Here is a 288,358-nt window from a genome sequence, read left to right on the forward strand (position 1 = left end):
GGACACCCTGTCAGCTCAGTAATGATGTCACTCCTGAGGTTCACACTTCAGCCAAAGATTAGACAGGCCTATAAAACAAGACTTAAGGGTCACAACAGCCCTGGGGCAAGGACTAGAAGGCAGGAGGTGACAGGAAAGCTGGCAATAGGGAAAACAAGGTTGAGAAAGAATTATGTTAACAAGTCATGGGGTTGTTAACCAATGTCATAAAGCAATATGTGTACTAACTTTTTAATGAGAAATTAGTTTGTTCTGTAAACCTTCATTTAAAGTACAATAAAAAAAAGGATAAAACAAACAAAAAGAAGTAATAACAATAAGGCTGGGCAAATATTTCTTAAATTTTATTCTTATTTGAGTTTGCAATAATTCAAAGATGGCAAAAGCCCATTATAAATGGGTATATGATACCACAGATACATTATAAGGCAAGGAAGTCCAATTATTGAAAGACTTAAAAAATGTACTTCATTTGGCATTCACTGATCGTCTAGGATGTGGAATTTTTGATATGTCTCAGAAGATATATTACCTAAGTTTATATTATTTGGGTTCTAAGAAACTTTATATCTCAAAGAAAAAGACAATTGGTGGGCAAGAACAAAAAACATATTTTTTTAAAAAGATTACCTATGTACAAATAAAGTATCTGATAAATCAGTAAAATAAAGAAGTTTGGAAAGCTGGAGTTTTTATGTTGTATAAAAATAAATACAGTGAATTTACATTATATCCAAAACCCAGTACCATCGAGTTGATTCAGACTCATAGAACGGAGTAGAACTGCCATATAGGGTTTCTGAGGAGTGGTTGGTGGATTCGAACTGGCAGCCTTTTGATTAGCAGCCTAATGCCTAACCACTGCTCCGTCAGGGCTCCTGTCTTATACTATAGAAGACTGTTAATAGATGATTTTTATCGGTAAATAAGTCATCTTAATTGCTGTCTACTTATATGAAGGTTTTCAAAAGAACAGTCGTCATTTTTTAAAGAAATCTACATCCCTTTCGTAATTAATTCAGCTAATTTGTGGCTGATTTTTTCCATGTCTTTTGCCCCCGTATTACATGCCTTTTAGATATTTTGTTGCGTAATCAAGATATGGCAGCAAAACAGAAAGGAGACAGAATTCAAATCAGTCATCCTAGTTATTTAACTAGCATCTATGGCAAATAGCTAGATCTGGGAAGACTGGTGGCAATGCAATGTTCTATGAAACAAGGCATTGTTCTTTATTCTAAAATTCTCATTTATCTATTTTCCGTGGTCTTATGAACATAGTTTAGAGTTGGCTGCACTCACTCCCCACCACTCTCCATATAGCAAATGGAGGCTTCCCTGTCTGAAAATCTAAAAGATGAGGCAATACTCTATTCTACTTTAGAAAATCCTGTTTCTCCAGTTGGCATCCTCTCAGGTACTCTTGGTACTCTAGGAGGGGCACTGATGTGTCAGAGAAAGAATACTGACTTTGGAGACAGTAGTCATGGACTTTAGGTACTTTAGTCATAATCTGGCCAGTTTGTAGCTGTGCAACCTTAAAAATTTAACCTGAGCTTCAGTTTCTTCTTTGTAAAGAGAAATAACAATATCTGTTGTTGTATGCCGAGTTGATTCCAATTCCTAGTGATCCTATAGGACAGAGAAGAACTGCCCCATAGGGTTTCCTAGGCTATAAATCTTTACAGGAGCAGATTGCCAGGTCTTTTTTCCAGAGAGGAAACCCCGGTGGCATAATGGTTAAGAGCTATGGCTGCTAACCAAAAGGTTGGCAGTTCAGGTCCACTAGATGCTCCTTGGTAACTCTATGGGGCAGTTCTACTCTGTCTTATAGGGTCGCTATGAGTCAGAAGCGACTCAGTGGCAATGGGTTTTTTCTCCAGAGGAGAAGCTGGTGGGTTCGAACTGCTGACTACTTCTTCAGTTAGCAGCCCAGCACTTAACCATCACGTCACCAGGGCTGCTTAACAATATCTATTTGACCTACTTCACAGGTACTGTTGTAATGGAGCCCTGGTGGCACAGTGGTTAAGAGCTCGGCTGCTAACCAAACGGTTAGTAGTTCAAATCCACCAGCTGCTCCTTGGAAACTCTATGGGGCAGTTCTATTCTGTTCTATAGGATTGTTTTGAGTTGGAGTCGACTCTAAGGTTTTTTTTTCTGGTTTTGAGTAATAGGAGCCCTGGTGGTGCAGTGGTTAAACGTTTGCTACCAAAACATCGACAGCTCAAATTCACCAGCTGCTCCTTGGAAACCCTATGCAGCAATTCTAGTATGTTCTGTAGGGTCCCTATGAGTTGGAATTGACTTCACGGCAATGGGTTATGGGTTCTGAGTACTAAATAATATGGTATTTGAAAGTGTTTTGGAATATATAACACGCTAGACTTAAAAATGCTTAAAAATGTGGCTTGCTGTGCTTGCATTTTCTGTGCGTTAAAAAAAAATCAAAGTAGAAATCACTGGGAAATTCAAGTGCTCGTGAGTCACACAGCACAAATGTAAGTAATTAATTTACAAATGCTTTACAATAAAATCAAAGAACCTATTAGTGGATTTTTTTAAAATAAAAAACTTGGCATTTAAATATTCATCAACTTAATCATTCTTTCTTTTATAAGAATGTTCACTATGTGACACTATAACTCTCCAAAGGAGAAATTCTATAATTAGTTCTGTTTTCTGCCTTAGAAGCTTCATCAAGAGGCAGAAGAATGGAATAATTCAAGTTTTAAAAAAGCAAAAATACAAAACTCTAAACCACTGTCCCCTTATTTTAAACAGCTAGATAGGACTATTTCCCCCCATGTATTTACAGACAACCTACTATTTATATAATGCTAACACGAATCACGACTTAAACAATAATGATCAAAAGGAATGTGAATTACTTTTCTTTCCTTATCAGTTACATTACTAAATATGAAAGCCTGGGAGCAACTGCACTACATTTTTTTTTTTTTTAACGAACTAGATGTCATATAAAAATGTCTATGTACTAAACAATTAAGGTGTTGATCAAGAGTTCACAGTTTTAGAAAAAATATTTGTGAAACATAGCAGTGTATATAACAGGGTCCCATGTACAAACAAGCCTGTGGAAAAAGATGACTAGTCTTGGCCTGAAAAATAATTGCAGTAACCCGCCAACTTCTCTTTTAAAAGGGAAAGCCTAAGCCTTCTTTAAAATAGCAAATGAATCGCCTGCTCATTCTAAATCTTGTTTATATCTTGGTATATTAAACGGCACAGTTTTTTTCCCCCCCAATAAGAAGAAACTATTAATTATAATGTGGGTAACAAATGCCAGATTCTGGCTAGCAGCAAAAGTTTTGGACAAAATGGCAAAAGCATATCAAGAATAACTTTATAATGCTGATATCCTAATAGCAGTATGATCTTTGCGATAAACCATCCAAGATTTAGTTCTCCATCAAAAGCTTTTCCCTTCTCTCTCTTTTACACATATACACACATGATTTCTTACACCATCTTGTCCCTAAAAATTCAGTTTGAGGTTATCTTCTTTGTTTGACTATTAATAAGTTTTTCTGAAAAAAAGCAACAATATTTCAACAAACCAATGATCAAAAATGGCCCAATGCTTTGATTAAAGATCTCTCAAGGCCATTCTGTTTGTAGGGTAGCCTGCCAAGAATTTGTAGAGTTAAAATTAAATTAGCATTGGTGTAAGGTAATAAATTGATGCAGGTAAAAGTGAGTTTATCTCATGCTCACCAGAACACAATTAAGGAACAAATAATTGTAAGCTCATCCTCCCTCAGCACAGAGGTAGACGTAGCTAAAACTATTACGAGCTTAGTTGGGCCTCTTTCATTTTACAGTCTGCAGTGCAGTACAACACAGCTGTGAGACAAGGAAGGCTAAACTAGAGCTCTGTATCCTACGACTTGCATTACAAGTTAAACAATAATAAAGGATATTTTTGCTGTGTATGTGGTTTCAAAATTATTCCCTGTAAACATTCTATATTCTTTCCTATTTAATTTCAGAGCTTAAGCTTGTATCTATATCAATGTCAAATTATCATTTATTCTTTGAAAAGCAGCACAAATACTCTTCCATCTGGTCTCAACACAAATTCCTTTTTAAAAAAAGTTAAGGCCATTTAATTCCATCAGGGCCAAGTGAAAATTACCCTGATTTAAGATCTTTGAAAAACAACTATTAAGTGGTTATGTTTTCCTCCTTGGTAATTTGAGGGCAGTTTGTAGGATTTATTAGTCTCCAACATCTCCATCTCGATCTCCAATAAGCCAAAGAAAATGAAAACTCAAGGCTAATAATGCTGTCCCGAGCAAATCACCCAATGCTGTTAGATAGGGGATGGAGAAGCTATCTGGGTCCTTTCCTTTCCTCCAGAAGTGATGGACCATCCAGTCAGCAATCCACAGCAAGGTAAATACCTAGAAGAGAACACCAGAGGTTACTCCTGTTGCCTACACAGTCCTAGCTCATTAAATGTGGCCATAGGCCTAAGCCGTGGACTCCTGAGAGGAACAGCATGTGTCTAGGTCAAGAACCATGCTTGGAATCAACAAATATTTAGCTGATGGGAATATTTCCTTTTCACACACACACACAAAAAAGCATTTGCAATTCTTAAACATTTTTTTCAACTTCTCACATATATGTTCTCATTTTTACCTAGCCCCCCAATAATCACAAAACCCTTATATTTTAAAAGCATTGTACAGTTTTCAAACCACTTCATGTTTTAAAGAAGGCAGCAGACATACTACATGAAGAAGAGAAAAACAACTTAAATAAGGAATTATTTAACAGTCTCCTATTACGAGCGTATCAAATGAAATAAAGGTGAAAAACTGACCATCCATTGACTAATTCTGAAACCACTGGTGGCTTGTCAAGGAAAATTTCAGTGCAGTGGGAAGGACAATAACCAGAAGTGAGGAGTGAACTGTGTATCTAGACATAGATGGATAGATAGATGGATGGATGGGTGGATGGTCCGATGAATAGACAGGACATATTTAAAGAGGCATCTTTGCCTCACACCTATAAGTAAATTCCAGGTAAAGACCCAAGTATAAAAAGTAATATTTGAAAACTTTTAAAATAGAATATCTGATGACCTTGATGTAGGGAATGATTTCATAAATGAGATGCAAAATACATATTAAAAGAATGGTTTGATAAACTACATTAACTTAAGGATTTCTGTGGTTCAACAGATATCATTAAGTTAAAAGTCATGCTCCCGTCTTGGAAAAGATCTCTGCACTGCATATAACTGACAAAGAATCAGTATTCACAATACATAGAGAAAACAGAATTCCCACAGGTCATAAGAAAATAAAACAGTCCAATAGACTAGAGATGGAATCCTGAATGGCCAATCAAAGTTGCCAACCTCACTAATAATAAGGAAATACAAATTGAAACAATGTTAAATTCCATTTCATACCCATCAGACCAGCAAAAAATCAAAGCTTAAACAATATAATAGTGAACTTTAAAAAAATAAAAAGGCATACTAGGGGGCCATGCAGTGTTCAAAGAGCTTCAAATTTATGATTTAATTTTCAGAAACATCTTTGTAATATGTTGTAGAGTATTATTGTTCTTATTTGACATATGTAGAAATTATACGAGTGTAAAAAACCTGCCCACCGTCACACAGCTGGGAGGTAGAAGAGTTAGGCTCAAATTCATATAATTTTAACACAGAAGTTCAAATTCTTAACCATCAGTACAGAACATTGTTTTGGTGAAATGGGAACTCTCTACATTGGTGATAGAAGTGTAAACTGGCACAACTACTTTGGAGAGAAATTTGGCATTATCTAATAAATTTGAAGATATACATCTTCTTAATTTAGCAATTCCACATAGAAACAATGTTTTGTTTTGCAACACTAGGATAAAACTGCTCATGGCTAAAGAAGGCTGGGTTAGGTGCTCTACTGACCCCAGGTCTACCACGGCTACCTCAAAGGCTGAGAGGACCCATATCTTGGTGTACTTGTGGAGACTCTGCAGAGAAACTCTCATATGTGTATACCAAGAGACATGTGCAAGAATATTCACTGCACCACTGTAGTAAAAACAAAAAATGGAGATAACCTAAAATATCTATTGACAGGGCAATGGCTAAATAAACTCTTTTATATACATCTGTTAAAAAAGAAAAAAAAAAGAACAAATCGTTGCCATCAAGCCGATTCCGGCTCATAGTGATCCTACAGGACAGAGTAAAACTGCGCCACAGTGTTTTCAAGGAGCAGCTGGTAGATTTGAACTGCCAACCTTTTTTGGTTAGCAGCCAAGTTCTTAACCACAGCACCACCAGGGCTCCATACATCTGTAACAGTAGTATAAAAACTGGCATGGCAATGATACATGCTAATTTAAAATGGTGATGACCACTAGTGAGGGAATGAAATGAGACCAGGGAGGGATACACACAAGGCACCAACCAAATCTAAGATGTCTTTTTATTTATCATTTTGAAATACTTGCTTCAGACAATTTGCTAAGGCTTAAGTTGGGCGGTATAAATACATAGTTATATTACTTCCCATAACTTCCTCTACGTTTCCATTTTTTAACTTAAAATTGGTGAGTAGTTGAAACAGTGGAAGCTCACTGACCAGAGCTGAAGAAGCTATAACTTAGAATACTTACTGAGAGAGATACCTGGGACAGGAAGCCAGTTTACTCTGCTGAATACATGAAGGGACTGGATGTTAAACACTAGGAGCTGCTGAAGCTGGAGGTGAGCCTGACACTAAGGGATTATTTCAATGTCTGTGTATGGACTCAGCCAATGTCCGCGTGCTCTCATTAGTCCACAACTGTCCTTTCCAGGTAGGAAAATAAAAGGATATTTTCTAGAGAGACTGAACGGGAGAGACTCAGGCCTCAAGGACACCAGGAACTATGAGGTATTGGTGAAGAATGAGGATTAATTGGAAATCTGCATGAACTCCCTTCAGGCCCCTACTACATTCAGAGTGGCAGACACTAATATGCCTGTCCAGCAGGACATTAGAGGTTCACGTTTGGAGGGCCCCTAATTAACTGGCCGACTCTCCCCCATCCTCTAATAGTAAAGCCCCCAAGCCCCTGTCAATAGGCCTCACTCCCACTTCCAAGTTACTTCTCCATGCCTCAGTCTCCCCTCTGCAAAGTAAGAGAAAATAATCCTTTTCCCATAGAGAGGATGTCAGGGTTAAATAGCAGAACATTTAAAACAGGACTTGGTACACAGAAAGACCTTGATAAATACTTTCTATGATTAAAAACAAAATTAACAGGTCATATATGAAGAAACAAGAATCTGACTTTTTCAACAGCAACACTGGGAAACAAGGGAATAATACCTTCACAATCTTGAGAGAAAAGTATTTCCAGTCTATAACTTCATGCCTAGTGAAGAACAGCGTGAACCAAGAAAGAAAAAGAAATGGGACCCAGGAAACAGCAGAGCTAACACAGGAGAGCAGGGAGGGAAGGTTCCAGGATGAGGGCTGGGCTGCAGGCTGGGAGCCGTAGTCCAGAAGGAGCAGGGGGATCAGATGCTCTAGAAATGAGGTCTCCAGGATAATCAGATTATTTGATTATTAACAGTGGGTTTGGGGGCAAAAAATAATTATAGGTATGTGGTAGCTCAGATGGAACACTTAGAAAAAAATGAAGGATGTTGCTGTGTGCTGCTGACTTGATTCTAACTCACAGAGGCCCTACAGGACAGAGTAGCACTGCCTCATAGGGTTTCCAAGGCTGTAATCTTTACGGAAGGAGGCTGCTACATCTTTCTCCTGCAGAGCAGCTGGTGGGTTTGAACTGCTGACTTTCGGTTCACAGCAGAGTACTTAACCATTGTGCCACCAGGGCTCCTTGAAAATATGGAGACAAAAAATGGAAAAAAGCTAAAAGAGATCTAAAGTACTATCAATATTTGGTGATTTAACTATATGTATATCTAGATGTCCAGATAAAAAATGTCCAGATATAGATACATAAATACATATACAGGAGCCTGGGTGGCTCAAGCGGTTTGCAGTTGGCTGCTAACCTAAAGGTTGGTGGTTAGAACCCACCCAGCGGTACTGTGGAGGAAAAGGCCTGGCAATCTGCTTCCATAAAGATTAAAAACCCAGAAAGATTACAGCCATGAAAATGCTATGCAGCAGTCCTACTCTGTCACATGTGGGGTCGCTGTAAGTCAGGGGCCAACTCAAAGGCAGCTTGCAACATCAATACATACATAAAAAAAAAAAAAAATACATAAAGACATATAATACATACATACATATATACACTTTCTCTTCACTTATTATCTTGTTATCTGACATTTCACATTTAGGACGACAGTAAAAAATCTACTACTGGACTACTTTGTGCATTAATGACCTACATCTGGCAGTAATGAATGCTGAGGTGTGACGCGAGAGTGACACTGTCTATGATGGTTAAGTTATGTGTTAGCTTAGCTGGGCCATGATTCTTAGTGGTTTGGGCAGTTATGTAATGATGTGATCTGGCAGTTATGTAATGATGTAGTCATCCTCCATTTTGTGATCTGATGTGGTCATCTTCCATTTTGGCATAACACTAATTTTGTATAACAACTTGGTGTTTAGAAACTGATCATGTCAATAAGTGAGGAGGTTGTACACACATATAGACATGTGTATATATGTGTGTGTGTGTGTATGTGACCTATGAATAGGCCATGAAACCCGTTTAATATAACCAGTCTTTAAAAAATTGATACAGAATACAGCATAGGCTAGAATATATCAACATGCACATAGTAAGGATATTTCATAAAACTTTTCAGTTTGAACTTACACATATTTACATATACATATCTACATAAGTACATTTCTTATGGTTGTGATAAAAAACTGCATGAAAGACACTGATCTAACATGTACGTAAATCTCTAGAAGGGGAAAACCATGCATTCCTCCTCTGTGATCCCTTAGTTTCTAGCAAAATACTTACACTTGGTACCTAGTGGTACTCAATAAATATTAGTGTCATCACAACTATTCTACGTTCAGCAATTATTACACTGTCTCATAATTTATAAGATCTTTATTTAAAAAGTTATCTGAACAGAAGCAGTATGAACATTTGTCTCTAATGCTAACCAGCTATGACTTTCACCTCTGAACCTTCGTTTGAGTCTGTTTAAAATGAATGAATACATGTCTTCCCAGTCTCTCCCAGCTCTTAAGTACAGAGGTAAGAAACTGGTTGTCATAAACTACTCAAGAGATGGCAGTGATTGATCTACTCATCTCTGCGTTTCTTCATGCCTGCTCCAACTCACATTCTTATTCCATTTACTCAACTTCTTTAAATAAAATGCCATAGAACCAAGTTCCTTTCCACAGAATTTCTTTTATCAGAGCATTGTGATGACTTAGAAGTTCAAGCAGAATTTTTTTCTTTTTTTTTTGCAAATTACCAAAGAATATCAGTGTTTCCCTGGAACACTGTGTCTAATGAATTATTAGAGCCACAATAAGGAACAGAGACTTCTTAAAGCAACAAGTTTTGTTTTAAAACAAAATGATTATTTAAGGAATGCATGATTTTCACTGAGCAAACACATCTAAAATCAAACCAAGGCTAAGCTGTGTTTTTACACAGTTTGTTTGTTCTCTATGAAATATGCATCATTTCTTTAGGTAAATATACCTTCTGAAAAGGCAACTTTGTAGCCCCAGCTAATTAGGCATGCTCTAGATATATTGCTTGAAATTTAAATAAATACAAACTGTACAAGAATATGTATTTGCTTTGGATGATATTGATTCTTTCGGTTAGCTCCTTCTTTGAACTAGAATCAATATTTCCAGGCATTAGAAACTCCTTAATGCCTCAACTGCCAATAACAACCTTGTATATTATGTGAAGAAAGATATTTCTTTGGGAGAGAAATGCTTAGAAATATGATGCAAATAAACCTGAGTACCAAATTAGCACAGTTCTTCCTAACCCCTACTTTTACAAAGGCTGAATTCACTTCCCCTACAAAAATATGCTTCCCTCATCCAGTTTCTCGGCTGAAAACCCTACTCATTAAAATCTAAGAGAATTAGAGCTAAGAAGAATTTAGGCTCAACAGTCAACAGGAATTCAGTTTATTCCTGATACTCAAATCAAAACATCTTTTCTTTGATTTAAACTTTTTGTGAGGTAGCAGATGGGGTAAGGTGTGAAATGAATGATGCTGCTAAAAAGAGAACTGAAGTTTTTCTTCCTGGGTACTATGGTGGGTATGATTATCCCTATTTTCAGAAGAAGAAATTTAGATATAGAACGGTTAAGTGACCTTACCCAGTTAAACACAACTAGTAAGTGGTGGAGACTGGAGTAAAAACAATGTCTTTTAACACCAAAGCCTGTGCTGTTTCCCCTTTATCGCAATACCCCCCAGAAAAGGAGAAAAAAAGATGCAAAAAACACTTGGGACTTTCGATTTTAGTGGCACTGTAAACAAAATATCCAGAACAACCCTCCTTTAAAAACAAAACAAAAAACTTCAAATGCTAAATACATACGTGTATATATATATATATATAAACTATCTTTTTTAAATGCATCATTGAACTGGCATGGAAGTAAAGAATCCTCAGTAAAGAAAGCAGGAATCCAGAGAGGTAAGCAGAACAATAAGCCTTGCTTTGGCCCTGAGGGCATCAATGAAACTGAAGATCATGAGCCAGGCTGCTTCACTGGGCACAAACTATACTACAAGTGTACTCTACCACTCCGGGGGCACCAAGGCACCCTCTGCAGCGCCGACTGCCTAACACATTCAAGCTCTGAGTTTTTTTAATTTGACCCTGCTTTAGGTGAATGTTTATACTGCAAATTAGTTTCTCATTCAAAAATTTATACACAAACTGTTTTGTGACATTGGTTGCAATCCCCACAATGTGTCCGCACTCTCCCCATTTCCACCTCGGGTTCCCTGTGTCCATTCATCCAGTTTTCCTGTCCCTTCCTGCCTTCTCGGCTTTGGTTTTAGGCAGGTGTTGCCCGTTTGGTCTCCTATACTTGATTGAACTAAGAAGCACGTTCCTCACGCGTGTTATTGCTTGTTTTATAGGCCTGTCTAATCTTTGGCTGAAAGGTGGACTTCGGGAGTGCCTTCAGTTCTGGTTAGCAGGGTGTCAAGCTCTGGTTTCAACCACAGTACTGGGCATGGTAGAAAGGAGACAAAGACAAGGCGTGCCCAGGTAGGAAGTCTAACAGGAGACTTTCACATAAACTAGGACTCGAACTACACTTATCTGAATAAGAAATAAAATAAGAATAAACCTTCTTCCCAGAAGGGGCAGAAGGGAAACTTGTCTGACTGTGGTACTAGGTGGCAGGAGAAAAATCTCCCCTAAGGATTTGTAACTACAAGGTGATCCTTACATGGATTTTAGGCCAATATCAAACTACCTATGTGGACTGAAAAACCTGAAATTGGGAATTTATTTTAAACCGTTCCTAGTTTAGAAGGGTCCCCAAGGCCCTTGGAAAGAGCAATGCACCTTTAACCTAGGCCTCAAAGAATTTCCATATTAAAAGTATAAAAGACTATGAGCTCAGTACCAATGGTCACAATACCTGAACTGAAACAAGGCACTATGAACAAAAATAACAGACAGCAGAATCAGAAACACAAAGATTTCAGATGTTAGAAAAATCAGGTACAGAATATAAAATAAATCTCTATCATATTCTTTTAAAAATAAAAAAGGGATTGTAAATATTAGAATGGAGTAAGGGAATACAAAGAACTGAACAAATAAGTTAGAAGGAGAACCAACTAGAACTTCTAGAAATAAAAGCTGTAAACACTGAAATTAATTCAATAGATGGATGACATTAACAGCAGATTAGATAGAATTAATGAACTAGAAGATGAATCTAAACAAATTAATAAAAAGCACAGAGATATAAGGAGTTGGGGAATATGAAAAAGATGCTAGAAACATGGAGGACAGCATAAGAAATTCTCAAATACATGTATATGGAGATTCAAAGGGAAGAAAAGAAAACAGGAGATGAAATATTTAAAGAGAAATTGACTATCTCAGTGAGTCGGAGATGCTAAAATCGTTCTCTGAGGAATTAATAGATAGCTGAAAATACACAGATGATTGAAACACATAATTAACAAACTTGATCTAATGGACATATATATACATATATTCATTTTATATACACACACGCACATACATACATACAGGAGCCGTGGTGGCGTAGTGGTTAAAGTGATCAACTGGTAACTGAAAGGTCGGTGGTTCAAAACAGCAGCTCCACAGGAGAAAGATGTGGCAGTCTGCTTTCACAGAGATTTACAGCCTTGGAGACCCTATGGGGTCACTATGAGTTGGAACTGACTCGATGGCAGTGGGTAGGTTTTATATATATAAAAATAGAGTCGGAATCGACTCGACGGCACTGGGTTTTATATATATATATATATATGTATCTCCATTTGGAGCCTTGGTGGCACAGTGGTTAAAGTGCTTGACTGCTAACCAAAAGGTTGGCAGTTCTAACCCACCAGCCGCTCCACAGGAGAAAGATGTAGCAATCCGCTTCCGTAGATTTACAGCCTTGGAAACTCTATGGGACAGTTCCACTTTGTCCTACAGGGTTGTTCTGAGTCAGAACTGACTTGATGGCAATGGGTTTGTTATATACATTTTATATATATATATTTTTTATTTTATTATATATTATCATATAATTAATAATACATATTATTATTATATAGATATATATAAAGCAAACACTATAGCCAACACTTGTATAAAAACAGTGTAGGGACGGGGCTGTCTGACACCCTCTAACTTCAGGAGGGGGAGAGAATCAGTGTCAGCGTCAACAGCCCAAGGCTGATTTCCTGAGGCAGAGGTCGGACACACCTCCTCAATCGAACCTTTTTTGCAATTCTGACACCAGCCATCCCTGCCACATCACTCTCTACTGCTCTGCTGGATTCATTTAATTCATTGCAATGGCCACGCAGAATTCACAGACAATACTCATGATTATGGGGTTTATTAGGGAAGTAGCAGGTTACAATTCAGGATCAGAAATGACTCAGGATGCAGTTCTTTGATCAGGACAGCCACTTTTCAGCTGTGCCCGCAGGCAGCCCCTCTCTCTCTGGCCCTCAGCCCCTCGGCCCAGCCTCTGCCTTGCTTGGGCAAGTGTTACAAATATCTTTAGCTCCACTAATAAGTGCCCAGGGGTGCCTCATTTTGCCAGTAAGCCTCGGCCCGAAAGCCCTCGAAGCCTCGACCCGAAAGCAGTCAGCTCTCTCGCTCCATGGGTCAGCAAGCCTAGCTCTGCCGACAAGTACCCCAAGGCACCCCACTCCACCAGGAAGCCTCCTGCCCGAAGGCACTCAGCTTCTTACTCTGTGGGTGGGCACACACACTATAGTCGCCTCACTCTGCGGGGTGGAAGCCACTGCACTGTCTCTTGCCAGTCTCCTAGTTCTGTTGCTGCCGATTCTCTGCCATCGCTTCTCACCTTCTTGCACTATCTCCGGTGTTATAGCTCTCTGTCTCCTGGGTCTAGGAAGTTCTCAGCGCAGGAACCCTGGGTCCAAAGGATGCACTCTACTCCTAGCTCTTCTTCTTGGTGGTAGTAGGTCCCCCCTCTCTGCTCACTTCTCCTTCTATCTCTTGAAGATAAAGGGTGTGACTCAAGTAAGGTCGTGACTTGAATAAGGACGGTAAGGGTGGTGACTGGGGTAGGGTTGGCTGCTTGAATCACACCCTCTAGTAAGCTGGTGACTCAAAATACATCCCACCCTAATCTTGCCTCATTAACATAAGAGACAACTCACTCCCAAAGGGACCATAACCACAAGCATAGAGGCTAGGATTTACAACACATCACAAAATGGAGGAGAATTACATCAATCACAAACAGGATGACCATACCATTACATAACTACCAAACCACTAAAAATCATGGCCCAGCCAAGCTGACACATAACCTTAATCATCACAGGTTCCATACACCTTATTTGCACAGTCCCATCCAATCACTGTGTGGGAGTCACAAAGACTATGGCTAGAAGGGCCATATTAAGTAATTTGCTGCACCACAATTGGGAAAAGATATTTTTTTCAAACACATATAGAATATTTATAAAAAATGATCACATACTAGGCCATAAAGAAATTCTCAATAAATCTCAAAGGGTTAATATCATAAAACCACATTCTCTAATTGTAGTACAGATAGAAATCAATAACTGATGGAAAAAAATCACATATTTGGAAATTTAAAAGGGCACTTCTAAATAAATTATGGGTCTAAGAGAAATCATAATGAAAACCATAAAATATTTAGAACTGATGAATATTAAATCATATGAATCTTATGGAATGCTGGCAATGTAGTATTTAAATGCTTATATTGGAAAACAAGGAAGACTGAAAATAAATGAGCTAAGCATCCATCTTTAAAAGTCAGAAAAAAGAACAATTACAAATTCAAGAAAAGTAGAATGAAAAACTAATACAGGTAAGTGCAGAAACAAATAAAATAGAAAACAAAAATACATGACAGAGAAGATAAAGTCAAAGTTGGTCCTCTAGAAAGGTAAATAAGACAATAAATATCAGGCAAACTTAATTAAGATTAAAAAAGAAGGTACAAATAAACTATGTCAGGAATGAAAAAGAAGACCGTGCTAGATATCGACTGATGGCACTCAGCACCCATTCCCACCCCTTTCTATGGTCTTTTCTATCTTGCAAGGGAAGAATAGCCTAAGAATTACGTTTCTCATGCAAGATTTTGGAGGTGTCTCAGTGGCTAACCAAAAGGACAGCAGTCTGAATCCACCAGCTGCTTCTTGGAAACATGGGCCAGTTCTATTCTGTCCTATAGGGATGCTATGAGTTGGAACTGACTCTATGGCAATGAGTTTGGTATTTTGGTTTAAAGGAGGTTGAAGCCTTTCCTTCTCTCATAAGAGTAATAGTGGAGTGGGGTCTTTGGTAGGCATAAGTTTTTGAAAGAGCTGGCCAGATTCCTCAAGGATTGGGAACAGCTGTGATGCTGGCAGTAGTTTTGTTTACTTTGTTTACTTCGGGGTAACAGCAAGCAGCCTGACTTTTTGGACCACATCTGCAGTAGTAAACCTGAGTGCCAGTGGCAGCTCCCTTCCCTCCACGCTGCTTTCACTTTTTTCCCAAGGTTGATAATGCTTAGTAAACACCTAATACCATGCACCGAATTGATTTCTGCTTGAAATATCCTTTTTCTACACTGTACCCTAACACAGTAATTAGAGATCTTGTAGAAAGAGCCTGGTTGGCACAAGTAGTTTACAATTGGCTGCTAACCTAAAGTTAGCAATTCAAACCCACCCAGTAGCTCTGCGGAAGAAAGGCCCAGTGAACTGTTTCCATAAAGATTACAGCCAAGAAAACCCCATGGAGCAGTTCTACCCTGTAACACACGGGGTTCCAAAGAGTTAGGGGCCAACTCGACAGGAGCTAACAACAGCAACAACAACAGAGATGCAAAAAGATAGCAAGAAGAATTTGAATAACATTATATTAATACACCTGGGAATTTAGATGAACTTATTTCTAGGAAAATATTTAATAAAACAGAACTCAAGAAAAAACAGAAAAATGGACAAAAGGTAGGACAACAGTTATTTTCAGACATTAAACAACAGGCAGCACAGGACTGTGATCCCTGAGAGAACAAAAGAGATGAGGTCACCTTACATTTTATTATATGACAGAATCTTCTAAATTTTATTTTACATCAAAAGAAGATCAACACTCAGGAAATTCATGGCTTCAGAATCTATTTCTCTCATCAAATCTAATTTAACTACAACTTGCAAGGCATATGTTTGGAACTAGCACTAATAAATGGTTGGAGATGAATTTTGAAAACACACTTCAGTTTTTATAGCAGTTGAAAATGATTATCTTCAGTCTGTTGAAATGCTTTCAAGTATCTTCCTCCACTCCCATCAACATGCCTCTGTGAGACTGATTTCTCTACCATACAAAAAAAAGCAAAAAACAAAAAATAAAAACCAAACCCGTTACCATCAAGTGAATTCTGACTCATACCGACCCTAGACCGTACGAGTCATTAAAACAAAACATGGAAACAGTTTACATATACATTATCCCTGTAAAGTGTTGTAGTAGATTAGATAAATTAAGAAGTCAGGTCACATGTCATGTTTAACGCTTAAAAAATATTTATATAGTTGGCATTTGCTCAAAGTCTGCACATTGCCATTTATGTGGAGAACTGCTGATTCATTCATGATTTTTTTAGTTCCGATGTGGAAATGCAAAAAGGCATGAGTGTGACAGTGATTCTCTAGGTTAATTATCTATAAAAGAACTTTCAGTAAGCAATGTGTGCAGTGTTTGTAATTCTCTTCCCCTATGTTACATTTGTTCTAATTATGTTTTCTTAAATGTGGATTTTATTTCTGTTGAATCTAATAATAAAAACATCAAGGCTTCAAGTTTTACTTAGGCAAAATTTTAAAATGAAACTCTTAAAGAGTTTCATTTTATATATGTTTTAAAAGCCCATTAAGAGAAGACTCGCTGAATAAATCATGAAGTATTCACAGCCGCCCCTTGAAACCCTACGGGGCAGCTCTAGTCTGCCCTATAGGGTCTCTATGAGTCGGAATCAACTTGACAGCAATGGGTTTGTTTTTTGTTTATTCATACAATGGAATACTATACAGTAGTCAAATAAATGAACAGTTACACACACAAATAAACCTCAAACCCAAGGCTGAGCAAAATAAGAAAGTCATATAAGCGTATATTCAGTATGATGCCATTTTTATAAGTTTCAAAAACACATAAAACTAAAAAGTATATTATTTAGGGATCCAAATATATACAGTAAAACCATAAGGAAAAGCAAATAATCGTAAGCCATACAGTTCAGGATCAGTAGTTTTCTCTGGAAAAGAGGAAGGGGCACATACCCACCCCTGTTGCCGTCAAGTTGATTCCAACTCATAGTGACCCAACAGGTGGCTTCCAAAGGTAAAGATATTAGAGTACTGGTAATGTTAATATTTTCTGAGCTGACTGGTAAGTGTACTGGTGTTCACTGTATTCCTTTTCTTTATACTTTATACATGTCATTGTTTATCCAGTCAAAATTTCACATACAATTAAACACTTTTAAAATATATAATTCTTGGCTGGAGGTTCATTAATCCTTGCCCAGTTAAGCCTGTCACTGACCACTCCCTCATTTGATCATGTCATTACGTTCTAATAATGCAAAGAATCAGTGATGGAATATCCCTTTACATTAGAAAATAACAATCCAAAAGTCAAAGAAAAATCCAAACTAAGATTTTAGTTTTAGGCAATTTCAACTCATAGTGTCCCCATGTGACAGAGTACAAATGCCCCAAAGGGTCTTCTAGCCTGTAATCTTTATAGGAGCAGATCGCCAGGTCTTTCTCCCGCAGAGCTGCTGTGTACACTCAAATGGCCAGTCTTTCAGTTAGCAGCTGGGTGCTTAACCATTGTGTCAGAGGGCTACTGATTTCCTACTAAAACCAAAACCAAAAACATTGCTGATGAGTCAATTCCAAATTACTTCAATATTCACAGGATATCAGAGAAAAATGCTATCAGTAGAGGCCTGGCCCTGAGTGACTTAGATAATCGTCTGCCTTCTTCCTAAAGGCCAAAGATGGCCCTGTTTCTAATACCATCCCCCTTTCAAGTAGGAGGCCTTTCTGCAGGTTGCCCAGAAAAACACTTTACTGGGAAAAAAGAATATTCATTCATTTTAAACTACTGAGTGCCTTTCTTCATTTCAATGTATTGCACAAATGTGAGAAATAATCTTATTTTTAATAATATTATTTTTAATAGCATACCAAATTATGTGTGGTGGTGGTCTTTGGTGCAGGCATTCTTGGCAAATTTAACATTGCTTTATGTTAAGAAATGAAACTGAATAAAAACTCCATGAAAAAATGACCAAAAATCCCTTCCTTGCTTAAGCTCAGCATAGAGGCTTCTTTCTTCATTTGACTAGTTGACATATGGTCTCATAAAACAGATTTTTAAAAAGTAATTTATTTTTTGAAAGGTCAGCAGTTCGAAACCACCAGCAGCTCCGTGGAAGAAAGATGTAGAAGTCTGCTTCTGTAGAGATTTACAGGCTTGGAAACCCTATGGGGAGCTATGAGTTGGAATCGACTCAATGGCAGTGGGTTTTGTTTGGGTTTGGTTGTTGTTGTTGAGAATACACCAACTCAACAATTTGTACACGTACAATTCAGTGACACTGATTACATTCTTTGAGCTGTGCAACTATTCTCACCCTCCTTTTCCAAACTGTCCTTCCCCCGTTAACATAAACTTGCTGCCCCTTCAGTTTTCTATTCTCTTAGTTTAGGTATCTAGTGCTGCTCCAACTGTAATACCACAAGTAGATGGCTTTAACAAACAGATATTTATTTTCTCACAGTTTAGGAGGCTACAAGTCCGAATTCAGGGTGCCAGCTCAAGGGGAAGACTCTTTCTCTGTCAGTTTTGGAGGAAGGTCCTTGTTCCTTGGTACTTCAGTGATCTTCATGTGGTGTGACATCTATGTTCCCCCATCTCTGCTTGCTTGCTTGCTTTTTTAATCTCTTCTGTATCTCAAAAGAAACTGACTTAAGACACACCCCAAGCTAATACTACCTCATTAATATAACAAAGAAAACCAACTCCCAAGTGGGATTATAACCACAGGTATAGGGGTTAGGATCTACAACACACTGGGGACACAATTCAATCAAGTTGCTGCTGTCAATTTGATCTCATATAGGTAGTTCTTTAAAGAGCACAATGCTTAAGGCAGACATTCTTTACTAAAAAAAAAAAAAAACTCACTGCTGTCGAGTCAATTCTGACTCATAGCGACGCTATACTAGTTAAGCTAAACTATTGTTTGGATTTAGGAAGACTTCAGGGGATATTTGTGGTTTAAGGCTTAAGGTTTAAAGGCTATCTCAGGATAATAGTTTTGGGGGTTCATCTAGCCTCCATGAATCCAGAACATCTGGATTCCATGAGAATTTGAAATTCTGTTCTGCATTTTCCCCCTTTTGGTCAGGATTCCGCTTTAGAACCTTTGATCAAAACATTCAGTAATAGTAGCTGGGCATATCCAGTTCTTCTAATCTCATGGCAAAGGGGCAGTTGTTCATGGGGGCAATCAGTCACACATTTCATTTCCTCCTCCTATTCCTCACTCTCCCTTCTCCTCTGTTGCTTCAGGCAAATGAAGAATAAAACAGATCTTAAAAGGTACTTTTGAAATCTATAGGAATTGACTAATGAATACCACTAGAAAATGGAATTACCTGAAAAAAAAAATTGCAGGTAAAATGAAAAGAGCTGGAAATACAACTCGAACTACCTTTAGGGGAAAAGAGATAAACCCTGAAAAGAAGACAATCAAATCATCTTAGTGGGAGGGGGTGGAAAGAAATAACTGAGAAATTCAAAATCTAGAAAACGGATCTTTTGTTGATATGGAAGGGTCTAAAGTCATTGGTTAGAGACTGAATACGGTGAAAAGCAGAGAAGAGAGCTGGATGCACAAAAGGAGGAAGCATGTTTACTTAACCTAATTAACATCTTGGAGAAAGCAGCTGTTAGAAATGACAAGTGTGAAAGGCCAGACATAATCAACTTGGACTTCTTGAAGATCTGAGATACAATATCACAAAAGGACTCACAGATACAGTTACCACTGCTGTTGAAATGTCAACACACTAAGAACTCTGTATTGAGAGTAGACAATAAAAGGAGTTGATCTGACAGGAAATTACAGTGGGGAAAACATTTACGTTAGGTTTGGTTATTCAACATAACTGTATCTATAAAAATATTCATATAAGTGAACCAAGATCTACATAAGAAGAGAGCTCACAATAAAAAAGTTGTAGAATGATTTTTTTTTTAGCCTATAATCAAGAAGAACCAGTTAAGGCTCAAAAGAAAAAAGTAGTGGCATAAGAATAGACATGTAAATCAATGGAATGGAATGGAATGGAGTCTAGAAATAGACTCACACATATATAGTAAATTGATTTTTGACAAAGATATCAAGATAATTCAAAGGGAAAGACAGTCTTTCCAATAAACAGTGTAGGAACATCTGGTTATCCATATGGAAAAAAATGAACCTTAATCCTTATCTCATGCCATACACAAAAATTAACTCAAAATAAGAGACCTAAATAAAAACTAAGACTAGGAAATTTCTAAAAGAAAATATAGGAGAAAAATCTTACATTCTTGGAATATGTAAAGATTTCTTAAGGCACAAAAGCACTAACCCTAAGAGAGAAAGTTGATAAACTGAACTTCATTAAATTAAAATTGCTCTTCAAAATACACGGTTACAATGGTAACTTTGGTGAAGGGTAAGACAGTACACAATACTGGGGAAGTCAGCACAACTTGACCAAGGCAAGGTCATGGAAGCTTCACAGACACATCCAAACTCCCTGAAAAAAAACAAAAAACATTGCTATTGAGTTGATTCCAACTCCTAGCGACCCTATAGGACAGCGTAGAACTACCCCACAGGGTTTCCAAAGAGCAGCTGGTGGACTTGAACTGCAGACCTTTTGGTGAGCTCAAATTACTGGGCTGAGGGCTGGGGACTATGGTCTCAAGGGACATCTAACTCAACCGGCATTATATAGTTTATAAAGAAAATGTTCTGCATCCTACTTTGGTGAGTAGCATCTGGGATCTTAAAAGCTTATGAACGGCCATCTATGATATTCCACTGGTCCCACCCTGTCTGGACCAAGGGAGAATGAAGAAAACGAAAGACACAAGGGAAAGGTTAGTCCAAAGGACTAATGGGCCACAACTATCATAGCCTCCACCAGACTGAGTCCCGCACAACTAAATGGTGCCCAGCTACCACCACCAAGTGCTCTGACAGGGATCACAACAGAGGGTCCCAGACAGAGCTGGAGAAAAATGCAGAACAAAATTCTAACTCACAAAAAAAGACCAGACTTACCAGTTTGATGGAGACTGGAGAAATCTCAAGAGTATGGCCCCCAGACACCCTTTTAACTCAGTACTGAAATCACTCCTGAGGTTCACCCTTCAGCCAAAGATTAAAAACCCACCCAGTGCCGTCAGATTAGACAGGCCCATAAAACAAAATGAGACTAAATGGGCACACCAGCCCAGGGGCAAGGACAAGAAGGCAGGAGGGGATAGAAAAGCTGGTAACAGTGAACCCAAGGTTGAGAAGGGGAGAGTGTTGTTGACATGCCGTGGGGTTGACAACTAATGTCACAAAGCAAAATGTGTATTAATTGTTTAATGGGAAACTAATTTGCTGTAAACCTTCATCTAAAGTACAATCCACAGATGAAGAAAATATTTTCAATACATATATTTGACAAGGAACTTGAATCCAGTATAAAGAACTCTTAAAACTCAGTAATAACCACCCCCTCAAATGGGCATAATATTTGAACTTCACAAAAGAAAACATACGAATGGCCAATAAACCCATGAAAAGATGCTTAATACCATTAGTCATCAGGTAAATGTAAATTATGATCACAAGGAAATATTACCTTTATGCCCATTTACATAGCTAAACGTAAAAAAGACTGACAATGCTAACTGATGGTAAGAATGTGGAGCAACTGGAACTCTCACACATTGCTAGTGGAAATGAAAAATGGTACAATCACTTTGGAAAACAGCTTAGAAGTTTCTTATGAAGTTAAACACATGCTTCTTTCCATAAGACCCAACAATTTTACTCCTGGTTATTCATCTAAGGGAAATAAAAACATATGTCTACATAAAAGCCTGTGTATATGAATGTTCATAGCAGCTTCATTCATAATCATCCCAAACTAGAAATAAACCAACATTCATCAGCAGATCAACTGTGGTACATTCATACAATGAAATACTACTCAGCTATAAAGGAACAAACTACTAACACATGCAACCCAACCCAATGCCGTCGAGTCAATTCTGACTCATAGCGACCCTATAGGCCAGAGTAGAACTGCCCCATAGAGTTTCCAAGGAGCACCTGGCAGATTCGAACTGCCAACCCTTTGGTTAGCAGCTGTAGCACTTAACCACTACGCCACCAGGGTTTCCATGCAACAATATGGGTAAATTTCAAAAACATTCATCTATTTTTAGATAAGAAACCTTATCAAGTATTTGCCCTGTTACCCATATAAAGCACATTCTTGAATTCAATTTAAGGAATTTACTTATATTTAACAGAGAAAACACCGTGATAGGATTTCTGGAGCATTCAAAGAAGAATAAGACATAGTTATGGTTTTCAATGAGGTCAGAATCTAAATGAAGAAACACAACTGAAATGCCTACTGTAATCCAAGACTAATATAAAAACATTATTGTACCAGGCCGGGGGCTGGGTACTGAGGTTACAATGATGAGTAAAACATAAACCCTGGATGTAATCTCTAAAGACATAATCCCTGGATGAGTATGAACTAGCCATATCCTCTGCTATAATCTGGATAAATGGAACAAGACTTAGTAGAGTTGAAAAGTAACACCCATTACAGATTCTAAACTAAGTACTTCCAGAAGCTGAAGGCCCATGGAAGTTAACTATTAACGCAAGATTCTCAGAACAAACAGTACCATACAAAGTAGACAGCTTCTGTCCGAGATCATCTAAACAAAATTCTCATATAAAGCACACTCTTCTTTGCATTCCTTTCCTTATTGAGTACATCTCTTGCGTAACTCCTGGTTCTTTCTCCCTCTGCAGACATCAGGTTCTTCAATACCAATCCAGGAAATGAGGATAATTGATTGTTCTGTGGAGCTATTAAGTCAATGCAATAATATGATTCCCCAACACCCCTGATGGACCATGTCACCTTACAGAGTTCTTTCTGGAATAATAATAGTAACTGGTGGAATAGATCCCTAAAAATATGCAGCCTAAAAATTAATAGGAACTGGATAATTTGTGATTATCAACAAAAATTTATTCCTCACTTTGGTTAACATAGTAAATAACAGTCTAAGCCTTGGGGTGACAACCCGGTTTTCCTTAACCCAAACAGGTACAGTTAAGAGATAACAGTTATGGGTAACAGAATAGCTTTGGATTTTCTTTTGGCCACCCAGGCGGGGAGTCCATGCTATTGCTAACACTTGATGTTATACCTGAATTAACATTACAGGTAAAATAAAACAATCCATATCTAAGCTAAAAGAAAAGGGAGCCTGGTTACCTAGGAAATCACTGGGACTTGTTTTATTGGTCAGGCCTGAAAAATCTTGAGTCACATTGTAAGGTATCTTTTGGTCCCTTTTTATAAGACTTCTAATTATTCTTGCTTGTCTCATAGTCATTTAATGCTTATTGCTCAGAGTCTCAAATGCTTCTGCACAGCTCTTGTCCCAGCAGATGATGCAACAAATGATTCAAAGATGACAAAAGAAAAAGATTCAAAGACAACAACAAATGTATATACATATATATGTATGCAAATTGACACTTACATGGAAAATTACATCTCCACAAATGAAAACTCATCTTCAAGAAGACTTGACACATGCCCCAACATGGATAAACCTTAAAAGTATTATGCTGAGTGAAATGATTCAGTCACAAACGGACAAATGCTGTATGACCTCCTTTATGTGAAGTAAGCAACTATACAGAAACCAAATTTTATCAGTGGTCACAGGGATGGGACGGAGGGGGCAAGGGAGAGTTTCTGTTAACGGTGGTGGAATGATTCGGAAAAGGATAGCGATAATGGTTGCACAACATGAAGAATGTAATCAGTGTCACTGAATCATACATGTAGAAATTGTTGAAATTTGGTTAAAAAAAAAAAGAATCAACAAGAGTGATGAAGGTCTGGACCTTTTATGTAAAAATCTTTAGGAACTTTTTGCTTTAATGCATTTCCCCAGATGGTACAACAATAACAATTTAGATTAGCTTTGTTATGCTGAACATGGGCATTTAGTAAAAGAATACTCAACGAATACTTACTTAAAGAAAACAACTAAAAAAATTTAAATTATAGAATCATTCAGGTCAGTATTTTGGGGGCGAATATTCTGGGGTCACAATCAAGATTTTATTCTGGCAAATTTCCTGAGCAATGATTTTTATGCTTTTCAATTAAGTGCTTTCACACAGCGTAAGATTTTTTGTAGATGGTGTGAAAATTCCTCTAAGTCATGTCTGTAATTTCAGCAGGATTCAGAGTTCAGGCAGTTATGTCCTCAGCAGAACACTTGAGAAAAGATGGCTCAGCTTCTCTGGTCCGAACTTCATCTTCATCAGGCTTGACAAGACTGAAAAGAACTGCCTTTCTCAATGCCTTGATATACAGGGTTCCAGCATGCTGTGTCTACAATAAGGTAGACAGCCATTTCATCTTTTGTGCGTTACTGGCCTGGTGCCCAAGCATACCCATCCAAAGAATTCATCATAAATATGGATTTAGGAAAGTGTCTTAATTTGAAGACCTTTATAACCTAGGAGTCCTGGTGGTGCACTGGTTAAAGCCCTTGGCTGCTAACCAAAGGCTCGGCAGTTTGAGCCTACCAGCCGCTCCATGGGAGGAGATGTGGCAGTCTGCTTCCATAAAGATTTACAGTCTTGGAAACCTGTGAGGCAGTTCTACTCTTGATGCTATGTGTCGCAATAGAGTTGACAGCAGTGGGTTTGGTTTTGGTTTATAACCTAAGCTATAATAGCATAATCACACTATTGTATCATAAAAACACAATTACAAGGCTAAAAAGCAATCTCAAAAATTCACCTGCTTCAACTTCCTACCTTAAGGTAACCATATAAATCCCTCCCAAAGTTAAAGTAGATATTTTTACGACTAAAAAAAACAAACTAGGAACTGCATGTCCTCCCCTAACACTCCCTTTACCGTTCTTTTTACACTTCACCCTCAACCCAAGGCAACAGAAACCAGCTAAGAGGCATAACAGTTGCTTAGAAGGAATAAAGCAATCCTTACTTTCCAGTTGGGATCTGGTGGATTTGAATCCTGGGGAGGAAGAAGAGAATGTGAGATCAGGCAACCTATTAAAACTGCCTGGTTGCTTAGCTCTCTCCTTTGAGATATCAGCTGGGACTAGGATTTGAATTAGCATGGGAATAAAAAGACATAATCACGCCATTTAATAAAGGCCTACTTGTTACTGTCAGGTGTTGTCGAGTCGGTTCTGACTCATAGTGACTGACCCCATGTACACCAGAACAAAACCCTGACCAGTCCTGAGCCATCCTCACAATCCTTGTTATGTTTGAACCCACTGTTGCAGCCACTGTGTCAATTCATCTCATTGAGGGAATTCCTCTTTTTCACTGACCCTCTACTTTACCAAGTATGATATCCTTATCCAAGGACTGGTTCCTCCCGATAATATGTCCAAAGTATGTGAGACAAAGTCTTGTGCCATTCTTGCTTCTAAGGAGCGTTCTGGATGTACTTCTTCCAAGATAGGTTTGTTCATTCTTTTGGCAGTCCATGGTACATTCAATATCCTTCACCAACATCATAATTCAAATCCATCAATTCTTCTTTGGTCTTCCTTATTCATTGTCCATCTTTCACATGCATAGGTAACTGAAAATATCATGGCCTGGGTCAGGCGCACCTTAGTCCTCAAAGTGACATCTTTGCTGTTTAACACTTTAAAGCAGTCTCTTGGAATAGATTTGCCCAATGTAAATTTCTTGACTACTGTTTCCATGGGCGCTGATTGTGGATCTAGGTAAAATGAAATCTTTGACAACTTCAATATTTTCTCCATTTATTATGATGTTGCTTATTGGTCCAGTTGCGAGGATTTTTATTTTCTTTATGTTGAGGTGTAATCCACGCTGAAGACTAGTCTTTGATCTTCATCAGTAAATGCTTCAAGTCCTCTTCACTTTCAGCAAGCAAGATTGTGTCATCTGCATATCACAGATTGTTAACGAGTCTTCCTCCAATCCTGGTGCCACGTTCTTCATACAGTCCAGCTTCTCAGATATTTGTTCTGCATACAGATTGAATAAACATGGTGAAAGGATACAACCCTGACTCACACCTTTCCTGACTTTAAACCAATAAGTATCCCCTTGTTCTGTCTGAACAACTGCTTCTTGATCTATGTACACGTTCCTCATGAGCCCAATTAATTGTTCTGGAATTCCCATTCTTTGCAATGGTATCCACAATTTGTTATCATCCACACAGTCAAACGCCTTTGCATAGTCAATAAAACACAGGTAAACATCTTTCTGGTATTCTCTTCTTTAGCCAGGAGTCATCTGACATCAGCAATGATATCCCTTATTCCTGACCCTCTTCTGAATCCAGTTAGAATTTCTGGCAGTTCCCTGTTGATGTACTGCTGCAACTGCTTATGAATCATGTTCAGCAAAATTTTACCTGTGTGTGATATTAATAATACTGTTCGATAATTTCTGCATTCTGTTGGCTCACCTTTCTTTGGAACCCACACGAATATGAATCACTTCCAGTCAGATGGCCAAGTACCCGTCTTTCAAATTTCTTGGCATAGACAAGTGGGCACCTCCAGCGCTGCATCAGTTTGTTGAAACTGTTCAATTGATATTCTGTCAATTCCTGGAGCCTTGAATTTCGCCAATGCCTTCAGTGTAGCTTGATCATCTTCCTTCAGTACCATTGTTTCTTGATCATCTGCTACCTCCCGAAATGTTGGAACACCGATCAGTTCTTTTTGGTACAGTGACTGTGTATTCCTTCCGTCTTCCTTTCATGCCTCCTGTGTCATTCAATATTTTCCCTATAGAATCTTTCAGTATTGCAACTCGAGGCTTGAATTTTTTCTTCAGTTCTTTCAAACCTGAGAAATGCCAAGCATGTTACCCCTTTTTGGTTTTCTAACTCCAGGTGTTTGCACATTTCTTTATATTTTACTTTGTCTTCTCAAGCCACCCTTTGAAATGTTCTGTTCAGTTCTACTTTATCATTTCTTCTGTTCTCTTTAGCTACTGTACATTTAAGAGCAAGTTTGAGGGTCTCTGTTGACATCCATTTTGGCCTTTTCTTTCTTTACTGTCTTTGTAATGACCTCTTGCTTTCTTCATGTATGATGTCCTTGCACAACTCATCTGGTCTTTGGTCATAAGCATTCAATGCATCAAATCTATTCTTGAGATTGTATCTAAATTCAGGTGGGATATACTCAAGGTCGTATTTCGGCTCTTGTGAACTTGCTCTAATTTTCTATAGTTTTGCGTATGAGCAATTGATGATCTGTTTCACAGCTGGCTCCTGGCCTTGTTCTGATTGATATTGATGTGTTTTAATTTTCTTTGATTCTAAGAATTTTTTTTATTCCATTTTTAATTTCTTCTATTACCCAGTGGTTTTTAAGCAGGGTGGTATTCCGTTTCAACGTATTTGATTTTTTTTTTCCTTGCTCTTTCTGTTCATTTCTGCTTTGATGGTGTTGTGGTCAAAGAAGATACTTTGTATCATCTCAGTGTTTTGGATTTTGTTGAGGGTTGCTTTGTGGCCAAAGATGTGATCTATTCTGGAGGATGCTCCATGTGCTTTGGAAAATAATGTGTACTTTGCAGTTGTTGGGTGGAGTGTTCTATATATGTCTACGAGGTCAAGGTTGTTGATTGTGCCCTTTAGCTCTTCTGTATCTTTGTTGAGTTTCTTTCTAGGTGCCCTGCCCTCTACCGAGACTGGTGTGTTGAAGTCTCCTACTATTATTGTGGAACTGTCAATTTCTCTTTTCAGCGCTGTTGTTGTTAGGTGCCGTCGAGTCAGTTCCGACTCATAGCGACCCTATGGAAAACAGAACAAAACACTGTCCGGTCCTGAGCCATCCTTACAATGGTTGTTATGCTTGAGCTCATTGTTGCAGCTACTGTGTGAATCCACCTCGTTGAGGGTCTTCCTCATTTCCACTGACCCTGTACTCTGCCAAGCATGATGTCCTTCTCCAGGGACTCATCCCTCCTGACAACATGTCCAAAGTATGTAAGACGCAGTCTCACCATCCATGCTTCTAAGGAACATTCTGGTCGTACTTCTTCCAAGACAGATTTGTTCGTTCTTTTCGCAGTCCATGGTATATGCAATATTCTTCACCAACACCACAATTCAAAGGCGTCAACTCTTCTGTCTTCCTTATTCATTGTCCAGCTTTCACATGCATATGATGCAATTGAAAAATACCATGGCTTGGGTCAGGCGCACCTTAGTCTTCAGGGTGACATCTTTGCGTTTTTTGATTTCTTGACTGCTGCTTCCATGGCTGTTGATTGTGGATCCGAGTAAAATGAAATCCTTGACAACTTCAATCTTTTCTCCATTTATCACGATGTTGCTCACTGGTCCAGTTGTGAGGATTTTTGTTTTCTTTATGTTGAGGTGTAATCCATACTGAAGGTTGTGGTCTTTGATCTTCATTACTAAGTGCTTCAAGTCCTCTTCACTTTCAGCAAGCAAGGTTGTGTCATCTGCACAACGCAGGTTGTTAATGAGTCTTCCACCAATCCTGATGCCCCGTTCTTCTTCATGTACTCCAGCTTCTTGGATTATTTGTTCAGCATACAGATTAAATAGGTATGGTGAAAGAATACAACCCTGATGCACACCTTTCTGGACTTTAAACCAATCAGTATCTCCTTGTTCTGTCCGAACAACTGACTCTTGATCTATGTAAAGGTTCCTCATGAGCACAATTAAGTGTAAGTGTTCTGGCATTCCCATTCTTCGCAGTGTTATCCATAGTTTGTTATGATCCACACAGTCAAATGCCTTTGAATAATCAATAAAACACAGGTAAACATCCGTCTGGTAGTCCCTGCTTTCAGCCAGGATCCATCTGACATCAGCAATGATATCCCTGGTTCGACGTCCTCTTCCAAAACCGGCCTGAATTTCTGGCAGTTCCCTGTCGATATACTGCTGCAGCCATTTTTGAATGATCTTCAGCAGAATTTTGCTTGCGTGTGATATTAATGATATTGTTCTATAATTTCCACATTCAGTTGGATCACCTTTCTTGGGAATAGGCATAAATATGGATCTCCTCCAATCAGTCAGCCAGGAAGCTGTCTTCCATATTTCTCGGCATAGACAAGTGAGCACCTCCAGCGCTGCATCTGTTCATTGAAACATCTCAACTGATATTCCATCAATTCCTGGAGCCTTGTTTTTCACCAATGCCTTCAGAGCAGCTTGGACTTCTTCCATCAGTACCATCAGTTCCTGATCATATGCCACCTCTTGAAATGGTTGAATATCAACTAATGCTTTTTGGTATAATGGCTCTGTGTATTCCTTCCATCTTCTCTTGATGCTTCCTGCATCATTTAATATTTTCCCCCATGGAATCCTTCACGATTGCAACTCAAGGCTTGAATTTTTTCTTTAGTTCTTTCAGCTTGAGAAACGCTGAGCATGTTCTTCCCTTTTGGTTTTCCATCTCCAGCTCTTTGCACATGTCATTATAATACTTTATTCTGTCTTCTCGAGAGGCCCTTTGAGATCTTCTGTTCAGTTCTTTTACTTCATCAATTCTTCCTTTTGCTTTAGCTGCTCGATGCACAAGAGCAAGTTTCAGAGCCTCCTCTGACACCCACATTGGTCTTTTCTTTCTTTCCTGTCTTTTCAGTGACCTCTTGCTTTCTTCATGGATGATGTCCTTGATGTCATTCCACAACTCGTACGGTCTTCGGTCACTAGTGCTCAATGCATCAAATCTATTCTTGAGATGGTCTCTAAATTCAGGTGGGATAGACTCAAGGTCATATTTTGGCTCTCATGGACTTGCTCTGATTTTCTTCAGTTTCAGCTTGAACTTGCATATGAGCAATTGATGGTCTGTTCCACAGTTGGCCCCAGCCTTGTTCTGACTGATGATATTGAGCTTTTCCATCGTCTCTTTCCACAGATGTAGTCAGTTTGATTTCTGTGTGTTCCATCTGGCGAGGTCCACGTGTATAGTCACCGTTTATGTTGGTGAAAGAAGGTATTTGCAATGAAGAAGTCGTTGGTCTTACAAAATTCTATCATTCGATCTCCGGCATTGTTTCTATCACCAAGGACATATTTTCCAACTACTGATCCTTCTTCTTTGTTTCCAACTTTCGCATTCCAATAGCCAGTAATTATCAATGCATCTTGATTGCATGTTCGATCAATTTCAGACTGCAACAGCTGATAAAAATCTTCTAATTCTTCATCTTTGGCCCTAGTGGTTGGTGTGTAAATTTGAATAATAGTCATATTAACTGTTCTTCCTTGTAGGCGTATGGATATTATCTTATCACTGACAGTTTTGTACTTCAGGATAGATCTTGAAATGTTCTTTTTGACGATGAATGCAACACCATTCCTCTTCGAGCTGTCATTCCCAGCATAGTAGACTATATGATTGTCTGATTCAAAATGGCCAATACCAGTCCATTTCAGCTCACTAATGCCTGGGATATCGATGTTTATGCATTCCATTTCATTTTTGACGTTTTCCAATTTTCCTAGATTCATACTTTGTACATTCCAGGTTCCAATTATTAATGGATGTTTGCAGCTGTTTCTTCTCATTTTGAGTCATGCCACATCAGCAAATGAAGGTCCCAAAAGCTTTACTCCATCCACGTCATTAAGGTCTACTCTACTTTGAGGAGGCAGCTCTTCCCCAGTCATCTTTTGAGTGCCTTCCATCCTGGGGGGCTCATCTTCCAGCACTATATCAGAGAATGTTCCACTGCTATTCATAAGGTTTTCACTGGCTAATGCTTTTCAGAAGTAGACTGCCAGGTCCTTCTTCCTAGTCTGTCTTAGTCTGGAAGCTCAGCTGAAACCTGTCCTGCATGGGTGACCCTGCTGGTATCTGAATACCGGTGGCATAGCTTCCAGCATCACAGTAACACACAAGCCCCCACAGTGCGACAAACTGACAGACACATGGGGGTCAGTGCTGTTAGTTTATGTATTTTGAAGCCCTGTCATTACAGTTATGTCTTCATGATGGATTTGTCCCTTTAATCTTCTTTGTCTTTTATGGTGGATTTTGTTTTAAAGACTATTTTCTCTGAGATTAGAATTGCCACTCCTGCTCTTTTTTGGTAGCTGTCTGATATTTTTTTTCATCCTTTGATTTTTAGTAAGTTTATGTCTTTGTTTCTAAGGTGTGTCTCTTGTAGGTAGCATATTGGTAGGTCTCGTTTTTTCATCCATTCTGTCACTCTCTGACTCTTTATGGATGCACTAAGGCCATTTATGTTCAGTGTAATTATTGATAGGTACGAGTTTATTGCTGTCATTTTGTAGTGCCTTTTTTTTGGTGGTGCCAACATTTTCTTTGTTCCTCTTACCCTTCTGTGCTGAATTCCTTTTGTTTGTGGATTTTTTTTCATTTATTTTTGTAGATTTTGTGTTTAGTGAGACTTTATGTTTTTCTTCTTTACTTTGATGAGTAGGTTTGTTAACTTTATTTGTGCTTATGTTGAAGTTTATCCTTATCTCCCTAAGCTTAAACCAGTCTTTTATTAGTTGGTATCGCCTTGACTTCCTCTCCATTTGAAAATTTTATACCTACATTGTTAATTCCCTCTCATTGTTCTGATGTTGCTGTCACTTACAGATTAACCTCTTTGGTTTCCTGCTGTAAATATTTTAGTTTTGTTTTATCCTGGAGAGTTCATTACCCAGGCTGGTATCTGGCTGATGTGGTCTTACGTCCTAGATTCAGGCTGTCGTCTAGACATTGTTTGTTCTCTAACAGAAGGACTCCCTTTAATAATTCTTGTAAGTTTGGTTTGGCTTTTACATATTCCTTTAATTTCTGTTTATCTAGAAATGCGCTAATTTCACCACCATATGTGAGCAAGAGTTTTGCAGAATATATTATTCTTGGTTAGTAATATTTTTTTTTCAAGGTTTTATATATGTCATTCCATTACCTTCTTGCCTGCATGGCTTCTGCCGAGTAATCAGAGCTTACTCTTACTGTTTCCTCTCTGTATGTGACTTTTTGTTTTTCTTGAGCTGCTCTCAGGACTCTTTCTTTCTCTTTGGTTTTAGTGAGTGTGATTATAATATGCCTTGGTGATTTTCTTTTGGGGGTCTACCCTATACAGGGTTTGTTGAGCTTCTTGGATGGTCAGCTTTTCATCTTTCATGATATTAGGGAAGTTTTCTGTCAGCGATTCTTCAATGATCCTCTTTGTGTTTTCTGTTTTCTCCCCCTGTTCTGGAACTCCGATCACTCACAATTTTTTCCTTTTGATTGTATCCCACATTGTTCTCAGGGTTTCATTTTTCTTCATTCTTTTCTCTGATTTTTCCTTTAAAAAAATGTCATCTGAGGATTTGTCTTCAATTTCACTAATCCTGTCTTCCATTGTTTCAAACCTGCTCCTCAAGCCTTTTATGACACCACCCACTTCTGAAATCTTGTTGTTTATTTTTTGGATTCCTAATTGCTGTTTCTGTATGATAAAATATGGAACACTTCACAAATTTGCATGTCATCTTTGCACAGAGGCCATGCTAATTTTCTGTATCATTCCCGTTTTAGTATATGTACGCCAAAGTGAGCACTGATTGGTGATATTGAGTTTATCCATTCTTTCCACAGATACAGTCGATATGACTTCTGTGTATTCCACGTGGTGAGGTCCATACGTATAGTCACTGTTTATGTTGCTGAAAAAAATGTATTTGCAATGAAGAAGTCGTTGGTCTGCCAAAATTCTATCATGTGATCTCCGGCATCATTTCTATCACCAAGAGCATATTTTCCAACTGCTGATCTTTTTTTTTTTCTTTACAACTTTTGCATTCCAATCACTAGTATTTATCAATGCATTTTTGCTGCATGTTTGATCAATTTCAGACTGCAGAAGTTGGTAAAAATCTTCAATTTCTTCATCTTTGGCCTTAGTAGTTGGTGTGTAAATTTGAATAATAGTCGTATTAGCCAGTCTTCCTTGTAGACGTATGGATATTATCCTACCACTGACAGCACTGCACTTCAGGATACACTCTGAAATGTTCTTTTTGATGATGAATGCAATGCCATTCCTCTTCAATTTGACATTCCTGGCATAGTAGACCATGTGATTTTCTGATTCAAAATGGCCAAAACTAGTCCATCTCAACTGGTTAATTTCTGAGACATTGATCTTTATATGTTCCATTTCATTTTTGATGGCTTCCAATTTTCCTCGATTCACACTTTGTACATTTCACATTCCAATTTTTAATGGATGTTTGCAGCTGTCTTCTCATTTTGAGTTGTGCCACATCAGCAAATGAAGGTCCTGGAAGCTTGACTCCAGCCATGTCATTAAAGTCAACTCTACTTTGAGGAGGCAGCTCTTTCCCAGTCATATTTTGAGTGCCTTCCAACCTGAGGGGCTCATCTTCTGGCACTATATCAGACAAGTGCTGCTGCTATTCATAAGGTGTTCACTGGCTAATTTTTTCAGAAGTAGACTGTCAAGTCCCTCTTCCTAGTCTGTCTTAGTCTGGAAGTTCAGCTGAAACCTGTCTACTATGGGTGACTCTGCTGGCATTTGAAATACTAGTGGCATAGTTTCTGGCATCACAGCAACATGCAAGCCACCACAGTTCAACAAACTGACAGATGAGTGGTGGAAAGGCTTACTATGTGTCGTGTACTTAACACACACTATAACTACTGTGCAAGGAGTCATTATCCGCATTTTACATACAAGGACAATGAGACCCCAAGGAATTAAGTAACTTGCTTAAGCCTAAACTAATTAACTAGTTCAGCTACTGGATGGTTATCCTCGGATTCCAATTACATCCATGTTGCCACCAGATGGCTACATTCTTTCCTATTTAGAAGAGTGGCTCTAAGGAATAGGGTGGGGTATCAGAATCATGGTAGGGACTCTTAATACTAGATTTTCTGGGTTCTAGAGTCTAAGAGACTTATTGACCCAGTAATCCAGAGACGATGATGATATTAAAATAATAAAACAATAACAATAATAGCACTTTACATGCATTATCTCATTTAATCCTTGTAACAACCTCTGCAGTAGGTACTTTTCTTAGCCTCTTTTTACAGATGAGAAAACAGTCACGGACAGGTTACCTTGCCTAAGCTGACCCAAGTCCTCACACATACTGCATCAGAGGAATCTATCAGATCTCTCAAGTTTGGGGAGCAGGAAAAAGTTGAAAATCACCATTCTGTGGAATAAACTGTGTACTCCGGTTTTGAAGATTCTTCACGATCTTGCCACACCTGTTATTTTCAAACCTTATTTTCCATCATCCCTTTAATAAGCTCTATGTTCCTTTTTTTTTTTTATGTTCCAGCCCTATGCTCTCATTTACCTCATATTATTCCCTTGGACTGAAATGGTATATTCTATAAATTCCACAAAGCAAAATTGGAGCCAGTGTAAAACTTCCATCCCCATGTAGAAAAATTCCTTCCTACTACTGAGCCTCCATAGAACTTTCTCCTGTTCTCAGAATAATTCTCAGCATTTTTATGTCCTTGCCTTGACTTCATGTAAATATGTTTATGACTTCAGTAGGCATAGATTCTGTGTAAATTGGGTGGAATGAATGCCCTTCTGAGATAACATACCTGGCAGTATAATATGTGAAGAACTAACAAAATCAGAGTGAAGAGGCAGCTTATGCCTTTAGAAACTGCCATACTAAAACCATAATCCTCACTAAAAGCGAAAGAAAGTGTAAAACTTATTCTTGTAAGACACGGTGGTTGGGAATATAGACTTTTGAGTCAGATCCTATCTTGCTGTCACTTCTATGACAAATGCCTCATCTGTAAACAAGAAATAATAATAGAACTTACCTTACTGGGTTGTTGTGAGGATGAAACGAGCTAATATATATAAAGCACCTGGAACAGTGCATGGCTCATAATAAATGCCATATATATGTGTGTGTGTGTGTATATATATAATCTATACATACACACACACTCGTGTGTGTGTGTGTATCCACCACTCATCTGTCAGTTTGTCATACTGTGGTAGCTTGTGTGTTGCTATGATGCTGGAAGCTATGTCACTGGTATTTCAAATACCAACAGGGTCCCCCATGGTGGAGAGGTTTCAACAAAGCTTCCAGACCCAGAAAGACTAGGAAGAAAAGCTTGGTGGTCTGCTTCTGAAAATTTGCCAATGAAAACCTATGGATAGCAATAGGGTAGTAATTATAAATTATTTTAATATGAATAGTCTTTCAACTACCAGATTATTTTAGTATTAAATACACATTACTAATTATGTGCAAGAGTACTTTTGTAGAAATCTAAAAAGCATCCTAGTTTGGACTAGAATTATATGGTTACCTTAGAGATAGTATCTTCATCCTTATTTCACAGATGAGGAAAGTAAGGCACAGACCAGTGTAGATACTTACCCAAAGTCAAAGAGTTAGTAAGGGACCTCATTATTGGAACTCAGAAATTCGTATTCCTAATTCAGGAGTCTTTCTACTACACTGCATGGACTCATCAGTAGCAAGACAGTGGTGGTGGCCACCATGCCCAGGATTTGGGGCATCAGCAGTAAGGAATACACACGATATACAAAGTTCATCGGAGTAAGGCTCTTCTCATTACAAAAGGACTTTATGGAGTCAGTAGCAGAGGGCTGAGAGGTTTAGAGACTCTTTGCATGTGTATCCTAAGCCTGGCCTACTCCCCTTTTCATTGTACTTACTGTGGCTTCACATCCACTACCCCCCGACAAGGAAAGATTATGGGGAAAATAAAGAATGTAGTTTTGGACAAGTTTGAGATGTTTTTTCAACATCTAGCTAGAGATACAGGAGTCCAGACTGGAGATATCAACTTGGGAGTAAAGAGTGAAAAGATGGTATTTGAAGATTAGGGTACTCAACCAAAGAGCAAGAAAAGATTTCTGTGGTAAAGAACAGTAGCTGAGGAGAAGCTGAGTGGTGAGGAGATGAGACCTCAGGACACTGAATAACCAGCTCTAATAATGGGGGGGGGGGGGGGCGGTGGAGGGGTGGGAATGATGCTGTCTTAGTCATCTACTGCTGCTATAACAGAAATACCATGAGTGGATGGCTTTAACAAAGAGAAATTTATTCTCTCACAGTCTGGTAGGTTAGAAGTCTGAATTCAGGGCATCAGCTCCAGGAGAAGGCTTTCTCTCTGTTGGCTCTGGAGGAACGTCCTTGTCATCAATCTTCCCCCGATTGAAGAGCTTCTCAGGCACAGGGACTCCGGGTCCAAAGGACGTGCTCTGCTCCTGGTGCCGCTTTCTTGATGGTATGAGGTCCCCCTGTCTCTCTGCTCACTTCTCTCTTTTATATCTCAAAAGAGATTGGCTTAAGGCACAATCTAATCTTGTAGATCTCATCAACATAACTGCTGCTAATCGACCTCATTATGTCATAGTGATAGGATTTACAACACATGGGAAAATCACATCAGATGACAAAATGGTGGCAATCACACAATACTGAGAATCGTGGCCAAGCCAAATTGATACACCTATTTTTGAGGGGCACAATTCAATCCATGACAGATGTCAATGACAATGACAATAACAATAATAAACTGCAGGTACTGCTACTATTGGAAACTTAAAACCATATATATATATATATAAACACACACACGCATACATGCATATACATACACACATATATACATACATATATATGTGTATATATACGTGCGTGTGTGTATGTATATATATATATATATATATATATATATATGAGTAAAATACTAGTCCTCATTACTATCTTCTGAGGTAGGGAAAAAATAAGACCCAAAGAGGTTAAGAAACTTGACTAACATCATGAAATAGCAGCATAGCAGAGATTTAAACCCAGGTCTGACTTCAAAAAGCCTTGCGATCTTTCTATAATGTTCTGCTTATAGAGGGTTATCATTCCTCTTCTTTCCTTTGTCCTTTGTCTATGCCATGCTTTTTACTGGTAATCCCACCTTGTACCATCGCTGGATGGGAGGGACAGTTTCTGAAGCTCAACACCACTGAGCTGAGGTAGATTTTCTCACGTGTCAACTGATATAAAATTCAGTGCTATACTACTACTTGTCTTGGGCTGAGTTTTCTAGAGAAGCAAAACCAGTAAGTGTATATATAGAGAGAGAGAGGGAGAAAAAGAGAGATTTATCAAGGAAATGGCTCATGCGATTGTAGACCCTGGAACGTTCCAAGTCTATGGATCAGGATAGAGGCTTCTCCTGATTCACAGAGACTTGGGGGCTGGCGAACCCAAGATCAGGAGGTTGGAGAGCAGGGCTCTTGCTCACAGGCTGTGAAGATCGACAAATCCCAAGATTGGTAGGCAAGACCTCAAGGCTTCTCCTAATTCACGTAGCTACAGGGGCTGGTGAACCCAAGAAGGGCAGGTCGAAGAACAGGGCTCCTGCTCATGGGCTGTGAAGACTGACTTATCTCAAGATCGGCAGATAAGCTGATAGCTCAAGTCCCAAGAACCGGAGGTCAGGCTAACAGGAGGCAGCTGCAGGATCCAGAGTGAGCAAAAAGCCAGAAAGTCTACTCATATTCAGATGCAGGCCACATGCCCAAGGAGTGATCACATATAAACACTGAGAATCATGGCCCAGCCAAACTGACACACAATCTTAACCACCACACTACTTGCCAAATTTCACTTCATTTTATACTAGGTTAAACATTTTACTATTATAATTAAGAAGTTCTTTCTAGAAGCTACTCTAAATTTCTTCTGAAGTGATGATAGTCTGTTTTATATTTTCTTCTGTGGAAAACATTTAGTGTTATGTCTTCATACTCAGAATAATGACATGAAATCACATCAATGTGACAGCAGAACTAAGATAGTATCAATGCTTCTTTTAGTAAGTTTGTAGAAGTCACTGATCATATTTCTGCCCCAAGCATGTTCTACTTAATAAGAAATAAAAGATGTTTGCTCTTAATTTGCACTATCTGTGTTTTGGGCACGATCATATTATAAACATATGTTTCAAAAATGATCACAAACTATTTAGAGAATAGAAATGCTTATTAGAAAAGTCATTAGTTTATATTCCGATTATAATTTTATTATGAGGGGCATTCATTTACTCATTTAAATTGGCCTTGGGCTTTGCTGAGAACAATTTTTTTTCTCATAATGCTACCCTGTTGGGGAATATGAGATGGTGTAATTTACATTTAAGTATAAAATTCAAATACAAGTATTACCTAACAAAAGATAGTAGTAACAACAAAAACTAAGGAGACTTCTGTTTTTAAAATTATATTAATAAGATGTGTATTACACTAATTACTTTGCTAAGAACAGTTTCATATTTATTGATATTAATTCAAGTTGCTCATCACCTATAACATATACTCTGATTGCCCCCCTCCCATCCTGCCAAAACATAGTAAAGCACTTTTAAATTATGAAAAACTGGCATTTAACTGATTCTGGAGTTATAGAGGAAGAAGACTATATTATTGTAAGAAGTAAGTCTTTGGCTGTTCCCCAGTTGTTTAATGCATTTAATTCTAATCCTCCCAAGTTAAGGATGGGGACAACATCTTCTATTTCTTTTGTTCAGTGACTAGCACAGTACTTGGCACACTGTACGTACTTGACAAAATCCTGATGTTTATAATTCTCAACTTATTGAGAGTTTGTTGTCATTCTACCATGTAAAGGAAACACTTTGTCCCTCTCACATGAAAACACAGATAATAGCCAGGGGCAAGGTGTTCTATAACCAAACTTTCACAAATGGATTTCTCATGGAATTTGGTGCTGCTAGAATTTTAGAAGAGTTCTTAATAATCTAATTTTATATATGAAACAATCAGTGTCTACAATAGGGAATTAAAATTTTCACTTAGAAATGGTTTTAATTCACTGTTTATTAATTATATTAACAAATGCACTGTTGAAATTCAATAGACATTTAGGGCTAGAAAAGCCTCATTTTTCTTTTCCCATTGAGATATCTTATGGTGGAAAAAATATTAATATACTCCAGATGTTATCTATAATCATCGTAATAAAACAGAAAATGGTAATAGTAAATTTTTTAATCAAATGAGTAAAATAGATTATAAAAATAATGAGACTTGAATAGTACTAGACTTATTCAGGTTTGAGATCAACCATGACTAAGTACAGGCCTTTCTCCCCCCTCTTTCAGTTTGTCTAGGGGCATCTTTTTGCCTCTTACAGAATAAGATCAACCAAATTTTATGCTTTTGCCTTTTCACAAACAAAGAAAGCATATTTAGGATTTCTAACGCGACAGGGGACTAGCAGAGGCTTTAAATTAAATGGGGAACTGAACCAAGATGTACTGCTGTTTCTTCTTTGCTCAGCCTGCTTATTTGACTGATAATTATCTTTGTACCTTCTGAGGTTTACTATGCTATAAGGTACTCCATCCTTGAAAAAGACTGTAGGGAGGAAGGCAAACAAATGAATAAGGAATAGCAAGCCCCCAAGAAGATATTAACATTCTCTTCCATACATCTTAGAAGAAAGGCCAACAAGGTCCATCACAGCTTAGAATTCTACACTATGCTTTTGATTGCATAAATTAACAGGCTTTGCACAGTCAACAGAGCATCTGAATAAGTAAGATGTGAAGACAGGAGAAATGACTGCTCAGAGAGAAAGACCCCAATTGTCCCTAACACTCTGGTTCGAGAGGTCAAAGTTGTGGGTTCGATGGGGTAACGTGACATAGAAGAAAAATTCTGTTCCAAAGCCAACAATTGTGCCCTTAATCACAGCTAACCATCTCATAAATGCTGACTGATGGCAGAAGGGTAACACAGGATGGTTTAGCTTGGTGCCAACTCATTTTTACTGATTAAAAAACTCAAAATGCAGTGTGACTGGTGGTGCACCAAATAGGAATGCCTTTCAGCACACTGCTCTGGCCCTAATATGTCCCAACCACTGTGACTGCTTTTGGGTGCTGGTAAGGGCGTAAGAGTACAATCCATCACATCTGCTGACTGTGGTTCACTGGCCTTAACTTCACTTAATACAACCATATTTGTTAGGTCCCTTCTAATTGCAAGACACACAATAAGTACCTCCAACAACATAATTTGTTACATATAAGTTAATTTTTTAATTAAAAAAAATTATTTTTAATGGAGTCAGTGTGTGCCCAGGGCAAAATAAGAAACAACTCAAGTGCTCTAAGTCGCAAACAGAATTTCAAACTCAACTTGACTTTGCACTTTTTGCTTGAAGTAAGAAACAGTCAGTCAGCTATGGGACCAAAAATAGAGAACTGATATGCGCTGAAAAAACTCCCATGTAAACATCTGAAATAAAACCTTAATTTTTTAAACTTCTTGTTATGTAGAAATTCAAACATACACAAAATTGAAGAGAAAAATATAAATTAACCCCACCTCACTCTCATGTACCATCACTTAGGTTCATCAATTAACAACACCTGACCAATCTTGTTTTTACTGTGCCCCTACCCTTTCCCTAGATACCACATGTCATCTCATCTCTAACATTCAGTAAAACCTTACAATTCTGATTAAATGTCATTAGAACTTGTTTGGTTTGTGTTTTATTTTTCATTGTCTTCTATTGTGAATATCTGTGTCAGTGAAAGAGGAAACTGGTGTTTACTGAGAGCAAGAAGAAGAAATTTTAGATTTTTTAGTTCTTCTAGAATTTCTGGATTACCTAAATATAGTTGCAAACTTTCTCCTCCTTCTACCAAGGGAGGAGACGAAGCTGGTAAGATATAACCATGCAGTTTAACAAATATTAATTGAGCACGAGAAATACAGGGTCACTATGAGTTGGCACTGACTCCGCAGCAACTAACAACATAAAAACAGAATGGAGGCTAGGTATTGGAGAAACGAAAATGAGGAAAACAAAGACCCTGTCTCCAGAATGACTGGGAAAGGCATATAAACAGACAATGTTAATATAATACGGGACAGGCTAGGATAATGGTATTCACAGAGTACTATGGGACAGAGAATAACAGCATGTAAACTAAATTAGGTATTTAAGAGAGTCTTCCAGGGAGAGATGACATATGAATAAATGCTAAAATACTGACAAACGATTATTACTAAGTCATTATAATAAGCTCAATGTCAAGTTTCCTTCAAACAGGTTTCCTTCATTTAGCTAGTTGGGGAATTAGGTGAGGAAGGCTCTTCAAAGAATATTAGTCTGGGAAGAGAGTGTAACCTCAGGCATTAATGTCAAATCAATCCAAGAGGTTAAGAGGTACAGTTGCAAATAAGAACATGCTTTAGACATACCATGGTTATCAACAGACCAAAGAATAGTCTCTGAGTATTTGCCGCGGTTGCTGAAAGTGAAGAGGATTTGAAGCACCTACTGATGAAGATCAAAGACCACAGCCTTCAGTATGGATTACACCTCAACATAAAGAAAACAAAAATCCTCACAACTGGACCAATGAGCAACATCATGATAAACGGAGAAAAGATCGAAGTTGTCAAGGATTTCATTTTACTTGGATCCACAATCAACAGCCATGGAAGCAGCAGTCAAGAAATCAAAAGACGCACTGCATTGGGCAAATCTGCTGCAAATGACCTCTTCAAAGTGTTGAAGAGCAAAGATGTCACCCTGAAGACTCAGGTGCGCCTACCCAAGCCATGGTATTTTCAATCACATCATATGCATGTGAAAGCTGGACAATGAATAAGGAAGACCGAAGAAGAGTTGTGGTGTTGGCGAAGAATACTGAACATACCATGCTCTGCCAAAAGAACAAATCTGTCCTGGAAGAAGTGTGGCCAGAATGTTCCTTAGAGGCTAGGATGGCGAAACTGCGTCTTACATACTTTGGACATGTTGTCAGGAGGGATCAGTCCCTGGAGAAGGACATCATGCTTGGTAGAGTACAGGGTCAGCGGAAAAGAGGAAGACCCTCAATGAGGTGGATTAACACAGTGGCTGCAACAATGAGCTCAAGCATAACAACGATTTTAAGGATGGCACAGGACCAGGCAGTGTTTTGTTCTGTTGTACGTAGGGTCGCTATGAGTCGGAACTGATTCGACGGCACCTAACAACAATTTGCCATGAACTGAGGGATGCATGTTTTTCATAATATTTACACACATTGAGAACAGCATCAAACATGAATTATAAGAAATGACCATATCATATACAGCAATAAAAAAGTAGCCAGTAATAAAAATATTTGAAATAACTTGTGTTCCTATTGAACAGTAGAGAAATAGTATAACTCAGGTAATACTATTTACTAGAGAAATAGTTAACTCAGGTAGAGTTAACTGCTTTCTCTCTCAAGATCTGAAAGCAATTTATACAGTGTTATACCCAGCATCTATATTATATTACATTATAATTATTTGATCATGTAGTTGTCTTTCCTTTAGATCTTTAGTCCTTGAGAATAAGGTCTGAATTTATTCATCCTGGGACTTAAACTCCATCCTCGCATCTAGTAGAATGGTTTACTGAATCAATAAATGAATGACCGATTTGATGGGTGACTTTTAATAAAGTCTAAGATACCATAAAGCATTATAGTAAAGTTAAAATTTTCAATTAAATTGTAAGAGTTTTTATTGTTTTAAGAATAGATTCTAATCCCTCTTGTTTGGTATTTTAGGCCTTTCTAAAGTGCCCTAATCTACCCTTTCAGCCTTACCTCCTCTACTCTGTCCTCTCAGTTAGATCCTGTATGTGAATCATTAATTCTTTCTGGCATGAGCTCTGTGCTTTCTCATCTCAATGCTTTAACTCAGTAATCTTTAAAAGTTTTAGATTATGCAGCCTTGTCAGTATAAAATATTTAAGCATACTTTAACACTGTACTAATGTATTATGTTTATTACTAACTAATCATAAAATTAGAAGAAAATAGACATTTTAAACAAATGAGGTAAAAATATTTAAATAGAAGTTTTAATTTTTCTTCCTATACACAATGCATTGTTTTGTAAGCACTCCACTTTGAAAGATACTGATTTACATCAAAAGAACAAACTTTATAGGGTTTTTGTGAGAATTAACTGAATTAATACATGTAAAGCTCTTAGAACAGTGCCAGGCATAGAGGAAACACTATATGAATGCCAGCTAATTTCACTGCCATCATTATCAGTTCCTTTTAACTGGAATAATGTTCCCATACCTACCCCATCCCTGTTCCTATATGTTAATTCTTTAAAAAAACTAAAAACCAAACCCATTGCCATCGAGTCAATTCTGACTCATAGCAACCCTATTGGACAAAGTAGAACTGTCCCACACGATTTCTAAGGAGCGCCTGGTGGATCTGAACTGCCACCAACCTTTTGGTTAGCAGCCATAGCTCTTAACTACTACTCCACCAGGGTTTCCAAAGCCAGGTTCAAATGCCATCTCTTCAAAGATTTATTGGAATCCATCTCTTTTCTTAAGTGGTTAGGGTTTCTCACTGCTGGAGGTACCAAATCAAGGCTATCAGAGATTAGCAAGAAGTCATGCCCAGAAGTCAAAATAAAGCTGGAACAGTTGTAAAAAATTAATGATGGGGTTATGGAAAATGATGCAAATGAAAAAAGACACAATTATTAAGTCCAAGAAAAATAAAATATACAAGAAAGGAAATATAATCATAGTACATTATCTGGCTGTATAGTAAACAATGTTTATATAGGCATAATAATACAAACAGTGACTACTACCTTAACAAATAATTGTGATATAACCATACAGAAAAGATGAAGAGTTATATAACAGCACAAAGATTCTCAGCTTTTATTAGCAGAAGTCTGAAGGACATTAATCATAAATTAGAAGTTTAGATATGTTATTTTAAGACTTACAGACAAATACAAGAAGAAACAGCTAAAATATTTCAGTGTGACTCTGAGACTGGGAAGGTAGAAACTTTTAGTACTATATAACATTTAAATTTTGTATATGTATGTATCAATCACACATTTGAAAGTAAAGGCAATTTTCTTAAGTTTTAAAATTAAAAGTCTCTCACAAGAAGGCAAATTAAGCACCTTATTTTTAGGAAAATAACATACCTTATCTGTTTGTCAATCACACCCTCTCCCCATGAGGTATTTTTGTAAACAATTTACTACTAATTTTTTTTACATGTTGCTGTAAAAAAAAAAAATAGCATAGTGTGCTTACAAAAATATGTCACGAAGGAGGAGGGCACGGTTGGCAAACAAATCTAGAAGGTATGCCTTATTTGTGTAAGAATACAGTATGTGTCCTTCAACTCTACTCTCTCCTGAAACGCCACTAAAATAACAGAGAAAAGATTTAAAAAGGCACGGAAATCTCCCAGAAGAAGAGGGGAAAAAGGCAAAGAAACAGAGACTAAGAAAGAAAAGATAAGAAATTTAACCTAAGAATTCCAGAAACCAAACAACATGATTCTAGAACGATGAGAGGAAACAGAAAGAAAAATCATCTAAGAAATTTTCCTCAAACTAAGAATCTGAGTTTTTAGATTGAAAGGGTTAATGTTCAGCAAAACAAGACAAATTATACCCAAACCAGGGCACATGAACATGAAATTTCAGAACAATAGGGACAAAGAGAAGATCCTGCAAGCTTCTGGGAAGATAAAAGAAGTTATGTACAACGGAATCTGGAGTCAAAATGGCGCCTAATTATTCTCCTCAATGGTAACATAGGAAGCTAAATGCAATGAAGCAATGCCTTCAAATTTCTAAAGAAAACTGAATACTGTCAATTATTAACTGAGAGGGCAGCATAAAGCATTTTATAACCTGCAAAAGATCAGAAAATTTACCTCCCCCACCCTCTTTCTTAGGAATCTATTGGAAGATATATTCAAAACATGAGAACCAAAAAATAGAAGACATGTAAGCCAGGAAAGAGGAAATCCAACCCCCCCCGCCCCCCCCCCACACAGAATGAGACAAAAGGACTCCTCAGGATTGTGATGACAAGAAATCCCAATACAATAATTGTGCAGAAGGCCTAGTGGGCAACCACTCCAAAATGGATCCTATTAAAAGGCTCTGGAGGGGAGGGCTGGTATGAATCCACATATTGAGAGGAGATCTGGACAAACAGAGGAGAGTTTGGGGATGAGGTAGTGATAAACAGATAGAAAACTAAGCAAAGAATGAAACAAGACAACTATAAATGCCGAGAAAAACAAAACTAGAGAGCAAAGGGAGTCACTGAATATTTCATGGCTCAACTTTGAACAGCAATCTTACTGTAAACAGAATATTAAGGTAGCCAAAACTGAGACACGGTTATACTGGTAGAACGAGAAGTTAGGGGTTGAGTGGTGGTATTGGGGCATCGGGTACTGAGACATGTCATTTACTTTGTGGCATGACTCGAAATGAGAAGAAACAACTGCAAACATCCATTAATAATCAGAACGTGGAATGTACCAAGTACGAACCTAGGAAAACTGAGTGGTCAAAAATGAAATGGAACACATAAACATCAATATTCTAGACATTAGTGAGCTGGAATGGACTGGTATTGGCCATTTTGCATCAGATAATCATATAGTCTATTATGCCAGGAACGACAAACTGAAGAGGAATGGTGTCATTTTCATCATCAAAAAGAACATTTCAAGATGTATCCTGAAGTACAACACTGTGAGTAATAGTTTCAGCTCAGTAAGTTAGGAAAGGATCTAATAGTTTATTTGGTTGGGATGCTGAAGCATGGATTACAAGGTGGCCTGCACTAAATCAAGTTGAAGTACCAGAGCTGCTTTGGTATATTGTAGAAGAAGGTAAGACTTAGGGAAATTGGCATGCTAGAGTGGATTTATCAGGATAAACCCAAAGACCCACACATGGAATGCCCAGAGGACACATATTTTACCACAGCAGTGAGGATCAAATTTGAGAAGGGAGCTCCAGCATCCCTGAAGACTGCTGTGATTGCTATTTTATGTAAGTAAGATTTGACAGGGGGAACTGCCCTAAATGAATTTAAGACACCTAACTACAATGGGGCTGATTAGAGGCCAAGGTGGTAGGGGCCAAGTGGTAGTACTCAATCGACAAAGACAAGGTGGGTGTGGTTACTGTAATGGACATCAGAGTCAAAGCAGAAATCAGAATAGTCTGACTTGTTTGGACTTACGGCATTGGCTACTTAGTCATGGTGTCCCTAGGAGTGATACAGATAGGAAATCTAATAAATATTTACTTGATCCGTACAAGTGGATAACTTCTAGGTCAAGTGAACAGCAGTCTAACTCAAATCACCAGAATAGAGTCATGGCCCCTCAATCAATTTCCAGACTGGAGTGAGTTTACAGACCTGCAACCCCTTGACTGAAGGGAAGGCTGGGTCCCCTTGAGGAAGGACTCCAATAAACTGCCAAAAACTTACACTGTTAATCTTTCTTTCAGCTTTCCCAAAGGGATCTATGGCCCTTTACGAGAGTGACTGCTGTAGAAAAGGAAATAATCAGACTTTTCGGAGATGACTGGATACTGGCTCTGAAATGACACTAGTTCCAGGAGACCCAAAACGTCACTGTGGCCCACCAGTCAGAGTGGGGGCATATGGAGGTTAGGTTATTAAAGGAGTCTCGGCTCATATCTATCTCACAGTAGGTCCAGTGGGTCCCCGAACCCATCCTGTAGTGATTTTCCCAGTTCCAGAATACATATAACACATTGAGCACTAATGACCAAAGACCAGATGAGTTATGGAATGGCATCAAGTACAGCATACATAAAAAAAGAAAGCGGTCATTAAAAAGACAGGAAAGGAAGAAAAGACCAAAATGGTTGTCAGAAGAGACTCTGAAACTTGCTCTTCTATGCAGAACAGCTAAACCAAAAGGAAGAAATGATGAAGTAAAAGAGATGAACGGACGATTTCAAAGGGTGGCTCGAGAAGACAAAGTATTGTAAGAAAATGTGCAAGGACCTGGAAACAAAATACCAAAAGGGAATAATGCGCTCAGCATTCTCAAGCTTGAAAGAACTGAAGAAAAAATTCAAGCCTCGAGCTGCAATATTGAAGGATTCTACCAGGAAAATATTAAACAACCCAGGAAGCATCAAAAGAAGAGGGAAGGAATACAGAGTCACTGTACCAAAAAGAATTGGTAACGTTCAACCATTTCAGGAGGCAGCACAAATCAAGAACCCATGGTATTGAAGGAAGAGGTCCAAGATGCACTGAAGGCATCGGCAAACACCAAGAAAGACTCCAGGAATTGACAGAATAACAACTGAAATATTTCAACAAACAGATGCAGTGCTGGAAGTGCTCACTCATCTGTGCCAAGAAATTTGGAAGACCTGGCCAACCGACTGGGAGAGATCCACATCTGTACTCATTCCAAAGAAAGGTGATCCAACAGAACGCAGAAATTATCAAACAATATCATTAATATCACGCGTGAGTAAAATTTTGCTGAAGATAATTCAAAAGCGGTTGCAGCAGTACGGAGACAGGGAACTGCCAGAAATTCAAGCCAGGTTCGGAAGAGGACGTGGACGAAGGGATATCACTGCTGACGCCAGGTGGGTCCTGGCCAAATGCAGAGAACACCAGAAAGATGTTTACTTGTGCTTTATTGGCTACACAGAGGCCTTCAAATACGTGGATCATAACCAATTACGGATACCACTGCGAAGAACTGGAATTCCAGGACACTTAATTGTGCTCATGAGGAAGCTGTACATAGACCAAGCAGCAGTCATTTGATCAGAAAAAGGGAATAGGGCTTGGGTTAAAGTCAAGAAAGGTGTGGGTCAGAGTCGTTTCCTTTTACCATACTTATTCAATCTGTATGCTGAGCAAACAACCCGAGAAACTGGACTATATGAAGAACGGGCATCAGGACTGGAAGAAGACTCGTTAACAATCTGTGACATGCAGATGACACAACCCTGCTTGCTGAAAGCGAAGAGGACTTGAAGTACTTACTGATGAAGATCAAAGACTACTGCCTTCAGTATGGATTGCTGTTAGGTGCCATCGACTTGATTCCAACTCATAGTGACCCCGTGTACAACAGAATGAAACACTGCTTGGTCCTGTGCTATGCTCACAATTGTTGTTATGCATGAGCCCATTATTGTAGCCACTGTGTCAATCCATCCTCTTTTCCACTGACACACTTTACCAAGCATGATTTCCTTCTCCAGGGACTGATCTCTCCTGACAACATGTCCAAAGTATGTAAGACACAGTCTCACCGTCTTTGCTTCTAAGGAGCATTCTGGTCGTACTTCTTCCAAGACAGATTTGTTAATTCTTTTGCCAATTCACGGTATATTCAATATTCCTCACCAATACCACAATTCAAAGGCCAGAAGATAAGCCCCCCAGGCTGGAAGTTGCAATATTGAAGGATTCTACGTGGAAAATATTAAACGACCCGGGAAGCATCAAAGGAAGATGCAAGGAATACCCATAGTCATAATGCCAAAAAGAATTGGTTGATGTTCAACCATTTCAAGAGGCAGCATGTGATCAGAAATGGATGGTACTGAAGGAAGAAGTCCAAGCTGCACTGCAGGCAGTATGGATCACATACACCTCAACATAAAGAAAACAAAAATCCTCACAACTGGACCCAAAGCAACATCAGGATATACAGAGAAAATACTGAAATTGTCAAGGATTTCCTTTTACTTGGATCTACAAGCAACGCCCATTGAAGCAGCAGTCAAGAAATCAAGTGATACATTGCATTGGGCAAATCTGCTTCAAAAGATCTCTTTAAAGTGTTAAGAAACAAAGGACTAAGGTGCGCCTGACCCAAGCCAAGGTGTTTTCAATCATATATGCATGTGAAAGTGGGACAACGAATAAGGAAGACCAAAGAAGAATTGATGCTTTTGAATTATGTTGTTGGCAAAGAATGGTGAACATATCATGGACTGCCAGAACAACAAACAAATCTGTCTTGGAAGAAGTACAGCCAGAACGCTCCTTAGAAGCAAGGATGGTGAGACTTCATCTCACATACTTTGCACATGTTATCAGGAAGGACCAGTCCCTGGAGAAAGACACTACACTTGGTAAAGTAGAGGGTCAGCCAAAAAGAGGAAGACCCTCAATGAGATGGGCTGACACAGTGGCTGCAACAATGGACTCAAGTGTGGCAAGGATTGTGAGGATGGCACAGGACCAGGCAATGTTTCATTCTGTTGTACATACAGTCACTATGAATCAGAACGGACTCGATGACACCTAACAGAAACAACATTGGAGTATGTGAAAGAAAGCTAAATACTTATATTTCATTAGTAATAGATAATTAGAAATTTTTATGAAGTCCAATTATATTATTTAGATACACAGAACTAAATGCTAAAAGAAATAGTTAAAAAAAAAAAACTGCTTATAGGGAGTAAAAAAAAAAAACTTTGGAAATGGGAAATGGTAGCTGAGAAGGACTGCTTCTCTTAACAAGCCTTGTAAAACTACTGACTCTTCGACTGTGAACATGAATAACTTTGGAAAAAAGAGAAAAATATTGAGAGTGAAAGGGAACTGGATCTAAGAAAAAAATGTATGACCTATTCCCACCGATTTCTATATGAGGGCTGTGGTATGACAAATAACTGGGTGAGCTGAGTTTAGGAGTCAGTTTGTAAAATACGACCATTTCCCCGGATTCCTCCAGGTGGAAGAAATTTCTTTCTGTGAACTTGTTTATCTGTCCACACAGGTTTTATATAGCACTTGCTACTTTTTGTCTTCTAAACATTCTTTTTAAATTTCTTGCTCTGAAATTGGGAGGTGTATGTATTAATATCTCTCACGTGGTTACTAAAAGAATTAAGTTCAACAACGTATGTGAAAGTGCCCTGTGAAGTCTAACGTATTACGGAATTGACAATTATGAGGTCTTAAAAACATTGCTGTAGCGTCGACTCCAACTCTTAGCGACCCTACAGAAAAGGGTGGAATTGCACATAGGGTTTCCAAGGCTGTGAACCTTTATGGAAGCGGATCGCCACATCTCTCTCCCCAGAGCGGCTAGTGGGTTCAAACTGCCAACCTTTCCTTTCGTTTAGCAGCTGAGTGCTTAACCACTTATTGCCCCTGTTAGACCAAAACTCCATGAAGGCAGAATCTATATTTGAATCAGTTCTTAATTTCTACAAAATTGGACTGTACATTATACAAATAAGTAATGAGATAAAAATTTGAGGATTGAATTCATGTAAATATTATTAGTTAATAACATTAATTACCTTCTATAATGATTACCATGAATACTCGTTTTGAAGTTCAATTAAAACCAGACTTTCTCTGAATTGCTAACTACAATTCGAAGTAAGGTAATTCAAAGGTTACATCTACCAGATCATATTAAAAGTTATTCTGAGCTTATTCATTTTATAAAACCAATCAATATAAAGGCATTCAGTTGATTTTTGGAATATTAAAATATATCACGTGCCCTTAGATTTACACAGTTATACCCTTCTATCAGCTGAACATAAAAGATGTTTCAAAAGGTTTTTACTCTTACCTGTAACACAGCAGCAAATAAGAATACTACTATGAAGATTACAGTTAAAGAAGTATGACCACTTTTCATCAGATGAATAGTGTAGAGGAAAATCAAGTGTCCAGGAATCACTAAAAGCAGCAGAACTTGGGCAGACTTATTATTTACTCCTGTAATATAAAATGTGAAAGTCATTAAAACAAAATCACATTTTGGTTAATAAGTCACAGTTAGTAAAATTTGAAGATTGCATTCTAATTACTATGCTGCATAGCATTACATAAAATTCAATTACTAGAAATACTTTTTGGCTATGTACAATTCACTTAATTCTATGAAATTTCCAACATATGTTATATAATTAAATGAAAGGTGGTTGCTAGAAATTTGCTATGAAGAACATCGGCCAGGCTTTAATATCCAACTTAAAAACAGAAGGAACAGAAAACATAAAGTTCTTAAAGTATTAGAATGTTTTAATTGTTATTTACTCCTTTAGAGTTCTATCAGTGATACAATAAGGCTGGGGGATCTTCATTCAAAAATCAATAATCACATTTATTTTCATCAAGAAATTTTGAGCTTTAGAAATTGTGGTCTTAGTTTTTGGAAATCACATGCCTGGATGATATAAACAATGCAGTGTTCCTTATAACTAAGGTTATCTTCTCTCATTCTGTTTGTTTGGGATTGAACGCCAAGGCCTGCAAGATTAATATATGAAAGGCAATACATGTATCTCCCTAAATTACCTAGCAATGCTTTCTTATGTGCATAAGGTTCCTCTCTGCTGATTCATAAACAAGGTATCTCAGAGAGAGGGATAAAAGTGAAACATTATAAAATTTTCTTAGCAACTGCAGAATTAATACAAATGATTTTTGTGTTCACTGAAATTAGCCGTAGACACATCCAAACACCTTGAGGGACCGCGTAACTGGGACAGAGGGCTGGGGACCACAGTTTTGAAGGACATCTACGTCAACTGGCATAACATAGTTCATAAAGAAAATGTTCTACATCCTACTTCAGTGAGTAATGTCTGGGGTCTTAAAGGCCTGTGAGCAGCCATTTAAGATATATCTATTGGTCCCAAACCTACCCAGGGCAAAGGAAAATGAAGAAAACCAAAGACACAAGGAAAATATTAGTCCAAAGGACACAGGGACAACATGAACCAAGCCTCCACCAGCCTGAGCCCATAAGAACCAGATGGTTCCCGACTACCACCATTGACCGCTCTGACAGGGATCACAATAGAGGGTCCCGGGCAGAACAAGAGAAAAATGTAGAACAAAATTCAAATTTACAAAAAAAGACCAGACCTACTGGTCTGACAGAGACTGGAGGAATCCCCGAGACTATGGCCCCTGAACACCCTGCTAGCTCAGAAATGAAGCACTCCTGAAGTCCACCTTTCAGTCAAAGATTGGACAGGCCTATAAAACAAACAATAATACACATTGGGAACATATTTCTTAGTTTAGTCAAGTATATGAGACCAAATGGGCAATACCTGCCCAAAAGCAAGGGAGAGAAGGCAGGAAGGGACAAGAAAACTGGACAAATGAACACAGAGAACCCAAGGTGGAATGGGAAAGAGGGAGAGTGCTGACACACTGCAGGGATTGCAATCAAAGTCACAAAGAAATCTTCATATACATTTTTGAATTAAAAAAAAAAGAAATAGAAAAACTGTACAATATACACCTCCCCTCAAAAACAGCTATTCAACAAATGCTGTCTACCTCAGATGGTAATAGTTTCTGATATAAAATATGCAAAAATTAAAAATATATATAAAAATATGTAATGGTAATCTCAGATAGCAATAGTTTCTGATATAAAATATGCAAAAATTTACGAGAACATACCTGGACCAAAAAAAGTTCTAAATGGGTAATAACAACCTTTGGGTTCATCAGGCAATTCTCCCGGAATGCTATGTAAATGGAGGTAGGTAGAAATCCTGCTAGCCTGAATGGCCACCAAATTACCACCAATACCTGAAACATAAGGAAAGACAAAGTAGTTACTCTCATATTTTAAACAACTTGCAGACATTCAACTAAAAGCAACTCCTTTTATGGCACATCCTGGGTCAATAAAACAAAATAAAGAGTTTCTTCCAAAATGTTGATTTATTTAATGTTGAAGTAGATATTCTAAAGATATAAAATCATTGTTCTGAAAGATTCAATAATTATTTTTTCCAACCTGATTCACTGTCTGGTCTAGAAATACATCAAAGCAAGAAATTTTTAAAAATTACTATCAAAACCAAGATACAGAACTATGTAATAAGATGTTTCATCTTTCTCACCTTAATAAGAGGGAAAATAAGGTGGATTTATTCAAATAGACAGGCTTGATCATTTCCTTCTCAGATACTAAAGAATTTTGTATAAGGCACTGGAGGAAAAAAACAAAAAGCAACTCCAGGAAATCATCTTTCAACCTATCTTATCCTCTGATATACTCTGAGGAAGAGGAATTGATGCCAGGGGGTAAAATAAATTCTAAACAGATACCCAAACTTTTACCTTTGGCAAAGTATGAGAGGAAAAGACACTTGTCATTAAAGTAAGTAGGGAGAAAGGAACTGAAAATTTCAAATTCTTACAATGTTGAGTGTTGGCTAGCTAATACTAACGTCAGTAGTCTACCAAGGGAGGAAGAACAAGAGCACAGCAGTTAATCCTCCCGTCCTACTGGCACACAGCACTACAGGCTTCACACTAAGCAGATGGTAGCAGAAAAAAAAAAAAGCCCACTGATAAATCTTAAGCTAGGGGTACACTGAAGGAGCCCTGGTGACACAGTAGTTAAGTGCCAGCTGCTAACTGAAAGATTGGTGGTTAAAACCCACCAGCTGCTCTGCAGAAGAAAGATGTGGCAATCTGCTTCCATAAAGATTAGAGCCTTGAAAACCTGATGGGAACAGTTCTACCCTGTCTTACAGAGTCACCATAAGTCAGAATCGACCCAATGGCAATGGGTTTGATTTTGGTTTGGGTACAGTGAACGGAACTTTAACAGCTGTAACAGCCAAATTGAGCTCAACTACTAATAAAATTAACTCAATTCTCTATAGTAATGACCTAACAAAAGAAAACAGTTTCATATTTCTAGGCATCAATAATATTCATCTCAATCTCTAATGTTCTTTTATATACAATGTCCACCATTCAATAAAAAATAACAAACACAGTAGAAAGCAATAAAGAAAGCAGACCAAGATGTTGTCTGTGGATTTTTGGTAAATGCCCTTTATCATGTTAAGGAGGTTCTGAGTGTTTTTGTTACGAAAGGGTATTGAGTTTCGCCAAAAGATTTTGATGTATCTATTGAGGGCATTTATGAAAATCCCACAGCTAACATCACATTCAGTGGTGAAAGACTGAAAGCTTTCTCCCTAAGATCAGGAACAAGACAAGGATGTCTGCTTTTACCATTGCTATTAAACACTGCATTGAGACTCTTAGCCAGAGCAATTAGGCATATAAAAAAATAAATACATAAAAGGCTTCCAAATTGGAAAGAAATAAAACTATCTCTATTTGAATCATATGACATGATTCTATGTATAGAAAATCCTGAAGAATTAAAAACAAAACAAACAAAGAAAAAAACCTAGCACTAGAGCTAATAAATGAATTCAGCAAGTTGCATGCTACAAGATCAATGTACAAAAACTGGTTGTGTTTCTATTAACCAGCAATGAACAATCCAAAAGGAAATTAAGAACACAATTCCATTTATAATAGCATCCACTATTTATGGATCAGTTTATCAGAACTTATACTAATAAAAAAAAAATAGACAAGAATAATTTTCAACGCATTATAAGTCCCTCCACGTCCATAAGGAGCCCTGATAGCACAGTGCTTAAGCACTTGGCTGCTAACAGGTTGGCGGTTCGACCCAGTAGCTGTTTCATGGGAGAAAGATGTGGCAGTCTGGTCCCATAAAGATTATAGCCTTGTAAACCCTAGGAAGGATTCTACTCTGTCCTACAGGTTGCTACGAATCAGAATTAACTTGAGGCAGTGGGTATATAATGGGTATACATACCCACACATAGAAAAACATTTTAAATACTTTTTTATTTCTTCTAACATCAATAGTAACAACAATAAACACATAAACAACAGCAACAAAAAGGCTATTGTAAAAATAAACAGCAAGGAACTGCATCTAAAGACAATCTCTAAAAATCAAACTACACAGCTAAAAGTCAAATTCAAGCTGCAAGGCACTTAAAATCCCTAATAATGATACAAATTATGCTTCAAGACGAGTCAGTGCATTCTACTCACTTATGAGGTAGTTGCTGTTGTTCGGTGCTGTGGAGTCGGTTCCAACTCATAGCGACCCTATGTACAACAAAGGAAACACTGCCCAGTCCTGCGCCATCCTTACAACCCATTGTTGCAGCCACTGTGTCGATCCATCTCGTTGAGGGTATTCCTTTTTTTTTTGCTGATCCTCTGATTTACCAAGCATGATGTCCTTCTCCAGGGACTGGTCCCCCCTGATAACATGTCCAAAGTATGTGAGATGAAGTCTCGTAACCTTGCTTCTAATAAGCACTCTGTACTTCTTCCAAGACAGATCTGTTCATTCTTCTGGCAGTCCATGGTATAATTCAATATTCTTCGCCTACATCACAATTCAAATGTGTCAATTCTCCTTCAACCTTTCGTTTGCATTGTCCAGCTTTCACATGCATATGAGGTGATTGAAAAGATCATGGCTTGGGTCAGGTGCACCCGAGCCCCTTGTGTTTCTTCTAAGACTGATTCGTTCATTATTTTGGAAGTCCACGGTATATTTAATATTCTTTGCCAACACCACAGTTTGAATGCATTGATTTTTCTTTTGTCTTCCTTTTTCATTGTCCAGCTTTTGCATGCATATGAAGCCATTAAAAAGCCCATAGTTTGGGTCAGACACACCTTAGTTATGAAAGTGACATCTTTGCTTTCAGAAACTTTAAAGAGGTATTTTGCAGCAGATTTGCCCAATGTAATACATTGTTTGATTTCTTGGCTGCTAATTCCATGAGCATTGATTACTGATCCAAGTAGAATGAAATCCTTGACAACTTCAGTTTCTTCAGCAATGAAATTAAGAACCCGAAATCCTAAAATAAACTCATGCAGGACTTCATTCAAATCACCCCGAATATACTGGAGAAGGAGATTTTTGAGCAAGAAGGGTTACAGAACAATTCTAACAGTATGTCTAGACCGGGGGCTAAGAGTCAAAAGCTCTGGTGACATCAGAGAAAATCAGAAGGCAGCAATCCTCTGGCCAGGACTATCAACCATTGTTGGTCCAAGGTGCCAGAAGCAAGATAGGTTTTCTCCCCAAACAAATGAGGTGAGACTCTCATGGTTTTTTTTTTTTCAAATAATAGGATTATCTGGTTGTTGTTAGATGATGAGTTCCTAGCTTGATGATTCAGGATCCAGTAATAGGTGGCATAATATAGAAATCCAGTTCTAGCAGCATTCAAATCTGAGCAGTTTATCTGGAGTATACATCAGTATTAGACTCAGAAATCTAGCTTGTGGTTTTGTTAACAGTTTGTCTATATTACCTATATATTTCCTAGTACCTAGAAAAGTTTTAGCATTTATTGCTTTCTAATGATACAAATTTGTTGTGATGGAAATAAGAATATTTTTCTAAACACAGAAAAAAAATTAAGTAGAGAAATAGGAAAACTATGAACCTCCTCCTTTTTCACTTAAGCGAGAGACTGATTTCTTTTTGTGTCAATGCCCCAAATATAAAACAATTTAAAGACTCTTTTCAAAACTGAAATGTAGCTTCATAATTTCCTCATCACATCTCATTTAATAAATTAAAAAAATTTAAAATGCAGTTCATGGTAAATATGTTTAAAAAATACATCCCAGGGAGTTCTGAAAAACTTTCTAAGGGAAAATAAATTTCTTTAAAAATGTGTTTAAAGGGGAAACAAGGCCAAATTAACTAGGTGCAATAATTAAGGCATACAATGCAGAGCTTTATTCTCTGCAGAATTCAGGCTCTGGCTCAAACCCCATGGGCTTGAATACTGCATAGGCCAAGTACTAGCTGTGACTTTAGTGATATTTAACCTCTTGGATCATCAGTTTTCTTACCTGAAAAATTAGGTTAAGTTAATATCTACATCATAAAGATGTTGTGTGAATAACAAAATTAAATGAAAGTTTAAACATAATTAAAAATAAATAAAATAATGCATACATGAAAGATGCTTATCACAGTTTCTGGACATGGTAAAAGTTCAACAAAAGTTACATAGTATTATTATTAATAAACAATTTATACAAATAATATGATTCTAACTTGGTATTTTAATTATAGGTCTTGACAAGTTGCTGGAGAATTTATTGGTCAGAAGATGGCTAGAAAACGTGTTGTTTTTCAATTCAAAAATTATTTTGATTAAAAAGAAAAAAAATCACTTGGTGTCCATATCTTAAATAATCCTTTAAACTGCCTTCTGTTTACTCAATGAATTTTCCACTAGAAGCTAGTGATGACTACAAAACATCTGGATTTTCTAAATCTAAGCTCGTTTTCTAAAGTAAACAACTAGACTAGAACATTCAATAATCGGCATGCACTGGTACTCATTTGATAATAACACATAAGACCAGAAATTTACACCTCTAACTGGAAGCAAATTAATATATCCTAGAAGAGAAACAGGTAAAAAATTATTTATCTATACAACACAAGCACTTTTACAAAGACTTACTGGGCACCTAGGGGTAAACAAATAAGAAACTGCCTTGTAATCTTCCACGGATTTCTCTTCATAGCCTCCAAAAGGGAGAAGAATCTAATATTAAGAATTATACTTAATGCAAAGCAAACAATCGCCTTTAGAAACAGTCTTATTTCTTTTAATCTTATCATGCTTTGTGTGAAAGCTTCAGCTTAAGTTAGTTTCTCATTCAAAAATTTATACACATATTGTTTTGCGACATCAGTTGAAATCCCCACAATGACAGCGCTCTCCTCCTTTCCACCCCAGGTTCCCTGTGTCCATTTGTTCAGTTCCTGTCCCTTCCTGCCTTCTCGTTTTGCATTTGGGCAGGAGTTGCCCATTTAGTCTGGTGTATTTGATTGAACTAAGAAGCATATTCCTCACATGAGTTACTGTTTATTTTACAGGCCTGTCTAAGCTTTGTTTGAATAGTAGGCTTCAGGAGTGGTTTCATTTCTGAGTTATCGGAGGTAATCTCGGAGGTTCCCCAGTCTCTGTCAGATCAGTAAATTTGGTCTTTATTCATGAAATGAATTTTGTTCTACAGTTTTCTCCTGCTCTGTCCAAGATTCTCTGTTGTGATCCTTGTCAGAGGAGTCAGTGGTAGTAGCCGGGCACCACCTGGCTTTTCTGGGTTCTGGCTTGTGGAGGCTCTGGTTCATGCGGTCCTTTTGTCCTTGGGCTAATATTTTCCTTTTGTCTTTGGTTTTCTTCATTCTCCTGTGCTCCGGATGGGATAGGACCAACAGACGTTCAGATACATATTGAAATGGCAGAAATGTGACACAGGAAGGCATGGATGGCAGTCTTCTCATCTTCCTCTACTCTGGGGATTCTACTGAAGGAATGTTCTAGTGGGTATTTTCTTAGCTATGGAACGCTTCAGTGCAAATGCAGGAAAACATAAGCTACTCAGTCTCAGAAGATCTATTCTATCTGCAACTTCCCTTGGATTGAGTTTGAAACAAAAGGCTACTAAGTAGTTGTAGAGTCTTCTAAAAACCACAGATTTGTTGGTAGAACTTTACAGAACTGTTTATCGCTTCTTTGTAACCACTGACAGTTATCATATCTGATAATAAATATAAATAAACCCTTAGGATCAACTTATCACTTTCCTCTTCCCTGTATTCCTTGACCTGTCTCACTCTGTAGTCCAGGAAACACAGACGTAACTGGGGTTATAATTACACCAAACTAAAAATAATACGAACTGAGAATTTATAAAGAGGCTCCTATAATTTTTCCAGATAAGGTAAATAAAATTTTACAGTAAACAACATAATTAGTGAAGGAACTGATCACAGTTTTAAGCTCCCATGGTCTTATCACAACAACTGGTAATATATTTAAACTATAGCTGAATTACTATCTTGGAATAGCTTTCACTAATGTAAAAAATGTTTTCTTCCTATTATGACATATATTATGTTTCCACTAAGAGCTAGTCTATAAACATTCCTTTTAAGTTACTTAAATGCTTCAGAGACTAATTGCATTACTAAAGCTAGTGGAGACCATCTAAAAAGTCTCACATAAATTAGTAACATTTGTAAAAACAGCTTGTCAATATACTAAATAATTAGTGAGAGTCCACAGTATCCCCAAGACCTAATTTTAGGTGTCTTTTTTTTTTATTATACTAGAATAATGGAAAACCTGGTGGCGTAGTGGTTAAGGGCTACGGCTGCTAACCAAAGGGTTGGCAGTTCAAATCCGACAGGCACCTTGGAAACTCTATGGGGCAGTTCTACTCTGTCCTATACGGTCACTATAAGTCGGAATCGACTCAACGGCACTGGGATACTAGAATAAGCTAATTGGGTAATATAACATTTGATAACATGAAAAAATTATCAGTGGTTCATCTTTGTTATTGCTGTTCTTAGGTGCTGTCTGATTGGTTCCAGCTCGCAGAGATCCTGTGTACAACATTCCATGGTCTTGCACCATCCTCACAATCACTGCTATGTTTGAGCCCATTGTTGCAGCCACTTTATCAACCCATCTCGTTGAGGGTCTTCCTCTTTTCCGCTTACCCTCTACCTTCTCCAGGGACTGGTCCCTCCTGATAACTTACCCAAAGTTATGTGAGATGAAGTCTCACCGTCCTTGCTTCTAAGGAGCATTCTGGCTGTACTTATTCCAAGACAGATTTGTTCGTTCTTCTGGAAGTCCACGGTATATTCAATATTCTTTGCCAACACCACACTTCAAGTGCACCAATTCTCTTCAGTCTTCATTATTCATTGTCCAGTTTTAACATGCATATGAGGTGACTGAAAATAGCATGGCTTGGGTCAGGTGCACCTGAGTTCTTAAAGTGACATCTTTGCGTTTTCAATACTTTAAAGAGCACATTGAGCCGCTATGAGTTGGAACCAACTTGAGGGCACCTAACAATAACAACAAAAACAAAGGGGTTTATGCAGCAGATCTGCCCAATGCAATATGTCATTTGATTTCCTGACTACTACTTCCATGGGTGTTGACTGTGGATCCAAGTAAAATTAAACTCTTGACAACTTCAATCTATTCCCCATTTATCATGACATTGTTTATTGGTCCAATTGTGAGGATTTTTGTTTTCTTTATGCTGAGGTGGAATCCATACAGAGGCTGTGGTCTTTGATCTTCATTAGCAAGTTCTTCAAGTCCTCGTTGCTTTCAGCAAAGAAGGTTGTGTCATCTGCATATCACAGGTTGTTAATGAGTCTTCCTCCAATCCCGATGCCCCACTCTTCTTCATATAGTCCAGTTTCTCAGATTATCTACATAGCATACAGATTTAATAAGTATGGTGAAAGGATACAATCCTGACAAACACCTTTCCTGACTTTAAACCATGCAGTCCTCTTGTTCTGTTCAAACAACTGCCTCTTAGTCTATCCACTGGTTCACCATGAACACAATTAAAGGTCCTGTAATTCCTATTCTTTACAACATTATCCATAATTTGTTATGATCCACACAGTCGAATGTCTTTGCATAGTCAATAAAATACAGACAAACATCTTTCTGGTATTCTATGCTTTCAGCTAACATCCATCTGACATCGGCAATGATGTTCCCTGTTTCAAGTCCTCTTATGAATCCAGCTTGAATTTCTGGTGAGATTCCTGTCGATGTATTGCTGCAACTGTTTTTGAATTATCTTCAGCATAAGTTTACTTGCATGTGATATTAATGATACTGTTCGATAATTTTCACGTTCTGTTGGATCACCCTTCTCTTCCAGTCAGTTGGCCAGGTAGCTGTCTTCCAAATTTCTTGGCATAGACAAGTGAGCATTTCCAGCACTGCATCCGTTTGCTGAAACATCTCAATTGGTATACTGTCAGTACCTGGAGCTTTATTTTTTGCCAATGCCTTTAGTGCTGCTTGGAATTTTTCCTTCAGTACCATAGGTTCTTGATTATATGCTATCTCCTGAAATGGCTGAATGTTGAAAAATTCTTTTTGGTACAGTGACTCTGTGTATTCCTTCCATCTTCTTTTGGTGCTTCCCATGTTGTTCAGTTTTTTTTGTCCGTAGAATCCTTCAATATTGCAATTCAAGGCTTGAATTTTTTCCTTCAGTTCTTTCAGCTTGAGAATGCTGAGTGTGTTTTTCCCTTTGGTTTTCTAACTCAAGGTCTTTGAACACTTCATTATAATACTTTACTCCGTCTTCTAGAGCTGCCCTTTGAAATCTTCCACTCAGCTCTTTTACTTCATCATTTCTCCCTTTTGCTTTATCTACTTTACATTCAAGAGCAACTTTCGGAGTCTCTTCTGACACTTTGGTCTTTCCTGTCTTTTTAACGATGTTTTGTTTTCTTCATGTATGATGTCCTTGATGTCATCCCACAACTTCTCTGGTCTTTGGTCATTAGTGTTCACTACATCAAATCTATTCTTGAGATGGTCTCGAAATTCAGGTGGGATATATTCAAGGTTGTATTTTGGTTCTCACAGACTTAATTTTCTGCAGCTTCAACTTGAACTTGTATATGAGCAAATGATGGTCTGTTTCCCTGTCAGACTCTGGCCTTGTCCTGACTGATGATACTGAGCTTCTTCATTGTCTCTTTCCACAGCTGTAATTGATTTGATTTCTCTGCATTTTATCTGTGGAGGTCCATGTGTATAGCCACTGTTTACGTTGTTGAAAAAAAGGTATTTCTGATGAATAAGTCGTTGGTCTTGCATAATTCTATCATGCAATCACCAGCACTGTTTCTATCACCACGGCCATATTTTTCAACTACTGATCCTTCTTCATTTCTAACTTTCAAATTCCAATCACTAGTAACTATCAATGCTTCTTGATTACATATCTGATCAATTTCAGACTGCAGAAGTTGGTAAAAATCTTCAATTTCTTCATCTTTGGCATTAGTGGTTGGTGGGTAAATGAATAAAAGTCATATTAACTGGTCTTCCTGTAGGCATATGGATATCATCCTATCACTGACAACACTGTACTTCAGGATTCATCTTGAAATACTCTTTTTGACATGTCAGTTTGTTCCTTTTCAATTTGTCATCCCCAGCATGGTAGACCATATGATTGCCCGATTCAAAATGGTCAATACCAGTTCATTTCAGCTCACTACTGCCTAGCATATCAATCTTCAAGGGACCAATTTAATTTCTGATGGCTGCCAATTTTGATTCATACTTCATACATTCCACGTTCTGATTACTAATGGATGTTTGCAGCTGTTTCTTCTCATTTTAGGTCATGCCCCATCAGCAAATCATGGGTCTTAAAAGCTTTACTCCATTCACATCATTAAGGTCAACTCTACTTTGAGGAGGCAGCTCTTCCCCAGTCATATTTTGAGTGGCTTCCAGCACTATATCAGACAATGTTCCACTGCTATCTATAGTTTTCACTAGCTATTTTTTTTTTTCAGATGTATATCAGCAGGTCACTCTTCTTAGTCTATCTTAGTCTGTAAGCTCCGCTGAAACCTATCCACCATAGGTGACAGGTTTTTGAAATACCTGTGGCATACCTTCCAGCATCATAGCAATATGCAAGCTACCACAGTACGACAAACTGACACCTCAGGACAGTTTAAAAATTCAAGTACATGTTTCTAGTAAATATTTAGCACTCACATTACAGAATACATCTCAAATTCTGTCAGGAATTCTTTTGCTATTCACAAAAGAACCTAAAGTGAAAGTTCATTTTCTTAAAAAGTAATTCCTTATATATACAGTAAGGAGCCCTGGAGGTGCAATGCAATTGACAGCACAAAAGATCTAGCACCTTCTGTATATAGTCACATATTTGAGCTACCTCCATATACCTCTGCATCTTTACCTATCCTCCTTCATGACTTCTATCAGAGCTCATATGCAAGATTTACTCTTTTAGTCTCAAGAAATACAATGGGATGGGGGGAAATGTAGGTCCCATCTTTATATTTTTTTCAGAAGAAATGCATGCAACACCTTCATAGGGAAGCCCTCTCATCTGAAGAACAGGTACGTTCCCCTCCAAGTCCTAATTCATCACCCTTTACTGCTTCCTTCCCAAATGTACTTGTTGACAACCTGATGAATGGCTAACAAAGCCTCCAAATTTTCTACTTCCCTCACCCTAGATCATATATTCTTAGAAAAATAAAAATACTCCTTGCTGTCGAGTTGATTCTGACTCATAGCAACCCTACAGGACAGAGTAGAACTGCCCCATAGGGTTTCCAAGGAACGGCTGGTAGATTCAAATTGCTGACCTTTCGGTTAGCAGCCGAATACTTAACCACTGCACCACTACGGCTCCAGGGTGGTACCAGCCTAGAGGGGGCAAAAAGCAGTCCTTTGGGGGAAGAAAAAATCTTACTCATTTTATGAACAAAGCACAGCTATACATATAGTAGGAAACCCTGGTGGCGTAGCGGTTAAGAGCTATGGCTGTTAACCAAAAGGCTGGCAGTTCGAATCCACCAGGTGCTCCCTGGAAACCCTATGGGGCAGTTCTACTCTGTCCTATACGGTTGCTATGAGTGGGAATCGACTTGACAGCAACAGGTTTGGTTTTTTTTTTTTTTTTTTTTTTGGTTTATGCATACAGTAAGGAGAACTGGAGGTACAATGGTAAAGCGTCTGGCTGTTAACTGAAAGGCTGGCAGTTCAATCACACCTAATGGCTCTGCGGGAGAGAGACCTGGCGATCTGCTTCCATGAAGATTATAGCAAGAAAACCCTATGGGGCAGTTTTACCCTGATGCACAGGGCCGCTGAATCAAAATCGACTTGATGGTACCCAACAACAACATAAAGTGCAGAAACAGATAAAAAGTATTTCTGTGATATTAAAATTCCATGGGGGGTGGACATATTTATAAAAGAAAAAAAAAATGTTGAAAAAGACTCCTTCAGTGAGCGATAATCAAAACAAGGCTGAGAAACAGTGGTCTATGTCAGAATTCCTAGCCAGTGTATGGAGATACTGATCTTCTTGGCTACTGGCCTGGGTAGGCAGGTCCTGAGGTGGCTGCAGCCCCCAGGCTGCTGGTCTCTTGTTACAAGTGGCCTTCTTCACCAGAGTGTGTCATCCAGTATTACAACTGAACTGCCCTAAATGAATCTTTCATATTGGTGGTTTAGTGGTAGAATTCTTACCTTCCATGGAGGAGACCCGGATTTGATTCCCAGCCAATGCATGTCACGTGCAGGCATGACCCATCTGTTAGTGGGGGCTTGCATGCTGTTATGATGCTAAATAGGTTTCATACTAAGACGGACTAGGACGAAAGGCTTGGCAATTGTCATGTATTGAACTGTGTCCCCCAGAAATATGTGTCAACTTGCTTAGGCCATATATTATGTGGTTGTCCTCCATTTTGTGATCTTCCTAAGTGTTATAAATCATAATCTCTGCCTGTGGTTAAAGAGGATCAGGGCGGAATGCAACACCACTGCTCAGGTCACATCCCTGATCCAATATAAAGGGATTTTCCCCCAGGTGTGGCCTGCATCACCTTTTATCTTACAAGAGATAAAAGGAAAGGGAGACAAGCAGAGAGTCAGGAACCTCATACCACCAAGAAAGCAGCGCCAGGAGCAGGGCATGTCCTTTGGACCTGAGGTTCCTGCTCGGAGTAGCTCCTAGTCCAGAGGAAGATTGACGACAAGGACCTTCCTCCAGAGCTGACGGAGAAAGCCTTCCCCTGGAGTTGTTGCCCTAAATTTGGACTTACAGCCTACTAGACTCTGAGAAAATAAATTTCTCTTTGTTAAAGCCACCTACTTGTGGTATTTCTATTATAGCAGCGCTAGATGACTAAGACAGCGATCTAGTTCTAAAAATTAACCAGCGGAAAGCCTATGGATCACAACAGTCAGATCTGTAACTAATCAAGGAGATGGTGCAGGACTGTGAAGCTTTTTATTCCATTGCGCATGGGGTCACCATAAGTCATGCACCTAATAACAACAACAAACAAATCTCTCTACTTTCTTGGGATAACTGAGTTCTTGTTTTTATTACTTATTTAAAATATGTAATATTTAAAAAATACATTTTATATATAAATCTTATGATTTAGAATCATACTACAAAAACCATGTACCATCCAGCTTAAGAAAAGGGATATAGTATTACCTTTATATTTGAGGAGTCCCGTGTCTTTCTCCCCATCCCATACTCTTCTTTCCCAATAAGAGTAACTATCCTTGTTTTTCATTCTCTTGCTTTTCTCTATATTATTACTACATATATGTATATTCCTAAATAATGTATTATTAAGTTTTACATGTTTTTAAACTTTATAAAAGGACTAATTTACTTGATTCCAACTCATGGTGACCTTATAGGACAGAGTAGAATTGCCTCATAGGGTTTTCAAGGAGCAGCTGGTGGACTGGAACTGCCGACCTTTTAATTAGCAGCCGATCTCTTAACCAATGCACCACCAAGGCTCTGATTTTACCATACATCCATGCTGTTATGTAAGATGTAAATTAATTCCTCTTTACTGTTATATAATATTTCATTATGAAAAACTATACCTGCATTTATTTAGTCATTGCTTCCACTCTTTCAATCCCTTGCAATTTATCTTCAAAACACATTAAAAAAAAATCACTTCGTAATCGCTGAATAAACGATCCCTTTTTTTTAAATCATCCTCCTTGGCAACACTAACATAGCTCTCATCTCTCTTCTAACCAATCGATCTCTAGCTTAATTCATTCTTCTTCTGCCCACAAAATACTCACTGCTTGAATTGCTAACCTTCCCTTTTAATATCTAAAAAAATCTAAAGAGCTCATAAATTGACTTCCCGAATCTGTCCCTCTATTCCTAACTATTCTCTAACTAGATAATTCCAAAAGCTCTGTCTCTACCCTGACCTCCCTACCCAGCTTTTGTCCACATTTCGAACTGCCTGGTTTTTTTCTCAAGGAAGCTTAATATTATACCTAGATAAAATGTATATAAATATTACCCACTATTAATACCATTCAAGAAAATTCCCAAGCTAAAAATCAAGGCAATAAGACATGTTTCCAGGTGCCATCAAGTCAGTTGACTCACAGCGACCCTATGTACAGCAGAACATACACCATCCTTACAATCATTGCTATGTTTCAGACCACTGTTGCAGCCACTATGTTGATTCATATCACTGAGGGTCCTCCTCTTTTTCACTGACCCTCTACTTTACCAAGCATGATGTCCTTCTCCAGGGACTGGGCCCTCCTGATAACATGTTGAAAGTACATGAGACAAAGTCTCGCCATCCTTGCTTCTAAGGAGCACTCTGGCTGTACTTCTTCCAAGACAGACTTGTTCACTCTTAACGGTAGTCCATGGTATAGTCAAAATTCTTCAACAACACCATAATTCAAAGACATCAATTCTCTTCGGTCTTCCTTATTCATTGTTTAGCTTTTGCACGCATATGAGACAATTGAAAATATCACGGCTTGGGTCAGGCACACCTTAGTCCTCAAAGTGACATCTTTGCTTTTTGACACTTTAAAGAGGTATTTTGCAACGGATTTGCCCAATGCAATACGTTGATTTCCTGACTCCTGCTTCCATGGGTGTTGATTGAATCCAAATGAAATGAAATCCTTGACAACTTCAATGATAAGACATAGTATAAAATTTATTAAGAATAATAAGGTATTTTGAATTATAGAAACTAATAGTAAACTAGATTTCCAACCCAAAAATAATAAAGAATATCACAAATGACTTTGAAAAGACCAGGGGCAAAAACTTACCAATGATTCTGTATATATTTTATTAAAACAAAATGCTTAAATTTACGGCCTCTAAAATAACTAATCCAGGAAAAGAAAACATCACAAAATTTACCAAGCAATATGTATTTTTTGTGTGGGTCTGAGTATTCAGAATAGTTTAACTTAAAATCGAAAAGCGCTAGAGACTGCTTTAATTTTAAAAACATGTTAATCATGCTGATGTGTACGAGAGTGCATCAAAGAGGAGGAAATACTGAGGAACCAATTTTAAACTCAGGAGATAATATTAAGGAAAGTAATAAATGCTAGCACCACTGCTAATGTTTTAGATAAACAGGAGGGAGCACTTTCCTATTTTCTGCCTTTTCTTACTGTACCTCACCAGTTCCCACTTACGAGTATGAAATGTTTTGGTTATGACATAAGTTGTGTTATTTAACAAGACAATTTCCTCAATTTCAGTGACATATAATTTGTAGCAAAACTAAGTCTATGCTTTATCTCATGCATTTATTCATCCAACAATTATCAAATCCTAATGTGTTCAGCACTATTCAGAGTCATACAAAAAGGAAATTATCATATAGCATAAATATGTACCACAATAAATAAATTTGCTTTGAAAAATATAATTGTTACACAGAAATCTATTTATATAATATCAAGGGGTTTGTTGTGATTTTAAAATGAATAAATAAATGTTTTAAATTTTAAAGTTTTAATATCTAATATGGCAAATAAGAAGCCTTGGGGCACAGTGGTTAAGAGTTTGGCTACTAATCAAAATGCTGGCAGTTCGAATCCACCAGCCACTCCTTGGAAACCCTATGGGGTAGTTCTACTCTGTCCTATAGGATCGCTATGAGTCGGAATCAACTCAAAGACAATGGGTGTCTTAGTCATCTGGTGCTGCTATAACAGAAATACCACAAGTGGATGGCTTTAACAAAGAGAAATTTATTTTCTCAGGGTAAAGTAGGCTAAAAGTCCAAATTCAAAGCATCAGCTCCCGGGGAAGGCTTTCTCTCTCTGTCAGCTTTGGAGGAAGGTCCTTGTCCTCAATCTTCCCCTTGTTGAGGAGCTTCTCAGGCACAGGGACCCCAGGCCCAAAGGAGGCGCTCTGCTCCTGGTGCTGTTTCTTCATGGTATGAGGTCTCCAACTCTCCGGTTTGCTTCCTTTTCCTTTTATGTCGAGAGATAACAGGTGGTGCAGGCCACACCCAGGGAAACTCCCTTTACACTGAATCAGGGAGGTGACCTGAGTAAGGGTGGTGTTACAGTCCCACCCTAATCCTCTCAACATAAAATTACAATCACAAAATGGAGGACAACCACACAATACTGGGAATGCATGGCCCAGCTCAAATGATACGCACATTTTTGAGGGACATGATTCAATCCATGACAGGTGGTCTATGGAAAATATTAATTGGTACAACCCACATAAACAAAAACTCTTTGAGATACTCAAAAATTTTTAGGAGTGTTTTAAATGGGTCCTGAAAGCAAAAAATTTGAAAAAAGATGTTTTAAGTAAACCAATGTGTTAAGTATTTTTTTTTATGAGAACCATTTCCCAAAATGTGTTCCCTGATGCAGAAATGATCCCTGAAACAGTGATTACTTGGTTAAAAACATTTTGAAAATGCAGATTCTATATCCATACCCTTGAGTTTACCATAAATTTTGAGGGATTTTTGAAAAGCAGAATGCAAACAGGATATCAAATTGATAAGAACAGCTAGGAAAGGTAAAGTAGATTCCAGGTTAGTGCAGAGGCAAGGAATACAAGGATATGAAATTAGATTTTGGTGAACACAGTACCTTTGTATAACATATTTGCCTATACATAAATACACAGGAGTGATTATTAAACATGCAGTGTATCTCATGACATGTTTTTTCCCTAGGTAGAATTATTTTTTAAATTATATTGGCCTTTTAGGCTATACCAAAATCCAATTTCCTTTCCCTGAGTACAAATTAACAACTAATGACAGCCAGCCCCAAAGCCAGCATAATAACAAGATTATTTCATTAAACATAATTCCTTCAAAAACCGCTATCAGCTTATGTGTTATAATTCCCATTTTATAGATAAGAAAAAATATAAGGCAGGTTTTAAAAGGATCAGTAAAGGGGTGATAGATTTTAATGGGCTGATTTGATTCAAGCAACGCCTATACCTGGCAAACTCTAATTTATCCATGAAAATCGACAGAAGCCGCAACAATAAAACACAAAACAGCAGATAAACCCAAAGTAAATAATAATCCAGAACTAAAATATCACATTTTGTAACACTACTAGAAATCATGTTTCTATGTCATCAGGAGGGACCAGTCTCTGGAGAAGGACATAATGCTTGGTAAAGTGGCAGGTCAGTGAAAAGGGGGAGACCCTCAACAAGATGGACTAACAGTGGCTGCAACAATGGGCTCGAGATAGCAACAATTGTAAGAATGGCACAGAACTGGGCAGTGTTTCCTTTTATTGTTCACAGGGTCGCTATGAGTAGGAACTGACTTGACAGCACCTAACAACAACAGCAGAAATCAGTGATGCCTGATTCTCAAGCAAATACCTGGTGATAAAATAAAAAAATGTTTTTCTAAAATGTGGTCTGCATACTGACAGCCAGGAATGTAACTTCCACTGTGAGCAACAACCCAGGGTTAGGGAAAGAATGGATGGGATGGGGAGACAGACCTCTTAAAATGTGAACTCTAAGATTCCGACTGGTACCTAAGCAAATACAAAGATTTGATATGATCTTAAAACAGTATGTCTAATTCTTACCATTAATAACTGGTGTGTAAACAACAATCCCAACCAAGTTTGGGTCAGATACAGTTGTGTCCAGAATAAGGCCACCAATGCTGAAAGATATAAAATCATACAATTTAGAGAAGAAATGTACTAATTTGAAGCTATTCTTTACATGTAGACACCCCTACTTTTTAAAACAGAATATTTAGGTATTTCAAAACCAGAGTAAAAAGAAAAAAACAAAGTAAAAATCAATGTCTTGACAATAAAACATGGCATAAGCTGTAACCTCACATTTAAGGGCTTCCTTTGCCATCTCCAAAATATGTTACTTGTAAAAAGACAAAGCATATGCTTTAAATGTGTTAAAACGTCTGGAAGGGCACCTAAGAAACTAACAATGGCCAACAATTAAAAATGGAAATTAACAATGGTTATCAGTAGGAGGTGAGACTGAAGGGACTGACAGTCATTTTATATGCCTCTGCACTTAATTTTTTTTTAAGTATGTACACCCATTGCTCTTACAATTAAAAAAGATTTCAAGAGAGTATCTTTTCATATTAGAAATAAACAAGGTCTAAAAACAGTAAGTATCTTTATAGTTTTAACACAATAAAAATTGTCCCTTTTAAAAAAAAAGGGACAATTTTTATTGTGTTAAAACTATAAAGATACTTACTGCTGGTAAATCAAAACAATGACTTGTGGTCATGGAAAGAGCTGATCTTGAGACTAGAGGTCTGGAAAAACACAGCTTTACCAGTGGCGAGCCACACACTCTCAATGGAACTTGGAGATTTTTTTAAGCTCCAAGATCATTATCAATTGGTTACCTTCAGTGTCTTGGTCTATGTATTATAAAACATTGCCTGTCCCAATATTCCATGGGATTCTGTTGCCTAATCTTCTGGGAAAATGCAGTTTTCTTCCCTAAAGATTTACAGCCTTGGAAACGTTATGGTAGCAGTTCTATTCTGTCCTATAGGGTCGCTATGAGTTGCAATCAACTCAATGGCAATGAGTTTTTTTCAGGGCTTCGAACCACTTCATTCTGGTTCAAACCCCTGCTGAGAATTTGCATTTCCACCCCAGATAGACTCTGTCAGAATCTACATGTTAAAAAATCTCCAGGTGATTCTTATGTATAACAAATTTTGAGACCTACTGCTCTACTAGTGGTTCTCAGAATTGGTCCCTAACCAGCAGCATTAAAAAAAAAAAAAAAAAATATTAGCTTGTTAGATTTGCAAATTTTCAGCAGGGGCTCAAACTCTGATACCGGGGCCAATCTAGTTGTAGGCCTCACTGAAGAGTGATCAGGTGGGCATGTAGCTCTTGTACTAAAGGACCCACAGGGTCAGTATCAACAGGTCATTTCTTTTGTGCTTGTTAGTTTCCCCCAGGGCTCTGAACCGGTCCATTTGAATTTGAACCCCTGCTGAGAATTTACAATGCCACCCTAGATGTACTGAATTAGAATCTATAGTTTAACAAGATTCCCAGGTGAATCTTATGTAGAGCTTATTAGAAATGCAAATTTTCAGCAGGGAATTTGTTAGAAATGCAAATTCTCAGCAGGGTTTTGAACTGAAATGAACTGGTTTTAAAACCCTGGTTTCCCTGGAAAGGAATCCTCTACTCTTCTGCAAAGACCCTGATAGAGTCAGCAATTTGCTATCAGTTGCTGACTCCAAGGTTGGCAGTTTGAACCCAGCGGCTACACAGACAAAAGGTCTGGTATTCTGCTTCCATAAAGATTAAAGCCAAAAAAAAAAAAAGAGGGAAAAACACTAACTAGAAAACAGGTAAGTGGTAACTTTGGTGAAGGGTAGGACAGTACACAATACTGGAGAAGTCAGCAAAACTTGACCAAGGCAAAGTCATAGAAGCTTCATAGACACATTCAGGCTCCCTGAGGGACCAAGTTACCAGGCTGAGAACTGGTGACCATGGTCTCGGGGGACATCTAGCTCAACCGGCATTATATAGTTTATAAAGAAAATGTTCCACATCCTACTTTGGTGAGTAGCATCTGGGGTCTTAAAAGCTTGTGAGTGGCCATCTAAGATACTCCACTGGTCCCACCCCGTCTGGAACAAGGGAGAATGAAGAAAACCAAACGCACAAGGGAAAGATTAGTCCAAAGGACTAATGGACCACCATTACTGTAGCCTCTACCAGACTGAGCCCAGCACAACTAGATGGTGCCTGGCTACCACCACTGACTGCTCCAACAGGGATCACAATACAGGGTCCCAGACAGAGCTGGAGAAAAATGCAGAACAAAATTCTAACTCACAAAAAAAGAACAGACTTACTGATCTGACAGACTGGAGAAACCATAAGGGTATGGCCCCTAGACACCCTTGTAGCTCAGTACTGAAGTCACTCCTGAGGTTTACCCTTCAGCTAAAGATTAGACAGGCCCATAAAACAAAACGAGGCTAATGGGCACACCAGCCCAGGGGCAAGGATGAGAAGGCAGGAGGGAGCAAGAAAGCTGGTAATGTGGAACCCAAGGTTGAGAAGGAGAGAGTGTTGACATGTTATGGGGTTGGCAACCAATGTCACAAAACAAAATGTGTACTAATCATTAATTTGCTCTATAAACCTTCAACTAAGGTACAATAAAAAAAATTTTTTTTTTAAAGATTAAAGCCAAGAAATCCCTACGGAGTGGTTCTACTCTGTAACACCTGAGGTCGCCATGAGTCGGGGGTCAACTCCAAGGCAGCTAACAACAATCTTCTGCCTGGGGACATAAGCCTGTTGGCCAGCATTCTAGGAACATAAAAAAGGAAGTGGGGTAGGGTTCTCTGTTCAGTATGCAGGCTTTCACTTAATCCTCCCATTTTCCATACACTGCTTAATCTATAGCTTCCGCTGTGCAGGTGTTTCTGAATCTAGAACCTCTCTGATTTAGCGGTTAATGTCTTCTGCTAGGGTGGGAGGGGGCAATCACCTGGGTGCTCAGGCTAGAGAAGGGCTTTTGGGGTCTAACTGCTCTTTATATAAACTTTGAACTAATCTTCGTTTCAACCTTTAGAAGTACTTAATGCCTCTGCTTCCTCCACCTTTTTAGGGTTCTGAGGCTGAGATCAGCTTGCCTCTTAGGGGTGTCTCCTCGTCCTGCAGGCAGTAAGGTTTCAGCTTTTTCCACTCTGCTGGGTCAGTTAGTAATCATCCACCTGATTCCTATCTTCCTAATTTTGCTGACACCTCTCACCTGCTGTCCTCTCTGCTCTACCCACCCCCCCCCCCCCGCCATTCTGTCTTTGTGGTTTCATATCTTTTTAATTCACTTACTGTCATTTCAGTAGTTTCAGGAAGAAACAATAAACATGTGTCAACCACAGGAAATTCATACTCTTTCCTAGCTTGCCTTTTAATCAAACGTATAACAAACACCTTTCCATATCAATTGAAAAGGTACAATGTTGTTTTTAACGGCTGGCTAATATGCCATTTTGCGAGTACACCATAATCCCAATTCATCAATACCTGATGGTTAGACCTTTAAGTTGTTTCTCTCTTTTTATTTTTGGTGACTGAAACCCCCACTGTGATGAGGATCCTTGCAATTAAATCTTTTACATACAGCCTTAGTTATATATTTAAGTCCAGTTAGAGTCCTAGAGAAGTAGTAAAATATTATATATATTTCTAAGGCGTCTGATACTTATCTGAGCAACTTACTAGGCAAAATAAGTAACGTCTTGTCAGGTTAAAACACACACACACACAAAGACAAATGCCACTGAAGTTTCTCATCAATCTGGTTGGAGAGAAGATTGAAACTGGACGCCAAATGAGTTCTACATCTACTGATTTCAATAAATCTGTCACTTATTTTCTTATTACTTGAGATAATAAAGAATTGGTTATACATAATGACCCAAAAAATAAAAACAAGCAATTAATTGGCTTTACTATACACATACACACATGCATCCAGAATACACAGACACATTTTAATACTAACCTACTTATGACCATAGCTGTTATGACAGGCTCCCAGCCTGAGTAGAGAACTGTCCTTGTGGCTGGATGTTTGGCAGCTATTATAATCCAGATAGGAGTTAGAGCCAAGAAAAAGACACCAACTAATGGAGAAATGTAGTAATAGGTCTCTAAAATAAAAAAAAAAAAAGAGACAACATTTCAGCCTCTTCTTTCTATAAGCAAATCGAAATTATTATAAGTAAAAGCTTATGCTAGGATATGATGTTATCAAATTCATTAGCATATGTATTCTCTATCAATTTCAAGCAAATTTAAAACTGTAGAGAAGGTAAAAAAATTAAATAATGTATCTGAAAACTAATACATTAATTCAACAAACATTGAAACAACTATATGACCTACATGGGAATAAAAATAATAAGAACAACAACAGTAAAAACTAACATTTATTCAGCTTCTACTATTCACATTCATCATCTCATTTACTGTCATTATTTCTATTTTATGAAAAAACTGAGGCTTAGAGAGCTTAAGAACACAGCTAAGAAGTAGCAGAGTTGGGGGAGGGGGGAATCTGTCTAGACAAAGTTAGTACTCTTACTCTAAACTATGAAGTCAAACAGAATTTTTTTTTTTTGCGCATATGGATCTTGTAGTACAGTCATTCCATAGAATAATGGCCCCTGAATTGATAACTGATATCCCCTTCCAACCCCTGCATATAGTGCTCCAAGTTCCAAAATAAAATTGAAAATCTAAGTTTAATTAAGTTAAATAGATTTCTTCACTGCAGGTCTATTCAGAACTTTTAATATCCTAAGATAGAATATAGTACACTGAATTAACCCACAGTTTGGCCAAGAAACTGAGTTCGACTACATAGGTTGACATTTGGGTGTTTAAACTTATGTTGGACAAGCAATTTAACTTCTTTAAGCTTCCATTTCCTTGTCTTTAAATTGGTAATAATAATAATAGTACCTGTCTCATGGGGATGTTAGATGTCTTTTATTGAGCACTTACTATCATTAACATCATCCCCGTTATTATAAACATCTCCCTACTCGGGAAACAATGAGTTAACTGATTGCCATGTACCTCTTTGTGGTACATGGTCTTACTTCATCACAAATATTTATTCCCTCCTCACTCTTGAAATGTTTTCCTATGGAGAAAATATTTCTCCGCCTCACTGACTTTGGTTTGGATATTTGTTTTGCTTTGGACAATGGAATATAAATAGACATGATTGCTGTACGATCCTGGCTGAAAGCAGAGAATACCAGAAGGATGTTTACCCGTGTTTTATTGACTATGCAAAGGCATTTGGCTGTGTGGGTCATAACAAATAATGGATAACATTGTGAAGAATGTGAATTCCAGAACACTTAATTGTGCTCATGAGGAACCTTTACATAGATTAAGAGGCAGCTATTCGGGCAGAACAAGGGAATGCTGAGTGGTTTAAAGTCAGGAAAGGTGTGCGCAAGGGTTGTATTCTTTCACCATACCTATTCAATCTGTATGCTGAACAAATAATACGAGAAGCTGGACTATATGAAGAACGGGGCATCAGGACTGGAGGAAGACTCATTAACAACCTGCGTTATGAAGATGACACAACCTTGCTTGCTGAAAGTGAAAAGGACTTGAAGCACTTACTAATGAAGATCAAAGACCACAGCCTTCAGTATGGGTTGCACCTTAACATAAAGAAAACAAAAATCCTCACAACTGGAGCAATGAGCAACATCATGATAAACGGAGAAAAGACTGAGGTTGTCAAAGATTTCATTTTACTTGGATCCACAATCAACAGCCATGGAAACAGCAGTCAAGAAATCAAAAGACACATTGCATGGGGTAAATCTGCTGCAAAGGACTTCTTTAAAGTGTTAAAGAGCAAAGATGTCACCCTGAAGACTAAGGTGCACCTGACCCAAGCCATGGTATTTTCAATCACATCATATGCATGGGAAAGCTGGACAATGAATACGGAAGACCAAAGAAGAACTGACGCCTTTAAATTGTGGTGTTGGCGAAGAATACAGAATACACCATGGACTGCCAGAAGAACGAGCAAATCTGTCTTGGAAGAAGTATGACCAGAAAGTTCCTTAGAAGCAAGGATGGCAAGACTGCGTCTTACATACTTCAGACATGTTGTCAGGAGGGATCAGTCCCTGGAAAAGGACATCATGCTTGGCAAAGTACCGGGTCAGCGGAAAAGAGGAAGACGCTCAACGAGGTGGATTGACACAGTGGCTGCAACAACGGGCTCAAGCATAACTACGATTGTGAGGATGGTGCAGGACCGGGCAGTGTTTTGTTCTGTCGTGCATAGGGTCACTATGAGTCAGAACCGACTTGATGGCACCTAACAACAACTTCTAAAGAAAATTTTATATGTGCTTTTAGAAATAACTAGAAAATTAAGTGTATATATATATATAAACAGTTTTTTTCAGACACTAGACAATGGACATTGCCAAGACCCATGAGAGAAGGGAAAGAAATGAGATAAGCCCTACAACAGCCCCAGCTTTCTGCCTAAAGGCACATTCCAGACCACAGCTCAGGAAGGGAGAATTCCAGCAGAGCACTGCAGCCTTGCCAAGTTGAGAAGACAAAAGACTGGAGTTTGGCGAGGCTAAGGCAGCAGCAATTTTCAGGGCAGAATACTGGAGAAGAGGAAGCTATCAGAGAACGAACTTGAGAACTGAACACTAAGTCATGCATGTTGTTATTGGGCGCTGTCAAGTCCGTAGCTGACTCATAGTGACCCCACGGAACAGAGTAGAACTGCTCCATAGGGTTTTCTTGGTTGTAATCTTTATAGAAGCAGATCACCAGGTCTTTCCCCGGTGGATCTGTTGGATGGGGTAAAACTTCACAAGGACAGGCCGAGAATGACCAGGGAGCTGTAAACTGAAAAATAGCCAGTTTACACAAGGCTGGGGGTCATTCAAAATCAAACAGAGAGGAGAGGCCTCTTTGAATACCCATAGCATTCAGTAGAAACCCCAGAAGGGTTACACCTTAGTAGTAGAGCTTAAAAAACAGCAAACAACACTTGCTGTTGAAGCATTTCTGACTCATGGTGACCCCATGTGTCTCAGCGTAGAACTGTGCTCCACAGGGTCTCCAATGGCTGATTTTTCAAAAGTAGATCATGAGGCCTTTCTTCTGAGGTGCCTCTGGGTGAAGCCAACCCACCGATATTTCAGTTGGCAGCCAAGCATGTTAGCCTTTTGCACCACCCAGTGAGTATATAAAATAACAAATATGTACTGCCTCTTTAGCATAACACTATTAATGCCGTGAGTTTGATTTTCACATATTTTTATACTTAATTCTAAATCTCCCTTGGGTTAAAATTTGCCTACCTATTACTAAAACAGTTATGTCATTCCAAACTATTTTTGGTGACATTACTTTAGCTGATCAAAGATTTATCATTATCCTAGACTTCAGCCAGAACATTTCTAGATTCTTCTAAGTGACTCTAGTTTGACTGTACAGAGACTTCATAACTCAGACACAGAGCCGATCTCACAGTTCTTGTAGCCTGTGGCCTTAGATTTAAGTTAAATGTTACTAAATTATTCTGACGCCTCAGAGAATTCTGCAACCCCTATCCAGACTTTTATCTTTGATTGAATTTTGTATTTCTTTACTTCTTAAGATATTTAAGATCTTCTCACCTATGACTAAAGATGCTTGAACAAGATGAATCTTTTTTTTTTTTTTCATTTTCTCCTATCAGGTAGGATGAAACAATTATTATAAATAGTAAAATAGCATTCCAACAAATTTTGTTCCCATGGATTTATCTGGATTTGCCATCATATCTTTAAAATAATGTTACTAACAAAAGTCATTTTAATATTTTCTTCTATTAAAAGGAATATGACTGCGGTGTGACTGATTACACTTGTTTGGCCTTTCTAGTCATCATCCTGTAACTCCTTCCCAGGTGATTGTGTGATAGGGTAATTGTGGCCTACTATGGGGATTGGTCTGTTTTGCCTTAAAAGAGAGCCAATTCCAGAGCAGAGTAGAAGAGCCCACCACCACCAAGGAAGGAGAGACCCAACAGCAGAGACCCGGCAGCGATGGGCTTCCTGGCCCATGGACACAGAAAGCTGAGTGCCTTTGGGCAGAGACTGAGGGCCAGGGAGAGGCACGCGTGCGAGCACCGCTGGGGAGACGCTACCCTGATGGATGATTATATCCTGAGTGTTCTTGAATTGTAACTGTTACTTCCTAATAAATCTCACAATTGTGAGCATGGCCTGTGAGTTCTGTGTAGCCCCAAACCCAGTAGAGAGTACTGTGGGAGGGATGACTGATGTCAGAGTTGGTAAAGATGGCGGAGAAAGAAGGCATATCTGACCCCTGCCTCACAGGAATCAGCCTTGGGCTGTTGATCTTGGCTCTTTCCCCCTCATGGGGTTGGAGGAGGTCAGACACCTCAGCGAAGCCATTTTTACAAGGATACATTTAATGTCATTTTCTCCATGATACTTTATTAAGAAAAATGTTTACTTCTTAAAACAACTAAATATCCAGCAATCTTCTTATAGGATCAAATAGAAAACTAAAAGCATTAAAATCCAACTAAACAAAAATGAAAACTACTCTGCTAGGGCAGACTATCTTAGTATTTCATTCTCAGATCACGGGAGGAGCACCATTCCAGGCTTTACGTTAATTATGGTCAACGCTAAAATCTCGAAGGACATCTGAAGTTGAAAAAAGTGCCTATCACCTCAACCCTAGAATCACTGCCCTGAATTTTCTAAGGGGGGAACATTTTCTGAGGAAAGAAACTAAAAATAATGAGTGGGCAATTTCTCAAAAACTTAAACATAGAGTGAACATATAACCCAGCAACTCCAATCCTAGGTATATACTCAAGAGAATTACCACATACGTTCATGGAAAAACCTGTACACAAATGTTCGTAATAGCATTATTCATAATAGCCAAATAGTAGAAGCAACCCAAATATCCATCAATCAATGAAAGGATAAACAAAATGTGGTGTATCCATACAATGGAATATTTGCCCATAAAAAGGAATGAGGTACTAATTCATGCTACAACATGGATGAACCTTGGAAACGTTACACTAAGTGAAAGAAGCCAGACAAAAAAGGCCACATATTGTATGACTGCACGTATGTGAAATGTCCAGAATAGGCAAATCCATAGAGACAAAGTAGATCAGTGGTGATAGCTACACAGCCTTGTGAATACACTACATACCACCACTGGATTTCACAGGGTGAGTTGTATGGTATGTGAATTATATTCCATTAGAAAGGGATTCCAGCAATAAAAAAAAAAAAAGAGGGGGAAATGTATACTTAAAAAACATCAATGTCATAAAAGACAAAGAATATACATAGATACATAGAAAGAGAGAACAAAAGATAAAGCAAATGGGGTGAAATGTGAACATTAGTGAAATCTGACCAAGGGGTATACAGGTGTTCTTTGTACTATTTTTATTTTTGCAACTATTCTTTAAGTTTGAAATTGTCTCCAAATTAAAAGTTTTTTTTTTAATTAATACTTTTAAGTAAATACATACTTTTAATCAAAACCCAAACCCATTGCCGTCAAGCCGATTCTGACTCATAGCGACCTTATGGGACAGAGTAGAACTGCCCCATAGAGTTTCCAAGGAGCGCCTGGCGGATTTGAACTGTCGACCCTTTGGTTAGCAGCCATAGCACTTAACCACTACACCACCAGGGTTTCCATAAATACTTTTAGAGGACCACTAAATGGCTAATTTAAAGCCACTGATGAAGTTCTGCATTAATAACAAAATCAAAAATAGCCTCTTCCTTCTGAACGAAGCACACTTAAAAGATCCTGGTAGAAATAATATTCAGTACTAATTCCTGGCTATACAGTGATAGGTAATGTAGTAAGTTGGATAATGGTTCCCAAAGATATCCGCATCCCAATTTCTGGCCCCTATGACTGTTAACTTTATATGGCAAAAGAGACTTTATATATGTGATTAAATTAACAGTCTTGAGATGGATTTTTTGGATGGGCCCTAAATGTAATCATAAGTGTCCTTATAAGTGGGGGCAGAGGCAGAATTGACTATAAAAAGGAGACGGCAATGAGACCATGTAAGCAGAGACTGGAGTGATATGGTCACAAGCCAAGGAATGTCAGCAGCCACAAAAACGCTGGAAAAATTCTGCCCAGAAACAGATTTTCCCCTGGAATCTCCAGAGGAACCAGCCATGCCAACATCTTGATTTTAGTAAGACTCATCAGGGAACTCTGGTGGCATAGTGGTTCAGAGCTATGACTGCTAACCAAAAGGTTAGCAGTTCGAATCCTCCAGACGCTCCTTGGAAACCCTATGGGGCAGTTCTACCCTGTCCTACAGGATCGCTATGAGTCAGAATCAACTCGATGGCAATGGGTTTAAGACTCATTACGGACTTCTGATATCCAGAACTATAAGAGAATAAATTTCTGTTGTTTAAAGCCGCTATGCTTGCAGCAATTTTTTACAGCAGCAATATGAAACTAATACAAGTATGCATGAAACTTTGTGGAATTTTTTAATTTTAATATTTTCTTTAACCCAATATATCCAAAATATTATCATTTCAACATGTAACCGTTATAATTTTTTTTTTACTGTACTTTAGATGAAGGTTTACAGAACTAGCTTCTCATTAAACAGTATATATATTGTTTTCTGACATTGGGTACCAACTCCACAACATGTCAACACTCTCTCTTTTCAACCTTGGGCTGGTTCCCTATTACCAGCTTTCTTGTCCCCTCCTACCTTCTAGTCCTTGCCCCTGGGCTACTGTGCCCATTTAGTCTCATTTCGTCTTATGGGCCCATCTAATCTTTGGCTAAAAGGTGAACCTCCAGAGTGACTTCATTACTGAGCTAAAAGGGTGTCCGGGGGCCATTCTCTCGGGGTTTCTCCAGTCTCTGTCAGGCGAGTAAGGCTTTGTCTTTTTTTGTGAGTTAGGATTTTGTTCTACATTTTTCTCCAGCTCTGTCCAGGACCCTCTTTGTGATCCTTGTCAGAGCAGTCAGTGGTGGTACCCAGGCACCACCTCGTTGTACTGTACTCAGACTGGTAGAGGCTGTGGTAGCTGTAGTCTATTAGTCCTTTGGACTAATCTTTCCCTCATGTCTTTAGTTTTCTTCATTTTCCCTTGCTCCTGAAGAGTGAAACCAGTGGAGTATCTTAGATGGCCACTCACAGGCTTTTAAGACCCCAGACACTACTCGACTTCGTGGAATTTCAAGCCTAATAAATATCCATGTACATTAGTCCTGATGCCATGAGGCCTGGCAATCTACTTCCAAAAGGAAAACTACTGGAAAGGGAGCCCTGGTGGCACAAATGGTTAAGAACTCAGCTGTTAACCAAAAGGTTGGCTGTTCACGCCCACTCAGTGGGCCCGCAGGAGAAAGACCTGGTGATCTGCTTCCATAAGACTGCAGCCGAGAAAACCCTATGGAGCAGTTCTACTCTGTCACATGGGCCGCTATGAGTCAAAATTGACTCGACAGCACCTAACAACAACAACGGGCAAGTAAGGATTAACACAGTCAAGTGGTTTAACTTGCTATGATTTCACTTAACTGCCAAACGTAACTGTGATTCACAGCTCTTTTACCTTTTTCTAGACTGTTGGTGGCATGTTCTAGCTACTGTTACATAATTTTGTTAATAGTATTCATTATTCTCACCCCAAGCTCTTCCTAAATATGTAGCTGCTATGGGTGATAATTTTTATATGTTCGCTGTTTCCATGTGAACGACAAAGCAATGGGCACTGTAAGTTATATGCAATTTCCTAAATGCTTTCATAATGCCTTCATCAGAAATGTCAGGGATCACTGTAAACTAAGATGCTACAGTACTAAAAAATCTCTGAAGCAGAGTGACATGCAAGACAAACTTAGATTCTACCCACATCACCACATCAAGACAATGATATTCTAGAATGCCCTGTAAATAACCAGGTGGCATCCCTGTTAGTCTCCAGAGGACTACAGCAACCTGAGGCTGATTGCTATTCCTCCTACAGTTTTAACTAAGACATCATTTTATAGTTAACTTTGAAGAATGAGAAATCAATCAACATTTTGCTTCTCAGATCTTGCCTAAGATGAGAAAAGTTGATTTTTTTCAAATCATTAAACACTACGTGTATACAAGAATTAGGGGCCCTGGTGACACAGTGGTTAAGTGCTCAGCTGCTAACCAAAAGGCTGGAGGTTCGAACTCACCAGCTGCTCGTCAGGAGTAAGATGTGGCAGTCTGCTTCCTTAAAGATTTATAGCCTTGCAAACCATACTGGACAGTTCTACTCTGTCGTTTTATAAAGTTGCTATGAGTTCGAATCAACTTGATGGCAATGGGTTTTTGTTTTTGTTTCTCTCTTGGTATACAAGAATTGAAGCCCTGGTGGAGCAGTGGTTAAGAGCTTCACTGCTAACCAAAAGGTCAGCAGTTCAAATCCACCGGCCACTCCTTGGAAAACCTATGGGGCAGTTCTACTCTGTCCTATAGGGTCGCTATGGATTGGAATCAACTTGACGGCAATGGGTTTGGAATGGGTTTATAGAGAATTATAAACACTGAAAAGAATTTTTTTTAATCCTTCTACAACCATGGAAGAAGAAAGAAAGGGAAACAACCATTGTGTTTATATTTGAGTTGCTGCCCAACTTTAGATCCTTTTAATAGCTTTTAAAGATTACTACATGTTTTCTCAGCATGTATGAATAATACCTTTTTCTATTCCCGTTTGAAATATATCTTTTCTAGCTATAAAAAGTATTGTTTTTCTATAGAGGAGCCCTAGTGGTGCAGTGGTTAAGAAATCAGCTGCTAACCAAAAGGCAGACAGTTTGAATCCACCAGCTGCTCCTTGAAAACCCTATGGAGCAGTTCTACTCTGTCCTATAGGGTCTCTATGAGTCAGAATCAACTTGATGGCAATGGGTTTGTTTTTTTGGTTTATAGGGATACTAATCTCTAAAGATTAGTGATCTCTGATTAGTATCTAGACATTTTTGCTGAAGCAAGATATTTCTCTAATACTATGTCCTCACTGAAAGGATCATTTTTTTGTTATCATCTACCATGTTGCACAATTACTGTGTCAAAATAATTCAGAGAGAAATGTATCTTCTATCTTCCATGCATATACCACTTCCTGAATAACTTCTACTCATATTAATTGGATAGTTTTCAAAAGGAATAAAGTGTTTGGTAAAGTGCTATTTATTAAACATCTACTAGGTATATGGAAGGAGCCCTGGTGGTGTAGTGGTTAAAGCACTCATCAAAAGACTGATGGTTCAAATCCACCAGTGGCTCCATGGGACAAAGTTGTGGCAGTCTCCTTCTGTAAAGTCTTACAGCCTTGGAAACCTATGTGCCACAGTTTTACCCTGTACTATATGGTCGCCATGTGTCACAATTGACTTGATGGCAATGGGTAATAGGAGGCATATGGCACTACAGGGCATTACGATAAATACTAAACTACAGGGCATTACCATAAATACTAAATAAATAAAATAAAGACACAATTTTAACCTCAAGAAGCTAATACCCTCATAACAGAAGGTACTACATTTACACAGAAAGGTATAAATAACTGGCCAGCTATAAAGAATATTATGAGAAGTACCAGTAAAGTACTTTAAAAATTCAATGCAGAAAAAGGTCACTGTCTTAGTTATCTAGTGCTGCCATAACAGAAATACCGTAAGTGGATGGCTTCAACAAACAGAAGTTTATTCCCTCACAGTCTAACCAAAAACCAAACCCTGTGCCGTCAAGTCGATTCCGACACATAGCGACCCTATAGGACACAGCAGAACTGTCCCACAGAGTTTCCAAGGAGTGGCTGGTGAATTTGAACTGCTGAACCTTTGGTTAGCAGCCATAGCACTCAACCATTATGCCACCAGGGTTTCCCTTCACAGTCTAGCAGGCCAGAAGTCCAAATTCCAGGCATCAGCTCCAGGAGAAGGCTTTCTCTCTCTGTTGGCTCTGGAGGAATGTCCAGTGTTACTTTCTTGGTGGTATGAGGTCCCCGTATCTCTCTGCTTGCTTCTTTTATATCTCAAAAGAGACTGGTTTAAGACACAATCTAATCTTGTAGATTAAGTCTCATCAACATCACTGCCACTAATCCCATCTCATTAACATCATAAAGATAGGATTTACAACACATACACAGATGACAAAATGGTGAACAATCACACAATACTGGGAATCATGGCCTAGCCAAGTTGACAGATATTTTGGGGGGACATAATTCAATCCATATTGGTCACCTAAGATTAGGAAAAAGACATAAGAAAGGCAAAGAAAACCACAGACAATACATGAGAATCATAAATAGCTGAATTTGGCTGGAGTAAAGGGTACAAGAAAGGGAAGAACGGGGAATCTGGAGAAGTTAAAAGTTTCTGCCAACTCTAGGAGGCACTAAGTGCCGGGTTAAAACTTTTAATTCTGCTCACTAAGCAATAGAGGGGACTAAGGGTAACTACACGATTAATGCACTCAACTGCTAAGCAAAAGGTTGGAGGTTGAATCTACCCAGAGGCACCTCAAAAGAAAGGCCTAGCAATCTACTTCCAAAAAATCAGCCATCAAAAAACCCACGGAGCAGTTCTACTCTGATACATGTGGTGTTGTTGAGCATCAGAATCTACCTGACAGCAACTGATTAAGGGGTGACTTAAACATTTTTTTTTTTTTTTAAGTCAGTAGAAACAAGCTCTGGGCTTGTTTGTTTTGTTCTGTTTGGTTCTAGAAGTGGAAAAGCAAAGGGAAAAAAATCCCATATTTACTTCAGATCCCAAATTGGAGTTACCTTCATTCCAGGACCCTCCAGAAATCAAATGTCTCTGTTAAAATCCATGTATGGCAAGAGACAAACGAAACTGTAATTGAAAAGATTTTTTGAACCGTAACATCAGATGAACCAGCAAACTTTATCAGGACCAAAAGAAAGGCAGCACAGTGAATGACTGCAGAGTGGGTCTGTCTTAGTGCCCGAATCAAAGCTAGCAGGACATGACAGGCTGCTCAACGTCAATTCAGAATACCAACAATTCTAAGTGAGGAGTCAAGTGGGACTTTTCTCAGTGCACAGTTCTTTGAAGGCCATGTAACAGATGGCCTCTATTTACAGCCAAAGCCTGTAACTGTCATGAAATCCTCTTTTTATTTCTAAAGACTGCTAAGTGTTTCTAAGATAGTTCAGGGATAAAAACTTTGTTTCCAAAAGCTGGGCTTCTCAGCATGATGAATGGGGTTTTGTGCCTGTCGCTCGTCTTTGTTTTCAGAATACCAATTTTACCACTCTTGTAACTACTTATCTTATGAGGCCCCCTAGTGCTCATAACACACACACTTTACTAAGAGTCTATAAATACGAATACCACCAAGTGTTATACTAATTACCACATCAATCGGTAACCCCTTTAAAAGTATCCCTTTAGGGGAATAAATGATACAGACAAAATGCAAAAGATTGTATTTTAATTAGTTCATCTGAATTATTTGAGCCAACTTTAAGAAGACAAAGGCCTAGAAGAGACTAAGCAATACTTAATAATAAATTTAATTTCAAAATTATGGTCTGTGATGGTATTACTCCATGTCTCTTTTTTATTTCTTGATCCAGATAACATACTAACGAACCATAATATAAGTCTCAAAAAAGTTTCAGATGGTAATATACTGATTAAGTCTTTTATAAGGAGAATTCATCTATCATTTTGTATAATTGCAAAACAACTTACAAAGTCAACACACAGTATTTTCCTGAACAGTTGATTCATCTTCTGTTGAGGAAAAGCTGATATTTTTTCAAATCAATAAGCATTATGTGTATATGAGAATTAAAAATCTCAACAAATAGGAGTCTATATCATTTTAACAACTGTCATATTTATTATAACATAACTTTCTTCAGTGGTAGTCTCTTTTTACTACCGTGGCTTCAACTGACAAGACACCTGGTATTTAGCATGCAACTGTGAAATGTGTTACAAATGACTTAATGATAATTTAAGTACCCAAGTCTGCAAATTATATACCTATCTTTTTTTTATGTATGTAGGGGATTCCATTCCAGAACCACTAACACACCTCCATCCATCCATACCTCCCAACCCCGGTGTTCCTGGCCAAACTCACAGAATTTGTCGTTTTAATAACAGTAACAATAAGGCTCGGAAAAAACTCTTCCTCTTTTTCTCACCCTGGAAAGACTTATCTAATTGGTAAAATTGTGGAAAGGGGCACTAAGCATACCTAATTCATGCCTTCACTGGCTGTGGGATCCAGTCTATTGATAACATTCTCCTTTCTCCAGTCCAGTTAGTAGCCTGTTCCCGGGGGGAAGAGAGGGTTACAGGTATCCAGCTATTGCCTAGGGGTGGGTAGGTGAGTTTAACAGATTTGTGGTTGCTGGTAGGTGCCTTCGAGTTGGTTCCAACTCATAGTGACCTGAAGTATAAGAGGAACACTGCCTGGTCCTGTGCCATTCTCACAATCCTTGCTATGTTTATACCCATTGTTGTAGCCACTATGTCAATCTATCTCATTGAGGGTCTTCCTCTTTTCCTCTACTTTACCAAGCATGATGTCCTTCTCCAGGGACTGGTTCCTCCTGATAACATGTCCAAAGTACCTGAGATGAAGTCTCCCCATCCTTGCTTGTAAGGGGCATTCTGGCTGTTCTTCTTGCAAGATAGATTTGTTTGTTCTTTTGACAATTCGTGATATCTTCAATATTCTTTGCCAAGAGTATAATTTGAATGCATCAATTCTTCTTTGGTCTTCCTTATTCATTGTCCAGCTTTTACATGCACATGAAGCATATGAAAATATCACAGCTTGGGTCAGGTGCACCTTAATCCTCAAGGTGACATCTTTGCTTTTTAACACTTTAAAGAGGTCTTTTACAGCAGATTTCCCTAATGAAATATGTTGTTTCATTTCTTGACTGCTATTTCCATGGGCAGTAATTGTGGATCTAAGTAAAATGAAATCACTGACAACTTCAATATTTCCTCCACGTAGCATGATGATGCTTATCGGTCCAGTTATGAAGATTTTTGTCTTCTTTATGTTGACGTGTACTCCATACTGAAGGCTCTAGTCTTTGTTCTTCATATAGTTCAGCTTCTTTAATTATTTGCTCAGCATACAGATTGAATAAGCATGGTCAAAGGATACAGCCCTAACACACGTATTTCCTGGTTTTAAACCCTGCAGTATCCCATGTTCTATTCAAATCATTGCCTCTTGGTCTGTGTACAGGTTCTACGTGAGCACAATTAAGTGTTCTGGAATTCCCTTTCTTGGCAATATTATCCATAATTTGTTATGGTCCACACAACTGAATGCTTTTGCATAGTCAATAACACAGGTAAACATCTTTCTGGTATTCTCTGCTTTCAGCTAAAATCCACCTGACATCAGCAATGACATCCCTTGTTATCCTAATCTGCACTGGGCTTGAATTTCTGGCAGTTCCGTGTCCATGTCCTGCTGCAACCTTTTCTGAATTATCTTCAACAAAATTTTACTTGCTTGTGATACTAACGATATTGTTTGATAATTTCCGCATTCTCTTGGATCGCCTTTCTTTGGAATGGGCATGAATATGGTTCTCTTCCATTTGGTTAGCCACGTAGCTGTCTTCTGAATTTCCTGGCAGAGAAAAATAAGCACTTCCAACATTGCAACCATTTGTTGAAACACCTCAATTGGCATTCCATCAATCCTGGAGCCTTGTTTTTTGCCAACGCCTTCAGAGTGCAGCTTGGACTTCTTCCTTCAGTACCATCAGTTCTTGATCATATGCTACCTCTTCAAATGGTTGAACATCTACCATTTCTTTGTGGTACCATGACTGTGTATTTCTTCCATCTTCTTTTGATGCTTCCTGATTCTTCCACTCAAGTACTATGACCTTGTGTTCCATGAAAGCAGTAAACCAGATATATCAGAAGATTATAGGTTGGACACCTACTTGTTTTGACTCTTAGCTGGCTGCACATTTTGAGAAGAGGGTAGAGATCATTAAGTATGACAGATATGGTTCAACCTTATTACCGGTAGCTCTACAAACCTGGGTAACATACCTAACCTTTATAATCCTCAGTTTTCTCACCTGAAATTAGACATGATAATCCTTATCTTATACAGCTATTGTCAACATTAGAAAAAATATGTGTGAACCACAACACATAGTCAGTGTACAAGAAATAGCATCGGTAAATTATGATCATCAGCCTCAACAACGGTATGCATATGGGTGAAGGCCACCACAGATTCATGGGATTGCTGAATAACACTAATTTAAGGAGGCTGGAGAAGAAAGGCCTGGTGATCTACTCCCCAAAATCACAACAGTCTGATCCAAAGGTGATCCTGGGGACGGCCCAGGGCCTGGCAGCTTTTCATTCCGCTGTGAACGGAACTGCCGTGGGTTAGGGCCCACTCAAAGGCAGCTAACGACAACAAGGCCCCTGTCGACTTCCTGTGGGCCCAGATTCCAGCCCAACAGGCGACTTCTGAGTGTGGATGGGCATATGCACTCCAAGGAAAGATCTATCTCTACGAAGAAAAGTATGTTAACAGCCTTCCAGAAATGAAGCATCAGTAAAATTATATCTTCTTCTTTCCAGCTGGTCTTTGTACACATATGTATTAAAAAAAAAAAAAAAACTTTTTTTTTTTTTTTTGGTCTAATCTACAACTATGGTCTCTTCTCATCTGGAACAAAAGGGAAAGAAGGAAACTAAAGTCTCAGAGAAGGAAGTAGTCTACGGGAACCACGGCCTCATCTATCCAGAGGCCAGCAGAACGAGATGGTGCCTGGCTGCCGCTACCGACCATTCGGATCAGGGCCACAACAAATGGGTCCTGATGCAACAGAAGAAACGTGTGGAACAGAACTCAAGTTCTTAAACAGTCCAGACTTACTGGACTGGTTAAGACTACAGGCTCCCTGAAACTATCACCCTAAAATACTTGGTAAACCTTAAACCAAAATCCCTTGAGGTTACCTTTAAGTTAAGTAACAGACTGCTTGTAAAATAAAGAATATCACTTGTGAGTAATAATCCTTTAAAATCATCTATATGAGATTAAAGGGTCAAAAATTACTCTAAAGCAAAGATGAAAAGGTAAGGGACCAGGGAAACTAGAGTACAACCAGAATAGAATGAATGAGAATGATGACACATTGTGAAAAATGTAACCCATGTCACTGAATAATTTGAGTAGAAATTGTTAAATAGGAACTAATTTGCTATGTAAACATTCACCTTACACACAATAAAACATTAAAAAAAAAAAGAGAGAGAGACTCTGAATAACACACTATATTTTCAATCAACTTACCAAGACAGGAGTACAAACCCTGGCTTATCCAAGCTAATATGGCAAGAGTTATAAGGTCGCCAAAACTAGCAGCAATGGGTGTTGCAACATTATCAGGATTTATGCCAGTCTTCTTTGAACCAACAATAACCCCAACCATTATTATTCCTAGAAAAAAGAATATTCATCACTTTTTATGCTGTGATTTAAAGAAAATCAATCCCCCAACCACTTAAATATACAGGATAAACAAATGGTATATCATTTTCAGTTAGATTACTGCTTAGATAAGCTGGCTAAAGCAACAAAATACTTTATGCTAATGCTTTGGCAAAACGCTTTTCAAGAAACTCCAAGTGAAGGTCACAGAAGATTTGAGAAGTTCAACACTGCATTTAGAAATGTGAAAACTATTGTAAAATGACATGAAAGCTAAAAAAATTCCAAATTCTGTAATATGTATGTGTTAGATTTAATACACTTGTGTGTATCAAACCCATAGATTTTAATTTTAATTCTCAAATAAAGTATGGAAACAGGAAAGAAAGGTGTGTACGGAACCCTGGTGGTGTAGTGGCTAAGAGCACAGCTGCTAACCAAAAGGTTGGCAGTTCAAATCCACCAGTCCCTCCACCAGCTACTCCTTGGAAACCTTATGGGGCAGTTCTACTCTGTCCTAGAGTCGCTATGAGTCAGAATTGACCTGACTGTAATACGGTTGGGTGTGTGTGTGTGTGTGCGTGCGTGCGTGCGTGTGTGTGTAGCAACTCGGAAGAAGACCAACAAAAACAGATGTGTTTACATACTCGTAGTCAGAAGTGCTTGCTTCTTTAATTTAAAAGTGCTTAAGCATTAAGAGAAGGTAAGTAATTAAATCTGGAACACTGGAGGCCAGAACACAAGAAACGATCTTTGTAAAAGATAGTATTTAAACCCAAAGCTTCTGTCTACGAACTGACAGCTAGAGAACAGATGAAAAGTGACTATGTACTTGTATTTTTAAATTCTTATTTTCTTGAATCATACAAATGGGAGGAAAATGATAGCACTGATAGCCATACCCTATTGTACAGGTTTTCTTGTGCCAACTGGTATAGATTTTCTTGTGGCAGCATATCATTAAGAGGACGCAGTGCAAAGAAAGCTTAAAATGTGCCAACCATAAATCAATATGGAAGCCTAAATATGGCTATTGAAAAAAATGAGCAGAAGCTCACCACATTTTTAGACAGAAAATGACTAATTTTTATTTTATTCCAACATACTCATTTCATAGATAATAAATCTGAGGTGCTGGGAAGTACAGTTTAATTACTTGCTACGGTCACGTTTTTTTCCGCTATCTTGTGTTTTTACTACCCTGTAAAGTCAAAAAGGAGCCCTGATAGCACAGTGGTTAAAGCACTCGGCTGCTGACCAAAAGGTCAGCAGTTCAAATCCACCAGGCACTCCATGGGAGAAAGATGTGGCAGTCTGCTTTCATAAAGATTACAGCCTTAGAAACCCTATGGGACAGTCTACTCTGTCTGTCAGGGTCACTATGAGTTGGAATTGACTTGACAGCAATGGGTTTATAAGGCCAAATTTAAACAAGCAGGATCTTTTGTCTTGCTTCAAACAGTGCCACACATCTTGCATTCTGGAGGCTTTATAAATTACTGGATTTATCTTTCCCATAATATGATTTGAAAATAATATGAAATTTTCCATATGAAAGAAAAAAAAGCAAGTGCAGAAAAGTTCTAAAGATTTATTATGCAGTAATAATCAAGATATGATCATACAGAATTATATTTTTTAAAATCAGCACATTTAAAGATCTACATGAAAAGTTCTCCTATGACAGAATGTCCTCTATTGTCTTTTCGGCTGAAAACAAATATTTTGCATGCATCATCGTCTAGCAGAAAGAACTGGGAGTAAGAAACTTAGGTTTTAACTCTGACTCTGCTACTACCAAGCTGATGACACTGAACAAGTCACTTTACCTGTCTAAGTCACAGTTTTCTCACCTACAAAATGTAGATAATAGTATCTGCTTTACATATACCAAGGTGGCTATGAGGGTCAAGTTATCATAAAATTAGAAAATACATTATTCAAAGTTACAAGCTTTAGACAAATGTATTTTAAAATCTAAATTTTAAATCCTAGGCATTACAAATATTTGTTAGACTGAATTTTTAAACAACTCTTTGTAAACGAAACAAAATCAGAAAAAGAAAAAAAAAAGAAGCAAATGAGCCTGAAGAAATGGAGTGCTTTAACATTTTTTTAACCAGAAATTTAGCTTTCCAATAGCTTAACTTCACTCTGCTTTGAGCATTCAATGGTCAGATTAACTCCATTCAATACTAGTACGTCTATATAAGGACAAGAAACTACTCTGAAACAATTTAAGTACTAAAGCAAAATGCTTGCAAATATCTTGCAAATCAAGTCTTAATAAGATTTTCTACCTTCCCAGAACCTAGCTTTGTTATATAATCACCTGTCGTGAGAATCTTCCATTTTTAACTCTGCTAGTGATACGAGGATGGGGAGATGGCAATTATAAAATAAAAAGAATCATGTCTTTATGATTGCTTTTCCATAATAAGTTACTCCTCTAATGGAAAATTCACACTGACAGGTAAATACTGAGAAAGAAAACCCTACTGAAAAATTCTGTCGTAGTTAATTTTTAACTGGCTCTTTAAAATTTTATAGCCAACGATACGCTGTGTTAAGGATAAGGCTGTATTTGTATTGCCACAGAAACCGTGAAGAATTGTTTTTCTGAAATCTGAAACTTTAAAAATTTTTAACAGAAGGACTGCTTTTGAAACTCAGAATTCCTGGAATACTAGTTATTGCTCAAATGATCAAGCTAGTACATACCCTGCATGATTTCCAGAAAGGAATTTCTCAATTAATGTAACTTAGAGGAATAAATACCCAGGCTATTTTCCTGATCTTGTTTGGGGGTTACACCATGGTACCTAAAGCTATGAGACAATCTCAAAAGGCCTGTTCTACACAAAAATTTACAAGTAATGAAATATAAATATAACTGAAATAATTAAGGTATTTTCAAGTTTGTAGGTAACTTTTCTCTGTTGTAGTTAGACGAGGACAGCGAAACCTCTGAGAGCCAGAACTTGAGGGGACTGCCTTGTTTTTCTGAGTCCTGCAAGTTTTCCGCCTTTGACAGGATGCAGTCATCACTTTTCCACTGCTTGTTTTAGTGAGAAATATTTGATTGTTCCTTCTTTGATAGGTTTCCACCTTACACAGGTTCCGGCTTTCGCAGGCTTTACTGTATCATTTAAATAGAAATAGCCATCATGTTGAAAAAAACATAATTTAAAAGGAAAAGAGAATCATGTTGAAAAAAACATAATTTAAAAGGAAAAGAGAATACAGTACACATTAGTGAATTCACTTACCCTGCAGAAGAGATGCAATGAAGGCAGTCGCTACACTGCTAGAGCACAGAAGTATGGAATGATCAAGGTAGTATTTCCCCTCTGGAATCCAGCCCAATATAATGGCTGCCACAGCTGCCAGAAAACCAACTACTGTTGCCTGAACCTAAAACGGATGTTTTTAAAATCCATCTGAATGATTCATTCTTAAAACACATTAAACATTTTATTTAATTATGTAAATATCACATATAAGAAGTCGGAAGAAAGTACTGCATATGACAATTGAGCTATAAAAAATTAAGCTATAAAAAAAAACTGAGCTATAAAAAGAGCTATAGCACCTTTTAAAGATGCTACTGTATTTTAGTTTTAATATTCTCAAGCTGTCCTGATCTGTGGGCAATAGGTATGGAATGGGGTTCAATAATGGGAAATTTTAACAGGCACCCCAAGTTATTTGATGTTGTCATTCACAGACATCTAATATTATACTATCTTAAGACTGAAAAGTAAATCTGACTCTATAGGTAGTATTGGCAAGAGATCAGACTTTATCATAAAATGATATGAGTCCTGACTCATATCCTACCTATGACTCCTGGCATTGCCACTTATCCTTATGACAAGTTATTTAAATTTATTCATTCAACACTTATTCATTTAGAATCTTCCATGTACACATGGGGTTCCCATGAGTTGGAATTGCAACCTTTTTTTTATGTACAAGTGCTATGCTTGGTGTTGGGCTACATGGTGGTCAAAATGGACTTATTCTCTGCTCTCAAAGAGCTCTTGGTCAGTGGGAGAAATTTTAAAAAATGATCTCACCAATAATCACCAACGTGATAAATGCTATAAAAACTTCAGTTTCTCATCTGTAAGGGTGACAATAACAATATCAAGCTTGAAAGGGTCATTTTGAGATGTCAAAGAATTAGACAGTATAAAAGGGCTTCCCACAGTGCTACCACAAATAAACACTCAAAAAACATTTAACTAAAAAACAGTAACACTGACAGTGAACTCTTTGAACCAGATTAGTAGAATGTTCGAAGTAAAACAAACTCTAAGGGACAGTTCTAAACTGTGTTTGTATCATGGACCTCTTTGAGAATCTGGTGAGAACTTTATAGAATATAGATCCTTTTCTCAAGGAAAACACACCCAAACCCATTGCCATCGAGTAGATTCTGATTCATAGTGACCCCATAAGACAGAGTAGAATTGCCCCATAGAGTTTCCAAGGAGCACCTGGTAGATCTGAATTCCGAACCTTTTGGTTAGCAGCCATAGCACTTAACCATTACGTCACCAGGGTTTCCAGGAAAACACAGAGGTGCTCAATATTTTGAGTCAAATTTCTGGGTGCTCACAGACTCTCTGGAGCCAATTCATGTACTGGAATGCAAGACTCTTGGTAAAGAACCCCTGAAGTAGTCTGATCCTGTCATACCGTCCAGGTATCCTGGATTCCCGCCCCTCGCCTTTCACTACAGTTCCTGTTGATGATATCCATAGTTTCAGAGCTGAGATTCAAGCCGTAAGCACCATTAGAAGAGATCTGTATGAGGGAATCTGTCTGGGACCATTTAATAGCCAAAGGAACACATCCCAGCAAAGACAAGACTGAGCCCCCTCTGTCCTTTCCATCTTTTCCCACCTCTACCTTCCATAGCCAGTCTCCAGGCAGAAGAGCCTTAGGCCAGCCCATCTCATTCCTCCTCCCCATGCTCATCTACTCCTTCACGAGCTTTAGTAGATGAAGCCTGAACGAGAACACCCCCTCATACACACACACACACACACACACACACACACACACACACACCCCTCCTTTTCTCTTCCCTTCTGCCTTTGTTCATTGGTAATTTGCCTCCAACCACTTGCTACCTCACTGGCTGGCACCAATTGTTTCCTGATTGGCCTGTGTGGGATTCCCTGTTTCTCATACATCCTTGGTAGAGTGAGGCAGACAAAGGTACGGTTTCTGGCTAAGGTAACTAGGATCAGCAAATCGCCAGCCATCTCACTCTGGCTCCCAACCTGACCAACAGTTGCAGGAAGAGAGGATAAGCAGGGAAGAGTAGAGACTAAGAGTAAAAGCTGAGGTAGAAATTAGTAGAATGACTTGATGAATAATTTGCACTACAATTCATATTACTTGGTAAGAGTGTAGGGTATTTAAAGAATAAAATGAAATACACTGTCAAAGTTTTATTTATTTATTTATTTATAGTACCTTAAAAAACCAAATCAAACTTGTTGACGTTGGATTGATTCCAACTCATAGAGACTGACCGGTTGTTAAATATTTTGAGTATTACCCCTGCATATACTCCTGCGATTTCAAGTTGAACAGGACCATAGACATCTCTACTGTAATGCTGTCATTTAAAAGAAGAAAGTGAAGCCCAGAAAGGTTAAGAAAATTAACAAAGGTTATACAGCACATTAATGTTAGATTGGAAACCCTGGTGGCGCAGTGGTTAAGTGCTATGGCTGCTAACCAAAGGGTCAGTCTTGGAAAGTCTATAGGGTAGTTCTACTCTGTCCTATAGGGTCGCTATGAGTCGGAATCAACTCTACGGCACTGGGTTTGGTTTTTTTTTTGGTTTAATGTTAGATCTGTGGGTAGATCTATGCAGTTTTCTTATTTCCAACCCTGAGATCTTAGAAGCAGTGCACAAATATTTAAAAACAGCCCATATTTCAAAAATTCCCTTGTTTCTTTGTCTTTGAAATATATTACATAAAGTTGTCTTTCCTGCAACCATATTCTCAACATTATGTCATCAATGAGCTAACATTAAAATTAATGTGCATCTCCAAAAAAAAAAAAAGACCAGACTTACTGGTCTGATAGAGACTGGAGAAACCCCAAGAGTATGGCCCCCGGACACCCTTTTAGCTCAGTAATGAAGTCATTCATGAGGTTCACACTTCAGCCAAAGATTAGACAGGCCCATAAAACAAAACAAGACTAAATGGGCACACCAGCCCAGGGGCAAGGATGAGAAGGCAGGAGGGGACAGTAAAGCTGGTTATAGGGAACCCAAGGTCGGGAAGGGGAGAGTGTTGACATGTCGTGGGGTTGGCAACCAATGTCACAAAACAATATGCATACTGTTTAATGAGAAGCTAGTTTGTTCTATAAACGTTCATCTAAAGTACACACTAGCTAAAGAGTTACGAGGGGTACCTGCAGTCTTGTGTTTTGGGGTGTGGAAAAGGATCTGGGAAGAAGAGGAAGAGATATTCACAGGAGATCAGAAAGAGGTCTAGATAGTCTACAATCCAGAGCTAGTGCATATATAATTGACAATTTAATGTGTTCACTTATATTAATGCTAATGACATGAACAAATTAAGAAATACTTAGCTTAAACAAACATCTGACCATAATATATTTAAAATAGCTCAGTTTAAATAAACAGATGGTTTCCCTTAAAAAAACTGAATTAGAAAAATAGCACCTAAGCAATGAAGTGCTAAATATTTATTTGTATGCAAATTCTAGCTCTCTTATACATTTATGATAGAAAATGCTTTATCTATTTTTCTATGTCTTGCATATTATATCTTTTTCAAATTAGGAAGAACCTGATCAGTGCCTAGAGAATAAGTAACTTGGCCAGGTCATGGGTGTCTGTTTATTCCATCGCTTTTTCAAGGTCCTAAATTATTTTTTTGGTGTCCTTAAAATAAATGGTAGGCTTAAGAGTAATAAAAGTTACTGCATTCTTATGGGTAACAAAAAATATGTAAACACAAGATCTGTAAACAACACGTATATCACTTACCTGCTTTAAGGCCAAGTTGCCAATTATTAGGTTCCACTTTTCAATGGGTGAATCCATCTTCCCAACATTTACCTGTTAATGAGCATATTTTCATATATCACTGTGTAATCTATATGTTGTCTGCTCTGTTTAAACACCACATGAAGTCTTAAAGTCAAAGATAATTCTTTAGTAAATCCAATAAGCTCACACTGTACTTTTAAAAACATCCACGGTCACGCAGCTAACATTCAGTTTCTCTGAGATGTTTAGGAAAAAAGCTGTTTTTTGTTTGTTTTTTACTTAATTAAGTAGCTCACAAGAGCTAATGGACCAGCTGGTGCTCTTCACCTGCCCACTGGTGTTATTTTACAACTATCAATACCAGATGTCATTCTCATATGCCAAGTTTTATGTTCTGAGGATCAATATAAATAATCACATAATATTAAGCTGCTAGCATTTAATTCTACATCATGAAACTAATGTAATCTGATGAATTACTGACAAATAAAACCAGATCTAAACAAATAATTCACATGTACATAATTTATATTTGAGTCAGGATTAAAACTGATTACACAGAGCCTAGATAATCTCAATGCACGCTCGTTAGCAATAAAAAAATTCATTCAGTTCGCATATGAATTTTGTTCTACCTCACTATTAAAATTTATACACCCTTCTGCAAAGTGGAAGAACGCTCTCCAACTGCTCTGTAAGCTCAATCGTACTTCTCAATCACTTAGGATTCAAAAAATGTATGTCAAAATCTGGCAAGTTTTTCTAATGCAGTCATTTTGGAAAGCAATGAACAAATCATTATTAAAAAATACTATACTGAACTGGGTTTTAATTATTCATGGTATGCTTGGTCATGAAGATTTTCAAATGTAAAATATATATATATATAGGTGAATGAATAGAGTTTGAAAAATGTAAGGATTGGCTCAATGGTTAAGTACTCGGCTGCTAGCCAAAAAGTCAGTGGTTTGAACCCACCAGCCACTCTGAAGGGGAAAGACTTGGTGATCCACTCCGTAAAGATTACAGTCTAGGAAACCCTGTGGGGCAGTTCTACTCTGTCACATGGGGTCGCTATGAGTCAGAATTGACTTGATGGTATACAACACCGCAACAATGACATGTATGGGTAGTTTCACCTACGGCTTCAGACTGGCAGGCTAAGTACTAACAGCAACATTTCTTCTATCAGTCAATTTGGAAAACACTCTATTCTGTAATCTCGCTCTGGACTTTAGTCTCAAATATCCGGCAAATGCAAATACTGGGATTTCTCAGCGTTTCAGAATTATTATTCACGCTGTCTTTATTTGTATATTTCTTTTCTAAGTCTGGGAATCTAAATTACTGAGGAAATTCAATGTGTTGCCCTAGTAACCTGGGTCATTCCTCAAGTGAACAGCAAGGTTCAAGCAACGTTTAAATAGTGAATGTAACTCCGGCTTAGAGTTCAAGAAATAGGTATGAGAGAAATTAGTGTTATTTTTCAATAACTTTAAGAAAAATGTCTATAGCTATGGGAAGCAATCTAAAATGATTTCAGGAAAAAAGGAGAAGATGCCGAGGCTCCAGGATTTCTTAGTGATCAATGGAGACATACATACATTTTGTAGTTCTCTACTGTCAAGTTGACTTTCGACTCATACAGACCCCATGTGACAGGGTCAAACTGCGCCCACTGGATTTCCTAGGCTGTAATCTTTTTTTTTTTTTTTAATCTTTATGGGAGCAGATCGCCAGGTTTTTCTCCCGTGAAACAGCTGGGCAGGTTTGAACCACCAACCTTTTGGTTAGTAGCCGAGAGCTTAACTGTTGTGCCACCAGGGCTCCTTATATATACATTTAGGGTCTAGGAAAAGATCAAGAGAGGTGGGAGTGGCAGCATCAATGAGCGCTACACATCTGGTATGCAATTATGCTAGATCATTAACTTGGCATCACTACCATTTCCTTCTAGGGCCTAGAGTTAATATGCTTCAAAATTTCCTTCCCTAGATAATTTCGGGTTACAGTTTGCTAGTGAGAAGAACCTGGGCAATATCTGAACAGCAGAAGTGAGGCAGAGGTCAATATCTTTGGAAGGTCTGGGTGGACAGACACAGGGTCCGGATCTCTGTACTGCAATGCGTGGCTTTCTTCCCCTGCTCCAGCGCTGCAGGCTGTCTCTGATCTTCCCACCACTGATCTTTGCTTCCCCGACTTCTCCCACATTTGTGTAAGCTCAGATTCCTCTATTATTCTTTAATTACTTATTGCTACACTACGTACAAAAAAAACTCGTTGCCACTGAGTCACTTCCAACTCATAGCGACTCTGTAGCACAGAGTAGACCTGCCCCATAGACTTTCCAAGGAACACCTGGTAGATTCGAACCGCCGACCTTTTGGTTAGCAGCTGTAGCACTTAACCACTACACCACCAGGGTTCCCACACTACATATAGTGGCTCTGTTTTCCTGATAAACTAACGCAGACTGACAGAGCAACCTTAGACTAATCATTTAATTCAACTAATTCAATTAATTTGTTTTATGAACGATGAAGATCTAGAAGTGTCTGAATCTGTATACCTTTTAGTAGAAGATAAATAAGAGCAAATTAAAACAATGTTTGATGTAAAGTAAATAAAAAATAAACTCACATATAATAACTTTTTACGAAGACTTTTAGAAATAAGAATAAAAAAATTTTAAGAAAAATGTTGACCAGTGTTTACCTAGTTAGAAAAAATACATATGATATGAGCATGCATAGGGGTGAGCGGGAGAAACAGAAAAAATGACCTTTCTTGCCTCCTTCTTATAAAACTGCACCAGTAGGGCGGCTGACCCACCCTACTGTCCAATGGCCTAGGATTTTTTCAGAAATAGAGGGAAAAGCTAGAGTGTCCTGTCTAAAGGCCTCTGCTAATCCAAAACAAACCAAACTCGTTGCCGTCGAGTAGATTCCGACTCATAGCAACCCTGTAGGACAGAGTACAACAGCCCCATAGGGTTTCCAGGGAGCAGCTGGTAGATTCAAACTGCCGACCTTTTGGTCAACAGCCGAGCTCTTAACCAATGCACTACGAAGGCCTTTGCTAGGCCTACTTTACTAGAGTAGTTGATTTGATGGTGCTCAGCTAGAGAAAACCAAGAGCTTGGAAGGTAACAAAGTATAACAGGGCATGATCTGATGAAGACTTGCTATATTATGTAAATGCTGCATATTTTAAAGTATTAGAAAAAAAGACCAACATTTTTGCAAGGCACTAGATAGTTTTCGGGCAAGAGTAGAGCTCAGGTGGCCAGAGATTGAAGGTGTGTTATGTTTGGCCACGTGGTGGTTTTAAAATGTTTTAATCTGAATGCCTTTAGGTGGAGTCCTGGGTCTCCTGCTTTTATAATTCTCACTTCCTTCCTCTTCACAAATGTATGCTACTTATATGGACCCTGAAGCATTTGAGGTAGGATTTAAGATTTATTGGGGCTAAAGGTAGTAAGTGGGTTTGGATGAGCTTAAAATTATAGATTTATAAATATAACTACTATACTTGATATTAGGAAAAACAAACGTAAGTTTAGTATGTAAATAAATACTTGGAATAAGGGTGGTGAAAAGCTCCATTAAAGTGTCAGTCATCAAAAAAATTAAGTATTAAATACATACATCAAAAAATGAGTATATAAAAATAAACCATACACCAATGTTCACTGTAGCACTACTCACAAGAGCCAAAAGATAAAAACTATCTCAATGCCCATCAACAGATAAATGGACAAACAAAATGTGATACACACACTGGAAGGGAAAGAGGCCCTGAATAAGTAAAGCATTACTGAAAAAGAAGAACAAAGTGGGAGGCCTTACTCTACCTGATTTTAGAACCTATTATACCGCCACAATAGTCAAAAAAGCCTAGTACTGATACAACAACACATACATAGACTAATGGAACAGAATTGAGAATCTAGACATAAATCCATCCACATATGAGCAGCTGATATTCGACAAAGGCCCCAAGGCAGTTAAATGGGGAAAAGACAGTCTTTTTAACAAATGTTGCTGGCATAACTGGATATCCATCTGCAAAAAAATGAAACAAGACCCGTACCTCACACCATGCACAAAAATGAACTCAAAATGGATCAAAGACCTAAATATAAAATCTAAAACGATAAAGACCATGGAAGAAAAAATAGGGACAACATCAGGAACCCTAATACATGGCATAAACAGTATATAAAACATTACTAACAACGCACAAGAAAAACTGATAACTGGGAGCTCCTAAAAATCAAACACCTATGCTCATCCAAAGACTTCACCAAAAGAGTAAAAAGATTACCTACAGACTGGGAAAAAGTTTCTAGCTATAACATTTCTGACCACCACCTGATCTCTAAAATCTACATGATACTGCAAAAACTCAACTGTAAAAAGACAAATAACTCAATTAAAAAATGGGCAAAAGATATGAACAGACAATTCACTAAAGAAGACATTCAGGTAGCTAACAGATACATGAGGAAATGCTCACAATCATTAGCCATTAGAGAAATACAAATCAAAATTACAATGAGATTCCATCTCACTCCAATAAGGCTGGCATTAATCAAAAAAACACAAAATAATAAATGTTGAAGAGGCTGTCGAGACATTGCAACACTTATAAACTGCTGGTGGGAATGTAAAATGGTACAACCACTTTGGAGATCGATTTGGTGCTTCCTTAAAAAGCTAGAAATAGAACTACCACACAATCCAGCAATCCCACTCCTTGGAATATATTCTAGAGAAATAAGAGCCTTTACACGTACAGATACACGCACACCCATGTTCACTGCAGCACTGTTTACAATAGCAAAAAGATGGAAGCAACCAAGGTGCCCATCAATGGATAAATGGATGAATAAATTATGGTATATTCACACAATGGAATACTATGCATTGATAAAGAACAGTGAGGAATCTGTGAAACATTTCATAACATGGAGGAATCTGGAAGGCATTATGCTGAGTGAAATCAGTCAGTTCCAAAAGGACAAATTGTATAAGACCATTATTATAAGAACTCGAGAAATAGTTTAAAAGGAGAAGAAAATATTCTTTGACGGATACAAGAAGTGGGGGGAGGGTGGGTGGGAGAGGGGTATTCACTAATTAGATAGTAGTCAATACTTTAGGTGATGGGAAACACAACACGCAATACAGGCGAGGTCGGCACAACTGGACTAAACCAAAAGCAAAGAAGTTTCCTGAATAAACTGAATGCTTCAAAGGCCAGTGTAGCAGGGGGCGGGGGTTTGGGGACCATGTTTCAGGGGACATCTAAGTCAATTGGCATAATAAAATCTATTAGAAAACATTCTGCATCCCACTTTGGAGAAGGGCATGTAGGGTCTTAAACGCTAGCAAGCGGCCATCTAAGATGCATCAATTGGTCTCAACACACCTGGACCAAAGAAGAATGAAGAACACCAAGGACACAAGGTAACTATGAGCCCAAGAGACAGAAAGGACCACATAAACCAGAGACTACATCAGCCTGAGACCAGAAGAACTAGATGGTGCCCAGCTACAACTGATGACTGCCCTGACAGGGAACACAACAGAGAACCCCTGAGGGAGCAGGACAGCAGTGGGATGCAGACCCCAAATTCTCATAAAAAGACCAGACTTAATGGTCTGACTGAGATTAGAAGGACCCCGGTGGTCATGGCCCCTCAGACCTTCTGTTGGCCCAGGACAGGAATCATTCCCGAAGCCAACTCTTCAGACAGGGATTGGACTGGACAATGGGATGCAGAGGGACGCTGGTGAGGGGTGAGCTTCTTGGATCAGGTGGACGCTTGAGACTATGTTGGCATCTCCTGCCTGGAGGGGAGATGAGAGGGTAGAGGGGGTTAGAAGCTGGCAAAACGGACACGAAAAGAGAGGGTGGAGGGAGGGAGTGGGCTGTCTCATTGGGGGAGAGCAACTGGGAGCATGTAGCAAGGTGTATGTAAGTTTTTGTGTGAGAGATTGACTTGATTTGTAAACTTTCACTTAAAGCACAATAAAAAATTTTTAAAAAATGTGATACATACATACAACGGAATATTACGCTGCCATAAAGAGAAATGAAGTCCTGATACATGCAACAACATGGACAGTCCTTGAAAATATTATGATGGGCGAAATCAGTCAGTCACAAAAGGACAAATATTGTATGATCCCGTTTATGTGAAATAGGCAAATGTATAGAGATCATAGTTTATTAGTGGCCATCAGGGATTGGAGGGTGGGGGAAAAGGGGAGTCTTGGCTTAGGGGATACTGAATTTCCGTTAATGGTGTGGTGAAACGATTTGGAAACAAACAGCGGTGGTGATTGCACAACATGGTGAATATAACCAGTGTAAGTGAATTGCACATGTAAAAAATATTGAACTGGCAAATGTTTTGTTATAAATATTTTTACCATGATAAAACAATTAAGTCAATTAATCAACCAATCAGAAAGTTAACCATTATGTGACTGGTTTATGGATGGTTTTCATTTTCTTCTTTGTTCTTTAGTAGTACTGGTATTATTAGAAATTTTATTTAATCAGTGAATTCTTAAAATTGGCAATTAGAAAAAGAAATAATCTCAGCTTTTGCCTAAATGTGGATTCTACAACGTAAATGACTTTAAAATTCAGATAACATTAAGATGAAAGCCATAATATAAACTAAGAACACCTTAAAACTGTGAGGAACAGGAAGCCATCTAAAGACTGCCTTGTACATAAGCCAAAAACCAAACCCATTGCCATCGAGCCGATTCCGACTCACAGCGACCCTACAGAGCAGAGTAGAACTGCCCTTAGAGTTTCCAAGGAGCACTTGGTGGATTCAAACTGCCAACCTTTTGGTTAGCAGCCATAGCTCTTAACCACTACGCCACCCCAGTCTCCGCCTTGTAAATAGTGAGGTACTAAACATTTGAGAGACAATAAGAGGAAGAATGAAAAAGTGGAAAGGGGGACAGGAAAATCTTAATCCCTCACAGGTTCAGAGAGATTTGCGTGACTACTCCTAGTCATTAATTTCATCTAATCCACGAGCCAATTCTGTCTGCTCTATCTTAAAACTAGTTCCAGAACACAACTACCTCTTACTACATCAATGGCTACCTCCCTGAGCCAAGCCAGCATCATCTCTAGGCTGTACTATTACAATAGACTTTCAACTGGGCTCCTTGCTTCCAGTCCTTGGCCCCCTCTAGCCCTGACTCAGTAAAACAGTCAAAATAATCAGTTAAAAATATCCATCAGATCATATCACCCCTCTGTTCGCAGCCTTCCCATGGCTTCCCCTCTCACAACAGCCAAAATCATGTGATTTCCACCCCCCTACCCCGTCCCAGTCCTGTTGATCTCCATAACATTCATCTAACACAGTGACTGTCAAACTTAATGTATGTTAGAATCATCTGGAAAGTCTGTTATAATACAGATTGCTGAGCCATACCCTCAGTTTCTGATTCAGTAGCTCTGAAGTGGGGCCTGAGAATTTGCATCCTAAGTTCCCAGGTGATGGGGATGCTGCTAGTCAGGAGACCACACTCTGAGAACCACTAAGCTAACACATCAAGCAGAGTCCTGCCTCTGGGCCTTTGCATTGCTTGGGACACTCTCAGATCGCTCAGAACTGCTAATCAACTTTGTTGTTCACACATTTAAATATGAACAGACAACTAAATACAAACAGACATTTGAGGAAAATATCTAATACAAAACACAATGTCACAAAAAAGATTAAGATTAAATTCACCTTTATTCAGTTTTGGAAACCCTGGTGGCGTAGTGGTTAAGTGCTACAGCTGCTAACCAAGAGGCTGGCAGTTCAAATCTGCCAGGTGCTCCTTGGAAACTATGGGGCAGCTCTACTCTGTCCTATAGGGTCACTATGAGTAGGAATTGACTCGACGGCAGTGGATTTTTTTAGTGGGTTTATTCAATTTTAATACTGAAACATCTGGTCAAATTAAACAAAGAATTTCATTTACAGCATATTCCTTTTAACCAGAATGCCTTCATTATGGCCTATTTCAAAATGGATAACCTAAAACCAAACCTACTGCCATCGAGTCAATTCCAACTCACAACAACCCTATAGGACAGAGTAGAGCTACCCCACAGTCTCCAAGGCCATAATCTTTACGGAAGCTGACTGCCATATTTTTCTCTCGTGGAGCCGTTGGTAGGTTCGAACTGCTGAGCTTTCAGTTAGCACCCACGCACTTAACCACTGTGCCACCAGGGCTTCTTCTCAAAATGGATGGGCACATTTAATCTATTATTTGGGTCTAAACAAATGCCAGATAATGCTCAAGAATGTTGCTATTAAAAATATTCTGAGGTTGGGCTAGCCAAAATTTTAGTTTTCCTGGCAAAGCTATCAAGCTGCTTAAATGTTTGTATGCTTAACTCTATTTATAAGAATAAAGTTCATTTTCCAACAAAATGAAATGAAAACCACATTTTAACTTCCATTCTAATAATCTTCTTTTCCCTCAAATGTTGCTGCTTTTGTTTTTCAAGACCTCTTTTTTATTCTCCTCTTCTGCCAAAAAGCCTTTCCAATTGCATTCTAGCTAGGTAATCTATCAGTTCTTATAACATAATGCAAGTGCAGACCATTGGGAAAAGATGGCACCTGGAAAAAAAATCAGTAAAACATACATTATACCACCACCTGTCTACACTCTGGTGGTTTGCATGTTGCTATGGTACTGGATGCTGTACTGCTAGTGTTTCAAATATCAACACGGTCCTCCAAGGTGGGCAAGCTTCAGTGAAGCTTCCAGTCTAACACAGACTAGGAAGAAAGGCCTGGTGATCTACTTGTGACAATTAGTCAATGAAAGCCTTACGGATTAAAACAGAACATTGTCTGATTCAATTGCCTCAGACATGTCATCAGAAGGGATCAGTCAATAGCAAGAGGAGGACGTCATGTTTGGTGAAGCAAAGGGCCAGTGCAGGTGTGGGAGACCTTCGGTGAGATGGACCGACACAACAGCCAGAACAATGGACTCCAACACAGTGGTGACTGTGAGGACAGTGTAAGGACCAGGCAATGTTTCGCTCTGTTGTACACAAAGTCTTCATGAGTCAGAGTCAGCAGCAGCTAACAACAACAACAATATACGTTATGATATACCTAACTATATATAAGTATAGATTCCAGGTATAGAAGGATCTACACCAAAATGTTAATAGTGGTTATCTCTAGGTGGAGAATTGGAGGAAGTTTATAATTTTTTTCTATATATGTATTTAACCCATTTTTAGGTTTTATTATAAGCAGATGTTATTTTACATCACAAAAAGCTTAAACACCGATCAACCAACCATCCAACCATGAAAAATCTCAATACCTGACTTACCCCATGTCTTAAACACTGACGGTCATTGCCAGAATATTCTGACATAAAAGGAGGCAAAGTATACTACTACTTCTCAGGATAAAGGAGAACATATACTTCTCAGATTAGAAACTCTAATCTGATTATCAGGTTATATCAGACATAACTACCTAGCACAGCCCCGAGTGATCCAGAAACTTAGCAATAACTGGGAAAAAACTTTTTCCTGGTACAAGCTCTCCTTAGTAGACAGAAACAGCGTAAGTAATATACATACTTCCAGGGGGTAAAAAACTTACTGCAGTGGACAATCTGGAGGCCAAAGTCATTTCTAAATTCCCTTTGAGACCAAGAAGTGCAGGAACGAGAATAAAGACTTCCGTTACTTTTTTGAATACCTCCCAGTGCTGTAAGAAAAAAAGTAAAATTTTCTGACAGTTAAAAACACTTTAGGACAAAGATGTTTTTAAACTTCCCAGCATTTTGCTAACTTTGCATCTACATCTTGAATGACTACAGGTCACTTAATCAGTAAACATTCAGCATAACACCATTCTCCTGGGCTTTGAAGCCTTGAGTTACTTCAGAAGCTTCAGCTAGCATTGGAGTGACAGCTAACATGGTCATTACATCCCATTCTACATCTAGTTTCCTATACAATCCTGAGTTTCTTAGATTTTGCTTTACCCCTTTATGATGGAAAGAGGCAGTATGGCTGGTGGTTAAAGAGCATAGAGCCTGGAACCAGATAACCTGGATTTGAATCCTGGTTCTAACATTTACTATATAACCCCACAGAAAATTACAGTAGTGTTATTATCTAATTTAATAAATGAGGAAATGAAGAACGAGAAATTCAATCATTTTCCCAAAGGTCAAAAGATGGGACCTAGAGTTGATCTCAGGAGTTCTGAGCAGTCCCATGTTCTGGTCCCCATTCTAGGCTGTGAGGCAAGAGGTTCCAGAGCACAGAATCATAAACAGAGCAGTAAACTGGAAAGTAAAAGATTTGGGATTCTAGGCATGGATCTGTCAACCTGGCTGTGTGGTCTCAGACGAGTCGCGTACGTACCTTTCTGATCTCAATTTCTTCTGCCATGAAAATAGGATAGCATCTGCCCTGTCAAGCCCTCAGAGAATACCATGATAATGAAAATGGCAGATAGTAAAGCATTTTCTACACTGACAAGACCATATAGATGTAAAGTGCTATTTTACAAATGTTATTTAGAAGTGATTTTCCCATTAAAAGACTTGATGGACTAAGTATAATAACTTTATGTCAAAAAGGATAGAGAACACACAAGCATAACCTAAATCCATCAGATAAATGAAAGGAAAATTCAATTTGCCCCCCAAGTTTTCCTAGTGGCTGTTTCAAATAAATATAACTAGGGCCTAAACAGAGTTTTTTTGTAAAGAGAGTTTAGGAAATGATCAGTCTTGGGTAAAATCCTGGTTCCAAGAATTCCCAAGTGAATCCCTCCAGGGTTCAAGACAGTTCAGTATGGACCTGAAAAGGTACTATGCATCCAGAACCAGCTCACTCCAGAATGCCAGATCCTTTAGCCTGTCAAAAACCTAAAACAATTTTATCTATGTTTTATGATGGGTTAAGAACTCTAGTGTGCTAGCAGCATATTCGCCCTTCAGAGATGATGGTGATGATGGTGGTGATGACTATGATAACAACAGACAATAATCATTATTATGGAGTACTGAGTTTCGGGTTTACGGTGATGGAGAAATTGCCCTGATGAAGGGTAGGGTTGCACATCCCAATTAATTGGCCTAATAACATGTTTCATGCTTCTGTTCTACCTCCTAGCTCACTGCATAGTGCTTGGGGTCTTAAAAGCTTGCAAGTGGGCGTCTGAGGCACAGTTTGTCTCTATTCACCTGGAGCAACAGAGGAAAAAGTGGAGTCAGGAGTAGGAGGAGGAAATGAAATGTGTGGCTAATTGCCTCCATGAACAACTACCTCCTTTGCCATCAGACCAGAAGAACTGGATGGTGCCAGCTACCATTACTGAACATTTTGATCAAAGATTCTACAGAAAAATTCTGATCAAAACAGTGAAAATGCAGAACAGAATTTCAAATTCTCATGGAATCCATGAGAGCCATGGAGGCTGGATGAACCCCCAGGACTATTGCCCTGAGATAATCTTTAAACCTTAAACCAAAAATACCCCCTGAAATCTTCTTAAAACCAGCCAATAGTTTAGATTAACTAGTAAAGAATGTCTGCCTTGAGCATTATGCTTTCTAAGATCTATCTATATGGGCTCAAAAGGAGACCTGGGGGCTCAGTAGTTAAAGCCATCATAGGTTCAAAACCACGAGCGGCTCCTTGGGAGAAAGATGTGGCAGTAAGCTTCTGTAGAGATTTACAGCCTTGAAAACCCAACGGGGTCTCAATGAATCGGAACTGACTCGACAGCAGTGGGTTTTTTTGGTTTATATGGGATCAAACTGACAACAGCAATTCAAAAGATTACACAGAAAACTTAAGACGGCAGTGAGTTTATGTTATTGGGGAAGGAACAACTCAGAAAAGGAGGGTGAGAATGGTTGTGCAACTCGAAGAATGTAACCAATGTCACTGAAATGTGCATGTTGAAACTTGAATCGGTATATGTTTTTGCTGTGCATATTCTCAACAAAAAATAAATTATTTAAAATATGATAATAAATACTGACAATATCTAACATTTACTGAATGATTGCTACGTGTTAGCCACTATCCTTTAGGTTTACTCATCTAATTTTCACAGTAAACCTGTAAGTATTATTTTTATCAGACCAGAGATAATTCAGGAATACATCTTATCCAAGTTATCATTTTAAGACTCCTACCTATATGATATTATTTTAGAAACACCAGAATAATATCTAAATATCTCTATTGGTCACATGCTATCATATTTACATCTGTTGGGAAGCATTCCTTGGGTTGTTATAACTCTTTCCAAGACCAATTCAAATCGAATACTCCTGTGAGAACTATGAAATCCCTAACACCTTAGCATCGATATGGTAACAATAACAGGTATTAATTACATCAGCCTTCCTCATGCGAAAGTCTACATTCTTTTCTCTACACCTGCAGAAGTGTACTTGCAAAGGTTCCCAAACATAAACATCTACATTCTAAGAACAGCCATCTGAAGAAGTACAAATAAATTGAAAAAAATTTTTTTGTCATTCTTATATAACCACTATTATTTACTAATGGGATGTGCGCACCTGTTGAGCACTGCACAATCTCTCAAACCTCGAAATTACCTTCGTTTCCTGTTCCACATCGGTACTTACGTGCTTTTCATCACAGCAGCCGCTTAAAACCAAGCTTTGCAAAGATATGTCATCGAAAAGAATGGAGTATAATTTAATGTTGAAATGTTGAACCACCCTGACCTAATAGTCTGTGCAGTGTTCAAGAGATGTCGCTGTGTTTCCCTCCAAAATCAAAAACATCCTGCGGCACACAGAGTTCACTGTGGCACCCTGGGATGTCTTAACACAGATTTTGGGAACTACAGGAACAGTGAGAAACAGTATAGCACGGTAGTCATGAGGAAAGGCTCCACACTTAGATAGAAAAAACAGTTGCCACGAAGTCAGTTCTGACTCATGGCAACCTCATCTGTGTCAGAGTAGATCTGTGCTCCGTAGGGTTTTCAGTGTCTGATTTTTCTGCAGTAGAGCACCAGGCCTTTCTTCTGAGGTACCTCTGGGTACAGCTAACCGCCAACTTTTCAGTTAGCAGTGAGCACGTTACTGTTTGCACCACCCAGGGAATCCTAGGATGAAATCCTGCCTCTACATCTTACCGTGTGTGACTTGGTCAAACTATGCTTTACCTCTTTATCTAAAATCGGGAGATGAATGTACCTGATCCATAAGGTTGTGCTCAGGACTGTGCCGCACATTGTAATAAATAACAATGATGGAGCGCTTATTAGCTATAACATCAAGATATATTATCAGTTAATTTTCTTGCCAAGAAGAGGTAATGCAGAAGAGTTCAGAGGGGGAATGCCGAGGTGGCTAATGCCAAAAATAAATTTCACCTATTTACAAATTTGAACTTGATACAGACATGGCATCTCAAGGATGGAGGTTTAAGCACCCCACGGGCCTTTGCAGGTATGCGTGTGGCCACAGCTTTTTTGTAGTGTTTGGCTGGCATAGACCAGTTATTATCCAAAAGTTTTCGGTCTTGCTAGGCTGCCCCTTTCCTGGTCCTCCAGTCAGAGAAAGCAGGCTTTTTTGGGAGCTTTTTGTGTTTGTATTCATTGGTATTTCCGGGTTGCTAGCTTCTTCAGCTCCAAGTCTGGGATAAATGAAGAAAAAAGAAAACCCAGAAAAACCACTGTGGGTTGTTCCTCTAGTTCCAAGGTCTCTAGCCAGTCTGCTTCCTCCTCTCTACCGTTCAGAGTTTTCTTATGTTTATTTCATACAAAACTTCCAGAGCTTTTAGTTTTACTTAACAGGAGGAACATGTAAAAGAATGTCTACTCTATCTTACCAAAAATGGAAGTCCATGTGTTGCCTTTTCAGTAAAAAAAACAGGAAGTGTTGTTACCTAATAGCTGGGGTCACAGAAGCGTTCAGAGGTATTTTTTCTTCAATACAAACTCTAAAACTATAGCTGTATTCTATAAAGGGGACAAACATGGTGATGTCATTCTAGTTTTGTTAATTGAGACACTGGTGACAAAAATTACTTTAACACTGCTATCACCCTCTTACCTTTCCTTTGCACTTTCAAAACCCTGGCATTTTATCCACAAAACTTCAAAGCATCCTTTTCCTCTCTGATCTACTTTCCACATCCGAAGAGTAACCCGAAAAAACCAAACCCATTGCTGTTGAGTCAATCCTGAACTGCCCCATAGGGTTTCCAAGGCTGTAATCTTTATGGAAGCAGACTGCCACATTTTTCTACTCCTTTTGGTTAGCGGCAGAGTGCTTAATCACGGCAGCACCCTCTCAAAATTCCAGGATTAGAAATATAACTCAGGAATATTGCATCATTCAATCTGAATTCTGAAACACACACATGCTGCAGCAGCAGTAGAGTAATAAAACAAGGAAAATGTGAGAGCTAGAATATGGTTTATTTCAAAGCATTACTTTTCAGCATTACAACAAGACTCTTCACAGAATACAACAGAATCTCAAGGCTCTGTAGACACTGACTTTTAAAAGTACCCTAATGATTCGCATAAATTTCCCAAGGAATTATTGGATGTTCCGAAGGTATTAATTCAGCTAATCTACTATTTACTTGAGGTTGATGGGGGGCTACCACGGGCCTTATTTTATAGAATCCCAGCGTTAAGTCTATGGACAACCCAAGACACGCATACGGCATGTTATACAAAAGACAGGATCTATTCACAAGAGAGGGCTCTCGGCACTTACCGGGTGTATATTCTTGGGCAAATCATTTAAAAATCTATTTTCAGTTAGGGAAGAAAAGACAAAGGGCTCGGACTAGGTGATTTCTAAGGATCTTTCCAATTCTGACATTTTATGATCTAAAACTGAAAATTTGGTTTATCAAAATTCAGGAATCCTTTTAACAGAGACGTATTTGATTTATTCATTCAACAAAAAGTTATTAAATGTCTGCCCTGTGTAAGACATTAGGCAGAGTGCTAAAGGGCTTTAAAAAAAAAAAGATCAGTGGTTCCCAAACTTTAGCCTGCATCAGAATCACCTGGAAGGCTGGTAAAAACAGATTAATGGGCCCCAGTCCTACCTCAGGGTTTCTAATTCAGTAGGTCTAGAATGGGGCCTGAAAATTTGTGTTTTTATCTAACAAATTACCAAATGATGCTCACGCTGCTGGTCCAGGGAGCACACATTGAGAAGCACTGGTTTAGATAACCCGTAAGACCACAGAAGGGCCATGTCCTAGGCTGGAGGAATAAAGGCTCTAGAGATGTTGTTCTTGTCTCTCGTGCACACTTTCCATTTCCTTTCCTTTAACGATACCCACCCCACTCCTCTGAAAAGAAGTTCAACTCCCATTCTATGAGGTTTTGGTAAGACTATCAATCTTAGTGTCCACCAGCCCCCAGAGGTACAAACATAACCCAAACTGAGTTAATCACAGGACCATATACCCATAGTCACACCAACTGGTCCATGTGATCAAAAAACTAGCCAACTAAAGAGTTCTTCCCTAGAATCTTTCGAATTGAAGGCAGCTTGTAAAACAAGCTAAAAGGATATGACCCCACAGCTGTCAGCAGCTATAAGCAGTAGGAAAGAATGAGACCAAGAGACAAAATTGAAGTTGAAATGAAAGAAAATGAGAGAAGGTAAGGATAAAATTAAGTTTCTGATCTAGTCGCATCTAAGATAGGCTGTACCACTGTTCTTTCCAGTTACATGAAACAATGCATTTTCTTTTGTTGCTTGAACTAACTGGAATTAGGTTTCAATTTCTTACAACAAAAGAGTTTTGACTGGGTTTAATTCAGCCACTTACCAGCTGTGCAACCTTAGGCAAATCATTTAATCTTTAAACTTCATGTGTAAAATGAAAATAGAATCACTGTTATGGGTTGAACTGTGTCCTCCAAAAAGATAGGTTTCAGACCTAACCTGTGAAGGTGATCTTATTTGAACATAGGGTCTTTTCAGATATAATCAAGTAACAGGAGGTGTCTTGGTCATCTAGTGCTGCTATAACAGAAATACCAAAAGTGGATGGTTTTAATAAAGAGAAGTTTATTCCTCACAGTAAAGTAGGCTAAAAGTCCAAATTCAGGGCGTCAGCTCCAGGGGAAGGCTTGCTCTGTGTCGGCCTCCTCATCGCTCTTCCCCTGGACTAGGAGCTTCTCTGCACAGGAACCCTGGGTCCAAAGGACATGCTCTGCTCCCAGTGCATCTTTCTTGGTGGTATGAGGTCCCCAACTCTCTGCTTGATTCCCTTGCTTTTTATGTCTTGTAAGATGAAAAGTGGTGTAGGCCATACCCTAGGGAAACTCCCTTTACGCTGCATGAGGGCTGTGACCTTAGTAAGGGTGTTACAATCCCACCCAAATCCTTTTTAACGACAGAGATTATGACTTATACCACACAGGAAAATCACAAAATGGAGGACAACCACACATGGCCTAACCAAGCTGACAAATATTTTGGGGGGACACAGTGCAATCCATTACAGGAGGTTATTAGGATGGACCCTAATATGACTGGTATCCTTCTGAAAAGAGATACAGACACACAGGGAGAAAGGCAGGTGAAGATGGGGGCAGAGACTAAACTAATTCATCTACAAGCCAAGGAATGCCAAGAATTGCTGGCCCTCACTGAAAAGCTGGAGAAAGGCATGGGACAGATTCACCCTCAGAAGGAATCAACACTTCTGACACCCTGATTTCAGACTTCTTGCCTCCAGAATGGTGAGGGAATACATTTTACTTTTAGCCACTCAATTTGTGGTACTTTTTACAGCAGCCCTAGGAAACTAATAAAATCACCTAACTCAGAAGTTCATCGTAAGTATCAAATAATTTATGTAATGCCTTGACACAGAACATTCAATGAATGACACTTGTTAACATTTAATGAACATTTCTCTCCCAGATTCTGTAACAGTTGCTTTACACGCTCTTTTACAAACTTCTTTAACCTGGGGTGCAAAAATGAATAAAGGGGTATTGTAAGGCACAAGGACACGAAAGCAGGTGTATGAGTCAGGATCAACCACAGAACAGAACCAATAGGAGATATATGGATACAGACATAGGCACAGACACAGAGATTGATTTAGACTGAGATTGATTTTAAGGAATTGACTCAGAGGATTTTGAGGGGTGTCAAGTCTGAAATCTGTAGGGCAGGCCAGGCGGCATGAAATCAGGCAGCATTCTGTGTTAGAGTCTTGAGAATTTCTTCTTCTTTGGGAAACCTAAGTTTTATCTCAAATTGCTCCTTTCATTGATTAGATGAGGTCCACCCGCTTTACTGAGATGATACAATCAGTGTCCTTAAAGTCGGCTGACTTTAGATGTTAACCACATCTATAAAATATCTTCACAGCTACATCTGGATTAGTGCTTGATTAAGTAACTGGGGACCTATGTGCCTAACCAAGTTGACGAGACTGTATCAAGATACGTTAGATTGGGACAAGAGCTCGCTCCTTTGGAATAAGCTCAAATATGTAAAAGCAGTCATTCTATATCCTCATAGGTCTTTTTGGTACCTCTGTAGAATTCCTACAGCACTTGCTTTTTACCTCTTAAGGTACTTCAAGTATGCAGTCATACACTATAGTTATAATCCATACATTTGTATTTCCTACTACTAAAGAATTTCTTTATATTGAGGTGTAATCCATACTGAACGATGTAGTCTTTGATCTTCATCAGTAAGTGCTTTAAGTCCTCTCGCTTTCAGCAAGAAAGGTTGTATCATCTGCATGTCCCAGTATGTTAATGAGTCTCCTTCCAATCCTGATGTCTCATTCTTCTTCATATAGTCCAACTTCTCTGATTATTTGCAGCTTCTCAGATTATTGCTCAGCACACAGACTGAATAGGTATGGTCAAAGGATACAACCCTGATGCACATCTTCCTGAGTTTAAACCACACAGTATCCCCTTGTTCTGTTCAAACCACTGACTCTTAAATCTATGTACAGGTCCTCGTGAGCACAATTAAGTAAGTGTTCTGGAATTTCCATCTTCACATGAGGATGGCACAGGACCGGGCAGTGTTTTGTTCTGTTGTACGTAGGGTCGTTATGAGTTGGAATCGATTTGATGGCACCTAATAACAACAATAACTACTACTGAAAAGGCACAGATATTGGGTTAGAATTTTTGGCTTTGAATCCTCAAGCTGCATTTACTAGCTGAATGTACTCCCTGACGCTCAATTTTCTCATTTGTAAGGTAAAGGTAATATCTATAAAACTTGGTCTTTGAATTATACCTCCAACTCAAAACAAGTGATCTTGGCAATTTTTCACAGTAAACATTAATTGATGATGCAAGCTGACTGATAATTCAAAAAGAAAAATAGAAAACAGGGAGGACTACAGATCTTACACACAACAGGAACGAGATGGAGTATTAAACAGAAGGGAGATAGTGGCCAAGTAGTCTGCCTTAATCTGCCATCTGTCAAAATATTAGAATATTACTTTAAGACAGTAACGGCCATTTAACTGTGAGAAAATAAATTTCTCTGTTAAAGTCATCCACTTGTGGTATTTCTGTTATAGCAGCAATAGATAGCTAAGACAGAAGAAATATACAGTCACTGCACCACAAAGAACTGGTTGACATTCATCCATTTCAGGAGGTAGCATATGATCAAGAACCAATGATAATGAAGGAAGAAGTACAAGCTGTAAAAAGGCACTGGTGAAAAACAAGGCTCTAGGAATTGATGGAATACCAACTGAGATGTTTCCACAAACGGATGCAACACTGGAAGCGCTCACTCATCTATGCCAAGAAATTTGGAAGACAGCTAACTGACAGGAAAAGATCCATATCTGTGCCCATTTCAAAGAAAGGTAATTTAACAGAATGCAGAAATTATCGAACAATACCATTAATATCACACACAAGTAAAATTTTGCTAAAGATCATTTGAAAACAGTTGCAGCAGTACATGGACAGGGAACTGCCAGAAATTGAAGCTGGATTCAGAAGGGGATGGGGAACGAGGGATATCACTGCCAATGTCAGATGGATCTTGGCTGAAAGCAGAGAATGTTTACCCGTATTGTATTGACTATGCAAAGGCATTCAACTGTGTGGATCATAACAAAATATGGATAACACTGAAAATAACAGGAATTCCAGGACACTTAATCATGCTCATGCAGAACCTGTATACAGGTCAAGAGACAGTAATTTGAACAGAACAAGGGGATAGCGTGTAGTTTAAAATCAGGAAATTTTCTATGTGTCAGGGTTGTATCCTTTCACCATACTTATTCAGCCTGTATGCTGAGCAAATAATTTGAGAAGCTGGACTATAGGAAGAAGGACATGGCATCAGAGTTGGTGGAAAAATCACTAATAACCTGCAATATGCAGGTGACACAATGTTGCTTGCTGAAAGTGAAGAAGACTTGAACCACTGATGAAGATCAAAGACTACACCCTTCAGTGTAGATTACACCTCAACATAAAGAAAACAAAAATCCTCACAAGTGGACCAATAGGCAACGCCATGATAAACAGAGAAAAGACTGATGTTGTCAAGGATTTCCCTTTTCTTAGAACCATAATCAATACCCCTGGAAGCAGCAGTCAAGAAATGCAATGATGCACTGCATTGGTCAAATCTGCTATAAAGGACCCCAAAAGTGCTCCTTGGATGCAAGGATGGTGAGACTTTGTCTCATGTACCTTGGGCATATTATCAGGAAGGACCAGCCCCTGGAGAACAACATGCTTGGTAAGGTAGAGGGTCGGCAAAAAAAAAAGGAAGATGCTGGACAAGACGGGTTGACACAGTGGTTGCAACAATGGCCTCACACAGCAATGACTGTGAGGATGGCCAGGACAGTGCTTCGTTCTGCTGTTCATAGGGTCGCTATGAGTGGAAACTGACTCAGCGACACCTAACAACAACAACAACAAAGTATAAGAAGCAGAGATGTCACTTTGAGGACTAAGGTGCACCTGACTCTAGCCATGATATTTTCAATCACCTCATATGCATGCAAAAGGTGGACAATGAATAGGGAAGACCAAAGAATTACGGTGCTGACAAAGAATACTGAATACACCACCGGCTGCCAGAATCACAAACAAATCCGTCTTGGAAGAAGTACAGCCAGAATGCTCCTTAGAAGCGAGAACGGTGAGACTTTGTCTCACACACTTTGGACATGTTATCAGGTAGGACTGGCCCCTGGAGAAGGACATCATGCTTGGTAGAGGGTCAGCAAAAAAGAAGAAGACCCTCAACGAGATGGACTGACACAGTAGCTGCACAATGGGCTGGATGTTGCAGGACAAGGCAGTGTTTCATTCTGTTGTGCATGGGATCACTCTAAGTCAAAATCAACTCAACAGCACCTAACAGCAATAACAACAATCCTGAATTTGATGATCTAGCTGAGGTGGCACATGCAGAGACAAACTTAAAATTTTTTAATTGTTGGAGGCAGAGCCAAGATGGCAGAATAGACAGATGCTTCTGGTGAGCCCTCTTTACAACAAAGACCTGAAAAACAAGTGAAACGAGTATATTTGTGACAAACTAGGAGCCCTGAGCATCAAATGCAAGCTTAGAAAACAAACAGAGGGGCAGGGGGAGGAAGAGACGGTTCAGAAGCAGAGAGGAGTTACTGGACCTGAATCGCAGGGAGCTCTCAGCACCACTCCCAGAGCCGCGGAGGTGGCAGGCTGGTACTAGTGTTCGACCGCAGTTTCCTTAGGGAGAAGCAGCCAGCCACACAGCCTACTCACACCTCCGGAACCCAAGAAGAATGGCACTCTCAGTGAAAGCTAAGTACTTCGTATATTTTACCGTGCATCCCCCACCCCGAAACCGGCTTCAGCAGATGAATTCCCTGGGCCTGAGACACGCCCTGTTGAGCACCTAGAGCCATCCTCCCAGCCTTGGCGAAGGAAAAAATTTGCATTTGGGGGAAAAGATAATTTGCCATATCCACTAACCGGGGAGCTCAGGACAGAAGTGGCTCCTGTCCAGGCATTAACAGTCTGTGGACTTTGAGCAACTGTCCCCTCTGCATGTACCTGTGTGGGCCTATTTCAGGAGAATAGGCCCTTGTTGGCAGACTGCAACCATTTCAGTTGTGTGGTAGAGAGGTGAGTGTTTGATATTTGACATTGCTTTGCCTATTAAACAGGGTCCTCACCTACCCACATCAGGGGCCTAAGGACTGGTAACTCTACTCAGGTCTCCCAGCCACCCGCGACAGGGGTCCAAGGATAACTGGACCTCCCAGTCCTTACAACCAAAAACACTGGGTGCCCACAGTCCATCTGCAGAACCCACCCACCTGCACACTCTAGGGAACAGGGACACACTACCCTCACAGACCCTTGGGGGTCAGTTCTCAACCCCCTGCCTTGTTCAGAGAGTGACCCCCTGCTGCAACCAGATACCGGTACCTACACCAATCAACCCTGCCCCTCTAAGACTGTAGGACAGAGCATGTAACACACACTTGATGATCAGCTACTTGGACACCTGAGCTGAATTCATACAAGAAAAGTGAATAGACTCCTAGACTAATATACCTGATAACGGCTCTGGGGACAGGACATCAGAGCTCCAAAGGTGAAAATAATCAAGATAGCTCACTCAAGCAACCCATTTGGGCATATCTAAACAAAACAAAGCAAGAAGCTATGACACAATAAGCAAACATAAACTGATACAATAACTTATAGATGGCTCGGAGGCAACAGTCAATACCAAGTCACATAAAGAACCAGACCATGATCACCACAACAAGCTCTCAAAACAAAGAATCCAGGGATCTTCTAGATGAAACTGCATTCCTGGAATTACCAGAGGCAGAATACAAAATTTTAATATACAGAACCCTCCAAGACATCCGGAAAGAAATAAGGCAATATGTGGAGCAAGTCAAGGAACACACAGATAAAGCAACTGAAGAAATTAGAAAGATTATTCAGGAACATAATGAAAAATTTAATAAGCTGGAAAAATCCACAGGCAGACAGCAATCAGAAATTCAGAAGATTAACAATAAAATTACAGAAATAGTCAACTCAACAGAAAGTCAGAAAACAGAATGGCGCAAACAGAAGCCAGAATTTCTGAACTTGAAGATAAATCACTTGGCACTAATATATTTGAAGAGAAATCAGATAAAAGAATTTAAAAAATGAAGAAACTTTAAGAATCATGTGGGACTCTATCAAGAGAAATAACCTATGAGTAATTGGAGTACCAGAACAGGGAGGGATAACAGAAAATACACAGAGAATTGTTGAAGATCTATTGGCAGAAAACTTCCCTGATATCGTGAAAGATGAGAAGATATCTATCCAAGACGCTCATCGAACTCCACATAAAGTAAATGTTAAAAGAAAGTCACCAAGACATATTATAATCAAACTTGCCAAAACCAAAGATAAAGACAGAATTTTAAGAGCAGCTAGGGATAAACAAAAAGCCACCTACAAAAGGGAGCCAGTAAGAATAAGCTTGGACTACTCGGCAGAAACCACGCAGGTGAGAAGATAATGGGATGACTTATTTAAAAAATTGAAGGAAAAAAATTGCCAACCAAGAATCATATATCCATCAAAACTGTCTCTTAAATATGAAGGTGAAAATAGGACATTTCCAGGTAAACAGAAGTTTAGGGAATTCGTAAAAACCAAACCAAAACTACAAGAAATACTAAAGGGAGTTCTCTGGTTAGAAAATAAAAAATATTAGGTATCAACCCAAGACTAGAACACTGGGCAGAGCAATCAGAAGTCAACGCAGACAGGGAAAAAAAAAAAAAGTAAAAACAGGGTAACAGCAATGTTATTATACAAAAGAAGACAACATTAAAACAATAAAGAGGGACTAAGAAATGTAATCATAGATCTTCCATATGCAGAGGAAGATACGGCAATACAAAGAAATAAAAGTTAGGTTTAAATTTAGAAAAATACGAGTAAACTACAAGGTAACCACAAAGGAGACAAACTATCCTACTCATCAAAATAATATACAAGAAAAAAATAGTGACTCAGCAGAAACAAAATCAACAACAATGAATACGAGGAAAGCACAATATATAAAGATAACCTACTCAGCACATAAAATTAAGTCGGAAAAAGAACCTGTCGACAATGCAAAAAAAGACATCAAAATGATAGCACTAAATTCATATCTATCCATAAATTACACTGAATGTAAATGAACTAAATGCACCAATAAAGAGAGTGTGGAAGAATGGATTAAAAAACACAATCCGTCTATATGCTGCCTACAGGAGACACACCTTAGACTTAGAGACACAAACAAACTAAAGCTTAAAGGATAGAAAAAAACGTTATCAAGCAAAAAACAGTCAAAAAGAGCAGGAGTGGCAATATTAATTTCTGACAAAATAGACTTTAAAGTTAAATCCATCAGAAAGGATAAGGAAAGACACTATACAATGACGAAAGGGACAATATACCAAGAAGATATAACCATATTAAATATTTATGCACCCAATGACAAGGCTGCAAGATACATAAAATAAATTCTATCAGCTTTGAAAAGCGAGACAGACAGCTCCACAATTATAGTAGGAGACTTCAACAAACCACTTTTGGTGAAGGACAGGACATCCAGAAAGGAGCTCAACAAAGACATGGAAGATCTAAATGCCACAATCAATCAACGTGACCTACAGACATATACAGAACACTCCACTCAACACCAACCAAGTATACTTTCTTTTCTAGTACACATGGAACATTCTCTAGAATAGACCACATTTTGGGTCATAAAGCAAGCCTTAGCAGAATCTGAAACATTCCAATATTACAAAGCATCTTTTCTGACCATGAGCCCATAAAAGTGGAAAACAGTAACAGAAAAAGCAGGTAAAGAAATCAAACACCTGGAAACTGAACAATACCGTGCTCAAAAAGATTGGATTATAGAAGACATTAAGGATGGAATAAAGAAATTCAGAGAATCCAATGAGAATGAAAACACTTCCTATCAGAACCTTTGGGACATAGCAAAAGCAGTGCTCAGAGGCCAATTTGTATCAATAAACGCACACATCCAAAAAGAAGGGCCAAAATCAAAGAATTATTCTTACAACTTGAACAAATAGAAAGAGAGCAACAAAATAAACCCTCAGGCACCAGAAGAAAACAAATAATAAAAATTAGAGCAGAACTAAAGGAAATAGAAAACAGAAAAACAAATGAAAGAATAGACAAGACCAAAAGCTGGGTGTTTGAAAAAAATCAACAAAATTGATACACCATTGGCCTAACTGACAAAGAAAAACAGGAGAGGAAGCAAATAACCTGAATAAGAAATGAGATGGGTGATATTACAACAGACTCAACTGAAAAGAATCATATCCAATTACTATGAAAAACTGTACTCTAACAAATTTGAAAACCTAGAAGAAATGGATGATTTCCTAGAAACTCACTACCTACCTAAACTAACACAAACAGAGGTAGAACAACTAAATAGATCCATAACAAAATAGACTGAAAAGGTAATCAAAAAACTCCCAACAAGAAAAAGCCCTGGCCCAGACTGCTTCACTGCAGAGTTCTACCAAACTTTCAGAGAAGAGTTAACACCACTGCTACTAAAGGTATTTCAGAGCATAGAAAAGGACGGAATACTCCCAAATTCATTCTATGAAGCCAGCATATCACTGATACCAAACCCAGGTAAAGACACCACTAAAAAAGAAAATTACAGACGTATATCCCTCATGAACTTAGATGCAACAATCCTCAATAAAATTCTACCCAATAGAATTCAACAACATGTCAAAAAAATAATTCACCATGACCAAGTGGGATTCATACCAGGTATGCAGGGATGTTTCAAATTTAGAAAAACAATTAATATAAAACATCACCTAAACAAAAGACAAGAACCACATGATTTTATCAACTGATGCAGAAAAGGCATTTGACAAAGTTCAACACCCATTCATGATAAAAACTCTCAGCGAAGTAAGAATAGAAGGAAAATTCCTCAACATAATAAAGGGCATTTATACAAAGCCAACAGCCAACATCACCCTAAATGGAGAGAGCCTGAAGGCATTCCCACTGAGATCGGGAACAAGACAAGGATGCCCTTTATGATCACTCTTATTCAACATTGTGCTGGAGGTCTTAGCCAGAGCAATTAGGCTAGATAAAGAAATAAAGGGCATCCAGATTGACAAGGAAGAAGTAAAAGTATCTCTATTTGCAGATGACATGATCTTATACACAGAAAACCCTAAGGAATCCTCAAAAAAACTACTGAAACTAATAGTTTAGCACAGTATCAGGATATAAGTATACAAAAATCAGTTGGATTCCTGTATACCAAGAAAAAGAAGATCGAGGAGGAAATCACCGAATCAATGCCATTTACAGTAGCCCCCAAGAAGATAAAATACTTAAGAATAAATCTCACCAGAGATGTAAAAGACTTATACAAAGAAAACTACAATACACTTCTGCAAGGAACCAAAAGAAACTTACATAAGTGGAAGAACATACCTTGCTCATGGATGGGAAGGCTTAACACTATAAAAATGTCTCTTCTACCAAAAGCGATCTATACATTTAAAGCAATTCCGATCCAAATCCCAATGACATTCTTTAATGAGACAGAGAAACAAATCACCAACTTCACATGGAAAGGAAAGAGGCCCCGGATAAATAAGGCATTACCAAAAAAAGAAGAACAAAGTGGGAGGCCTTACTTTACCTGATTTTAGAACCTATTATACCGCCACAGTAGTCAAAACAGCCTGGTGCTGGTACAACAACAGATACATAGACCAATGGAACAGAATTGAGAATCCAGACATAAACCCATCCACATATGAACAGTTAATATTTGACAAAGGCCCCAAAACAGTTAAATGGGGAAAAGACAGTCTTTTTAACAAATGCTGCTGGCATAACTGGATATCCATTTGCAAAACAATGAAACAAGACCCATATCTCACTCCATGCACAAAAACGAGCTCAAAATGGATCAAAGACCTAAATATAAAATCTAAAACGATAAAGATCGTGGAAGAAAAAATAGGGACAACGTTAGGAGCCCTAATACATGGCATAAACAGTATACAAAACATTATTAAGAAATGCAGAAGAAAAACTAGATAACTGGGAGCTCCTAAAAATCAAACATCTGACCTCATCCAAAGACTTCACCGAAGGAATAAAAAGACTACCTACAGGCTGAGAAAAAGTTTTTAGCTATGACATTTCCAATCAGCGCCTGATCTCTAAAATCTACATGATACTCCAAAAACTCAACTACAAAAAGACAAATAACTCAATTAAAAAAATGGGCAAAAGATATGAACAGACACTTCACTAAAGAAGACATTCAGGTAGCTAACGGATATATGCGGAAATGCTCACGATCATTAGCCATTACAGAAATGCAGATCAAAACTACAATGAGATTTTATCTCACTCCAAGAAGGCTGGCATTAATCAAAAAAACAAAATAATAAATGTTGGAGAGGCTGTGCAGAGACTGGAACATTCATACACTGCTGGTGGGAATGTCAAATGGTACAACCACTTTGGAAATCAATTTGGCGCTTCCTTAAAAAGCTAGAGATAGAACTACCATATGATCCAGCAATCCCACTCCTTGGAATATATCCTACAGAAATAAAAGCCTTTACAAGAACAGATATATGCACACCCATGTTCATTGCAGCACTCTTTACAATAGCAAAAAGATGGAAGCAACCAAGGTGCCCATCAAGGGATGAATGGATAAATAAATTATGGTATATTCACACAGTGGAATACTACGCATCGATAAAGAACAGTGAGGAATCTGTGAAACATTTCATAACATGGAGGAACCTGGAAGGCATTATGCTGAGTGAAATTAGTCAGTTGCAAAAGGACAAATATTGTATAAGGCCACTATTTTAAGAACTTGAGAAATAGTTTAAACTGAGAAGAAAATATTCTTTTGTGGTTATGAGGGGTAGGGAGGGAAGATGGGAGAGGGGTATTCACTAATTAGATAGTAGATAAGAACTACTTTAGGTGATGGGAAAGGCAACACACAATACAGGGGAGGGCAGCACAACTGGACTAAACCAAAAGCAAAGAAGTTTCCTGAATAAACTGAATGCTTCGAAGGCCAGTGTAGCAGGGACAGGGGTTTGGGGACCATGGTTTCGGGGGATATCTAAGTCAAATGGCATAATAAAATCTATTAGAAAGCATTCTGCACCCCACTTTGGAAAGCAGCGTTTGCGGTCTTAAGCACTGGCAAGTGGTCATCTGAGATGCATCAATTGTTCTCAACCCACCTGGATCAAAGGAGAATGAGGAACACCAAGGACACAAGGTAATTACAAGCCCAAGAGACAGAAAGGGACACATGAACCAGAGACTACATCAGCCTGAGGCCAGGAGAACTAGTTGGTGCCCGGCTACAGCCGATGACTGCCCTGAAGGGGAGCACAACAGAGAACCCCTGAGGGAGCAGGAGAGCCGTGGGATGCAGACTCCAAATTCTCATAAAAAGACCAGACTTAATGGTCTGACTGAGATTAGACGGACCCCAGTGGTCATGGCCCCCAGACCTTCTGTTGCCCCAGCACAGGAACCATGCCCGAAGCCAACTCTTCAGCCAGGGACTGGACTGGACAATGGGATGGAGAGGGATGCTGGTGAGGAGTGAGCTTCTTGGGTCAGGTGGACACTTGAGACTATGTTGGCATCTCCTGCCTGGAGGGGAGATGAGAGGGTAGAGGGCGTTAGAAGCTGGCAAAATGGACATGAAAAGAGAGACTGGAGGGAGACAGCAGGCTGTCTCATTTGGGGGAGAGGAATTGGGAGTATGTAGCAAGGCGTATATAAGTTTTTGTGTGAGAGACTGACTTGATTTGTAAACTTTCACTTAAAGCACAACAAAAATTATTAAAAAACAGCCTGGTACTGATATATAATAGGCACAAAGACCACTGGAACACAATTGAGAGTCAAGAAATATACCCATACATCTATGGTCAACTGATTTTTGACAAGGCTGATAATTCCATTAGATGAAGAAATAAGAGTCTCTTCAATAAATGGTGCTGGGAAAAGTGGATTTCCACATGCAGAAAAATGAAACAGGGTTCATGCCTCACACCATACACAGAAACAAATTTAAAATGGATGAAGGACCTAGCAATGCAAATGAAAACCATAAAGTTCTTAGAAGAAAAATCAGGAGCAATCCTGTCAGGTGTAGCTTTTAACAATGATATTATCTAATACACTAAAAAACTAAAAAAACTAGCAAAAGCAAAAACAGCAAAAGACAAAATAAATAAATGGGACCTCATAAAAGTTAAAAAAACTTTTGTTCATCAAAAGACTTCACCAAAAGTGAAAAGACAAGCTACTGACTGGGAGGATATCTTCAGAGACCATATATCTGACAAGAATGTAATAACCAAAATATATAAGCAACATCGACAGCTTAACAACAAAAAGACAAATGACTCAATCATAAAATGGGCAAAGGACTTAACAGGCATTTCACCAAAGAGAACATTCAAATGGCCACCAAACATAGGAAAAGGTACTCAGTGTCATTAACCATCAGAGATGCAAATCAAAACCACAATGGTTACCAGGAGCAGGGGAGAGGGGTGAAATGGGGGTTAACAGTGATGGAAATACAGCATTGATTAAGGGTAGGGTTACATACCTGATTATTGTAATTGCTGTCAATAAATCGTACACCTGTAAAAAGCTGATGTGGCAAAAGTTGTATGATAGATATAACAACAACAAAAAAAAGAGTAGTTGCTCAGGCTGCTTATGTACAACCAAGAACCGTATGGATTTGGTTCCTTGGTTTGGAGGCTTAGGGCCATTGATTCATGGTACATCCCAGTTAACTGGCCTAATAACAGGTTTAGTGCTTCTGTTCTACCTCCTAGTTCCTTGTGTAATGCCTGGGATCTTAAAAGCCTACAAGCAGCCAATCCAAGGCAGGACAATTGGTCTCTATTTGCCTGCAGCAACAGAGGAAGGGGAGTAAGGAATGGGAGGAGGATATGAAATGTACGACTAAATTGCCTCCATGAACAACTGCCTCCTTTGCCATGAGACCAGGAAGAACTGGATGGCACATGACTACCATTACTGAACATTTTGATCAAAGATTCTATAGAATGGGCCCCGGACACCCTACTAACTCAGAAATGAGGCTACTCCCGAAGTCCACCTTTTAGCCAAACATTAGACAGGACTATAAAGCACACAACAACACAGGTGAGGAACGTTCTTCTTAGTTTAGTCAAGTATACGAGACCAAATGGGCATCATCTGCCCAAAAGCAAAGAAGGTAGGAAGAGACAGAAAACTAGACTAATGGATACAGGGAACCCAAGGTGACACGGGAAAGAGGGGCAGTGCTGACACACTGCAGGGATTGCAACCAAAGTCACAAAACAATTTGTGTATAAATGTTTGAATGAGAAACTAATTTGTGCATATACTTTCACTTGAAGCACAATAAAATTTTTTTTTAATTTCATGAACAACCAGTTCTCCCCAAACTGTGATTTTTAAGCAAGCAAAAATGTTAAAATATATAAAAGCTACTTAAAATTTCAGTATCTATAAAAACTGGACTTAATTCTCTGAAGCTTTGTAATAATCAGTGCCACAAGTAACAAATTCTCTATTTTTGTAATAAGTTAGCAAATATTTCTCTACTCTTCTAAATCTTATAATTGTTACAAACTATTAGCCTTATTTGAAAAAAAAAAAAAAAAAAAACCTGTTGTCATCAACTTGATTCCAACTCATATCGACCCTATAGGACAGAGAAGAACTGCCTGGTAGGGTTTCCAAGGAGCACCTGGTGGATTCAAAATGCCGACCTTTTGGTTAGCAGTCGAACTCTTAACCACTACGCCACATGTTATTCAGTCAGTCTCTAAAGGAGCTACGAATTAGGATAAAACAACTTTAGACAATCATCACATATACACAAAAGCCAGCTTAATGCTGCTTTCCTTAGGGTAGCCACTTCAGATACGGCAGGTGTGCACAGCACACAGTTCACCTCCTGAACCTAGCTAATGATGAAAAATGAGATGCCCCAGGGTCACCTTTTCTCTGTCCAGCCATTTCTCCAACGAGCTCTAATTCCTTTTAGTGGGGAACGCTAGGTGTGCTTCTTGCTACTATAGTATCATTGCTTCTAGGCCCTTTCAGTGGGCAGAGCTAGGAATTTCTTTTTTTTTAAGTATGGATTCATATTAATAGCTCCAATATAACAATTGAGGATTTTTCTGTATTTTTAAATTTGTATTTGTCTTCTCTCTTACACTGAACATTTTAGTTGCTATTATTTTATATTTATTTGTGTTATACTACAATAAATACAAAATAATTTCAAAATTAAAAAAAAAATAAAAGATTCTACAGAAAAACCCTGATCAAAAGGGCTGCAAAACAGAATTTGAAATTCTCATGGACTCCAGACTTCCTGGGGCTATGAAGATTGGATGAACCCCTGAAACCACTGCCCTGAGATAATGTTTAAGCTTTAAACCAAAAATATTCCTTGAAGTCTTCTTCGAATTAAACAGTGGTTTCGCTTAATGAGTAAAACACATCTGTCTTCAGCATTACACTCTTTTAAGAACTAAGTATATGGAATCAAATTGATAACAGCAACAGGAAAGGTTAGATAGGAACCTTAGGGGCAGTGAATTTATGTAAATGGGGAGGATCAACTCAGAAAAAGAGGGTGAGAATGGTTGCACAACTCGAAGAATGTAATCAATGTCGCTAAACAGTACCTGTATAAACTGTTGAACTGGTTTTTGTTTTTCTGTGTATATTCTAAACAACAACAAATTAATAAAATTTTTTAAGCCCAGAAAGAAAACAATAAACTCTTGAAAAGTAAAATTCAAAATACCCTATGAGCAATTCTACTCTGCACATGAGATCACCATGAATTGGAATCAACTTGATAGCAACTAACAACAGTGCAATTCCACAGCCCACACTCTTGGTCACTGAAATGTACTGTCTTCCTGACTCCCCAAATTCCACTGAAAGGGCACCGAAATTTCTGACTCTAATAATGATTTAAAACTCCAGGCTTCAGTCCTCAGAGTCTTTTCTCTTCTCCTCCTACACTCACTCCCAGGGTGACTCCATCCAGTCACACTGGCTTTACAAGCCATCTATCTACTAAGGATTCTCAAAAATGTACCCACAACTCCTGTAACTCCAGACTCAAACAGCCAGCTTAGTCACTTCTTCTTTTGTCTAATAGGAATTTCAAACTTTCAAAACCAGATTCCTGATGTCCTCTTGACACTCCCCATCTCAGTTAATTGCCTCTTCAATCTTCCAGTTGCTCAGGACAGAACCTTTGAAGTCCTTTTTTTTTTCCCTCGTACTTTAGATGAAAGTTTACAGAGCAAACTAGCTTCTCATTAAATAATTAATACACATGTTGTTTTGTGACAACTGGTTGCCAAACCCATGACAGGTCAACACTCTCCCCTTGATGACTTTGGGTTCCCCGTTACCAGCTTTCCTGTCCCCTCCTGCCTTCTCATCCTTGCCCCTGGGATGGAGTAACCATTTAGTCTTGTTTTGTTTTATGGGCCTAATCTTTAGCTGAAGGGGTGAACCTCAGGAGTGACTTCAATACTGAGCTAAAAAGGTGTCTGGGGGCCATACCCTCAGGGTTTTTCCGGCCTCTGTCAGACCAGTAAGTCTGGTCATTTTTTGTGTGTGTGAGTTAGAATTTTGTTCTACATTTTCCTCCAGCTCTGTCTGGGATCCTCTATTACGATCTCAGTCAGAGCAGTCAGTGGTGGTAGCCAGGCACCATCTGGTTGTGATGAACTCTCTTGTGGAGGCTGTGGTAGTTGTGGTCCATTAGTCCTTTGGACTAACCTTTCCCTTGTGTCTGGTTTTCTTCGTTCTCTCTTGTTCCCGATAGGGTGAGACCAGTGGAGTATCTTAATCTTAGATGGCTACTCACAAGTTTTTAAGACCCAGACGCTACTAACCAAAGTAGAGTGTAGAACCCTTTCTTTATAAACTATGTTATGCCAATTGAGCTAGACGTTCCCCAAGACCATGGTCCGCACAGCCCTCAGTCCAGTAATTTGATCCCCCAGGGATTTTGGATGTGTCTTCGTAGCTTCCATGACCTTGCCTTGTACAAGTTGCGCTGGCTTCCCCAGTATTGTGTACAGTCTTAACCTTCACCAAAGTTACCACATATCTATTGTCTATTTAGTGTTTTTGTCTCCCTACCACTCCCCTCCCTCATAACCATCAAAGATTGTTACTTTTTGTGTATAAATCTTTTCATGAGTTTTTATAGCAGTGGTCTTATACAGTATTTCTCCTTTTGTGACTGATTTATTTCACACAGTACAATGCCTTCCAGGCTCATCCTTGTCGTGAGATGTTTCATGGATACATCATTGTTGCGTAGTATTCCATTGTGCGTACGTACCATAGTTTGTTTATCCATTCACCTGGGGATGGGCACCTAGATTGTTTCCATCTTTCAGCTATCGTGAACAATGCTGACATGAACATGGGTGTGAATACGTCTATCCGTGTGACAGCTCTTATTTTTCTAGGATATATCACCAGGAATGAGATTGCTGGATCATATGGTATATATATTTCTAGCTTTTTAAGGAAGCGCCATATCATTTTCCAAAATGGTTGTACCATTTTGCATTCCCACGAGCAGTGCATAACAGTTCCAATCTCCCGCAGCCTCTTCAACATTTGTTATTTTCTGTTTTTTTTATTTGTGCCAGTAATGTCGGGGTGAGATAGTGGCTTTGAATTGCATCTTTAATGCCTAATGATTGCGACCATTTCCTCATGTGTCTGTTAGCCACTTGAATGTCTTCTTTGGTGAAGTATCTTTTCATATTCTTTGCCCATTTTTTAATTGGATTATTTGTCTTTTTGTCATAGAGGTGTTGGATTTTCCTGTATATTTAGAGATTAGACCTTTGTGAGGCTCATAATAACCAAAAAATTTTCCCAGTCTGTAGGTTCTCTTTTTACTTTTTTGGTGAAGTCTTTTGATGAGCGTAAGTGTTTAATTTTTAGAAGATCCCAGTTATCTAGCTTATGTTCTGGTGTTTGTGTATTGTTGGTTATGGTTTGTATTCTGTTAATGCCATGTATTAGGGCCTCTAGTGTTGACCCTAATTTTTCCATGATCTTTACAGTTTTTTGGTTTTATATTCAGGTCTATGATCCATTTTGACTTAGTTTTTGTGTATGGTATGAGGTATGGGTACTGTTTCATTTTTTTGCAGATGGACATTCAGTTCTGCCAGCACCATTTGTTCAAAAGACTGTTTTTTCCCACTTGATGGACTTTGGGCCCTTGTCAAAGATCCAGTGACCACAGATGGATGGATTTACATCTGGATTCTCAATTCTGTTCCACTGGTCAACGTACCTGTCATTGTACCACTACCAGGCTGTTTTGACTACCATAGCTGTATAGTAGAGGAGGGGACCTCATACCACCAGGAAAGCAGTGCTGGGATCAGAATACGTCCTTTGAACCTGAGGTTCCTGTGCTGAGATACTCCCAGACTAAGGGAAGTCTGCTGATGAGGACCTACCTCCAGAGCCAAGAGAGAGAGAAAGCCTTCCCCTGAAGCTGAGGCCCTGAATTTGGACTTGTAGCCTACTAGGCTGTGAGAGAATAAATTTCTCTTTGTTAAAGCCATCCACTTGCGATATTTCTGTTATAGCAGCACTAGATGACTAAGACAGTAGTTTCTGAGGTCCGGTAGTGTGAGTCTTCCTACTTCATTCTTCTTGTTCAATAGTGCTTTACTTACCCAGGGCCTCCTGCCTTTCCATTTAAAGTTAATGATTAGTTTTTCCATCTCTTTAAAGAATGCTGTTGGTATTTGGATCGGGATTGCATTGTATCTGTAGATTGCTTTGGGTACAACTAACATTTTCACAATGTTAAGTCTATCTATCCATGAACATGGTATGTTTTTCTACTTATGTAGGTCATTTTTGGTTTCTTGCAGTAGTGTTTTGTAGTTTTCTTTGTATAGGTCTTTTACATCCTTTGTTAGATTTATTCCTAAGTATTCTACGTTTTTAGGGGCTATTATAAATGGTATTGTTTTCCTGATTTCCTTTTTGTCATTCTCTTTATTGATGTATAAGAATCCAAATGATTTTTTATGTTTACCTTGTATTCTGCAACTCTGCTGAATCCATTAGTTCCAGCAGTTTTCTTGTGGAGTCCTGTGGGTTTTTTATGTAGGGTATCATATTATCCATGAATAGAAACAGTTTTACTTCTTCCTTTCCAATTCAGATAACCTTTTTTCTTTTTCTTGCCTTATTGCTCTAGCTAGGACTTCCAGCACACCGTTGAATAGCAGTGGTGATAAAGGGCATCCTTGTCTTATTCCTGTTCTCAAGGGGAATGTTTTCAGCCTCTCTCCATTAAGAATGATGTTTGCTGTTCGTTTTGTGTATGCTGAGGAATTTTCCTTCTATATCTATTTTATTGAGAGTGTTTATCAGGAATGGGTGTTAGACTTTGTTGAATGCCTTTTCTGCATCGAGATGATTTATTTATGTGGTGGATTATGCTGATTATTTTCTAATGTTGAACCATCCTTGCATATCTGGTATGAATCCCACTTGGTTGTGGTGTATTATTTTATTGATACGATGCTGATTCTATTGGCTAGAATTTTGTTGAAAATATTTGCAATTATATTCATGAGAGATATTGATCTGTAATTTTCTTTTTCTGTGGTGTCTTTGCCTGGTTTTGGTATCAGTGTTACGCTGGCTTCTTAGAATGAATTCAGAAGTATCCCTTCAATTTCTCTGTTCTGAAATAGTTTGAGTAATACCGGTGTAAGCTCCCCTCGCAATGTTTGGTAGAATTCTCCTGTGAAACCATCTGGGCCAGGGTTTTTGAATTGTTTTGTTTTGTTTTTTAATTACTTTTTCAATCTCTTCTCTTGTTATGGGTCTGTTCAGGTTTTTAACTTCAGTTTGTGTTAGATTGGGTAGGTAGTGTGTTTCTAGAAATTTGTCCATTTCTTCTAGGTTTTCAAATTTGTTGGAGTATAGTTTTTCATAGTACTCTGTTATGATTCTTTTTATTTCATTTAGGTCTGGTGTAATGTTCCCCATTTCATTTCTTTATTTGGGTTGTTTGTGTCCTCTGCTGTTTTTCTTTTGTCAATTTGCCCAATGGCTGGTCAGTTTTTTTGACCCTTTCGAGGAACCCACTTTTGGTTTTATTTATCCTTTCCATTGTTTTCTACTATTCCATTTATTTCTGCTCTGATTTTTATTATTTCCTTTCTTCTGGTGGCTGAGGGCTTCTTTTGCTGTTCTCTTTCTATTTGTTCAAGTTGTGTAGCTAATGTTTTGATTGTCCTTTTGCTCTCTTTTGATGTGTGCATCTATTGCTATAGATTGACCTCTGAGCATTGCCTTTGCTGTGTTCCAAAGGTTTTTGTATAATGTGTTTTCATTCTCATTTGACTCTAGGGATGTTTTTATTCCATCTCTGATTTCTTCTATTACCCAGTGGTTTTTAAGCAGGGTATTATGCAGTTTCTGTGTATTTTTTTTTTTTTTCCTTGCTCTTCCTGTTATTAATTTCTATTTTGATGGCACTGTGATCAGAGAAGATACTTTGTATTATCTCAGTATTTTGGATTTTGTTGAGGACTGCTTTGTGGCCTAAGATGTGGTCTATTCTGGAGAAGGTTCCATGTGTACTTTGCAGCTTTTGGGTGGAGTGTTCTATATATGTCTATCAGGTCAAGTTGGTTGATTGTGTCCTTTAGCTCTTCTGTATCATTGTTGAGTTTCTTTCTAGATGTTCGGCCCTTTACCAAGAGTGTGTGTTAAAGTCTCCTACTGTTATTGTGGAACTGTCAATTTCTCTTTTCAGTGCTGTTAGAGTTTGTTTTATGCATCTTGGAGTCCTGTCAATGGGTGCATACATGTTTATTATGGTTAGGTCGTCATGACAGATTGTCCCTTTAATCATTAGATAATGCCTTTGTCTTTTATGGTAGATTTTGTTTTACAGTCTATTTTATCTGAGATTAGTACTGCCACTTCTGCTCTTTTTTGGTAGCCATTTGCTTGATATATATTTTTTCCATCCTTTGATTTTTAATAAGTTTATGTCTTTGTTGCTAAGGTGTGTCTTTTGTAAACAGTATATTTACGGGTCTTGTTTTTTCATCCATTCTGTCACTCCCTGTCTCTTCATGGGTGCATTTAAACCACTTATGTTCAGTGCGATTACCTATAGGCATGAGTTTACTGCTGTTATTTTTTAGTGTTTTTTTGTGGTACCAATGTTTTCTTTGTTCCTCTTACTCTTCTGTGCTGAATTCCTTTTATTTGTGGATTTTTTTCCCATTTTTGTAGATACTGTGTTTACTGAGACTTTATGTTTTTCTTCTTTATTTCAATGAGTAGGTTTGTTAACTTTCTTTGTGGTTATCTTGAAATTTAACCCTATCTTCCTGAGTTTGAGCCACTCTTTTATTACTTGATATTGTCTTGGCTTCCTCTCCATTTGAAAGTTTTATACCTACACCATTTATTCCCTGTTTCGTTGTTCTGACGTTGTTGTCATTTACAGATTAACCTCCCTGGTTCCCTGTTTAAATCTTTTAGTTTTGTTTTATCTTTGAGAATTCATTACCTAGGTTGGTATCTAGCTGATGCAGTCTTGCATCCTAGATTGAGGCTGTTGTCTGATGTTGGTTCTCTAACAGAAGACCTCCCTTTAATAATTCTTGTAAGTTTCATTTGGTTTTTACATATTCACTTAATTTCTGTTTATCTGGAAATGTCCTAATTTTGCCATCATATTTGAGCTAGAGTTTTCCAGAATATATTACTCTTGGTTGGCAATTTTTTTCAAGGTTTTATATATGTCATCCCACTGCCTTCTTGCCTGCATGGTTTCTGTTAAGTAATGAGAGCTTAGTCTTATTGTTGCCCCCCCGTATGTGACTTTTCGTTTTTCTCACACTGCTCTCAGGATTATTTCCTAGTCTTTGGTTTTAGCAAGTGTGATTATGATATGTATTGGTGATTTTATTTTGGGGTCTATCCTATTTGGGGTTCATTGAGCTTGGATGGTCAGTTTTTCATCTTTCATGATATTTGGGGACTTTTTTGTCAGCAATTCTTCAATGATTCTCTCTGTGTTTTCCGTTTTCTCCCCTTGTTCTGGAACTCCAATCACTCCCAAATTTTTGCTTTTTATTGTATTCCACATTGTTCTCAGAGTTTCTTCATTTTTCTTCATTCTCTTCTCTTTTTCCTCAAAAAAAGTACCTGAGGATTTGTCTTCACTTTTACTGATCCTGTCTTCCATTGTTTTAAACTTGCTCCTCGAACCTTTTATGATACTGTCCATTTCTGAAATCTTGCTGTTTATCTTTTGGGTTTCTAATTGCTATGTTTGTATGATTTCTAGTTGTGTGTTTGACATTTTGTTCCTGTGTCATTTTCCTGAATTCTTGCATTGTTTTGTCTGTCTTTTACATGATTTTGTCTATTTTTTCCTTATTTTTGTCTGCTTTTTCCTTCATCTCTTAGATATTCCTGAGTTTTGAATTCCCAATCAGGTGGTTCCAGTGACTTTTCTTCTAATGGAAGGTCATCTGGTGTTTATTTTGACACCTACCGGAAGCATCCTGTCCTTTTTTTTTTCTTTCAATTTTTTGATATTTTTTGCTGTCTTCAAGACATTCAGTAATAATCTTCTTCACTTGCTGACTGCAAGTTTGTTGTTTCGTCCTGCTTTTTTGTTTTATTTGGTTATATCTGGGTAGGCCAGCTGGGCATTCTTTGTTGTTTATTGGTCTTTGGATACAATACTTCTGACCACCTTGTCAGATGGGGCCGGGACGCCGTGCAGGGCTGGGTCCGGTTGTCCTCACCTGTGCCACTCAGGGTGCGGTGCTCAACAAACAGTGCAGATAAGCAGGAGGGAAGAAGGAGGATGCGATGTGTGAAGCTAAGTGGGTGTGGGAAAGAACAGAAAGAAGAGACGCAGAGGCAAAAAAAAAAAAAAAAAAAAAGGTGCTGAGGGAGCCTGCCATTGGAGTGGTGCAGACCTGGGGAAGCCATGTGCTGCTAGCTTTCTAGCCTGGTGGTATCGCACAGCCCATCAGAAAGGGGCAGAGTTGGCATACACAGCTAGATGGGCAGGAGAAAGGAAAGGAAGGGATGAAGAGAGATAAGAAACGAGGAAAAAAAAAAAGAGGAAAGAAAAGCACACCTAGCCAGGTGGTCAGGAGAAAACAAAGGTAGAGACAAGAAGCCAAGGAAAAAAAAATTTCCCCAAGGGAGCCCAATGACGTGGTGGCATGGACCAGGGAAGTGTCTCCCCAGCCAGGTGGCACTGCACAGCCCATCTAGAAGGAGCGGAAATGGCACACAGTGCCAAGTATTCAGTAGAAAGGAAATGAAGGAAGGTAGTGTGAAACAAGAAACCGAGAAACAAAAAAGAAATGCCCCCAGGGAGCCCACCAGTGTGGCAGTGCGGACTGGGGAAGGGGCTCCCCAGTCTAGCGGCACTGCACAGCCCTTCAAGAAGGTGCAGAGATGGCACATGGCACCAGGTGTCTGGAAGAAAGGAAAGAAAGGCAGGTAGAGAGAGATAAGAAACCAAGAAAAGATGGAACAAAAAAGCCCCAAGAGAGCCCACCGACTTGGCAGCATGGACCGGGAAAGGGGCTCCCCAGCCAGGCAGCACGGCTCAGCCCATCAAGAAGCAGTGGAGATGGCACATGCTGTCAGGTGTTTGGGAGAAAGGAAAGACATGAGAGAGAGAAGAAACCAAAAGAAGCCAAAAAGCAGCAAAGGCAACAAAAAAAGTAGCACTGAAGGAGCCGGCCAGTGGGGATGGGGTGAATCCAAGCACCAAGGAACTGGCGTTTCCCCAGCCGAGGGACTGCAGCTCATCAGAAAGTGCCAGAAGCCGAGTAGGGGGAAGAAGAGTGGAGGCTGGGAAAGCATGTATCCACGGTTATCAGGTGCTCTGTCTCCTGCTCGGAGCTCCATGAAGCTGCCTTTCTGTACTCACTGTCCACCATGAGTGGCGACTGAGGGGTCCACGATGGTAAACCCATGCTGCGTTAGCTGATAGGGGACCTCTGCTTCGTAGCTCTCCTCCTCTTTTCTCTGTCAGTTTCTTATTCCACTTGGTGCTTGATTGAGTTTTTTATCCCTTCCTTTGACGTTCAGGGTTCCAGGACTGATATTTGTATCTGTCTTACTTAGTTTTTCAGGTCTTTGCTGTGCAGGTACAACTTGGTGCTTCTGTCCATAGTGCCACGTTGGCTTCATCTCCTGAAGTCATCTTTTACTTTCCTCTTTCTCTCACATACCCATATCAAAATCCTCAACAAATTCTCCTGGCTCTGCTTTCAAAGTGCATCCAGAATCTGACCACTTCTACCATCTCCACTGCTACCATCCCACTGGATTCCTGCAATGACCTTCTAATTGGTCTCTCTTCTCTCTCCATTACTAATTAATACCCTAAACAGCAATAAGAATAGTACTTTTATAAAAAAAAAAAAAAAAAATCAAACCATGCTCCTTTTCTGCCTAAAACCCACCAATGGCCTCCTATCTCAAACTAAATGCTTAAGTTCTTACAATGGCTTATAAAATTTCCACGTGTTTTATCTCTCCATCTCCATGCCCTGGGCCTTATCTCCCACCACTGTGCCCCTTGTTCAATCTGCTCCAGAAACAAATATCTTTTTGTTCCAGAAACAAATATGTTTGTAATTTGCCACCTATTTGCTACACGTGTCCTCAGATTCCTTATCAGAGGGGCTTTTCCTGATTACCCTATGCAAAAAAGCATCCATCTGCCTGTCACTGGCCATTCCTCTTGCCCTGATACATTTTTTTCTCTATAGCACTCATTTCCACCTGGCATACTATCATTAATATAAAATATTAAATTTGATTTTGAGATGAAAACTATGAATTAACAACCACAACTAATACTCCACATGATTTCAGCATTGTTCTGAAACATGGGTTTGACCTCAGAAGACAAAAAAATATGCAATGATAATATTATACTTAACTTTTAAAAAAATTTAAAGATAAAAATGTACCTAGATCCTCAGATAAATCTCAATGATAGCCAATTTACAAATATGTAAATAGGAGCAGCAGCAGCTAGGATATATTGAGCTTACCAATGACGACTTTACTGATAAAGAAAACAAAACTTGGAGATATTAAGTGAGCTGCCCAATAGTAAATAGCAAAGCAAGATTTATACCCAATCCTTCACTCTAAATCAGAAATTCTCAGTATTTAGGGTTTCATGGACAAAAGTTCAAAATAGTTTTGATGGTTCTTGATAGGAATGCTAGCTTTTGTTTTGCCAAATGACATTTTAAAAATCTACCATCTACTATCAGAGATAATGACTTCTATAAAATGAATTCAGAAATAGCTAAGTGAAATACTCTTCTCTGAATACACACATGCCCTGCTTGTAATATAACTGCTCAATAAATGTTCCTGGTTGATTAATAACAGACCGGCAAATTCTGGCTAAGAACAACTAGAATAGCTAGGCTAGATATAAACAGTATCTGCTTCACGATCTTGGACAGCTAACAGAAGTATGACAAATCACCAGACCAAGATCTGAGACAATTCAGAAAATTAGAAGGTGAGCCTGTGATTTGGGGCTGTTTTTCCCAAGAAGGTATCTGCTGGTTCCAGAAGAGGTGGCTAAGAGGTTGAAAGGCCAAACAGTACTTATCACACGTGTAGAATGAGGGGATCAGAGTATGAGTCCAGGGCCTACGAAGGGGAGTCAGCTGGGGTGCTGGGAAGACCCTATGTTTTGGGTTGGGAATCCCAAAAGATCTCTACCTTAGCACTAAGAGTGAAATGGAAGTAGACTAGCTTTCAAAGGAATGCAACCCAGATTCAAATGTTCACAATCTCTGAAAGCGAATTAAGTTGCCCCAGACTTCTAGCTCTGCGAGGTGCCTACCAAAAGCAAACAAAAATCTTCTGTGGAAAAGATAATATCATCATAAGCTTAAAATTATTTTTACACAGTCAACTTTTCAAATACAGTGTCCAGCACACAATAAAAAATTAAACAGGCATTAGGAGACAAAACAACATAAATGAGAAACAACAGAAAACAAAACAGCAGCATCTCATGTTGGAGTCATCAGATACAAGTATTACAATAACTCTAATTTCTACGGTGAAGGAGATAAAAGGTTGAAAATTTCAGCTTGCTCAAAACGAGAAACTTGAAGAAGTATAAGAGCATATTTGAAAAAAGTGCCAAAAAGAAAATCTAGAACTGAAAAGTACAATAACTAAAATATAGACAAAAGGTACAAATTTGTATGAAAACATAATTTATCAAACTGACACTAGAAAAAATAAAAAAATACGATTAGCTCTGTGACTTTTAAAGAAACTCAATCTATAAATGCTTTCCCACAAATGGGGAATTATTGTTAAGAAAGAGGTACTGACTTTCTGTTAAGGGTGATGAAAAAAATTGGAAATGGAAAGTGATAAGGATTGGTTGTACACATATAAATGGTTCAAACAGCAAATGTTTTGGTATATGTACTTTACCACAATTAAAAAAAAATTCCCAGGAAGAAAATGCCAGGCCTAGATAGCTTCATCCGGGAATTATACCAAACATTTAAGGAATAAATAATGTCAAAGTTACATAAATGCTTATAGAGAATGGGAAAAAGGGGGCATTTTTCAAACTCATTTTATGAGATTAGCATTACCTTGATATGAAAACTTGCCAACAATATTATGAGGACAATTACAGACTAATCTTACTCATGAACATAAATACAAAAATCCTAAACAAAATATTAACAAACTTAATCCAGCATTATATATAAAATAATACTTCATGACATTATATTTATTCTAGAAACGTAAGATTGGTTTAATTTTTAAAAATCAGACAATATAATTCAACACAGCAACAGAATAAAGGAGAAAAAAATCACAGTTTTATCAGTAAACACAGAAAAACCATTTGATAAACGTCAACAACCATTCATGATTTTTAGGGGAAAAAAAACCCTTAACAAACTAAAAAAACTTCCTCAATATTACAAAAAACAACAACCTCATGATTAATAATGAAATGCTGAAAGATTTTCCCTATTCTAGCTTCTATTTTACAGCGCACTAGAGGTCATAGCCAGAGCCCTGGTGGTGCAGTGGTTAAGAGCCTGGCTGCTAATCAAAATGTTGGCAGTCTGAATCCATCAGTCGCTCCTTGGGAACTCTATGGGGCAGTTCTACTCTGTCCTACAGGGTCACTATGAGTTGAAATTGACTCGACAGCAACGGGTTTGGGTTTGGGTTTGGGTCAGAGGTCCTAGCTAGTTCAGAATGGCAGAAAAAAATAATTTAAATGTATAAGGTTGGAAAAGAAATAAAACTGTCCTTATTCACAGATGACATGGTTGATGAAAGAATTTTTTTTTAATTCTTGTATAACTTAAGAAACAAGAAACTCCTAGAAATAGCAGAGTCTCTACTAGCGTCACCATTCATTTTACTAAAGAATAAATGAAATCTAAAGTAAATGTTTGAGATAAGTTACTTACATAGTGCATTTTAAACAGAAATAGAATATCAAAAAGACAGTAAGGTTAAATAAAGATGAAAACATACCTGCACAATATCCAAAACCATGCCAGCTGAAACTGTTCCAAAGCCAGCTAGCAAAAACGGCACAAGTATTTGCAAGGCCATTGCTCCACTGGATTCCTTTGGTAATTTTTGGTTTGTTTCCACAATGGCATCTTCATCACCATCACTAGAAATATCTTCATTTTGTAACATGGCCGTGGTTTCTGAAGCTTCCCTTTCATCACAATAATTATAGTTGGCATAGTCATCATACTTTTGATTGCAGCTTGATGGTGCGTGCCCATTATTGCCATGGAAAGACTGTTCCGGGAAACTGTGATACTCCATGTGTTGCTCCGATCTATTACTATAAGTCTGTGCTGCAGTTGATAACCCATCTTGCCAAATGCCGTTTGTTTTTTTGTGTCTGTCTTCCTGATTTTTCTGGTAAATGACTGGAACCATACTCAACAGTAAGTTTAAAAACTTATCAGACTGAATCGTATTTAAATTTAAAGTCCAGTCTACAAAACCTCCCCCACTACTTGGCCCACCACTTGTTTTACTGGTAGTAAATCTTCCTTTACTATTAGTCATATTGTCATGGCAAAAGACCCTGTACTCCTTAGATTCAAGCTTCATGAATGACCGCAGATGAATCAGAACCACACACACACTGGTTTCAAATTAAGATGCTGGCTCCATTGTGAGGAAGAAAAACATAAATGTTTCCCCTAATAAAAGATATTCAGTAGTTCCACAGCAGGGGTTGGATCTGAAAAGATAAAAATAAAATAATTTTTCAAAATCAGATTAACTGTCTTGATATTTAGTTTTTATAGTTAAAGGTATAAAACGTACATGTTCTTAAATCAACCCTAAGGTACTGACATTTTGCTTTGTAAAACTAAAACGTAAATGCCTTGTGCCATGCAGTAACTATGCACAGAATATAGCCCAGAACTTTTCTGTGTGTGTGTGTGTGATCAATTTAGTTAGAAATCTCAAAATTTGTTGATCAGATGGGTATTTTACATATTTTAAAGTTTGGAAAAGCAAAGATGTCACTTTGATGACTAAGGCACACCTGACCCAAGCCACAGTCTTTTCAATCTCCTTGTATGCATGTGAAAGCTGGAAAATGAAAAAAGACAGAAAAAGTGATGCATTTGAATTGTGGTGTTGGTAAAGAATATTGACGATACCACGGGCTGCCAGAAGAAGGAACAAATCAGTCTTAGAAGAAATACAACTTCTTTAGAAGCAAAGAGTGAGACTTTGTCTTGCTTGCTCTTGGAAACATCATCAGGAAAAACCAGTCGCTAGAAAAGTATATCATGGTTGGGAAAGCAGAGGATCAGAAAAAACGAGGAACACCTCCATGAGATGGATTGACACCACAGCCTCAACAAATAGGCTCAAACATATCAAAGATCATGGAAAGGGTATAGTACCAGGAAACATTTCGTTGTTTTACACAATGGCAATTAACAATAACAATTAATAGACTAAAACCCGCAGAACTCTCTCACAAAAAAAAAAAAAAATAGAAATCAAGTCATATTATGGTTATTATGTATTTCTACTTCTGCTACTCTCCAAGTGTACATTCTGCTCCTTTCATTTTCTATTTATTTCTTTTATGTTTCTGTTTGCTATTAAAACATACATAGATACAACAAGATACATTATGTGGTTAGTTAATTAGCTTTCAGAGAGGTCATACCAAACAAAACTAGAGCTTAGCAATTACACAAATTATTTCCTTGTTTTATAAAAAATATTGGTACATACCTTAGAATAACACCCAATAAGTACTTTATTTTGTAACTGTAAAATAGATTCACAAAGATTGTGTCTATTTATTTTGCTTTTTGGCAGCACCCAAACAGCAGGTTGACTTTATGATTGCTCAATTTTTGTCAACTACTTTCACTTAAAGATTCAAAGCTCTGTGTAAACTTAAACCCTCACCAATTTACCTCAATGAATAACTCCTCCCATTCTAAGCAAAACCAATTTTTTAAAGGCCTTTCAGATATCAGTTTCATCATCTGAACTCTTCAGCATCTCGATTTCTTGTTGAAAATTCTTTTACTTAAGAATTTACTGTCAGATCACTTCTCTTGGCACTTATCCCAAGCAGCTCTTCAATAACTGTCCCTTGTATTTTCCCGTTCACTGTAACAAGACTTTCTGCTGTCCTGTCATCACCTTGTTCCCAAAATAAACCTGTAACCTATGAGGATGCACCAGAACCTATGAGGACATCTTGGTCCCATTTTTGCGGACTGCTGATCTTGACAATTGAATCATACTGAATAACTCTGTTCTCCATTTGAGCTAGCCCTACAGCTATTACTAAAATTATTTCTCATTTTTAGCTTTTTGATTTCATTATTCTCATCCACTGGGCTCTCTGCATTGCTAATTTTTGGTTTCTAATTGTTTCGCACTGGTTCAACACCTTCCACTAGGTTACTCAGACCAGCTAAATTATCTCCTATTCTGTTCTGAGCTTCCTTTACTCCAAGCAAACTTCCTTTATTCAGTTTTCCCACTTCTGCACTTTCTACCATACCATTCATACCACCTAGTAACTTTCACCTCATTCAAAGGATCACAATAAAAGTAAACCACTTCAAAGAATTCTATCTAAATTAATGTAATCATATATACAAAGAAGAAATAGCCGGCAAAATCAGGTGCCCACGACACAATTTACCCTCACTTTGAAACGACTGAACCACCCCCACTGGCAACAAATTCTTTATCAAAATCACCTTCACCTGCTGTACCTGCAGCTTTTAAATCATTGAAAAGGCTTCCAACCTTTTCTTGCACTGACCCCCCCAAACCAAACCCACAGCCACCGAGTCAACTTCAACTCATAGTGACTGTACAGGACACAGAAGAACTGCCCCATAGGGTTTCTAGGACTGCAAATCTTTACAGAAGCAAACTGCCATATCTTTCTCCCACAGAGCGGCTGGTGGGTTTGAACCGTCGACCTTTTGGTTGGCAGCTGAGCGCTTTCACCACTGTACCACCAGGGCTCCTCTCGCACTAAAAAAAAAAAAGTAAGGCTAAATAGGAACTGTAAGCACCTCTTCTGACTTACCTACAAATTGCTAAAGATACCCTCAGGAACAGATCTTGTTCATAACCCAGGGACTGCCTGTAAAACTAGAAAAAAAAAATTTAAATACATTGATCTTTTCAGCTCATTTCCTTTAGTTCACCACGGAAAAGGAACATACCCCATGGCAACACTTTTGAAGAATAAAGGTGAGCCCAGTCAGTAACTATCTCATGAACTTTATGAGGCGTAAGTCTCAAACTGATCCAAACGACAGTTGAATTTTAGTAACTGACATACTTTATCTTGTAGTTTTATTATCATTGTTCAGCTTATTTAAAAGTACTTGAAAAGTGAAATATAAGAAATGCTACCACACAAATACTGTCCTCCCTAATTTAAAGGCTCATCTCGAAAGCAGGAAATATCTCCTTTTTTGACTGAAATATACAGCGTTAGCCCCTAAAAAAAATCTGAACTTCTTTGGCTTAAACTACAAATGTTCTAAGTAGAATTCAAAACCTCACATAGGTTTCATTTAGGTAATAGGTAGTGATGCCAAACTTCCTTAAGTTGGGAAAAATGGGTGAAAAGCAAAAGGGCAAGTAACTGCCATCTCAATAACAATGGATTGCTGTAAAACTGCTGAACCTGAAATTCTCCGAACAAACACAAAAGCTCGGGACAAGTCATGGACACGATTCAGATTCTGACATCCAAAAGCTAGCTGATTCCATAAAACAATCACTAGTTTCTAAGACTGCCCCTACAGAAATGACTAATGTCATACAATTTATCAATCCCAAAGTTTCTGTATGCTTAAAAGACAGCCAAACATTTGTAAAGAATTTGTTTAAGCCCAGCAGAATAATCGGTGCTATAATAAACCCTCAGTACAATAAATTCTCAACACATCTCAAATGATTTTTCAAATGAAATCATACCAATACAACTGATTTTGCTCTCAGAATCACAGCCCTCAAGCCCTCCCACCCCCCATAAAAATAGAGAATTTTTTAAAGAATACTTTCAGTTTGGAAGAAGAACACATGAAAACCAAGTCAATTAATCAACTAAAACACGATTCATAGTTAAACCGTCTCCACTAACTGAGAAAACGTTGACAGGATAAATACGGTGCGTGTCCGAAGAACTAAGTGAATTGCATAAACAGAATATATTTTATTCTACCAACACCATCAGTTAGATTATATCTAGCCCCTATCAAACCAACCAACTGAAAAGTGAAAAATAAAAAAATCTAACCACTTAAATAGAACTTTTGATTGAATCGATAGCAATACATAGAAAGTTTTAAAATACAGAAAGCAAACAATAACCAGATACGTCAGTAAGGGCTGCTATTTGAAACACATCAACGGATAGCTGGATAGGTAGCAAGCAAATCAGCTGAATCAGAGAACTTTGCTTTGGAGTGAGAAACTGCTGTTAAACAACCACCAAAAAAGTATATTTTCCCTATCCTATAATCTATGTTAAACATTCCTTACATCTTATCCAAGTACTTAATGACTGGCATGTAAAATTCATTAATTTCCTGAAAACTATTGCAGAGATGGCAAAGAGCAAAAAAAGAGAAAACAACAAATGCTGGCGAGGTTGTGGGGGGACTGGAACTCTTAAACATTGCTGGTGGGATTGTAAAATGGTACACCCACTATGGAAAACAGTATGGCACTTCCTCAAAAAACTAGAAATAGAAATTACTTTATGATCCAGCAATCCCACTCCTAGGTGCACATCCCAGAGTTAGAAGAGCAGTGACATGAATAGACATATGCACACCTATGTTCACTGCAGTATTATTCACAATAGCAAAATGATGGAAGCAGCCTAAGTGCCCATCAACAGATGAATCGATAAACAAATTGTGGTACATACATACAATGAAACCCTACACAACCATAAAGAGTAATGAAAAGTCCATGAAACATCTTACAACACAGACAAATCTGGAGGACATTATGCTGAGTGAAATAAGACAATTACAAAAAGACAAGTATTGTATGGTCCCGCTATTATAAAAAGTCAAGAATAGAAACACACACAGAAAGCAAAGCTCTATAATGGTTACCAGGGATGGGAGGGAGAAGAAGGGAGGGGTCACTTTCTAGATGGTGGATACTTGTTACTACTGGTGATGGGAAAGGCAATTCTAAACATGGATGAAGTCAGCACAACTTGACCAAGGTAAATAAAGATACGAGAAAGTACATGAGAAAATGGGACAATTCCAGTAAATGCTGTAACATAGACAATTTTGCAACACAGTAAAAACAAAGAAAAAAAAAAACCTGTTGCCATTAAGCCAATTCCGACTCATAGCGACCCTATAATGATGACACAGTAAAAGCAACCAAAAAAATATGTGCGGTTACGTAGGTAGATATGGACGCATATGTGTGTACAGGTATGTGTCATTTAACATCCGTTCAGGCAATGTCCGCTCAGGCAATATCGCATATATGTCCACGGGCCAGGACACCCAGGTGTCTGAGCGCCAGGATGGAAGACTTTCATCTTGAGGTCAGACACCCAATTCTGCCCAGCTACCACATGTGATCCAGAAGCCACCTAGTCTGCGGCAATGGAGGTCCAGGCACAAACTCCCAATCTTGGTCCCCCTTGGCTCCCATGACTCTGTGGGTCTAGTCCCCACGTTTTGCCTAGTGTGGTCCTATAGGGCGCCAATGGAAAGGTATGGTGCCCTGGGCACCCGAGCCCTGGCTCTGGGGCCATCTGCCACCTTGGCCCACATTGTCCCCTCCCTGTGCAGGTTCTCACAGACAAGCAGGCTTTCCCTGCAGCTGGCTTTGCAGAGAAGGCTGTGACAGCCGAGAGGGACCTGGCAGCACTCGCCTGAGGCATCCACAGTGGGAGCTGCCTGGACCACTCCACACAGCAGCCTCTGGGCCAGTGTACCCGGTAGCCCTGCACCCTGAGAACACAGGTGTTTATGCAACGATCAAATCACATAACATCCTATTTCACAGAACATACTGTGGGCATTAAGCAACACATACCTGTATAGGGAGGCATATGCGAGTAAACGCACGTGCATGTACCGGTGTATCTGCAGGCATATGTACATACATATTTAGGTATGCTGCATATAGATCTACCATAACAAACCACCTAGGAGGCACAGCTACAGAGGCTTCCTAGACATATCCAAACAACTTGAAGAACTGGTTTACTGGGTTAAAAGGCTTGGGTCCATTGTCTTGGGGAACAACTTAGTCAACTGGCATAACATGGTTCACAAATAGTCTACATCCTAGTTTGGTGAGCAGGGTCTGAGATCTTAAGAGCTTGCAAGCAGCCATCTAAGATACAACTATTGGTCTCTACTCATATGGAACAAAAGAGAATGAAGGAAACCAAAGACTCAAGGAAGAAACTAGTCCATAGGACTAAGAGCCCACATGAACCACGGCTTCTTCTAGCCTGAGAACAGAAGAGCTAGATGGTACCCAGCTACTACTGACCATTCTGACCAGGGACATAATAGAAGGTCCCAGATAGAATGGGACAAAAATGTAGAATATAACTGAAATTCCAAAAAAAGGCCAGACTTACTGGACCAATAGAGACTAGAGGAAGCCCTGAGACTACTGCCCTAAGTTAACCTTTGAACTTGGAATTGAAGCCATTTCCGCAGGTCACCTTTCAGCCAAATAATAGATTGGCTTATAAAATAAACCGTATCACCCATGAGTAATGAGCTTCCCTAAACAATTAACTATACGAGACCAAAAGGTCGACATTTACCCAAAAGCGAAGATGAAAAGGTAAAGAGGGGAAAGAAGCTAAATCAATGGAAACAGAACAGAAATAATGAGAATGCCAATACACTATAAAAATTGTAACCAATGGCACAGAACAATCTGCATAAAAAAATTGTTGAAAGAGAACCTAATTTGCTGTTTAAACTTTCACCTGAAACACAATAAAATATTATTAAAAAATAAAATTAAATCTTAAAAAGATTTACTGAGATACCCAATCACAGAATTTTTCTTGCTTCCTAACAGTGGCCCGTCTAGAGAAAACCCCACTTCCTTAGACCCTCCCCAAAGTCACTCAAGTAAAGCCCAAATCCTATAATAAATCTTTCTAACACCATCATACTAAGGCGCCCCGTGGTTCCCTATGGTGCACGCTCTCCCTCACGGAAACATGTAATAAACACAACTTGTTCTTGGTGGTCAATGGCAGAAGGGCATTGGCTGTCAAACTGTTTTATGTGTCCCTGAGTTTCATTATGGGGATGTATTTGTATATTTGTGAGTTCGTGATTCTTCTTTATGATTTTTCAACTTTTTGTTAGGTTTAGAAAATTCTTCTTCACTCCAGAATTGCAAATATTTCACTTATATTTTCAACTAGGTAGAGACAATGAAGAGAGAACGTACTGAGAGTAAAAGGAAAGAGAGAGAATGTTTGAATTTGGGAAAAATAGGGAAAGCAATATAGAATTCTAAGGTAATGGGGGGGGAACTATTGCAGAGAACATCACGCACCTCATCACTCAGTCTCCCTTCCCCTATATAAAGTCACATAAAAACCAAAACCAAACCCATTGCTGTCGAGCTGATTCTGACTCATAGTGACCCTATAGGACAGGACAGAACTGCCCCATAGGGTTTCCAAGGCTATAAATCTTTACAGAAGCAAATTGCCACATCTTTCTCCAGCAGAGAGGCTGGTGGGTTAGAACCATCAACCTTTGGGTTAGCAATCGAGCACTTAAGCACTTTGCACTATGGAAACTTATGAAGTCACATGAGAAACATTATTTAGAAATTATAGCTACAGAAAGTCTTGCTACTGAAAACTGGCATTCTTACTTTTATTTAATAAAGATTGAGCTCCTTTTTTATTTCAGCAGCAAGGAAACTTAGCATTACATCTGAAACTTAAATCTCACCATCATTTTGTTGATCTTAAACGTTACATTCCTAGTTTATTTTCTCTGGTACTGATCTTGTACTTGTATTTCTTAAATCGATATTTCTTGTAGGGGATGTTTTTATCAGCTGATTCAACACATTTGTGTAACAGGATAGTATACATAAAAATAAAATATAAATAATACATTTCCTTAACTGTTTTCTCTGGCACGTATATATGCGAAATACCTAAATTTAGAAACTAGATAACTGGAGTTCATCACCATTTCAAATGCGTCGAAATTAATATTCAGAACTCATACAAAAATATATTTTCCTACTTTTACTCTTAACACATGCTTATACTCTTAGAGTTCAATTTTTAAAACGCAAACCCTCTTCTGAGACCAACTTGACTCTTTGTATAATTAAGCTAAAAATTAAAAATAACAGCTTCCAGAATTTTAAGGTACAGAAAGCCAGTGTGTCAAAGTTTAAAAGAAAAACAAAATATTTTTAAGAGAAGGGAAAAATTATTTGCCACATGTTAGGTTATCATTTTATTCTATTTCTAAGGCCAAGAACATCCGATAATTTTTATGGGACACATTTAAAATATTTACTCAGAGTACTGGTGCTATTCATCCACAGGTCCTTCTCTTTCCTCTCTTCCAGAGTTGAAGCAGCACCCTCATGTGCAAACAGGCCACAAGAGTGACATTACCTTCCCTTGGTGATGAAACAGGTAGTGCAGGACAGCTCCTGTAAGAGCCGAGGTCTTCCTCATGTAGTGGCTTACTACCACCTTCCCTTTCTGGGCTTCCTTCACAATGGCACCACCCAGGGGAATGGAGCCAGATCGTCTACCTCCCCAAGCTATACTTTCCTTCAAAAGTGCTCCCTGGCACACTGTACTATGGAGTCAGTTTAAGTCCACTCACTCACTAGAAAAGGCTATATGCAGATTAGGTAAATTACAGGTACACGGTGTTATGTTACTCAATCATCTTGGCATCAAACTGAAATGATGACCTAACTCTTTCAGTATCTTTATTTCCTGCAATCAAGTCTCTCCTCTACCCTTTGGTCAAGGCTGAGCACTTTTTTATTCAAATGCCCAGTTAAAAAAAATTAAATTTGAAAAAGGGGGGGGGCTTTTCTAGAGGGCTCTGAGCCCAATTCTTCCTGTTCAAGTTAAAACTAGCCTCAAAGCTATCCAAACACCAATTTCATTGTCATATAGTGCTCTTTGCCCAGAAAAAAGTCTCGACTTTCTTTCTTTCCCAGCTCATCTGAAACTGTACTTCTAATATTCACTGGGACGTTGTTGCTGTTAGGTGGCATCGAGTCCATTCCGACTCATAGCAACCCTATGAACAGAACAAAACACAGCTCAGTCCTGTGCCATCCTCACAACTGTCGCTATGCTTAAGGCCCTTGTTGCAGCCACTGTGTCAATCCATCCACACTGAGGGTCATCCACTGGGATAGAGTTTTTTATTCTGTCTCTATTTTAAACAGAAGCAGCATGTATACAATGCAAAAATCAAAGCAAACAAAAAAAAAACAAAAGTAAAACAAAAACTGTTTTACCTGCAATTTCATCATCCAGAGATAATCACTGAAGATATATTGGTATATATGCTGAGTTAACACGGGCTGCCAGAAGAACAAACAAATCTGTCTTGGAAAAAGTACAGCGAGAATGCTCATTAGAAACAAGCATGGCAAGACTTCGTCTCACATACTGTGGACTTGTTATCAGGAGGGACCAGTCCCTGGAGGAAGACATGCTTGGTAAAGCGTTGGTGAAAAAGAGGAAGACCCTCAACGAGAGGGACTGACACAGTGGCTCCAACAATGGGCTCTGACATAAGAACAATTTTGAGGATGGCAGAGAACCAGGCAGTGTTTCATTCTGTTGTACACGGGGTCGCTATGAGTCGGAACTGACTCCACGGCATCTAACAACAACAACACGATGACTTTATTATCTTGTCTCTATACACATTTTTAAAAACAAAAAAGCCTCATATTGGTTTGCAACCTACTGTCTTCATTTTATAAAACAGCAATAAAATTTTCCTACCCAATATTATTCTACAAAGTTATTTTTAATAACTACATACTGTCTCCTCTATTTCTAAACCTCCCAAGAGCTCTAAAATTTTTTCTATTTTCTTTCCTATCACTCCCTCTCCACGCATTACCCAGGAAGCACAGCACAACTAAAAGGCAATAGCCTTCATTCAAATAATACATCTTAACCACTTTCAGACAACTTGCATTCTGCTGTCACCTGTATTTCATAGCCATTATTTCACTTATATTTGTTAAATGATTGGGGAAAAAATAACTACATCAGCCCTTCTCCCACCAAGCTCCAAGGCAGGACCAGATTACTACAAAGACCACGATAGGTCTCCCCGCCATCATACCGAAAAAACAACACCCGTTGCCATCAAGTTGATTCCGACCCATAGCAACAAAACTGCCCCACAGGGTCTCCAAGGAGCGGCCAGTGGAACAGAACTGCCAGCCTTTTGGTAAGCTGCCATACCTCTTAACTACTCTGCCACCAGGACTCTATCACATATAATTTGAAATGAAAATAACACCAAACAATAACTGTAAGAGTCACAAAAAGGTCTGATTTCCCCCAAAATGCCTATTTCAGTGCTTTTTATTGTAAAATATAAAATTCTTTAGAAATTTTTCTCATCTTTTGGTGCTCCCTTGCTAATCCTCTAATATGCTCAGACTGCCTGTTAAGCACTGCCCTCAGGAATTGAGAAAGGAGCAGGTTTTTGTTTCACAGAATAAGAGTTTAAACTCAGGTTATGAAATCTATGCATTACCAAAATCCCACACCTGAGTTTCAGATTTCTGTCAGGTACACTTTTAAAAGAAGGATATCAACTACCTATTCAAAGTTGTATTATTCATGTGGAATCACTGGCAAAAGATTAGTGAGATATTTACTAAGCTTTCATTAGGTGAATAACTCAATAACATAATTCAAATTGAGTGATTTTATAGGGGAATTTCAAGTGACTTATTCGGCAAATCTTCACATTTCACTTAAGAGAGACAATTTGCTTCCTAAAAATTAAATGTCAAGAAGAGTCAACACACTAACATTGATAGTTGTTAAGAACTTGGGCTCAGAGTCAAATTGCTTTGGCTTAAAACCTGAAATTCCAGCTTTCATTAGCTGTAGGCCATATGCCTCTACATTCCAGTTTACTCCTAAAAAAGTACTTCCTTTACAATGGTATGATGAGGATTAAATAATACACGTAAAATTCTCAGAACAGTACACTGAGTTGTCAATAAATGGCAGCTAATACTGTCATCAGGAGCCCTGGTGGTACAGTTGCTAAGTGCCTAGCTGCTAATGAAAAGCTTGGCGGTTGGAACCCACCAGCCACTCCACAGGGGGAAGATGTGGCAGTCTGCTTCTGTAACATTTACAGCTTTGGAAACCTTATGTGGCAGTTCTACTCTGTCCTATAGGGCCACTCTAAGTCGGAATCAACTTGATAGCAATGGGAATATCATCATCATCATTAAATGTTTTTATAAAAGATACACAACCTCACTCCAACAAGGCTGGCATTGATCCAAAAAACACAAAATAATAAATGTTGGAGAGGCTATGCAGAGACTGGAACACTCATACACTGCTGATGGGAATGTCAAATGGTACAACCACTTTGGAAATCGATTCGGTGCTTCCTTAAAAAGCTAGAAATAGAACTACCATATGATCCAGCAATCCCACTCCTTGGAATATATCCTAGAGAAATAAGAGCCTTTACACGAACAGATAGATGCACACCCATGTTTACTGCAGCACTCTTTACAATAGCAAAAACATGGAAGCAACCAAGGTGCCCATCAACGGATGAATGGAGAAACAAATTATGGTATACTCACACAATGGAATACTAGGCATCGATAGAGAACAGTGAGGAATCTGTGAAACATTTCATAACATGGAGGAACCTGGAAGGCATTATGCTGAGTGACATTAGTCAGTTGCAAAAGGACAAACTTTATATTAGGCCACTATTATAAGAACTTGAGAAATAGTTTAAACTGAGAAGAAAACATTCTTTTGTGGTTACGAGATGGGGGAGGGAGGGAGGGTGGATGAGGGGCATTTACTAATTAGATGGTAGATAAGAACTACTTTAGGTGAAGGGAAAGACAGCACACAATACAGGGTAGGTCAGCACAATTGGACTAAACCAAAAGCAAAGAAGTTTCCTGAATAAACTGAATGCTTCGAAAGCCAGCATAGCAGGGGCAGGGATTTGGGGGCCATGGTTTCAGGGGACATCTAAGTCAACTGGCATAATAAAATCTATTAAGAAAACATTCTGCATCCCACTTTGAAGAGTGGCATCTGGGGTCTTAAACGCTAGCAAGCAGCCATCTAAGATGCATCAATTGGTCTCAACCCACCTGGATCAAAGGAGAATGAAGAACGCCAAGGACACAAGGTAATTATGAGCCCAAGAGACAGAAAGGGCCACACAAATCAGAGACTACATCATCCTGAGACCAGAAGAACTAGATGGTGCCCAGCTACAACCGATGACAGCCCTGACAGGGAACACAACAGAGAACCCCTGAGGGAGCAGGAGAGCAGTGGGATGCAGACCCTAAATTCTCATAAGACCAGACTTAATGGTCTGACTGAGACTAGAAGGACCCTGGTGGTCATGGCCCCCAGACCTTCTGTTGCCCCAGGACAGGAACCATGCCCGAAGCCAACTCTTCAGACATGGCTTGGACTGGACAACGCGTTGGAGAGGGGTGCTGGTGAGGAGTGAGCTTCTTGGATCGGGTGGACACTTGAGACTATTTTGGCATCTCCTGCCTGGAGGGGAGATGAGAGGGTAGAGGGGGTTAGAAGCTGGCAAAATGGACACAAAAAGAGAGAGTAGGGGGACAGAGTGGGCTGTCTCATTAGGGGGAGAGTAATCGGGAGTGTGTAGCAAGGTGTATATGGGTTTTTGTGTGAGAGACTGACTTGATTTGTAAACTTTCACTTAAAGCACAATAAAAATTATTAAAAAAAAAAAAAAAAAGATTGACTACCTAACTTCCTACCTCTTTATCCTCTGAGTGGGCATAAACTATGCCACACCATCACAAGAACATTATTGCTGGCTCATAATTTTCAGATCAACTGTTTATTAAACTAGAGTTTAATATTCACATTTTGTACAACTCAACCCATCATACTTTTCATTCAATTAAATTGTCAGTATGCTATCAACTACTGTATATATATATGAACCAAAAAAAACCCAAACTTATTGCTGTTGAGTTGACTCCAACTCATAGCGACCCTATAGGAGAGAGGAGAACTGCTCCATAGAGTTTCCAAGGAGCGTCTGGTGGATTCAAACTGCCAACCTCTTGGTTGGCAGCTGTAGCTCTTAACCACTACACCGTTTATACATACATACTGTACATACATATGATACTTGATAGCATGCAGACAATTAAATTAAAAAATATATATACATACATATACTGACCAGTATATATAAACAAACACTAAACAGTACATATTTATCCTGAACAACATGGGTCTTCAGGAAACCACAATGTTTTAAAAGGAAGAGAGGAAGTGAACGCTGGAATGGAACTAGTTCTAATATTGTTGTTAAATTGAAGTATCTATTTTTTATTTTTAAAAACAGACATCTGAATAACATTTCCACAATTTATAAATAAAACAATCATAAACCATACTATAGGGTTTACTCTAGACTAGAGAAGTAAGTCTACTCAATCAGAACATGAAGCATAGAAAGACAGAATTCTACATGATTCTGCCTCAGGTCATTTTTAAACCCTTATCTAGAAATGCTAGAGTACAGAGTTTTCTGACAGGTTTTCAAAAGAAGGAGAATATTACTATAAAATTCCTTATTAATTGTTTAGCATCTAAAAGATGTAGGAAAGTGGCAGATATAATAAAGAAAATAGCAGGGCAGGTTTTGGACTCTGGAGATTGATATTAGTTTTGTTTTCTTGATCATAGATATAACAGCCTGCTTTCATTAAGTTCCAGTAGGATAAATTGGATAATGATGAAAAAACATTTCCTTTCCCATTAAATGTTTCTTTGGCCCTATTAGTCTCATACAGTTTATACTTACCTTTCCAGAAATATGAATTACTTCCTAAAAAGCCACTCTCCAACTAAAACAAGCAAACAAAAACTTTTCTCCAAAGAGCTCAACCCTGACCAGTAAGTCCTCAAAATTATTTAAAAACTTAAAACCAAAGGAAAGGAGAATAACCACCCATTCTATATACCATCGATACCACTTAAAGCAGAAAGGCTAGCCTTCACTTATAGGTAATCTAATCTCTCCTAATTTTTTAAAAACTTAGGAGATAGGCATGTTCATACTTTACACTTGAGGAAACTGTGGCTCTGAAAGGTTAAGTCACATGCCCAAAGTTATGAAGTTAGTAAGATAAAGACATAAGACTTGAATTCATGACTTTCTGACTAGCCCACTAGTGGTAAGAAAGCCACTGAAGGCATTCTCCGTCTTATGATCCTTCTACAGCACAGTAAGTTTATGAAGACGATAAGACTGGGGTTCCTGTGCTTCCTCCCCATGGAACCTAGTAAACTGGATTCAAATTATTTTTCAACATAGTTAATTGCTCAAGAATGAAAATAGCTCCTTCCTAGGCCTCAACCCTGATTTACAAGTGAACTCTACATCTCTGCTGTATCTTCTATTACTCAAATAATAAATGAGTAACTATGCTAAAGACCCAAAAACACAATCATGTCTTTTTTATAAATGTCAAAGGAAAAGACAAAGAAATCACTTATAATTTTATACCTTTCCCCTGTAATACGCTTACTTTATAATACATTATTGGAGGTCACCCTTTATGAGACTACAAGTTAGCTGATACAAATTTAAACATCTTATTCACGTTGTGGAGTCCCTGTGTGGTGCAAATGTTTAAGCACTCAATTACTAACCAAAAGATTGGTGGTTTGAACCTACCCAGAGGCTCTTCGGAAGAAAGCCTGGCAATCTCCTTTCAAAAGGTCACAGCCTTGAAAGCTCTATAGAGTAGTTCTACTTTGCACACATGGGGTCTTCATGGGTCAGAATCGACTCGGTAACTATGAGTTTGGTTTTGATATTCACTTTTAATTCCCCAATAACTATCAAAATGTAGGTGTCTAACAAATGCATGTTAAAAGAAGGGATGAATGGATGGATGATGAGGTGAGCCTTAAAGATCTGGTAAGATTTAGGAAAATGGAAAAAAGAGAAGTCCACTCCAAAAAGGTGAACAGTAACCAGGCAGAGAACTGACGGGAAAATGTATAGTCTAACTATAAGGTCAAATGGCTAATGAGCAAGATGGTAAACTGGGAAGACCTGAAATTCCGGCAAGGGGTCTTAAGATTTCATTTCCTAAATTAGACTAGTTGTTTTTAAACATATATGTTTAATATAGAGGCACTCTACATTAAATTAAACCTGATGTGAAATCCCAATATATTAAACAGATAAAAGCAAAGCAGTCCCAGTTGAAGCACCCTGGTTCGCATTCACTCAGGCCCCACCTTACCCAACTTGAGAAGATGGTGAAACCCCTCCTTGGAATACAGCTTGAAAACAAACAAACAAAAACCCATTTCTGAGAACAGGGTAGAACTGTCTCATAGGGTTTTCAAGGAGCAGCTGGTGGATTCAAACTGCCAACCTTTTGGTCAGCAGCTGAATACTTACCCACTGTGCCATGAGGGCGCCATTTGAAAACCAGTAGGTTAGAAAAAAGTCTGGAAGGACAGACTCCAAAGTGCTCACAGCATTTACCTCTGGAGAACAGGGTGGCTCAGGGCAGAGAGTGGGATAAGATCTGAAATACAATTTTACTTTTTTTAGTCCTATATTTTTTATATTGTTTGAGCTTTTGTTTACATTGAGTACTTTTTAATTAAAAAATTAATAAGAAGAAACCATTGCTCTAAAAGAAGACTGTTAACGGTAACCTCTCTTTAAGTGGAGTGCCACATTTTAATGAATCCTTCCCCTATAGCTGGGCATTTTCTTCACTAAATTACATCGCAATGAAAATGAACATCTTTGTGCGTAATGCCTTCCCACATTTGGAATCACTTCCTTAAGATAAACTTATAAAGGTTAATAGTTTCATTTCAAGTTCCACAATGTACTGCTTAAAATAGGACCCCATAGAAGATTAAAATATAAAACTCAGTAACTATTGTTTAAAAGCCATCCTATATTAGCAAAATTTGATTCTAGCATTCTAGTTTAAGGCATATAAAAACCTAATTTATGAAACTAATTGGCAAAGTGTCCGCATGTCTTACAAATGTATTAAAGAGAAAGTTGAATCAGAACTGCAAATCCATCTGCCTCTCATGAATTTTTCACAACCTTCCTTGCCACTTATCAGAACCATCCACTGAAAGAATTTTTCCTTCACGGTTGTGTTTCACAATTCAAGTCTGTGAAGTCATAGTTTCTGTGACAGTATAATCATTCTCTGACAACAAACTGACATCATTAAGTTCTTATTTGTAAGTTTTTGGGGGTATATGGATGCCTTATTTTTACTTCTTCTAAGACCAAAGTCTATTTTCTGGTGACTGTCCATTAAGCTCACATGATTGATATTTTAATCTAATTTATTCTCTTTGTCCCCAGCCATCTTTCTAAGACTACCTTTTGGTGAGTGCTCAGAGAATGCCTGTAGTTCACACACACTATAAATGATTGCTGAATTGCCTGCTCCTGTGAGCAGTCTGTGTCACTATGCTGTAATCCTTGGGAAGAGAAATACCCAAATCACCAACTGTTGTTCTTTTTCTTTAGCTGGAGGAAATCACGCCATTGTTTTAATAAAACATAACAGACTCTTTTTTTAAAAAAAAAAAAGAGCTTTTAAAAAAATTACCTTTTAAATAATTGAATGTGGTTGTATCACTAACATGATACCAACTGAGAAAAAGAATTTCTAATAAAAACTTATTCCTTTTCCAAAAGCAAATGTTACTAGAAATGTCAATCATATTCCACTTCTGTGTAACAGTTCTACAAAGTACCAACTAATATTAAGGGTATTTAGAGTCTATTAACCAAGATTTGCTTAGTCGCTCCTGTGTACCAGGAACTATGCCAGATGCCAGAGATTCTACGTAGACAAGAAAGAAGCAAGATCTGCTGTCATGCAGCTTTCAGTCTTGGTGCAAAGGCACTTAGGCAATCAAGAATGGTTCCAATAACAAAAATAGTGGAAAAATTCTTTTGAAGCAATAGACTAGAACCAGATTTTGGAATACCTGTAACACTGGACTAAGGAACTGAAGTTTATATTTGAATTAAGAGAAAGACTTGGCACCCAAAGGGATCTTTAGAAAATAGGAATCTGATCAGTCCCTGTTTAAAACTTTTCGAAGGCTTCTCATTTCCCCTAAGAGAAATCCAAAATTTTTAAGAAGTTTAGCTTGTTGTTAGTTGTCAAACTGGCCCGACTTCTGCTGACCCCATGCACAACAGGATCCTCCACTGTGATTCATACGGTTTGCAATGGCTGATTTTTTGAAAGTAGATTGCCAGGCCTTTCTTCCTAGTCTTTCTAAGTCTGGAAGCTCCACTGAAACCTGTTTGGCATCAAAACAATATGTAAGCTTCCACTGACAGACAGGTGGTGGCTGCATTTGAAGTGCGCTGACTGGCAATCTTTCATAATCACAGCCTCACCTACAGAAGGCTCCTGGCTCTGTCCATACTGGACTTTTTCTCTGTCCCTCTATTGAAAAGATTTTCAAACTTTGTAAATCTCAATCTAGTAAACAAATATATATGTGTGACCCACTCTTATATTTTATTTCTTTTTTAAAATACTCTGGTCACATGGTTTAAAGAGACTTCTAAGTCAATTGGCAAAATAATTCTATTATGAAAACATTCTGCATCCCACTTTGAAATGTGGCGTCTGGGGTCTTAAATGCTAACAAGCGGCCATCTAAGATGCATCAATTGGTCTCAACCCACCTGGAGCAAAGGAGAATGAAGAACACCAAGGTCACATGACAACTAAGAGAAACGGCCACATGAACCAGAGACCTACATCATCCTGAGACCAGAAGAACTAGTTGGTGCCTGGCCACAATTGACAACTGCCCTGACAGGGAGAGCAACAGAGAACCCCTGAGGGAGGAGGAGATCAGTGGGATGCAGACCCCAAATTCGTATAAAAAGACCATACTTAATGGTCTGAGTGGGACTAGAGGAATCCCGGCGGTCATGGTCCCCAAACCTTCTGTTGGCACAGGACAGGAACCATCCCCGAAGACAACTCATCAGACATGAAAGGGACTGGACAGTGGGTAGGTGAGAGATGCTGATGAAGAGTGAGCTAATTATATCAAGTGGTCACTTGAGACTGTGTTGGCATCTCCTGTCTGGAGGGGGGATGGGAGGATAGAGAGAGTTGGAAGCTGGCAAAATTGTCACGAAAGGAGAGACTAGAAGGGCTGACCCATTGGGGGAGAGCAAGTGGGAGTACGGAGTAAGGTGTATATAAACTTAAATGCGACAGTCTAACTTGATATCTAAATGTTCACTTGAAGCTCAATAAAAGTTAATAATAACAAAAAAATACTCTGGTCACGATCCACTAGTAGGTGCCCATAGTTTGAAAAGTAATGTACCACATCCTCTCCCAATTCTTGGCTGTTCCAGATTTTCTTTTGGTATGGAACTCACTTGCACATCCTTACCCTCCCCTTTTGCCTGACTGCTCCCTCTTCTACTTGACGATCTCAGCTTACCACTTCCCTGGCCTCTTAGATTACTTCCTCCTCTGTGGTCTCAGAGCACCCTAGACTTTCTAACACTTCTCATGCTCTACTAAAACTATACTTATACTAATTGTCTTTCTAGCAGGGTTTCCAACTGGTTCATTCCAGTTCAAACCCCTGCTAAGATGTCCATAAAACCCATTGCCATCAAGTCAATTTCGACTCATAGCGATTCTACAGGACAGAATAGAAGCGCCCCATAGAGCTTGCAAGAAGCGCCTGGTGGATTCGAACTGCCAGCCTTTTGGTTGGCAGCTGTAGCTCTTAACCACTATGCCACCAGGGTTTCCTGCTAAGATGTGGAAATGGAAATTCTCAGTAGGGATTCGATCTGAAATGAACCAGTTCAAAGCCCTGCTTTCTAGGCTATAAACTTCATGAGAGCAAGGACCAATTCATCACTGAATCCTTGGTGCGTGATACATATTCATTACCAGTTGCTTTCAAGTCGACTTTGACTCATGGCGACTCCATGTGTGTCAGAGTAGAACTGTGCTCCATAGGGTTTTCAGTGGTTGATTTTTCAGAAGTAGATCACCAGGCCTTTCTTCCAAGGTGCCTTTGGGTGGGCTCAAACCTCCAACCTTTTGGTTAGCACTTAAGCACATTAACTGTACCAATATTTGTTGAGTAAAAAAGGTATGGAAATGTTGAGGTTTAGTATTTCTAAGAACTACATTCTCAGTTCCAATTTTATAAACAGTGTTTAAGTTCTAGGTGAGCCGACAAAACCCTATTACCCACAACAGACTTGACACGGAGAACAGCTGCTTATTTTCCTCTCCACAATGCCAATGGAACTTTCACTCTTCTAAGTAGGAGAAAACAGGATTAAAGGGCTGCTTTCTCTCCACTCCAATCACAAGTTCCTCCTACAGGAAAGTGACTTATCTAATTGCTAAGATAGGGATAAAGGTCAATGTTCCCAACAGGCCCCACCCCTAGGCTCTGACTGGCTCTTGGACTTGCACGCCCTCAAGAAAGGAAGTTTTCCTTTCCATTCCAACTTCTATGAGAAAAGCTTCCTGGCACAGGACTTTCTCTCCCTTGCAGAGGAAACCTGCCTTTTTTCAGGTGCTACAGTTCTATCTGTCCCTGACTGGCCCTAGTGCTGCAGCGATTAATCATCTGGCTACCAACCAAAAGGCTGGCAGTTCAAAATCCACCAGCTTACTCCTTAGAAATCCTATGGGGCAGTTCTACTCCGTCCTATAGGGTTACTATGAGTGAGAACTGACTTGACAGCAATGGGTTTTCTGAGTAATGCCAGTGGTTAACATACTTGGCTGCTAACCAAAAGAGGTGTCTTGGAAGAAAGGCTTAGCCATCTACTTCTGAAAAATACCAGCCATGTGCCCTATGAAGTACAGATCTACTCTGACACACATGGGGCCACCATTAGTCAGTGTTAACTCGATGACAACTGGTTTTGTTCTGTTTTCAATGATTTCATCTAGATAGGTTAATTAAGAAGGAACAGATTAAGTATTGATCTAAGCTGAGTTCTCCAATTCAGCTTTACCAGAAATGAAAACTGAACTATTATTTTAATAGTTTTTTTTAAAGAGCATTTTAATCCTCATCTGGCTTCTTGAATGTGATCTCAATTTAATTAGAATCTGGAGAGAGAAAGGGTATAATTAAATTAGCACACTGAAAAGCTTCATTCAGCATCAGCAGTAGTAATCAGTCTGATCTCTGCGCTCCAGGAGAAAAGGCAGCGTGAAGGAGCAAGGAGAGGCAAAGGGAAGAGGGACAGAATGACGGAGGGTTCCTCCACGTTTCTTATTTAGACACTTTCCTTAGTCAAAATGTCTAAATAAGTTCTGCCTTCATATTCTACAACTTCCCTTCCAAATAGTTTCTCATTCTTGCTTTCCTTTTCCCATTTTCCAGACCCCTCATACTGTCTAAAGATCTCCATTTCAACACACACACTTTCAAAAATAGGGCAAGTTTTACTCAAACCTCCAAAATGTTTCATGATCCCATACTATTTACCTCTCCTATCATTTTTTATCCGACCACCAGTCAAAACTCCTATTTCCTCAGTGCAGCTTATCAGGGGGAAAGATTAAATCCATTCACATTAAAATAGGATAACTAACAGTCCTAGCCCTTGAGCCCTAATGGAGATACACTGAAACCTGTGACAGCCAAAACTTTGACAGGGCTGCCTTGTTTCTCCAGGTCTCACAAGTTTTCCACCTTCAACAGGGTGCAGTCTTAAGGCTCTTCTATCCCTCTCTATTAGTGGAAAATACTATTTTCCTTCTCTGACAGGTTCACGTTACACAGGTTCCAGCTTTCACAAGTTTTACCATAATTCCATATATGTTTATGAGTTATTTCTATATATTTTCAAGTTAAGTAAATTTAACTACAGTAACTTCAGAGAGATGATGAAGGGTGCCTACAACTCCTCTATAACAGAGGCAGGTCAACTATGACCCGCATTTCCAAACAATCATCTCTTCAGAGTTGCCCCCACTTTTCACTGCCCCCTACTTACAGTCCTTCTGAATAAATGGTACTAAGAACTCCAGGGCCAGAGAAGGTCAACTCAGGAAAAGCTATAATCTTTACAGAAGTAGACTGCCACATCTTCCTCCTGTGGAGCTCCTGGTGGGTGCGAATCACCTAGCAGCCTAGAGTTTAACCACTGTGCAACCAGGGCTCCTTATATTTTCATTATGCTTGATAGTCATTTCATTAGCTAAAACAAAACAAAAGCACACTTAGGTTATATAATGAAATAGCCTCATTCTACAACTGATGGCAGCAAGGCATAAAAGTGGTGAATAATATTTCCATCACTTTATAATTTATTAGTTGAAGAACAGAATTAGACTCTTCACACACTTTTAATCAGTTGCTTATCCATCATTTCCATTTCGAAATCTTTAATTTTATTTTCTAGTATGTTTCTGATATTTGGCAGTATGTTTTTAAACAGTCAGATTAGACTGATGCAAAAATTATCTTGAACTCCTGGGAAGCAAGTGTGTTAAATCACAGACTCTGGAGTCAGGTTATAAAATTTTTAAAAAGATCTTATTTCAAAGTACCAAACTGCTGCAGCAAAGAAGTCTGGCACTCAAGAGGAGATACCAAAGACTTCAATTTGAGAAAGACAGCAATGTCCTTTTATAAGAAGCTTTGAGCAAGTTAGCTGGAGTAAAAAAGAGCCCTGGTGGCACAACGGTTAACCACTTGCCTGCTAACCAAAAGCCTGACAGAACCCACCCAGCAGCTCTGAGGGGGAAAGACTTGGTGATCTGCCCCTGTAAAGATTGTTGTTAGGTGCCATCAAGTTGATTCCGACTCATAGTGACCCTATATACAACAGAACGTAACACTGCCCAGTCCCCTGTAAAAACTACAGTCTAGGAAACCCTATGGGGCAGTTCTACTACCCTGTCACATGGAGTCAATATGAGTTGGAAATGGACTTAACAGCACCAAACAACAACAGTTGGGGGCGGGGGGGGGGTGGGGGAAAAGACTGGGTTTTGGAAAGTTTTCATTTAAGCAAGGCAGATTCTTTTGAGGGAGGGAGTGGAGATAGTAAATGGGCCACAAGTTCCTTCTTTCCTTTGTAATAGATGCGAGGGTTCTTAGCTTTACAATGATGAAATCTCAAGAGAATGTGGGTTTGGAAAATACCAGTTAAGTAAGGTTTTTAAGTAGAAGCACCTGGGGCTGGTCTAAACTGGTTATGGCCTCTTCTGGTTGATAGATATCATGTCTTTTTCTGTGGCTTCTGCTACTTAAGTCCTGAAGCCTAATGCTGAGTAGCTGTACCATCAGAAATTTAAAAATAATAATTGTTGTCAAGTTGATTCCAACTCATAGTGGCCCCATAGGTGCAGAGTCGAGAACTGCTCCATAGGGTTTTCATGGCTGTGACCTTTCAGAAGCAGACTGCCAGGCCTTTGTTCTAAGGTGCCTCTGGGTGGGTTTGAACCTCCAAACTTTTGATTAGTAGCCAAGTGCTTAACCATGTGCACCACTCAGGGACTCCCACTCAGAAACTAACCAATGAAATAAGCGTAACAACATTCGTTCAGCTGTCAGTGGGTTTTAATCTCAATGCCATCAAATATATTCATTCACCACCCACATATGACCGTAATTGTGATAGACTACACAAACTTGGGAAAATAAGATCCTCCACTGTGCTTGAGCACATAAAATTTTTAATGATTTCTGCTTGCCATTTTTTTTGATAGTTTGTTTAGCTGGCCATTAATACAAATTATTTTTAATTAAAGTATAACAGGGACTTCACAATCTAAACATGGCATATATAAAAATGCCACCTGTGTGTAGTCTCCCTTGATTCTGATTTGGAACTCATCTTTGCTGCTTTTCGCAAAACACCAGAAAAGGGAAAGGGGCACAAAGATGCCTAAGAATTAACACATAGAGTATTCTGAAACATTTATACAACACTTATTCAGCCTCTACCCAAGTATAAGCAATTACATTGTTTTGGTATCAGGTTGGTTGGCTTTTTTAGTCAGTGCCATCCCCAAAACCTAAAATTTCTTTCTATAAATTAAAATACAACTCAACAACAAAAAAACAAATAACCCAATTAAAATATGGCTAAAGGATGTGAACAATGTTTCTCCAAAGAAGATATACAAATGGTCAGCAAATGAAAAGATGCTTAACATCATTAGTCATTAAGGAAATGCAAATCAAACCACAATGAGATGCCACTTCATACCCAGTATGATGCCTATAATAAAAAATAGCTGACAATAGTAAAAAACAAAATAAAAAAAATAGCCAATAGACAATAAGTGTTGACAAGGATGTGGAGAAACCGGAACTCTCATACATATATTGCTGGTGGTAATGTAAAATGGAGCAGCCACCTGGGAAATGGTTTGGCAGTTACTCAAAAAGTTAAACATAGAGCAATTCCACTCTTAGATATATATACCCAAAAGAACTGAAAACATGTCCACCCAAAGACTTGTTCCTCAGTGTTCACAGTAGCATTATTCATAATAGCCAAAAAATGGAAATAACTCAAATGCCCATCAACTGATGAATGGATAAACAAAGCGATACTGTGGTATACTCATACAATGGAGTCCTTGGACGGCACAAATGGTTAAGTGCTTGACTACTAGCCGAAAGGTTGGAGATTCAAACCTACCCAGGGTCACTTCAGAAGACAGGTCTAGCGATGTGCTTACAAAAGGTCACAGCCTTGGAAACCCTATGGAGCAGTTCTACTCTGCACACATGGTCATGAGTTGGAATCAACAGCAACTAACAACAACATACAATGGAATATTTAGCCACAAGAAATAATTCAGTACCGATGTAAGTACAACATGGATGACCTGAAAACATGCTATGTGAAAGAAGTCAGACACAAAAAGCCACATACTGTATGATTCTATTTACATGAAATATCAAGAACAGGCAGATCCATAGAGACAGGCAATGCACTGTAGTAGCCAGGGGTTAGCCTAAGGGGAGAATGGGGAGAGACTGCTAATGGGTACAGGGATTCTTTGGGGGTAATGAAAATGTTCTGGAATTAAACAGTGGTGATGGTTGCAAAACTGTGAATTCACTAAAAACCACTGGATTGTACACTTTCATAAATTTTATGGTATGTGAAATATAACTCAATTTGAAAAACTGATGATTTACAGAAAGCTTGCGTATACATATATATACACACATATATATAAATGTATTTATGTAGTACATACATACACGTGTGGAAAGCCTGGTGGCGTAGTGGTTAAGTGCTACAGCTGCTAATCAAAAGGCTGGCAGTTCGAATCCACCAGGCACTCCTTGGAAACCACATAGGGCAGTTCGACTCTGGTCTATAGGGTCGCTATGAGTCGGAATTGACTCCACGGGGATGGGCTTTTTTTTTTTAATACATGTAAGTACTCTCCATTCACCAACAATTTGGGTTTTTTATTGCGATGTACCTCACATATATAAAGAAAAGAAAGAGCACGGCGACGGGCAAGTGCCGAGCCCGGGAGCAGTGATGTGGGTGTGCCCAGCCTGCCTCGCAGCATCTCCGCTCCCGCTCACCTTCCACCCATCACTCCGCCGCCGCCCACTGTCTGACCTAGTCTCCGGGGCCGGGACCAACCGACCCGCAGCTGCCCGGCTTCGCCGCGGCCGCCCTGGGCCAGCCTCCCCCTGCGCCCGCGGTGGGGCAGGCGCCGCGGGCCGGGCTCTGGCGCTGCCCGGCGGGGGCCCCGCGGCGGCCTCGGCGCGCCCTCAGCGGCTCCGGCGGGCGCGGCGCGCGAGGGGCCACGCCGCACGGACGCCCCCGCTAGGCCCGCCGCTCCGGCCCCGTCCGCGCTCTCGCCGCAGGGTCCGGAGCCGGAGATTCCGGCCGCGCCTCCCTCCATGACCTGGGATGCGCCCGACCCCGGCGCCGCGGCCAGTGCCGAGGCTTCCCCTCCATTATCACCTGTCGCGAAGAGCGGCAGCAGCGGCAGGTGTGAGGAGAGGAGACCCTATCTCCTCAGACAGGCCGAGGCACCCGGGGCGGAGAGTGGAAGGGGCATTCACCTAGTCCCCAGGCGCCGGCGGCGGCGGCAGGCGGCAGCTCCGGTCCGCGACTCCCTCCAGCTCGCGCCACTCCTCACACCCGCGCGGCCCCGCGCTGACAGCCCGAGAGCCGGCGCCTGCGGCCGCCTGGCTCCCCGCCGCCCCGCCCCCGCGTGGCAGCTCCGCGCAGGCGCAGCCGCGCTGCGGCCCGAGGGGGAAGCGGGAGCTTGGTGATGTGGCCGCAGGGGCGGCGACCTGGAGCGCGAGCGCCGCCCCTCCCGGACTCTCGGGGCGCGCTGATAGACGCCCGGGCCGGGCGCGCGCGAGAGGAGGAACGGGGTTATTTTCAGGGGAGCCGCCGCAGGAGAGAAGGGCTGCGGTTTTTAAGCAGTCCTCCTCATCCTGGTAGGCAGCATACTCCACCCTGCGCCCACGCACAGCCACGCTTCCCGCTTCGCATGAGTCCGAGCCCCCAAATCTGTGACTCACGATTTCTGTTCTCAGACCAAGGACCTCCTTTTGGCTAGGCTTGTGTTTTCTTCTCTCAGACTGAAATTAAAACCGAGGCACAGACTGTGGGCGTGCACCGACCGAGGTCTGAGGGACGGGCTGGACCACTACGTCCAGGAGATCTGGGACAGCTGGTTGCACCTTCCCCGTGGGAAGAGCGGTTTACGTGCGCTGTGCAGGTGGCTGGAGTGTCGGGCTTTTCAAGTTTTTCCACAGTTGCTCTTAACTTTAGGTAAAAGTAAGCCATATTTGCAATGTGAAGCCTAGACATCATTTATTTAATATTTATTGAGCATCTATTTACAGTAGCCCTGGTGGTGCAGTGGTTAAAGCAATCAACTGCTAACGGAAAGGTCAGTGGTTTGAAACCACCAGCGCCTCCGCGGGAGAAAGATGTGGCAGTCTGCTTCGGTACAGATTTGCAGCCTTGGAAACTCTGTGGGGTCACTGTAAGTCAGAATCTACCCCCGGCAGTGAGTTTTTTGGGTTTATTGTATATAGTTTGGGTAATGAACAATACCGAGGGATCCACTAGTGATGAAAAGAGGAGTGTCAGTCCTCAGACAACTTATTCTATGCAGGAGACGTCTAATTACACTCTTTGCTCAGGTCAAAGCTTCCACCAATATCTAAGTCACACCAGTGACTTAGCCGCAGTTTTCAGGTGCTGGAGCCCTGGTGGCACAGTGGTTAAAGCACTCGTCTGCTAACCAAAAGGTCAGCCTTCAAACCCACCAGCCGCTCAGCAAGATAAAAATGTGGCAGCCTGCTTCTGTAAATATTTACAGCCTTGGAAATCCTATGGGGTGCCCTGTAGGGTCCCTATGAGTCAGAATTGCCGGGAAGGCAGTTGGTTTGTTTGGTTTTTTTTTTTTTTTTTTAGGTGCTAAAGGACACCAAACCAAAACCAGTGCCATCGAGTCGATTCCAATTCATAGCGACCCTATAGGACAGAGTAGAACTGCCCCCATAGAGTTTCCAAGGAGCGCCTGGCAGATTCGAACTGCCAAACTTTTTGTTAGCAGTTGTAGCACTTAACCACTATGCTACCAGGGTTTCCTAAAGGACACCAGCATACTTTTGTCTACAGTGTCCCCCCCCCCATTTGCCTCACAATCAAACTTTGAGTTTTAAACTTCATCTTCAGGGTGAAGGGTGCTTCTGTATCACTTTTGGCCGTCGGCAGTAACATTTTTTTATAGTAGCCCATGCTGGTGTTCTTCACAGCCTTATCACGTTTAAAAATGAAAGTACAATATTAAAAAAAAATGTGTTCTGACTACATTTGCAGCTGCTTTTTGTTCTTGTTTTGAATTACATGATAACTAAGGAGCCCTGGTGCACTGGGTTTTTTTTTTTTTTAAGGAGCCCTCGTGGCACAATGGTTAAGCACTGGGCTGCTAACCAAAAGGTTGGCAGTTCCAATACACCCAGCCACTCTGTGAGAGACTTCGCTAACTGCTCCCCTAAAGATCACAGCCTAGAAAACCCTATGGGGCAGTTGTACTATGTCACATGGGTCACAGTCGAGTCCATGGCACCTAACAACAACAGAAGGTAATTAGCTACTCTTGAAAATTTGCCAGAAGTTCCAACTGATAGGTGTTCCTCACCTGGCTCAGACAGTCTTTCAAGAATTCTAAGCAGAGAATGTGTAGGAGAGGCCAGCCACTCCAGGTTTTGAAAATTCTACCAGTTTTTTTCACTTGAGAGGCCTGATGGTTTCAACAGCCTTTGATTTCATTAGTTGGCACATGGCTGTGGAAGGCGACTTTCACACGGTGGTTTTTACTCTATGGCACAATGCATGTATATTTTTGAGGCGTTTTAAGATTCAAGTTGGATCTTAATTAAGTCCCAACCCTGAAAATAACTAACTCTAAGTGGAATTGGATGAAGAGATAAAACCAAAACCTACTGCCGTCAAGTTGATTCCAACTTATGGTAACCCCATGTGTTACAGTGTACCATTGCTCCCTGAGTATCTAGCTTGAGTTTGTGCCATTCCATGAGGTAAGGAACCTGAAGGAGGAGACCTGAAGGGGACAATTTAAAGTTGTCTTGATATGTGCAACTGGATGCCCCTATGAGACATCCAGGTGAAGATGTAGAGTATATGTGTGGAATTTAAATCTGCAGCTCGAAGTAGAGATCTGGCCTGAAGATGAAATCAAACCTAAATTTTAAGACAATGAGTAATGTGACTTGTTCATAAGAATTAACCTCTAAACTTTAGAGAAAACTCGAGCAGAAGCAAAGGGAGCCTAATTTTTGCTATGTGTGAGACGCTTCACAGAGATTATTTAATCCTTACACCCTGTATCAATCAGGATTCTCCACTGAAACAGAACAAATAAATATATATTTTGGACATGTTATCAGGAAGGACCAGCCCCTGGAGAAAGACGTTATGGTTTGGTAAAGTAGAGGGTCAGCAAAAAAGAGAAAGATCCTCAATGAGATGGATTGACACAGTGGCTACAACAACGGGCTCAAACATAGTAACTATGGTGACAACGGCGCAGAACCAGGCAGTGTTTCATTCTGTTGTACATAGGATCTATGAGTCAGAATCGACTTGGTGGCACACAACAACATAATTATATATCTTTTTTTTTTTTCCTTTTTAACCAGTTATAGTCAAGATGATTCAGACTCATGGCAACCCCATGTGTGTAAGAGTACAACTATGTTTCATAGAGTTTTCAGAAGTAGAGTGCCAATCCTTTCATCCCAGATGACTCTGGTGGACTTGAGCCTCCAAATATTCACTTAGCAGCCAAGCACTTAACTGTCATATAAAGGTACACACACATGTACATGGAGATGTAGAGAGATAGTGATATATAAAGAGATTAACTCATGTGTTTATGAGGGCTGGCAAGTCTGAAATTGGTAGAGCAGTCTGGCAGGATGGAAACTCAGGCAGTAATTGTTGCAGTCAGAAATCCTTCTTCTCCAAGAAACCTCAGTTTTTTTGCTCTTAAAGCCTTCAACTGACTGGATAAGGCCCACCCGCATTATCAAGAGTAATCTCCGTTACTTAAAGTCAACTAACTGATTGTAACGTAGTGTTGATCACCTCTAGAAAATGCCTTCACAGCAACATCCAGACTAGGGTTTGACCAAACAACTGGGCATTGTAACCTAGCCAATTTGACACATAAAATTAACCATCACATGCCCTGTGAAAATGGTATTATAAACCCATTTTTCATATGAGAAAATGGAGGGTGAAATACCAAGCTCTACCTCAGGCAGTGGGTTTTTTTTTTTTTTTTTTTTTTTTTGGTACCTCAGACTAATTAAATCGGAATCTCTGTGGATAATTCCGATGATCACGGAGGTCAAGAACAACTGTGTAGATTACTTAAAAGTGGTCCCACAAACCATATAAAATGAACAAAAAGAAAAAGGATTAGAGGAAGCCAGAGACCATGCGGCCCATGCAGCAAATGTTGGAGATACATGTCCCAGATTCTGCCTCCAGCTCCCCATTATCAACACCCTTCCTGGGAATTTCCCGACCAATCATTTATTCATTCAGTCACTAAGTCATTATTGTGAGCCTACTGTGTGCCAAATAATAGTCATTCATTCATTTATAAAGGAGCCCTGGTGGTGCAGTGGTTAAATCTATCAACTGCTAACCAAAAGGTCGGCGGTTCGAAACCACTAGAGGCTCTGAGGCAAAAAGACGTGGCAGTCTGCTGTCACAGAGATTTACACCCTTGGAAATCCTATGGGGTCACTACCAGTCAGAATCAACTCTATGGCAGTGGGTGGGTAATGGTGATAACTACTATGAAGACAAATGAAATGGAATAAGGAGTTGGAGAGTGCTGGGGCCGGGGTGGGAAGGGTGTGGAGAGGAGGAGGGACACTGTTTTATAGAAGGTGATCCAGGGAGACCTTGCTGGTTTGAGCAGAAAGAGTGCGGGAGCAGCTATATCTGGGGGGAAGGTTGTTCCAGGCAATAGAAACAAGTGCAGAGGAAACAGCAAATGCAAAGATTCTGAGACACAGTATGTATGTTATGTTTAAGGGGCAGCAAGGCATCCTCTGTGCCTGGAGTGCAGTCAAGAAGAGGAGCATGGTAGCAGGTGCAGTCAGGGGTTCCGAAGGGGCAGGTCCTGAAGTTTGTGGGTCATTGTAAGTTCCTGGACTTTCGCTCTGGGTGAGATGGAGGCCACTGAAAGGATGAGTGGAGAAGGGCCCCACTCTGACTTAGGTTTCAGTGGAATTACCATGGAGAACTGACTGGAGGGAGAAGGTAAGAGTGGAAGCAAGAAGACCAGTAAAGACACAGTAATCCAGGTGAGAGGGGATGGTGGCTTAGACCAGTGCAACTGGTGAGAGGGGTTTAGACTCTGGATACATTTGTTTAAGAAGAAAGCTGAAAAATAGGATTTGCTAATGGATTGAATGTAGGATTTGAGAGACAAAGTTAAAGATGCTGTCAGGGTTTTTGGGTGGAGGAATGGGAAGAATGGAGTTGCCGTTTGCTAAAATAGAAGAACTATGAGAAGAAAGTCAGGAGATTGTAAGAGATCAGCCAGCGAGTATTTCCAGGTCTAACTAGTGTTTCAGGTCAAATTTATTGCTGAGTAGTATTCCATTGTATGCACGTATCACAATTAGTTTTGCCATTCTCTTGATCAACTTTTGGGTTATTTCCAGTTTGGACTATTATAAATAAAGCTGTTACGAACAGTCCTATACAAGTCTTTCTACGGACGTATGAGCATCCTTTCAAGGGAATAGTTACAAATGTTGAGTTTGCCTGGTCCTTAAACCAAGCAGCATCAGCAAGATCATAGCCTCATCCCCAGAAGAGTAGTCAGTGCCCCCCGCCAAAAAAAAAATTCAACTGCCATCAAGCCAATTCTGACTCATAATGACCCCATAGGACAGAGTAGAACTGCCCCATAGGTTTTCCAAGGCTGTAAATCTTTAAGGAAGCAGAACCCCACATTTTTCCCCCAAGTCAATGCCCAGGTGTCTCGAAACAATATCTCAGCTGTCAGCCTTCCAGTGTTGCAGAAAGCCTGTCTCCCAGCAAACCCAACGAAGCCAGATTAAGGAAGCCAGAATGATGCAACATATAATTTTTTAAAAAATTATAAAATAATTCTGCTAGGGGCGGAACCAGAATGAGGAATCAAAATACCAGTAGCAGCTCCTCTAAAAGTAAAGAAAGATAAATTAAAACATATGTATTCATTCATTTCAGGGAAAAAAATTGAGCACTAAGGGCTAAGAACATAGTACTAGCCTGGGATACAAGCAACCTGTTGACAACCTAGTTGAGAGATGGCCATGTTCACATGTATATGTTTACAATTTGGTATTTTTAAGTGCTATGATCATGCTATTCACTGACTGTCACAGCAGCAAAAAGGAGAGACCCTTAAGTCTATGTGGTGGGTGTGGATTCAGGAAGGTTTCTGAGAGGATGGAGTGTCCTAGTTAAATCAAACACCAGGTTCAAAGCCCAGAGAGGCAGGAACTCGTGGGCATGTCTGAGGAACAGCTAGGACCCGATGAGTATTCAAGTGTAGCAGACCGCAGCCTTCTCAGAGACACAAACTAAAGGCGCCAGAAACAGGGAAACCTTGAAACATTACCATGTGTTTATAGAGAAAAGGCATTCAAATAGGGGCCAATCGATAAGGTGCTCTAAAAAAGACACAAACATCAAACTGAAATTCTTTCAATTCCTCCAAATTGTCTCCTCCCGTAACCCCCCAAGTAGTTCTCTCTATTGGAATATCCTTTCCTTCCTTTCCTATTGCCCCTCCTAAAATTCTTTGTAGAGTGCCTGTTGATCCTTTGGAGCTCTGGTGGAGCAGTGGTTAAGAGTTCACCTGCTAGCCAAAAGGTCTGCCGTTTGAATCCACCAGCCACTCCTTGGAAACCGTAAGGGGCAGTTCTACTCTGTCCTAAGGGTTACTATGAGTTGGAATCGACAGGATGGCAACGGGGTTGTTTTTTTCTTTTATGGATCCTTTGGGAGTAACTGAGCAGTACAGCCGATTAAGGGCTCTGCTACTAACTGAAAGATTGGTGATTCGGGTCCACTCAGGGGCATCTCAGTAGAAAGCAGACCTGGTGGTCTGCTTCCAAAAAGTTCAGAACCTTGAAAATCCTATGGAGTGTAGCTCTACTCTGCACACACGGAGTTGCCACGAGGCGGAATCAACTCGACAGCAACTGGTTGGATTTTTTTTTTCTTGGTTTATTTTTCCTTTACAGTTCACCTTAAGTCACTTCCTCCAAAAATCTTCCCTGAACTCTCCCGGTCTCCGCTACCCTCAAACTTCTTTGATGCTTCTGCTTTGTACAGATATAGCCCCTCAGACTCTCCTAACTGTAGCTTTATATATTGCCACAATTATTTATTTAATTACCTGTCTCCCCTGAGAGACAACACAGTGATAAACCCAGGAGTGTTATTATACCCGTTTTACAGATACAGAATCTGAGTCACATTGTAGAGTAAGGCTTCAGTCCCTCATCTATAAAATGGGATTAATAACAGTGCCTACCTTAGAGAGCTGTAAAGAGGACTGAATAAGTTCATACGGACAATGAGGAACTAGGTGAACTACTGGGCAGTAAAATGAAACAAATTATTAATATGCTCAGCAAAATGGATGAGTCTCACTGACATTATGCTGTGAGAGTACTCTGACAGAAAATAAAATAAACGTATTATTTGTAGTAGTTTCCCATTGTTGCTGTAACAAATTACCACACACTTAGTGATTTAAAACAACACAACCTTGTTATCTTACAGTTTTGTAGGTTAGAAGTTCAACTTGGGTCTTGCTGGCTAAAATCAAGGTATCAGCATGGCTGCTGTGTCCCTTCTGGAGACTCTAGGGGAGAGTCCATTTCCTTGACTTTTCCAGCTTCTAGAGGCTGCCCATATTTCTTGGTTCGTGGCCACCATCCTCCATTTTCAAGGACAACAACATAGCACCTCTGACCCTGGTTCCAACACCGCATCGTTTTCCCTTACCCATTTCTTCTGCCTCCCTCGTCCACTTTTAAAGATCTTTGTAATTCCATTGATCACATCTGATGACCCAGGATAATGTCTGTATTTTAAAGTCAACTGATTAGCAACCTTAATTCCAACCGCAAGGCTAATTCCTTTTTGCCTAACATGTGTAACTTGACATATACGTGAAACAACAGCAACAACAAAAAACCAACCCAGTTACCCTCAAGTTGACTTCAACTGATGCGGATATCATATTTGCCAGAGTACAGCTGTAATCCACAGAATTTCCTTTTTTTTTTAATAATTTTTATTGTGCTTTAATTGAAAGTTTACAAATCAAGTCAGTCTCTCACACAAAAACGTATATACACCTTGCTACATACTCCCAGGAAAACCTAGTGGCATAATGGTTAAGTGCCACCGCTGCTAACCAAAGGGCAGCAGCTGAAATCCTTCAGGTGCTCCTTGGAAACTCTATGGGGCAGTTCTACTCTGTCCTATACGGTCGCTTTGAGTCGGAACCGACTCAACGGCACTGGGTTTGGCTTTTTTTGGTACACACTTCCGATTACTCTTCCCCTAATGAGACAGCCCACTCCCTCCCTCCACTCTCTCTTTTCGTGTCCATTTTGCTAGCTTCTAACCCCCTCTACCTTCTCATCTCCCCTCCAGGCAGGAGATGCCAACATAGTATCAAGGGTCCACCTGATCCAAGAAGCTCACTCCTCACCAAGCATCCCTCTCCAGCCCATCGTCCAGTCCAATCCATGTCTGAAGAGTTGACTTCGGGAATGGTTCCTGTCCTGGGGCAACAGAAGGTCTGGGGGCCATGACCACCAGGGTCCTTCCAGTCTCAGTCAGACCATTAAGTCTGGTCTTTTTATGAGAATTTGGGGTCTGCATCCCACTGCTCTCCTGCTCCCTCAGGGGTTCTCTGTTGTGTTCCCTGTCAGGGCAGTCATCGGTTGTAGCCAGGCACCGTCTAGTTCTTCTGGTCTCAGGATGATGTAGTCTCTGGTTCATGTGGCCCTTTCTATCTCTTGGGCTTGTAATTACCTTGTGTCCTTGGTGTTCTTCATTCTCCTTTGATCCAGGTGTGTTGAGACCAATTGATGCATCTTAGATGGCCGCTTGCTAGCGTTTAAGACCCTACACGCCCTTCTCCAAGGTGGGATGCAGAATGTTTTCTAATAGATTTTATTATGCCAATTGACTTAGATGTCCCCTGAAACCATGGTCCCCAATCCCTGCCCCTGCTACGCTGGCCTTCAAAGCATTCAGTTTATTCAGGAAACTTCTTTGCTTTTGGTTTAGTCCAATTGTGCTGACCTCCCCTGTATTGTGTGTTGTCTATTCCCTTCACCTAAAGTAGTTCTTATCTACTATCTAATTAGTGAATACCCCTCTCCCACCCTCTCTCCCTCCCCTCTCTCGTAACCACAAAAGAATGTTTTCTTTTCAGTTTAAACTATTTCTCAAGTTCTTATAATAGTGGCCTTATACAATATTTGTCCTTTGGCAACTGACTAATTTCACTCAGCATAGTGCCTTCCAGGTTCCTCCATGTTATGAAATGTTTCACAGATGCCCCACTGTTCTCTATCGATGCCTAGTAGTCCACTGTGTGAATATACCGTAATGTATTTATCCGTTCATCCGTTGATAGGCATCTTGGTTGCTTCCCTCTTTTTGCTGTTGTTAACAGTGCTGCAGTGAACATGGGTGTGCGTATATCTGTTCAGATCCACAGAATTTTCAATGGAGGTTTTTTTGTTTGTTTTTTAAGTAGATCACCAGGTCTTTCTCCTGAGGCACCTCTGAGTGGACTCAAACCTCCAAACTTAGTTAGCAGCTGAGCCTGTTAAATGTTTGCACCACCCAGTGACTTCAGCATATACCTAGACTCTAGGAATTGATATGGACATGTTTAGGGGGTCAGTATTCTGCCTACTATACTGTGATTTCATTTATATGAAGTTCTAGAAAAGGCAAAATCATCTATTGATAAAAAAAAAAAAGAAGAAAGAAAAGAGAAGTGAGTGCCTTTAGGTTGCATGCAGATCGACTAGGAGGAAGCATGAGAGAACTTTCTGGGGCACTGGAAAAGCAAAAGCAGGGGCTGTTATAATTTATATTGTTTTCCTGGTTTCCTTTTCCAAGTTCTTTTTGTTATTGTATAGAAATTCCACTGATTTCTGTATGTTGATCTTGTATCCTGCTTCTCTGCTGAATCTTTCTATTAGTTCCAGTGGTTTTCTTGTGAAATTTTTGTGGTTCTCTTCATGTATACTTTTATATCATCTGCAAATAGGGATAGCTCTCTTCCTTGGCTGCCCTTACTTTTTTTTTTTTTTTTTTTTTGCCTTATTGCTCTAGGTAGGACTTCTAGAATAATGTTAAGTAGGAGTGGTCATAAAGGGCATCCTTGTCTAGTTCTTGTTCTCAGGGATGATAAAGGGCATCTTTGTCTTGTTCTTGTTCTCAGGGGAAATGCTTTCAGCCTCTCTTCTTTGAGAATTATGTTGGCTGTTGGTTTTGTATAAAAAATCCTTTGCCGTCCATCCAATTCCAACTCATAGTGACCCTATAGGACAGAGTAGAACTGCCCCATAGGGTTTCTAAAGAGCAGTTGGTGGATTCAAACTGTCAACCTTTTGGTTGGCAGCCACAGCTCTTAACCACTGTGACATCAGAGCCCCAGTTTTGTAGGTTTTATTCTTGTCAGGTGCCGTAAAACTCATAGCGACCCATGCACAACAGGATGAAACACTGCCCAGTCCTGCGCCATTCTCACAATTGTTGCTATGCTTGAGCCCATTGTTGCAGCCACTGTGTCAATCCATCTCATACAGGGTCTTCCTCTTCTTTGCTGACCCTCTACTTTACCAAGCATGATGTCCTTCTCCAGGGACCGATCCCTCCTGACAACATGTCCAAAGTACACAGTCTCGCCATCCTTGCTTTCAAGGAACATTCTGGCTGTACTTCTTCCAAGACAGATTTGTTCATTCTTTTGTCAATCCATAGTATATTCGATATTTTTTGCCAACACCACAAGTTAAAGGCATCAACTCTTCTTTGGCCTTCCTTATTCATTGTCCAGCTTTCACATGCATGTGAGGCAACCAAAAAAGCCATGGCTTGGGTCAGGTGCACCTTAGTCCTCAAGGTGACATCCTTGCTTTCTAACAATTTAAAGAGATCTTTTGTGGCAGATTTGCACAATGCAATGTGTCTTTTGATTTCTTGACTGTTGCTTCCATGAGTGTTGATTGTGGATCCAAGTAAAATGAAATCCTTGACAACTTCAGTCTTTTCTCCATTTATCATGATGTTGCTTATTGGTCCAGTTGTAAGGATTTTTGTTTTCTTTATGTTGAGATGTAACCCATACTGAAACCTGTGGTCTTTGATCTTCATCAGAAAGTGCTTCAAGTCCTCTTCACTTTCAGCAAGCAAGGTTGTGTCATCTGCATAACGCAGGTTGTTAATGAGTCTTCTTCAAATCCTGATGCCCTGTTCTTCTTTATATAGTCCAGCTTTTCAGGTTGTTTGCTCAGTTTGCAGGTTGAATAGGTATGGTGAAAGGATACGACGCTGATGCACACCTTTCATGCCTTTAAACCACGCAGTATCCACTTGTTCTGTTCAAATGACTGCCTCTTGGTACATGTAGAGATTCCTCATAAGCACAATTAACTGTTCCAGAATTCCCATTCTCTGCAATGTTATACATAATTTGTTATGATCTGCGCGGTCGAATGCCTTTGCATAGTCAATAAAACACAGGTAAACATCTTCCTGGTATTCTCTGCTTTCGGCCAACGTCCATCTGACATCAGCAATGACATCCCTGGTTCCACATCCTCTTCTATATCCGGCTTGAACTTCTGGCAGTTCCCTGTTGATATACTGCTGCAGCTGCTTTTGAATGATCTTTGGCAAAATTTTGCTTGCATGTGATATTAATGATATTGTGTGATAATTTCTGCATCTGGTTGGATCATTTTTCTCGGCAAAAGGCATAAATATGGATCTTTTCCAGTTGGCTGGCCAGGTAACTCTCTTCTAAATTTCTTGGCAAATACAAGTGAGCACTTCCAGTACTACATCTGTTTGTTGAAACATCTCAGTTGGTATTCCGTCAATTCCTGGAGCCTTGTTTTTCACCAATGTCTTCAGTGCAACTTGGACTTCTTCCTTTAGTACCATTGGTTCCTGATCATATATTGCCTCCTGAAATAGTTGAACGCTGACCAATTCTTTTTGGTATAGTGATGCTGTGTATTCTGTCCATCTTCTTTTGATGCTTCCTGTGTCATTTAATATTTTCCCCCATGGAATCCTTCAGTATTGCAACTTGAGGCTTGAATTCTTCAGTTCTTTCAGCTTGAAAAATGGTAAGCACATTCTTCCTGTTTGTTTTTGCATCTCCAGCTCTTTGCACATGTCATTATAATACTTGGTCTTCTCCAGCTGCCCTTCGAAATCTTCTGTTCAGTTCTTTTATTTCATCATTGTTTTCCTTTTGCTTTAGCTACTCGATGTTCAAAAGCAAGTTTCAGTCTCTTCTGACATCCATTTAGGTCTTTTCTTTCTCTCCTGTCTTTTTAATGACCTCTTGTTTTCTTCATGTATGATGTCCTTTATGTCATTCCACAACTTGTCTGGTCTTAGATCATTAGTGTTCAATGTGTCAAATCTATTCTTGAGATGGTCTCTAAACTCAGGTGGGATATACTCAACGTCGTACTTTGGCTCTCATGGACTTGTTCTAATTTTCTTCATTTTCAACTTGAACTTGCATATGAGTAATTGGTGGTCTGATCTGTAGTTGGCCCCTGGCCTTGTTCTGACTGATATTGAGCTTTTCCATCATCTCTTTCCACAAATGTAGTCAATTTGATTTCCATGTATTCCATCTGGTGAGGTCCCTTGTAGAGTTAACATTTATGTTGGTGAAAAAAGGTATTTGCAATGAAGAAGTCATTGGTCTTGAAAAATTCACACATGCAATCTCCAGCATGGTTTCTATCACCAAGGCCACATTTTCCAACTACCAATCCTTCTTTATTTCCAACTTCTGCATCCCAATCACCAGTAATTATCTGCAACCTGACTGCATGTTTGATCAATTTCAGGCTGTAGAAGTTGGTAAAAATCTTCAATTTCTTCATCTTTGGCCTTAGTGGTTGGTGCATAAACTTGAATAATAGTTGCATTAACTGGTCTTCCTTGTACGAGTATGGATATTATCCTATCACTGACAGTGTTGTTCTTCAGAATAGATCTTGAAGTGTTCTTCTTGATGATGAATGCAATGCCATTCCCTTCAAGTTGTCATTCCCGGCATAGTAAGCCATATGATCGTCCAATTCAGAATGACCAATACCAGTCCATTTCAGCTCACTAATGCCTAGGATATTGATCTTTATGCATTCATTTCATTTTTTACTATTTCTGATTTTCCTAGATTCATACTTCGTACATTCCATGTTCCGATTATTAATGGATGTTTGCCGCTGTTTCTTTTCATTTCGAGTTGTACCACATCAGCAAATGAAGGTCCCAAAAGCTTGTCTCCATCTACCTTGTTTAAGTTGACTCTACTTTGTGGAGGCAGCTCTTCCCCAGTTGTATTTTGAGTGCCTTCCAATCTGAGGGGCTCATCTTCTGACACTATATCAGACAATGTTCCGCTGCCATTCATAAGGTTTTTACCGGCTAATTCTTTTCAGAAGTAGACTGCTGGGTCCTTCTTCCTGGTCTGTCTTAGTCTGGAAGCTCAGGTGAAACCTGAGTGGGTGATTCATGGGTGACCCTGCTGGTATTTGAATACTGGTGGCATAGCTTCCGTCATCACAACAACACATGAGCCCCCAGAGTACGACAAACTGACAGATATGTGGGGAGATGCTCTTGGAGAGCCCTAAATATTAGTCTTTTAAATTCCATATCAGGTAGTTCCAATGCCTTTTCTTTTACTGAAAGTTTGTCTGATAATTTTTGTCGCTTGCTGGAGCCACCTTGTTCTGCTTTTTTATGTTTCAATATTGTCTTCTGTCTTCGAGACATTAAGTTATTACTTTATTTATTGATTGATTTTATGTTCGTTTGTTTCATCCTGCTTTTGTTTTGTTCTGATATGTCAGTGCAGACAGGCCAGTGGTGCTTTGCTGCTTGCTTGTCTGTGGGCAGATGGCTCTCACTACCTCATCCGGGTGGGCAGGCCAGCAGCAGGCAGGGAAAGCCTGCTTCACTGTACATTGGCTTGGTGAGGCGGCTGCGGGCAAACTGGATGGATTCTCTCTGCCTCTTGATGTTGGTTCAGCAGTGTGGGAGTGTTCACAACTCCTCACCAGATGGCGAAGGGTGTCAGCTGCAGCATGGTATAAGCTCACTTCCTACTGTTCAGCAGCTGGTTGACTGGCAGAATGTGAAGGGCAGTGTGGACTCAGTGCAGTGGCATGCCTGAGCACTGGAGGCTCTGTAGCCATGGGAACACATTGGGGGTTTGGGGAGGGAGGTGGCCTATGGGGCTAGGTGTGAGAGAGAAAGAAAATAGAAAGGAAGAAAAAAGAAAAGGGCAAAGTGGCAGGAGCTGGCATGTGAAGATGCAGCAGATCCAGAGTCAGGCGGGAAGCAGGGGAGGTGGCATGAGGGCCTAAGTGCAAAGTAGATAGAAAAGAAGGAAAGAAAAAGAAAAACAATAAAAATGAATAAATTTAAAAAATAGTGGCGTATTGGGGGCTGGTGGGTGAGGGCTGGGCAGCAGCAAGCTGATGCTCCAGTGGCATTTTATCCACCGTGGTACTCTAGGGGTTGGTGGGAAGAGGAGGAAGTGGCATGTGTTGGTAGGCGGGAGGGAGGGAAAAAAAAAAGGAAGAGAGGAAAAAATGGCAGCACAGTGAAGGCTGGTGAGTAAGGGTGGGGCAGATCCAGGGACCGGTGGGAAGGAAGGGAAGTGGATTATGGGGTTAGGAGGGAAGGAGAAGGAAAAAAAAAAAGAAAAAAATGGCAGTTAGGCAGGAGCCAGCAGGTGGGGGCAGGGTGGGCCTGGGGCAGGGGTGGGCCAGTGGCAACTTGGCCATGGTGCCCTGGCAGGGGCTGGTGGGAAGGGAGAGGAAGGTGACCTATAGATGTATTTGGGAAGAGTCCTGTTGCCATGGAGTGGATTCTGACTCGTAAAGACCCTGTAGGACAGAGTAGAACTGCCCCATACAGTTTCCAAGGACTGCCTGGTGGATTCAAACTATAGACCTTTTGGTTAGCAGCTATAGCACTTAACCACCACCAGGGTTTCCTGGGAGGGAGTAAAAAAGAGAGAAAAAAATGTCAGTGTACTGGGGGCCAGCAATTGAGGGCAGGTAGACCTGGGGACTGGTGGGAAGGGTGGGGAGTTATGGGCATATGGGACTAGGTGGGAGAGAGAAAGAACAGAAGAAAGAAAAAAAAAATGGCAGTGAGGTGGATCCCAGCAGGAATTGGGGAAGGTGGCCTATGGGGCTAGGTGAAAGGGAAATAGAAAAGACAGAAAATTTTTTTAAAAGGCCATGCCTCTTGAGGGAGTGGGGTGGGCCTGGTGGTATGGCAGGCTTGTGTTGTAGACCCCAACAGTGCGGGGCTGCTGGGGTTAGGGAGTTCTTGTTTCTGTTCATCAGAAGGCTGATGGGTAGGAAAGCGTGTTTCTGTGTTTACTGGATGCGCTGTCTCCTGTGGGAGTTCCTTGAAGTTGCCTTCCTGTATTCCCTGGCCAGGGTGTTGCTAGCTGTGTCTCAAGATGGTGATGCTGTGCTGTTTTAGTTGCCAGGGTACCTCCACTCTGAATCCCTCCTCTTTCTCTGTTTTCTGTCAGTTTCTTCTTCCAATTGATGTTAGATGTAGTTCTTTGTTCCCTCATTTGATGCGCAGTTTCTAGGATTGACATTTATATCTTTTACTTAGTTTTATGGATCTTTGCTGAGAGGGACAGCATGGTGCGTCTGTCTAGGATGCCATGTTGGCTCCGCCTCCTCAGATAATTGAAATTTGATTACTGACAATGGATTGCTGTTGTTAGGTGCCATGGAGTCCGTTCCAACTCATAGTGACCCTATGTACAACTGAATGAAATGCTGCCTGGTCCTGTGCCATTCTCAGAATCTTTGCTATGCTTGAGCCCATTGTGGTGCCACTGTGTCAATCCATCTCACTGAGGGTCTTCCTCTTTTTTGCTAACCCTCTACTTTACCAAGGATGATGTCCTTCTCCAGGGACTGGTTCCTCCTGATAACATGTCCAAAGTAAGTGAGATAAAGTCTCACCATCCTTGTTTCCAAGGAGCGGTGTGTATGTATTTTTTCCAAGACATACTTATTCATTCTTCTGGAAGTCCATGATATATTCAGTATTCTTCACCAACACTATAACTCAAAGACATCAATTCTTCTGTCTTTCTTATTCATTGTCCGGCTTTCACATGCATATAAGGCTACTGAAAACACCATAGCTTGGGTCAGGTGCACCTTAGTCCTCAAAGTGAAATCTTTGCTTTTTAACACTTTAAAGGGTCTTTTGCAGCAGATTTTCCCAAATGCAATATGTTTTGGATTGCATACTGTGGATTAGATGTTGTTATTGTTAGGTGCCATCGAGTCAATTCCGACTCATAGCGACCCTATGCACAACAGAACGAAACACTGCCTGGTCCTGCGCCATCCTTACAATCGTTGTTATGCTTGAGCTCATTGTTGCAGCCACTGTGTCAATCCACCTCGTTGAGGGTCTTCCTCTTTTCCGCTGACCCTGTACTCTGCCAAGCATGATGTCCTTCTCCAGGGACTGATCCCTCCTGACAACATGTCCAAAGTATGTAAGATGCAGCCTCACCATCCTTGCCTCTAAGGAGCATTCTGGTTGTACTTCTTGCAAGACAGATTTGTTTGTTCTTTTGGTAGTCCATGGTGTATTCAATATTCTTTGCCAACACCACAATTCAAAGGCGTCAACTCTTCTTTGGCCTTCCTTATTCATTGTCCAGCTTTCACGTGTATATGATGTGATTGAAAATACCATGGCTTGGGTCAGGCGCACCTTAGTCTTCAGGGTGGATTAGATAGGAAAATTGTATTCATGTTAAAATTTCTGATTTTGATACTTGTACTCTGGTTATATATGAGAATATGCTTGTTCTTAGGAATTACACATTGAAGTATTTAGGAGTAAAAAGGCACAAAGTTTACAACTTACTCTCAAATGGTTAAAAAAAAGTGCATGTGTGTAGAGAGAGATACAGATGGAGAGAGAGAGAATATGATAAAACAAAAAGCAAATGGGACAAAATATATCAAATCAAACTACTCTGGCAGGATCCCAGCAGTGCAGAGAAAAACCACACAAAGATGTGTCGTTTCTGCTCCTGTTCTCTGTAGCCATCTGTCCTCTGCTACAGTCTCCATCTTTTGGTAAATAAGCCAGCAACTCACAGCAGATGTGTATATGGTCTGTTTTAGCATCTTCAAAAGGGAAGACAGCTTTGTGACCACATTAAGGTATTCACTTAAAAATAATTGAAATCTCCCTGTCCTGGGTAGCAATTTGGGGGCCATGGTAACAGTTTGTTATCAGAATGTATAAACTTGCAAAACGTGTTTTACATGAGATAGATAGAAGAGGCAGTGTAGGACAAGAAAAAGAACAGAACAAACTGTACTTGCTTTACCAATGTGAAAAAAAAAATAGTGTTTCCTTCCAGCTCTTTCCCATGATTTAACCCTTTATGTAGTCCCTCTTCTGAGAGTTTCTAACACTTTTCCCATCATCAGTATGGTTATCACTGTGCAGAACACTATCATTATAATGCAGTTATTGGCTTGTTGTTGTTGCTATTAGGTGCCGTTGAGTTGATTTTGAGTCATAGTGACCCCATGTGACAGAGTAGAACTGTCCTATAGGGAATTCTTGGCTACAATCTTTACAAAAGCAGATTGTCAGGTCTTTGTCTCACAGAGCTGCTGGGTGGGTTCGAACCACCAACATTTTGGTGACAGCTGATCACTTGACCACTGAGCCACCAGATTTCCTTACTTACTGGCCTAAACCAAAAACCAAACCCACAGCCATCCAGTCGGTTCCCACTCAAAGCGACCCTACAGGAAAGAGTAGAACTGCCCCATGGGGTTTCCAAGGCTCTAATCTTTAAAAAGCAGACTGCTATATCTTTCTCCCCCTGAACAGATTTTGTGTTCAAATCACCAACCTTTTGGTTAGCAACTGAGTGCTTAACCACTGAGCAACTTCTTGGCCTAATTATGTATATATCTTCTTAAATATTTTGGGGATGACACCAGCACCCTAGCCATACCTGTTACCGGTTGTGGTTGAGTCAACTCCAACTCCTGGGGCCCCAGGCCCATGGGTGTCAGAGTAGAACTGTGCTTCATAAGGTTTTCAAAGGCTGACTTTTCAGATGTAGATTGCCAGGCCTTTCTTCCGAGGAGTCTCTGGGTAAACTTGACTCTCTAAACTCTCAGTTAGCAAACAAGTGACCGTTTGCACCACAGGGACTCCTAACCTGACTCTAGATGCCCTTTTTTCGCTTGAGCAAGAACCTCGATGGCACTAGTTTTTTAAGAACCTAGAGACTTGATCCAGGTAAAGAATTAAAATATCTAAAATTGGAAAAGTCCTTTAGCATAAAAACCAATGAATTATATAATGTGAAATAGCTTTTTCTCATGAACATTTTCACCCCTTATTAAATTGCTATGCTATCACTTCTGATTCATTGATATTTAGCAGAATTTGACACAGATCTTTTTAGTGCCATGCTGCAGGTAGTACTTTGAGGAAGATAAGGTGCCTTGCATTATTTACAAAATCCTACTCTCTAAAAAATTAATAACAAAATTTTCAGCAAATGAAGCACAGAATCAAGGTAACTCCTGTTTAAGATGAATATTCTTCAGGCAACTAATCTACCAGAAAATCCGATTTCTCCTCTCTCTCTGAGTGAAAATCTTATGTTGCTAGAAAATAAAGTATTTCTTTTGACACAAATGTTTAGTTTTATCCATACAATTAAAATAGATGAATTAAAAGGCTAACCAAAATAAGTTATATGCAATATAATTATACCATATTTTTCAACATTAAGTATGAACGTCTCTAGAGATAAAATAGTTCTGATGTGCAAAATTGGGCAATTAAATTAAGTAGATAATTGTTGCTAAGGGCCTTGGAGCCAGGTAAAAGCACTTGATTTGAAAACTTACAGTATAAGTAATCAGTTGAGTTAGTCTGCTGAAGATAAAAATGAACCTACGAGAATAAAATTACATTGTAGGAAAATTTTATAATTATATCAAAATCTCAAAACTGTTGCCGCTGAGTTGATTCCATAGGACAGAGCAGAACTGCCCCACAGTTTCCAAGGCTATAATCTTTATGGAAGCAGACTGCCATATCTTTCTCCCACAGAGCAGCTGGTGAATTCAAACAGCTGACCTTTCAGTTAGCAGCCTAGCCCTTAAGCATTGTGCCATCAGGGCTCCTTTTTGTAATTATAAATCCCAGTTGTTACTTACTGTAGTAGACATTGTGGGTGTCTTTCTAGTTTTCTTTCCCCCTTCCTTCCAGCTTACCAGTTCTGCCTTCTAGGCAACTATAAAAAACCCAGTACCCAGTGCCGTCGAAGCGATGCTTAAGCCATTTAGTATAACTCCATTCCCCTTGTCATAGCAGGAGCCGTGGTGGCACAGTGGTTAAGAGCTCAGCTGCTAACCAAAAGATCGGCAGTTCAAATCTACCAGCCGCTCCTTGGAAACCCCATGGGACAGTTCTACTCGGTCCTATAGGGTTGCTATGAGTCGGAATCAACTCAACGGCAACAGGTTTGTCACAGCTAGTTCAAGGGAGGGCTCATGACACAAGTTGGTTAATATTACGTTTAACTTTTGTGTGGCAATCTTACTTCCTTCATTTCCAATTTCTTGAAAAATGTTTCAATTAGCAAATAAAATTGAGATCAGCACTCACATGCTGCTTTAGTTCTCTCATGAATGTTGTTGTTAGGTGCTATAAAGTCAGTTCTAACTCATAGCGGCTCTATGTACAACAGAATGAAACACTGTCCACTCCTGTGCCATTCCCACAACCTTTGGTATACTTGAGCCCATTGTTGAAGCCACTGTGTCAATCCATCTCATTGAGGGTCTTCCTCTCCTTTACTGACCCTCTACTTTACCAACCATGATGTCCTTCTCCAGGGACTGATCCCTCCTAATAGAATGTCCAAAGTATGTGAGACATAGCCTAGCCATTCTTGCTTCCAAGGAGCACTCTGCTTGTACTTCTTCCAAGACAGATTTGTTTGTTCTTCCGAAAGGCCATGGTATATTCAATATTCTTTGCCAACACCACAATTCGAAGGCATCAAATCTTCTTCTGTTGTCATTATACATCGTCCAGCTTTCACATGAACATGAGATGATTGAAAACACCATGGCTTGGGTCAGGCACACCTTAGTCTCCAAGGTGACAGCTTTGCTTTCCAAAGCTTTAAAGAGGTCTTTTGCAGCAGATTTGCCCAATGCAAAGCGTCTTTTGGTTTCTTGACTGCTGCTTCCATGGCTGTTGATTGCAGATCCAAGTAAAATGAAATCCTTGACAACTTCAATCTTTTCTCCATTTATCATGATGTTGCTTATTGGTCCAGTTGTGAGGATTTTTGTTTTCTTTATATTGGGGTGCAATCCATACTGAATGCTGTGGTCTTTGATTTTCATTAATAAGTGCTTCAAGTCCTCTTCACTTTCAGCAAGCATGTCACCTGCATAACGCAGGTTGTTAATGAGTCTTCCTCCAATCCTGATGCTGTGTTCTTCTTCATATAATCCAGCTTCTCGGATTATTTGCTCAGCATACAGGTTGAACAGGTATGGTGAAAGGATACAACCCTGACACACATTTTTCCTGACTTTCAACCACACAGCATCCCCTTGTTCTGTTCAAACAACTCTTGATCTATATACAGGTTCCTCATGAGCGCAATTAAGTTTCTGGAATTCCCGTTCTTTGCAATGTCATCCATAATTTGTTATGATCCACACAGTCAAATGCCTTTGCATAGTCAATAAAACACAGGTAAACATTTTTGTGATATTCTCTGCTTTCAGCCAAGATCCATCTGACATCAGCAGTGATACTCCTGGTTCCACATCCTCTTCTAAACCCAGCTTGAACTTCTAGAAGTTCCCTGTCAATATACCACTGCAGCCACTTTTGAATGATCTTCAGCAAAATTTTGCTTGCATGTGATATTAATGATATTATGTGATAATTTCCACATTCGGTTGGATCACCTTACTTGGGAATAGGCCAACCAGTCAGTTGGCCAGGTAGCTGTCTTCCAAATTTCTTGGCATAGACAAGTGAGCACTGCTAGCACTACAGCCATTTGCTGAAACATCTCAATCGATAATCCATCAACTCCTGGAACCTTATTTTTCACCAATGGCTTCATTGCAGCTTGGACTTCTTCCTTCAGTATGATCGGTTCCTGATCATATGCTACCTCCTGAAATGGTTGAACTTCAACCAATTCCTTTTGGTATAGTGACACTGTGTATTCCTTCCATCTTCTTTTGATGCTTCCTGCATCGTTTAAAATATTCCATGTAGAATCCTTCAATATTGCTACTCAAGGCTTGAATTCTTCTTCAGTTCTTTCAGCTTGAGAAATGCTGAGTGTGTTCTTCCCTTTTGGTTTTCTATCTTCAGCTTTTTTGCACATGTCATCATAATACTTTACTTTGTCCTCTCAAGTCGCCCTTTGAAATCTTCTGTTCAGCTCTTTTACTTCATCATTTTTTCCTTTTGCTTTAGCTGCTCAACGTTCAAGAGCAAGTTTCAGAGTCTCTTCTGACATCCATTAGGTCTTTTCTTTCTCTCCTGTCCTTTTAATGACCTCTTGCTTTCTTCATGGATAATGTCCTTGATGTCATTCCGCAACTCAACTGGTCTTCGGTCATTAGCATTCAATGTATCAAATCTATTCTTGAGATGGTCTCTAAATTGGGTGGGATATACTCAAGGTCATACTTTGGCTGTTGTGGACTTGTTCTAATTGTCTTCAATTTCAACTTGAACTTTCATGAATAGAGCTTGACAATAATAATTATATTGTATTATGTAATACATGGTACATGCAAATCAACCAAGTTTCTTATCTTTATATGCCTCCAGTATCTTTAAAATTTGTAATAAGTCATCTTCTTTTTTTAAAATAATTTTTATTGTGCTTTAAGTGAAAGTTTACAAATCAAGTCAGTCTCTCACATATAAGCTTATATACTCCTTACTACATACTCCCATTTACTCTCCCCCTAATGAGTCAGCCCACTCCCTCCTTCCAGTCTCTCCTTTCGTGACCATTTTGCCAGTTCTAACCCTATCTACCCTCCCATCTCCCCTCCAGACAGGAGATGCCAACATAGTCTCAAGCGTCTACCTGATGCAAGTAGCTCACTCCTCATCAGCATCCCTTTCCAACCCATTGTGCAGTCCAATCCATGTCTGATGAGTTGGGTTCAGGAATGGTTCCTGTCCTGGGCCAACAGAAGGTTTGGGGACACAAGTCATCTTCTTAATATCATCCTTTTTCATATCACAATTCTGTTGAATAAAACAGTTTATTTAACCTGTGAGATTTCTCACATCCTAAATTTGAAGTCTAGTTTGAATTTGCTAAGTATTTCATTCTACTTGGAGTAACAATCAATGCGCATGGAAGCAGCAGTAAAGAAATCAAATAATGTATTGCGTTGGGAAAATCTACTGCAAAAGACTTCTTTAACGTGTTAAAAAGTGAAGATATCGTTTTGATGACTAAAGTGCACCTGACCCAAGCCATTGTCTTTTCAATCCCCTCATATGTATGTACCTCATTTTGCTTGGATCCACAATCAACGCCCATGGAAGCAAAAATCAAGAGATGAGAGGATACGTTTCATTGGGCAAATCTGCTGCAAGAGATATCTTTAAAGTGTTAAAAAGCAAAGATGACACTTTATGGGCTAAGTATTTTCAATCGCCTCATATGCATGTCAAAGTTGGACAATGTATTGTTGTTGTGGTTGTTAGGTGCCGTGGACTTGGTTCCGACTCATAACAACACTATGTACTACAGAACAAAACACTGCCCAGGCCTGCACCATGCTCACAATTGTTGTTACACGTGAGCCCATTGTTGCAGCCACAGTCAGTCCATCTTCTTGAGGGTCTTCCTCTTTTTTGCTGATGCTGTACTTTACCAAGCATAATGTCCTTCTCCAGGGACTGATCCCTCCTGGACAATGAATAAGGAAGACCAAAGAAGAATTGATGCCTTTGAATTATGGTGTTGGCAAAAAATATTGAAAATACCGTGGACTGCCAGGAGAACAAACAAATGTGTCTTGGAAGAAGTACAGCCAGAATGCTCCTTAGACGCAAGGATGATAAGACTTTGTCTCACATACTTTGGACATGTTGTCAGGGAAGACCAGTCCCTGGAGAAGGACATCATACTTTGTAAAATAGAGGGTCAGCAAGAAAGAGGAAGACCCCCAACAAGACGAATTGACACGGTGGCTGCAACAGTGGGTTCAAATGTAACAACGATTTTGAGGGTGGAAAAAGACTGAGCAGCGTTTTGTTCTGTTGCACATGGGGTTGCTATGAGTTGGAATCGACTCGATGGCACCTAACAACAACAATATGTATGTGAAAGCTGGATGTAAAAAAGGAAGATCAAAGAAGAATTGATATGTTTGAACCATATCTGTAGTGCTGTAGTGTTGACAAAGAATATTAAGTATTCTTCTGGACTGCCAGAAGAATGAACAAATCAGTTTTGGAGGAAGTACACCCAGAATGCTGTTTAGAAGTGAGAATGTTGAGACGCCTTTCTTACTTTGGACACATCGTCAAGAAAGACCAGTTGCTAGAAAAAGACATCATGCTTGGTAAAGTAGAAAAAAGGGAAAACAAGGGAAAACCTTCATGAGATGGATTGACATAATAGCTGTAGCAAGGGGCTCAAACATACCAACAATTATGAGACTGGCACAGGACCAGGGAATATTTCATTCTGTTATATATAAGGTTGCCACGAGTCAGAGCCCACTTGATGACAACAAGATTTGGCTGATTGCTGTCTTGAGTAGTTTCCCTTGTCCTGCTGTTGGTCATATTTCCTATAAACTGGTAGTTAACAGTAGGGGTTTGGTTAGAGAAAGGTTTAATTTTGGGGGTGGGGTGGGGAGGTAAGAAAACTTATTAGTTGGCGCTGTGTACTTCCTGATGCGTTACAGCAGGGACACACAGTATCTGGTAGTTACACTTTTCATGATGTTAGGATGATTGGTGGAGCCGGATTTTCTCAGTGTGATATATTCATTATGAATTTTGCAGTCAAGCTTTCACTAAATGGTTTTAGCATCTGTCTCAGTTATCCAGCGCCACTATAACAAAAATACCACAAGTGGATGGCTTTAACAAACAGATGCCAATTCCCTCACAGTTTAGGAGGCTAGAAGTCCAAATTCAGGACGCAAGCCCCAAAGGAAATCTTTATCTCTTTGTTGGCTTTGGGGGGAAGGTCTTGTCATCAATCTTCCACTGGTCTAAGAGAGTCTCAGCACAGGGACTGGGGTCCAAAGGACATGTTCTGCTCCCTGTGGTTCTTTCTTGGTGGTATGAGGCCTTCATCTCTTTGTTTGCTCCCCTCTCCTTTTATATTTTGTAAGATAAAAGGTGATGGAGACCATACCCTGGGGAAACTCCCCTTAGATCAGGGCTGTGACCTGAGTAAGGGTGTAACATCACTCCCTAATCCTCTGTAACATAACCTGTGTTGTTGTTGTTGTTAGGTGCCATTAGGCTGGTTCCGACTCATAGCAACCCAATGCACAACAGAACGAAACACTGCTCAGTCCTGCACCATTCTTAGAATCGTTATGTTTAAGCCCATTGTTGTAGCCACTGTGTCAATCCACCTTATTGAGGGTCTTCCTCTTTTCCGCTGACCCTGTACTCTGCCAAGCATGATGTCCTTCTCCAGGGACTGATCCCTCCTGACACCATGTCCAAAGTATGTAAGATGCAGTCTCGCAATCCTTGCCTCTAAGGAGCATTCTGGGCGCACTTCTTCCAGGACAGATTTGGTCATTCTTTTGGCAGTCCATGGTATATTCAATATTCTTCGCCAACACCACAATTCAAAGGCATCAATTCTTCTTCAGTCTTCCTTATTCATTGTCCAGCTTTCACATGCATATGATGCGATTGAGAGTACCACGGCTTGGGTCAGGTGCACCTTAGTCTTCAAGGTGACATCTTCGGTTTCCAGTGCTTTAAAGAGGTCCTTTGCAGCAGATTTGCCAATGCAATGTGTCCTTTGATTTCTTGACTGCTGCTCCGTGCGTGTTGATTGTGGATCTAAGTAAAATGAGATCCTTGACAACTTCAATCTTTTCTCCTATCATGATATGGCTTATTGGCCAAGTTGTGAGGATTTTTGTTTTCTTTATGTTGAGGTGCAATCCATACTGAAGGCTTTGGTCTTTGATCTTCATTAATAAGTGCCTCAAGTTCTCTTCACTTTCAACAAGCAAGGTTGTGTCATCTGCATAAGGCAGGTTGTTAATGAGTCTTTCTCCAATCCTGATGCCCCATTCTTCTTCATATAGTCCAGCTTCTGGGATTATTTGCTCCGCATATAGATTGAATAGGTATGGTGAAAGGATACATAGCCTAATCTTACCTAATTAACCCATGCAGAAGTTAGGATTTACAACACACAGGAAAATTACATCAAATCACAAAATGGAGGACAACTACACAATACTGGGAATCATGGTCTAGGCAAATTGACACATATTTTGGGGGGACACGATTCCATCCAGGACAGCATCCATTAATAACTGTAGCCTTGATCCACAATGTCATGGATTGAATTATGTCCCTCCCCAAATGCGTGTATTAACTTGCTTAGGCCGTGATTTCCAGTATTCTATGATTGTCCTCCATTTTGTGATTGTATTTTATGCTAAAGAGGATTAGGGTGGGATTGTATCACCCTTATCAGGTCACATCCTTGATTCAACCTAAAAGGAGTTTCCCTGGGCTGTGGCCTGTACCACTGTTTATCTCTCAAAAGATGAAAGGAAAGGGAAGCTAGCAGAGAAAGAGGACCTCATATCACCAAGAAAGCAGCACCTGGAGCAAAGCCCATTCTTTGAACCTGAGGTTCCTGCGCTGGGATGCTCCCAGACCAAGGGAAGACTGATGACAAGGACCTTCTTCCAGAGCCGACAGAGAGAGAAAGGCTTCCCCTTGGGCCCTGAATTTGGACTTCTAGCTTACTGAACTGTGAGAGAATAAGCTTCTCTTTGTTAAAACTATCCACTTGTGCTATTTCTGTTACAGAAACACTAGATGCCCAAGACACATGCCAAAGCAAAAAAAACTAAACCAGTTGCTGACGAGTTGATTCTGAATTATGGCGACCCTTTGTGTTGTAAAGTAGAACTGTGCTCCGTAGAGTTTTCAAGGCTTTTAGAAATATGGCCAGGCCTTTCTTCCTAACTGTTGTTTGGGTGTGTTCGAACCACCAGTCTTTCGGTTAGTAGTTGAGCACTTAGCCACGTTGCCACCTAGGAACTCCTGCTTGATGCATGAGGGTTGCAAAATGGTGTTATTCTAACTCTGCATGTATTGATCAGTTAGAATTATCCTCTAAAAAGAACTTTCCCACATCAACTACTTGGTTGTCTGAAACATAGTTTTTGCAGTAAAGATTAAGAAAAATGCTTAACGTTTGCCTTTATAATTTTCAGAGTAGAGGTGGTGGTCTAACAACCAGCAAAGGCAACTAAAGAGAGGTTTTTAATTTTTTTTGTTCATTTATTTTCATCATTGTCACAGACTTATGCTTTTTTTTTTTTTTTTTTAATGTATTTGATGTATTTCAACCATCTATAGACAGTATTCTTCTTGGTGTTCTAATTGTCCCAACTTTGGCTAGTAGGAATCTCTTGGAGTTCGCTTCTGGGTCCTTATGACATGCCCTAAATAGTCTTTGAGAGCTTCATTGCTTTCTGATACACAAGATGTCCCAGGTTCATCGTTCCTCTAAAATTTAGTGTTCCTCATTAGTTTATTTTTGCTGTAAACAGTAATTATCTTTTAAAAAGATAAAAAGTGAGAAAAGCTATCTTTTATATTTACCACCATATTTTATAAAGTTGTTTTTCTGGTTAACATCATTTGCTAGAAGGAAGACTGATTTTTGCCAGTGCATCTACTAGCCTGACTTGGCCAGATGTGAATGTCTAAAATTCTAAATTATTGTTAAGAACCAGAGATGCCCCCCTGAGGTGATTCTGGTCTCAGTCAATCAACAATTTGCAAAAGAGATACGGGACATTCCCAGAGGCTAGAACCCCAGACTACCGAGGTGGGAAGATTTTCAGTTGGTCAATGGATCAATGAAAGAGCCAGTTAGCAAATACACATTTGTTCAACTTCTCTCTCAGTACCTACTGTCATTTCTCCCATAATTATTTGTGCCCTACGTTTTTTAATTTGGTTACATTAACTAATTATAATAATAACAGTAACGTGGCTGCCTGTGCCCTTACGTACATTTCAGTCCTCTTCCTTTTTATCCCTCACGACAACCCTGTAAAGTAGATATTATCATCCCCATTTTATAGAGGAGGAAACTGAGGCTCAGAGAGTGATCTGCTGAAGGTCACAGGTAGCAAGCAAATGGTTGACCTGGGACTGGATTTAACTCTGGCTGACTGTGGAGCCCCTGCTCAGAAACGAGTAGAAAAAAAGATTGGTTTAAGATTTTTGCTTTTGGGAACTCCGCAACGTCTAGAAGAGTCTGGGCATACTGCAGGTGGTCAATAAATATTGTTAAAAGCATAAAGGGGGGGCAGCCCCATGCTGCGCTCTTCATGTCACCATTTATATATTTTGTTTAAATAGAGCCTTGCCAGCTCTTTTTTCCCCAAGGGGCTTCATGGTAGGAATGCCTGAACGCTCCTGCGCTGCCCGGTAGCTCCGCCAGGTGTCGCTCCGCTAGGTGTCGCCCTCGCCCACTCCCCCCCCCGCGCCCTGTCCCCCTCGCCCCGCCCACCTCCGAGTTTCTTCCAATGGCGGCCCTGGTCCCGCCTTCTACCCTGGCCTCTTCCCTACATCCGGCCTGGCCGGCTCGATCTGAGGGTTGCGGGAAGCATGGAGATGCACGGTCAACCCGACCCCAGGCCGAACTGTTCTTTGTCCACCCCGGGCTGCTCGGGGGTGTCGGTGTCCAAGGAGCTGCTGACGGCCGGGAGCGGCGGCCTCGGAGGTGACGGGCGGTGGCGGTGGCGGAGTGGGGCGCGCACGTGCGGCGGGGCGGGGGGTGGCGGCCGGAGCAGCCCGGGGCCGGCGGCTGCCTGCTCAGGCCCGTAACCCTGAGGGGAGCCCCGTGGGTGCTTCAGGGCTGGGTCAGTCCCGCCATCGCGGAGGTGGGGGGCACCCAGCACCGGGCCGGGTCCCAGAGCCGTGCGGGCCCTAGAGCTCCTCGAGCCGGTGGTTCTTATATTTGCCACGCGCCCTCCCCGGCCCCCGAAGCTGGGGCGCACCCGAATTTCTCGAAGGAGAGGGCCTTAGGGTCGCCTGTGTGGGATGAAGGAGTTGGCTGATGGGGGACCGGCCAATGGATATTATGGATAATAACCCACCTCCCCACGCCCCCAATATACCACAGAACTACTTGGTGCTGCTCTCTCGTAGACGGTGCCAGGAAATCTACACAGCATTTCAAACAATACAGAATTAAAAATCATGGGTTCGAATCCCAGCTCCATGAGTAATTAGCTGTGGAACCTTAAGAGGGTTATTTACATTCATTAAGCCTCACTCTTAACATTTTGAACATGGAGGTAGTAGTGACACAGTGGTTAAGCTGTTGAGCAGATAATGGAAAGGTCGGCGGTTTGAACCCACCTTTGGCTCCATGGGAGAAAAGACCCTGTGGGGCAATTGTGTTGTTAGGTGCACTCGAGTCGGTTCTGACTCAGAGCGACCCTATCCTGAGCCATGCTCAGATCATTGCTCAAGTGTCAATCCATCTAGTTAAAGGTCTTCCTTTCTTTCACTCACCCTCTGCTTTACCAAGTGTCTTAGTTATCCAGTGCTGCTGTAACAGAAACATGACAAGTGGATGGCTTTAACAAACAGAAGCCAAAGCTTATGTAGTGTTTACTGTACTCCAGGAATTATCTAATTTAATCCTCACAACAATCCCATGAAGTAGGCTCTGTTATCTACATTTTATAGGGGAGGAAATGGAGGCATGGTTTATCATACAGATAAGTAACTTGCTGGAGATCATTCCGCAGGAAAGTAGTCATACTGGGATTTGAATCCAAGCAGCCTGGCTCCAGAATCCATGTTCTTAATACTAATCCAATTGCTAGGCTTTCAGTAGCAATATCAATAAATGTTTGAAAGCTTTGCTTTGAGGATGAACAGGATTTTGGTATCAGAGAGTGAACAGATTTTCCAGGTATTAGAAATAGGGTGTGCAAATCCTTGAGTTTTGAAAGACAAATCTTGTTCTAGGATTGCTGATGGGCTGGAGAGTTGGGTTGATTTGAGGAGTAGTGAGAGATGAAGCTGAAAGGTGGAGGTGGAAGTAGACACAAAATTTCTCCAAAGGGCTATTTTGTCGAAGCTGGACATCTTCAGGGGAACTAACCATGCAGGCATGTCTTACAAATGAAAAAACTACGTAATGCCCAGAAAGGTTCGGTGACTTGCCCAATATTACACAGCAATGCTTTCTGGCTTCACTGAACAGTTATTGTATTCTTTACTGCTTTCTCCATTCTGTCATTACAGGCCCACATCTGTCTACTGATGAACTTCTGATCCAGAAAGATAGTTTAGTGTGCATTTATGTCACTTAGCCTTGGGGTATAGATGTGTGTGACAGGCTTAAGAAAGGGGTAATAGATAAATATAAAGAACTAAACGATGAGAAACAAGTTGCAATGGAGCTTGGAGCACCTCTTTTTAAAAAAATATCTCAGGGGATGTGGAGCAGTCAAGACTTGAGACTGGTCATGGGAGGTTTGCTGATAGGCCCTTATTTTTTATGACATAGTAAATCATGTGCATGTGTGTTTTTCCAGGAATATGGGACAGGTTGCTTATCAACTCCAAGCCTAATTCCAGAAAGAACTCTAATCTTCAAACAGTTCGGATAGAGAGGAGTCCCTGTAAGTACTCCTCTGTTTTCTTTCTTAAGTCTTCTCTGATGTTTGCTCAGTTTTGCCTAATTAAGCTGTTACTTGATGGGACACTTTCTGTCTTCATAATCAGATATCAAGCCATAGAGAGTCCCTTGAAGCAACTCTTACTTGGAATTTCTGTTGCCTGAAGAGGGAAACTTTCTCCTGAAAAAGATGCTTGTAGGATGAATTTTTGGAAGTAGAAAATAATTATTATTACTCTCCATAGGAGATATTTTTAGAGGTTAAACACACAAAAACCAAACCTGTTGCCATCAAGTTGATTCAGGCTCATAGCGACCCTAAAGGACACAGTAGAACTGTCCCACAGTGCCTGGTGGATTCGAATTACCGACCTTTTGGTTAGTTGCCATAGCTCTTAACCACTCTGCCACCAGGCTCATAAAGATTACAGCCTGGAAAATTCTGTAGCGCATTTCTCTGTCACACACGCGAGGTCACTATGAGTTGAAATCCACTCGCCATCACCTAACAACTACGGGATAGCTCTCTTCATTAATTACTCCTTAGTATGTTGCTCTACTGCACAGTCACGAGTGTACACGCTCAGACAGTATTTACATGACCGTTCATGTAATACTCAGTGTCTGTATAATTCAATCTTAGTGTTAACAAGAGAGAATAAAGACAAGAATTCAGTGAAAACAGTGTAAATGATGCATGAGGTTATTGCTTCTGTAAACTAAGAAAGCACCAGTACTCCGAGAGAACTTAGCATTTCTGATGAGAAGCGTGCCGTCTTTTTTATCTTTGTTATCCTGTATGTAGTTTCTTTTTTCCCTCTGGGCTGCTTTTCGAAATTTTTTCTTTATCACTGGTTTTCACACATTTGATGATATCCTTGCAGATAGTTTTCTTTGTAGTTGTGGAGCTTGGGATTTGTTGAACCAGATCTGTGAGTTTATAAAAAATAGTTTTCATCAAATCGGGAAAAATTTTGCCCATTCTTTCTCAAAATACTTTTCCTGTTCCTCTTCTCTGTCTCCTTCCCTTCAGTGACTCCAAGTACCCATAATTTTGTGTTTGGAGTTGCCCCACAGATCACTGACTCTTGGTTCTTTTTGGGGTGGGGGTGCCTTTTTTTCTCTGTTTCATTTTGGATAGTTTCTATTGCTGTGTCTTCAAGTTGACTGTTCTTTTGTAGTGTGTAATCTGCTCTTAATTCTGTTAATCGTACCCAGTGTGCTTTTCACGTCAGATATTGTAATTTTGATCTCTAGACATTTCATTTGTTTCTTTTTCCATGACTCTACTTGATACGCTCAGTCTTCTGAACTCCTGAGCATATGGAATCTACTTATAACAACTGTTGTAATGTCCTTGTCTAATTCTGTGACCTGTGACATTTCTGGATCTGTTTCATTGATTGATTTTTCTCATCGCGGGTTGAGTTTTCCTGCTTCTTTGCATGTCTGTTAATTTTTTATTGGATGCCAAATGTGAATTTTACCTTGTTGGATGCTGGATATTTTTGTATTCAGGTATTTTTTAGCTTTATGTGGGGTGCACCTAAGTCACTTGTGAAACAGACTGAGCTTCCAAGCACTGTTCGGTGGGAAGAGAGCAGCATTTAACCTAGGATTAATTCGTGCCCACCATTTAGGCAATACCCTTTTGAGTACTCTACCTGATGTCTTGTGAATACAAATATTTGGTGTGAACGTGAACCATTCCTGACCTTTTGTGAGCTCCAAGAATTGTTCTCTGCCCCTTTCAGGTGGTTTTCCCCCCAGTCCCGGGTCGTTTCCTCCCACGCATGTGCTGATCACTAGCCCAAGACTTGTGGGGAGCTGTTAGTGGACATTTGGAGCACTCTCTCTGTGCAATTACGACCATCCTTTTTTTATTTTTACATCTTAGCATTAGTAATGTGTACTACATACAGTGTTGCAGCATGTAATTTGCTGATGTTCTTGTTTTCAGATATTCACTCACAGATGCTCCACATTATGATTTACTGATCAAAAGCACTGTCATATAGCAGGCTATGGCCTGGTCTACAATGAAGTCTGTGTCGCTGTTGGTGTCGGGAGTCATAATGGATAGAAAGTTGGGCAGTGTTCAACTCTAATGACATATGACAGTTGAACTGTGTATGCGCATGACAGCTATTAGGACTCCGACTTCATTGTTAAGACACTGATGCCGGCAAAGATCAGCTTTATAAAGATACTGATAATAAAAGGCAGTAATAATAAAATAATAAAAACTAAAAAGAAAAAGAGGTATTCGACTTGCGTCGGAACTAACTTAAGACGGAATCGTCAGAATGGAAACCCATCTTAAGTCGAGGGCTACCTGTACAGTATGAGAAGTTAAATGCAAACAAGCACTTCCCAATATGGCTCTTGGATCCAGTGGCTCTAGAGTGCCTTTTGAGTGACTTATGACAGTGATTTCACTGACTGGCTTTTGTGTAGTCAGCTGTGGAACGTGATGGCTGGAATAGAGAGCTTCTCATGTCATGACCACATTATTGTATATGTGATTATTGTTAGTGTTGCTAGCTGCCGACCCCAACTCATGATGACCCTGTGCACAATGGAATCAGACTGTTGTGATCCATAGGGTTTCATTGGTTGATTATTTGGAAGTAGATCACCAGGTCTTTCTTCCTAGTCTGTCTCAGTCTAGAAGCTCTGCTGAAACCTGTTTAGCATCATAGCGACATGCAAGTTTCCACTGATGGACAGATGGTGGCTGCACTTGAGGTGCATCGACTGGGAGTCGAACCTAGGTTTCCTGCATGGAAGGCGAGAATTCTACTACTACACTACCACTTCCCCCATATTTATGATTAAGACAAGATTATTTAAGTATACCACCTCATCTCTCAGAATTTGAGTCTAAAAGTAAATGGCCAGTACTTTTGAAAACTAAAACTGGCCTAGCTTCAGGGCTTAGCATGTACTCTTCCCACAGCACCAGAGAAATATTTGGCTTCTCAGAATCATGGTTCATACTACACGTGCAGATCAGTAGGTACTTGTTTTGTTCCACATGATTCATTAGTTAAAAACAAAGGCAGAATAAGATCTGACCTGCTCCTCTGTCTTTGGTAATAGAGAGCATAGATTTAAATTTGTAGCATGGAAATATCTTTATTTTTATCAGTCTTTTTTTTGTCCTGTGTATGTGAAGGAGGTGGGAGCTGACATGTTCTCACCATCTAGTGTGGGCCAGACGTTGTTTGGGGCTTTGTATGTATGTGATTTCATTAATCCTTTCAGCCCTATTTTACAGTCAAGTCTTTTGCTTGGTCTTTACCACCATTTTGTTTTCATCTTCCATACTCCGGACATCTTACTCATCTGTCATGTAGCAATTTCAATTTAACAAGTTTTTGAAAGCCCATTATTTGCATGTTTATATGCTGTACCACTTTTGAGAGATAAAGAAATTAAATACCCCTTGTTCTTGTTAGGTGCCATTGAGTTGGCAACCTATGTACAGTAGAACAAAACAGTGCCCAGTCCTATGCCATCCTCAAAATGGTTGCTTTGTTTGAGCCTGTTTTTGTAGCCACTGTGTCAGTCCATCTTGTTGAGGGTCGTCCTCTTTTTCCCTGACCTATTACTTTGCCAAGCATGATGTCCTTTTCCAAGAACCGGTCCCTCCTGATAACATGTACAAAGTAAGCGAGACAAAGGCTCACCATCCTTGTTTCTAAGGAGTATTCTGGCTGTACTTCTTCCAAGACAGATTTGTTTGTTCTTCTGGCTGTCCATCATATATATTCAGCATTCTTTGCCAGCACCATAATTCAAAGGCGTCAATTCTTCTTTGGTCTTCCTTATTCATTGTCCAGCTTTCACATGCATATGATGTGATTGAAAATACCATGGCTTGGGTCAGGTGTACCTTAGTCCTCAAAGTGACTTTGCTTTTTAACACTTTAAAGAGGTCTTTTGCAGCAGATTTGCCCAGTGCAATATGTCGTTGGATTTCTTGACTGCTGCTTCTATAGGTGTTGATTGTGGATCCAAGTAAAATGAAATCCTTGACAACTTCAAACTTTTCTCTGTTTATCTTGATGTTGCTTGTTGGTCCAGTTGTGAGGATTTTGTATTCTTTACGTTGGGGTGTAATCCATACTGAAAGCTGTAGTCTGATCTTCATCAGTAAGTGTTTCAAGTCCTCTTCACTTTGAGAAGCAGGGTTGTGTCATCTGCATAACGCAAGTTGTTACTGAGTCTTCCTCCAATCCCAATGCTGCGTTTATCACCTGTTTTACAGATGGGTGATTAAATTGAATGTGTTAGTCAAGACTCCTTTGGTTGCAAGTGACTGAAACCCTGCTTAGTCTGCCTTAAGCATAAAAAGAAATTATATTGACTCATTTTGAATTGACTCGACGGCACTGGGTTTGGTTTGGTTTATTGAAAAAACAAAACAGAAGGGCTCAATGTCATCAGGGGTCTGCTGCTCTGTATCTCCCAGCACTGCCGTCCTAGGTGCTGCCATAATCCAGAGCAAGCTCTTCTCCAGGTGTGGCAAGTTGGCCAGGTTATCAGTGGCTCCTGGCTTACATTCTGCAGCTCAGGAAGCTACCACAAAGAAGGGTTCTCTTTCTCAGCAGTTCAAACCGAAGTCCTAAGTTGATCTCTTACTGGCCTGAACTGATCATTGTCACTGTGTATGCCACTGAACCAAATTTTGGTGGCCAAGGTTGTGGAATATGTAGGTGCACAGTGTGGGGTCAAGAGTGAGTCACAGAGGGTTAAGAGGAAAGTCAGGGTTTTGTTGTCAGAAGAAAGGGGACTAGATGGTGGACAGGCAGAAACAACCACTCATAATTAACTTGCCCAAGGAAATTCAGATACTTGAAATATTGATTATTGTTCCTAGATTCAGAAGTGCTTTATGAAGTTTGGCCAAATGCTAACATAAATGTTGATATATTTTCTCTCCTTAGTATTGGACCAAGTACAGACCTTTCTCCCACAGATGGCCCAGGCAAATGAAAAGTTAAGAAAAGAAATAGCAGCTGCACCACCTGGTCAGTTTGATATCGAAAATGTTGATGAGACTCTTGGAAAAATTATACAAATGGTAATTATACTTTGTTTTATTTTTTAAAGTAAAACTACTAGTATGCCTTGTCACTTAAAAAAAAAGAGCTTTTTCATTTTAATTCCAAATGTTATTTTCCTTCTTGGGGAGTCAGTTCATGTTCCCAGTATCCCATAGGTATTTATGTCATTTTACGAGCAAGAACTTAAAGGTCTGTAAGCTTCCCTGGGTGAAGTTTAGCGATTTAGTAGTATTGGAGTCATGGGAGGCTTTTTCAAGTCATATATTACATTTGTTATCTTGAAGCATTAATTTAGTAAATGTCCTGGGTTTTTTTTCCCCACCCAAACCCAAGAGAGGTCATCATAGTCTGATTCATTGATTGTGCAAAAATAAATGATGTGTTAAACGGAATGACTGATTATATAAGCCGTAAGTGAAAATTGTCTCTCAATTTATGTTTTTACACTGCAGTTTCCTTTATAACACTTGTGTCTGGACAGGGCTGACAGGGTTGTTAACAATAATATCTAACTCATCAGCGAATGTGGTCAGCTCTACCTTCAGGATAGATCCCAAATCCAACCTCTTCTTATGACCTCCACTGCTACCCGCCCTGGTCCAAGTAATTATGGTCCTTACTTTGGACAGTTGCAGAAGTTTCCTGGCAGATCTCCTTTGCTTCCACTCTCACCTCCCTAGGCTGCCCTTCACATAATGTGTGTGGTACACAGTTTGGGACCCCCACGGGGCTTCCCATCACATTTCTAATAAACGCAGAGTCCTTCAGGGGCCTGTGTGGCCCCCCGTCTCCAGCTCACTGTCTGGCCGTTCTCCTGCCCAGTCTCCCCATTTACTGCACTCTAGCTCCAGCCCCCTTGTTCCAGACCTTTCTCTTGTGGTTGGTGCCTGTTTGTAGAATGCTGTTCCCCAGATTTCTGCATTTGAATCCTTTGGTCTTTGTCATCTCATCAACAGGCTTTCTCTGATGACTTTATTATCTTATCCTGCTTTCTTTTTCTTTATTGTCACTACCGGACACTGCCTTTCAGTATGTATTTGTTTATTGCCTTTCTTTCACCACTAGACCAGGGGTCAATAAATGTTTTCTGGAAGGGGCCAGATAGTAAATACTTCATGTTCTGTGGGCCATACGGTCTCTGTTGCAACTGCTCCACCCTGCTGTTGTGGTACAAAAGTGGCCATAGACATTACGCAACTGAAGAAGTACGGCTCACAGACTTTATTTGTGGACACTGAAATCTGAATGTCGTAAGATTTTCATGTTGCACAAAATATTATTCTTTTGATTTTTTAGGCATAAGGAAATGTAAAATCTATCCTGAACTCATGGAGCTAAACACAAAAAACAGGTAGCAGACCAGATTTGGCCCAAGGGCTATAGTTTGCCAGCTACAAGGGTTTTGTTTTTTTTTGCAAGGGTTTTCTTTTTTTTCCCTATTGAGTCTCTAGGACTTACTATCTTGCTTGGCTCATTTTAAGACTTGTTAATATTTGTTGAATGAATGTTGCCACATATATTCAGGATATGTAAAACTAGGTTGTAGGAGACTCCTTACCTACAATAAATATGAATCGCTATTTTGGACTGTGGCAACTGAAAGAATAAAAGTGCCAAATTGTGTCTGATATAAACACTAGAAATTAAAAACATTTCTTGCCCTCATGCTTCAATATTTGTGCTGAATGTTCATTGTTCCCAACCAAAACCGAAAACCCATTGCCATCGAGTCGATTCTGACTCCTAATGACCCTACAGCACAGAGCAGAACTGCCCTGTAGGGATTCTAAGGCCGTAATCTTTATGGAAGCACACTGCCACATCTTCATCCCACAGAGCAGCTGGTGGGTTTGAACCACTGACCTTTCGGTTAGCAGCCAAGCTCTTAACCACTGTGCCACCAGGGCTTCTTTATTATTCTCCGTGTTGTTTTATTATAGCTTACAAGGGAGGGGCCCTGAAATAAATTTCCCGCCTGGTGCTTTTTGCAGGATGTGGCCTTGTTTGAGATGAATCAGTCTGACTCAAAAGAAGAGAACAGTTCAGAAGAAAGTTCTCAAGACAGTTCAGAGAACAGCTCAGAATCTGAGGATGAAGAAGTCAGCATTCCTGGTCAAGTCACCATAGATAACATTAAACTTCCTAATTCAGAAGGTGGAAAAGGCAAGATAGAAGTTCTGGATAGTCCTGCCAGTAAAAAGAAGAAACAATGAAATACATGATCTGGAAAGATGCGTGATGCACGCCTGCTAATTCTGTCATAAAGGTTGTGATTCCCGGTTATCTTGTGTTGCAGGTACCCATGGTTTTAGGTAGTATTGTATGTATTTTGTTTCTCAGCAAAATGAAAGCTGGCATTTAAGGACGCGGACTACATGCAGATTAGACTCGTCTTTGGTCTCATGCTGAAGAGACTTAGGGTTTAGAAAGCTTAACTTCCTGCGTGGTCATGACTGAACTTGTTGGTACCTTTCTTCAACATGGATTTCAGAAATACCAGTTCATTTTAAAAAAGAAGTAAATTACCTGTTTTCTGTTTAGTTTTGTTTTTAAAATTACTGCACTGGAAAAAACCTAATATTTTTAGGTTATTATAACATCAAACGATTTTGTCACGTCCAAGATAGAGTCAATAAAGGAGACATTTTTTTAGAAGAAAAAAGATTTTTATAAGGAAAAAATTTACATGTATTTTTAGCTACCCTGAGGTACATCTATTTTCATTTGAAAACTATTCCTTTCCAGTTTGGCCTTGGAGAGCGAACCGGGGCTCTGTGATTGGATCACTGTCAGTGACTCTGCAGCCTCTGAGTACATACAGAACTTATTAGTTGGGAGCGTTGGGGGGTTTGCTGTTTTTTTTTTTTTTCATAAAGCAACACTTTTTGTCTGTTATTAAAACTGTTCCAAACTGCTCACAGTTTGAGACCTGTCAAATGTAGAAAATAGAGACATCACAAGAAAAATAAGAGGGAATAATACAAAGACAGGCAACAGGTGGTTTTCCCTTTCAAAAGTCAGAATGGTCCCAGGCTAGAGTTTTTCCTCATTCTTAACATTATTAAGCTTGTTTGGGATCTCATCTGCCAGCAGCCTGACTTTTGCAGAGGAAATAAATCTAAGAATTTAAATGACTGCCTGTCTGTTGAACTGATGCCGCTTGGTTGCCTTATGTTTTAGGGCTCTCTTTGAACCTTTTTTTTTTTGAACCTTAGTCTTTCCTCCTCTTTTAAGACACTTTGTAAATACTCTGAAGATTATTCTCAAGGTCCTTCCTGGTCTTCCCGTTGGAAATTGAAACTGAACACTATGTACTAGCTTTCCTGTGCTGTGCCTTAATGTGTGAGGAGGATGAACAGATCTGGAAATGAGATTTCTCAGCTGGAAAGGGTATCATGCTATACCGTGTAGCAAAGAACACAACTGTGGTGCATGATTGGCTTAAATATATAAAGATTGTCTTCAACTGAATATTATGGTACATTGTGAGAAGAGGTAAATTTGTTTGGTTTACTATTTAACCTGGTACATGGCACACAATAGGCACTGAATGATATTAATAAATGAATTAATGGCTGTACAGGACATTTTAAGCCATGGTAGATTGTTCCAGTCAGAGGGATATAAAAATGTAACTTTTCAGGGAATACTGAAATATCCATGCAGAAATAAGCTGAGTGATGAGTGAAAGAGAATAGTCAGTCTAGAAATAGATTCCAGCATGTAAACATTTTAATTTTCTTTCGTGCCCTGGTTAGCTCATGTAATACAACTAACTAGGCTTCCTATACAGATAAAGGAGTCAACTAAATTCAGTTCCTCTCTGGACATTGTTGTGACACAGGAGAATAAAGGAAGACATAAAAATTCAGTATATGGTGAGGCTAGCATTTCAAGTCAACATGTAAAATGGATGAATTATTCAATATACAATGTGAAAACTGGCTGTTTCAAACCAAGTTAGATTCTAGCTTCATACCATGTGCCCAGATAAGCTATATATAGATTTAAATCTAAAAAAAATAAAATTACAAGAGTACCATACTAAAATATGGGTGAAGATTTAATCATGAAGTTGGGAAAGGTTCTTTTAAATATGTAACATCAAAGCCTGAAATCACAAAGGAGAAGAGCAGAAAATTTGTTCCCATAAATATTAAAAACCAGCAGGTGGCAAAGAAATTTAAAAGGCAAGGGACAAGCTGGAAAAATATTTACAATATATGAAAAAGTGAGAATCATTAATAAAGAGCTCTTACAAACTAATAAAAAAGGACCAATATCTCTACAGTAAAAGGCCATAGGACATGAACAAATAAGTTACAAAAGAAAAAAGAAAAAATTTAACGCTATTTATCAAAGAAATGCAAATGAAACCAAGACTTTTTTTTTTTTTTTTAAATCTATCAAATTGGCAGGTGAAACTAGCTAGTACTTAAGGAGCACTTCCTATATCTGCCGGGCACTGTTACTTCAAGAATTACCACAATCCATAGAGATGTAAAAATTCATCGTGCTGTACATTTAACATTTGTGTACTGTAAGTATGTTATACCTTAATAAAGATTTATTTTTATTTTTTAAAGCAGTTTACCCTGCAGTTTGTTGGAAAGTGAATCACTGCTGTGCTTTGACTAGTCCAGCCTGTGCTCGCTGTGAGGACTGCCCAGGTGTGATGATGGCAGCTGTGTGGAGAACTGTTCCTGCGGAAACTGATAAAATCTCTTCACACTGTGGAGCAATATCTTCCTATGGCTTTATGACAGTTTCCTGTCAGAATATTAGGTGTAATGTCTTTGAAGCAAAAATTTCATTCAATCTATCCCATATTTTTATTGTGCATCACAATGGTACTTATGAAAAAAAAACTGCCTTGCAATGTAGTTTGTATTACTGTGCCTGTATCAACTGCTGTGGTAAGAAAGGCAGGAAGGGGTTGCATCTTAATTTCATTTGTGTTTCCCGCAAGGCCTAGCATAGTGCCTTTCACGCAGTTGGAATATACAATAAGTGTTTCTTTTCCTTCTCTTTATGTCAGTTAAAGCAGCTTGGCTTAAAAGTCAGTGGTTCACCATTGTGAAGAAAAAGGACAATTTTACTGGTAGCCTTTCCCTAACAGTTTAATCTTGCATTCTTTGTGTTCACTCTTGCAGTGACTGGCTTAAGAATGGGTATGCAACTCAGACCTTCCCAGTGAGGCATGAGGAAAGTCTTTTTAGACTTTTGAATGGGAAGAATTTCTTGTTCCTAAAAAGGCACATGAAGAGATGGCTTCTTTTGGAAGACAGGACTGGGGATCCATCATAGCTTGACTGGATAGGATTCCTAGAACTGCTGCCATCTAGTGGTCACACGTGGAGCCAGCCTGTGGGTAAAGTCTGTACCCAAGGATAGAAGCAAAGAACGTCACTAAGTCCCTCACTCCACCAAACAATCCTGCAGACTGTACTATTACAGCACTTCGTATTTCATGACATAATACTTTTTTTATTGTTAAGAAAAGACCATAACCTTATGAGATATTCTGCTTGTATCCATTTTACAGAGGAGTCAAATGGCATGAAGATACTCGACAATTTCCTAAGGTCTCACAATAAGTAAGTAGTGGAGCCAAGAGCTGAGATCAGTCAGCCACACCTAGTCATGGTCTTCCCAAGCCCAAGCTCTGGAGCTGTCTGGATCCAAATCCCAGCCCAGCCATTTTTCTCAGTTTCTCCATCTATAAAATGGGGATAACAGCATTTCCCTCATAGGGTTTTTGTGAGGAATTAATGAGTTAATACACATCAAGTGCTTAGAACGGTGCTCACGAAATGTGAGGTGGTATGCTATGAGAATAGTACACGTTAGTTGCAAACATTTGGTGAAACTTGGTGAGGTTATAGACCGATACACCCTTGCAGTCAGGAATTCCACTTTTAGGAATTTATCCTAATCTAAGTAAGTATGACTTTGTTCACAAATTTGTATATAACATTTATCGCCACATTTAAAACAGCAAAAAGCAAATCTAAATGTCCAGCAATACAATGTTGAATAAAAGTCACAAAAATATGCAGAAGTGTGTTTATTGACATAGATGCTCATGATACATTGTTACTTGAAAAAAGGTAGCAAAACTATGCACAGGATTGTACTAATTCTGTGAAACAAAACCCCCAGTATATAAAGAGAAAAAAGTTCAGAACAATCCCAAATATCATCTGTGGTTACTTCTGTGTGGAAAGATGATGGTCGAGTCCTACCTTCCCATTTTATGTATTTTTTACATAATTAGGTATTATTTAATCACTTAAAAAATCCACTGAGGTATTATTTGTATTACAATAATAATGATGAAAATCCCCCTTATTGAATACATCTTGTGTCTGACAATATCCTCCTTCTAGCCCAGGATTCCCTCTATAGCTTTTAGTTTCTGGGGGACAGATATAGGGAACTAAATTTGGTTTCTCATCCTAGCTCTAGCTACTTCCACAGATGCCCTTGTAGATAATACCCATTATTGCTAACATTAGCTTTTTAACTAACATAGTTTTTTTATTCACTTAGGTTTTTAGTTTGACAGATATTCCATGTTAGCCTGCTACATGCTACCCAGAAACTGATTTAAAACCAGTTGCCATCAAGTTGATTCTGACTCAGGGTGGCCTCGTGTGTTTCAGAATAGAACTGCACTCCATAGAGTTTTCATGGCTATGGCCTTTTGGAAATAGATTGCCAGGGCTTTTCTTTCGAGGCACCTGTGGGTGGGTTTGAACCACCAATCTTTTAGTTATTAGCCCAGAGCTTAACCATTTGTGCTATTCAGGGACTCCTAAGAACTTAGGCACTGGGAATAAAAATTTTCTCAGCTTGGTTAAGACCATCAACTTCATTGCTTAAATACTCATTTTGCCACCTAGTAGCTGTGTGATTTTGGGCAGGCTACTGAACCTTTTTCATTTGAAAGCAAATTTTTATTGTGTTTCTCCTAAGTATCAGGCACTGTATTAGGCACTGGAGATACAGCATTGTACAGAACAAGCGCCTGCTTACAAAGTTTACATTCTAATGGGACGAGATTGATGATAAACACAGAATATGCCAGGTAATGACAAGTGGTATGAAAACGGGGGTAAGGGAGATAAAAGGATGACAGGGTAGAGGAGGTATGAATGTGGGGCTTAGGTGGTACCTTAGGATGGTCTGTGAATGTGTCTTTGATAAGATGATGTTTGATGGGAGCCTTGAAGGATGTGAGGCAGCCAGCTGTGAGGTTGTGTATGGAGAAAGAGCTTTAAGAAGAGGCAGTGGTGTGCTGGCACCCGCTGCACTGGCTCTGATTGTGGGCAAATGTTCCCAACTCCGTGTTCGGTGAAGCAAGCTGGTAGCTTGAAATAGACCTTGGTGAGAATATTTAGACACAGAAATTAGAAAAGGCTACAGATCAGGGCTTTCCCCCCACAGAGGGTTGGTATGAATTTACCAGCATATCTGGGTTACCACTGTCAAACTAAAACCTGAGTTAGTGCAAAAGCCCTGAGGCAGGAGCACAACTGGTATGTTTGAGGAACATCGAGCAGCCACGGTGGCGAGAACAGAGAGAGGGAAAATTACAGGAGATGAGGTCAGAGGTAACTGGGAGCAAGACCACACAGGAGTTTGTAGGCCATGGTGAGACACTGGGCTTTAGTCTAGGTGAAATCAGGACCATTAGAGGTTTTGAGCAGAGCTCTTAACTGCTATCCCACCAGGGCTCTGACAGGACCATACAAGGGAGGAATCAGGAAGACCAGTTGGAAGACTTCAGTAATAATCTAAATAAGAGGTGATGATGGCTTTGCTCGGGTGGTAGTGGTGAACGTAGTAAGAAGAGTACCTCAATTTCTTCATTTTTTCTGATGGCGTTGTTGAGTGCTTGGCATAGTGTCTGGCACACAGGAGGCTCTCAATAAATGATAGCAGCTGTTATTATTACTGACAGACTGCCTACCTTAGGAGTGGAAGGAGGGTGCTCATTTCTACTTACCAAAACCCATTGCCATCAAGTCAATGCTGACTCATAGCGACCCTATAGGATACAGTAGAATTGCCCTCCAGGGTTTCCAAGGAGCAGCTGGTGGATTTGAGCTGCTGACCTTTGGGTTAGCAGCTATAGCACTTAACCACTGCACTGTCACGGCTCCACTTATATCTACTTAAAGAAGGCAAATAATTTCTTTCAGTACCAAGTGGTAGGTGCTATTTTCAAGACAAGTGGGAGCGTAGAGGAGAGATACTTAACCCAGCTTGGGGAAGGGGAGGGAGGAAAAGTCAGAAAGAGTGAGCAAAAAGGGGCTGCTTTAGCAAAGGTTGTGCAAATGGTTGACATGCTCAGCTGCTAACCAAAAAGTTGGAGGTTCAGGTTCACCCAGAGGCACCCCAGAAGAAAGACCTGCCTGGTGATCTTCAAAAAAATCAGTCACTGAAAACCCTATAGAGCACAGTTCTATTCTGACACGAGGTTGCCCATGACCCTGTGGCAATTTGTTTAATTTAGCAAAGGCATGCAGATGGGGTCGTGTGATACACCGCAGAGAATTATACAGAATGTAGAACCAGGGCTTCAAACCAGTTCCTCTGGTTCAAACCACTGCTGAGAATTTGCATTTCTAACATCACAGGAAGTTATAGGTAAGAATTGCCTGGGGATTTATTACAATGTAGATTCTGATTCAGTGTATCTGCGGTGGAAATGCAAATTCTCAGTAGGGAACTTGTTCGAAATGCAAATTCTGGGGGAGGGGCTCAAAGCAGAACAAACTGGGTCAAAGCCCAGTATAGAAGTGCTTTCAAGTGTCATCACCTCCCCATGATAGCTGTATCCTGTAGTTTAACAAAACAGTGATCTGAAGGAACGGTGCTACTTTAATTACCCAGTGTGTTGACCGAATCACCCAGCAGGCTGTGGCCCCTTCTGTTACCATTTGGATTCACTCAGTGATTTTATGAATCTTATTTTGTTATGGAGCTTTTCATCCTGATCAGCAGTCAGCTATAAAAACTTGTTACAAAAAGAAGCTCTTAACCTGAGGCCTGGGCATGGGCTTTAGGGTGTATGAATTCTCTGAAGCCAGTTGTGGAATGATGTGTCTGCACGTGAATCCTGGGGATAGGAGAGGGACAGAGGCGCCCATAGATTTATCATATTCTTAAAGAGGTTTGTGGCCCAAGGAAGATTAAATAAAACCACTGCTATGGAGATTAACATTAGAGAGTAAAATCAGTCCAGACGAGCAGGTATGCTTTTGTCTGCCATTCCATCTATCGTTAAAATGTTTGGTAAAGTGATATTTTCAATCACACGAAATCAGCTAAAGCACTTCATTTAAAAGTGGTTCCTTTATAAGGCCTTTGTCATTTTATTCAAATATGAACTGTTACCTTGGACCCTGAGAGTATTCAAATGCTTAGAGTTAAAGTTGGCTCTGTTGATGATGCCAGGATCACAGCTGGTAGCTTTCCCTCTGTGTTTTCTGCCTCTGATGGTGTTTTGTTGTTTATTGATTCCCTTCATTCCCCTCCTGATGAGCTGCTGAGTCACCGAAGTAATAAGTACTCCCTTAAGGGTTTCTTCAAAGCCAAAGAGATGGGAATGTTCACTGAAATTTTCCTTTAAAAGGAGGATTAGTAGAAGTTCATTGCTTTGACCATCTTTCACAGATTTCTGCAACTTTGAGTCATAGGTGGATGGTGCTATTTACCCACCTAAGTACTTTTGTCTGACAAAGGAAACCCTGTGAGTGCTGCATGGGTACCACAGTCCCCATTCCTTGAGTGCCAGCTGTGGTCCCAACACCTCGATAGGTGGATGATGGATATTATTGAATCCTTACAACATCTTATGAAGAGGAATTTTATCCCCAGTTTTTAGATACCAAACCTAGGCTCTGAGGTCTTTAGTAACCAGCTTGTCCCAGATCTCACAGGCAGTAAGGGGCAGAACCATTAGGTAGAAAAATGAAAAGAAGATGTCCTATGAGGGATGTGGGAGCCGCAGAAGGAAAAGCAACCCTTCTCCATACCGCTGCCATTTTTCACTGAATGACATTTTTCTGCATCAGGCATTGGGCCAAAATGATGGATGAGAGAAATAGTCTAGCAATCAATGATTAATGAAAGGGGTTGTGGGAAAATGAATAATCCAACTAGTTAATTTATTTCAATATATATTTTTAAATAGTGATAGTGGAAACAATTTTGAGTGTTTATGATGAGCAAAGCACAGTGAGAGGGGCTTTACTTCTGTTATTGCATTGAAGGCTCATAGCTCCACTGAGGAAGGTATTACTATCTCCATTACACACAAGTAAGCTGAAGCTCAGAGAAGTCATCTAAGTTGCCCAAAGTCACATAGATAGTAAGATGATCTCAACCAAGTTGAGCCTTCAAAGGCCATCTACTTTCTACTATATCATACTGTAAAGTTAGTTTTAAAAGCTGAATATTTACTAGAATTTAAACCATGCAGGAAAAGAGATCTCATTAAATTCTGTATATTCCTCAGAATGTAATATAGTACCTTGTACCTGTACCTAGTAGGTACTGAATAAATGTTTGTGGGTTGGTCACCTATCACAGTGTGTTAAGAAATAGAACATCAAAGGCACAAAGATGCATCATTCCATAGTAATAATAAAAAGAATTACCTTCACATTCCTTACAAAGTATACTGTTCCTTGAGAGCAAAATGATAGAAAATCTTTTTTATAACTCTGTATGTTTGGTTCAAAGGTTAAAATCAGTATATATTGTACAAAGGTTTCAACAAATGTATAATTTGTTGATTTGGTCTTATAATTTCATGATTTGGTGTTTTCAAATAAACAGCCATGGCTAGGTTAATCTTGGAAAAAAAGCAGCTCAGTATTTTAGAAATATATATAAAAAGCAATATAGCCAAAATCAGCAACTGCCAACTGCAAATCATTTAAGGTATAAAAAGTATATTAGAAAATACTCTGGCATGTGAGTCAATGCATAGACGTGTGGCCTGACCCTCTTGATGGTATTTGTGTGTGTTTTTGGTTCAAGGCTGATACCTCTTCCGCAGCATACCAAGGCTTCTTAAGTGTCAAGAGCGCAGTACTGGTGCTGTCTGCCAGGGGTTTCTTGATGATGGCACTGTTCTAATATTCCAGTGTCACCGTCTTGATTTTGAGGTATTCGTTTAGAGCTTCTTCACCTAGGGAAGAGAATAGCAGTTGATGGACCACACTGAAGGTAGATGTGACGTCGCCAGTCTTTCGGACACAGATTTGGGTGTATACGTCACTCAGCAACTGGAATGTGGCCTGGACCCGGGCTTCTCAAACTTTAGAGTTCATGTGGATCATGTGGGGACTTTGTTAAACTGCAGGTTCTGATTTGATTAAGTCCAGGGTGGGGCCTTATACATACATTTTTAAGTATTCTTTGATGGAGCTGATGCTGGTGGTCCCTGGGCCACACTTTGAGTAGTAAGGCCAAAATCAACTAGCTGGCCTTCTAAAGACCGGAGTGTTGCTTTGGTCAGCTTGCAACCCTGAACCTTCTTCCTTTATTTCCCTGCTTGAGGATAAACCCTCCATCTCTATCCTTTGTCTACTTAGCTGAATAGAAGTGACCAAGAAACTACCCTTAGATATATTAAAGGATGCAGAATTGAGCATGGGAAAGAAAGTTTGAGGTGATTTGATCTAATCCTATTTTAAGGTAAGGAATATGCTGTTTTCCTGGTACATATAGTAGGTTAGAAACACAGAAAAGCATGTCCAGATAACAAAATAAATAGGTCTGCCTCTCTTCAGCTCTTTATTTTGACCTAGTACCATTGTCTAGTACTGTTTCTAGAGCAGTTAAGGGCATGAATACCACAGGTAAACTAATAAGTATATGATAATGGACATTGAGTTAAAACGAGGGTTCTCAACTTTGCTCCCACATTAGAATCACTTTTAAAAATCCTGATCCCAGGTCATACCTCAGACTAACTAATTCAGCCATCTCTGTAATTTTCAAAGCTCCCAGGTGAATCTATCTATTCCAGTATGCAGCTAAGGTTGAGAGCCATTGGGTTAAGGAATTTTAAAACTTGGTCGATTATCAAAAGGCGAGTAGACCATGGTAGCCTCACTTTATTAATAGTAATTTCTCTAAGAAGGTCTCCCACCATGTTTTGGATCTAAGGATAAAAGCCCAATTGAAGACATAGGAAAAAAAAAATTATCTTCAACCCAATGGAATTTAAAACAAAAATTACATTTATTGCTGCAAATGCATTGCCAAAAGTCATCAATCAGGAAAGAAAATGCAAAAATATCCCAAATGCATCACATTTATATTAGCAGAGTGTAACTTCAGGGGATCACAAACATTTCTGTTTTTAACGCAACATCTCAGACTGCCTTGACTGTAAAGAGTGGGCTCCACAGCTAACCTGCAAGGGATTTGAATTCTCACTTTCAGTTACTAGCTGTGTGATTCTGGGCAAGTTACATAACCTCTCTGTGCCCCGTTTTTCCATGCCTGACACAAGGATAATAACAGTAGCTGTGTCACAGGGCTGTTGTCAGAATTCCTTGTGTTCATGCAGGTGAAGTGCGAGGAACAGGGCCTGGAAAGTATTTAGTGTTCCAAGTAGGTTAGTACTTCAAAGGGGATACTGTCACTGCCAACAGGGAATTACATTTTGGGCTTTTTACAAACTAAATCTGAGTTTCCAGACTCTCAGAAAACCCCACCAATTATCATGTTGGCTCTGAAAGACTGCCAAACAATTCAGACAGCATTTATTCCTGCAGCTAGCTGGTTATTGCCTTCCACTCATTTTCTTGGTTTTCTTAGCTCCATGAAAGCTAAACCAAGCCATGCTGAATATCAGATGAAAAAACAAACATATTTTAGCCAAAAATTTATTCTCAGAACTTTTTCTTTCAAAATTAATCTTTTTCTTTAAAAAAAAAATACTTTTCTGTGATTTGTGTACTTTATTCTTTATAAATGTTAAATAAAAATATTTTAAGATTTTTCAAAATTAAAAACTTGTTGCTGTCAAGTTGATTCAGACTCATAGCGACCCTGTAGGACAGAGTAGAACTGCCCCATAGGCTTTCCAAGGAGCGGCTGGTGGATTCCAACTGCTGACCTTTGGTTAGCAGCCAACCTCTTAATTACTGGACTACCAGTACCCTTTTAAAGCCAGATCCAACTTTCTGCAAGTGGTTAAGAGCTACGGATGCAAACCAGAAGGTCAGCAGTTCAAATCCACCAGCCGCTCCTTGGAAACCCTATGGGGCAGTTCTACTCTGTCCTATAGGGTCGCCACGAGTTGGAATTGACTCAGTGGCAGCAGGTTTTTGGGTTTTTAGTTGCCATGTTGGAAACATCCTTCAAAATAATACCCAAGTGTTGCTCTAAACATAGTCTTTTCTGTAATGTGGCAACAAAAGAACATAGAGTAGAAAAACAAGGCCATACCTAAGTCTTTTCCAAAACCAGATTGTTTGACTCCACCAAACGGTGCTGCCACATCCGTCTTGTTGTACGTGTTGATAAAAACAGTTCCAGCTTCTAGTTTTTCGCTCACATACATAGCTTTATTTATGTCTCTTGTAAAAACCCCTGAGGCCAAACCGTACTCTGTATTATTCGCTCTCTGCAACACTCCATCGATGTCCCTACAAGATGTTTTTAGGAGAACATACAACTTCATTAAATGTAAAGCAAAACAGTCTCATTTTGTCGTCATCTTTTTTTTTTTTCCCTCCAAGCTATTTCATCTGGTAGAAACAGCTAAACATTCCTGCCAGACTGCTTAATTTTTCCAAATAAGATGTTCCAGGCTTACACCAAAACAAACTCTCAATGAAATATTACAGTTTTGTATTATATTTTTCATATATACCATGAGACATCTTTTAAAATTGGATCCAAAGTCATCTTTTTAATGTTCTTCAATGCATCTCACTCATGATCTCCCCATTTCTCCCCTCTCCTTCAGCCCCCTTCTAGATATATTCTCGGAGCATCCCCTTATTTCCCTCCAGCTATTCAGGTTTTGCACACACAGGTTAAAGCTCATTCGGTGCTTCACTGTGAAGCCTTTCTAGACCCCACCGGCTCCACTGGAAGAGATATGAGAGTGCAGTGGTTAAGTGAGAGGCCAGGCTGCCGGGCTGACCTTGGGCAAATGACTTCCTCTCCTGTGCCTCTGTTTACTCTGGTGAAAAATGGAAGTACCTACCTAATTGTGGTGAGGATGAAATGAACTAATAGTGTCTGGAACCTGGTAAATGTACAATAAATGTCAGATACAATCAGGGTACGCATATTCTTCCAAACTCAGTATTTTGGTAGAATGAACTGTGTGGTACTGGCTTCGCTTTCTGGGTATTTGTGGTTCACCTCCCAACGAGACTTGAAGCACCCTGAGGACAGGGACTACAATGTCTTATTACTTTCGTCAAAAAAAATTTTTTTTTCTGAAGCTTTTTTATATGGTGATGTTACATCATTGTAAGGGAGTGAATCCAATGACATGTGCCCATTGAGTTAAAAAGAGTAAAGGTTCCCCTGCCTTTTGACTCAGTATGTGTGTGCTCAGGGAAGTGGAAACAGGCACCTGTTGTTCTTCATTCAGGTGTGGTTTCAACCAATGTGCCTGTTCCCCCTTTTTGAGTGTGATTCTAATGTTTAAAAATACACATTTTTTTTTTTTTTATGAGCATGGCCTATAAATGCAAGTCAAGTATTTTATCTGGTGTCCCAGCAAAGAAACAGACTCTGTTCCAAAACTGGAGGGAAAATCAGTTGTGTTGAACTTATTGAAAAATAACATAGGTTTCACAGTAGTGTTTCCTAATGGATTTTCAAAGGTGATCTCTACTATAAAACAAAAAAAACTAAATCCATTGCCATTAACTCGGTTCCAGCTCATGGTGACCCCATGGGTTACAGGGTAGAACTGTTCCATAAGGTTTTCTTGGCTGTAAATTTTACAGAAGCAGCTTTCCAGAACTTTCTTCTGCAGCACTGCCGGGTACGTTTGAACCACCAACCTTTAGGTTAGCTGCTGATTGCAAACTGCTTGCTCCGCCTAGCGACCTTATCTTAACTGTGCCTAATTATAAACTTGCACAAGAAATTTGGAACCTAGCTTGGAGAAAACTGAGATGCTGCTAAAACTCTCACATTTCTTAATGCCTGGTACATGAGAAAGACTCAAATATTTATAGACTGAATTGGAGGCAGAAAGATGGCTTTATACCACTTCTTGAGGATGATTGAGGTGCCATTGTCCCATGCCACACCTTGGCTACTGCTAGAATAAGAAGCGTGAGGATGACAGTAGCAGCAGCAGCAACTACTAACTTATTTAGTCCTCAGAATGACCCAAAGAAATAGTTATTATTCAAATTTTACAAATAAAGAAACCGAGGCCCACAGTGATTGAATAACTAGCCCAAGGTCACAGAGATCTTAAAGTGCAGAGGCAGAGGAGTGCTCCTACTCATTGCATCACCTTACCTTTGGCCCTCTGTGAACTAACTGCCTGTCTCCTTATTATACAGTAAGCTCCTTAAGGTCCTAACCAAACCCCAGCTCATTGCCATCAAGTCAATTCTGACTCATAGGGACCCTATAGGATGGAGTAGAGCTGCCCCATAGGGTTTCCAAGGCTGAAATCTTTATGGAAGTAGACTGTCACATCTTTCTTCTGTGGAGCGGCTGGTGGGTTTGAACCACCAACTTTTTAGTTAGCAGCCAAGCACGTTAACCACTGCACCATTAGGGCTCCTTTCCTTGAAGACAGAGACTGTGAATTATCCATGTTTAGGGTCACTATGAATTGGAATCGACTCCATGGCAATGGGTTGGGTTGTTTTGTTTTTTTTATAACCCCCAAATCTGGCTTCTAATGCCTGCATATTTAGCATAAAAACTATCCTCTAGGAGAATTTAAAATGAGAAATAAGGGATAGCAGGGCATCCTTGGGGGCCCTGGTAGCACTGTGGTTAAGAGTTTGGCTGCTAACCCTTTTGTCAACAGTTCAAATCCACCAGCCACTCCTTGGAATCCCTATGGGGCTGTTCTACTCTGTCCTATAGGGTCGCCAGAAGACAGAATCGACTCAATGGCAACAGGTAGGACATCCTAAAATCAGGAAGTCAAAAGGCTATTCATTACAGCTTAGTGTTCCTAGAAGCCTCTTACAATGTGCCTATTACAGTCCAAGAAACCCTTCTGAACTCTGTATCTGTTTTTTTTTTTTCATCTTCTCATTGGTTGATGTAAATCTAAAGCCAGAATTCTGAAGACTTGTGGGTAGTACACCATGAGACTCAATTGTATTAAATATTGTTTTATGACCTCAGTTACCATATGGGCCTGTTTGATATGGAGAACACTTTATGAAGTTTCCTATCAAATAACTAACCAATATATAATTTACAGTTGATTGTATGGTGACTGTGGACATTTTTGGAGCCCTGGTGGCACTGTGATTAAGAGTTTGACTGCTAACCAAAAGGTCGGCAATTCAAATTCCAAGGAGAGCCTTAGAAACCCTATGAGGCAGTTCTATTCCGTCCTATAGGGTTGCTATGAGTTGGAATGGACTTGATGGCAATGGGTTTGGTTTTTTGGTGTGGACATTTCTATTAAAAGTTGAATATCAGGCTCTTTGGGAAGCACCGTCCTATGATAGCAGCAGTCTTTCTTTGGGAAAATCAGATTTCACAGAAGCTGCCTTTCCCAGGAATGTAAGCTTGAAAACCAGTTCTCTTATTTCTCAGTTATGTATTTACCTTTTTTCACATACATTTAAAATGTCAACTATACAAAACTAAAATTTAACCAGCTAAAAATCCCATCATGCTAGCTATTAAAGCTAAAAAGCAAAAATCTATTATGATCTATACTGGTTAGCAAAGTATTCTCTTCTAATTGTTTAAGTCAGTTATACTTATGATTTTATGCTTTTTTTTTTTTTTATATAGCACAATGGTAGAGGGAAATTCTTTAACCTAATCAAAGCCCAAGTTAAATTGTTCCTGAAGAACGTACCCATTTTGGAATTTAGAAATGACCATAATAGGCCCAAAGGATTCCTCCTTGGCAAGGTACATGTGGTCGTCTACGTTTGTGAACACAGTTGGTTCCATAAAAAAGCCTATGTGAAAAAGAGAAGAAAAGAACTTCAATTACTGGCAATTTTCAATTAATAGTTCTCTTGCTTAATTATATTATTATTTTTCTTCCCCTCAAAAAAAAAAAAAATTTTTTTTTTTCTGGGTCAGTAAAACCAGAAAGACTTTCATTTCTCTATCTGGAGCTAGCATTCCTAGGTTGTTTTTTCATGTCTTTATTATGAAAATTTCAATCTATGTAAAAGTAGAGAAAATAATACAGTTGTCAAATAAATAATTATTTGTATATTTTGCTGTATTTGATTCACTTTATTCCTTGTTGAAAAATTTTAAAGCAAATTCCATAGATTATAACTTTCACTCTCAAGTATTTCAGTACAAATCTGTAAAAAATAAACTTTTTTTAGATAACCATAATACATTTTTTTATCACACCTAACAAAAATGCTAATTCTTTATCCATAGTTTATATTTCAATTTCCCTGACTGTCTCAAAAATATCTTTTTTATACTTGATTTTTTTGACTCAGGATTCAAGAAAGTTCTACATACTGCATTTGGTTGTGCTGGGAGGGTGGTCTGCCTTTAGGATTCCCATCCAGGCTGCCTAAGCTGAGGCTTTGGGCTCAGAGCATTCTCTGATAGGGAGGCTGGGAACTGGGCCTCTTTCTCCCTGCCAGTCCCTTCTCCTTGTCAGAGACGCCTTCCTCCCTGTTCTGACCCACGGTAACTTTCTCTGTGTCTGTGACTACCTAGGACTGCTTAATTGTACCAAAGTAATTAATCTGGTAGCTAGTGGTGACACAATGGTTAAGATTTTGGCTGCTAACCGAAAGGTCAGTGGTTCAAACCCACCAACGGCTCCATGGAAGCCGATTTGCTCCTGTAAAGGTTATGCCTTAGGAAACGCTGTGGGGGAAGTTCTACTCTGTTCTATAGGGTCACTAGGAGTCAGATTGACTTGAGGAGGGCACCCAACAATAACAGCTAGTGGGGAAAGTGTTCTTTCTGGTCATGTACCCATGGTGACAGGGCTGCAATGCTATTTGAATTTAAACAAAGCTTGGCAAGTGGGTTTGGGTTTTGGCAACAGGATGGTCAGGAGAGGTGCAGCTGAATAAAGCCTTTTTTTTCCACTTAGTCCTTTTCCCTGTTCCCTAGACCCCTTTGCCTGCAAGGTAAACCTGGAGCCTTACATGCACAGAAGAGATTTCCTGTGTCAACTCACCCTGGAGGAGGGTTTGAGGGAAGCCAACCCACAATGAATCTTAAAACATTCATTTGCATCCTAACTGCTGTGTAAGAAAAGAAAAGCCTGTGATCTCACCTCTGGGTAATTAACTACTGAGAGCTACAGCAGTCTCTGACCCCACATTTCATCGCGGCTCTTTTAAACTAGAACCTTTTCCGGTCTCCTCTTCCCCCTTATTTTTTCATGCCATTGATTTGTTAAAGAGACTGAGTCATTTGTCCTGTACAATATCTTACGTTTCAGATTTGTCATTGCTTCTCTGGGGTGATATTTAATTTGCCCCCCTCCCCCCTCAAATTTCTTGTAAATGGAAAGTCTGATCTAAAGGCATGATTAGATCCAAATTCAACATTTTTGGCAAGCGTACTTTATAGGTGACACTGTGTATTACACACTGCATCCCATTGGGAAACACATAACATTCAGTTATCCCTCCTTCAATGATGCTAAGATTGACCAATGTTATCAGGTGGTAACAGCCTGACTCCTCCATCATAATAAAGCTATGTTTTTCCCCTTATGACCGGCAAGTAATCTCAGGGGTGATACTTTGATACCTTGCAGATACTTAGATCCCTATCAACCCTTGAACTAATAACTAACTTCCACTGACGATCATTACCTGGATCAATTATTTCATTAAATTATGGATGCAAAATGGTGATTTCTCTAATTCAATCATTCTATATTAACGAGCAGGAATTTTTCTGTAAAGAAGAGTCTCCTTTATTAGCTGCTTGTTTATCCTGAAATTCAGTTCTTACAGGAAATCCCAGATAAATGTTGATTTTTTTTTTGCCCCCTTGTAGTTAACAATTTTGGCGTAAGGTGTTGGTGCACAAACTACCTACATAGTGAAAAATGGGTTTTTGTAGTCATTTGTCTTTCTCTCCTTTTGAGTATCATGACATTGAGCCTTTCACATATTTCAGTAACAAGTCTTGCTTTAGGTAACAGGAATAAATCCGTCCCAGGCTATGATTTCTAAGATTATATTTCACAGTGCCAAGAATCAAGATCCCCAGAGCCTGAGTAACATAGTTCTCCATCACATTTGTTTCCTCTGCAGCTAGGGACCTACCACATCCATTTTGCTATTTGATTTTCACATCCTTGTAAAGCAGAGTATGCACATTTCATCCCATTTTATGGAGGAGGAAACAAGCTCAGAAAAATTATGCAGTCCAAGGTGCCACAGCTTAGAAGTAGTCAAGCAGGATCTAGAAATTAATTCTTCTGACCATAATATAAACACCACCATTTGCTTTTGAGGTAACACGGTGCTGCAATGAACACTGTTCCCATCCATTCCAATTTAAGAAGCCAAACGCCCTGTAAACATCCTATGGAGGTGATCTTACCTGGCCTTTGGACTTGTCTTCCCCCATACACCAAGGTGGCCCCCTCTTTCACTCCAGCTTCACAGTATTGCAGAAGCTTTTCCAGATGGGCCTTATGATTTTGGGGTCCATGATCAGTAGATCTGTCAAGTGGATCACCGATTTTCATCTTTTTAATTTCTTCTACCTGTACGTCACCCAGTTCACAAAACATAATTCACTGTTAGTAACAATGGCTACACTTGACTGAGTTTCTACCAGGTAGTGGGGGTGTTTGGAGTGGGGGTAGTACTAAGCTATTTATAGATGTGTTGTCATTTTTAGTCTTCATAGCAACACTGGAGGTAGGTACTTATTATTTTCATTTTACAGAGAAGAAACTGAGACTTAGAGAGGTTAAGCGACTTGCCCAACGGCATGCAGCCACTAAATACTGTAGAGTTTTCCTGACTTGAAAGGCCAAGCTTTCTCTGTGCTCTAACAGAACATAAACTACATTTGCTACATGAAAATTACCCTCAGTGTTAATCCATTATAATAGCAAACTGACATTCTGGAATTTTTGTTAACACTGCATACTTATTCTCTTCATAGCAAAATAAAAAATGGCCACATGGTTAATCTTGTTTCTCCACCCCAAATGTGGCCAACTGTTCTTTTGAAATTCTCATGGTATAGCCATGCCAGAGGAATTGCTAGAATCTTCAGAGGAAAACCAGTCTTTATCACACGATGTTCATCGCTGACATGTCTCTGTAATTGCTTCTTGTGTTCCTCAGTTATCTTAATTTGTTTCTGTATTTTCTAATGTTAAGTCCAATTCTAGCAAAAGGAAAGAATGGGAGTTTCCGTGACCTAGCAGGGCCATGAATTTGAATTTAGGTCTAGCAATAATCCCTCAGTGCCCTGCACAGGGCCCTGTGCTGGACTAGAAGCTCTAAGCGGGCAGGGACCCTATCTGCTTTGCTCACCTTTGTAATCCCAGCACCTAACACAGCGTGCTTGGTACTTGGTAGGTGCTCAAGAAATAGCTGTTGAATCAGTGAATGAATACAAATAGCATGTATGCAAAACATGTTTGTTAATGGACTGATACATCAAATCCTTGACATTTCTGGTCTCAGTATTTAAAGCTCCCAACAAAGTGCAGGTGACCCTGAAAGCCCATGACATGTAGTCCTGTAAATCGTGATGTTCAGGAGGCAGCCGCTGCCTACCTGACTGCCCCCATGTGTCTGTCTGTATGGTTTCCTCATTCTCCCTTCTCATGAAGGAAGGACACCTTTATTTTTGGGGGAGCGCAGGAGGTGAGGAATTGGCTCTGAAAAAAAAAGCTGGGTTCTGGTTTTGCAAATATAAGCAAATTTGTGCTGAATATTATCATCCTAATGACATTTTGTTTATTTTAGTGGAGGGAATCATATGCTGCACTGCTGCCATGGATTTAATTGTGTCCCCCAAAAATATGTGTATCAGTTTGGCTAAGCCATGATGCCCAGTATTATGTGATTGTCCACCAGTTTTTTCCTATGTGTTGTAAATCCTATCTCTATGATGTTAATGAGATGGGAATAGTGGCAGTTATGTTAATGAGGCAAGACTCAATCTACAAAATTAGATTGTGTCTTGAGCCAATCTCTTTAGAGATATAAAAGAGAGAAGCAAACAGAGAGACAGGGGGACCTCATACCACCAAGAAACAGGAGCCAGGAGAATAGCGCATCCTTTGGACCTGGTGTCCCTGTGCTGAGAAGCTCCTCAACCAGGGAAGATTGATGACAAAGACCGTCCCCCAGAGCCAACCGACAGAGAAAGGCTTCCCCTGGAGCTGGCACCCTGAATTCAGACTTCTAGCCTCCTGGACTGTGAGAGAATAAACTTCTGTTTGTTAAAGCCATCCACTGGTGGTGTTTCTGTTATCGCAGCACTAGAGGACTAAGACAGCCCCTAACTGTGAACTGAGGATTTGTAAGGATCTAGTGGTACATCTCCCATAGTCATTTTAGAGATTTATAAAAATCTAGGAGTATACCTCCCACAAATGTCAAGGATTTCATACATTATAAATGCAGAGTAAGGTATAGGTAATAACAACTTTTAAGTGTACTTTATCAAGTTTTTATATAGATCTATAACTTTTTATTATAAAAAATTATAAAAATATACAAATAATGAACCACCCATGTACCTATAACCTAGCTTCAAAAACTACCAACTCCTTATCCCCCTCAACTCACTTCCTCCCCTCCTCTGTTATTTTGGAGCAAACTCCAGACACCTAATTTAATCTACAAATATGTCACCATACAGCTGTAAAAGGAGGACTATTTTCTAAAACATAACCGCAATACTATTATCAGACCTAAAAATGTATTAATAGCCCAGGAAGTACTTTTCAGGTAAAAACCATTTCTCTACAATTCACAGAGCTGCTGAGATACTTTACCACTCTTGTCACAAATTCATCATGGATGGATTCTTCCACAAACAACCGCCCAGCTGCAATACAGTTCTCTCCTTTATTGAAAAATACTGCTCCCATACCCTTTGGATGCAGAAGAGAAAATATATTGTTAACATCACTTGGGAAGGTCAAGATTGTCATAAAATTGTACACACACAGAGTGTGGAAGACAGCAGACAACACAGAGAAGTTGTGGAAAAACATAATCACCTCAGCCTAATTAGTGATAGAAACAACTTTGAGATATTCGGTTTTGATCTAGCATGTTTTTTTAGGGGCTTTGTTTCTTCTTTCCCCCCTTCTGGTTCACTAGCACTTAAAAAAACTGTGTGTAATGATAAGGACTTACCATTAAAGACAAATCTTGTGTTGCTAGAAAACCTAGATTGTTCTATCAATTTAAATGTAATCTTTGGTACCAAATTTTGCTTTTAAAATGTCTAAGTCTGTTGGTATAAATCATGAATGTTTAGAAATCCTCCACACCACACACAAAAAAAGGGGAAATCTGTTTTTCAAGGAGAAATTTGAAAAAAATCTTTGAAATGAAGGCTGTCGTAAATGACAGATCTGAAAGAATGAGGGAGTTTCGTGCATCTTCCTTTCCAAATCTAGTTTCTAATTCACCTCCAGGAAACCTTTCTGGACCAGGTAAAAATTATAATAGACTTTTTGAAATAACATATGTTTTCCCTGTATATACATTTTACTATCTTTAAACATTTCAAAAAATATGTTAATTATCTTGGATTATGGGTCCCTAGTTGTTTTTTTTTTTTTTTTTTTGATGGCACAAATGGTTAAGTGCTTGACTGCTAGTCAAAACCTTGGCAGTTTGAATCCACCCAAAAGTACCTTGAAACCAGGGCTTCCAACCAGTTTGAACTTCTGCTGAGAATTTGCCTTTCTATCCAGTTCCTGGCTGAGAATTTGCATTTCCACCCCAGGTATACAGAACCAGAATCTACATTTAACAAGATCCCCAGGTGATTCATATGTATAACTTCCTGGGAAATTGCTAGAAAGGCCTGGCAATCTGCTTCCGAAAGGTCCCAGCCTTGAAAACCCCACGAAGCAGTTCTACTCTGCACACAAGGGGTCGTCATGAGTCAGAATCCATTCGATGGCAGCTAACAACAGACGGTAGGAGTTAGGCCTCTTTAAGGTTACATCTTTCCATCCTATGGTGCTTAGTATAAAGCTTCTCTTTCAAGAGTGTGATGGTGGCTAATATCAAACTCACTACTCTGTGAATACTCAAAATTAGGGAAAGCAAAGAGGGGTTCTCTGTAGTCACTACACTGGGATTTTCTTCTTGCTTTCAATTATTTCACCCTTAACTCATTGCCATCGAGTCAATCCCAACTCACAGTGACCCTATAGGACAGAGTAGAACTGCCCCATGGGGTTTCCAAGGAGCAGCTGGTGGATTTGAACTATCAACCTTTTGGTTAGCAGCTGTACGTCTTAACCACTGTGCCATGAGGGCTCCTATTTCACCCTTTGCAATGTTTATTCATTCCTTTTTATTTATGTTGTACAATTAATGTTGTAAGATATCTAGTGAAGACTAACGTTCAGCTTGATGTGCTAAGAATGTAATGGACTGTGGTAGAGTAAAAATCCCTATTCCCTTTTTTGTGTTTTCCCCAGGCACCTCTCTGGAAGGCTCTCAGAAACCCAGATATCCGAGAAAGTCCTGACTCCTGATGTTGGTCCATGCACCTACAGACATTGTCTCTGAAACCTCAGATGGGCCACCCCACAGGCTCTGGCCACAGAAGTGCTTGGCCCTTCCTTAACTCCCAGACTGCTCTGTTTCCTTTGGCTCCCTTACGTGGCAAAGTTTTGCTGTGAGTGTTCATTAAGTTTGCAGTTATGGGGAATGGTGAACAGGTTCGACTCAGTGTATAGGCTAGAAGATACATAGCACAGAACTTGGAAGACCATAAGCTTCCACCAGAAGTTTAAGACGCGTTGGCACAATCTGTATCCAGCATCTGCTCATTGTATGCTCATATCTCAGAAATGAAGAATGAGGTCTAGGTGAATGATTTTTATTTTAACCTTTAAGTTTTTGAAAAATAATTTTTTATACTTTGAAATAGTTTAAGACTCATAAGGAGTTACAAAAATAGTACAAGAGGTCCTTTGTACCCTTTACCCAGCTTTCCACATGATGGTATCTTATAAAACCATTTTACATTGTTAAGACCAGGAAATTGACATTGCAATTATGTTTTTATATGGAACTCTTTGTTGTATATAGAAAGTCTTACCAGAAACCCAATTTGTAAAAGAGAAAGCAGATTGTTTTCCAAAGTGGTTGTACCATTTAACATTCCACTTTGGAAAACAATATGGCACTTCCTTAAAAAGCTAGAAATAGAAATACCATATGATCCAGCAATCCCTCTCCTAGGAATATACCCTAGAGAAATAAGAGCTATTACACAAATGGACATATGCACACCTATGTTCATTGCACTCCTATTCACAATAGCAAAAAGATAGAAACAGCCTAAATGCCATCAATAGATGAATGGATAAACAAATTATGGTACATACACACAATACAGTACTACGCATTGAAAAAGAACAATGATGAGTCCATAAAACATCTCACAATATGGACTAATCTGGAGAGCATTATGCTAAGTGAAATGAGTCAGTCACAAAAGGGCAAGTATTGTATGACACCACTATTATAAAAACTCAAGAAAAGGTTTACCCGCAGGCAAAAAAAAATTATTTGATGGTTAGGAAGGTGGGGAGGGGAAATCACTAACTAGATAGTAGACAAGTGTCAATGTTGGTGAAGGGAAAGACAACACACAATATAGCGGAAGTCCACACAACCTGACCAAAGCAAAGGTACAGAAGTTTCCTAGAAACATCTAAATGCCTTGCTGGACTGAGTTGCTGAGGCTGGGGGCTGGGGATCACAGTCTAGGGGGACATGTAGGTTGATTGGCATAACAGTTCATAAAGAAAATGTTCTACATCCTACTTTGGAGAGTAGCATCTGGGATCTTAAAAACTTGTGAGCAGCCATTTAAGATACATCTACTGGTCCCATCCCATCCAGAGCAAAGAAGAATAAAGAAAACAAAAGAGGACACAAGGAAAATATTAGCCCAGAGGACTAAAGGACCACATGAACCAGAGCCTCCACCAGCCTGAGCCTAGAACTAGATGGTGCTCAGCTACCACCACAGACTGCTCTGACAGGGACAACAACAGATAGTCCTGGGCAGAGAAAAATGTAGGACAAAATCCAAATTCACAATAAAAGACCGGACTTAATGACTTGTCTGACAGAGACAGGAGGAACCCCTGAGACTATGGCCCCCAGGTACTCTGTTAACTCAGAACTGAAACCACTCCTGCAGCCTGCTTTTCAGACAAAGATTAGCTAGGCCTATAAAACAAACAATAACACACGTGAACGACATGCTTCTTAGTTCAATCAAATATACAAGACCAAACAGACAACTCCTGCCCAAAAGCAAGACAAGAAAGCAGAAAGGGACAGGACTGAATGGACACAGGGAACCTGGGGTGAAAAGGGGGAGCGTGCAGTTGCATTGTGGGGATTGCAACCAATGTCACAAAATAGTATGTGTATACGTTTTTGAATGAGAAACTAACTTGAGCTATAAACTTCCACCTAAAGCACAATAAAATTTTAAAAATAATAATATACTAGGTCTAAAACAGAATGTATCAATTAGTAACAACAACTAAAAAAAACCCAAACCTGTTGCCCTCAACTTGATTCCTACTCATAGCGACCCTATAGGACAGAGTAGAACTGCCCCATAGGGTTTCCAAGGAGCAGCTGGTGGATTCAAACTGCTGACCTTTTGGTTAGCAGCTGTCATGGATTGAATTGTGTCCCCCCAAAAATGTGTGTATCAACTTGGTTAGGCCATGTGTGGTTGTCGTCCATTTTGTGATTTTAATTTTTATGTTAAGAGGATTAGGGTGGGATTGTAACACCACCCTTCCCCAGGTCACCTCCCTAGTCCAAGGTAAAGGGAGTTTCCCTAGGGTGTGGCCTGCACCACCTTTTATCTCTCAAGAGATAAAAGGAAAGCAAGCAGAGAGTGGGGGACCTCATACCACGAAGAAAGCAGCACCAGAAGCAGAGCACATCCTTTGGGCCTGGGGTCCCTGTGCCTGAGAAGCAACTCGACCACGCAAAGATTGAGGACGAGGACCTTCCTCCAGAGCTGACAGAGAGAGAAAGCTTTCCCCTGGAGCTGACACCCTGAGTTTGGACTTGTAACCTACTAGACTGTGAGAAAATCAATTTCTCTCTTTGTTAAGGGCATCCACTGGTGGTATTTCTGTTAGGGCAGCACTAGATGACTAATACAGTGGCCGAACGCTTAACCACTGTGCCACCAGGGCTCCATATCAATCAGCATAGGTCAGTTAGTGCTGTAGTAACAAGCAATCCCCAGCTATCAGTTTCTTTAATCAACAAATCTTTTGCTACCTATCCATACTTCCGTGCTATTCTGACTCCGGGACCAGGCTGACATAGCAGCCACTGTCTAAATATTGCTAGTTGCTGTGGCAGAGGAAAAGAGGGCATGGGGTACTACTCATTAGCTCTTAAAGAGCACATCACTTTCACTCACATTTAATAATTGTCCTGGGAGCACAAACAAGGGCATTACTAACTCTGAGAGGGTAACTGGGAACCTGTTCAAAGAGGAGCTGCCACAGTAAACCAATAGTATTCCCTGAAGTCTTCTTTAAACCAGACAATAGCTTACTTAATAAAGAACGTCTGCCTTGAGCATTGTGCTCTTTTAAAGAATGAGTTACATGGAATCAAATTGACAACAGCAACTTGAGAGGTTAGCTAGGAACTTAGGGGGCAGTGGATTTATGTTCATGGCAGAGGAATAATCAGGAAAAGGAAGGTGAGAATGGCTGCACAACTTGAAGACTAATCAACGTGACTGAACTGTGCATGTAGCACTGTTGAATTGGTATATGCTTTGCTGTGGATACAAAAACAACAAAAATAAATTACTAAAAAAATTTATGAAGTATTAAAAAAATTATAGGTAATATTAATTCATATTCCTTTATATGACAGTGTTTAATCATTACAACTCAGATACTCTGTCCTTCCGAATAAAATTCAACTATCAAATATGTTTAACACCCATGCCATTTTACCAAACAGGCACATAGTTTAGAGCCGTAAGATAAACTGAAAACTTATATACATTTAACCACGCCAGTTATTAAGAGGAAACCTGGTGGTGCAGTGGTTAAGTGCTATGGCTGCTAACCAAAGGGCCGGCAGTTCGAATCCGCCAGGTGCTCCTTGGAAACTCTATGGGGCAGTTCTACGCTATCCTCTAGGATCATTATGAGTTGGAATCGACTCCATTGCACTGGGTTTGGTGGTTTTAGAACTATTAAGAATACGGATTTGTTTCCAACCACACTTGGAATAATTCAACTTGCATCCCCTTAATATACTAATAAAACTAATTTCATTAAAAAAAAAAAAGATAAAAGCAGAGCTGTTTAGGTGGATGGAGTAGGATACTGAGGGGAACAAAAGGAAAAGGAGTTGGAACTCTCATCAAAATATCTTTTGAGCTTTTTGACATGGCTGTTATGACTTATATTCCATTTTAAAATGAACTTTAATCAGACAAATTATAAATACTGTATTTTAAAAATTAAGTGCTCTGAATATTCCCAAATCTAAACATAAAAAGATTTTTATTTATAACTAGACAAATCCAAATCTCCTTTCAAGACCTCGGATAAATAAAGAGGTGAAATGTGTTTTAGAAGGAGGCACCTATTTACTTGGATTTGACCCTCTCTTACCATTCGCACTGCCTTGTCAATTTCACAGTCATTGAAAATGATAAGCGGGGATTTGCCACCAAGCTCAAGGGAAACTTTCTTCAAGTTACTTACAGCACAGCTGGAAAAAAAAAAAAAAAATTAGTAAAAATCTCTGTCTTGCTTGCTTACTTGCTTTTTTAATGATAGATTACCACTAGGTATTAAGTGCATAATGCTGTATCTAAAAGGGTATGGCATTATGCCTGCAAAGAAGTAAACACTGTGATAAACGTTATAATAACAATAGTTACTATTTACTGAGCACATGCTATTCTGAAGAGACTTTTAAGTTGTTCCTAGATTTTATCTCATTTAATCCCCACATATACTGGATGATATGTAAACTATCTCTTTTACAGGTAATGAGATTGCAAATCAGAAATTTTAAGAAAGTTATTGAAAGATAAAGCACAAATGCTGGAATGGTGCTGACTGTTCACACTGGGTGATGAGCACATGGCAGTTCAGTATGCTACACTGTGTGCTCTGTATACCTTAGAATTTTCCATAACAAAAAGTTTTTGAAAATTCTGTAGTCAAACAATAGAAGACTCTCATGGGAAAATCCAGTTTATTTAAATATAGGAATTTTGGTAACAAAGACCTGGCAAGAGAATTCCGCCTCCAATCAGATTATTGCAGCACTGGGAAACAAGTATTAATTTTTTTTTTTACAACCTGATGACAATTTTTTTTTAATTTATATTGTGCCTTAAGTGAAAGTTTACAAATCAGTGTCTCATATGAAAATTAATAAATACCTTGCTATATACTCCCCGTTGCTCTCCCCCAGTGAGATAGCCCACTCCTTCCCTCCACTCTCTATCTTCCTGTCCATTCACAGCCAGTTTCTAACCCCCTCTGCCCTTTCATCTCCCTTCCAGACAGGAGCTGCCCACATAGTCGCATGTGTCTACTTGATCCAAGAAGATCAGGTCTCACCAGTATCATTTTCTATCCCATAGCCCAGTCCAACCCGTCTCTGAAGAGTTGGCTTTGGGAATGGTTCCTGTCTGGGACTAACAGGAGGTCTAGGGACCATGACCTCTGGGGTCCTTGCAGTCTCAGTCAGACCATTATGTATGGTCTTTTTATGGGGATTTGAGGTCTGCATCCCACTGCTCTTCTGCTCCCTCAGGGGTTCTCTGTTGTGTTCCCTGTCAGGGCAGTCATCGGTTGTAGCCAGGCACCATCTAGTTCTTCTGGTCTCAGGCTGATGTAGTCTCTGGTTTATGTGGTCCTTTCTGTCTCTTGGGCTCATAACTACCTTGTGTCTTTGGTGTTCTTCATTCTCCTTTGCTCCAGGTGGGTTGAGACCAATCGACACATCTTAGATGGCTGCTTGCTAGCGTTTAAGACCCCAGATGCCACTCTCCAAAGTGGGGTACAGAATGTTTTCTTAATAGATTTTATTATGCAAATTGACCTAGATGTCCCCTGGAACCATGGTCCTCAAATCCTTGCCCCTGCTACACTGGCCTTCGAAGCATTCAGTTTATTCAGGAAACTTCTTTGCTTTTGGTTTAGCCTAGTTGTGCTGACCTCTCCTGTATTGTGTGTTGTCTTTCCACTCACCTAAAATAGTTCTTATCTACTACCTAATTAGTGAAAACCCCTCTCCCTCCCTCCGTCCCCACTCTCATAACCATCAAAGAATATTTCCTTCTGTGTTTAAACTATTCCTGGAATTCTTATAATAGTGGTCTCATACAATATTTGTCCTTTTGCAACTAATTTCACTCAGCATAATGCCTTCCAGATTCCTCCATGTTATGAAATGTTTCACAGATTCATCGTTGTTCTTTCTCAATGCATAGTATTCTATTGTCTGAATATACCATAATTTACTTATCCATTCATCCATTGATGGGCACCTTGGTTGCTTCCATCTTTTTGCTATTGTAAACAGTGCTGCAGTAAACATGGGTGTGCATATATCTGTTCGTGTAAAGGCTCCTATTTCTCTAGAATGTATTCCAAGGAGTGGGATTGCTGGATTGTATGGTAGTTCTATTTCTAGTTTTTTAAAGAAGCGCCAAATTGATTTCCAAAGTGGTTCTACCATTTTGCATTCCCACCAGCAGTGTATAAGTGTTCCAGACTCTCCACAACCTCTCCAACATTTATTATTTTGTGTTTTTTGGATTAATGCCAGCCTTGCTGCAGTAAGATGGAATCTCATTATAGTTTTGATTTGCATTTCTCTAATGGCTAATGATCGTGAGCATTTCTTCATGTATCCGTTAGCTACCTGAATGTCTACTTTAGTGAAGTGTCTGTTCATATCCTTTGCCCATTTTTTAATTTGGTTGTCTTTTTATAGTTGAGTTTTTACAGTATCATGTAGATTTTAGAGAACAGACACTGATCAGAAATGTCATAGCTAAAAACTTTTTCCCAGTCTGTAGATAGTCTTTTTACTCTTTTGGTGAAGTCTTTGGATGAGCACAGGTGTTTGATTTTTAGGAGCTTCCAGTTATCTAGTTTCTCTTCTGCATTTTTAGTAATGTTTTGTATACTGTTTATGCCATGTATTAGGGCTCCTAGGGTTGTCCCTATTTTTTCTTCCATGATCTTTATCGTTTTAGATTTTATATTTAGGTCTTTGATCCATTTTGAGTTAGTATTTGTGCATGGTGTGAGGTATGGGTCTTGTTTCTTTTGCAGATGGATATCCAGTTATGCAAGCACCATTCATTAAACAGACTGTCTTTTCCCCATTTAACTGCCTTTGGGCCTTCGTCAAATATCAGCTGCTCATATGTGGATGGATTTATATCTGGATTCTCAATTCTGTTCCATTGGTCTATGCATCTGTTGTTGTACCAGTACCAGGCTGTTTTGACTACTGTGGCAGTATAATAGGTTCTAAAATTAGGTAGACTGAGGCCTCCCACTTTGTTCTTTTTCAGTAATGCTTTACTTATCTGGGGCCTCTTTCCCTTCCATATGAAGTTGGGGATTTGTTTCTGCATCTCATTAAAAAATGTCGTTGGAATTTGGATCAGAATTGCATTGTATCTATAGATTGCTTTCGGAAGAGTAGACATTTTTACAATGTTAAGGCTTCCTATCCATGAGCTAGGTATGTTTTTCCACTTATATAGGTGTCTTTTGGTTTCTTGCAGTAGTGTCTTATAGTTTTCTTTGTATAGGTCTTTTATGTCTCTGGTAAGGTTTATTCCTAAGTATTTTATCTTCTTGGGGGCTACTGTAAATGGTATTGATTTGATGATTTCCTCTTCCACGTTCTTCTTGTTGGTGTAGAGGAATCCAACTGATTTTTGTAAGTTTATCTTGTATCCTGATAATCTGCTGAACTCTTCTATTAGTTTCAGTAGTTTTCTTGAGGATTCCTTAGGGTTTTCTGTGTATCAGATCATGTCATCTGCAAATAGAGATAATTTTACTTCTTCCTCACCAATCTGGATGCCCTTTATTTCTCAGTCTAGCCTAACTGCTCTGGCTAGGACCTCCAGCACAATGTTGAATAAGAGTGGTGATAAAGGGCATCCTCATCTGGTTCCCAGTCTCAAGGGGAATGCTTTCAGACTTTCTCCATTTAGGATGATGTTGGCTGATGGCTTTGTATAAATGCCCTTTATTATGTTGAGGAATTTTTCTTCTATTCCTATTTTGCTGAGACTTTTTATCATGAATGGGTATTGAACTTTTTCAAACACCTTTTCTGCATCAATTGATAAGATCATGTGCTTCTTGTCTTTTGTTTTATGTGTATGATGGATTACATTAATTGTTTTTCTAATGTTGAACCATCCCTGCATACCTGGTATGAATTCCACTCGGAGTGGTGAATTATTTTTTTGATATGTTGTTGAACTCTATTGGCTAGAATTTGTTGAGGATTTTTGCATCTAAGTTTTTGTAATATTCTTTTTTTGTGATATCTTTACCTGGTTTTGGTGTCAGGGATATGCTGGCTTCATAGTAAGAGTTTGCGAGTATACTGTCCTTTTCTATGTTCTGAAAGTTTGGTAGAACTCTGCAGGCCATCAGGGCCAGGGCTTTTTTTTCGTTGGGAGTTTTTTGATTACCATTTCAATCTCTCCTTTTGTTATGGGTTTATTTAGTTGTTCTACCTCTGTTTATGTTAGTTTAGGTAGGTACTGTGTTTCTAGAAATTCATCCATTTCTTCTAGGTTTTGTAAGAGAACAATTTTTTCATAGTAATCTGATATAATTCTTTTAATTTCAGTTGGATCTGTTGTAATATTTCCCATCTCATTTTTATTCAGGTCATTTGCTTCCTCTCCTGTTTTTCTTTTGTCAGTTTGGCCAATGGTTTATCAATTTTTCTAATTTTTTTCAAAGAACCTGCTTTTGGTCTTGCTAACTCTTTCAATTGTTTTTCTGTTCTCTATTTCTTTTAATTCTGCTCTAATTTTTATTATTTGCTTTCTTCTGGTGCCTGATGGTTTCTTTTGTTGCTCTCTATTTGTTCAAGTTGTAGAGATAATTCTTTGATTTTAGCACTTTCTTCTTTTTGTATGTGTACATTTATTTATACAAATTGGCCTCTGAGCACTGCTTTCGCTGTGTCCCAAAGGTTCTGATAGGAAGTGTTTTCATTCTCATTGGATTCTATGAATTTTGTTATTTCATCCTTCATGTCTTCTATAACCCAATCATTTTTGAGGAGGGTATTCTTCAGTTTCCAAGCATTTTGATTTCTTTTCCCTGCTTTTTCTGTTATTGATTTCTACTTTTATGGCCTTATGGTCAGGGAAGAAGCTTCGTAATATTTCCGTGTTTTGGATTGTGCTAAGGCTTGCTTTATGACCTAATATGTGGTCTTTTCTAGAGAATGTTCCATGTGCACTAGAAAAGAAAGTATATTTGACTGCTGTTTGATGGAGTGTTCTATATATGTCTATAAGGTCAAGTTGGTTTATTGTGGCATTTAGATCTTCCGTGTCTTTATTGAGCTTCTTTCTGGATTTCCTGTCCTTCACCCAAAGTGGTGTGTTGAAGTCTCCTACCATAATTGTGGAGCGGTCTATCTCACTTTTCAATGCTATTACAGTTTCTTTTATGTATCTTGCAGCCCCGTCATTGGGTGCATAAATATTTAATGTGGTTATATCCTCCTGTCTTATCTTCCCTTTAATCATTACATAGTGTCCTTCCTTATCCTTTGTGGTGGATTTAACTTTAAAGTCTATTTTGTCAGAAGTTAATATTGCCACTCCTGCTCTTTGTTGATTGTTACTTGCTTGATATATTTTTTTCCATGCTTTGAGTTTTAGTTTGTTTGTGTCTCTAATTCTAAGGTGTGTCTCTTGTAGACAGCATATAGATGGATCATGTTTTTTATCCATTCTGCCACTCTCTGTCTCTTTATTGGTGCATTTAGTCCATTTACATTCAGCGTAATTATGGATAGACATGAACTTAGTGCTGCCATTTTGATGTGTTTTTTTGTGTGTTGTCGACAGTTTCTTTTTCACACTTAACTTTTTGTGCTGAGTAGTTTATCTTTATATATTGTCTCTTCCTCTTATTCGTTGCTGTTGATTTTGTTTCTGCTGAGTCTATTTTTTTCTTGTATTTTATTTTGATGAGTAGGATAGTTAGTTTCCTTTGTGGATGCCTTAATAGTTACCCCTATTTTTCTAAGTTTAGACCTAACTTTTATTTCTTTATATCACCTTATCTTCCTCTCCATATGAAAGACCTATGACTACATTTCTTAGTTCCTCCTTATTATTTTAATGCAGCCTTCTTTTACGTAGTAACATCACTGTTTCCCTGTTTTGAGTGTTTTTTTTTTTATCTTGATCTATTTTTGTGATTTCTCTATCTGGGTTGACATCTGATTGCTCTGTCTAGTGTTCTAGTCTTGGGTTGATATCTGATATTATCGATTTTCTAACCAGAGAACTCCCTTTAGCATTTCTTGTAGTTTTGGTTTGGTTTTTATGAATGCCCTAAACTTCTGTTTATCTTGAAATGTGCTAATCTCACCTTCATATCTGAGAGACAGATTTGCTGGATATATGACTCTTGGCTGACAATTTTTTTCCTTCAGTTCTTTACATAAGTCATCCCATTGCCTACACAGTTTCTGCCGAGTAGTCCGCGTTTATTCTTATTGACTCTCCTTTGTAGGTGACTTTTCATTTATCCCTAACTGCTCTTAAAATTCTGTCTTTATCTTTGATTTTGGCAAGTTTGGTTATAATATGTCTTGGTGACTTTCTTTTAAGATCTACTTTATGTGGAGTTTGATAAGTATCTTGGATAGGTATCTTTTCATCTTTCATGATATCAGGGAGGTTTTCTGCCAACAAATCTTCAACAATTCTCTCTGTGTATTCTGTTGTCCCTCCCTGTTCTGGTACTCCAATCACTCATAGGTTATTTCTCTTGATAGAGTCCCACGTGATTATTAGGGTTTCTTCATTTTTTAAAATTCTTTTAGCTGATTTTTCTTCAAATATATTGGTGTGAAGCACTTTATCTTCAATCTCACTGATTCTGCCTTCCACTTGTTCAATTCTGCTCCTCTGACTTCCTACTGAGTTGTCTAATTTTGTAATTTTATTGTTAATGTTCTGAATTTTTGATTGCTGTCTCTATGGATTCTTGCAGATTATTAAATTTTTCATTATGTTCTTGAATAACCTTTTTAATTTCTTCAACTGCTTTATTTGTGTGTTCCTTGGCTTGTTCCGTACATTGCCTCATCTCCTTTCTGATCTCCTTCTTGACATCTTGAAGAGTTCTTTATATTAACATTTTGTATTGTACATCCAGTAATTCCAGGAAGGTGCCTTCATCCAGAAGATCCATTGACTCTTTATTTTGAGAGCTTGTGAAGCAATCATGGTCTGCTTCTTTATGTGATTTGATATTGACTGTTGTTTCTGAGCCATCTATAGGTCATTGTATTAATACTGTATTAGTTTATTTTTGTTTGCTTTGTTTTGTTTTGATATGGCCAAATAGGTTTTTTGAGTGAGCTAGCTTGATTATTTTTGCCTTTGAAGCTCTAACATCCTGTCACCAGATGGCTAGAGCTGTTTTCAGGTATATCACCCTAGGAGTCCATTCACTTTTCTTGTATGGATTCAGCTCAGGTGTGCAGGTAATTGATCATCAAGTGTGTGGTACAGGATCTGTCCTACAGTTTTAGAGGGGCAGGGATGATTGGTGTAGGTACTGGTATCTGGTTGCAGCAGGGGGTCACACTCTGAACAAGACAGGTGGCTGACAACTGTTCCCCGAGTGTCTGTGAGGAACGTGCTTCCCTGTTCCCTACAGCACACAGGTGGGTGGATTCTGCAGATGGACCACAGGCACCCAATGCTTTTGGTTGTAAGGACTGGGAGGTACCCATTATCCTTTGGACCCCTGTCACGGGTGGCTAGGTGACCTGAGTGAAGTCACCAGTCCTCAAGTCCTTGATGTGGGTAGGTGAGGACCCTGTTTAATAGGCAAAGTGGTGTCAAACATTAAACACCCACCTCTCCACCGCACAGCTGAAACAGCTGTAGTCTTCCAACAAGGGCCTATTCTCCTGAAATAGGCCCACACAGGTCCATGCAGGGGGGAAAGGTATTCAAAGTCCACAGACCATTTATGCCTGGACAGAAGCCACCTCTGTCATGAGCTCCCCAGGTTAGTAGAACTGGCAGATTATCTTTTCCCCCAATTGTGAATTTATTCCTTCTCCAAGACCAGGAGAATGGCTCAGAGCACTCAGCAGAGCCTATCTCAAGCCCAGAGAAATCAAGAGCCACTCAAGACAGCTTGGGGACAGGGGGCATGGTAAAGTATACACAAGTACTTAGCTCTTGTTGTGAGTGCTGTTCTTCTCTGGTTCCAGAGGTGTGAGTAGGCTGTGCGGCTGGCTGTCTCTCCCTGAGGAAACTGTGGCCAAATGCTACCACCAGCCTCCACAGTCGCTCCCGGGAATGGTGCCTGAGGGTTCCCAGCAATTCAGGTCTGGCAAATCCTTTCTGCTTCTGAACTGTCTCTCCTGCTCTCTGCCGCTCGGTCTGTTTTCTAACTTTGCCTTTGATGTTCAGGGATCCTAGCTTGTCATAAATATAATTGTTTCACTTGTTTTTTCAGGTCTTTGTTGTAAGAGGGATCATTGGAAGCATCTGACTACTCTGCCATCTTGGGCCTGCCTCCAATTATTAAATTTTTAAAGTGTGTCGGTCATTTTTCCCTTCTTACAAAAGTATTCTTGTTTAAAACATCTGGAAAATATCCCCAAAAATGGAGAAAGAAGAAAAAAATCACATAGTTCCATTCCATGGCTCAACAATAATTGTTTCTACCATTTTGATATACTTTGATATGTTTTGTTTAACATGGTTGGAACTACCCAATATATACAATTTTATGCATTATTGTTCCTTCTATTTGCCATTTTAATAACAATTTTTCTATGTTATTTGACACTCTGCATGAATATAGTAACTCCACAGTATTCTATTACATTGACATACTTTAACCACAGTCTTATTTTGGATGTTTAGGTTGTTTTCAATTTTTTTTTAAACTAACGTTATTGCTTTTTAGGAGTTCATTTTATAAATAATCCAGACTTGTCATGTATATGCCTTTTTAATTCCTTACCTATGCTCTCAAAAATAATTTGGGCTGCAACTTCAGTGCAAAAAAAATTCTTTGTGTGTGCTGGAATGTTCAAGCTACCAGTGGAGTGTAGAATTTTGATATAGTTCTAGTTTTAATGACCGTGAGCTTTAACATTTTAGAAAGTGTTTTTTTTTTTTTTTTAATTATTATTATATTTAAATACGCAGCAGTGATCAATAGATTTCTCTTCTAAATTTGATGTGGTTTGTCTCCCTGCAAAATCACCGTATTAAAAAAAAAAATTGTTAAATGGTATCTGCAGCAAATTGACACATTAAAACCAATACCTTTTCATGATCTGTTTGCCAATAAGAGTGGAACCAGTGAAACCAAGTTTGCGGATGTCCGGATGTTCAGAAAGGCGTTGTCCTGCTATGCCACCTGTACAAGTAGGAAATAAAACATAAATGAAAACACCACTCAAGTTCTATCCATGGTGAGGGTGGGTTTGAATTCACTGACATGCATTTCTAAGCTCTCACTGAAACCTTAAGTTTTACAATTTCCGTATTAATTGCAAACTGAAAAAAATCTAATGTGACATCCTCCATGCAACTGTCAGCCCAAGAGATGATGGGTAAGCCTTGGTTTTTATCTTCCAAAGTATTTTTTGAAAACTAAAATGGCCACCTTAGGGTAGTTTTATAACGTTGTATAATCAGTGCCACCCTCCGATGTATTTTCACTTTAAGATCCTAGCACACTGTAAGTGTCTTTATTCTCAAAGTCACCTGTTTGGTAAGCTGTATTTAGTTCTGATATAGTTATAATTCAGGAGACGACTGTGGTGGGAAAACAGCCACTCAGCACCATTCATTGGTCATAGCAAAGTGGGTTATTTGATGGTTACCTGAGCCCGGAATTATGTTGACTACCCCTTTTGGAAAGCCAGCTTTAGCAGAGAGTTCTGCGAACTTCAAAGCAGTCAAGGGTGTAACCTGAATGGAAACAGACAACAATGACCTTCAGAATCTGCCAGTCCTGTCTTTTAGTCCAGAACTCAGTTTTCACTGTATAGCTGCATTAGAGTGCATTTTATTTTTTTACTCGTTTTATTACTTCTTAAAATTTTGATTTAATTTCAAACTGACAGCAAAGTTGCAAAAAATACAAACAATTCTTATATACCCTCCCCCCAAATTCTTCAAATGTTAATATTTTAGTACATTTGCTTTATCCTCTTTCTGTACATACACTTATATACGTTCTTCTGAATGGTTTAAGAGAAAGATGTAGACAAGCCCCTTTGCCTCTCAATACTCCATGCGCATTTCCTCAAAACAAGGAATTATTACATAACCACAGTACAATGATCAAAATCAGGAAAATTAACAGCTGATATTTTACTATTACCTAATTTACAGACCTTATTCAGATTTCACCAATCTTCCCAATAATGTCCTTCATACCAAACCAAACCTGTTGCTATCGAGTCAATTCCGACTCATAGTGACTTTATAGGACAGAGTAGAACTGCCCCACAGGGTGCCCAAGGAGCAGCTGGTGGATTTGAACTGCTGACCTTTCGGTTAGCAGCTGTAGCTCTTAACCACTGCGCCACCAGAGCTCCAATGTCCTTCATAGGAAAAGAAAATCCAAGATAATGAAGTGCATTTAGTGAGCTACATTTCATTACATTGACATGTCTGAAGTGCACAGGCCAGTTAATTTGTACAACATCCCTTAATTTGGATTTGTTTGTGCTTCCTCATGGTTAGATTCCGGTCAGGCACTTTCTGCAGGAATACCACTGAAGTGATGCTGAGTTCTTCTCAGTGTGTCCCATCAGGAGGCACATGCTGTCAAATAGTCCTCATACCGGGAATGGTGACTTTGATCTTTTGGTGAAGATGATCTGCCAGGTTCACCACTGTATGCTTTCAGGTTATTTAAATATCTGGTTACTCTTTAAACTTGCATCCACTATTTTTAGTATCCTTGATATTCTTGCCTGAGTCAGTTACTATTATGACAGTTGCCAAATGATTTTTTCATTAGTATCTTTCCACTCCCTTCTTTTAATTAATTAATTAGCTAATTAATTCATTAATATTAGTGTGGGTCATGGATTCTTACTTTAGTCTAGAGATTATAATTTTGTCTACTGTTATTTATTTAGATGTTCAAATTTTTCCATTTTTGGTCAGTGGGAACCCTTTTAATCTGGTTCCTGTGTCTTTCTGACATGCCTTTATCATTCTTTAAGCGCTTTCTTACTTTTTAGCCCAAGAACCATTCCCAAGGCCCACTCTTCAGACAAAGATTAGACTGGACTATAAAACATAGAATAATACTCATGAAGGGTGTGTTTCTCAGTTCAAGCAGATACATAAAACCAAATGGGCGACTCCTGTCTGGAGGTAGGATGAGAAGGCAGGAAGGGACAGGAGCTGGTTGGATGGACACAGGGAACACAGGGAACACAGGGGGAGTGTGCTGTCACATTATAGGGATTGCAACTAGTTTCACGTAACTATATGTTTATAAATTTTTGTATGAGAAATTAACTTGAGCTGTAAACTTTCACCTAAAGCATAATAAAAAAAAGAAGTTCCAGGCTCATTCTGTACTTTCCCTGCTCCAGCCATTTCTCCAAGGAGTCCAAGTTCCCTTTAGTGGATGACAGTATTTAGAAACAAAGATCTGGGCACTATTGAGGTATCATTGCTTCTAGGCCCTCTTAGCAGACAGAGCTGGGAAACAGACCTCTGTATATACATAGACACACATATTAAAAATAAAACAAAAACCAGTTGCCATGGATTGTGACTCATGACAACCCTATATGTGTCAGAGTAGAACTGTGTTCCATATGGTTTTTAATGGTTGATTTTTCAGTAGTAGATCACCAGGCCTTTCTTCCGAGGTGCCTCTGAGTGGAATCAGTCAACCTTTGGTTAGCAGCCAAGCGCATTAGCCATTTGTACCACCCAGAGACTCCAGACACACATATATCCATATCTACATCTAGATACCCACACACATATGTCTATATCTATTTCTTTACCTAGTTATACAAATATATTAAAATCCATGAGTTTACACTAATACTTCCATCCATTACTTCAGGGTTCATTCTATCACTCTTTCTTGTCATATTTATAATTCCCTCTCCAACAGTAAGAAAAATGGCTTCCATTATCCATAATATATTTACTTATTTGATCAACCCTAAAATGTATAGAAAGTACTTTCAGAATTGCTAAGCCATCCCTATGAAAAAAGAAGCCTACTAACTAGAGGGCAATATTTCTTCAGAGTAGGCCTTTAGCCTGAGGACATATAGCCAAATGCCACTTTCAAAAGTTACTTGGGTTAGCTCTTTCCTACCCCTTTAAGTGTGGTTACATTACTCATTTCAAATATGGTTTGATTAATTTGTTTCTGTTTGTATTCAATTTTAAGGTTTTTGCCCCATCTGTATTGATTATATTTCTTTTTTTCTCTTGTGGTTGTTTTGATTATGGGAAACATATATTCCAATAAAAAAATATAGTTAGGGCTAAAGGTACTTTCAGAGAAGTGTCATTCTCCTGCCTCCTTCCCTCTGTGCTTTCCACCTCTTTGCCCCCATGTCCTGTAGATAATCAGTCTCACTAGTCTCCAGTTTATTCTTCCTATGGTTCTTTTCCCCCGACATGTCTGTCAGTTTGTCATACTGTGGGGGCTTGTGCGTTGCTGTGATGCTGGAAGCCATACCACCGGTATTCGGATACCAGCAGGGTCACCCAAGGAGGACAGGTTTCAGCTGAGCTTCCAGACTAAGACAGACCAGGAAGAAGGACCCAGCAGTCTACTTCTGAAAAGAATTAGCCAGTGAAAACCTTATGAATAGCAGCAGAACACTGTCCGATACAGGCCGGAAGATGAGCCCCTCAGGATGGAAGGTACTCAAAATACGACTGGGGAAGAGCTGCTTCGTCAAAGCAGAGTTGACCTTAACAGTGTGTACAGAGTCAGGATTTCGAGACCTTTGTTTGCTGATGTGGTACAACTCAAAATGAGAAGAAATAGCTGTAAACATCCATTAATAATTGGAACATGGAATGTACGAAGTATAAATCTAGGAAAATTGGAAATCATCAAAAATAAAATGGAACGCATAAAGATCGATATCCTAGGCATTCGTGGGCTAAAATGGACTGGTATTTGTCATTTTGAATCCGACAATCATACAGTCTTTACGCACCAACCACTAAGGCTAAAGATGAAGAAATTGAAGATTTTTACCAACTTCTGCAATCTGAAATTCATCGAATATTCAATCAGGATGCACTAATAATTACTGGTGATTGGTATGGGAAAGTTGGAAACAAAGAAGGATCAGTAGTTGGGAAATATGGCCTTGATAAAAACAATGCCAGAGATCGAGTGATTGAATTTTACGTACATACATACTACATACTTTGGACATGTTATCAGGAGGGATCAGTCCCCGGAGAAAGACATTATGCTTGGTTAAGTAGAAGGTCAGTGAAAAAGAGGAAGACCCTCAATGAGATGGATTGACACAGGGGCTGCAACTATGGGCTCAAGCACAGCAATGATTATGAGGATGGCGCAGTACGGGGCAGTGTTTTGTTCTGTTGTGCATAGGGTCACTATAAGTTGGGACCGAGTTGACAGTACCCAACAACATGGTTCTTTTCACTAAATTGAGAAGATATATATTTACTCCTTTTCCCTTCTTTCTTTCACAAAAGGTGGCATAAAATACATCTCATTTTAAACATCTATTATAACAGTACATATCTCAGAAGCAAAACGAAAGCAATATTTTCACTCTCTTAAAAATCCATGCTGATTGGTGGACACTTGAGACTATGTTGGCATCTCCTGCCTGGAGGGGAGATGAGAGGGTGGAGGGGGTTAGAAGCTGGCAAAATGGACACGAAAAGAGAGAGTGAAGGGAGAGAGCAGGCTATCTCATTAGCGGGAGAGTAACTGGGAGTGTGTAGCAAGGTGTATATAGGTTTTTGTGCAAGAGACTGACTTGATTTGTAAACTTTCACTTAAAGCACGATAAAAATTATACCAAAAAAAAAAAAAAATCCACGCTGATTAAGCCCTTGCTACCTGGGTCTGGGAAACCCTGGTGGCGTACTGGTTAAGTGCTATGGCTGCTAACCAAAAGGTTGGCAGTTCAGATCCACCAGGTGCTCCTTGGAAACCCTGTGGGGCAGTTCTACTCTGTCCTGTAGGGTCGCTATGAGTCAGAATTGACTTGATGCAATGGGGTTTTGTTTTGTTTTGTTTTTTTACCTGGGTCTGTAAACATGGAAAGTGCAAGAAGATCCACTGAGGTGTGAAAAGAAAACAGTAATACTTTTATTTATATACCCTTAACTGACAGAGATATGAAATAAATTAAACATAGCTAATATTTACTATATGGCTGGGTAATGGTGCTCTCAGTGTGAATGAAGGTCACAAAGGGATACAGGGTCCTAGGAGAGAAGAGGTACTCACAAGGCCAAGGGCACGGCAGTGTTTCATCACTTGCATATTTGCTTTCAAAATATTGCCATGTGTTGAAGTTCACAGTCCTGGCTACTTGGATTCACAGATTATCTTGTTATTTTAACTAAGCCAACCTTCATAAAATGGACAAGTGGCCAAAAAAGAATCCTGCATAAAAACTGCACAATAAACGGTAATACTAACAAGGCAAATAACAAGAAAAAAGCAGGGCTAACACTTTTCCTCCTTCTAGTAACAGGTCCATGATAGCCACATTATAACATTTGAAAAATGGCAATCTAATTAGACTCAATGAGAAGTTGGCCAAAACATCTGAAATTATCAAGAAGACTATCTGTAATAGTGGATTTATATAAATGGAACCCTGGTGGTGCAGTGGTTAAGAGCTCAGGCTGCTAACCAAAAGGTTGGCAGTTTGAATTCACCTGCTGCTCCTTGGAAACCCCGTGGGGCAGTTCTGCTTGGTCCTATAGGGTCATTATGAGTCAGAATCGACTCGATGGGAACTGGTTTGGGTTTTTTGTTTAGTAGAGTGCAATGGGTTTATAGTTAAAAACAGGAAGAAAGGCCTGGCAATCTACTTCTGAAAAATCAGTCACTGAAAACCCTATGGTGCACAGTTCTGCTCTGACACTCATGGGGTCATCATGAGTTGGAACTGACTCCATGGCAACTGGTTATAGTTAAAGATGACCCTTTCCCAAAGTGTATGTTAGCATGCCTTGGCACGAAGTCATTGTGATTAGGAAAAGACATATAAAAAGTAACTATCTTGAATTAATAATAATTTCTTTTTAAGTAAGAATAAAAAGGGCTTTTATACCTTAATTTATATAATAAAGCAAATTGTTTCATCCTTATTTTATCCTTTTTAACTTCTATTAGTTTTATGTGTTTTTAATGGACATAATAGGAGTCCCTAGATTCAAACAGTTAGTGCTGCTAACTGAAAGACTGGCGGTTGGGGTCCACCCAGGCTCCCTGGAGGAAAGGCCTGGCTATCTACTTCTGAAAAATTAGCCATTGAAAACCTGATGGAACACAGTCTTACTCTGACACACATGGGGTCACCATGAATCGGAATCAACGTTAACAGCAACTGGTTGGTTTACCAGACATAGTATAGTAGTACATGTATATAATTTACAAATATTTTCCTGACAGGAGTACATGATCTCAAAGTTAAGAGACCGTCATATAAATGAATGGGACCTAACCTAACAGCATGAAAAGATGTTTCATTCCTAATTTATAATCAGGAACCATTTTAGCTCAGGGAGTTTCTGGCTCAGTGTCCTCACCTCAGTATATAGACTGCCTATTTTAAATAGACTGGTATCACCATGCTTGATGATGTAGGATGCCTCAGTACAGAATCAGCACAGTCTAGAAGGGGAAGGAAAACAAGCTTAACATCACAAGACTCAATATTGAATCACGAGTCCACTGACCACTCACTACCCAGGTGGCCTTGGGCAGGTCACTTAACCTCTCTGAGTGTCAAACTCTTTAGTTACAAAAGTAGGCTAATATTCCCTGTATAGTGCCTATCTCAAAGTGTTGTTGAGATGAGATAAGGTGTAAAAAAGCCCTTTATAAAGTTTTTAACAAGATGTAAAAGTTTAAAGAAAGTTAGTACTTGATAGCATTTTTTAACAGGCTTCCCTAACTCTTTTTGGATGCTTATTGGAAAGCTTCTCCAGGACTATAGCAAAAGCAGCAACAGGAGGAGAGAAATTCAGCCCATAAGACAAAAAATAAACACTAGGACCTCTTCTATTCTTTCTCCTTGCCTTCCTGGTCCCCCGTCCACCTGTGCTTTAATAATAATCCTTCGCGTAGAACTGAATTTACTAACCCTTGCCACAAATTAAACAAGTAAAAGAAGACTGATGATTTCTCAATTGCTGCATTACAGAAGGCTTTAGATATGGGAGGCCGTAACCTCTAGGGGGAGCCCATTTCCCTGCCTCCTTGTTGCCTGCATTTGTGCTCACTCACTCTCACTCCTATCTATGTGTCATGTCTAATTTGAAAGGCCTTACCATGTTCACATTACAAAAGCAATTGCCTATGATTTTCCCTAGTACTTTCATAATTTAATATTTTTAAGCTCAACCTTTAATCCATATGAAATTTATCTTGGTATAAGATGTAAGATATGATTCCAACTTTTCTTTTCTTCCATTTGTTTATCCAGTCGCCCCAGCAAGATTAAAGATTTAAATGATATATGGGAAAGCATCTAACACTGTTCTGGGCAAGAGTAGGTCATTGCTAAATATTAAGTTAATATACTTGGGCGAGCCCACTCCAGGCATGGGGATCTGTACCTTCTTCTGTGTGAAGCCAGGAAGTAATCTTTCATACACATAACAAAGCAGACTATCAGACTAAAGAGGAAGAGCCATCTAAGGCAATCCTCCTAACAGTCACACAGGGCCTTAATACTGAATATGATTTCATCATTTGCTAATATTATCCAATAAAATAAAAAGATAATTCCAACATAACAATGACAACTTCCTGGCCTTCTCAGGATTAAATCTATCATCAGTTCATTAAACTACAAGTTTTAAATCGCAGACAAAGCCAGTAAATCATAAAATGGAACATCTGAGGGTGAACATCTGAAAATTACAACATCAGCAAACTATGCGCTGCAACACTGTATGTAGTGCAAAAAGATGTACCAAAAAAAAAAAAAATTCCATGGGGACAGAAACTTTGTGTGTCTTCATCCCTGATATATGCCTAGCATAGTACCTGACAACTAGTATGCACTCAATAAGTACTTGTAATTTTTGGAAAACAGCCACTGAAGATCTTTGATGATTAGCATTCTCATTGGATACCATTTAATGGTTCTCAGTCCTGGTTGTACCTCAGAAACAAATGCAAAGCTTTTAAAAAATATCAGTGCCTGAGCTCCAACCTAGACCAATTAAATCAAAATCTCTGCCAAAGGGACCCCCGTACCAGTATTTTAAAAAAATAATTCTACCTGTTGTTGTCAAGTCAATTTTGATTTGTAGTGACGCTATAAAAGAACTCTAGGTGATCCTAACGTTGTGAACCGCTGAATTAGATTATCTGTCTCCTCTGTCTCTTCACTCTACTAAACCAAAAACCCAAACCTGATGCTGTCGAGTTGATTCCGACTCATAGCGACTCTACAGAACAGAGCAGAACTGCCCCATAAGGTTTCCAAGGAGTAGCTAGTGGATTTGAACTGCCAACCTTTTGGTTAGCAGCCAGGTTCTTAACCAGTGCAGCACCAGGGCTCCATTCCCTCTACTAGCTTCTCGCTTTTTTTAAAACAGTAGTGCTCTCTCAGGGAAAGAGCACTCTCATACAAGGCTGGCGGAAGTACAAGTTGGTACAACTTCTACAGAAGGAAATTTGTCAATATCTATCACAACTGGTAGGCAATTTGAGTCCACCAGATATATAACACATGGGGGTGGTGGTGGTTCAGTGGTAGAATTCTTGCCTTCTATGCAGAGATCCAAACTTGATTCGAGGCCACTGTGCCTCAGTGCAGCCACTACCTGGCTGTCAGTGGAGGCTTGCATGTTGACATGATGCTCAGCAGGTTTCAGTGGCGCTTCCAGATTAAGACAGACTAGGAAAAAAGACCTGGCAATCTACTTCCAAAACATCAGCCAATGAAAACACCATGGATCACAACGGTCTGATCCCATTGCACGCGTGGGGTCACCATGAGTTGGGGGACAACTCGACAGCAACTAACAACAACAACAACATATGTGTGTGTGTGTGCGTGTGTGTTTGTATATGCAATAACTATCTCTCGAAAGATACCTAAGAAACTAATAGATAAGAGTAAATAACACTGATTGCCTTTGGGGCAGTAAGCTGGTTAGCTTGGGGAATAGGGATAGGAGGGAGACTTTTCACTATCTACCTCTTTATACCTTTCAATTTTTTGAAAATTTTTAATGTATTAACCTAGTTTTGAAAAGAAATTGTTTTTAATGAGTAAAACCAGAGAAGACTGGCCCCATGGCCATGTAGCTATGCCAAATAAAATTGTATTCAAGTAATAAAAGACGACATTGAAAAATGTTAATAGGCACTGAATTATAAACTCTTCTAAAATAGAGACCAAGCTTTCTCCATGATTGGTGCACCCTGGACTCCTACTACTGTGGCCTGTGCATAGTAAATGCTCAGCCAGTGTTACACTGGCTACCATACTTTTTTTTCATTGAAAAGCTATTACATGACTAAAACATTTTTTTTTTTTTGAGAAATCTGCCACCTGAATACATGGAGTCGCCATGAGTCAGAATCAACTTGATGGCAACTAACACCACCACCTGAAATATTTTTTAAGTTAGTTCCTTGTTACCCAAGTGCATACATTTTTACACAGCTGCCACAATTATATAAATTCTTTTGCATCCTCTTCCCTCTTGTTCCATATATTTAGAATGGTTTTTTTTCTTAATTTTTATTGTGCTTTAAGTGAAAGTTCACAAATCGAGTCAGTCTCTCATACAAATATTTATATATATATACCTTGCTATATACTCCTAATTGCTCTCCCCCTAATGAGACAGTACACTCTTTCTCTCCATTCCCTATTTTCCTGTCCATTCAGCCAGCTTCTGACCCCCTCTGCGCTCTCATCTTCTCTCCATACAGGAGATGCCAACATAGTCTCATGTGTCTACTTGATCCAAGAAGCTCACTTTTTACCAGTATCATTTTCTACCCCATAGTCCAGTCTAATCTGTGTCTGAAGAGCTGGCTTTGGGAATGGTTCCTGTCTTGGGCTAATAGAAGGTCTGGGGACCATGACCTCAGCAGTCATTCTAGTCTCAGTCAGACCATTAAGTCTGGACTTCTAACGAGAATTTGGGGTCTGCATCCTACTGCTCTCCTACTCCCTCAGGGGTTCTCTGTTTTGTTCCCTGTCAGGGCAGTCATCGGTTGTAGCCAGGTACCATCCAGTTCTTCTGGTCTCAGGCTGATGTAGTCTCTGGTTTATGTGGTCCTTTCTGTCTCTTGGGCTCATAATTACCTTGTGTCTTTGGTGTTCTTCATTCTCCTTTGCTCCAGGTGGGTTGAGACCCATTGATGCATCTTAGATGGCTGCTTGCTAGCATATAAGACCCCAGAAGCCAGTCTCCAAAGTGGGATGCAGAATGTTTTCTTAATAGATTTTATTATGCCAATTGACTTAGATGTCCCCTGAAACCATGGTCCCCAAACCCCTGCCCCTGCTACGCTGGCTTTCAAAGTGTTCAGTTTATTCAGGAAACTTCTTTGCTTTTGGTTTAGTCCAGTTGTGCTGATCTCGCCTGTATTGTGTTGTCTTTGCCTTCACCTAAATTAATTCTATCTAATTAGTGAAGACCCCTCTCCCTCCCTCCCTCCCTCCCCTTCTCGTAACCATCAAAGTATATTTTCTTCTCTGTTTAAATTATTTCTCCAGTTATTATAATACTGGTCTTATACAATATTTATCCTTTTGCAAGTAATTTCACTCAGCGTAATGCCTTCCAGATTCCTCCATGTTATGAAATGTTTCATGGATTCATCATTGTTCTTTCTCGATGTGTAGCATTCCATCGTGTGAATATACCATAGTTTGTTTATCCATTCATCCGTTGATGGGCACCTTGGTTGCTTCCAACTTTTTGCTATTGTAAACAGTGTTTCAGTGAACACGGGTGTGCATATATCTGTTTGTGTAAAGGCTCTTATTTCTCTAGGATATATTCCAAGGAGTGGGATTGCTGGATCCTATGATAATTCTATTTCTAGCTTTTTAAGGAAGCGCCAAATCGATTTCCAAAGTGGTTGTACCATTTTACATTCCCACTAGCAGTGTATAAGTGTTCCAGTCTCTCCACTACCTCTCCAACATTTATTTCATGTTTTTTTGATTAATGCCAGCCTTGTTGGAGTGAGATGGAATCTCATTGTAGATTTGATTTGCATATCTCTAATGGCTAATGATCGTGAGCATTTCCTCATGTATCTGTTAGCTACCTGAATGTCTTCTTTAGTGAAGTGCCTGTTCATATCCTTTGCCCATTTTTTAATTGGGTTATCTGTCTTTTTGTAGTTGAGTTTTTGTAGGATCGTGTAGATTTTAGAGATCAGATGCTGATCGGAAATGTCATCCTAAAAACTTTTTCCCAGTCTGTAGGTAATCTTTTTACTCTTTTGGTGAAGTCTTTGGATGAGCATAGGTGTTTGATTTTTAGGAGCTCCCAGTTATCTATTTTCTCTTCTGCATTGTTAGTAATGTTTTATATACTGTTTATGTCCTGTATTAGGGCTCCTAGCGTTGTCCCTATTTTTTCTTCCATGATCTTTATCCTTTTAGATTCTATATTGAGGTTTTTGAGCTCATTTTTGTGCATGGAGTGAGGTATGGGTCTTGTTTCATTTTTTGCAGATGGATATCCAGTTATGCCAGCACCATTTGTTAAAAAGACTGTCTTTTCCCCATTTAACTGTTTTGGGGCCTTTGTCAAATATCAACTGCTCATATATGGAGGGACTTATGTCTGGATTCTCAATTCTGTTCCATTGGTTTATGCATCTGTTTTTGTATCGGTACCAGTACCAGGCTGTTTTGACTACTGTGGTGGTATAATAGGTTCTAAAATCAGGTAGAGGGAGGCCTCCCACTTTCTTCTTCTTTTTCAGTAATGCTTTACTTATCCGGGGCCTCTTTCCCTTGCATATGAAGTTGGTGATTTGTTTCTCCATCTCATTAAAAAATGGTTGTTGGAATTTGGATCAGAATTGCATTAAATCTATAGATCACTTTTGGTAGAAGAGACATTTTTACAATATTAAGGCTTCCTATCCATGAGCTAGGTATGTTTTTCCACTTATGTAAGTCTCTTTTGTTTTCTTGAAGTAGTGTCTTGTAGTTTTCTTTGTACAGGTCTTTTACATCTCTGGTAAGATTTATTCCTAAGTATTTTATCTTCTTGGGGACTACTGTAAATGGTATTGATTTGGTTATTTCCTCCTCAATGTTCTTTTTATTGGTGTAGAGGAATCCAACTGATTTTTGTATGTTTATCTTATATCCTGACATTCAGCTGAACTCTTCTTTTAGTTTCAGTGGTTTTCTTGAGGGTTCTTTAGGGTTTTCTGTGTATGAGATCATGTCATCTGCAAACAGAGATACGTTTACTTCTTCCTTGCCAATCTGGATGACCTTAATTTCTTTACCCAGCATAACTGCTCTGGCTAGGACATCCAGCACAATGTTGAATAAGAGTGGTGATAAAGGGCATCTTTGTCTGGTTCCTGATCTCAGGGGGAATGCTTTCAGACTCTCTCCATATAAGATGATGCTGGCTGTTTGCTTTGTATAAATGCCCTTTATTATGTTGAGGAATTTCCCTTCTATTCCTATTTTGCTGAGAGTTTTTATCATGAATGGGTGTTGAACTTTGTCAAATGCCTTTTCTGCATCAATTGATAAAATCATGTGGTTCTTGTCTTTTGTTTTATTTATATGATGGATTACTTTGTTTTTTCTAATGTTGAACCATCCCTGCATACCTGGTATGAATCCCACTTGATCATGGTGAATTATTTTTTTTGATATCTTGTTGAATTCTATTGGCTAGAATTTTGTTAAGGATTTTTACCTCTAAGTTCATGAAGGATATATAGGTCTGTAATTTTCCTTTTTTTGTGGAGTCTTTACCCAGTTTTGGTATCAGGGATATGCTGGCTTCAGAGAATGAGTTTGGGAGTATTCTGTCCTTTTCTATGCTCTGAAATGCCTTTAGTAGCAGTGATGCTAACTCTTCTCTGAAAGTTTGGTAGAACTCTGCAGTGAAGCTGTCGAGGGCAGGGCTTTTTTTGTTGTTGTTGTTGTTGGGAGTTTTTTGATTACCTTTTCAATCTCTTCTTTTGTTATGGGTCTATTTAGTTGTTCTACCTCAGTCTGTCTTAGTTTAGGTAGATAGTGAGTTTCTAGAAATTCACCCATTTCTTCTAGGTTTTCAAATTTGTTAGAGTGCAATTTTTTGTAGTAATCTGATATAATTCTTTTAATTTAAGTTGGGTCTGTTGTAATATCGCCCATCTCATTTCTTATTTGTGTTATTTGCTTCCTCTCCTGTTTTTCTTTTGTCAGTTGAGCCAATGGTTTATCAATTTTGTTAATTTTTTCAAAGAACCAGCTTTTGGTCTTGTTAATTCTTTCAATTGTTTTTCTGTTCTCTATTTCATTTAATTCCGCTCTAATTTTTATTATTTGCTTTCTTGTGGTGACTGTGGGTTTCTTTTGTTGCTCTCTTTCTATTTGTTCAAGTTGTAGGGATAATTCTTTCATTTGGGCCCTTTCTTCTTTTTGTATGTGTGTGTTTATTGATATAAATTGGCCTCTAACCACTGCTTTCCCTGTGTCCCAAAGGTTCTGATAGGAAGTGTTTTCATTCTCATTGGATTCTCTGAATTTCTTTATTCCAGCCTTAATGTCTTCTATGACCCAGTTGCTTTTGAGCAGGGTATTGTTCAGTTTCCAAATGTTTCCTTTCTTTTCCCTGCTTTTTCTGTTATTGAATTCTACTTTTATGGCCTTATGGTCAGGGAAGATGCTTTGTAATATTTCAATGTTTTGGAATCTGCTAAGGTTTGCTTTATGACCTAATATGTGGTCTTTTCTAGAGAATGTTCCATGTGCACTAGAAAAGAAAGTATGCTTGGCTGCTGTTGGGTGGAGTGTTCTGTACATGTCTGTGAGGTCAGATTGGTTTATTGTGGCATTTAGATCTTCCGTGTCTTTACTGAGCTTCTTTCTGGATGTCCTGTCCTTCATCCAAAGTGATGTGTTGAAGTCTCCTACTATAATTGTGGAGCGGTCTATCTCACTTTTTAATGCTGTTAGAGTTTGTTTTATGTATCTTGCAGGCCTGTCACTGGGTGCATAAATATTTAATATGGTTATATCCTCCTGGCGTATTGTCCCTTTAATCATTATATAGTGTCCTTCCTTATCCTTTGTGGTGGATTTAACTTTAAAGTCTATTTTGTCAGAAATTAATACTGCCACTCCTGTTCTTTTTGGATTGTTGCTTGCTTGATATATTTTTTTCCATGCTTTGGGTTTTAGATTGTTTGTGTCTCTAAGTCTAAGGTGTGTCTCTCATAGACAGCATATAGACGGATCGTGTTTTTTATTCATTCTGCTGCTCTGTCTGTTTACTGGTGCATTTAGTACATTTACATTCAAGTGTAATTATAGATAAGTATGACTTTAGTGCTGTCATTTTCATGTCTTTTTATGTGTGTTGACAGTTTCTATTTCCCACTTAATTTTTTGTGCTGAGTAGTTTATTTTTATATACTGTCTCTTCCTCTTATTCGTTGCTGTTGATTTTGTTTCTGCTGAGTCTCTATTTTTCCTTGTATTTTATTTTGATGAGTGGGATAGTTAGTTTCCTTTGTGGTTGCCTTAATAGTTACCCCTATTTTTCTAAGTTTAAACTTAACTTTTATTTCTTTATATCGCCTTGTCTTCCTCTCCATGTGAAAGATCTATGACTACATTTCTTAGTCCCTCTTCATTGTTTTAATATTTTCTTCTTTTACATAATAACATCGCTGTTTCCGTGTTGTGAGCATTTTTTTTTAATCTTGATTTATTTCTGTGATTTCCATGTCTGGGCTGACATCTGATTGTTTTGTCCAGTGTTCTAGTCTTGGGTTGATACCTGATATTATTGATCTTCTAACCAAAGAACTCCCTTTAGTATTTCTTGTGGTTTTGGTTTGGTTTTTACAAATTCCCTAAACTTCTGTTCATCAGGAAATGTCCTAATTTCACCTTCATATTTGAGAGACAGTTTTGCTGGATATATGATTCTTGACTGGCAATTTTTTTTCCTTCAATGCTTTATATAAGTCATCCCATTGCCTTCTTGCCTACATGGTTCCTGCCGAGTAGTCTGAGCTTATTCTTATTGACTCTCCTTTGTAGGTGTCTTTTCGTTTATTCCTAGCTGTTCTTAAAATTCTCTCTTCATCTTTGGTTTTGGCAAGTTTGATTATAAAACATGTTGGTGACTTTCTTTTACAATCTACCTTATGTGGAGTTCAATGAGCATCTTGGATAAATATCTTCTCATCTTTCAGGATATCAGGGAGGCTTTCTGCCAACAAATCTTCAACAATTATCGCTGTATTTTCTGTTGTCCCTCCCTGCTCTAGTACCCCAATCACTCATAGGTTATTTCTCTTGATAGAGCTCCACATGATTCTTTAGGTTTCTTCATTTTTTAAACTTTTTCATCTGATTTTTCTTCAAATATATTGGTGCCAAGTGCTTTATCTTCAAACTCACCAATTCTGTCTTCCACTTGCTCAATTCTGCTCCACTGACTTTACACTGAGTTGTCTAATTCTGTAGTTGTTAATCTTCTGAATTTCTGATTGCTTTCTCTCTATGGATTCCTGCAGCTTCTTAAATTTTTCATTATGTTCTTGAATAACCTTTTTAATTTCTTCAACTACTTTATCTGTGTGTTCCTTGAATTGTTCTGTGTATTGCCTGATCTACTTCCTAATTTCATTCCTGATGTCTTGAAGAGTTCTGTATATTAATCTTTTGAATTTTGCATCCAGTAATTCCAGAAAGGCACCTTCATCCAGAAGATCTGTTGATTCTTTGTTTTGAGAGCTTGTTGAGGCTATCATGGTCTGTTTCTTAATGTGATTTGATATTGACTGTTGTCTCTGAGCCATCTATAAGTTATTGTATTAGTTTATTTTATGTTTGCTTACTGTATCCTATCTTTCTGCTTTGTTTTGTTTTGATATGCCCAAATAGGTTGCTTGAGTGAGGTAGCTTGATTATTTTTGCCTTTGAAGTGCTAAAGTCCTGTCACCCGATGGCTAGAGCTGTTATCATGTGTATCAGCCTAGGAGTCCATTCACTTTTGTTATATGGATTCAGCTCAGGTGTCCAGGTAGTTGGTCATTAAGTGTGTAGTACAGGCTCTGCCCTACCATCTTAGAGGGGCAGGGGTGATTGGTGTAGGTACCGGTATCTGGTTGTAGCAGGGGGTCACGCTCTGAACAAGGCAGGGGGCTGAGAACCAGCCCCCAAATGTCTCTGAGGAAACTGCTTCCCTGTTCCCTAGAGCATACAGGTGGGTGGGTTCTGCAGACAGAACATGGGCACCCAATGCTTTTGTTTGTAAGGATTCGGAGGTACCAGTTATCCTTGGACCATGGTCGCGGGTGGCTGGGTGACCTGAATGGAGCCACCAGTCCTTATGTCCCTGATGAGGGTAAGTGAGGACTGTATTTAATAGGCAAAGCAGTGTCAAATATTAAACACCCACTTCTTCACCGCACAGCTGAAACGGTTGTAGTCTGCCAACAAGGGCCTAGTCTCCTGAAATAGGCCCACACAGGTCCACGCAGGGGAGAAACGTATTCAAAGTCCATGGACTGTTTATGCCTGGACAAGAGCCGCTTCTGTCCTGCACTCTCCCACTTATTGGAGCTGGCAAATTATCTTTTCCCCTAATTGTGAATTTATTCCTACTCCAAGGCCAGGAGGATGGCTCACGGTGCTCAACATGGCCTTTCTCAGGCCCAGGAAAATCAACAGCCACCGAATCCCACTTGGGGGCTGGGAGCACAGTAAAATATACGCAAGTACTTAGCTTTTGCCAACGGCACTGTTTTTCTCTCATTCTGGAGGTGTGAGTAGGCTGTGCAGCTGGTTGCTGCTCCCTGAGGAAACTGTGGCCAAACACTACCATCAGCCCCCCACAGCTGCTCCCGGGAACGGTGCCTGAGGGATCCCAGCATTTCAGGTCCAGTTTCTTTAACACTTTCCGCTACTGAACTGCCTCTCCCTCCCCCTTTCACTCAGTCCGTTTTCTAACTTTGCCTTTGATGATCAGGGCTCCTAGCTTGTCATAAATATAATTGTTTCACTTGTTTTTTCTGGTCTTTGTTGTAAGAGGGATCACAGGAAGCATCTGGCTATTCTGCCTTCTTGGCCCCACCTCTAGAATATTCTTGATAATTAAAATTTGAATGAATGCATAATACTTCTCTTTCGATGTCTTATATTTAAATAATTCCCTGGCTTTTGGGCATTTGACATTTTATGAGAATTGAATTGGTTCATTGAAATTCAATGCACTTTAAATTCAATATAATTGAATATATTTCACTAAACTGTGCTTGGTTCCATTGTTAAGGAAGTTTCAAATTATGGAATAGCCATACAGTGTAATAGGTAGCTATTAAAATGAACATTTACTAATATGAAAAGATGTCTATGATATACATGAAAAGAGGTTATAATACACAATCCCATTTTTGTTTAAAGACATAATATTTATAAACGTATGTCTCTGTTTTTAAGTATATAGGAGAGGAGGAGATTCTGCCCCTCTGCATTTTACCTGTGCAGGCTTGAGCACTAAGGTATTGCCCGCTGCCAAACAGGCAGCACTCTTCCACGCTAGCATCATCAGTGGGTAATTCCAGGGGATGATAATGGCACAGACTCTGCCAAGGAAGAAATAGGACATTCTTAGTTGTCTCAAATTAACCCACCACATACAAGTCACTCAGAGGTACTCCTTTTGTCTTACCCAAGTGGCTCCTTCTTGGTGAAGGTCAGATTGTAATTTGGACGGGCTTGGTTAATTGGAATCGTAGAGCCCTAAAGCATAAAAAAAAGTTGATATTTCAATTTAAATTAGTTTCTCAAAGAAAAAATCCATTTACTGTTCTCTTCTATTATTTTTTCTTAGTGCTGTGAAAAGGTAGTGTTCTGTTTCTAAGAAATATATCCATACCAAAAAGGAACTGCTGTTTCTTTCTTGAAAGAACTATGAAACCCAGGAGAATGAACATAATTCAAATTTAGTCATCCTCCATTTATAATTTCTTGGTATGGCAGAAAATGTTACTTGTCTGCTTAAAATCCATTCTCTCCTCTGTCTTTAGTAACAGAACCCCTATATTAATACTGGGGACAGCAATGTGCCCAGATAAAACACTACATTTCCCAGTCTCTCTAGCAGATAGGGATGGCCAATGGAAGATGTAAGCACAAGGCACTAGAGATAGATTGCTTTTTAAAGTAGGCTGACTCAGCTAAAAAGAGTGTGCTCTTATCCTTCTCCTCGACTTCCTTCTTCCTGCTGGGAATGTGATGGTGATGGCTGGCACTGCAATGGCTGTCATGAGACCATGAGACAATCTTGAGGATGGAGGTCATGTAGTATTAAGGATGGCAGAGCAGAGAGAAAAGAGCTTGCATCTCACATATGAGCCCCAACTGTCTGCCTTTGGACTCCTTGAAAGTGAAAGAAAAATAAACTTCTTATTTGAGTTTTTTGTTATATGCATCCAAACTTAATCCCAACTGATACATGATGATAATCTTTAACTGAAGCTATTTATTTGCTTTGCCACATAAAATATTATTGCTGTTACTAATATAAGGAGCCCTGGTAGCCAGTGGTTAAGCACTCAGCTGCTAACCAAAAGGTTGGAGGCTTGAGCCCAGCAGGCACTCCATGGGAGAAAGATGTGGCAGTCTGCTTCATTAAAGATTTGCATCCTTGGAAACCCTACAGGGGCAGTTCTACTCTGTTTTATAGGGTCACTATGAGTCAGAATCGACTCTACGGCAACAGGTTTGGTTTTGGTTTATTACAAGTGACACTCTATTGTCTGAAACCCAAGGGCCAGATGTGTTTTGGAATTCAAAATTTCTTAGATTTTTAAAAACACAGTGCATATACTTTACATTTATTATATATTATGAATACCCCAGTAGGGTTTGGGGCAATCCCCCATAATTAAACACATTAATATATATTCAGTGAAACATAAATAATTCACTCTAAGTTATAAAGGTTATAAATAGACTCACATTGGTTCACGTCAGGTTTGGGTACCAAATGAATTTGAACCAGTCAAATAAATACATTTTCAGGTTTCAGAGTTATCTGGGTTTCATAATTGAGGATAAGAAGTGGACATAAGTGAATATTACTAAATACCTATATATGCCTGATTTTGTGGCTGAACAAAAATAAAAGCCACATATATGCACATACACAAAAAAATGTTTTTTTTTTTTTTAAAAAAATGCACAAGCTCTACTATATTGCAGACTTCTCTAACCCTGTAATATTATAAACACACTTTCTAATCCTCGTAGCACAACTTGCAAGGTATGTATTACTGTGACCATTTTATAGATAAAGTAAGGTGAAAGAGGTAAAATAACTTTCACAACATCGGCTGGTAAGTGGCAAAGCTCAGACTTGAACCCAGGTGTTATGGATTGAACTGTGCCCTCCAAAAAAGATGTATTGCAGTCCTAACCCCTGCACTGGCAAATGTGGCCTTGTTTGGGGAAATAGGGGTTTCCTCGCAAATATTATCATATTATCAATTAAGTTAACAAAGTCATACTGAGCAGGGTGGGTCCTAATCCTAATCTCTTCTGGGTGGTGTTTTATAAAAGACACAGCAAGAGAGTCACACACAAGGAGATACACCACCTGAGGATCTATCTACAAGCCAAGGAATACCAAGGATTGCCAGCAGCCCCTAGAATCTAGGACAGAGACATGGAACGGTCCCTCTCTCAAAGCCCGCAACGGAATTAACACAGCCTGATTTAGACTTCTAGCCTCCAGAACCAACAGAAAATAAACTTCTGGTCTTTAAAGCTGCCCACTTTGTGGTATTTTGTTATGGCAGCCCTAGGAAACTAAGACACCAGGTGTCTGGTTCTGTATTAACATTGGTGGCAGCAATGGGCCCAGATAAAATACTATGCTTCCCACTCTCCCTAGCAGGTAGAGATGACCAATGGGAGATGTAAGCACAGGGCCTTGGGAGGGTGAGGACACTCTTTAAAGTCCTTTTACCTTTCTCCCTCTGACCCATTTCCTCTTTCTTCCAGCTGGGAACGTGGCTGTGATGGCTGGTACTGCAGTAGCTATTGCGGGTCTGTGAGTAGCATGCACTATGCTGTTTGCCACACGCCTTGTCTTTCCCTTTTGCATTCCCAATGCGGAGGCCAAGTATTGTTGCTATTTATCATACCCATGTGCTATTTATTTTTTTAAACTAAAAGGGAAAAGAAAATGCTTATTGTACCTGTGTCTTTATAAAAAATTTCCTTACACCCAGTCTGCTTCACCCACCTACATTAGCTCTCTGGCTTCTATAAGCATTTGAGTTTGCAATTCCTATATGACACCAGGCATCTTGCTAAATGTCAAGGAGACTATTACATGCCCTCAGGAGACATTATAGACATTATAGTAAAGCGCAAAGAATATCATTAAGCCCTAGATTCAGAAAATGTTGAGTTCAAATGCTGGCTCTAAGGTTTATTTGCTATGTAATCATAGGTAAATTATTCATTATACTCAAGCCTCTGTTTCCTTACCTGTAATAAGAGGATAATAGCTATCCAATGACTTCACATGGTTGTTATGCGAATTGGATGAGAAAACCTACATAAGAGGTGGCCCTGACACAGTGTACAAACTAATAAACGTTCAGCCCTTTTGCTTTTGGAGTGATCTACATGGGGACAACATTTGTGGTCACCTGAATTTTGTCACACCAGCCAGCAAAGTATCTGAATGTTTGCACAGACATTCCAATGTGAGTCTTCAGAGCTAAGGTATAGACAGCCCCTGAATCGAGGGCTTCAATGGTCGCCAGCTCTTCCTGGTTCTCTTCCAATAGGTCTGCAAGTCTGTAAGGCCAATGAGAAATTCATTCAACAAATATGATTGTGTCCCTATTGCTTGTAAGGCACTGTCCTAAGAGCTCAATATTTAGAGGTAAGCACAAATGGACCAGGTCTCTGTCCTCATAGAGATTATGATCCAATAGGATTGCTATGAGTCGGAAGCAACTCGAAGACAATGGGTTTGGTTTAGGGAAGACAGATATTAAACAAATAATTCCATAAATACTTTGTTTCAAGGGTTACAAAGGAGACCTAGAAGATGCTGGGAGCATTCGTACCTTGCCTCACAAATGCATAAGAAGCAACAGTTATAGCCACAGTAGTCCAAAGAGATCAATGACAGAAATCAGTGGGACTGTGGACCGTTCCATGAATATACATGGAGATGTTGGCGTGAAACCCATGAGAGTCCATGAACACTTGAGAATTTCTGATTGGTCCACTAACTGAAGAGGAGAAGATAGAATTACATGGACTGAGTCACAAATACCACAACAGATTTCTGTTTGGTGTCCAGTTTCTATGGGAGGATAAATGCAGAACTGTATCGTGAAAAAATAAACACCTTTTGTATTCACTCCCTCCACTAGTTTTCCTTCCTTTCTTCCTTTAGTGGATCATTCTAGAGATGCGTTCAAAGTCTCCCTCCCTAATGTTTCTTCCAAGTCCTCTTCTAAGACATCTTTTGACCAAGGTCAGATATTTGGCTTTAGGTAAGTAGAAACTGAACTTATGGCTGAAGTTAATTACTCTCGGTATACTTAGTTATTGATTTATAAAACTCCCTCCAGTATTTTCCCTCCTTGGTCCTACTCACTATCCATCAAGTAGATTTAAATTTTGTCTTTGTAAACAACAGAGGACTGGGTATTCTCCATTTGCTGCTCCATGTCCACTCTCCACGCTGCTGGGTGTCTCAGGGGGATGACCTTTATAGGCTAAACTCTCCGGGCTCCCTTGCCGTCTGGCTGGGTTTGGCCAAGGAGAGGCCAATGGGAGGCTCATGCAGGAGATGACTGCGCCAGAGGAGAGTTTGGGAAATTCAATTTCCTTGGCTCCCTTACATGCGGGCTGTGGCTCTCCACCAAAGACCGCCAGTGTGGTCCTCTCGTACAGATACAGATCTTGCCAGATTCCAGTAACAGCTCCCTCTTTGTCTCTTTAGACCTTGAAGTAGTAGCACCTTCTGCCTGCCTGCTTCTAGCCCTGCATAGGGTGCTTCATTATCCCTTATTGGGTTCCCTTGACTTTGCCCACATCTTTGTAAATAGTCCCTTCATTAAACTTCTTTTCCTCGTGGGACCCTGACGGACAGAAGCAAAAATGCAAAAATCAAGAACTCACATGCATGGGATTTTATATGATACAAGTAATAAGACGTAACTTATAATAGGCACATATTAGAATGTTTTGAAGAAGTCTCACTAGTCTTGGCAATGGTAGCCAATACTCAAAAGTAACAGACTTGCTCTTAAAACATACATATATATGTCTATATATACCTGTACATCAGTCTTCCCCTTTCTCTTGCATTCATTCGTCCCCATTCACCATTTTCAAAAGCATCTTTTGCTGCTGCGACTGCTTTGTCGACATCCACCAAAGAAGCATAGGACACTTTGCATATTGTCTATTTCAAGATAAGCAAACATGGGTTACATAAGAGATATACAATAAGCTTCCTGGAATTATTGTTACATAAATAGAAAAAATACAGTTTTACTTATAAAATTCAAAATTTTACAACAGAAAATTAATACACCTAGTAATATCGCACAGAAAAAGATACAATTTTAACATGCAAATTATGAGCCTGCAGTTTGGCGCTTCTCATGTTATACTACACTCTGGAAGGACACGTTTAGGAAGACTCTATCTATTTCTTTTAGCGCCTTGATGTTGTTGTTAGTCTCCGCAGAGCAGACTCTGACTCACAACGACCTTACATATAACAGAATGAAACATTGTATTAGGGAAGCAATATTTCTTGCCATAAGTTAGAAAGGTCTGAAAGTTTTCTCCACAGACATCTCTATGTGGAGGTGTGCCTCTCATTTTCCTAGGTATAGCTACCTATTTAACTTCTTCGCAAATATTTGTTCTGTAAAATAGGTTACTATAGTTAACAGCAGCAATGCTGGAATTGAAGACAGGCAGTCCCCAGATCACGAATGAGTTCTGTTCCTAAATCTGTCTTCATGTCAAATTTGGAAGTAAATTGGAACAGTTAGGTACGGTTTGTATCTAATGTCAGTTAATCAAATGTTTGTCTTATACATAGTACATATTGTACCATTCTATGCACAAAAACATTAAAGAAAAAACATTAAAGAAACACTTCCAGTTACACTAAAACATCTTTAACATAGTAATACAGTAATAACAATGTTTTGATGCACACTGCAAAGTAGTGCCCATTTGTTATTATGAACCATTTTATGTATCTTGACTGGGACTGCCTGTAGTTGAAAAAAATGCAAGAAGTACATTTATACTAAGTGCTTAGAGGCAGGGTGATAGAGTAAAATAGCTTCTAAAAACTTCTTGTTTCATACTGTGTGAAAACCAAACACCAAGCCTGTTACTGCTGAGTAAATTCCAACTCACAGCGACCCTACAGGATAGGAGGAGAACTGCCTCACAAGGTTTCCAAGAAGCAGCTGGCGGATTCTAACTGCTGACCTTTTGGTTAGCAGCCAAGCCTTCTTAACTACCGTGCCACCAGGGCTCCACCAAAATCCATGACCGGTGGCCACTGCACACACCAAATAATTACTCACAGATCCGTCTGTTGGGTTGATAGTGTCGTAAGTCTTTCCATCATCAGCATCTATGAACTGTCCATTTATGAAACATTGATATGGCATATTTACTGTCATTTCATTGACCTCCTTTGAAACCTGAGAGGAACATATTAATAATTTCAGTGTATTTCTGTGCTTATCCATTTGATAACAATAGCAATAAAGAAGCATAGTCACCAAAGCAGGGAGAGAAGTTACATCAATGGGATTCTAGTTCCTACTCTCAGAAAAGACAAGCCTATGTGAGATGTGGACCTCAGCTTGGCCACTGAGGGCAGGAGGTAGCATCTGTGATGACATAAGTGCTCCACTCTGGGCTTAATAAAAGATCTGGTATTTTCTTCCTTACACAGGTGAAAGATAAAGCAAAAGACCTCCAGAAAATGAAAACACCACCATCTAGTGGCAGCATCGATGAGATGCAACCATTGGTTTCATTTTTAAAAACAGCTGCCAGTGAGTCCACTCTGACTTGTGGCAACCTCCGTTGCGTTAGAGTAGAAATGTGCTGTACAGGGTTCTCAATGGCTGACTTTTTGGAAGCAGATCGCCAGGCCTTTCTTCCAAGGTGCCTGGGTAGACTAGAACTTCCAACTGTTTGGTTAGTATCCAAACGTTTTAACCATTTGCACCACCCAAAGACATTTAAATCCTTGAAATCCTTGAAAATGCCTTTGTAAGTAGGTTTTTTAAACACTGATGCCATTTTGAGGTTTTTTTCCTTAAGTTCCTCCCCATTCTCTCTTTCTCTCTATTACCTGTTGCCTAAACTGACTGTACTCTCTACCATTGGCTAGTAAGTGGGCTTAGGTTGGTCAATTAACTTCAATGAGCCTCAGTTTTTCTTTAACAGTAAAACAGGGATACTAATACTTGCTGCATACAGTTATTGTGGGGATAAACTGAGATAATATTTGTGAAAGGGCATTCATTACTGGCATAAAATTCCATATCAATGCAAGGTATTAAAAAGGAAATTAAATGATTAAAAAATCATTTCATAGAGAGAAATTGAAAATGCTTTAGAAACAAGCAAACAAACAAACAGAAAAATAGCAAGAGGACATCTTGCCTATCCCACACTAAGTATTCATTTTCCATGATACATTTTCAAATAAATGAAAAAGAGAATAGAAAAACAATAGAGAAAACCAACAAAACCAAAAGTTGGTTCTTTGAAAAGTCAACAAAATTGATAAAGGAACACTTCCCAACTCATTCCATGAAGCCAGTATTACCTTATACCAAAACCAGACAAAGACATCACAGGGAAAAAAAGTACTAAAGACTAATATGCCTTATGAATATAGATGTAAAAATCCTCAACAAGATATTATCAAGCCAAATCCAGCAACGTATAAAAAGGATGTACAACATGGCTAACTGTGATTTATCCCAGGAACACAAGATTGGTCTAATGTGAAAATCAATCAATGTAATACTCCATATTCATAGAATAAATAATAAAAAAAAACACATTACCATCTAAATAGACACAGAAAAAGCATTTAACAAAATCCAACACCCTTTTATGATTTAAAAAACACTCAAGAAACTAGGAAATAGAAGGAAAACTTCCTCAACCTGATAAAGGGTATCTGTAAAAAACTTATAGCTAACAGCATACTTAATGATGAAAGAATGAATACTTTCTCCTAAAATCAGGAGCAGACAAGGATGTCCTCTTTCGCCATTTCTATTCAACATTTTATTGGAGTTTCTAGCCAGGGCAATTAGGCAAAAGAAAAGAAATAAAAGACATCCAGACTGGAAAGAAAAGAAGTAAAACTATCTCTATTTGCAGATGATATGATCTTGTATTCTAAAGAATTCACACACACACAAAAACACCTATTAGAACTATTAAGTTTGCAGAACACAAGGTCAATATACAAAAATAAATGCTATTTCTATACACTAGCAATGAACAATCCTAAAATGGAGCTAAGAACACAATTCAATGTATAATAACATAAAAAAAAAATACCTAGGAACAAATTTAACAAAATAAATGCAAGACTTGAACATTGAAAACTACAAAACATCATTGAAAGAAATTAAAGAATATTTTAATAAAAAAAAATGAAAAGACATCCCATATTCATGAATTGGAAGATTTAATATTGTTAAGATGGCAATACCCTCCAAATTGTTCTAAAGATTTAACTCTATCAAAATCCCAGCTGGCACTTTGGCAGAAAAAGCTGACCCTAAATGTATTTCATTTGGAAATTCAAGGTATCCAAAATAGTCAAAACAATCTTGAAAAAGAAGAACAAAGTAGGAGGACTCACATTTCCCAATTTCAAAACTTACTACAAAGTTACAATAATCAAGACAGTGTAGTACTGTCATAAGGATAATAATACAGAGCAGTGGAAGAGAACAGTCCAAAACTAAATGCTTCCATTTGTGATGAGTTGATTTTCAGCAAGTGTGCCAAAACAATTCAACGGGAGAAAGAATGGCCTTTTCAACTAACGCTTCTGGGACAGCTGGGTGTCTACATGAAAAGAATGAAATTTAACCACTATCTCATACCGCATATAAAAATTAACTCAAGATGGATCATACCCCTATCTATAAAAGCTAAACTATAAAACTGTTAGAAACATATCAGTAATCTTCATGGTCTTGGATTAGGCAATGGTTTATTAGGTATGATACTAAAAGTGCAAGCAGCAGAAAAAAAAAATTGATAAACTGGACTTCATCAAAATTAAAAACTTCTGTGTATCAAAGGGGACTACCAAGAAAGTGAAAAGGCAACCCATAGAATGGGAGAAAATATTTCCAATATATGCAATAGCACTATTTGCAATAGAGCTGTTACTTAAAAAAGAAAAAAAAAAAAAAGTAAAACCAAATGGATGAAAGATACAGCTTTCTTTTATCGTATATGGCTCTTAATGATTTAGATTTTAAACACCAAGGAAAAGGCTTACATAATCTACTACCAGCTCCGCTTCTTGGTCTTCTCCCCTCAGTTTCCTCACAATCTTTTGGATGAAGTCTTTAAACTTGGTGGCCAGGTAAACATCTTCACTCTGTAACTGAAGTCCACCACATTTCTGTCTGATCTCTTCAATCAACCTTAAAGTTAAGAACCAGCTCACGTTACTTACATTTGTAAAAAAGAGTTTAGGGGAATTGTGTTATTAGCATTTGTCAAGCTGTTTGGAAGTAAGACTTATGTCATATGCCTTATTTATACCCTATGAGATTTTCTGGGATAATAATCAGAAAATCTGATAAAATGGAGGGAAAGAGAGAAAATTTTTTTTTTTTTTAATTTGGCTTGAAGGGCAATGGAAAATTTTATTTGTTTTGTTTTTAACTTTATACATGGCTAAAAACAATTCCAGGCATAAAACAATTACTTGCAAGCAAGATTCTGAGAGGCACATAAGGTCAGTTCCTTTTCTTCTAAATATACCCAAGAAATAAGACGTAAAGGAAATTTCTTAACTATATGAGGAACTATGAGAAACTAAAGTCATACTGTAGAATGTTTTCTCTAGATCGTATGTAGGAATAAAACAGACATTTGTTTGTAGTACATGGCTCAAGTAAGTACAAGCTAGAACCATGCAGTAGGACAATACAACTTTTGGGAGGCCTTTCTAATCCTTGATTTTCACTGTTACAGCTGTTATTTCACATTTCTTAAATGGCAAGAGTGTGCTAGGTAAAGCATAGAAAGCTTGACACAGTTACTGTCCAATCATTTATTCTCCAAAAGAGATGAGGTGCCTTGATCATTCAAGGTAAAAATATCAGATGATTATGGTAAGTCAGACACTAAGCCAGAAAATGGGTAATTCCTGCAGTATACCTTGCTAGGAAAGAATAGTTATTAATAACACAGTAAGTTAGGTAAGTTAGAAGTTTCTGGTAACTTATGAATCATAGCTGAGAAAGCTGTTTATTTGAGGAACTAAAACTCTTGATTTTTGATTATACTGTTTGTTCTTGAGAAGACTGCTTTCAATTACTGGAATAAAAGCTTCATGAATGCAGAGACTTAGTCTTGTTCACGATGCTATCTATCCCCAGTGCCAAAACCTGTTCCTGATATGTAGTAGGTGTTCAATAAATTTTGTTAACTAAATGAGTGAATGGATGTAGAAACAGAATATTCATCAGGAACACTCACTTTGCTGACATGAAAGATGTCAGGAGGAGGAAGATTCGTTATCTTGTTTAAACAGTGAATGGCCCTGGTGTGGCCTTCTCTCCCCTGCCTGGGATCAAAATCCCCTTACCCTGTATTCTCTGCATCTACCACCAAGGGACTTCACAGCCCCTGGTTAGTTCTCAACAGTGTCATTATCCCACTTGCTCAAAGGAAAAACACCTTTGAAAGATTCTGCATGATTAAGGTCCTGGAATACTTTTCTTGGAAACCCTGGTGGCGTAGTGGTTAAGTGCTACGGCTGCTAACCAAAGGGTCAGCAGTTCGAATCTGCCAGGCGCTCCTTGGAAACTCTATGGGGCAGTTCTACTCTGTCCTATAGGGTCATTATGAGTTGGAATCGACTTAATGGCACTGGGTTTGGTTTTTTTTGTTTATACTTTTCTTGCCATGCCAGTTGCCATCAAGTTGACCTCTTGTGTGTCAGAATAGAACTGTACTCATTTTTTAAAAAAATGATTATTGTGCCTTAAGTGAAAGTTTACAAATCAAGTCAGTCTCTCACATATAAACTTGTATACACCTTACTACATACTTCCATTTATTCTCCCCCTAATGAGTCAGCCCACTCCCTCCTTCCAGTCTCTCCTTTCGTGACTGTTTTGCCAGTTTCTAACCCTCTCTACCCTTTCATCTCCCCTCCAGACAGGAGTGTACTCATTTTTAATGGCTGATTTTTTTTCTTTCAGAAGTAGATTGCCCAGGCTTTCGTCCTAGGCGTCTCTGGGTGGATTTGAACTGCCAACCATTCAGATAGTGGCCGAGCACATTAACCATTTGCACCAACCAGGGATTCCTTTCTTGCCCCATGGGGGCCCTTCCTAGGACTCTAGGCCTTTCAACTTGCTGTAAGCCTTTGTACAGAAATTCTGACTAAAGGGTGATTATCCTTACTCTTGCAAGTAGCTTGTAACCCTCCTTTTAGCTCTGTCTTACTGGGTAATTTGGGGGGAGAGGAGAAAATAGATTTGGGGGAAAATATAATCAACAACAGGTATCCTCCTGGATCAGACTGCATATGATATTCGTGATTTACACTATCATCCATCTCACTTCAGAGCTTCCCAATTCCAGTGTCATGCTGGAGGAAAAATCAGCTGAGAAATGGGAGGATAAATTTAAAAGAGAAAAAAAAAATTAGAGGAGGAGGTTTCTCAGTATACAGGGTATACGGAATCAACTCCTGGTCAACAAAAAAGAGAAGGAAACAAACGTGTGTGACCATGGAAGAAAAAAAGAAAAAGAAAAGTGTACCAGACATGTATGATAGAGAGATAAAGCCCAGAACAAAGAATTTGGATCCAATTTTCAAAGTCAAAGAGGAGCTAGTGAAGGGATGCGAGTCAGTATGGTATTGGTTTTACCTGGCAACATCCATTGATCTGCCTCCAGATTTAAAGAAATCTGTTGAGTCTTCAATAACAGGGATGTTGCTTAAAATTCCAGCCCAGATGGCCTATGCAAAAAGAGAAGCTTTTTGAGGGAAGTGTCAGGTAGAATGCAGTGGTAGAGTGGCTAGCTCTTCTCCAAACTTGTTTCTTCTTCTTCTTGGATACACAGCTTGACTATATTTCCCAGCATCCCTTCAATTTGGGTCCAGCCACGTGACTGACTTCTGGCCAATGAATGTGAATGGGAGTGATTTACACACTCCAGGCTTGGCCCATGAGAAACTCCCTCCTCCCAGCAATTCTCTGGGCTCTTTTTCCTTTCTGGATCTCTGGAATGGAGATGACCCCCAGGGTAACCTTGAAGATATAAGAGCCTGGGCCCCTGAATGACTCCACCACTAACCCCCCATGTCCCAGCTCCACCCCTAACCCTCATGCCAACCTAGAACTGCCTTGGATTATCTATATGAGTGAGAAATAAATTTGCATATACTATGTTTGTGCCATTTAGGTTTTGGGGTTGATTTCCTACAGCAGCTAAAAAAAAAAAAAGGAAATAAAGTTCTATGCCCACTACTTTGAGGACTGATGGTGCCCATTACACATAAACTTCAGTTTTCCAGGGCAAGAGAAACATTAAGGGACCACCAGTATAGACATCTCATGTTCACCTTGATGGTCTCCGCCACCTTCATTTCCTCAGGTGTAAGTTCTACCACTGATGTCTCACCCCCTGAAAAGTACTGAGAGGCAGGAATCATTTTTCCATCTTCAAACTGCAGATTTCTCACCATCAGCTACAAAATAGCAACAAAACAAACACGTAAGTTTAAGATTAACCAAAAAAAACCCAAAGCAAAACCCAAACCTGCTGCTGTTGAGTTGATTCAGACTCATAGAGACCCTATAGGACAGAGTAGGACTGCCCCAGAGGGTTTCCAAGGAGCACCTGGTGGATTTGAACTGCCATCCTTTTGGTTAGCAGCCATAGCTCTTAACCACTACACCATCAGGGTTTCCACAGTTTAGGATTAGAACAATTTAAAAGTGAGCCTGGTGGAAGAAGGAGCCATATGTTACATAGATATAAGGACCATTTTATTTGGAAAATATAAAAATATGGGTTTAAAGCACTCATCATAATGTGTAAAAGCAATAAAATGGCATTTTAATAATGGCAACAGAAAGGAGAAAGTTAAGTCTTGGTGTGGACACATCTTAAAATGGATAAAGCCCATGAAAAATTGACAGTTGGATGCAGATATTTGGGCTAATGACAATGACAGCAACAATAGCAGCCATCGTCTGGGGACTTACTCTGTACCACAAACGGTGCTTTAACCTCATAAATCCTATGGAGCCAGGTGCCTTATTATTCCCATTTTATTGATGAGAAAATGGAGACAATAAATTTAAGTCATTTGTGAATGCCACATGGCTAGTAAGTGACAGAGCTGGGATTAGAACCCAGAACCAGTTTAACTCCAAAGCCTACGATCTTAATGATGGAGCTATCCTGCAGCTGTAAGATCCAAATTCCCTTTTGTACTCTCCAGTGGGAAGCTGACCAGGAGCCCACTGAGCCCAGGTCCAAGGCTGCCATGCATAGGCAGTATAGGTGCAGCTGAAGAGGGCCATATCCATCATTTCATTTGACTCTTTCAGATGCTGGCAGTAGGAAGGCAGAGAGACATGGTTACTTTCTTTCTTATGTAGAGGGGGAAATTGAGACTTAGAGCAGAGAAGCATCCTTCCCAAGATCATGGCCAGTAGGCGATAGAGGGATTCAAACCCCTGTCTCCTGGCTGGATCCTGAGCTCTTTCTCCTGTATTACAAAGTTGACTGTGTCAGCCCTTGGAGCCCATGCTAAGGAGCTGGAGCTCATCCCCAGAGGGAAATGGAGCCCAGATAGCTTGGTCTTCCTCATACCCACAGCAAAGCCTGATTCTCTCAATAGCTGGAATTATAGAAGGAAACCAAAAAAGTTATTTTATCGTTGACTATATTGAACACTCACTGCTTTTCCATCGTTACCAAAAAGAACAAGTCCATTTTTGGTAACAAGACCAGGCTTCTTGGCACCTTTAATTTCCAGTGGTTCTCCAGGAGGCACGGAGCTACTCAGTAATGATGAGCCATAGAAAGTAACCATCTGATAAAGAGATCAAACCCAGGTTTTGAAATCAGAAAATGAATGCAAGCACCTCTCCCTGAAAAAAAGCCTAAGTCACAATTCTTATCTAGAATAAAATCAGGACACCACAAAGTGTGCAAGGCTGTATTGGCATCTGTAGAGATAATACAAAGTAAGAGATGATCAGCGAATGTGTGACTGACAAGTTTCAAAAATGTCCCACATCCAGAGGACGTAAGTGTACATTTATTATTTATTCACATTGAGATAAATGTGATTGAGATTAAAAGCTCTCACAGACTTTACCTACCTTTAGGCTAAAGGTAGGGGTTGGAGTTGGGGAGTAGAGGTGTTGGGGAGGAGGGAAGATGCAGAGTATTTACAATATACAGTGTGATAGGTGATGGGAAAGTACAAGGTGCTTTGAAGGTCAGTTCAAGGAAACAAGATTAGATCTAGACTGTAACTGAGAAAGCCTGACCGTGATGGAGTTTATTATTATAATTCTATGCCTTCACTATCATTTATTTAGCACAATAGTAACTAACATTTACTGAACACTTACTCTGCGCCAGGGACTAAGTACTTAAATGAATGAACATGTATTAACTCACAATAACCCATAACCTATAAGGAAGGCACTATTATTAGTCCCGTTTTAAAATGAAGAAAGCAAGGAACCCTGTGGTTAAGGATCCTGCCCAAGGTTGTACAGAGAACAGTGGCAGAGCCAGAATTTTAACAGAAACATTCTGCCTTCAGAGTCCACACTCTTAACCACCCTGCTAGACTTCCTTTCTTGGTCCTTCATGAATCCCACCCACTCTTATTGGAATCCAATATGCACTAAGAATCATGCCTGAGCACTGAAGTGATCAAGACAATAACATGAAGCCCTTGCCCCAAGGGCTTCACAGTCTAGTTGGGGGTATGGAGGCAGATAAATAAAGAGACCCTTACAGTATACAATATTCAATAGGCTATGTCAGGGGTAAGGCAAAGCATTGTAGGAATAGAGAAGAGGGACACCCAACCCTGCCAGACTAGACATGTGAGGAGGTCAGGAAACTTTCTAGAAGAGGTGGAACCTGAGCTGAGCCCAACTCCCCACAGAGCAGAAGGCCCTTCACACTCCTGCTCCTGCCCATCCTTCCTGCTTCATCTCTCCCCACACCCCACCTCAGTCCTGAGGCTCCCACTTCATTGAACTGTTTTGCAGTTCCTTGACTGGGCCATACACTCTCCCATCTCTGGGTCATCTGACTTCACCTCTTGCACCTCTTTGTCTTACTCTTCACCTGGCTAACTCTTCTCAAAGTGCGAGCACAGTGGTCGGCTTTTCTAGGAAGCCTCCCCTGACCAGCCTGAGTCTAGACCTCAATTACAGCATTTATCTTGAGTGTTTATTTATTTCTCTGCCTTCTCTATAAAACAGGAAGCTCCTTGAAAGCGGAAGCTATGCCCAGTGTCTGCCTCACAGTAAAAGTTCAATATAAGTCAAGTGTAGGGTGTTTTGTCTTTATCACGCAGCCACAGATCTCTTAGCTAGTCACAAATACCTAGACTCGCAGACCCTCATTACCACCAAGGAAAGATCCAGGGGGGGCTGTGACTTAGTTAAGTTCATTGGAAAAAAAAAAAAAATTGATCCCTAAAACATAAAAAAAAATACCTGTCCATTTATCTCTGTCCAAGCTCCAGGGACTTTATCGTGGCCTCGGATCCAATTATGTAAAACTTCAGCAGACTGATCCCAAGAAATCTAGGAGAGCACAAAGCACAGGCTGAGCCCCCTAATGCTGTGAGTCTCAAAGGCAATAGAAACATTTCTCTCCATCAGTGGCAGAGGTAGGTAGAGGGGACTGGCTTGGAGATCTACATTTTGGAAAGGGAATGATATACTGGGAAGACTTAAAGCCAGAAGGCTAGATATGTTACTGAGTTGCTATAAATACCTTAGCATTTTCCTTTTTCCGGGTATGTTCATATGTTGCCCCTTCTTCTGGCTGGGGAGTACGAGGCGCTTTTCCATCAGCTATGAGTTGGACAGCTTCTACCTAAAGCCAAAAACATTACCTATGTTACAGCCCAGTGATCAACAATGGCATAGTCTGTTTAACTGAAGTTTCAGCTTAACAGAATAATTACATATGAATCTGTTCAGAGAGTCAGATTATGATGGTAACTTCCATTTCTTCGGGCCGTTTTATGTGTCAGGCAGTTTGGTAGGTCCTTTATATAAAATACCCGTTGCAAACAGCATACCAATCCTGTAAGGTGGAAATTATTATTCCTGTTTTACAGATGAGGAAACTGAGGCCTAGAGAAGTTAAGCAACTAGCTCAGATCACAGAATTTGTAGGTGTCAGAGGCAGAATCTGAATCCAGGTCTGTCTACCTCCAAGATCAAGCCTGTAGTCTTTTTTAAATGACTCCCTTGTTTGAACAAACTTTACTCTTCTTTTGGTGATCCAATGGAAATTTCAGGAATATAAATGTAAAATAAATTATTGTGGGTTATTTTTGCTCATCATGATGATTCTGGAAAATGATACATTACTGTATTTAATTAATTTAACTTGCTTTCTAGCTCAGGACACCTGGTATAAAAAAAGTTAAAATCCATTCATGAGATTGATTGCTTTTGGGATGTTTCCTTCATTCTCTTCCATGCCATATTTGTTTGCCTTGAGTTGAGAGCCTCCCCGTTTCACTGGGAGGCCGATGTGAGCTTAAATCTGAGTTTCTCTCCAAGTACTCCCACCTGCTTACTAACCTACAGGTGAGCACATAGAGGGAGCCATCTGGGAACAGAGCCAAGTTGACAGCTTGTTCTACCCACCTCTAGATATAATGCCACCAGGCATAGGATCTAGGCCTGAGCAAATGCCACTGAGCACACATAATATTATGTTTATTGTAATTACCACAGCATTTACTACGCTTTGCATAAATAATGGCATTTGATTCTCACAACGACCCTACAAATCAGGCAGTATTAGCTACATTTCATAGATGAGGAAATCTAGGGGAAGGGGCTAAGTGACTTATCTATTGCCATACAACAAATAAGTGGTAAAATGAGGGTTTCAGCTCAGGTCTTTCTGACCCCAAAGCCCTATGCCCTTAAGCATCGGATGATATGAACAAAGCAATGTCCTCCTTTCTCCTAAATCAACGTCCTCCTCTCTCCTAAATCAACATCTGCTGCTTTGTATAATTTTACTATCCACCTCTGTGTTGACACTTCCACCTTACAAAATTCTCGGAAACATTAAATGGTGTCAAAACCATCTGCTGAACTTTTCAGTATTTTTACAGGCTAATATTTTTACTTTGTGGTGTACATGCTTTGGGCTTTTCAACCAGGGCACATCGGAATAAGTTAAGCAACACCAAATTTCAAACATTTTTAATAGAGTTCAGAATTACACAGCTGTAGCAAAACAATCAGTCATTACAAACAGGGCTGCACATTCAAATACTTGAAAAAAATAAACGGAACCGTTTAATTGCCACTTCATTTGATCACTGCTCTCAGTGGAACCACAAGTCAGTTTCATAGACTAAGAAATTTTTAAAAGTTCAGATTTCTACTCTAAATATACCATCTTACTGGTAAATATAAAACCTAATTTTGTTTTTCAGCTTTATATTTTTACCGAAAATTCATATGGGCAACTTCTCAATAGAAGAAAAATATTTATGCTTTAAAGGTTCGCTAAATTCTTGATGGCATAAATATACTGACCATGGCCTTGATTCCTTCAGGAAAAAGAAATCGATTATAAAGTGCATCCACTGTATCATTGGGTTCGACGTCACACGACCTCTGAAGAAGGATGGGTCCTGTGTCTAAACCAGCATCACCCCAGAAAACAGAAAACCCAGCTTTCTTATCTCCCATAATTAGAGTCCTGAAAAAAGAAAAAATTCAATTAAAAATGCTGGTTAGCTGAGAGATGAGTTGCTGATATTAAAATACATGGGAGCTACAATGGAAAAGTAGATGGTGAACAAAGCTACTGTGAGAAATTAACTGCAGTGCTGGAAGATAGAGAAGACAGGATGCAGAGCTCATAAAAAACAATACCTAACAGTACTGCTGTTTACACGTCTTCATAACCACAGTCTTCCTAGTAAGCACACAGTAGTGACTTAGAGTAAACCAAAAAAGGCGCTAGAGTCCATCATTACTGCCTGTCACGACTTGACTCCCAGATGCCAACTGGGAGGAACAAGTAATTTGCCCGCCTGGGTCCAGTTCCTGCATTGTGCTTGAATAATGAAAAATAAAGTAGAGGATACTTGGTACGATGTGAAGAGAGCTGATTATTAACACAGGTTGTGTAATTCATGTATAAGCTCTTTTAGGATTAGCTCTAGGTTGTCTAAACATTGTAGTGAAAAATAATTAATTTAACTATTTGTATTGTGTGCTCTATAAAGCTTAGCCTAAGAAAAAACGCCAGCCCTACAGGAGCTTATAGTAAAAAATGATAAGCAGTGCATAAAGACAAATACATAAAAATGCATACAGAGAGAGTATGAAATGGGAGGTCAACCACACCCAAAATTGAAATTATTTTTATTTCACTGAGTTGCTGACCAGGCAAGACATCAATGGATGAATTAATTCTTTTAAGAAATAATGAGGAATTAATTGGCATTGTGTTATCAAGAATCTTAAAAATATTCATACACTTTGACCCAGTGATTCCACATGTGAGAACAATGTGAAATGTGAAAAAAACAAAACAAAACAAAACAAAACGTAAGTTTAAGTGTATAGGTATCCATGACAGTATTATTCACAAGACCGAAAAGGCAATCAATTCATGTAACAAAACTTTAAATACAATGAAATATTTTTTAAAATCACATTTCAACAAGTACGGACTTTCTGCCTATTCAATAATTTGAGGGATACCAAGGAGATGTGCCCGTAAAAAAGAGAAGGTAGTGAAGGTGTGAAAGGCCCATTTCAACCCACAGCAATGGCCAGGAAGCCTATAGTGTGCCTATAAAAAAAAAAAAAAAAGTGCCTATAGTGTACCTATATTATCGGGTACTATAGTGTATCAGGCGCTGTTCTTGATGTTGGGGAATACAGCAATGGCAATGTTGAACAAAGTCCCTTCCCTCAGGGAGCTTAAAGTCAACGGGGGAAGACAAACGATGAAGAAGAGAATTTCAGATAACTCAGTGTTTCTCAAACTGAAGTGTAATTGAGATGTTCTATGCAAAAAGAATTCTGTGGTCAAATAAATTTGGGAAACTGTGTACTTGGACCATCTCTTGGAGAATCATGGCATTCACATTCAGGTACATGTCAAAGGCTCTGAAAAGTCCTGCACTAAAGAAGCCCATCATAAACCAAACTTGTCAGACTATAGAACCTTTGTTTGCTCAATACCTAGTTACATTCAATGGAACTAGTGCTCCATGGACTATTCTTGGGAAATGCTATCTTGGTTCATGAAGTGCCTCTGGATTTCAGAAGCCTTCATGCTATAGTAGCAATCAGGACCTCACAATTGTTCAAACAAATTTATTTTCTTGATCACCTAGGTAAAAAGCAGAAAGATTACGAGCAAGGAAAATAGGCTCATATTTTCTGTTATTAAAAAACTCACCAGTTGATAGCAGAGGGTCCTCTGTGCCTGGGAAGGATGGACGGGTGATATATGATGGAGCCATGCTTTGGGCTATCAATGACATCCATGGGGATGAACTGTGTGCAGAAGGGAAGCACGTTGAGCTCGGCATCCACAGATCTGTAGGCTTCCACCACTTCCTTGATGGTCTTGCCCTTGACTCTCCATCTAGGGAACTTGAACACAGGGGTCCCATCTTTTTCTGCAGCCAAAGCTAAGCATGAAAGAGAAGATTATTTTCATTAAAAAATTTCATTGCTATGGATTCATATAAAGTCCCTGGGTGCTTCAAATGGTTAATGTGTTTGGCTGCTAACCAAAATGTTGGCAGTTCAAGTCCACTCAGAAGTGCCTCAGAAGGCTTGGTGATTCACTTCCAAAAAACCTGTCATTGAAAATTCTGTGGAGCACAGTTCTACTCAATTACCTTGATGCAACAGGCTTTTTTTTATGGATTCACATTATTCACAGCTTCATGAAATATTTACAAATAAAACATTGTGACGAACAATTTAGATGCTAACCAAAAATTGTTACAATTTTATCATAATCCATCCATTTTCTAATGTGATCTCTATCTACATATTTAAAGCATAATGCATTTGAATTTAAAAGATTATGGCTATACAGTATTTTGATATTTTACCTGAAGCTCTTTCTTTTTTTAGATAAAAATGATACCATTTTTAATGCAAGTATCTTATTATTCCTAAATAAAGCTGACTTTTAGTCATATATTTCCAGCTTGTCCTTTGCATTGTTCAATTCTATTTTTTAGTGGATTTCATTGTTGTTGTTGTTGCTCATTTTCTTTTTTTTTATTGTGCTATAGGTTTACAGAGCAAATTAGTTTCTCATTAAACAATGCACATATTGTTTTGTGACATTGGTTGCCAACCCTGTGATGTGTCAACACTCTCCCCTTCTTGACCTTGGGTTCCCCATTTCCATTCGTCCAGTTTTCCTGTCCCCTCCTGCCTTCTCGTCCTTGTCCCTGCACTGGTGTGCCCATTTAGTCTTGTATGTATGGTTGAAAAATGTGTATTATTGTTTGTTTTATAGGCATGTCAAATCTTGTGGCTAAAGGGTGAAATTCAGGAGTGGCTTCAGTACTGAGCTAAAAGGGTTTCTGGGGGCCATACCCTCAGGGTTTCTCCAGTCTCTGTCAGGTCAGCAAGCCTGGTCTTTTTTTTTTTGTGAATTAGAATTTTGTTCTACATTTTTCTCCAGCTCTGTCCACAACCATGTATCGTGATCCCTGTCAGAGCAGTCGGTGGTAGTAGCTGGGCACCATCTAGTTGTGCTGGACTCAGTCTGGTAGAGGCTGTGGTAGTTGTGGTACATTAGTCCTTTGAACTAATCTTTCCCTTGTGTCTTGGTTTTCTTCATTCTCCCTTGCTCCAGACAGGGTGGAAAGAGTGGAGTATCTTAGATGGTTGCTCACAAGCTTTTAAGACCCCAGACGCTACTCACCAAAGTAGGATGTAGAACATTTTCTTTATAAACTGTGTTATGCCAGTTGAGTTAGTTACCCCCCGAGAGCATGGTCCCCAGCCCTCAGCCTAGTAACACGGTCCCTAAGAGAGCTTGGAGGTGTCTATGAAGCGTCTATGATTTTACCTTGGTCAAGTTGTGCTGACTTCCCCAGTATTGTGTGCTGTCTTACCCTTCACCAAAGTTACCATTTATCTATTGTCTAGTTAGTGTTTTCCGCTCCCTCATAACCATCAAAAGTTGTTTGTTTCTGTGTGTAAACTTCTTCATGGATGTTTTTATAATAGTGGTCTTATATAGTATTTGTTTTTTGTGATTGACTTATTTCACTTAGCATAATGTCCTCTGGATTTATCCATGTTGTGAGATGCTTCCCAGATTCATCATTGTTCTTTATTTTTGTATAGTATTCCACTGTGTGTATGTACCATTGTTTATGCATTCATCTGTTAATGGGCACTTAGGCTGTTTCCATCTTTTTGCTATTGTGAATAATGCTGCAATGAACATGGGTGTGCACATGTCTACTTGTGTGACAGGTCTTCTTTCTCTAGGATATATTTCTAGGAGTGGGATTGCTGGATCGTATGGTATTCCTATTTCTAGCTTTTTAAAGAAGTGCCATATTGTTTTCCATATGGCTGTATCATTTTGCATTCCAATCAGCAGTGCATAGGATTTCCAATCTCCCCACAACCTCTTCAACATTTGTCATTTTGTGCTTTTTGGATCAGTGCCAGTATTGTCGGGGTTAGATGGTATCTTAAAGTAGTTTTGATATGCATTTCTCTAATGGCTAGCGATAGTGAGTATTTCCTCATGTGTCTGCTGGCTTCCTGAATGTCTTATTTGGTCAAGTGTCTGTTCATATGCTTTGCCCATTTTTTAATTGGATCATTTGTCTTTTTGCTGTAGAGGTGCTGGAATATCCTACCGATTTTAGAGATGAGACCTTTGTTAGATATGTCACAGCCAAAAATTTTTTTTCCCAGTCCGTAGATTCTCTTTTTACTCCTTTGGTGAAGTCTTTTGATGAGCATAAGTGTTTAATTTTTAGAAGATCTCAGTTATCTGGCTTATCTTCTGGATTGTGTGTATTGTTAGTTATGGTTTACATCCTATGTGTGCTGTATATTAGGGCCCCCAGCATTGACCCTATTTTTTCTTCCATGATCTTTATAGTTTTTGTTTTTATATTCAAGTCTTCGATCCATTTTAATTAGTTTTTGAGTATGGTGTGAGGAATGGGTCCTTTTTTGTTTTTTTTTACAGATGAACATCGCGTTTTGCCAGCTCTATTTGTTAAAAAGACTGTCTTTTCCCCACTTAATGGACTCTGGGCCTTTGTCAAAGATCAGGTGACCACATGTGGATGGATTTACATCTGGGTTCTTGATTCTGCTCCACTGGTTAATGTGTGTCAGTTGTTGTACCAGTACCAGGCTGTTTTGACTACTATAGCTATGTAGTAGGTTCTGAGGTCAGGTAGCACAAAAAGCCTCCTATTTTGTTGTTCTTCTTCAATAATGCTTTCCTTATCTGATGCCTCTTTTTTTTCCATATAAAGTTAATGATTAGTTTTTCCATCTCGTTAAAGAATGCTGTTGGTATTTGGAAAGGGATTGCATTGTATTTGTGGATTGCTTTGGGTAGAACTCACATTTCAGTATGTTCAGTTTCCCTATCCATCAGCATGGTATGTTTTTCTCATTTCTGTAGGTCTCTTTTGGTTTCTTGCAGTAGTGTTTTGTAGTTTTCTTTGTATAGGTCTTTTACATCACTGGATAGATTTATTCCTAAGTATTTTATTTTTTTTAGGGGGTATTATAAATGGTATTGTTTTCCTGATCTCTTTTTTTGTAGTTCTCTTTTTTGGTGTATAGAAATCCAACTGATTTTTGTATATTTACAAAAATTATACCTTTATTGCTCATCCAGCTACTTAAAGAACATAGATAGCTTTGAATCTGGAGCCAAACGCCAACATCAAGAAAAAAAAAAAAACTTAGACGTTGTTGTGTCAATTTCAACTCATAGTGACCCTGCAGGACTTCATGTCCAAATTAGACATAGCCTCTGACATAGTTGGAAAAATCAAGCTTCTTCTCCCCCTATCTCTCAGGGGCAGGTCCCTTTTATCACAAGGCAAATTGTAGACCTAAACATATTGTCCATGCTAAACAGGCAGATGCCAGAGGATGAAGGGAAGAAGTTGCTGAACTGACCTGAGCTGAGGTGGTCTAGTTCCCTCTTCCAAACTCACCAATAAGGTAAGTCAGTGGAGAATACATGCTCTGTGTAAGGTTGTGCCATACTGAAGCAGATCTGAGGCTCCTTCCTGAGGAAAGTGTCTCTTCCCCAGAAATGACTCCCTCCTATCTTCTTTTTTTACCTTCATGTGGAAGTGTGATGGCCTTCCAAAGTACACCCAGCAAAAGCCCTTTTTTTCCATAATAAAATGTCATTTTTACTACCCTTTTGGTTAGCAGCTGTAGCTCTTAACCACTGTGCCACCAGGGTTTCCTTTTACTAAGTACATACCTTATATACATAAAATACATATATATAAATAGATTTAAAATAAACTTTATATGTATTTATTTATTTATATTTATTTTCCATCGATAACACAAAACAACTACATTTTAGGCATTTTCCAGAAGTCTTAACTAAGGCGTTTTTATCCACATTTTTTGTTTCCTTTCCCATTCTCCCCACCAAGCACCAACAATCACTGGTTCACCATGTGATGATGCCTCCATGAAAAAGCCTAAACTCTGAAGCCTAAGTAAGACCTGCAGGACTCTGGCCATGAAAGCTACGCCTTAATCGATCCATTCAGAAGAATTTGAGAATTTGTGAACAACAATGATTACAAAATGTAAATGATCGTAAAATGTTCAAAAACCTGTAAACAACCCAAATGTGAAATGACAGGAAAATGGATAAATGATTGATTTTAAAACATGTGGGGGAAATTAGGAGAAAATTATGAAAGAAGTTCTCATTTTAAAAATGTGCTCCACTGAGACAGGCTTGAGGCATCCAGCTGTTGGGTTCTTCTGTTGATTTTTGGCTGCTCCAGGGAATAAGAATATTCACTGATGTGATTATTCATTATGAGCCAGAAGCAGCGCTGAGCACTTTATACATATTATCTCATTTAATCCTCGCAGTAGCCACGTGAAATAAGTACCACTGAACTGAAGCTTAGTGAGTTTAAGTCACTTGTCCAAGGTCACATAGAGTAAGTAAAAGAGTCAGCATTAATTCCCTGACTCCAGACCATATGCTGATAACAATATACTGCACCACTTCCCAGGTTCCTCTATAAGTCAGGTTGGTACTTTGTCTATTTCTAAGTCCTCCCAAGAGCCCAATGACCATAACCAAAGGAGAGGTGGTCCTGGCCCTGCGAGCAGTCACTTGGAAAGGGTTTATTTCCTAGAATCCACTCTGAAAGGAGGCTGAAAAGTCACATGCTTGCAATTCCTCTGAAGTGCACGTACCTGTTAGAGGCTGCCAGCTGTGCCCTATTCTTCCTTTAGCAATGGACCTCTCTGACTCTAGTTGAACACATACCCACCCTGAATAAAATCTATTATGTCTCAGCCTCTCTTGCAAATAGATTTGGGCTGTGACCAAGTTCTGGTCAATAGGATATGAGTGGGAGTAATATGTGCAACTTCTGGATTATGCCATAAAGGGCTTGCCCTCTACTTCTCCTCTTTACCTTCTTGCTTGCTGTAGTGAAGACTAGATGGTTGGGACTGAAGCAACTACTTTGGACGAGAGATGGAAGCCCAGTGTTGACAACAGCAAAACAACAAATAGAAGGAATCTGCACTGGCTCTGGATAGCCAACCCAGACTTGAGAAATGAGCATCTATCTAATTTAAGCCAATATTATTTGGGGTCTCTTTGATTTAAAGCCAAACTTATATTCCAAATATCCCCCACAAAATGCTGTTAGGAATACATAATGATGGGTCAAACGGTGCCAGCAACAGGAATCTGTCCCCTTCTTCCTTCAGAGCTGGGAATTCATGAAGCAGGTCCCCTTGGAATTCCCCAGGCTGAGATAACCTTCTTCTGAAACAAGAATCATTTCTAGTTCAAGCGATTAAATTCAAGTCCATATGTGCTCTTGGCCCAATTTTGTTTTTAGCTTGGCTCTTAAAAAATAATATTAAGATATAATAATTTTTTTTTCTTGGCTGTAATCATTTTAATTTTTCTTGTGCTTTAAGTGAAAGTTTACAAGTCAGTCTCTCACACAAAAACTTATATACACCTTGCTACATACTCCCAGTTGTTCTCCCTCTAATGAGACAGCCCGCTCCCTCCCTACACTCTCTCTTTTCGCGTCCATTTCACCAGCTTCTAATCCCCTCCACCCTCTCATCTCCCCTCCAGGCAGGAGATCCCAACATAGTCTCAAATGTCGACTTGATCCAAGAAGCTCACTCCTCACCAGCATCCCTCTCCAGCCCATTATCCAGTCTGATCCATGTCTGAAGAGTTGGCTTTGGGAATGGTTCCTGTCCTGGGCCAACAGAAGGTCTGGGGGCCATGACCACCGGGGTCCTTCTAGTCTCAGGCAGACCATTAAGTCTGGTCTTTTTACGAGAATTTGGGGTCTGCATCCCACTGCTCTCCTGCTCTCTCAGGGGTTCTCTGTTGTGTTCCCTGTCAGGGCAGTCATAGGTTGTAGCCGGGCACCATCTAGTTCTTCTGGTCTCAGGCTGATGTAGTCTTTGGTTTATGTGGCCCTTTCTGTCTCTTGGGCTCAAAATTACCTTATGACCTCGGTGTTCTTCATTCTCCTTTGATCCAGGTGGGTCGAGACCAATTGATGCATCTTAGATGGCCACTTGCTATCGTTTAAGACCCCAGAAGCCACTCTTCAAAGTGGGATGCAGAATGTTTGCTTAGTAGATTTTATTAAGGATATAATAATTTTTAAAGTACTTACAAAGAATTAGAATAAACCCTAGAGCTGCTTCTTCTGAGAATAAAAAAAGTATAATTCTGATGTTATCACAGATCACTATTTTCCAATCAATGTGTTGCACTTTACCAGTCATTTATGAAGATCCAAGTAATAAGCCAAGATTTCTAGTCCCTCCTTCTTATTCCCTACCTGTAGTATTTGTGGATTTTTATCTGTCTTAAACCCATTTCTCAACATAACTATGGCTTACAAAACAGGATCACACTGTGGCTTGCTTTAGGGTTGGCCATCTTCTCAACCCACCAAGCAGTCCCAGCCATAATTTGTAATAAAATAATAGCATATCTTATGACCCCATATCAATTTTTGTTACTGGGACTGGCATTTCCTTCATTCCCACTGGCATCTCTGCATTAGGCATTATTCTGCATGTGCCATAGCACCTTTGGAAAGTCATAAGTGTGTTCCAGAAAAAAAAAAAATACAAGCCTAGGAATTCTTCTGATGGACCTGATGGAGACTAATGGGAAACCTCTTAATACAATAAGGACTTGTGCCTTTGTCTTGGGACCCATAGAGAAGAGAAGTCTGGGGTGTCCACATCTACTATGAAAATAGACTTGGCATGAGAAGGCCTTCAATAGGTGATGTGGAGGAGGAAAAGCCAAGAGGGGGGTGCACAGTCTGGGTCTTTGGTGCCTGTGGCAAAGAAGTGGGAGTACAGCTCATATCAGGGCCCTGAGATTAAACAGCTGAAATACCAGTATAGATTCCCTGACCCAGTTGTCCCAAGATACACTCACCCAGTGGGTCAGCTTTTCCATCCATGTCTGGAACCGTGAACACTCCCACTACACGGTGGCCCTCTTTCCGGAGGTGGCTGTAGACTTCTTGGCCAAAGAGGCTCTGACCGATAAGTGCCAACTTCAACTTGTTTTTGAAATAAACCTGCAGAACAATTCAATGTTAGCATGGATAGGAGACATGAGGATAATAAACCTTTTTTTCAGTCATACAGGATGACTTAAGGACTACGAAAGGCTCAAAGCTCTATAAAATAAAATTTTTATTCATCTGCACTGAACTGTGGATCTGAAAAAATTATGGATGACATTGTAAAGAACAGAAATTCCAGAACACTTAACTGTGTTCATGAGGAACCTATACTTAGACAAAAAGGCAGTCATTCAAACAGAACAAGGGCATACCGCATGGTTTAAAGTCAGGAAACGGGTGTGTCAGGGCTGTAGTCTTTTACCATACTTATTCAATCCAAGAAGTTGGAATGGGGCATTGGAAGACGATTCATTAACAAGCTGCAATAGGCAGATCACACAACCTTGCTTGCTGAAAGCGAAGAGGACTTGAAGCATCTACTGATGAAGATCAAAGACCACAGCCTTCAGTATGGATTACACCTCAACATAAAGAAAAAAATCCTCACAAATGGACCAATAAGCAACATCATGATAAACAGAGAAAATATTGAAGTTGTCAAGGGTTTCTTTTTACTTGGCTCTGCAATCAATGCCCATGGAAGCAGCAGTGAAGAAATCAAATGACATATTGCACTGGGCAAATCTGCTGCAAAGGACCTCTTTAAAGTATTGAAAAGCAAAGATATCACTTTAAGGACTAAGGTACGCCTGACCCAAGCCATGGTGTTTTGAATCACCTCATATACATGTGAGAGATAGACAATGAATAAAACCCACTGCCCTTGAGTGACTCATAGCGACCCTATAGGACAGAGTAGAACTGCCCCATAGAGTTTCCAAGGAGTACCTGGCGGATTTGAACTGTGGATCTCTTGGTTAGCAGCTGTAGCTTTTAACCACTATGCCACCGGGGTTTCCAGACGATGAATAAGGAAGACCAAAGAAGAATTGATGTCTTTGAATTATGGTGTTGGAGAAGAATGCTGAATATACCATGGGCTACCAGAAGAATGAACAAATCTGTTTTGGAGGAAGTACAGCCAGAATGCTCCTTAGAAGCCAGGATGATGAGACTTCGTCTCACATACTTTGGACATGTTATTAGGAGGGATCAGTTCCTGGAGAAGGGCATCACGCTTGGTAAAGCAAAGGAGCAGCGAAAGAGAAGAAGACCCTCAATAAGATGGATTGACACAGTGGTTACAACAATGCGCTCAAGCATAACAATTGTGAGGATAGTGAAGGACCAGGCAGTGTTTCGTTCTGTTGTACACAGGGTCGCTATAAGTCAGAAGCGACTCGATGGCACCTGACCTGTCTCAGACCTTGGTGGGAATTTTATGTAGTGTATTATCTATGCACCATACTAACTTTCTAAAATGTAAATAGTTCTAAAACCCAAGACACATTTGGCCCCAAAGGTTTCAGATAAGGAATCAAGGCCTGCAAAAAACCCACTGTTGTTGTGTCAATCCCATCTCATAGCGACCCTGTAGGACAGAGTAGAACTGCCCCATAGGGTTTCCAAGCCTGTAATCCTTACGGAAGCAAACCACCATATCTTTCTCCCGCTGTTGAGTTTAAACGGCCAACCTTTTAGTTAGCAGGGTTCCTTCAAGGCCTGCACATCATATCATTTAATTTAATCCTCACAACTCCCCTGTTTTATTATCCCCCATTCTGTACCATTTTAATGGATGAATAAATTGAGACTTAGAAAGGTCAGATAACACCCTCAAGTCACAGTGCTAGAAAGGGGGATGGCTGAAATTTGTCTTCAGATCTGTCTGACTCCAAAGCCCATGTATACATTTTAAAAATAAATGAAAATGAGCTACTACCACCCATCTCATCATCTTCCCTTAAAAAGATTAATACCAATCCCCAAAATAGTGATTATTAAGAAATGTGAATACCACTGAACCAAGAACAATCAAATCCACTGTCGAGTGGATTCTGACTCATAGCGATCCCATAGGGTTACCAAGGCTGTAAATCTTTATGGAAACAGACTGCCACATCTTTCTCATGTGGAGCCCCTGATGGTTTCCAACCACTGACCTTTCGGTTAGCCGTCAGTCACTTTAACTGTTGTGACACCAGGGCTCCCTATAAACACCATATGATTAAAAATCCACACCAGTTGCCATCAAGACAATTCTAACTCAAGACAACTCCACAGAGGCACTAAAGTCATTAAACTTTTTAAAGATTGTCTTTAAGCAATTGTTGTTGTCGATAGGTGCTGTCGAGTCAGTTCTGACTCATAGCGACCCTATGTACTACAGAACGAAACACTGCCTGGTCCTGCACCATGCTCACAATCATTGTTATGCTTGAGCCCACTGTTGCAACCACTGTGTCACACATATCTTTGATGGTCTTCCTCTTTTTCGCTGACCCTGTACTTTACCAAGCATGATGTCCTTCTCCAGGGACTGATCCCTCCTGATAACAAGCCCAAAGTATGTAAGATGCAGTCTCGCCATCCTTGCTTCTAAGGAGCATTCCTGGTTGTACTTCTTCCCAGACAGATTTGTTTGTTCTTTTGGCATTTCATGATATATTCAATATTCTTCGCCAACAGCAAAATTCAAAGGTGTCAATTCTTCTTTGGTCTTTCTTATTCATTGTCCAGCTCTCGAATGCATATGATGCAACTGAAAATACCATGGCTTGGGCCAGGTGCACCTTAGTCTTCAAGGTGACATCTCTATTTTTCAACACTAAAGAGGTCTTTCACAGCAGATTCACCCAACACAATACATTGTTTGATTTCTTGACTGCTGCTTCTATGGGGGTTGATTTTTGATCCCAGTAAAATGAAATCCTTGACAACCTCAGTGTTTTCTCTTTTTATCATGATGTTGCTCATTGGTCCAGTTGTGAGAATTTTTGTTTTCTTTATGTTGAGGTGTAATCCATACTGAAGGCTGTGGTCTTTGATCTTCATTAGTAAGTGCTTCAAGTTCTCTTCACTTTCAGGAAGCAATGTTGTGTCATCTGCATAACGCAGGTTGTTAATGAGTCTTCCTCCAATCCTGACGCCATGTTCTTTTCATACAGTGCAGCTTCTCAGATTATTTGCTAAGCATACAGATTGAATAAAAAAATGAATAGGTATGGTGAAAGGATACAGCCCTGACGCATACCTTTCTGGACTTTAAACCACGCAGTATCCCCTTGTTCTGTTCAAACAACTTCCTCTTGATCTATATACAGGTTCCTCATGAGACCAATAATGTGTTCTAGAGTTCCCATTCTTCCCAATGTTATCCCGCATTTGTTAAGATTCACACAGTCGAATGCCTTTGCATAGTCAATATAACACAGTTAAAAATCTTTATGGTATTCTCTGCTTTTAGCCAGGATCCACCTGACATCAGCAATAATATTATCCCTGGATCCATGCCCTTTTCTGAATCCAGTCTGAATTTCTGGCAGTTCCCTGTTGATATACTGCTCCAACTGCCTTTGAATGAACTTCGGCAAAATTTTACTTGCCTGTGATATTAATGATAATGTTCAATAATTTCCACATTTGGTAGGATCACCTTTCTTGGGACTAGGCATAAATATGGATCTCTTCTAGTTAATTGGCCAGGTTGCTGTCTTCCAAATTTCTTGGCATAGATGAGTGAGCGCTTCCAGCGCTGCATCCATTTGTTGAAACATCTCAATTGATATTTCCTGGAGCCTTGTTTTTCGCCAATGCGTTCAGTACAGTTTGGACTTCTTCCTTCAGTACCATCGGTTCCTGATCATATGCTACCTCTTGAAACGGTTGAAAGTCAACCAATTCTTTTTGGTATCAATGACTCTGTATATTCCTTCCATCTTATTTGGATGCTTCCTGCGTCATTTAATATTTTCCCCATAGTCTCCTTCACTATCACAGTTCGAAGCTTGAATTTTTCCTTCAGTTCTTTCAGCTTGAGAAATGCCGAGTGTGTTCTTCCCTTTTGGTTTTCTATCTTTAGCTCTTTGCACATGTCATTATAATACTCTACTTTGTCTTCTCAACCCACCCTTTGAAATCTTCTGTTCAGTTCTTTTACTTCATTTCTTCCTTTTGCTTTAGCTCCTTGACTTTCAAGAGCAAGTTTCGGAGTCTCTTCTGACATTCATTTTGGTCTTTTCTTTCTTTCCTCTTTTTAATGACCTCTTGCTTTCTTCATGTATGATATCCTTGATGTCATTCTACAACTTGTCTGGTCTTCAGTCATTAGCGTTCAACACATTAAATCTATTATTGAGATGGTCTCTAAATTCAGGTGGGATATACTCAAGGTCATACTTTGGCTCTCGTTGACTTGTTCTATTTTTCTTCAGTTTCAACTTGAACTTGCATATGAGCAATTGATGGTCTGTTCCGAAGTCAGCCCCTGGCTTTGTTCTGATCGATGATATTGAGCTTTTCCATATCTCTTTCCACAGATGTAGTCAATTTGACTTCTGTGTATTCTATCTGGCAAGGTCCACGTGCATAAAAAAAAAAAAAATTTTTTTTTTTTTTTTTTTTATAGTCACCGTTTATGCTGGTGAAAAAAAGGTATGTGCAATGAAGAAGTTGTTGGTCATGCAAAATTCTATCAAGCGACCTCTAGCATTGTTTGTATCACCAAGGCCATATTTTCCAACTACCAGTCCTCCTTCTTTGTTTCCAACTTTCGAATTCCAATCACCAGTACTTATCAATGTATCCTGATTGCATGTCCAATCAATTTTAGACTGTAGAAGCTGATAAAAATCTTCAATTTTTTCATCTTTGGCCTTAGCGATTGGTGTGTAAATTTGAATAATTATCATATTGACTGGTCGTCCTTGTAGGCGTATGGATATTATCCTATCACTGACACTGCTGTACTTCAGGACAGATTTTGAAATGTTCCTTTTGACGATGAATGCAATGCCATTCCTCTTCAAGTTGTCATTCCCAGCATAACAGACCATATGATTGTCCAATTCGAAATGGCCAATACCAGTCCATTTCAGCTCACTAATGCCTATGATGTTGATGTTTATGCATTCCATTTCAGTTTTGATGACTTCCAATTTTCCTAGATTCTTAGTTTGTACATTCCACGTTCTGATTATCAATAGATGTTCGCAGCTGTTTCTTCTCATTTTAAGTTGTACCACATAAACAAATGAGGGTCCCAAAAGCTTGACTCCATCTACATCATTAAGGTCAGCTCTACTTTGAGGAGATAGCTCTTCCCCAGTCATCTTTTGAGTGCCTCCCAACCTGAGGGGCTCATCTTCCAGCCTATATCAGACAATGTTCTGCTGCTATACATAAGGTTTTCACTGGCTAATTCTTTTCCGAAGTAGAGTGCTGAGTCCGTCTTCCTAGTCTGTCTTAGTCTGGAAGCTCAGCTGAAACCTGTTCGCCATGGGTGGCCCTGTTGGTATCTGAATACTGGTAGCATAGCTTTCAGCATCACAGCAACACACAAGCCCCCATAGTACAACAAACTGAAAGACCCTAATTAAGCAATTACTCCTGTAAATTCTCCCCAAGTGGAGCCTTTTCACAATGTTCAAGGTCAATACACTGATACCACAATTGTTAAACCGAAGCTGGGAAGCCATCAGAGAAAGTAGGGTACACGCAGGTTTGTGGGTGTAGAGATGATCATCAAAGGACTACAACTTTCTTGTGTGGTTTCATGAGTCTGAGTCCACTTGATGGCAACTGGTTTACTGGTACCTTCTTGGCAACAGACCAACTCCAGTTCTCCAGAACTCTCTCCACCTTTTACTCCTCCATGTCAGAATATGGCTCCACAGGGTTTGGACTTAAAACTTTTTTTTTCCCCCTTCAATCTGAATGGGGCTCTCTAATGTTCTGGAAAGTCATTCTAAATAAATAGAGTCTCACTATGAAAATGTGTTTATGAAAAAACCTACTTTTTCCTCACTTCCTACTTTATTACTGGGCATAGATAGTATCCCATTTTAGGCAAGAAACTTAAAAGAACACCAGTTGACACTTTCCCTATAATTAAGCTGACAATTAAACAATTATGATTTTGGTTTAAAAACTCTTTCCCGGGGCCAGTTGAAGGTTATATCCCAAAAGAGCTTATTTAAGCTTCAACTTCCAAAAATGCTTCCAGCAAACTGATTAACTATAATAGCAGCATAATCTGCCTACAGATAATGAATGTGGACGATTTCATTTCCTCTCATCTACAAACCAAAATGTGCTGTAAATATTCTATCTTCAAATCCTATATTTAATGCCGTTGCTTGAAACAGGACCCATGTGTTGGCTATCTTACACATTTTGGCTTTACCTCATACCATTACCAATGCCAGATACTTTTACGACATTTAAATACTACTTTTGAAACACACAAGAGCCAAGAGGCTGAGCTGACTCAAATGTAATGTACTGCTTAGCTGTCATGTAGTTAGTTGGAGTTCGAGTCCTGATTCAGCAGTCTCCAGAATGACAGCTTTTAAAGAAACCATGTCAGTATCTTTGGGAACACTTCATTCATTCAAACACCTTCTGAGCTGTATGCTAAAACTGAAGCTACAAAGGTGAGTTTTTCACACTGAGAAATTTTCAGATTATAAATATGTTTATAATGAATTAGCAGAATTCCAGAAAACGGGACTGGGATATTTTACCAAAGTCTTATTTCTCCAAGTGTGGTTTGAGGACTGGCTGTCTGTGAGATGGCTGAATCAGCTGGGAGGACTTGTTAAAATGGGGATTCCTGGCTCTCATGCCAGATTTGCTGAGTCTGAGTCCTAAGCCTGGGAAGCTGCATTTTAATATGCTCTCCAGTGATTCACAGGGAACACTAAAGTCTGAAGATCTCTGTTCTAGGGAGAATGTGTCTCTGCCCACAACATAAAAAGATTCTGCCCTGGGGAGTCTGGGTCAGGAAAAATGGGCGAAAAGAACAGTAAACATTTTAATGAGCCCCTACTAAGTGCCAGGTATTTCATGTATCTTACTGCACTCAGATTGCTCAATTACTATCTGAGACAGGTATTCTTAACCCACTCTTACAAGTGAAGAAGTTAAGACACAGAGCGCTTAAGATGTAGTCTGGAGTCCAACAGTTGCTAAGTAGCAGGTCTGAGATTTGAACTCTAGTTAGCACCCCAGCACCCACTGTTTTTCCGTAATACCAGCTGTGAAATCTTGAGCTGGGCCTCATTTTTCCTTATCAACTAAAACTGGAATAGTAACAGTACTTATATCACAAGGTTCTTATGAGGAACTAATGCAATAAAGTATATAATGCAATATTGGGGTATGTGGCAATAGTAAATGTTTAATAAATGTTAACTATTATTATTATTGTACCACAAGTAACACCTAGGCAAATAAACACGATGAGAATAGTGATCTCCTATTAGAAATCAACTCAACGAAAACTCTTTGGAGTCCACTGGTGATACAAAAGGGTTAATGCACTTAGTTGCAAATGGTAAGGTTGGAGGCTTAAGTTCACCCAAAGAAAGGCCTGGCAATCTACTTCTGAAAAATCAGCCACTGAAAATCCTATGGAGCTCAGTTCTACTCTGACATACATGGGGTCACCATGAGTCAGAACCGACTTGACAGAAACTGGTTTTATTGGGAATTACCATGAAATGGAAGGCATAAAGATCAATATCCTAGCATTAGTGAGCTGATATGAGCTGATAATGGCCATTTTGAATCAG

General features: G+C 39.4%; 3 protein-coding genes and 1 non-coding gene across 14 annotated transcripts in view; 1 reads left to right on the top strand and 3 right to left on the bottom strand.

The window, feature by feature from the left end:
* Positions 1-328: 328 nt before the first annotated feature.
* Positions 329-164,797, bottom strand: SLC41A2 (solute carrier family 41 member 2). Of its 11 annotated transcripts, none has more exons than XM_049884239.1 (14): positions 164,258-164,418; positions 154,587-154,716; positions 148,384-148,470; positions 141,920-141,984; positions 138,841-139,573; positions 105,652-105,759; positions 95,976-96,047; positions 92,194-92,338; positions 88,787-88,933; positions 73,346-73,493; positions 69,391-69,470; positions 52,460-52,591; positions 50,607-50,755; positions 329-4,427 (listed from the first exon to the last, which is right to left on the bottom strand). In XM_049884239.1, the coding sequence occupies exons 5-14, from the start codon at positions 139,438-139,440 to the stop codon at positions 4,242-4,244; spliced, it is 1,767 nt and encodes a 588-aa protein (XP_049740196.1). In that variant the 5' UTR covers positions 139,441-139,573; positions 141,920-141,984; positions 148,384-148,470; positions 154,587-154,716; positions 164,258-164,418; the 3' UTR covers positions 329-4,241. The 11 variants fall into 11 exon arrangements, with proteins under 11 accessions (XP_049740196.1, XP_049740193.1, XP_049740195.1 ...); XM_049884236.1 differs by having other exon boundaries at positions 164,157-164,418; XM_049884238.1 differs by having other exon boundaries at positions 148,384-148,474; positions 164,157-164,418.
* On the bottom strand, positions 32,577-32,680 carry LOC126076648 (U6 spliceosomal RNA). Its single transcript, XR_007517573.1, has one exon. It is a non-coding gene; the product is annotated as a U6 spliceosomal RNA (small nuclear RNA).
* A 27,181-nt stretch (positions 164,798-191,978) lies between the features above and the next one.
* NOPCHAP1 (NOP protein chaperone 1) lies at positions 191,979-205,158 on the top strand. The gene is made up of 4 exons (XM_049884247.1): positions 191,979-192,135; positions 193,967-194,053; positions 199,002-199,138; positions 201,113-205,158. The coding sequence occupies exons 1-4, from the start codon at positions 192,021-192,023 to the stop codon at positions 201,332-201,334; spliced, it is 561 nt and encodes a 186-aa protein (XP_049740204.1). The 5' UTR covers positions 191,979-192,020; the 3' UTR covers positions 201,335-205,158.
* Positions 205,159-205,173: 15 nt separating this feature from the next.
* The window catches only part of ALDH1L2 (aldehyde dehydrogenase 1 family member L2), a 92,230-nt gene continuing 9,045 nt past the window's right edge, over positions 205,174-288,358 (bottom strand). Inside the window, exons 2-23 of the mRNA XM_049884233.1 lie at positions 280,532-280,676; positions 273,260-273,494; positions 271,375-271,540; positions 269,579-269,680; positions 269,296-269,385; positions 267,507-267,641; positions 266,160-266,285; positions 265,462-265,553; positions 262,848-262,995; positions 259,879-259,998; positions 258,601-258,728; positions 256,951-257,101; positions 253,959-254,029; positions 253,767-253,872; positions 236,699-236,786; positions 236,136-236,229; positions 227,197-227,296; positions 221,311-221,409; positions 218,886-219,051; positions 216,190-216,295; positions 212,601-212,800; positions 205,174-210,327 (exon numbers count right to left, since the gene is read on the bottom strand). Coding sequence (XP_049740190.1) covers positions 210,272-210,327; positions 212,601-212,800; positions 216,190-216,295; positions 218,886-219,051; positions 221,311-221,409; positions 227,197-227,296; positions 236,136-236,229; positions 236,699-236,786; positions 253,767-253,872; positions 253,959-254,029; positions 256,951-257,101; positions 258,601-258,728; positions 259,879-259,998; positions 262,848-262,995; positions 265,462-265,553; positions 266,160-266,285; positions 267,507-267,641; positions 269,296-269,385; positions 269,579-269,680; positions 271,375-271,540; positions 273,260-273,494; positions 280,532-280,676 — 2,724 coding nt within the window. The 3' untranslated portion in view covers positions 205,174-210,271. The remainder of the gene's footprint in view (positions 210,328-212,600; positions 212,801-216,189; positions 216,296-218,885; positions 219,052-221,310; positions 221,410-227,196; positions 227,297-236,135; positions 236,230-236,698; positions 236,787-253,766; positions 253,873-253,958; positions 254,030-256,950; positions 257,102-258,600; positions 258,729-259,878; positions 259,999-262,847; positions 262,996-265,461; positions 265,554-266,159; positions 266,286-267,506; positions 267,642-269,295; positions 269,386-269,578; positions 269,681-271,374; positions 271,541-273,259; positions 273,495-280,531; positions 280,677-288,358) is intronic.

The sequence above is a fragment of the Elephas maximus genome, chromosome 4 (assembly GCF_024166365.1).
Source record: "Elephas maximus indicus isolate mEleMax1 chromosome 4, mEleMax1 primary haplotype, whole genome shotgun sequence".
In the NCBI taxonomy this organism is placed as follows: Eukaryota; Metazoa; Chordata; class Mammalia; order Proboscidea; family Elephantidae; genus Elephas; species Elephas maximus.

Bases quoted from the DNA above. Each gene is read 5' to 3' on its own strand.
- NOPCHAP1 (XM_049884247.1), top strand. From the start codon at position 192,021: ATGGAGATGCACGGTCAACCCGACCCCAGGCCGAACTGTTCTTTGTCC. The intron at 192,136-193,966 runs GTGACGGGCGGT...GTGTTTTTCCAG, and splicing joins CGGGAGCGGCGGCCTCGGAG to GAATATGGGACAGGTTGCTT. The intron at 194,054-199,001 runs GTAAGTACTCCT...TTCTCTCCTTAG, and splicing joins TCGGATAGAGAGGAGTCCCT to TATTGGACCAAGTACAGACC.
- SLC41A2 (XM_049884245.1), bottom strand. From the start codon at position 139,440: ATGAAGCTTGAATCTAAGGAGTACAGGGTCTTTTGCCATGACAATATG. The intron at 96,048-105,651 runs GTAAGTTTTTTA...GCTCATTAACAG, and splicing joins CCTCCAGATTGTCCACTGCA to GTAAATGTTGGGAAGATGGA. The intron at 52,592-69,390 runs GTAAGAATTAGA...CTTATGTTTCAG, and splicing joins TTACACACCAGTTATTAATG to GTATTGGTGGTAATTTGGTG.